The sequence below is a fragment of the Crotalus tigris genome, unplaced genomic scaffold, assembly GCF_016545835.1.
Source record: "Crotalus tigris isolate CLP2741 ecotype Arizona unplaced genomic scaffold, ASM1654583v1 scf7180000019016.1132606, whole genome shotgun sequence".
Classification (NCBI taxonomy): domain Eukaryota; kingdom Metazoa; phylum Chordata; class Lepidosauria; order Squamata; family Viperidae; genus Crotalus; species Crotalus tigris.
Window position 1 is genome coordinate 588879 of NW_024097330.1, and position 241285 is coordinate 830163.

General features: G+C 39.6%; 2 protein-coding genes across 8 annotated transcripts; one reads left to right on the forward strand and one right to left on the reverse strand.

Moving 5' to 3' along the window:
* Positions 1–81438: 81438 nt before the first annotated feature.
* On the forward strand, positions 81439–96891 carry RS1 (retinoschisin 1). The gene is made up of 5 exons (XM_039358416.1): positions 81439–81764; positions 90361–90466; positions 91856–91997; positions 93721–93916; positions 96531–96891. The coding sequence occupies exons 1-5, from the start codon at positions 81711–81713 to the stop codon at positions 96681–96683; spliced, it is 651 nt and encodes a 216-aa protein (XP_039214350.1). The 5' UTR covers positions 81439–81710; the 3' UTR covers positions 96684–96891.
* Positions 96892–111539: 14648 nt separating this feature from the next.
* Positions 111540–206868, reverse strand: CDKL5 (cyclin dependent kinase like 5). Of its 7 annotated transcripts, none has more exons than XR_005558548.1 (19): positions 206632–206868; positions 170829–171016; positions 167993–168027; positions 152602–152647; positions 149509–149645; positions 148586–148706; positions 146160–146219; positions 143828–143918; positions 141723–141912; positions 139954–140034; positions 139222–139373; positions 137668–138688; positions 134416–134521; positions 128080–128200; positions 125947–126043; positions 122901–123023; positions 121624–121743; positions 114271–118052; positions 111540–111920 (listed from the first exon to the last, which is right to left on the reverse strand). XR_005558548.1 is itself a non-coding variant. In XM_039358390.1 (19 exons), exons 3-19 carry the CDS (start codon positions 170914–170916, stop codon positions 117657–117659), a joined length of 2985 nt encoding a protein of 994 aa, XP_039214324.1. In that variant the 5' UTR covers positions 170917–171016; positions 192703–192773; positions 206632–206868; the 3' UTR covers positions 113398–117656. The 7 variants fall into 7 exon arrangements, 6 of the variants coding, with proteins under 6 accessions (XP_039214324.1, XP_039214322.1, XP_039214321.1 ...); XM_039358390.1 differs by lacking the exon at positions 111540–111920 and adding an exon at positions 192703–192773 and having other exon boundaries at positions 113398–118052; XM_039358388.1 differs by lacking the exons at positions 111540–111920; positions 206632–206868 and adding exons at positions 192703–192773; positions 206052–206243 and having other exon boundaries at positions 113398–118052.
* Positions 206869–241285: the final 34417 nt, after the last annotated feature.

Here is a 241285-nt window from a genome sequence, read left to right on the forward strand (position 1 = left end):
TGTGATATCCACATTTTGGAGCTGGTCGGAGACGGACTGCTCTAGCGGAAGCCTTAACCCCGCAGCAGGTGGTGTGCTGGCAGCAGTGGGTGCTGCAGATGAACCTGGCAAGGCAAAGTTCTCCCCAAACACGGGTGGGCCTACCTGACCAAGAGTCCGAGTTGGGACCTGTTGATACCCCGTCTCCGGCGACCATACTCTGGATGTGGATGGTTGAGGCTCTCCCCTGTCCGGTGGTATGGAGGTTGGCAATGTGAGACCTCCTTCAGCAGACGAGCGTTGGGCCTGGGAGAATTGCTTCTCCAGAGCTCTGTGGGTGCGTTCAGCCAGTTTGTCGCTCACCGTGCCAGCTTTCCTGCCGTGCTTAGACTTGGATCTCGCCTTACCTGATGGAGGCTTGGGTGTCGGCTCAGTTGAGGTGGGAATGACGTCCATGTCCAAGGAACGTGGCTCAGAAGGGTCTGCCATTTCCATCGAAATCAACCCAAGGTTCCCTTTGGCCTGATTCGTTCTGCAAGGGACATCAGAGGCCCCCGCGGGGGACTGACCTACGTGGATTGGGTGGAGAAGAATCACACGTGTCCCACAGTAGTGGCGATGGTCAGGATGCTGGAACAGCCACCAGATGCAGAAGGGCAGACAGGCAATATGGCGACCAGGCTGAAGAACCAGAGGTGCTGTTGGTACCACACTCTTGCTCACAGGTGCATGGATCAGGAGATGGCTGAAACTGAGACTCAGATGAAGGAGCCAGCAATTTTGTTAATCAATCTAGTTTAATACAATTAACATTTGTAGTTCACCCCCGTTATTGCATTCAATTTAGTTTTATTTATTTATTATTTTATTTATTTATTTATTTATTTATTTATTTTATTATTATTATTTTTAATTCAAAATGGCGACTGCCAGGGGGAATGAGCCTCCAAATGGCAGGCTCTGTGAATGTTCCCTTGGAGGGAATACCAGGAGGGAGGGGGGTAAAGAAGGGGTGTGTGTGAGGGATTAATGCTGCACTGCAAGGGGCCAGTGACTGCCACAAACGAGGCTAATTGGAATCTGCTTTGGCCCGAGAAACAGGGGTTTGTGCCTAACAGCCGTTAGGTGCAAAAAGCTTTACTGCTGCCCCACGAGGCTCCTAATGCTCCCACAGTGCCTTTAGATGATTGTAAGGCCACTGTTGGGCTTTCCTTTGTTGCAGCAGTAAAAAAGGTGTTTAGAAGTGAGATTAGGCCTTTTGAAATTCAAATGGTTGCTGCTAAGAGTCCCTAGCCGAGCCCGGCTAGGGAGAAGCCACGAGGCTGCAAAACTGAAAGCAGCAAGGAAAGGAACCAAGCACGTGAAACTGAGATCTTTTTTTTTTTTAACAACCCTTTGAAATACGTATAAATTAAACCTCCTCCCCCCACTGTGTAGGGTGAGGTTTGTTTGCTGATTCAGCAGGATACTGAATCTGGGGAAGTGAAAAACCCACCCCCCCTTTCCTTAGAAAGTTTTAACCTAACCCTGAGGAGGGGAATGCAGCAAATCCTTACAGAGGGGGAAATAAACTCTCAACTAAGCTGCTAAACTCTTTTAAAGAATCCACCAATGAGTAAATTTTCTATCAGATCTGCTCCAACGTAGAGAGAGTCAAGAAATCACGTCTGTAATGGGCGAAGACCAAGAAGAAAACTGGGAGGTCCCCAGATAATGAGGAGGCGTGACAACTTGACAACTTGGTCTGATTGGGCAGTAGGACTAAGATAACCCATTGGTGGATTCTTCTTAATCATGCTGGAGAATGACAGATTCAGTTCAGATGGAAGATACCTGTTGGAATAGTGGTGAATTATGTTGGAACACGTTATAGACTTAACACAATTTTAAAAGTGAGAGATTTTTATACTTCTGTCCTGAAGGCAGGCTCACCTCCATTTCCACAACTTAAAAGAAATGAAGAAAAGCGGGGAGAGCAGTTGGCTGAAGGTGCAATGGTATTAGTTGAAAGAGATTTACAGGTTGATCTTACGCAGCAGTGTTTGGAGATAACAGATGTTCCAAAGGAACAAAGAATGACTCGTGCAGCTCAGAGACATAAAGAAAAGGAACAGCAAAAAGTGGATGCTGGATCTACAACACAAGATTTGATTACTTCAGAGCCCGTGGGAGGAACAAGACTGAAGAGATCGTCGACAGCCGACTTTCAGGTTGTGTTCCGGAGGCTTCAGGCCGTCAAAGATGGCAAAGTTTCTGACATGGAACGTTAATGGTTTGAATTCGTCACAGAAAAGAAAGTATTTCACTATTTGAAACAACATAAGAATGATGTTGTATGTTTGCAAGAGACTCACATTACTTCAAAGGATCAAAAGTATTTGATTAACTCAGATCCTCAAGGAAGATATGTGATTATTGACTTAGTATTATATGGTAAAAGATCTCTTATCATTGGACTATACGCCCCCAATCAACAACAAAAACAGTTTTATAAGTTGCTATATCAGAAATTAATTCAATTGGATTATAAATCTGTTATTATCATGGGTGACTGGAATGGAATTATAGATGCATGCAAAGACAAGAAAGGATTTTCTAAATCTTCTAATCATGCTAAATTACCTAAAGTTTTTTTTTTATTTGAAGGAAGACTTGGAACTCAGAGATATTTGGAGAGAACGGAATATGGAAGACAGGGACTACACTTTTTTCTCGGACAGGCATCAATCGTTTTTTAGAATTGATTTTTTTTAATTACCACTGATCTTTTTTCTAGGGTTAAGAATGCTAAGATTTTTCCTAGGACATTGTTGGATCACAGTCCTGTATGGTTGGATTTATGTGCTGAAGAGGGGAATAGAAGACCTTGGAGGTTGAATGAGAACTTATTTAGATATGAGGGGATTTCGCAGAAATGTAGAGAATATTTGAAGGAATTTTTTGTTTTGAATATGTATAAGGGTACTTCAATGGCTATGGTCTGGGATGCTAGTAAAGCGTACATGAGAAGGGTCTTGATCCATTTGAATAATGCATATAGGCGCAAGCAGGTGAAAAAATGTGAAGAGTTGGAAGAAGAGATTAAAGAGAAAGAGAAGGCTTTTATTTTGAATCCATTGGATAATAGTTTAAAGGTTTCTATAACTATGCTTAAGGAGCAATTTAATATGTTAATGGCAGATCAGACTGCACTTAATTTAAGTTATATGAAACATAATACATTTTGCAATGCAAATAGGCCTGGTAGGTGGCTGGCTTACCAATTACGGAAGAAACAGAAGTCAAGGGTTATACAGAAAATAGATTATAAAGGTAAAGAAGTTTATCAACAAAATTTGATTAAAAGGAGTTTTTTAGATTTTTATACAAAGTTATATGCTAGTGAAAATATACAAGTTTTAGACATAGATAAATACAAACAGCAAACTTTCCTATACTTTCAAATGACCAACGAGCTGAGATGAATGGCTTAATTACTTCTGAGGAAATTATTTTAGCAATCAAACAATTGAAGGTTGGTAAAGCTCTTGGTACAGATGGACTAACAGCAATTTATTATAAAATGTTAACTGAAGAAATGATAGAACCATTAAAGGAACTTTTTAATAGTATTTTGTCGGGAGCAGAAGTACCTCCATCTTGGAGAAGGGCTTTTTTATTGTTGATTCCAAAGGAGGATCAAGATCTTACCCAGCCCAAGAATTATAGACCTACACCTCTTTTGAATACAGATTATAAGATTTTTTCGAAGATATTGGCAAATAGATTAATGCTTGTTTTGAAACAAGTGATTCTTAGTGATCAATCTGGATTTATAACTGGAAGATATATGAAATATAATGTAAGACAAATTGTTAATTTAATTGAGTATTTGGATAAGAATAATCAAATCCCTGCAGCTTTGATATTCTTAGATACTGAAAAAGCCTTCGATCAGTTAAATTGGCAATTTTTATTGAGAGTTGTAAAGAAAATGAACTTTGGGGATAAATTTTTATATGCTCTTAAGGCTATATATCAACAGCAATTGGCTCAAGTTATAGTTAATGGGGGATTAACAGAGGTATTTAAAATTGAAAAGAGTACAAGACAGGGGTGTTCATTATCTCCATTGTTATTTGTTTTAACAATGGAAATTTTATTAATTAAAATTCGTGAATCAACTATAATAAAGGGAATAAAAATAAATAAAAATGATTATAGATTGAGAGCTTTTGCTGATGATCTGGTTGTGACCTTATCTCAACCGACTCACTCGGTTATGGATTTAGTAGAAATTATAACTCAATATGGGAAAGTTTCTGGTTTTAAGGTAAATAATAATAAGACTAAAATAATAACGAAAAATATGACTATGAAGGAAAAGGAAATGCTAACTAAGTTAACAGGTTTTGAAATAGTCAAAAAAGTTAAATATTTGGGAGTATATATTACAGCTTCTAAGGTAAAATTGTATAAGAATAATTATGAGACATTATGGGCAAAAGTGCAAAAGGACTTAAATGACTGGAAAAAGTTACAATTATCTTTGTGGGGGAGAATTTCAGTGATTAAAATGAATGTTCTACCAAAATTTCTTTTTTGTTTCAAATGATACCTATTTTTAAAAAAGATGCTAATTTAGATGAATGGCAGAAGGGTATTAACAAATTTATTTGGGCAGGGAAAAAACCACGAGTTAAGTTTAAGATTATACAAAATGCACGGGAAAGAGGAGGACTTAAGGCGCCTAATCTAAAATTGTATTATGATGCAGTGACCTTAACATTGGTTAGTGATTGACTTAATTTAACAAATAAGAATATTCTTTTTCTTGAGGGATGGGATTTATTATATGGATGGCATGCATATTTAATTTATAATAAAAAAGTAGATCAGGTTTTTAAATCTCGTATTTTGAGAAATGCTTTATTACGTGTCTGGAAGAAGTATTATTATAGGTTAAATTATAAAATTCCAATTTGGGGGATTCCTGGACATGTGATAGAAGGGGTATCTAGGGGTGTGAATCTAGATTGGATTCCTTATAAGGAATTACTCAATCTGGTAGGGAAGGATTGGCAATTAAAATCCTTAGCTGAGTTGAAGCAAGAAAATATTGTTTACTCTTGGTTTCAGTATAATCAATTGCTAGTTTGGTGGAGTCTAGATCAAAAGGCTGGTATTACTTTAGATGACGTGAATTTGGTAAAACAGATTAAAGATCAATCTCAAGCCCATATAAATAGAATTTATAATGTTTTAATAGAATTGGATTCTGAAACGGAGTTAATTAAAGATTGTATGGTAAAATGGGCACAAAATATTCAAGAGCCGATTCTATTGGACACATGGGAGACAATTTGGGTTAGAAATGCAAAATTTACTCAAGCTCAAAATTTGAGAGAAAATTTTTATAAAATATTTTATAGGTGGCATTTGGACCACCAAAAGTTGTCCTGTATGTATCCTAATTTGCAGACCAAATGCTGGAGATGTGGTAGTTTGGACGCAACTTACTTTCATATTTGGTGGACTTGTAGAAATATAAAAGCTTTTTGGATTAAAATTTGGTGGAACATTCAAAATACTTTAAAAAGAAAGATAAAGTTTACTCCTCAATTATTTTTGTTGGGTATTATTGTAGATTTTGATGTTAAAGAAATTAATTTCATGTTGAATTTAATAACAGCAGCAAGGTTGTTGGTAGGGCAATATTGGAAGAAAGATTCCTTGCCGACTATAGAAGAATGGACCCTTAAGGTCTCGAATTTAGCAGAAATGTCAAAAATTTCGGCTTATTTGAAGGATCATTCACAAGAGAGATATATTTCGGTTTGGAGAAGATGGATAGATTATATTCAGAATAAATATGGGACTAAAAAGTTCCATTTACTTTATGAATAAATTTTAGAATATTATTATTGTTATTATTATTAATAATAGTTTATTATAGTGAAATTTTTATTATATTGTATTGTTTATGAACTAGGATTTTAATTTGTTTATATGATCAAGTTTATTTGCAAATTGTTTATTCTGTGTTAAAGGGGAGTTAAAGCACATTATATTTGTTTATCTATATAGTTGGTTAATGTTAGTTAGATTATGATTATTATATTTGTTACCCTGTATTCAGCTCTGGGAAGTGGGGGAGGGGAGGAGGGGGAGGGTGGGTGGGTTTTGGGGTATATTTTGTAATTTTTTGTAGAACTTTTTAATAAAAAAAAAAAAGAATGCCAGCAAGGACTGTGATGTGGAGGCTATTGTACATCTTGGCACTAACGATCTGTCCCAAAAAGATGTACTCTCTGTGCAGAACGATTTCCAGAGCTTGGGGCAGGAACTTAGCAGAAAAGGCTGTACGCTTACTTTTTCAGAAGTTTTACCAGTATATAAGGAGCAAAATGGAAAAGGCCAGCGTATAGCACAATTCAGTATGTGGCTAAAGGAGTGGTGTAAAGGGGAAGGGTTTGGATATATTAGTCACAATGTCTGTAGCTGGTCCAATGAAAAAATGTACAAAAGAGATGTTTTGCATCCATCAAAGAAAGGGACTGAGTTACTCGACTATAAATTTGCAGATATTCTGGAGGAATATTTAAGCTAAACAGCGGGGACAGTGAGTTAATTGATACAGAATATTCCTGTCCCCGGCAATCTAAAAATTATAGGGCTATCAGTGCATGTAACATAGATGTGTGTGTGGACAAGAATATCAACCTTGCTGTCAAGCAAAATCAAGCTTCTAATAGTGAGTGTCACACAAAATGCACTAACCAAATAGGTAGTAAGACAATAGGGGAACTCAGGCACCACACAGGTTACGTAGAAAGTAAAAACAGGATCAGTCATAAAGGACTCAAATGTCTATACACCAATGCACAGAGTATGAGCAGCAAACAGGGTGCACAACAATGATGAAAACTGTCTTGAATGCATTTGGGTCAATATAAAAGGGGGGGCAAATGACATTGCCATAGGTGTATACTACAGACCACCCAACTGAACAGAGGAAATAGATGAACTTTTTGCTAGTCAGCTAACTAAGGTATGTAGGAAGCACATCACAATAGTAATGGGGGACTTTAACTACCCTGACATCAACTGGGAGACAAACTCTCCACCAAGTAGAAGGTCAAACAGATTCCTTGCAAACCTAGCAGACAATTTTGTCTCCCAAAAAGTAGAGAAGGAAACTATGGGATTAGCCATTTTGGATCTAATTCTGCCTAACAGAGATGAAATGATAGAAGGTGTTGAAGCCACAGGAACCTTGAGAGGAAGTGATCATGCAATATTGGAATTCAACATTATGGAAGCACAAGCAATAGAACACAGTCAAACTAGAGTCTTGGACTTAAAGAGAGCTAATTTCAATAAACTTAGAGAGGGCTTAGGAAGGATTCCATGGATGAGAATCCTCCAGGGGAAAACAACTCAAGAAGCTTGGGAAATTTTGAAAAGTGAGATAATAAAAGCCCAGTCCAGCACAATACCAACAAAGAGGAAAAATAACAGCTCTCAAAAAAAACCAGCATGGCTGCATAAAGAACTCTCTGATAAATTGAAAGATAAAAAGGACAAGTATAGAAAGTGGAAAGAGGGGCACATAACTAAGTCAGAATATCAGCAAATAGCCCGAGCCTGCAAATATGAAGTGAGGAAAGCTAAGGCTCAAAATATACTAAGGCTTGCGACCAAAGTAAAAAATAACAAAAAAAGCTTCTTTCAACATGTAAAAAAACAAGAAAAAAGTGAAGGAAATGATTGGTCCATTAGTGGGGGAAAGTGGCAAGAAGGTGACAAGCAACAGGGAGAAAGCAGAACTATTTAACTGCTTTCTTTACACAAAGGGAAAAAACAGACCAACCTACCAAAAATAATGCCATAAAAAACAGTATAGAAATGCAAGTTAAGATAGGCAAGAAAATGGTAAGTGAGCACCTGTCCAGTCTAGACGAGTTCAAATCACCAGGACCAGATGGATTACACCCCAGGGTTCTCAAGGAACTGACCGATGTGATCTCAGAAACATTGAACTATATTTTTCAAAGATCCTGGAACACTGGGGAACTACCAGAGGACTGGAAAAGAGCTGATGTAGTTCCCATCTTCAAAAAAGGAAAAAAAATGGACCCAGAAAATTACACACCTATCAGCCTGACCTCAATACCTGGGAAAATTTTGGAAAAGATAATCAATCAATTAATCAGTGAACACCTAGAGCAAACAAAGTCATTACTAAAAGCCAACATGGGTTTGTCAAAAACAGATCATGCCAGACAAATCTTATCACATTCTTTGACCAAGTGACAAAATCAGTGGATCAGAGGAATGCTGTGGATATAATTTACTTGGACTTCAGTAAGGCATTTGATAAAGTAGATCACAACCTACTACTTGATAAGATAGAAAAATGTGGGTAAGACAGCATCACCACCAGATGGATCTGTAGCTGGCTGACTGGCCGTACTCAGCGTGTGGTCCTCAATGGAGCCAGATCTACATGGAGCGAAGTGTGTAGTGGGGTGCCCCAGGGCTCTGTTTTGGGCCCAGTGCTCTTCAACATCTTCATCAACGATTTGGACGAGGCGATAGATGGGGAAATCATCAAATTTGCAGATGATACCAAGCTGGCAGGAATAGCCAATACTCCAGAAGACAGGCTTAGGATACAGGAGGATCTGGACAGACTTGAACACTGGGCGCTATCTAACAAAATGCAATTCAATGGTGAAAAAAGTAAGGTTCTACATTTAGGTAAGAAAAACCAAATGTACAGGTATAGTATAGGGGGTACCTTGCTCAATAATAGTAACTGTGAGAGGGACCTCGGAGTCCTAGTGGACAATCACTTAAATATGAGCCAGCAGTGTGCTGCACCTGGCAAAAAGGCCAACAGTGCTGGGCTGCATTAACAGAAGGATAAAATCAAGATCACGTGAAGTATTAATACCACTTTATAATGCCTTGGTAAGGCCACACTTGGAATACTGCATCCAGTTTTGGTCATGTAAAAAGATGTTGAGACTCTAGAAAGAGTACAGAGAAGAGCAACAAATATGATTAGGGGACTGGAGGCTAAAGCATATAAGGAAAGGCTGCTGGAATTGGGTATGTCTAGTTTAATGAAGGGAAAGACGAGGGGGGACATGATAGCAGTGTTCCAATATCTCAGGGGCTGCCACAAAGAAGAGGGAGTCAAGCTATTTTCCAAGGCACCTGAAGGCAGGACAAGAAGCAATGGATGGAAACTAATCAAGGAGAGAAGCAACCTAGAACTAAGGAGAAACTTCCTGACAGTTAGAACAATTAACCAGTAGAACAACCAGAGCAGTGAATGCTCCAACACTGGAAGTTTTTAAGAAGAGACTGGACAGCCATTTGTCTGAAATGGTATAGGGTTTCCTGCCTGAGCAGGGAGTTGGACTAAAAGGCCCCCCAGGTCCCTTCCAACTTTATTATTATAGTACTTTCTGGGCAGTTTACAACATCAGCATATTGTCCCCAACAATCTGGGTCTTCATTTCACTGATCTCAGGAGGGTGGAAGGCTGAATCAACCTTGAGCCCCATCAGGAATGAACTCCAGGCTGTGGGCAGAGTTTGCCTGCAATACTGTTCTACTCTAACCACTGTACCATCAGGCTCCTGCCAGTACATCTACATTTAGATTTCAATAGTATCAAAACAAGTTATGTAACATCCAATGATGTAATCTAAATAATTTTCAAACTAAAAGTTGAAACACACATCCTGATTAGACAGATTGATAAATTTTTGAAATGCATTATGTCAATCAATATTTTTTGCTTTCACATATGAATTTCTATTGAAGAAACAAATGCATACATACTGATACTAGCATTGCATAATAGTTGTGACATTTATTGGAAATGACAATTCCCATGAATGATAATTAAAAATGTTTAATTCAAACTATATTTTTAATAATCTTTCTTTTCACACACACAAACAGACACAAAGAGGGAAAACATGCCTTTTTTCTCCTTCAGAGCACTGTTTCAACAACAGCATTTTCTTCAGAGACGATAGACTGTCAGGTTCATATTAGACTTCAGTGCATTAGTTAATGGGCCAGTTAAAAATTAAAGCATTGTGTCTGCTTGCAAACAAATTCTAAACAGCTGTACCTAAAACATAAAGCTTATGTTGAATAGGATGAAAGTTCTTATTATCTTTTCACGCAACGTGGAGTGCTGCAGCAAGACTCCGGCTAGGAAACCGGATCGCCCCTCTGGGGGGAAGTCAAACAAATCTACCCAACACTCGAAATTGACCAAGGTTGTGGAGCTCCACTGAGCCCCAAAAGCAGAGGATAAAGTTCTGACCCCAACGGACAATGAGTCAGGGACGTCGGAGACCAATTATGATGATGACTCATTGGTAAGTGGGCCGATCGACCCCATTAACTATGCCCATAGAACTGTTGATCTCAGACATGGGCAGGATAATAAACCTAACTGCATTTTTGGACTCAGGTGTACCCAGTGCTTAATCATCCCCAGCCTAGTTGGGAAAATGGAGGTTCCCCTAAGGAAACTCAAAAACCCCATTGCCTTTTGTCAGCTCAATGGGTCTATGGAAGGGAATATCCTGGCAAGCTTTGTCACCAAACCCCATGGGATGCCATTCAGAGACTTTGGCCTTCATTGTGGCTCCTGGCATAGAATGGCCTTGTCCTTGGGCTATCCTGGTTAAAGAAATGGAACCCCTAATCGACTGGAGAGAGGGGCGACTAAAGTTCCCAAAGAAGAAAGCTCCTCCTCAGGGGTTGCTTGATAATAGAATGGAGGGTCCAAAGCAAGAATCAGCATCTGCACTGAGTGACCAAGGGCTTCAGAGTATTCCAAGAAAGTACCACGATTTAGCTGAGATTTTCAGCGAAAAGAGGTCGGATGAGCTTTCTTCTCACCAACCAATGGACTGTGCCATTGAGATAATCCCGGGGGCTAAGTAACCTAAACTGAAACTCTATTCGATGACCCCTAGAGAATTAGATGAGCTACGCAAGTTCATTGGCAAGAATTTAGCCCAGGGGTTCATCCAAGCGGTCAGACCTCAGGTGACAGCTCCTGTTCTATTCAGAGAGAAGAAGGATAAATCTCTTCATCTCTGTGTGGATTATAGGTGCTTAAACGCAGTATCCGTGGAAAATGTTTAGCCCCTGCCCCTCATGAGGGACATGCTAGCTAACCTAGCAAAAGGAAAAATATGCTCAAAGTTAGACTTGCGAGAAGCATATTATCGCATCAGGATTAAGGAGGGGGATGAATGGAAAACTGCTTTTAATTGCCCCCTAAGTTGCTTCCAATTCAGGGTACTCCCTTTTGGGCTACAGGGAGCCACAGCAGTGTTCATGCAACTAATCAATGAGGTCCTCCATGAGCACCTGTATAAGTGAGTTTTGGTGTATCTTGATTTACACTGAAACCAAAGCTGAACATGTAAAACTAGTTAGGGTGGTCCTAAAGAAGCTCCACACTGCCAAACTGTATGCCAAACTCTCAAAGTGTGAATTCCATAAAAAGAGAGTTGATTACCTAGGCTACCACATCTCCCATGAGGGGGTGGAGATGGACCCACAGAAAGTGCGGGCTGTCATGGAATGGATCTCTCCCCACACCAGGAAGCAGCTACAGAGCTTTCTGGGGTTTGCTAACTTTTACTGGCAATTTATCCCCTCGTTTGCTCAAATTGCACTCCCTATCACAAATTTACTGAAGACTAAAGGAGGAGGTAAACCGAAGCCTAGCCAGCCACTAAAATGGATGGCGGAATGTCATGCTGCATTTGAGAAAGTAAAAAGACATTTTTCCATGGAACTGGTGCTGAAACACCCGGTCCTGGAACAGTCATTTGTGATTGGCAGACTTTAGCGATGTGGCAGTGTTACTGCAGAAAAACCAGCAGGGTCAGTTACAATCCTGTGCCTACACATTCAAGAAACTGTCGGGGGTTGAACAACAGTGGGAGACTTGGGAGAAGGAAGCATATGAAGTGAAATGGGCCCTCTTAACCTGGAGACATTTCTTAGAGAGGAGTAAAATCCCTTTCCAGGTCTGGACTTCCGGTTTGGTCGCTGACAGAACAAATGGAAGAAGCCGGCGCACCGGCTTCCCAGTCCGGTTTCGCTTCGCCCATTGACCCTTAAAGGGTCAGAAAGTTGCCCTGGAGGGGCAACAAAGAAAGAGGGACACTCCATGAGCTCAGATTAGGTGGCAGCAGATCTGAGCGGACTGAAGAACCCATCTGAAGGGGCAGAAGAAAGGCTGGCGGGTGAGCCGAGCCAACCCAAGTCGTCCCCAGCCAGAAGGGAAGTTCCGCAAAACAGCTGACTCTCAACAGCGTACTGAGGCTAGGTGAGCTAGAATTCTTTTTTCCTTCTCCTTGTGGATTATAAAACGTGGAGCCCAATGGGAAAAAGCTGAAAAAGTAAAGACCCCCACAAGGATTAATTTAAAGGCAGTGATCAATTGTAATAAGGGGAAAGCGTTTTAAGGAATATCGGACATTGACAAATAAACCGAGGAGGACATCTAGTGGTGAAAGAAGAAATGACAGTACCATCAAAAGAAGAAAGAAAAAAGTGTTCTTAAAAGTGACCTTGAAAAGATACCTGCAAATAACAAAAGTGCCTTGGTGTGAGATTACAAAGAAAAAGACCTCTCATAGCCACATTTGTTGACTTTGCTAAAACTAAACAGACACTATCTGAAGAAAGAGAACGTTTTAAATCGAAGGCTTGACTGGAGGAGGTGGATTTGACCTAAAACAGCTGGTTCCCTTTTATACTTTGGATTTTGGTCTAAGACTGTTGAGCTGTAAAATGAGTACATCAAACATTACCAGCCTTATGAAGAAAACCTCTTCTGCACCCTCTGTGGGACAATCCCACCCTCTGTGGGACAACAACCCAGGGATCTATTGAAACAACGTTACAACATGAGAAAGAAAATACTGCCCAAAATGAAATGCAGGCCTCATTAAAACTGATTCAAGAGATGATGCAAAAAAATCATGAAGAGACACAAAGAAAACTTGAGAAAGTAAGCCAAGAAATCCTGGATATAAAGGCACAATTTGAAGCTCAAAACCAAATGATAATTAAAAATGAAAAAAGAATTTAGAACATGGAAAATAAATCAGAGGATATTGGTAAAAAGATGGAAAGGTTATTACAAGAAAATGAAAAATTAGAACGAGCAAATCAAGATCTAGAGGGGACAGTCAAGATCTTGGAGATGTAGAAAGCGGAACACTATTTGAGATTCCAAAATATCCCTGAGGACAGAGAAGAAAACATAGCAGTTGTGATTATTCTTTTTTTTATTTTATTTTTTTTTATATTTTTTCTCATATTTTCACTTTTTTTTTTATTTATTTTTTTTCAAAAATTTTACAAATAAACATCCACCCCCCCCTCCCAAACTACCCCACCCTCCCCCCCTGACTTCCCAGAACTGAATATAGGATTATTAAACAAATTTTTAAAAAATAACGTATACAATTTATAAGATAATTAATAATAATAATAAAAATCATAATAATAATATATATAATAATAATATACATAACATAAACTTTAAAGTAAATAATATATATAAAAAAAAGGAAGAAGAAAAAAGGGAAAGAGAAAAGAGAGAGAGAAAGAAAAAAGAAAGAGATAGGCGAAAAATAAAACATATATAGAAAAGTATATAAATAATAATACAGAAGAAGAAAGAAAGAAGAAAAAAAAAACAATCATTACAAATTATAAAAAGGCTAAATAATATTTTTCCATATCCAAATTATGTTGCATAAAATTTATCCATTTTTCCCATACCGCAAAAAATTTCTCTTGAGATTGCTCCTTTAAAAAAGCCGAAATCTTTGCCATTTCTGCCAAATACGAAACTTTATAAAACCACTCTTGTAAATTAGGCAAGGATTCCTTCTTCCAATATTGTCCTATTAACAGCCTAGCGGCTGTAATCAAATTTAGCATCAATATAACCTCCCTAGCATCACAATCAGTAGCAATACCTAATAAAAATAATTGCGGAGTAAATTTTACCCTCCTTCTAAAAATTCTCTGAATATTCCACCATATCTTAATCCAAAAAGCTTTTATATGCTTACACGTCCACCAGATATGATAATAAGTAGCATCCAAGTGTCCACATCTCCAGCATTTCGGCTGTAAATTAGAGTACATAATGGACATTTTCTTTGGATCAAGGTGCCATCTATAAAACATCTTATAAAAATTCTCTCTTAAATTTTGCGCTTGTGTGAATTTAACATTTCTTATCCAAATAAGTTCCCAAGTATCCATTGAAATCGATTCACCAATATTCTGTGCCCATTTAATCATACAATCTTTAACTAATTCAGATTCTGAATCCAATTCCACTAAAACCCCATAAACTCTCTTAATATGGGTTGGCCTTTGATCTCTTACTTGTTTTAGAAGAATTTCATCTTCTCTAAGCCAACCCATTTTACAATCCATCTTCCATCTGTCCACTATTTGTCTATATTGGAACCATGAATAAGTTAGATTTTCATGTATTAGTTCTTCCAAAGATTTTAACTGCCAGTCTTGGCCATCCCATCTAAGTAACTGTGCATAAGAAACCATATCCATATTAACCCCTTTCCTTATACCTTCTATGGCATGCCGAGGTATAGCCCATAATGGTATTTTAAAATCAAATTTATAATACTTCCTCCACACTCTAAGCAAAGAGATTCTTATAATATGAGACTTAAAAACCCAATCCACTTTTTTATTAAATATTAAATAGGCATGCCATCCAAAAAGTAAATCCCAACCTTCCAAATGAAGTATTTCTATATTTGTTAAATTCACCCAATCGCTAATCAATGTTAGTACTACAGCATCATAATACAATTTCATATTTGGTACCTTGAGTCCACCTCTCTCACGAAAATCTTGCATTATTTTAAGTTTCACCCTTGGTTTTTTCCCTGCCCAAACAAATTTATTAATACCTTTTTGCCATTCATCTAAATTACAATCACTCTTTAAAATAGGTAACATTTGAAACAGAAAAATAAACTTTGGCAGGACATTCATTTTAATAACTGCAATTCTACCCATAAGGGATAACTGTAAATTGTTCCAATTTTTTAAATCCTTCTGTATCTCCGTCCACAACTTTTCATAATTATTTTTATACAGTTTTGCGTTGGAAGCAGATAATGTAACCCCCAAATATTTTACCTTATCAACAATTTCAAAGTCTGTTAACTTAACTAGAACCTGTTTATCACCATTAGTCATATTTTTAGCTAATATTTTGGTCTTATTATTATTAATTTTAAAACCAGAAACACGTCCATATTGTTGGATCAATTGTAATAATTTTACCACCGAACAAATAGGTTGAGACAAAGTAACAACCAAGTCATCTGCAAAGGCTCTTAATTTATATTCTTTTTTATTAATTTCTATTCCTTTTATTTCTTGAGACTCCCGAATTTTAATCAACAATATTTCCAATGTTAAAACAAACAATAACGGGGATAACGGGCATCCCTGTCTTGTACCTTTTTCTATTACAAAAGCCTCTGACAAACCCCCATTTACAATAAGTTGAGCAGTCTGTTTTTGATATATATTAGATAGTACTTGTAATATATTTTGTCCAAAATTCATCTCCTTAATTAAACATAACATAAACTGCCAGTTCACTTGGTCAAAGGCTTTTTCAGCATCCAAAAATATCAAGCCTGCAGAGACTTGGTTATTCTTTTCTAAATACTCTAATAAATTAATAATTTGTCTAACATTATTTTTCATATACCTTCCAGTTATAAAACCCGATTGATCCTTATGTATAATCTGCTGCAAAATCCCCATAAACCTATTAGCTAAAATTTTTGCAAAAATTTTATAATCCACATTTAAAAGAGATATAGGCCTATAATTTTTAGGCAATGTAAGATCTTGATTGTCTTTTGGAATCAGTGATATAAATGCATTACGCCAAGATGGAGGGATCTCTAACCCCTGTAATAAGTTATTAAACAATTCACACAACGGTTGAGTCATCTCTTCTACTAGAGTTTTATAATAAATAGATGTCAACCCATCCGTACCCGGCGCTTTGCCCAATTTCAATTGTTTAATAGCTGTAACAATTTCTTCCTTAGTAATTAAACCATTAATCTCTTTTTCCTGATCTTCTGTTAATTTAGGAAAATTAACTTTACCTAAATAATTGTTTATATCTGTAGTTTGAATATTAGTACTCTTGTATAATTTTTGGTAGTATTCTAAAAAAGATTTCTTAATCAATTCTTTCTGATAAACCAATTTACCATTATAATTTATTTTATCTATATTCCTCTGTTTCTGTTTCTTTCTTAACTGATAAGCCAACCATCTCCCTGGTTTATTAGCATTACAAAATGTATTTTGTTTCATAAATAGTAAATTGGTTGCAACTTGGTCAGCCATCAACATGTTAAATTGTGTTTTTAACAGTTTTATAGCTCCTTTCACCTTTTCATCTAAAGGATTTAAAATTAGAAGTTTCTCTTTTAATTTAATCTCCTCTTCTAAATCTTTACGTTTCTGAATCTGTTTCTGTCTATGCAAGTTATTCATTTTTATCAAAATACCACGCATAAAAGCTTTACTTGCATCCCACACCATTGACATTGATGTTCCCTTATTCATATTTAAAGCAAAATATTCCTTTAAACATTCCTTTAGTTTATGGACATTTTTTTCTTGTTTAAATAAATTCTCATTCACCCTCCAGGATCTCCTGTCTTCTTTCTCAGCAAACAGTTCCATCCAAACTGGACTATGATCAGACAATGTCCTAGGAAAAATTTTTACATTCTTCACCCTGTTGTATAAATCTGTTGTAATAAAAAAAAAATCAATTCTTGAGAAAGATTGGTGTCTATCTGAGAAGAAAGTAAAGTCCCTTTCTTCCTGGTTACGTTCACGCCAATAGTCTCTCAATTCCCAATCTTCTTTCATGTCAAAGAAGGCTTTAGGTAGCTTAGCCTGTTTAAAAAAAGTAGAAAAGCCTTTTTTATCCTTTTGTATATCTAAGACGCCATTCCAGTCTCCCATTAAAATCACAGATCTATAGTCCAACAAGGTTATTTTCTGATGTAGCAACCTGTAGAATTGCTCCTGTTGCTGGTTTGGTGCATACAGCCCCACAATAAGAATTTTCTTACCATATAAACCAAGTTCAAGCATAACATATCTTCCATGAGGATCTGATTCTAACAGGATAGCAGATAAATTCTTCTTAACATAGATTACCACACCCCCTTTTTTCCCAGGGGCGGGAGATACAAAATGAGATCCCAAACGAGGATTGTTTAAGTATTTTTGGTCTTTAAATGTAATATGAGTTTCTTGCAAACAGATATCATTGTTGTGTTGCTTTAAATAATGGTAGATTTTTTTTCTCTTTTGAGGAATATTTAATCCATTAACATTCCAGGTCAGGAGCTTTGCCATCTCCCTTGGCCTTGAGCCTGGAGAAGATCCCCTCAAATTCTGCTACTGAAGAGTATGTTACAGAGCTTTTGGGTCTTGCTCCTCCCACCGGCATTGAGACAATTTGCTGAGTAGATTTTTTAATTTCTTTTTCTTTTTTCTGTTGTTCTTTTTCTTTGCGTTTATGTGCTGCACGGGTCATTCTCTGTTCTTTAACCTCTGCTTGAGACATCCATACCACCTGTCCAGCAGTCATCACACCTGTACCTTCAGGTTTCTGTTCCATCTCTTTATCACTCAAGACTTTATGCATCATGGGCAGAGGTGAGCCTGCACCCAGGACCGTTTTGTAAAAATCCTTAGCTTTAGCAACTGTATTAAGTCTGTAACGTGTCCCCGCATGGCTCAGAACAATACCCATCGGAATCTCCCATCTAAATGGCATCAGTCTTGCTTTAAGTTCATTTGCTAAAAAAGCAAAATCTTTTCTGCTTCTTAAAATTTTAGGTGGAATTTCCTTTAATATAATAATATCTTGGGCAGCAATCTGGAATCTTTTGTTGTAGAAAATTTGCAAAATCTGGTTTCGCAAAGACTTCTTAGCAAAATATATCACCACATCTCTAGGCAGATTCTTCTGTTTTGCAATCCAAGAATTAACTCTATAAATTCTTTCCACTTCCCCACGTAACTCATCTTTATCTATGTTCAAAATAACAGCCAAGTCATTAATCACCATTTCCATCAAGTCTTGGGTTTTATCTTCTTTCAGGCCTCTTATTCTCAAAGCATATTCCATCTGTCTATACTGGAACATAAGAATATCATCTTGTGAAGCTTCCACTTTTTTCTCCATATCTTGGAATTTATAATCCAAAAGTTCTACTGTTTCTTCAATTTCCTCCACTCTAGAGTCCAGCTTCACAACCACTGAGGCCACTCCAGATAAAGCTAAAAGTATATCATCCCTCAAAATAGTATTATTCTGTTCTAAAAGTTCCTTCATCTCTTGCTTCATTTCTTCCTTACTTTCAGATTTATTCTGTTCCAACAATTGCTTCATTTCCTCCCTAAACTGTGACACAGCATTTACCATTATTTCTTTAATGTCTTGTGCTGATGTACCAGATGGGGGAGGTGAAGGTGGAGTAGTTTTAGGTTGCTGCACTGAGGGTATTATTTTAAGTTGTTGTTGCCCAGTAGAAGTAACAGGAGAAGAGATTACCTTAGGAGCTGTAGTAGCTGGTTGTCGTTTTGAAGCCATTTTAATTTATCTTCCTTTCTTCATAAAAATACCAGTAAAAAATAAAAAATCCAAAAGATTAAAAATAAAATAAAATAGAATAAAATAGAATCAATTTAGAAAACTCCCAGAAGATAAAATAAACTTAAAAAAGAAAACAGTATTAAGCAATAATTCAGCCAGTCCGTCTTTCAAAAGAAAAACTTTCAAAACGCCATTTTACTTTCACTCTCACTTTTCCGCCCGCAAGAAAAAAAAGAAAGCTCAAAAAATAAAGAAAAATCAGCACATACTAAATAAACTAAATAAACTAAAAAAAATAAAATAAAGCTAAACTATAAATAAATTCCTTTAAACAGTTCTGTCCGGTTTAAAATTACTCACGGTTACTTTAAATACGGAGATGGTAGCGGCGTTTCACTTTGTTTCCAAAGAAACAAAGACAGCTGAGAGGCGGAGAAGGCAATGAACTCCGAGGGAGCACTCTTTCTACCCCCCTAAAATAAAAATCCAGGGAAGGTTAAGAGGTTCTACCTCTATTCATGCGATCTCTACCCCTTCCCTTCGCCCGGGAAGAGGATTGCGAGCCGCGGGCCAGCTGATGAACGCTGTGCTCCGCGGATCTAACACCATCTCAGGAGGACGGCTACAAAGTAGCCGCCATCTCCACCGCCTTAACCACCGGAAGTCAATCAGCAGTTGTGATTATTGAGCTTCTGGCAGAGGCTTTAAAGGCGGATAGAGGAGAAATTCAAATGGAGGTCGATGAAATATTCCGCATGAACTCAAGCTATGTAAGGAAAAATAGACTAACAAGAGAAGTACATGTAAGGTTTATAAAGAAAACAACAAGGGATGAAGTACTGAGAAAAGTGAGAGACGAGCCATTACAATATAAAAATAAAGAAATTGTGGTTTTAAAGCAGATACTCAAAAGAGTAAGAGATACTCGAAGACATTACCATTTTTTAACTACAAAGCTGATTGCCAAAGGCATAAACTTCAGATGGCTAATGCCGGAAGGCATTTTAATAAACTGGAACAACACAAGATATCGACTAGATTCAATCTGGAAAGCAGAGGACTTCGAAGTAAGGAATAGAGCAATTTTGGATGAAGGGGAGGGTGAGGAATGGAAGCAAATGGAAGAGATGACCTAAGGAGCAACTGTATAAACAGGAGAACAGAAAGAGAAAGATGAACAAGAGGGCAAAGGTGAAGGAACTGCCAAAGAACAGAGGACTACGAGATCGACTAGACCTAAATATAAATAATGGAAATGGAGAAAGAAAATGGAATCTTTTCAGTAAATGTAAATGAACTAAATTCCCCATCAAAAAGAAACAAAATTTTCAGGAAATTACAGAAATTGAATATAGACATAATTTGTTTGCAAGAGACACACATAAAAGAACAGCATCATAAATTATTGGAATATTCAAAAATTGGCAAGCTTTATTATGCATCAATACACCAGAAAAAAGAGGGGTTGCTGTATATATTAAAGAGACAATAGATTCTATTGTCTAAGAGAATCTACACAAGAATTTGTTTCTGAGCCTGTGGGAGGAGCAAGACCTAAGAGATCTTCAACGATTAGATCTTCGATGGCAGATCTTCAAGTAGTCTTCTCCAGGCTTACAGCCGGAAGAGATGGCAAAGCTCCTGACCTGGAATGTTAACAGCCTTAATTCTCCTCAGAAAAGAAAGAAAATATTTCATTATTTGAAGCAATATAATAATGATATTGTTTGTGTGCAGGAAACTCATATTATTTTAAAGGATCAAAAATATTTGATTAATGCTCGATTGGGTTCACATTTTGTATCTTCTGCTCATGGGAAAAAAGGGGGTGTTGTTATTTATGTTAAGAAAAATTTGTTAGCTAAATTAATAGACTCTGATTCTCAAGGAAGATATGTTATGATTGAAGTGGGGTTATATGGTAAGAAACTGCTTATAGTGGGTTTGTATGCTCCTAATCAACAACAAAAACAGTTTTATAAGTTTTTACATCAAAAATTGATTTTATTGGATTATAAATCTGTTATTTTGATGGGAGATTGGAATGGAGTTTTGGATACATATAAAGACAAGAGAGGATCTTCTACTTTCTTCAAGCAAACTAAACTACCTAAGGCCTTTTTGATTTGAAAGATGACTTGGAATTGAGAGATATTTGGTGGGAACATAATACGGAAGAGAGAGATTTTACATTCTTTTCTGATAGGCACCAATCGTTCTCAAGAATTGATTTTTTTTTTACTACTACGGATTTATATTCTAGCGTTAAAAATTTTCCAAGGACATTGACTGATCATAGTCTGGTATGGTTGGAATTAATTGCTGAGAAGGAGGAGAGAAGATCTTGGAGGTTGAATGAAAATTTATTTAGATATGAGGTGAATCTACAGAAACTTAGAGAATATTTAAAGGATTTTTTTATTTTAAATATGTCTAAGGGAATTTCAATGGCAATGGTGTAGGATGCCAGTAAGGCTTATATGCGTGGGGTTTTGATTCAAATGAATAATGTTTATAGGCGAAAACAAATGCAAAAATGTAAAGAATTGGAGGATGAGATTAAAATAAAAGAAAAAGCATTAATTATGAATCCTTTGGATAAGAATGTAAAGGTTTCCATAAATTTGCTTAAAACACAATTTAATATGTTAATGGCTGATCAGATTGCAACTAATTTACGTTATCATGAAACATAATACATTTTGTAATGCAAATAAACCGGGCAGGTGGTTGGCTTATCAATTAAGGAAGAAACAGAGGTTGAGAATTATAGATAAAATAAACTATACTGGTAAAGTGGTTTTCCAGAAAGAACTGATTAGAAAATCTTTTTTAGATTTTTATACAAAATTATATATGGGTCAGAAGGTACAGATTTTGGATATAGATAAATATTTACAAGATGCTCATTTTCCTAAATTAACAAATGATCAAAGAGATGAGATTAATGGATTGATTACCTCACAGGAAATTATTATGGCAATTAAACAATTAAAAGTTGGTAAAGCACCTGGTACTGATGGATTGACATCAATTTATTATAAAACTTTAAGTGAGGAGATGATAGAGCCTTTAAAGGAACTTTTTAATAGTATATTATTGGGTTTAGAGATACCTCCATCTTGGAGAAGTGCTTTTATATCCTTGATTCCAAAAGAAGATCAAGATCTTACTCTACCTAAAAATTATAGACCTATATCTCTTTTGAATATAGATTATAAAATTTTTTCAAAAATTTTAGCGAACAGACTTATGATTGTATTGAATCAAGTGATACATACTGATCGAACAGGTTTTATAACCAGGAGATATATGAAGAATAATGTTAGACAAATCATTAATTTAATAGAATACTTGGATAAAAATAATCAGATCTCTGCAGGTTTGGTTTTTTTAGATGCTGAGAAAGCTTTTGATCAGTTAAATTGGCAATTTATGTTAAGGTTGGTTGAAGAGATGAATTTTGGGGATAAAATTTTGCAAGCTCTTAGAGGTATTTATCAAAAACAATCGGTGCAACTTATAATTAATGGAGGTTTATCTGAGGTTTTTCAAATTGGAAAGGGTACAAGACAGGGATATCCATTGTCCCCTTTGTTGTTTGTTTTAACTTTAGAAATTTTGCTGATTAAAATTTGTGAATCAACTAAATAAAGGGAATAATGATTAATAAGAAAGATTATAAATTAAGAGCTTTTGCTGATGATTTGGTTGTTACCTTGTCTCAACCAACCTATTCGGTATTGGAGTTGTTATAGATTATAAATCAGTATGGGCAAGTTTCTGGTTTTAAAGTCAATAATAATAAGACTAAAATATTATCCAAAAATATGTCTAATTTGGATAAGGAGATTTTAGTTAATTTGACAGGTTTTGAAATAGTAAAAAAGATAAAATATTTGGGGGTTTATATAACTGCTTCTAATGTAAAACTGTATAAAAACAATTATGAAAAGTTATGGCTTAAAATGCAGAAGGATTTGAATGATTGGAAAAAAATGCAATTATCTTTGTTAGGGAGAATTGCTGCAGTTAAAATGAATGTTCTGCCAAAATTCCTTTTTTTGTTTCAAATGATACCTATCTTAAAGAAAGAGGTAAATTTAGAAGAATGGCAGAAGGGTATTAATAGATTCATTTGGGCTGGGAAAAAACCAAGAGTTAGGCTTAAAATTATACAAGATATTCGAGAGAGAGGAGGACTCAAGGTGCCGAATTTGAAATTGTATTATGATGCAGTGGTTTTAACGTTGATTAGTGATTGGGTTAACTTAACAAATTCAGATATACTTTTTTTGGAGGGATGGGATTTATTATTTGGATGGCATGCGTATTTAATTTATAATAAAAAGGTGGATAGGGTTTTTAAGTCCCATGTTTTAAGAATTGCTTTATTGCGTGTCTGGAAGAAATATTATAGATTAAATTTTAGAATACCGTTGTGAGGAATTCCTGGGCATGCAATAGAGGGGATAAGGAAAGGAGTGAAAATGGATAGGATTTCTTATAAACAATTGCTTAACTGGGAAGGGAATAATTGGCAATTAAAATCTATGGAGGAATTAACACAAGAAAACATTATTTATTCTTGGTTCCAGTATAGGCAATTATTAGAAAGATGGAGTATAGATCAAAAAGTGGGTTTTATTACGGAAGATGTGAATTTGATAAAACAAATTAAAGATCAAAGTTGAACTCATATAAAAAGAGTTTATAATGTTTTAGTGGAATTGGACTCAGAAACAGAATTAGTTAAAGATTGTATGGTTAACTGGGCTCAAAACTTTGAAGAGTCGATATTATTAGATACATGGGAGATAATTTGGGTGAGGAATGTTAAGTTTACCCAAGCTCAAAATTTACGAGAAAATTTTTATAAAATGTTTTATAGGTGGCACCTTGATCCACAAAAGATGTCTCGTATGTATTCGAATGTACAGCCCAAATGTTGGAGATGTGGTTGTTTGGATGCAACGTATTATCATATCTGGTGGTCATGTAGAAATATAAAGGCTTTCTGGATTAAGATTTGGTGGAACATTCAGAAGATTTTTAATAGAAGGATAAAATTTACACCACAATTATTTTTGTAGGTATTATTGAAGATTGTGATGGCAAAGAGATTATTTTAATGTTGAATTTTATCACAGTGGCAAGGTTATTGATTGGGCAATATTGGAAGAAAGATTCCTTGCCTACTCTAGAGGAATGGTTTCTTAAAGTTTCTTATTTATCAGAAATGGCAAAAATTTCGGCTTATCTGAAAGACCATTCACAAGAGAAATATAATTCTGTGTGGAAAAGATGGGTAAATTTCGTACAGAATAAATATGGGATTAGAAAGTATTATTTAGCTTTTGAATAATTTATAGCTTAATGTGGTTATGGTTGGATTTGTTGTTTCTATGTATTGGAGTTAAAGTACTTTTAATCTTTTTGGATGTATGTATAGTTGATTGATGTTCATTTAATTTGTATGGGTTTTTTTGTTTTTTTTTTAACCCTGTATTCAGCTCTGGGAAGGAGGGGGGAGGGTTATGGGGGTGGGAGGGGGGGAGGTATTTTATTGTAAAAACTTTATAAAATTTTCAATAAAAAAAATAAAAAAAAATAATACACCAGAAAAAAGAGGGGTTGCTGTATATATTAAAGAGACAATAGATTCTAAATTAGTGTATTCAGATGAAGAAGGAAGAATTGTAATGGTAGAAATATATCTACATCAAAAACAAACATTGTTAGTGGCAATTTACTCACCAAATAACAATGAAGAATTTTATCAAAGCCTACATAGAAAAATAATAGAAATGGACTATCAAAATATTTGCTTAGTAGGAGATTTCAATGAGATAGCAGATGGAACAATTGATTATAAAAGCAACAAAACAGGGAAAACCGGAAGAAGAAGACTACCTAGGACATACTTTGCTATGACAGAGGAAATTGGAATACAAGACATCTGGAGGGAAATTACAATATACCTTTTACTCAAACAGCCAACAATTAAATTGACATGATTTGGATGACATCTGAACTGAGGAAGGATATACAGGAAACTGAGATAGAAATAGGCACCTGGGCAGACCATAACCCTCTAAAAGTTACATGGAGAGGAATGCAAAAAAACCCAAGATGGACATTAAATCAATTTATACTAAAAGAAAAAGAATTTATTTTGTTGTTGTTTAAGTTGTGTCCGACCCATCGCGACCCCATGGACAATGTTCCTCCAGGTCTTCCTGTCCTCTACCATTTTCTGGAGTCCATTTAAGTTCACACCTACTGCTTCAATGACTCCATCCAGCCATCTCATTCTCTGTCGTCCCCTTCTTCTATTGCCCTCAATCTTTCCCAGCATTAGGCACTTCTCCAGTGAGTCCTTCCTTCTCATTAGGTGGCCAAAGTATTTGAGTTTCAACTTCAGGATCTGGCCTTCTAAAGAGCAGTCGGGTTGATCTCTTCTAGGACTGACCGGTTTGAACGCCTTGCAGTCCAAGGGACTCGCAGGAGTCTTCTCCAGCACCATAGTTCAAAGGCCTCAATTCTTTGGCGCTCAGCCTTTCTTATGGTCCAACTTTCACAGCCATACATTGCAACTGGGAAAACCATGGCCTGGACTATACGCACTTTTGTTGGCAGGGTGATGTCTCTGCTTTTTAGTATGCTGTCTAGATTTGCCATAGCTTTCCTCCCCAGGAGCAAGCGTCTTTTAATTTCTTGGCTGCAGTCCCCATCTGAGGTGATCTTGGAGCCCAGAAAAATAAAATCTGTCACTACTCCATTTCTTCCCCATCTATTTGCCAGGAATTGAGAGGGCCGGATGCCATGATTTTGGTTTTCTTAATGTTGAGTTTCAAGCCAACTTTTGCACTCTCCTTCTTCACCCGCATCAAGAGGCTCTTTAGTTCCTCTTCACTTTCTGCCATTAGAGTGGTATCATCTGCATATCTTAGGTTGTTGATATTTCTCCCGGCAATCTTAATTCCAACTTTTGATTCATCTAGCCCTGCCTTTCTCATGATGTGCTCTGCATATAAGTTAAATAGGCAGGGCGACAGTATACAGCCTTGCCGGACTCCTTTTCCAATTTTGAACCAATCAGTGGTTCCGTGTCCAGTTCTCACTGTTGCTTCTTGACCCGCATATAGGTTTCTCAAGAGAGAAATAAGATGGTCTGTTATTCCCATCTCTTTAAGAACTTGCCACAATTTGTTGTGATCCACACAATCAAAGACTTTAGCATAGTCAATGAAGCAGAAGTAGATGTTTTTCTGGAACTCCCTAGCTTTCTCCATGGTCCAGTGTATGTTGGCAATTTGATCTCTAGTTCCTCTGCCTCTTTGAAATTCTGCCTATTCTTCTGGTAGTTCTCGATCCACATACTGCTGGAGTCTAGCTTGTAGGATTTTAAGCATAACTTTACTTGCATGTGAAATGAGTGCAATGGTGCGATAGTTTGAACATTCTTTGGCATTGCCTTTCTTTGGAATTGGAATGTAAACTGACCTTTTCCAATCCTGTGGCCACTGTTGAGTTTTCCAAATTTGCTGGCAAATTGAGTGTAGCACTTTTACTGCATCATCTTTTAAGATTTTGAATAGCTCAGCTGGAATACTGTCACCTCCACTAGCTTTGTTGTTGCTCAGATTTTCTAAGGCCCATTTCACTTCACATTCTAGGATGTCTGGTTCGAAGTCAGTGACCATCTCATTGTGGTTATCTGGGACGTTAAGGGCATTCTTGTATAGTTCTTCTGTGTAGTTTTGCCATCTCTTCTTAATCTCTTCTGCCTCTGTTAGGTCCCTGCCATTTTGGTCCTTTATCATGCCCATCTTTGCATGAAACGTTCCCTTCATATCTCCAATTTTCTTGAAGAGATCTCTGGTCCTCCCTATTCTGTTGTTTTCTTCTATTTCTTTGCACTGTTCATTTAAGAAGGCATTCTTATCTCTTCTAGCTACTCTCTGGAATTCTGCATTCAATTGGGTGTATCTTTCTCTTTCTCCTTTGCCTTTCGCTTCCCTTCTTTCCTCAGCTATTTGCAAAGCTTCCTCAGACAGCCATTTTGCTTTCTTGCATTTCTTTTTCTTTGGGATGGTTTTAGTTGCTACCTCTTGTACAATGTTGCGAACTTCCATCCATAGTTCTTCAGGCACTCTGTCTATCAGATCTAATTCCTTAAATCTATTTGTCACCTCTACTGTATATTCATCAGGAATATAATTTAGTTCATACCTGAGTGGCCTAGTGCTTTTCCCTACTTTTTTCAATTTAAGCCTAAATTTTGCAACAAGAAGCTCATGATCTGAGCCACAGTCAGCTCCTGGTCTTGTTTTTACTGACTGTATAGAGATTCTCCATCTTTGGCTGCAGAGCACATAGTCAATCTGATTTCTGTGTTGACTGTCTGGTGATGTCCATGTGTAGAACCATCTCTTGGGTTGTTGGAAAAGAGTGTTTGTTATGACCATCGTATTCTCTTGACAAAATTCTATTAGCCTATGCCCTGCTTCATTTTGTACTCCAAGGCCAAACTTGCCTGTTATTCCGCTTATCTTTTGGCTTCCTACCTTAGCATTCCAATCCCCCATGATGATAAGGACATCATTTTTTGGTGTTAATTCTATAAGGTGCTGTAGGGCTTCATAGAACTGGTCAATTTCATCCTCTTCAGCACCAGTGGTTGGGGCATAGATTTGGATTATTGTGATATTGAATGGTTTGCCTTGGATTTGAAGAATTTATACAGTTAGTGAAAAAAACAATAGAATTTTTCTTTAAGGAAAACAAAGAAGATACAACACTACAAAACTTATGGGATACAGCCAAAGCATACTTTAGAGGTATAGCTATAACGTACACGGCAAAGAAAAATAAACAGAGAAGACAGCAATACGTATCACTAAAAGAAAAATTTGGAAAGTTAGAAACAGAATTACAAAAAAAAAAAAAAATCCACAGAAGAAGACTTTGAAAAGAGAAATGGAAATAATAAAATATAAATTAAATTTGTTGGATTCAGAAAAAGTGGCAGAACAGATGAAGAGAGCAAAACAGAATTTCTTTGAAAATGCCAATAAACCAGGAAGATGGTTAGCTTATAAACTTAAAAAACAGAAAGAGAAAAAAATGATACACAATTTAGTAGATGGGAAAGGCTATCTAAAATTCAAAAATGAAGAAATAAAAAAGATAATTAAGGAATACTCCAAGGAATTGTATGATAAAGAAGAAACTTCAAGAGAGAGAGAACTGTTCAATATCTAGAAGAAAGTAAGCTTCTAAAAATTCCAGAGACATTTAAAACTATGTTAGAAGAAAATATTACAATGATGGAAATAGCAGAGACCATAAAAAGACAAAAAAATGGGAAAATACCGGGCCCGGAGCTATATAAAAATCTACAAAACATAATAAGTGAACTGCTGAAAGATGTTTGTAATGGACTTTTGTTAGAGGCTAAGTTTCCAGCTACATGGGTGGAAACAAATATTACTCTAATCCCAAAAGAAGATTCAGATTTTTTTAAACAAAATTTTATTAAGTTTATATAGATGAGGAAAAATAGGAACAATACAGGAATGGTAAAGGGAGGGGGTGGGAGGAAAGGGGAAGGGAATAAAGAGTTTAGGGTGAAATAAGGATAGATACAATCATGTATTTCAACAAACAAGCTACTGTCCAGATCATAATAATGAGTAAATATCATATTCAACCATTTTTACGAAACTTAGACTATAACATATTAAGAACAATTAGTAAACAAATACGTTAATCTATTAAGTAAACACTACTAGTAAAATCTCAAAAAATCCTAGCAATCAAAAGTAATAAATGAAAATCAGTAAGTCAGGAAAAATAATCATATCATCAAAATGTTAGTTAGAACTCGGTAAAAAATCAGTCATCTATTCTAAAATATTGAATCCTTCAAGTTCTAACGTGTCTCTAACCATTGATAAAATTTTTCCCAAGTTCTAAAATAAATTGAATCATCTTTTTCCTTCATTTCTAATGTTAGTCTATCCATTTCTGCACACTCTGAAATTTTAGTAATTATAATCTGGTCAGATGATTAAGTTCTCATTTTTCCAAAATTGAGCAAATACTATCCTTGCAGTTGTTAAAACATGCAATATCAAATAGTCATTCTCTTTACCATAATTAGGTCTTAATATTCCTAACAAAAACAATTCCGGTTTAAATTCTATCTGTAGTTTCATCATCTTTTCCAACCATCTATGGATCTTAGACCAATATTTCTTAGCAATAGGGCATACAGTATCCACCAGGCATGGTAGTAAGTGCCTGGCTGTTGTTTACATTTCCAGCAAATATCTGAAACATTTTAAAACATTTTCGCTAAGCGAACTGGTGTCATATGCCATTTATAAAACATCTTATATAAGTTTTCTTTATATGCTACCACTTTTCTAAGCTTAATATTTTTATCCCAAAGTTTTTGCCAGTCTTCCAAATCTATAAAATGTCCGAAGTTCTTTGCCCATACTATCATTGTTTCTTTCACTTGTTCTTCTTCCATCTTCCAGTTTAAAAGAAATTTATAGAGTTTTCTAATCAAATTCTCATCTGTTTTTAACAAAATTTTATCTAATGGGATCTGTTCTTTGTAAAAACCTGTCGATTTTATATCTTTTTCGTATCTTGTTTGAATTTGCAAATAGGACCACCATGTCAAGTCAATACCTAGTAGTTGTAAAGTTTGCCTGTCCTTAAGTTTTCCCTCTTTGTCCAAAATGTCTTTATAACTAACCAGTTTGTCATAGTTGATCAGATTTGCATAAGCAAATGCTTCCATTGTTGAAAGCCACTCAGGTATTTTCAGATTTGATGCACATTAAGAATTATAGACCGACCTCTGGTTACGCAGTTGCTCAGAAAGACTTGTCTCTTCGCTGGCTGTTTTCCCTCTGCCGGTAGACCCTTCATTGGGTCGAAAAGTCGCCCTGGAGGGGTGACCACCGTCGAGGAGGCCCTCGTCGACTGCAGAGGGCGGCAGCTCCTTCCGCGATCTGAGCCAGCTCCTTAGGGCTGACAGAGAAAAGATCAGCCAGTAAAATGGCCGATCACCCAGCTGCACCAGCCAAAAGTCAGAAGAACAGCTAAGCATAAAGAACAACCGTGGAGAATCCGGGTGAGACCTTTCCTTCCCTCTCTTTGCTGTAACTACTCTCCTGTAAAAAGCTTTTGAACTTCTTCCCTGCTTTAAGAGAGCAATGTTTGTGTACTTGGGAAAAAGAGCTCTGGAAATTAATAATCAATTTTTTATTTACTATTTAATTTAATTTTTTGGATACTTAGGGATCCTGATTTTTTTTACCATTGAACATTATTATTATTCTACTTATTATGTTGGAGATATCTGTGTTTTTTTTCTATTTTTCTAATGAGATAAACTTTTATTAACCTGGAAAAAAGATTTTATAGTCTACTGAGGACATCTTGTGGCGAAAAGTCTTATTGCAACTGCATTTTCTTTTGCTGTTTGAAGATGGATTTGACCTTCAAATGATAATAAAAGTGAAAAGATAAAGGATTTGAAACAGCTGGGTGGTGAACTTGCCTATTAGAAATTGGAGGTGGATATTTGTTGATTCTTATTAAATAAAGCCTCCACTAAAAGATTAAAAGATTTTTTCACCACTGAAATGGAGGAATCTTACCCACAGCTTGATTATGAACTTATATTGGAAAAAATCTTGGAAGCTACAGAGTATATGAAATCTTGGAGAAAAATTAAAAATGACATTTCAGAATCACAAATTGATTCTCAAATTTTAATGGATCAAGCTATAGGCCAAGGAACAATAGAGGAGGAACAGAGTAACCCCAAAGAGGCCTCTACCCAACAACATATACAATGTAAAGAGATGGAGGATCCATATCTACAACTCAACTATGAACTTATACCAGGAGAAATTGTGGAAACTACTGAGCAACTTTACACAACCCCATATACAATTTATGGAGGATTTTGATGATCAAAGAATAACTTTAATTGAGATACCTGAAATGTCAAAAATTACAGAGATTGACATCCAGACACAAGTTACTGAAAACTGTGATAACATGGACAATTAACTAATAATTACAACATCGAATAAAACTGATTACACCATTCAGACGACACTGGAAGAAAGGGAAGAGAACTTTGACCAGTCTGAAGTGTCAAGAAATAACTCTATTCAAATATTGAGGTTTGATGACGCAGTAGCTTTACTATGGAAACCGGTTTGGCACAGAAAGAAAGCTAGAGTTAAATTTAAAAATGTGATTTAAAACTTCATTTAATGGGTTAAAAAGGCTTTAGAGATCTTGACTGATTTAATAACTAACGGAGTATGTGAATTCTGTAAGAGGATATCCTTTGTAATAATATTTTGTTTTAGATATAATAATTATTTGGAGGGGTAAACTTTACCTAATGGGTTAAAAAGACTTTTTATAGATATAGATTGATTGATAGAATATATATTTAATAGATAGAAATATATCTTTTGGATTGATATTTTTATTTTAAGTAAGACAATTATTTTGTAATAGAAGGAGAATAAGAGGGATTTGTGATAAAAGAAGAAATGGTATCAATAAATGATTTATTAGATTAAGAAATAGATTATATATGGAAAATATAAGAATGTTATTGTTGGAATAATATATTCATTTTAGATATAATTATTATGTTAGGGAAAAGAGAAATGAGGGATAGCCAAAGTATTAATATGTTTATTCAAGGCTAATTAAAATATGGTAATTGTAAATTAGTAAAGCTTAAAAACAGGATTTGGATCTTTATAACTTAAATGTGATTGATGACTGATTTGATTGATTGAACTCTATTTAGAAATGTATCAGTTTGAATATGTAATATTATACGAGGGAAATAGAGAGGGAACTTTTAATGAATCAACCTAAGTTATATATGTATGATTATGATTTTGGATGATTGATGTCCCCATCACCACGTTGTTTCCTAAGTATCTTGATGTAAAAATTTAACAAACCAATAAAATTTGTTTAAAGAAAAGAATTATAGATCAATTTCACTGCTTAATGTGAATTATAAACTTTTTACTTCAATAATGGCAGAGAGACTGAAAAAAATACTTAATTGAATTTATACATCCAGATCAAAACGGCTTCTTACCAAAGTGACAAATTAAAAATAACTTAAGAGTGATAATGGATGTATTAGAATATTATGAACTACGTTCAGGGAAACAATTAGCACTAATATTTTTAGATGCCCAGAAGGCATTTGACAATGTTTCCTGGCAATTTATGACTCAGCAACTACAAATAATGGACTTTGGACAGAACTTTATAAATATGAGAAAAACAATATACAACAAACAAACAGCAAAAGTGATCATGAATGGACATTATACTGAGAACTTTGAGATAAGAAAAGGTACAAGGCAAGGATGTCCACTATCTCCATTGTTATTAATTTTCACTCTGGAAGTCTTAAATAGAAATATCAGACAAGCTACAGAAATTAAAGGACTGGAAATAAAAAGGCGAAACATATAAACTACAAGCATTTGCTGATGATTTGATATTTATCTTAGAAGAATCTTTGGAGATGATTCCTAAACTATGGGGAAAGATAGAACAGAATGGAGAGATGGCGGGATTAAAAATAAACAGAGAAAAAACAAGGTAATAGTTAAAACCCCTTTATGGATTACTGCCTTGTCGTGGCGAAGGTGCTTGCGTAACTCAATGAAGCTATGAGCTATGCCATGCAGGGCCACCCAAGAGGGATAGGTCATAGCAGAGAGTTTTGACAAAATGTGATCCACTGGAGAAGGAAATGACAAACCATTCCAGTATCTTTACCATGAAAATCCCATGGACAGTACTAAAAGGCAAAAAGATATGACACTGGAAGATGAGTCCCTCAGGTTGGAAGGTGTCCAATATACTACTGGGGAAGAGCAGAGGGCTAGAACTAGTAGCGCCAGAAAGAATGAAGCGACTGGGCCAAAGCTGAAAGGATGCTCAGTTGTGGATATATCTGGAGATGAAAGGAAAGTCCGATGCTGTAAAGATCTTTTCTCCATAGGAACCTGGAATGTAAGATCCATGAATCAAGGCAAGCTAGACATAGTCAAACAAGAGATGACAACACTGAACGTTGACATCTTAGGAATCAGCGAATTAAAATGGACAGGAATGGGTGAATTTAACTCAGATGACCATCAGGTATACTACTGCGGGCAAGAATCCCTCAGAAGAAATGGAGTAGCCTTCATAGTCAATAAAAGAATAGGAAAAGCAATATTGGGATACAATCCCCAAAATGACAGAATGTTCTCAGTTCGAATCCAAGGCAAACCATTCAATATCACAATAATCCAAATCTATGCCCCAACCACTGGTGCTGAAGAGGATGAAATTGACCAGTTCTATGAAGCCCTACAGCACCTTATAGAAATAACACCAAAAAATGATGTCCTTATCATCATGGGGGATTGGAATGCTAAAGTAGGAAGCCAAAAGATAAGCGGAATAACAGGCAAGTTTGGCCTTGGAGTACAAAATGAAGCAGGGCACAGGCTGATAGAATTTTGTCAAGAGAATACGATGGTCATAACAAACACTCTTTTCCAACAATCCAAGAGATGGCTCTACACATGGACATCACCAGACAGTCAACACAGAAATCAGATTGAATATGTGCTCTGCAGCCAAAGATGGAGAATCTCTATACAGTCAGTAAAAACAAGACCAGGAGCTGACTGTGGCTCAGATCATGAGCTTCTCGTTGCAAAATTTAGGCTTAAATTGAAGAAAGTAGGGAAAAGCACTAGGCCACTCAGGTATGAACTAAATCATATTCCTGATGAATATACAGTAGAGGTGACAAATAGATTTAAGGAATCAGATCTGATAGACAGAGTGCCTGAAGAACTATGGAAGGAGGTTCACAACATTGTACAAGAGGTAGCAACTAAAACCATCCCAAAGAAAAAGAAATGCAAGAAAGCAAAATGGCTGTCTGAGGAAGCTTTGCAAATAGCTGAGGAAAGAAGGGAAGCGAAAGGCAAAGGAGAAAGAGAAAGATACACTCAATTGAATGCAGAATTCCAGAGAACAGCTAGAAGAGATAAGAATGCCTTCTTAAATGAACAGTGCAAAGAAATAGAAGAACAACAGAATAGGGAGGACCAGAGATCTCTTCAAGAAAATTGGAGATATGAAGGGAACGTTTCATGCAAAGATGGGCATGATAAAGGACCATAATGGCAGGGACCTAACAGAAGCAGAAGAGATTAAGAAGAGGTGGCAAAACTACACAGAAGAACTATAAAAGAATGAGCTTAATGTCCCAGATAACCATGATGGGGTGGTCACTGACCTCGAGTCAGACATCCTAGAATGTGAAGTGAAATGGGCCTTAGGAAATCTGACCAACAACAAAGCTAGTGGAGATGACAGTATTCCAGATGAGCTATTCAAAATCTTAAAAGACGATGCAGTAAAAGTGCTACACTCAATTTGCCAGCAAATTTGGAAAACTCAACAGTGGCCACAGGATTGGAAAAGGTCAGTTTACATTCCAATTCCAAAGAAAGGCAATGCCAAAGAATGTTCAAACTATCGCACCATTGCACTCATTTCACATGCTAGTAAAGTTATGCTTAAAATCCTACAAGCTAGACTCCAGCAGTATGTGGATCGAGAACTACCAGAAGTACAGGGAGGATTTTGAAGAGGCAGAGGAACTAGAGATCAAATTGCCAACATACACTGGATCATGGAGAAAGCTAGGGAGTTCCAGAAAAACTTCTACTTCTGCTTCATTGATTATGCTAAAGCCTTTGATTGTGTGGATCACAACGAATTGTGGCAAGTTCTTAAAGAGATGGGATTACCAGACCATCTTATTTCTCTCTTGAGAAACCTATATGTGGGTCAAGAAGCATCAGTGAGAACTAGACATGGAACCACTGATTGGTTCAAAATTGGGAAAGGTGTCCGGCAAGGCTGTATTCTGTCACCCTGCCTATTTAACTTATATGCAGAGCACATCATGAGAAAGGCAGGGCTAGATGAATCAAAAGTTGGAATTAAGATTGCCTGGAGAAATATCAACAACCTAAGATATGCAGATGATACCACTCTAATGGCAGAAAGTGAAGAGGAACTAAAGAGTCTCTTGATGCGGGTGAAGAAGGAGAGTGCAAAATTTGGCTTGAAACTCAACATTACGAAAACCAAGATCATGGCATCTGGTCCTCTCAATTCCTGGCAAATAGATGTGGAAGAAATGGAGGTAGTGACAGATTTTATTTTTCTGGGCTCCAAGATCACCTCAGATGGGGACTGCAGCCAAGAAATTAAAAGACATTTGCTCCTGGGGAGCAAAGCTATGGCAAATCTAGATAGCATACTAAAAAGCAGAGACAACAAAAGTGCGTATAGTCAAGGCCATGGTTTTTCCAGTTGCAATGTATGGATGTAAAAGTTGGACCATAAGAAAGGCTGAGCGACAAAGAATTGAGGCCTCTGAACTATGGTGCTGGAGAAGACTCCTGCAATTCCCTGGGACTGCAAGGCATTCAAACCGGTCAGTCCTAAAAGAGATCAACCCCGACTGCTCTTTAGGCCAGATCCTAAAGTTGAAACTCAAATACTTTGGCCACCTAATGAGAAGGAAGGACTCACTGGAGAAGGGCCTAATGCTGGGAAAGGGGCGTTGTCTTACCTGAACGCCTTTTCTCAGCAGGATGGTGTAGAATCCACTAATGGGTAATTTCAGCCTTCCTGCTCAGTGAGACTAAAACAAAGGTTTAGCCACGCTTCCCTCTGGGTGTGACTTCCCAGTTTTTGTCGAGGTGAAGTATCCTTGATGCAAGGCTCCAAATAAAAGTTAATACACATGCCTAGCCTACTTCAACGGGTGTTTGTGTGTGTGTGTGGATTCTACACCATCCTGCTGAGAAAAGTCATTCAGGTAAGAGAACACCCCTTCTCCAGCAGAATGAATGTAGAATCCACTGATGGGACATACGAAAGCCGCTCATGTCCCTATAGGGAGGGGAAGTCTAGGCCTGTGTCTCTTGAGAAGTAACTACTTGCTGTAGGACTCGCCTACCAAAAGCAGCCTCCGCCACTGCAAACTGATCCTATAATGTTTCATGAAGGAAGAGGGAGAGGACCACGTCGCTGCCCTATAAATCTCAATTGAAGCCTGGGTAGACCAGGTTGCTGAAGTCGCTGCACTGCGTGTTGAGTGAGCCATGATGTGTGTAGGGACTGGAAGAGATTGAGAGAGGTAAGCCCTAGAAATGCAAGCCCTAATCCATCTGCCAATGGTGGAAGAAGAAACTTTCCAACCCATTTCAGAGGGTTGAAAGGACACGAATAAAGCCTCCGACTTTCTAAAAGCTGAGGTTCTCTTAATGTAATGGCGCAGGGCCCTGCGCAAGTCCAACGTATGCCACCGTCTTTCCAGACGATGTGAGGGATTAGGACAGAAGTTAGGAAGGACCAAGTCCTAGGATCGATGGAACCCTGTATTAACCTTCGGAATAAATGAGGGATCCAACCTGAGGACCACCCTGTTCTCATGGAAGGTACACAGGTCATCTCTGACCAACAATGTGGCCAATTCTGAAATCCTCCTGGCCGACGTAATGGCTATTAGAAAGGCTACCTTCAAAGTGAGAACGTGAAGGGAGCAAGTGCTCAGAAGTTCAAATGGAGGAGAAGGTAGAGCCTGAAACACTTTGGACAAATCCCAGGATGGATAATGATGAACTGTAGGTGGTCCAGTGTTAACTGCGCCCTTGAGAAAGGCACTAACCGCTGGGTGATAAGACAAGGAAACTTGGTTGTCACAGGTGAGAACTGTCGATAACGCCGCTACCTGCCTGCATATGGTACTAGGTGACAACCCCCTATTCAGCCCTTCAAGTAAATACTCCAATATATCCGGAATAGTGACAGAGAGCGGTGAGAGCCACTGCCTGTCGCACCAGGAGCAGAAGTTTCTCTATGTGGCATCGAGGGACGCCTTGAGGCTTGGATCATCGAGATCACCCCGGAGGAATAGGATTGCCTAGTCAGACTTTCCCGCTCAAGTGCCAGGCGGCTAATTGAAGCCACTGTGGATCCGGATGTTGCAGGTTCCCCTGGCTGAGAGCTACTTGGTCCGGGGGATCCTCCATGGTGGCAAGAACAGGTCCACCAGGTCGGCAAACCACGGATGCCTTGGCCGGTGTGGAGCAATTAAGATTAGCTCCACCTGCTCTTGGAGAAGCTTGCATATGGTCACTTGCAGCAACGGAAGAGGAGGGAAGGCATAAAGTATGCCCTCCGTTCCCTCCGCCCCCCTTGCCGGGAACCTGGTGAAGAATCTGGGGAGCTGTGCATTCCCCAGGGAGGCAAAGAGATCTAGACATGGATGGCTGAACCTGCACGATATCTCCCAGAACAGGTTCGAATCCAGTTTCCATTCCGAGAGGTCCACTGTGGCCCTGCTCAGGGAGTCTGCCTGCTGATTTGCCTCCCCCGAGATGTGATCCGCTGTGATGGAGCTCAGAGTGGACTCTGCCCAAAGTCCGATGGACAGGGCTTCCTGCATGAGTGACCAGGAGTGGGTCCCTCCCTGCTTGTTGACGTGAGCCTTGGCTGCAATGTTGTCTGTCAGGATCAACATGTTTCCCTGACACAAGGGAGGAGAACTGTTGGAGAGCCAGGTGGATGGCCCTGAGCTCGAGCCAATTTATGTTGTGAGCCAGGTCTGACCTGGACCACTGACCCTGGGCTAGGTGGTTCTGAAGATGTGCCCCCCAACTGAGCAGACTGGTGTCTGTGGTCAAGTGATCCTGGGAGGCTCCTTGAAAAGGGTGCCCTTGTTCAATGCGGACGAGGTCCACCATAGGAGTGATGACAGAGTGTGATTGGGAACCCTGACTTTCTCGGTGGAAGCACTGATGTTGCGTCTCTGAAAAGGAAGGAGGAACCATTGGAGGTTCCTGGAGTGAAGCCTGGCCCATGGAACGATGCCCATGCAAGAGACCATTTTACCCAAGAGTTGGGATAGTTGTACCAGGGGTACCATCTTCTCTCTCCGGACCTGTTGGACCAGTTTTCGGATGCTGATCCGACGCTCCTGAGAGAGATAGACCTTGCATAGGCTCGAATCTATCAATGCTCCAAGATGGAGCAGGCGTCTTGTAGGTGTCGTGTGGCTCTTTTTGAAGTTCACGGAGAACCCGTGATCCTGAAGTGTTTGAATCATGACTGCTAGGTCTGACTGGAAGGATCTGGACTGTACTAGTATGTCGTCCAGATAGCACTGTACGCGCACAGGCATCATCCTTAGATGAGTCACCAGTACGGCCAAAATTTTTGTGAAGACCCTCGGCCAAAGGGGAGGGCCCGGTACTGGTAATGCCGGTGCGCGTAACAGAACTGCAGGAACCTGCGGTGCTCTGGAAGGATCGGGCTGTGGAGGTAAGCCTCTGTCAGGTCAATGGAGGAAAGGAAGTCCCCTTTCCTGATGCTGGCCAAGATGGACTTTAGGGTCTGCATCTTGAACCTCCTGTAAGTTAGGAAGTAATTTAGACCCTTTAAGCCTAGTATCATCCTCCATCCTCCTGAGGCTTTGGGAACTACGAACAGAATGGAGTAGAACCCCTCTCCTATCTAATCCTGAGGCACCGGTTCTATGGCTCTGATGTCCAGTAAGTGGGCGATGGCTGTGGTGACTAGTTGCACTTTTGTCGTATTTCTTGAAACTGGGCACTGTATGAAATGATCTGGGGGAGAAGATTGAAACTCTAGGGAAAGACCCTGTCTTATGATCTCTCTGACCCAAGCATCGGTAGTTGTGCTCTCCCAGATGTCGTAAAACACTGCCAGTTGACCCCCTATGGGGTAGTCCTCCTTGGCGTCACTTGGACCACCTGTATGGATGACTGCCTGAACCCCTGAAGGGGCATCTGGTCTGGGACTGACCCCTGGCTCCACTATTCTGGTGGTCCTGTTGCCGATCTTGCCTGGGAGGATAGGATCGTGAGCCTCTGGGCCAATCCCAGGACTGCCCAACCCGAAAGGGTTGCCTCCACTCCCATGTTCCACTGGGACGGAATGGCGGCCTACGGTATTCCTCTTGAGGCCTCCTGTCTGATTTTTTGGAGGGATGGGCCATTATCCTTGCTTTCAATGACATGTGGTTCTAGGACTACATCGAATAAGTGGGTTCCACTATACTTGGAAGTTGACAAGCGCTACTTTGACTTTAAGTCAGTTTGCCACTGTTTCAACCAAAGCATCCTACGAGATGCCACTGTGGCAGCAATAGATCTGGCCGAACACCTGGCTGAATGAAGGGATGCGTCAGCAATGTACTCAGATGCTGCCACTATTTTGCCCAGTGTCTGGTGCACCCTGACCTGATCTGGCGGAATGAGTGCCTGAAGATCCAGAAGCCACATTATGGATGATCGAGCAAAGAAGGAGGATGAGGTAGCCGCCCTTATGGCCCAAGCCGAAGACTGGTGAGCTCTGCGAAGGGAGAACTTGAACTTTTTGTCCTCTGCTTTCAGGAACTCAGCCATGTCCCCTGGGATGGTGGTAGTGGAGAACAGAGATGTTAGAGGAGCGTCCACAGCCAGAACTTCTAAGAGAGAAGCAAAGGAAGAAGAGACATTGTAAAGTTTCTTTTCCATACTACTTGGGGAAGGAGTGGTGGCTAAGGATGACCACTGCTTTTCCACCGTAGTCCGAAAAACTAACGGACAGGGTATTTGTGTCTCCTCTTTGACCTTTTCCGCAAACAGGGGGTTGGCCTCCTGGCTGGTGGAGGTAGATGGCTTCTCCTCCTGGACCGAGGTAAGTTTGGCCATGGCGATGGCCTTTAGGAGAAGAGACCTAAATATGGAAGGGTCGAAGAGACCCGAAGTATTCACCTGCTCAGGTGTTGGTTCCTCATCCTCAGACAAATGAGTATCTGCTGTTTCCAATTCTATTGATCCCTCCTCACCTAATTGGGAGGTCTCTGAGACACCAGAACCGGGCCTCGTGTCATGTTCCACCTGGGAAGGAGGAATAGATGGTGGAGGAGGAGGATAAGACTGCCCTCGGGTACTCCCAGTGGAGGACATAAATTGCTTGAAAGTGTGATGCATGAATGCCTGGAATTGGCTCTGGGACCACATCTCTCCTTGTTCCCTAGAGCTGACCCCAACCTCCATTGAAGCACACCTGCTCTCGGATGCCTGGTGTGAAGAGGAAGAAGAGGAGCGAGGACAACCAACCTGTTCAGTTTCCCCCTGAGGAGACCAAGTCCGTGGGGCATCCAGCGAAGAGTCAAATTGAGGCTCAGACGAGGGAATGTCCAATGGGACGGGGGAAACCTCTTCAGTCCCACTGGACCTGAGCCTTTGTGCCTTGGAGAATTCTTTCTCCAGCGCTAAATGTCTCCTTGAGGCCTCTCGCTCGGGCTGCTTTAGAAGTCTCTTTGACTGACAAATGTTTGGTTTTTGCTTTTTTCTTCCCCCCCCCCCACTTCCAATTTGTCTGATCTGCGCTTTGTTTGCATGGGGGGGGGACACTGGTTTGAGTTGCCTGGGGTAAGGAACTGTCTGCCATTGCAGTCTAGATAATCCTGGTCAGGGATACCTAGAAGTGGGGGGAACCCAAGCACGCAGATCAATTAATCAGAGATGGAAAATCGATCCTCGCTCTGAACAATGGCAATGGCAAGAACAGCCAGACAGTTTTCTAATACTGTCTGCTCAGGCCCTGTGGCTAAAGCAGGTGGTCACAAAAGATTACCTCTTCACTCCACTTACTTAAGTCCTAAAGACTTGATTTTAACACAATAACACACTTGAAGAAAGGCAAAGCCCCAATAATTTGGAATAGTACCCACGAGTTCACCAAACTTGCTGTGGATATAAGAGAATTGCTTTACCCCCCGGTACGGACCTGACTTGCAGACCAAGGCACTCAGGCAATCTTAGATGTTACAAAGAATCGGAGCAGGCCTCCACAAAATGGCGGCCGCCTTGTGGGCCTCTCAAAATGGCGGCCGCACTATGATCATGCGGTCAAAATGGCGGCGGCGGTTCCTGAACCTCCCAAGGAAGTAAAACCCTTAGCAATAGAAGGTAGGGAAGGCAAAGCAGCAACCACAATTAAAGAAATGAACAGATAAGCAGGCAAAACCCTGTTCCCCCCGTTTGCTAGTGACTTGCGATTCGTTGCGTAGCCTCTGCTGCGATCCGGTTGTGGCTGCTGAAGAAGCCTTGTGGCTTCGCTGTTCTTAAAGTAAAATGCCGGCGGCCTTCCTAATGAATTGTTGTTCTGGTCGGCACGGAGAGCTGGTCGGTGTGGAGAGCTTTGATCCGTTGGAATGGGAGCCCCCACCCGATCGAAGCCTGCAGCCTCCACTTACGAGCCCTGAAGGGCTTCCAAGGTGTAAAGGACAGAGTCCTTGTTCACAAAGCTTTCAGATCCAGCTGGTTGGCACGGAGAGCTTCGATTCATCGGGATGGGAGCCCCCACCCGATCGAGGCCTGCAGCCTCCACTTACAAGCCCTGAAGGGTTTCCAAGGTGTAAAGGACAGATTTGAAACAAATAAAGCTGGACTTGGAAAGATGGAAGAATTTGCAATTGTCAATATTACGAAGAATTGCTACAGTGAAAATATTTTTTCTCCATTTCCACTTCCATTATTTATATTTCGGTCTAGTTGATATTGTAATCCTTTGTTCTCTTGCAATTCCTTCCCCTTCAACCTCTTGCTCATCTTTCTCCTTATGTTGTTCTGCTTGTGCAGTCGCTCCTTGGGCCGTCGCTCCCATTTGCTTGTCCCCTTGTTGTTGGTGCAGTCCTTCATCCAAGGTTGCTCTGTTTCTTACTTTGAAGTCCTCTGCTTTCCAAATTGAATCCAGTCGATATTTTGTGTTGTTCCAGTTTATTAGAATGCCTTCCGGCATTAGTCATCTGAAATTTATGCCTTTGGCAATCAGCTTTGTAGTTAAAAAATGGTAGTGTCTCCGAGTATCCCTTACTCTCTTGGGTATCTGCTTTAAAACCACAATTTCTTTATTTTTGTATTGTAATGGTTGCTCTCTCATTTTTCTCAGTACTTCATCTCTTGTTGTTTTCTTTATGAATCTCACATGTACTTCTCTTAGTAGTCTATTTTTTCTTGCATAGCTCAAATTCATTTTAATGAGGCCTGCATTTCATCTTGAGCAGTGCTTGCTTTCTCACATTGCAACATTGTCCCAACAGATCCCTGAGTTGTTGGACTAGTTTGTCCTACAGAGGGCACAGAATATTTGATGTACTCATTTTGTGGCTCACAGCCTTAAACCAATATCCGAAGTATAAACAGGAGCCAGCTGTTGTAAGGAAGTCTACCTCCTCCAGTCATGTCTTGAATTTAAAACGTTCTGTTTCTCCAGATAGTGTCTGTTTAGTTTTAGCCAGCATCAACAAGTATAACTGTAAAGAGTCTTTTCATTTGTAATCTCAAACCAAGGTGATGAGAGTTGGACACCCTCTCCCCACCCCAACGAAGGAATAATCTGGGAAAACCCCAAGACAAACTAATCTGGGTCAACAGCAGCCTGAGGCTAAATGGCAAACACTTGACACACACAATGAGGAACCAGCTAGCAACAATCAGAATTAACAAACACACAACAATAAAAGTAATTAACATCTTTTAGGCAGGATTAGAAAATAAATTTAACCAACAATAGTCACTGACCAGAAAATCAGGAAAAGCAGATTCAAACTCACCAATCAGAAATAACAAATTTGGAAACCACAAAAAGGTATAAAAAACCCTGTTTAAAGATCATTCTGTCGATCTTCCGGTGGCTGCGTTGGTATTGATGGCAGCTGTTTTACAGCTGCCTCTCCCGGGAGATCGTAAAAGCCGGTTAAACAGCGACGATCAGCTGTTTTATGGCTTGAAACCTTCTTCCCGGGTGAAGGGAAGAAGATGAGCTCTCTCCTATTCCTGGATAGGAGTTGAGCCTCACCAATCTCCCAGGGATCTTTTCTCGGGAGGTGAAGTGTGAGAGCTCCTCTGAAGTCCGGGTGTTGCTCTGTTTCCTGGGATGTCTTAGTTCTCCGAAGAGAATGAAGCCAGACGCTGCCTCCACTGCTGCTTTTCTAATGAAAACTGTAAGTTACTTTTAAAGCAGACAGAGCTGTCAGGAGGACAATGATTGGATTTTACTTCTAACTTAACTCAGGGAGAACTAACATCTTCTCCTGTTACTATTTTAACAAATTGCTGGAGTCAAGAAATATGGTGGAGGAATATTGTTTCTTTGTTACTCTCCTTGTTTGAACACTTTCACTTTCTACTTTTTATTGATGGATTTCCTGGTAATAGCTTTAACAACGTAATGGACTTGATTTGTTTAAGAGAATTCCTTTTTTTAAAGAGTAAACTTCTTTTTTTGCTGTTCTTGTTCTTTTTATTTTTACTAGTTTTTAATTCTTTTTTAAATTTTTTGTTTTGTTTTGTTTTGTTAAAATGGCTTCAAAACGTCCTGGACCTGCTTCTCTTCCTAAAGTTGCAACTCTTTCTTCAGCAACTCAGACTGTACAACAACAACCCAGACCTAAACTTTCTCCACCCTCACCACCACCTCAGTCAATAACACTTAAAGATTTGCAAGATGCTTTGGAGAACATTTATGAGAAAACTATACAAAAGACAGCAGAACTTATTGAGAAAAAAAATGACCAGATGAGGGTAGATATTATTTCTGCACTTGAGGGGCTTGCTGGACTTGTAGAAAAAATTGATGGCAGGGTGGATGATGTGGTGTGGAAAGTTGAAATACTACAAGATAGAGTTGATAAGATAGAAGATAATGCAGACAATGTACAGAATGAGATTTTAATGTCACAATATAGAGAAATGGAGTTTGCTTTGAGAATAAGAGGTTTGAAGGAGAATGTTCAGGAGAATTTGAAAGCAGAAATTGCAATAGAATTGGCTTCTATTTTGGAATGCGACCCTGAAGCAATGTTGAGAGATATAGAAAAGATTTTTAGAGTTAATTCATGGGTCGCAAGACAGAGGAAGCTACCAAGAGATGTGGTGGTTTATTTTTCTAGAAGATCATTGCGGAATGAAATTATTCAGGCTTTTTATAAGCACAGATTTCAGATTGCAACTCAAGATGTGATAATCTTAAAAGAAATACCTTCAAAAATCCTTAGGAGAAGGAGAGATTTTGCTTTTTTGGCTGATGAACTTAAGAAACAACAAATTCAATTCAGATGGGAGATACCTGTGGGGATAGTGGTGACTTATCTTGGCTTACGTTATCGTCTTAATACAATTTCTAAAGCAAAAGATTTTTATATGACTGTGTTAAAAGCAGAGGCACCACCATCTCCAAGATCAAAAAAAGATGAGAGCAAGGCAGAAACACAATCTAATGTAGGCTTAAAGCCACTCCCAGGAGAAGAGTTATTGTTTGAATCTATTCAATTAATTGATGACCCAAAACAACAGAGAATTGCACGTGCTGCCTATAAACGTAGAGAAAGAGAACAACAACAGCAACAGCAACAGCAACAAAAGGTTGATGATGGATCACACTTTACTTTGGAGCCAGTGGGAGGAGCAAGGCCAAAGAAATCATCGACTGCAAGTCTAGAGGTTTTGTTCTAAAGGCTTCAACCTGCCAAGAATGGCAAAGCTTCTAACCTGGAATGTTAACGGGCTTAACACTCCACAGAAAAGAAAGAAAGTTTTTTACTATTTGAAACAACATAAAAATGATATTATTTGTTTGCAAGAGACTCATATTATCTCCAAAGATCAAAAATACTTGTTCAACCCTCGGCTGGGGGTACATTTTATAGCTCCTGCATTGCAGAAAAAAGGAGGTGTAGTTATATATGTAAGAAAAGAGCTTTCACCAAAATTAATTGACTCGGACTTACAAGGCAGATACGTTATTATTGATTTTTTAATAAATGATAATAGAACTCTTCTTGTTGGATTATATGCTCCCAATCAACAACAAAAACATTTTTACAAGATGATTCATCAGAAACTAATTTCTTTGGATTATAAATCAGTTATTATGATGGGAGATTGGAATGGTGTTTTGGATCCAAGCAAAGATAAGAAGGGTTCTTTTAAAGTGTGTAACCAGGCAAGACTTCCTAAAGCTTTTTTTGATTTAAAGGATGATTTGGAACTCAGAGATATTTGGAGAGAATGTAATCCTCAGGAAAAATATTTTACCTTTTTTTCAGACAGGCATCAATCTTATTCTAGAATTGATTTTTTTCTAGTTACTAATGACTTTTCTTTCAGAGTGAAGAATACTAAGATATTTCCTAGAATTTTTTCAGATCATAGTCCTGTATGGTTGGAAATTTCTTTGGATAAAGGGTCTAGAAGGTCTTGGAGGTTAAATGAGAATTTATTTAGATATGAAGAGAATATACAGAAATGTAGAGGTTATTTAAAAGAGTTTTTCTCTTGGAATATGAATAAGGGCACCTCGATGCCAATGGTTTGGGATTCCAGTAAAGTATACATGCGAGGGATTTTGATCTCTATGAATAATGCTCATAGACGTAAACAAACCGAGAAGCGTAAAGAGTTGGAAGATGAGATTAAATGTAAGGAAAAGATTTTATTATCAAATACAATGGATAATAACTTGAAAGCTTCTATAACTCTGCTTAAGGAACAATTTAATATGTTAATAGCGGATCAGATGGCAATTAATTTGAGGTATATGTAGTATAATACATTTTGTAATGCAAATAAACTTGGTAGATGGTTGGCTTATCAATTACGTAAGAAGCAGAAATCAAGGATTATAAACAAAATATGTTATAAAGGCAAAGAAGTGTATCAACAAAATTTGATTAAAAAGGCTTTGTTTAGATTTTTATTCTAAGTTATATACTAGTGAAGTTATACAAATTTCAGAAATAGAAAACTATTTACAACAAGCCAATTTTCCCAGACTTACGACTGATCAGCGTGATGGGATTAATGCTTCAATTACTGCTGAAGAGATTACCTCTGCAATTAAACAATTAAAGGTTGGTAAGATGTCAGGTACTGATGGATTAACTGCAATTTATTACAAGATGCTATCGGAAGAAATGATAGAACCATTGAAGGAACTTTTTAATGACATTTTGCTGGGAGCAGAGTTACCTCCACCTTGGAAAAGGGCCTTCATATCATTGATTCCAAAGGACGACCAGGACTTGTCCCAACCTAGAAATTATAGGCCTATATCTTTGTTAAATACGGACTATAAGATTTTTGCAAAGATATTGGCAAATAGATTAATGCAGGTTTTGAAACAACTGATTCATACTGATCAATCGGGATTTATAACGGGAAGATATATGAAAAATAATGTAAGACAATTGGTTAATATAATAGAATATTTGGATAAGAATAATCAAATTCCTGCTGCTTTAATATTTATAGATGCGGAGAAAGCGTTCGATCAATTAGATTGGAAATTTTTATTGAAAGTGGTAGAGGAAATGAATTTTGGAGATAAATTTTTGTGTGCTCTTAAAGCTGTGTATCAGCAACAATCAGCACAAATTATAATTAATGGGGGATTAACAGAGCAATTTAAAATAGAAAAAGGTACTAGACAGGGTTGTCCTCTATCCCCTTTGTTATTTGCATTAACTATGGAAATCTTACTTATTAAAATTCAAGAATCCCCTAGATTAAAAGGAATAAAAATAAACAAGATTGATTATAGGTTGAAAGCTTTTGCTGATGATTTGGTGGTGACATTATCTTATCCAATAGATTCGGTTAATGAATTGGTTGAAATTTTAGCGCAGTATGGACAGGTCTCTGGTTTTAAGGTGAATAAGAATAAAACTAAAATTTTATTGAAAAATGTGTCTATGAAGGGAAAAGATACTATAGCTGAAGTAACAGATTATGAAGTAGTTAATAAGGTTAAGTATTTAGGAGTATATATTACAACATCTAATGGGAAATTATATAAGAATAATTATGAACAATTGTGGATAAAGGTACAAAAAGACTTAAATGACTGGCAAAAACTACAATTATCATTGTTGGGGAGAATTTCAGTAGTAAATGTTGTATGTATGTTCTACCAAAGTTTCTTTTTTTATTTCAGATGTTACCCATTTTGAAAAAGGATGCAAATTTGGAAGAGTGGCAGAAGGGTATCAATAAATTTATATGGGGTGGCAAGAAATCAAGGGTTAAGTTTAAGATTTTACAAGATGCTAGAGAAAGGGGTGGACTTAAAGCACCTAATCTGAAATTATATTATGATGTGGCCACCTTAACTTTAGTAAGTGATTGGCTCAATTTAACAAATAAAAATATTTTGGTTCTTGAAGGCTGGGATTTATTTTTGGTTGGCACGCATATTTAGTTTTTGATAAGAAAGTAGATTGGGTGTTTAAGTCACATATTTTAAAAAATGCCATACTTCGAGTCTGGAAGAAGTATTATTATAAATTAAACTATAAAATACCCATTTGGGGGATTCCTGGACAGGCAATTCAAGGGGTTTCTAAGGAGGTGAATTTTAATAATATTTCGTATAAAGAGTTGCTCATTTGGTCAGGTACAGATTGGCAATTAAAGTCTTTTGATTTGTCAAGGCAAGAAAATATTTTACAATCATGGTTTCAATATTTACAAATAATGGAGAGATGGAGGGTAGATAAGAAGGTGGGAATTACTTTAACAGATGAAAACTTGGTAATTCAGATTAAAGATCAGAAATTTGCTTATATCAAAAGAATTTATAATGAGTTAATAAAATTGGATTCAGAAAGAGTTAGTAAAAGATTGTATGGTCAAATGGGCTCAGAATTTACAGGAACCGATCTTAATGGATTCCTGGGAGATAATTTGGGTTAGAAATGCTAAATTTACTCAAGCACAAAATTTGAGGGAAAATTTTTATAAAATGTTTTATAGATGGCATTTGGATCCTAAAAAGTTATCTTGTATGTATCCGAATTTGCAACCCAAATGTTGGAGATGTGGTTCCTTGGATGCAACTTATTTTCATGTTTGGTGGACTTGCAAAAATATTAAAACTTTTTGGATTATGATTTGGTGGAACATTCAAAAGGTTTTTAAAAGGAAAATTAAATTTACTCCCCAATTATTTCTTTTGGGTATTTTTATGGATTTTGATGTTAAAGAAACCATTTTAATGCTGAATTTAATAACAGCAGCAAGACTATTGGTGGGTCAGTATTGGAAAAAAGATTCTCTGCCTTCTTTAGAAGAATGGATATTCAAGGTTTCTAATTTAGCAGAAATGGCTAAAATTTCTGCTTACTTAAAGGACCATTCACAAAAGAGATATGTTTCTGTATGGAGAAGATGGATAGAATATATTCAGAAGAAGTATGGAACAACAAAGTTTCATTTATTTTATGAATAATGGATTTTTATTAAATTATGAATTGAAGTTTGCAGAGAGTTAAGGGTTATTATGATTTTGGTTATTGTATAAGTAGTAAATTTAAGTTGATTATGTTTAGGGGTTTTTTTTTTTTGTCTAACCCTGTACTGAGCTCTGGGAAGCCGGGGAGAGAAGGGGGTGGGGGGAGGGGGGAGGGGAGAGTATGGGTAGTATGTTCAATAGTTCAGATAAGTAGGAAAAGTTTTATATTTTTAAGATTTTTTTTTTCTGTTTTTTGGTGATAGAGGATTGCTCGGGCATTTTCCCCTAGACCACATCCGATTGAGAAGAAGAGGAGAGGGATAAGCAAGTAGAAAGATGGAGGAGAGAGGAGGAGAGTGAGGAAGTAGAAGGAAGGGGGAAGTGAAGATGAGAGGGGGATGCGGTTTGGGGGGAAATGAGTGAGCAATGCCAGAATTTGTGTGTTGTATTTTAGCTTGTTATGTATCTGATTTTTTTTTCTTATGATTGTAATGAAAATAAAATAATAATAATAATAAAAAAAAGATCATTCTGTCTAGCTAGCCGGGGACTCGAGCTGAATTGTCACTCAACTTTGATCCTTGTGATTAAACCTCTTTCGGGTAGCTGGCTTCACAATCTATTTCTTCCACACTGCGCCGTCAAGGAGAATCCTGGCTGGAAGAACCGAACGGGGGGAGTTCCTCCCATCAATTTGGTGACCACGAAGGGACTTCCAGCTCACCGAGCCACCGGACCAGGCCCAGAAAAGTCATCACCCAGCCGGCAGCGGACGCTTTGATCCACAGGGATCAAAGTGCCAAATCCGGCTACTATAATTACCGAAGTACCGGCGTCAGACACCCATTTCACAGTAATTGATCTCTGTGCAGCTTTTTTCAGCATCCCTGTGGACCCTGCCTCACAATACCTCTTTGCTTTCACATGGGATAAGCAACAATACGCCTGGACTCGATTGCCGCAGGGCTATATGGAGTCCCCCACTTTGTTCTTGCAAATTTTAAAGAAGGATCTAGCTTCCATCTTCCTACCATACAAATCCACCCTTATCTAGTATGTCGATGACCTACTGTTAGCCTCCGAAAGTGAGGAAAGCTGTAGGACAGATACCTACCACCTACTAAAGTGTTTAGGGGAAAGAGGGCACAAAGCGCCCCCTTTTAAGTTATAGTACTTGAGGAGGGAGGTGTCCCACTTAGGGTATATTATTTCCCCTGGAGTCAGAAAATTAGCACCCGAGAGAGTCAAGACCATCCTAAGAATGTAGCACCCACAGACAAAATGTCAGGTCCGCGCCCTAATAGGGGTCTTGGGATTTTGCCAACCATGAATACCAGCCTTTGGGGAATTGGCAAAGCCTTTGATCCAACTAACAAAAAAGGATCAACCTGATCCTATTGAATGGACAAAGGAACTGGCCATTACCCTAGAGAAAATAAAACAAACCCTAACCTCAGCCCCAGTTCTGGGTCTCCCTAATTATACAAAACCTTTTTTTCCTTTTCATCCACGAATTCAAAGGTGTAGGTTCAGGGGTGCTGGCGCAGAGATTCGGTCCAAACCTTAGACCAGTAGCCTATTATTCAGTCCAACTAGACCCTGTAGCCAGAGGAACCGTTCCATGCCTGAAAGCCGTGGCTGCTACGGTAGAGCTAGTTAAGCGATCAAAGGACCTGGTTTTAGGGTACCCCCTCACTCTGAGGGTCCCCCATGATGTGTTTGCAATACTCTTAAAGTCGCAAACTCAGGCATTTATCCAACAACGCCTGGCCCAATACGAAGCAGAACTATTCACTTCGAAAAATATTTCCTCTGAACGCTGCAACATGCTTAATCCGGCTACACTGTTGCCAATTAACCTGATAGACAAAGCATTACATGACTGCTTGGACCTAGTTCAGGACGCCGAGCTGCCACGTCCTGACTTAACAGATGATCCCATCCCAAACCCAGACCTAGAATTATTTACTGACGGCTCTTCCTACCTTCTGGATGGGACCCGCATAATGGGAGCAGTGGTTGTCTCCCTGCATGAGTCAGTCTGGGCTTTCCCCTTGCCTTCCCACTACAGCGCTCAAGCAGCCGAGTTCATCGCATTGAAAAAGGCATGCGAAATAGCTGAGAACCGGTCTGCCAATATATATACAGACTCCAGGTAAGCTTTTTGGGTCTGCCATGCGACCAGTGCCCTTTGGAAACAGAGAGGGTTTTTCACGTCCAGCGGCCAGCCAATGGCTCACGCAGACCTCATATCTGATCTGTTAAAAGCTATCCGCCTGCCCTCATCCCTAGCAGTCATCCATTGCAAAGCACACCAAAGGGATGATTCAAGGGTTACAAAAGGGAACCACTTTGCCAACGCCATGGCTAAGTGGGCGGCCACTCAACCCCTGAAAGCATCTACCACGCTCCCCACGTTACAATTAAGACCAACTGTACAATACCAAGATTTGCTGGAGCCTGGGGAGGGAAAAGCATGGGAAGAAAAATGCAAGGCAATATATACAGAAGGATGTTGATGGGTCCCGGACGGGAGACCCATAGCCCCTAGACGTCTGCTACGGCTGATCTGTCAACTGATACACTCTAAGGGGCACTGTGGGACACAGGCAATGGTAGATGCCATAAGGAGAGTATGGTACGCCCCGGGGGTCTATAGTGAGGCCACCCGTATAGCTAAAACCTGTCAGACATGCCAAGCAAACAATGCATCCTCAAGGAAGGCTATACACACCCAGGGGGAAGACCATGGGCCCAAAGCCCCTTTGAAAAACTCCAGCTGGATTACATTCAGCTCCCTAAGAGCAACGGTTACCAATATGTGCTAGTCTGCAGGGACCAGCTGACCCATTGGGTGGAGGCTTATCCGTGCCGCCATGCCACAGCTCTGGAAACTGCCAGACACCTGCTAAAAGAACTTGTGCCCAGGTTTGGAGTCCCAAGTGTTGTAGACATGGATAGGGGCACACACTTTGTATCACAGGTAATCATGCATGTTCTCCAAGCATTGAGTATCAGGCAGGACCTGCATGCACCAGGACACCCCAGTTCCTCAGGGGGGGTGGAAAGGCAAAACAGAGAATTAAAGACTCTCCTAGGCAAACTCTGTCAGGAGACCCACCTGCCCTAGCCCCAAGCATTACCCATAGCATTGTTCTATCTGAGAACCCGACCAAGGCGAGACATAGGCATCTCCCCCTTCGAACTGCTGTTTGGTCGACCACCTGACACACTCAAAGGCCCTGGATCCACAGTCCCTCTGCTTGGAGAAAGGGGAGGTAGTCTTATCATCCTATCTTACAGCTCTGCACCAGAGACTCAGAGAACTGTGGAAGCAAAGTGCCTTGACTCAGACTTTACCGTTAGAAGAAAACCTACACCGTTTTGAACCAGGGGACTGGATTTGGATAAAATCATACAGCCGCAAGTCACCACTGCAACCAAAGTGGAGTGGACCCTTTCAAGTTCTACTAACTACCCAGACAGCAATCAAGGTAGCTGAAAGGAAAGCTTGGATCCACTGGACACACGTTAAATCGGCAGTTGTAGACCACAGCGTTATACCTGAGACAACACCCAAGGTTCCACCTCTGAAGCTCAAGAAAAACCCAGAAACTGAAGCGTGGACACTAAAAACATTTTTTGAAATTGAAACAAATGGGGGAGGGGATTAAGTTTACCTTTGTTAGAATCTTATATGTTATTTGTATTATGTCTTTATATTTGAAATGTATCTGTGGGTTCATAGAACCAAAACTATTTCCGGAAAAGGGAAATGTGTGGGAGTATTTAGTGAAGGAAGTACTGAACACTACAGACTTTTGCCTTGCTGGAGGTAGGTCAGTGAAAGACATTCTAACCACATGCTTGATGGGGGTAGCAATAGCATTAAAAGCTATCACCAATGACACTAAATTAAGGGAACACTCATTGATAGCCTCATACTACAACATTTTTGACTGGGGAACCAGTACAAACATAAAAGACAACAGCATGTACACATTACAAGTAGCAGCAGTAACCCAAGCAGCTACTTGTTTCACACTGACTGGATGCCACCAGCCTAAAGTTTCCAGCTGCTACAACCTCACTAACACTGAACTGGCCTGCAACAACACCAAGGCCATCACCTTCTCATACGGCTATGTGAAACTTCCTATGGGATGGTTTCTATTATGTGACCTGAGAGCTTATTCCTACCTGTCTGCAAACTCCACTGGGGGCCCTTGCACGTTAGGACAACTATCCATGCTAATGCCCTCCCTACAAAGGTGGCAAAGAAGGAGCTTCCACACATTATCTCTTGACTGCGATTCCAAAGCCTCCCTTCTCACAAAAACTGAATATATTGCATTGGCTGTCTCTCTAGTGGGAGTGCCAGGGCTCGCAGCATGAAACTCAAGGAATATAAACAGCCTGGCATGTATCCTAGCTAAAAGTTTAAACACCACTTCCCACGCCCTAGATACCTTAAACAGAGAATTAAGGCAAGTCAGAGAAACAACTCTCGAGAATAGAGCAGCTATTGACTACCTATTATTAAGGCATAATCATGGCTGTGAAGAATTCCGGGGGCTCTGCTGTTTCAACCTATCCGATCAATCTGGGTTAATTGAACAAGATATCAAACATTTAAAGGAACTAGCACAAAACATTGGACACAACCAGTCATCCTGGGACCTTTCCTGGCTCTTTTCATGGTTACCAGACTTCCATTGGTTAAAAATTCTCATCGTTAGTATAATCACAGTCATAATAGGTGGAGCCCTCCTTTGTTGCCTATGCCAATTAATTCCTTTAGGGTTAAAATGCCTAAAGGTCTGTACAACTTCATTAAGGGCAAAGAACAGGACAAAAAGACATCTCTCATGATGTGACAAATTGATCATCACTACCGAATATATGACCAGTTGAGCTAACCACTGATACCGTATATGCCGGCGTATAAGGCGACTTCCGCAAGCGCTAAAATCGGCGCCAAAGATGGGGGTCGTCTTATACGCCGAGTCGTCTTATATGCTGGAAATACTGGTAGTTTCTGGAGTATAAGACGACGTTCTAGGAATGCGGCTCGGCGACAAAGACGGGGGTCGTCTTATATGCCGGGTCGCCTTGTACACCAGCATATACGGTACATCAGTAATAGCCCAAAATGGGGGAATTGATGAGAGCTGGACACTCCCTCCCCACCCCAACGAAGGAATAATCTGGGAAAACCCCAAGACTAACTAATCTGGGTCAACAGCAGCCTGAGGCTAAATGGCAAACACCTGACACCCACAATGAGGAACCAGATAGCAACAATCAGAATTAACAAATACACAACAATAAAAGTAATTAACACCTTTTAGGCAGGATTAGCAAAGAAATTTAACCAACAATAGTCACTGACCAGCAAATCAGGAAAAGCAGATTTAAACTCACCAATCAGAAATGACAAATTTGGAAACCACAAAAAGGTATAAAAAAACCCTGTTTAAAGATCATTCTGTCTAGCTAGCCGGGGACTCGAGCTGAATTGTCACTCAACTTTGATCCTCTTGATTAAACCTCTCTTTCCGGTAGCTGGCTTCACGATCTATTTCTTCCACACTGCGCCGTCAAGGAGAATCCTGGCTGGAAGAACCGAACAGGGGGAGTGCCTCCCATCAAAGGCACTATATTGTTCACAAGTATCTGTCAAGGTCATTTGTAATAAAAACACTTTTTTTCTTTTCTTGGTACTGTCGTTCCTTTTTTTGCCACTAAATGTCCTCCTCGGCTTATTTATCAGTCTCCAATACTCTTAAATCACTTTCCCCCTTGTTATCATTAACTTGCGGCTTTTGAGTTAGTCTTTCTGGGGTCTTTACTCTTTCAGCTTCTCCCCATTAGGGTCTGAACATTTTCAATCCACAAGGAGAAGGAAAAGATTCAAGCTTTACCCTCCCCCCCAGGAGAATGGCAGAACCCAAAAAGAATAAGAAATCCCATGCACACAAAACATAGGGTTCTGACATGCTGCCCCTCTTTAAAAAAATGAGAGATCCACCTAGAGAGAAAATAATAATGAGAGAGAATTACAAATAGGTTAGTCGGGTTTATCAGGGTATTGGGAGTGGAACTTTTTTAACAACCTAGGGGCTCTAACATGTCATTTATGAACCACTCATTTTGAGAAGAGGGAAGATTCTTCCGAGCAATTAGGTATTGGGTTGACCCATGGTGTTTCCTGTAATCCAGGATTTCTCTGTTATCAAAATGCTGTTCTTCCTCTAGATGGGGGAGGGGGGGACTGCAGCTGGCCTTAGAGATGAGTTTAGTTCACATTTTAGCAAGCTACAATAAAATACCAGGTGAACTTCTCTTAACGTTTTTGGGAATTCTAATTCTATGGTTACTGGATTGATGATACTTTTTATGGGAAATGATCCTACATATTTTAGTCCTAATTTCTTTGATGGCTGCAAAGAATTTAAGTAGTTTGTGGATAAGTATACTTTCTTTCCCACTTTAAATGGTGTTTGTTCAACCCACTTCTTATCTGCCTGCACTTTATATGCTTCCCTAGCCTCGTCTAATGCTTTTCTCACTATAGGCCATGTATTTTGAAGTTGTGTGATCACTCCTTTAGGGAGGGGATGGTGGGTTTGTTGACTGGCAATTCAGGCATTGGTTTGAAGCTTTGTCCAGTTGCAACCTGGAATGGGCTGTAGCCTGTGCTGGAGTGAACAGCATTGTTGTAAGACACTTCTGCAAAAGGAAGCAGATCGATCCAAATGTCTTGTTGATAATTAATAAAGCATCTCAAATATTTTTCCAATACTGAGTTCGAACGTTCTGTCCCACCATTCATTTGCAGATGATGACTAGATGACAGGCCCTGGGCAGTCCCCAGGAGGTCCAAAAACGTTCTCCAGAACTCTGAAGTGAATTGCATCCCTGTCTGACATTATGTATTGCGGGGCCCCATGTACTTGGTAAATATGTTGTAGAAGCATCTTCGCTAGAATCTTGGCTGTGGGAATCTTGGTGCATGGGTTGAAATGCACCTGTTTGGAGAACAGGTCAGTCACCACCCAAATGACCATGTTCTCTGCGCTCTCTGGTAACTCCATGATAAAATCCATGGAAATCTCCCACCAAGGTGCTGATTGGCTGGCGCGTGCAACAGTCCTAGTGTTCTGCCCTGTCTTCTTTTGGCTGCTGCACAAGTGGGACAACTAGCCACATCTGGCTTTATGGATGGCCACCAAAACTGCCTCTTTACTAGATGCAGCATTTTGATGAATCCAAAGTGCCCAGCTATCTTTGAATCATGGCATAATTGCATGAATTTTAGTCTCTGGACTTTTGGCACATATAACTTTCCCCCCACCCATGGTAGTTCATCATGCATCGTGCAGAGATTTTTATAACTCAAGAACCACTTGGCCGCCTCTAGCGCCTGCCTGAATTCTGCTCCCGCTTCACTGTCAAGGGCTTATAGTTTTTTAGCTTGCATTTGTGTGGTTACTGGGGCCTCTAATTGGTTGGATGGCATTAAGGGGTCCACCACTTCTATTTTGTTACTGTTATATTGTGGCAGACACGATAATGGATCTGCTAAGAAGTCTTTTTCCTCCAGGTAAATATTTGATGGTAAAGTTAAATCAGTGGAAATGCTGGGACCACGTTGCCTGTTTAGGTGACAGTTTCCTGGGGTTTTTAAAGCTTCAAGATTTTTGTGATCAGTCCATGCCTGAAAGGGGATTTTGTTCCCTTCCAGGAAATGCCTCCATGCAAGGAGGGCCCAGCATAATGCATAGGCTTCCTTCTCCCAGACTGCCTACCTCTGTTCCATCTCCAAAAGCTTCCTGGACGTGTAAGCACAGGGATGCAGTTGGTCCTCTTGGTTTTCTTGGAGCAGTAATGCACTTACTGCTACATCAATCGCATCTACTTGTATGACAAATGGCTTTTCTGTGTCTGGGTGTTTTAGGACCGGTTCAGTTGCAAAAAGCCTTTTTAATTTCTTGAATGCAACTTGGCATTCTATGATCAATTTTAATGGTTGGCTAGACTTTGATTTGCCCTCCCCTTGCGTTTTTAGTAAGTTCGTAATGGGGAGCACGATCTGGGCAAATGAAGGGATGAATTGGCGGTAGAAATTAAGAATCCCAGGAAACTTTGCAGTTGTTTCCTCATACGGGGCAGTGCCTACTCCATCACTGCCCTGACTTTTTCTGGGTCCATTTCTATCCCGTTATGGGATATGCGATATCCTAAATAATCAATTCTTTCCTTATGGAATTCACACTTTTGATAGCTTGGCGTAGAGTCGGGCGGCCCACAGTTTATTTAGAACCGCCCTAACCAATTTTATGTGCTCCTCCTTTGTTTCAATGAAAATTAAGATGTCATCCAGGTACACAAGAATCCCCTTGTAGAGGGGAGGATTTTATTAATCAGTTGCATGAAAACTGCTGGTGCTCCCTGTAGCCCAAACGGAAATACTCTAAATTGGAAACAATCCAAGGGGCAGTTAAACGCCATCTTCAATTCGTCTCCTTCTTTAATCCTCACTCGGTAATATGTTTCCCTCAGGTCTAATTTTGAGAATATTTTTTCCTTTCTTTAGGTGGGCCAGCATATCCTTCATCAGTGGTAGGGGGTAGATATTGGTTTCGCTCACTGCTTTTAAGGACCTGTAAACTATGCAGAGGTGAAGAGACCCATCTTTCTTTTCTCGGAACAGGACCAGGGTCGCCATTTTTGATTTTGCTGTCTGTATAAAACCTCATGCTAAATTTTTCTCTACAAACTTCTGCAATTCTTCCAATTCTTTAGGGATCATTGAGTACATTTTGGATTGGGTAGTTTGGCCCCCGGTAGAATTTCAATGGCACAATCTATGGGCCGGTGGGGGGGGTAGCTCTTTGCACTGCTCCTCACTGAATACTTCTGCAAGATCTTGTTATTCCTTGGGCACAGCTTCCAATCCCCGATCCTTTGCTGTCACCACTACCTCTGGAGTCTTTTTCTCCCTTGTCTTTTGGCCTCCACTCTGGCCAGTGTGTTTTCGTTTTGGGAACTTCAACTCTCCAGACCTCCAATATACCCTTGGGTTCCACTTCCTCAACCACGACATTCCCAAAATTAAGGGCCATTCCATGCCTGTGATTGCTATAAAAGTCAAAGTCTTGGTGTGATTCCCCATTGTAACTTGGATTGCCTGGGTGGCCAGAGTGGCTGGGATCCCCCTGCGATGGACCCATCTAACTGGCCAAATGAAATTGGCTTTTTCAGCCTCCTCCCCGGGATTCCTAGATTCCCCACCAGGGTTGGGCTTATCAAGCATTGAGTGCATCCCAAGTCCACTAGGACTTTCAAGGTCACCTTCTCCGGCATCCCTGGATTCAACAGTTCTATGGTTCTGGTGAGGGGCACGATGGGTCCACTTACCAGGGGTTTGTCTTTCGAGTCATTGTCGGAGGATTCAGGTGGTTTCCCAGCGGGGATTGGAGTTCCTTCCCCTAGGATTATGGGGGTTTGGACCTCGACAACCTCAGCGCTCTTCATGGCAGTCTCTTTGGGTTGTGATGGAGTCTTCCCAGGTTTCCGTCCGCTGGTTTGTTAGGTTTTGGTACAGGAGTCTTCAAACGGCATTCTGCAGCTCAGTGCCCTTCTCACCCGCACTTGAAGCAAGCTGTTGAGCGCGGTGTTGTGGAGGAGTGCTTTGCCATCTCTCATTCCCCACCCCCCCAAGATTCGCCCCAGGTGTTCGGGCTTGGTCGATCTTGGCTTTTTCTGCTAGGATACACCAGTCATGGAATCAATCTGGGTCTCCCCTAGGGATGCAAGCATGGTACAAGTCATCATTCATCCCATCTTTGAAGTGGCCTATTAGGACATCTTCCGACCAGTTGAGTTGGCTTGCCAGGTCTTTAAATTCCTCGGTGTATTCAGCTACTGGATGATGACTTTGCCTCACTGTTTTGATGCATTCTCTAGTCTTCCAGTCGGCTAGAGGGTCCTCAAATCTCCTCTTCAGGGCAGCCATGAAGTGGTTGATGTTTCGCAGCTCAGGAGTGTGAGTATTATGTAGGGTCACCATCCACCAGGCTGCTGCTCCCCCTAGGGCCATGTTTTAGAATTCTCACCCATCCATTTCGTTGGGGATGTCTCGACCGTATTCCTCCATGTAGCTTAGGACATGGGCCAGGAAAAACCCCAGCTGCTGAGGGGACCCATCATACTTCAGTCCCAGGGGTGGGAATTTCCAGCCGGCATGTTGGGTTTTCCTCCGTCTGGCCCTTTGCCCAACTCCCCTAGCTGGAATGGCTCATGCTGGGGTGGCCACCTCGGCCATGGCTCCTGCAGTCTCTGATGTGCTGGTAGAGGGGCCTGGGTTTGCCAATTCGCTCTCCTGGCATTCCTCCTCTGCCATCCCTGCAGCTATCGAGCCCTGGCATGGGTCTTCCTCTTCCTCTTTTAGGGACTTGAATGTTTCCACCATCAGGTTAATTGCTTGCTTGAGGAAGCGGTCGGACTGGGCTGGCCTCTCGTCGTCCTCCTTGCTGAGGCTGAGTGATCTTTCCATCTCACGCTTCCAGCCTGGCTGGTGGCTGCCATGCTTAAGGGTCACCTTCCTGGCTTTTGCCTCCCAGTCTTCTTTCTTTCCGACGCCCAGTAACCATCTCAGTTTCTCCGACTCTCTATGGCCATGGCTTCATTGGAGAGTCTGAGCTGCTCTTACTCAGGATTGCCTTGGGGGGAGTTTCCCCACCAAGATTACTTTCTCCTCTATCACCGCTGTGGTTTGACATTGTTTGCATAATTCCCATGGTAGGGCTTTTCCCTCCGGGCTGACCACTTTGCAGATCCTGCCTAATGTGAGGACCTGCCTCAATTTGTGCTCCCAAGAAAGCAGAACTCTTGAAACAACATCATTTCAAAAGGGACTTTTATTGGGAGATGTTGACAGCAGGAATTGAAGGCAGAATCTGAGAGTTTCCCGTGCAAAAACAAGTAATCAAAAGTGATCGTAGTAATCCCACCCCAACTGTCCATCCAGACGGTTCAAACAGGCCAATCAACAGGTGTGAAATTGCTGTGGGAACAGAATAATAAGGTGCCGCTTCTGAGGCTGCTAGGTATCTGCGCTGGTTCTTTTGCATCTGGAGATAAGGCAGATGACTGGAGATACATTCCACTCTCACGCCGTTAGAGAAACATCAAAGGGGATAGAAAAAGAAGCAAAGCAAAGAAAATACACATCAGCACTCCAAGCTTCCCCTTCCCCCCAGGAGAATGGCAGAACCCAGAAAGAATAAGAAAAGAGTAAGAGCCTCCCCCCCGGATCCCCTAGAAAAGGGGTGTCAAACTCAATTTCATTGAGGGCTGCATCAGCACTGTGGTTGCCATCAAAGGGCCGGGTGGGCATGGCTGGCATAGGGGTGGCCTACTGGATGGGGCATGGCTGGTATGGGCATGACCCACTGGGTGTGCATGGCCAGCTCAACATCATTCATCTCAGGGGCACCTGTGCAGGCCTGGGTAGGACGGGGGTGGATCCGAAGGTCTCCAGCAGAAGGGGTGGTGGGACCATCAAATATTGGAACACTGATATCATGTCACCACCCTTAGTCCTTTTCACTAAGCTAGACATACCCAATTCCCACAAACATTTGTCATATGTTTTAGCCTCCACCTCCCTAATCATCTTTGTTTACCATCCATTTAGACCAGATTGTCCCCCTGGTTTGGTTTATAGAACAGTGGCCACAAGCAGAGCCTTTTCAGAGACAGCACCCCAATTATGGAACTTTCTCCCAAGGAAAATATGAAGAGTGCATCCCTCACCCATTTAGAGGCAACTCCAAACACACTGTTCAGCCAGGCATATATAGAACAACAACACATTTTATGGTCAAACAGCACTAAGTAAATTACTATTAATATTTTTCTTTCTTCAAATACACACTTTTAATATTGTTTTAAGCAGTTCTAGTGATGCTTTACAATAGCTGTCTTTGAGACGTTCTTGTAAACCACCCTGGATTTCTCATAAACTTTTAATTTCAAATTAGATGTTGATTTAATAAATTAGGCAGAAAAAACAAATGTTTAAATACATCTAAATCCCACAGACCTACTGCTTCCTAGGCGCATATTGCAGAGAAAATAAGGCATTGCATTTCTAGCCACCATAGCCACAGGATGATGGGAAGTATGGTCCATTACACCCAAAAGATATTAGTTTGGGTAAGGCTGGATTAAATTATAAAAGAGCAGATGAGGGGAAGTAGGAGCAAGAAACACTTTCCACGTCTCTGACAAAATAATTGGGGGTGGGGGGAATTGACTCGGCCTTTTAATTTCAATTCATACCAATTCCTCTTAACTTCCCATTCAATCCAAAGAGTTCTTTTATTGCCTGGATTTTAGGGAGGGGAAGAGGCAAGAATAGACCACAAAGTCAATCTGCGAGTTTGCTCTCTCACCTGCCTGCACACCACCTTCCCAACGCAGCATGTGTGTATGTGTGTGAGAGACAGAGAGAGATCCCCTTTTTGTAAGTTTGCTTACTCTGCAATTCTCCCTGTTCTCCACACTTTCGCTTCCCTGCTGGCTCCATCTCTCTCTCTCTCTCTCTCTCTCTCTCACACACACACACACACACACACACACACACACACACACACAGAGAGAGAGAGAGAGAGAGAGAGAGAGAGAGAGAAACCTTTCCTGCTTTCTCCCCCTTCTCGTCCTTTTCCTCCAGCTGCACCTGAACAGAGCAGGAGGAGGTTTAAAAAAAGAGAATGGGGGGGGGGAGAAGGGTGGAAGCTCCCCTTTTTTGTAACACCTCGGCTTCCTCCTCCTCCTCTTCCACTCCTGGCTCTCTTTCTCTCTGTCTCTGTCTCTCTCTCACACACAGAGAAACCCTTCCTGCTTTCTCCTCCTTCTCACCCTTTCTCTCCAGCCACCACAGAGTTCCACATTGCTGGCTGCCGGCAGTTCCAGGCTGCAGCCCTGCATGACTGCTGCATTCCCTTCTCTGGCCCTATCACATGGTGGAGCCGGCGACTGGGAGCTGGCCAATGCTCGCTTGTGCTACCCCATGCTCACATCTCCTTGCCTTTCATCCCACAAGCTGGGTGTGCTAAGATTACAGAACGCCATGGCCCAGGTGAGGAAAGGTGCGGCGCGGTGTGGCAAAGCAGAGCCGAATGAGGAAAAGCCCTGCAAAGTGGGGCGTGGCCAGGCGTGATGGGGTTAGGCTAGGAGGGGCGGGGCAGGCTGAGGCAAATGAGCTGCAGCTGCTGCTGCACACCACCAGCCCGAGTGCTCGCCATTTCCTGTGTGTGCACCAGGGTGCCCAGCTGGGTTGGGGTGGGCTAGGGCTGGGGTAGAGGGGGCCGGTCCCTTGCCATTTCTGAGACAGTCCCAGTGGGCCAAATCTGGGCCCTCCCGGGCCAGATCCGGCCCGCGGGCCTTGTGTTTGACATGTCTGCCCTAGAAGGACAGGGTTCTGACACTGACTCTATGTAACAAGGAAAATAGGTGATGTGGAATGTTGCAAGTACATCAGATGTTTGAAAGAACAAGGGCATTGGAAGAGTATCTTAAGGACAGTGAAAAAGATATACTGAAGCTAGTATACCAGGAAGGTCTGCTGAGTACTAGAGAAACCAAACTGGCTTATAAGAAAGACAAAATCAAGAACAGAAAAGAGACATGGGAGACAAAGCATTACAGGCCCAGTACCTAAAAAAAATAGCAGGGAAACACAGATAATAACAAGACCTGGCAATAGCTAAGAGCAGGAAAGTTGAAAATTCTGGCTATGCAAGATCTAGCTTTAAGAAATGTATACAAAGCCAGAATTGAGAACAATTCTGCAACAATAGTAAGTGCTCTCTCTGCAAAGAAGCTGAAGAAACAGTGGATCACCTGGTTAATTGCTGCAAGAAGATCGTACAGACTGACTACAAACTACAGCAAAGTAGCAACAATAGTGGACTGGAAGATCTGCAAGAAACACCATTTAAATGCAAGCAAGAATTGCATTTAAGAGACCATAAACTAGAGAAAGTCATTGAAAATGAAGAAGCTAAAGAGCTCTGGGACTTTAGAATTCAAACTGATAGACACGTGTCACATAACACCCATACTTAACATTTGTCAGTAAGAAAGACAAAGTCTGGACGGTGGATGTGGTAGTACCGGAGACAGAATAGAAGAGAAAGAACTGGCGAAGATAACAAAATACAAAGACCTGCATATAGAAATAGAACAACTGTGGCAAAAGAAAGGTAGTAATATATCAACATTGGGAAGATCTAGATAGGTGGACAAAAATGCCAAATCCAGTCTGAACCTCTGGTCGACTGTACAAAGAACCATAATAATAAAAACACCATTGGCATGGAACAAATCACCACCAGTCAATTGCAAAAGATGTTTTTACCCAGAATAGCTTACATACTATGATGATACCTTTAAAGTCATCAAACAACAACATCTACTATCTCCAATCCTTGGGAAAAATTTGATAGGTGGATAAAAATGCCAAATCCAGTCCAAACATCTGGCTGAGTGTGCAACCAACCATAATAAGAATAAATGTCTGATCATTCAAAGTGAAAGGAAAATTCAGAACTTTTGAAACACATTATGGATATTGGAAAAGTTGGAAAAGCTGAAAAGGGCTAGAATTCTCAAAAGTTTTATCAAACTCCATTAATCACAGAACCATAAACATGAATAACAAAATGTTCCATAGAACCTATTTATATTTTTTCTTGCAAAATTTAATTTTTAAAATAAAAAAGAGAAAGTAATAATCTGTATAAATAATTGTTCATAAATATTTCCCTTTAAAACGTGGGATACAAGCCCTATCACTTTCCACAATGGCAAAGTTTCAGCAACTTCTTTGTTGTAAAGGAATCAATGGAATTTCAAATGGAAATAATCTCTGGGCTGAATAGAATGTTAAAATAAAGGGATTCAATCACAGGTGTCCACATTTGCTTATTTGTAAAAATAATAAAGGCAGGATACAAATAAATAAAAACATTTGCTCTTATCTTTCTTTTATAAATGTAATTTTTCTGCTTGCTATCATGGATTATGCAACATTTCAGCCAAACTTCACCAAACTTGGTGTCAGAATCCAATTATATTTCATCTTTAATTATCAAACATAGAAGCTCCCAATTCTGCCTTCTCTGGATTCTGCCATAAGAGGGAGAAAAGGGGGAGAGCAAAGGGGCTTTATGGCCCTCACTTCCTTCAGCACACTTCAAAGGACTGAATGTGTGTTTATTGTGGCCTCTAAGCTTTAACATATCAAAGAAGAGTAATTGCCTTTCATGTAGTTATCTGAAGTCTCCATCCAGACGGAAGAAGAAAGGGGATGGAATTGTGATACTTGAAACTATCACTGGAAGGGGGGTTGATTGGGTGGGACTACTGGGGAACCCCTTAAAACCTTGAATGGGAGAGCTTGAACCCCAAGTCCTGTCTAGCATGCCTGCAACCATTTTCTCTTAATAAAGGATTCCTGTTGGAAGAGCTATTCCAAGAGTTCTGTCTTCTTAAGATGCAAAGTGGGGTGGGTCCTTACATTAGACAGGACTTGCAAAATTAATCCACCTGGAAGGTAGACCCTTGCCGGGGGATTTTGCAAAAATTTACCATGTCAGACAACGAGCAAGAGAGGGAGAAAACTCCCTGGAAAGAGAGCCGCTGACCCAGTTGGAACCTTGCCAGATGTTGGGATCCGAGAGGCCAGATTTCTCAGAAGAAGAAGTGGTGGAGACACAGGACCACAAGCCTCGCTGGTCGATGGGCGTTGGAAAGAAAAGCGAGTGGGGAAAGGAATCAAGAAAAGTGACCCTGAGACGGGGGACCAAGCAACCAGAATGGAAGCAGGAGATGTAGAAATCCCTGCACGCAAGTGAAGAGGGAGGAAGCTGTATGCCGTACTCAGACTGGATCCTAGAGAGAGCTATTGACCTGATGAAGAGAACTCTCAGCTCCCTAGGAGAGGAGATTCCTGAGCCCTACGCCCGCCCCAGTTCCTGGAGCCACAAAGGGAGAGACACCGAGGGGGACGTGGAACCTGCAACCCCAGGGACATTTACTGATCCAGGAGCTCCCACCCCCTACCGGACCACAGATGGAAATCTGGACGGAAGACACTACCACCCACAATGGAGGCACCGATCCATTCCAAGACGTCCACCGTTGGAGGTGAAATTCAAAGGGGAGCCAACACGCTTGGGGTTTTTCCTAACCCAAGTCCTCAGCTACATGGAGGAATATGGGCAGGACATCCCCAGCGACAAAGCCCGCATCCGGATCGTGCAATCTGCCCTGGATGGACCAGCTGCAGATTGGGTGGTGAACCTGCATGACTCCAATGCCCCAGAACTCAGTAACTTCAACCGTTTCATGTCCTCGTTGAGAAGACGGTTTGAAGACCCCCTGGCTGATCGCAAAGCCCGTGAAAGAATAACAACGATGAGGCAGGGCAAACGCCCAGTGGCTGAGTATACACAAGAATTCCGAGCCATTGCCAGCAAACTGAATTGGCCAGAAGACATCCTCCTTGGCCGTTTCAAAGACGGACTAAACTATGATCTATATGATGCTTGCCTGCCCCGAGGAGACCCACATCGACTTGAGGAATGGTACGTCTTGGCAGAGGAAGCAGAGATCGACATATTGAAGAGGCATCGCCGAGGAAAACAATGGAGCCGCCCCCCGCCTGAGCTGACACACCAACCGGTGAAATCATCGGATACAGCCAAGAAGCAGATGGGGTGTTTCAAGTGCGGAAGAGAAGGGCATCGAGCTGTAGAATGCCGCTCAAAGGCCCCCCAGCACAACCCAGACAGATCCCCAATCAACAAACCCAGAGGGTATTCAGCTAAGCCAAAAGAAACAGCCATGAAAATGATGGAAATTGCAGAAAACCCCACCTCTGCTCACCAAGGGGAAAGAACTCCAGCCTACACCACAGGGACGGTGGATGCCTCAGATGACAGCTCGGAAGGCGAACCCCTGGTAAGTGGACGCATCACACCCATCTTCAAAACAGTGACTATATTAATCCCCCCCATGCCCGAAGCTGTGAAGGTGAAAGCCTTAATAGACTCTGGCTGCACCCGCTGCCTCATTAGCCCAACACTAGGGGGGAATCTGGGCATCCCATCCAGGAGACTGGAACAACCAATCTCATTTGGCCAGCTAGATGGAAGCATCAATAGCAGGGGGGGGGTGCCAGCTACCCTAGCCAGCTTACCAATACACCTCTCCCTGGGCAAACATGAGGAGGACATAACGTTTGTGGTGACCCCAGGCATGGAATGCCCAATGATCCTAGGGATGGAATGGTTAAAAAAAATGGAACCCCTGGTAAATTGGAGGACGACAGAAATCAAATTCCTGAAGGGGGACCCTATGGACTTAAAACCCCAAGGGAGGCTACCAGAATCAAGAATAGAAAAAGCATCCATAGGAGAGGAAAAAAGATTAACAGAACTACCAGAGGAATATAGGGACCTTGCTGAAGTCTTCAGTGAGGAGAGGGCGAATGAGCTTCCCCCCCACCGACCCACAGACTGTACCATTGAATTCAAGCCTGGGGCAAAACTCCCGAAGCCCAGATTATACTCCATGAGCCCAAAGGAGAAGGAGGAAATGGAAAGATTATATAAAAAAAAACCTGGAGAGAGGTTCATTGACCGGCTAAGCCTAAAAGTGGGCTGCCCCGGTCCCTTTTCATGTACAGAGAGAATGGATGGCTCTTTACGTTTATGCGTGGATCTATTACTAGGTCCCTGAACACAATCAGGAGGCATGGCTGAGCAACCTATACCCCTGCCCCTCATGAAGACATGCTGTCACAACCTATCGAAGGGAAAATTTTTTTCTAACTACTAGACTTAAGAGGCATCTTACATGTGTACGAGGTACAGCGTTAGACAATCAGAGGGGACGAATGGAAGAACTGCAGTTCTAACTGCCCCATGGGTTGCTATCAATTCAAAGTCTTGCCATTTGGATTACAAGGGGGCCCTGCAGTCTTTATGCAATTAATCAATGACGTTCTAAGGGAGCACCTGTTTAAGGGGGTCCTTGTTTACTTGGACGACATTCTTATCTTTACCGAACAAAAAGAAGAAACGTCAAACTTGTCAAGCGGTTTTAAGGAAGCTGGCGGAGCCGCTCACGCGATATGCCAAACTCAATTCCATCAACTGCGAATTTCCACCAGTTACACGGTTATAGACTAATACCTAGGCTACGCATATCCCAACAAGGGCATTGAAATTGACCCAGAGAATGTCAGAGCAGTTTAGAATGGTCACCACCCCGCACAAGAAAGCAACTACAAAGTTTCTTCCTGGCTTTTGCAAATTTTTACGCCAATTTCATTCACACTCATTCACAGATAGCCATTGCCCCCTTCACCAACTACTAAAACGAGGGAACATCCTCAGTAAAACCTAGCCAGCACTAACATGGACAATGGGTGCCAAGCAGCGTTTGAGAGACTAAAGAGACTTTTTTCTGCCGAACCAGTACTAAGGCACCCAGATATGGACAAGCCCTTCATAATACAGGCAGATTCAAGTGATGTGGCAGTGGGGGCTGTGCTATTACAAGAAAATGATGATGCAGTATTGCAACCCTGTGCATATACATCTAAGAAACTCACGGAAACAGAACAGCGCTGGCCCGTATGGGAGAAGGAGGCTTATGGGATACGTTGGGCATTACTCACGTGGCGACAGTTCCTGGAATGCAACAAAATCCCCTTCCAGGTATGGACTGATCACAAAAATTTAGAAGCCCTGAAAACTTCCATGAAACTCAATCCCAAACAAGCCCGCTGGTCCCAGCATTTTCACCAATTCCAATTTAAGCTCAAACATTTACCAGGAAGAAAGAACTTCCTGGCAGATGCACTATCTCGCATTCCCCAATATAACAGCGCACGAACCACAGACTCTAGACCAATAATGGCAGAGTCACAACTGGCAGCGCCAGTAACCACAAGAACCCAAGCCAAAATAAAACCACAACTGGCCAGCCAAACTGGGATTGAATTCAGAAAAAGTTTGGAAACAGATGATTGGGTTGTTTCATTTATTTTTATTGATTTTACGTCTTAATATTATTTTGTTATTTGTCCAGAAACAAACAACATGTGTGACAATGAGAGACGATTTTGCCTTGGTAAGGGAAAGTTATATATACCACAACTCAAAGACTAACTTTCAGCAACTTTGCATGACACAAATCAGCAGGTCATTTTGGATTTGTAAAAACTTTAACACTTAATTAAACGCAATTTTTGGTGGCCATCAATAAAAAATGACATGAAAGTTTATGTTGCCAGCTGCCCAACCTGTGCATCAGCAAAGAGGTTCAAGGAATCGCCAGGGCTTGTTCCAACCTGGCAAGTCCTCAGCCCCCTGGAGGGAAATAGCCATGGATTTTATAGTGGAATTGCCTGAAAGCAATGGGAATACTGTTATCTGGACAGTCACGGACCTATTTTCCAAACATGTGCACTTTATCCCTTGCCAAAAAATTCCCACTGCAAAGGCCTTAGCAAAACTTTTTATCCAGCACATTTACAGATTGCACGGGGCACCCCAACGCATCATCTCTGATAGGGGAGTGCAATTTACGTCGACATTTTGGAAGGAATTTTTATCCCTCTTAGGGACCACTCAGGGACTGACATCTAGCCATCACCCTCAGACAGATGGACAAGCGGAACGCTGCCAGTCGGTACTTGAGCAATATTTGAGATTTTTTTTAAATTTCCAACAGAGTGATTGGACGGACTTACTTCCTTTTGCAGAAGTTGCCTACAATAATGCAGTCATCAACTCATTTACTGGACTTTGGTGAACAACACATCTTTCACCCAGTCTTAAAACAAAATTATCCTGTGTTCTGATTTATAATTTTGATTCAGTTTAATTCAGCCTTACAGCAGCATATCTAAAAAAAGTTTATTTTCCTTGCAATAAAACTGGAAAGGCTATATTTACAAAAGTGATTTGCAGGAGGCTTCCCCCCCCCCCCCGAAAAAAAACAGCAAGCAAGCTGCCACTTATTCACATTCCCTTCCATTCCTGCCACAATTTAGGAAATGGTTCTTTGCTACACAGATGACTCGTGTGACTTTCTGCCTTTTCCTACTGTTTTTTGTTCCAATGCCATCAGGGTGCAGGCACTAACTCCACAAGGCTAATTTTTATATAATTGCACGCTTGGCTTTCATGTTTTATGTTTTTCCTTGGCTTTAGAATCTGCTCACCTGCTTGCACTAACTGCTGTGTATTCTGCTGCTTTTCCAGTGGTTTTCTACTTAACAAGCAGAAAGGAGAGGCTTTGAGGGAACTTTGCCACTTCATATCCAGCACAACTAATAAAAAATGTTAAACAACAATCATAAATCCATTTGAATAGCATATCCAAGAATGTTTCAGAAAGATAATTACAAAAAGATGTACAGGTCAATCCAGGTTAAGAAACTGAAGTAAGGAGTTACCCTGAGTCATGAAATTAGCTCCACGATTTTGTCAGTATTTTCTTTTCATTATTGCTCTGTCTGGACAAATAACATAATCTTAATTTTCTAATGTATATTTTTCCAGGAAGCAGTGATTTCGTTGGCCCTTCGCTGGAGGAAAACTTTATATCTAAATCAGTGCTTTTTAAACTTCGCAGTTTAAAGATGGGTGAACTTCAACTCCCAAAATTCTCCAGCCAATATGCTGGGAGTTGAAATCCACCCATCTTAAAGTTGCCAAGTTTGAAAAACATTGATCTAAACATTCTGAACAAAATGGTGAACTCGGGTTCCAGAATAGTTGTTATTTGGCTGTGTGATTCTGGGGTCCTTTCTTAGGTTTCCATTTCTTTTGCCTGATAGTCTGTATTCTTTCTATCTTAACTGAGTTGTTGGCAATATTAAGCTGAATTGAAATAGGAAAACATTCAATACATTTTGATTCCTTTTTACTTTGGATTTTGTAGAAAAGGCATCTTAGTTTGGTGTCCAAAATTAAATAGGTGTAAGGACCCACCCCACTTTGCATCTTAAGAAGACAGAACTCTTGGAATAATTCTTCCAACAGGAATCCTTTATTAAGAGAAAATGGTTGCAGGCATGCTAGACAGGACTTGGGGTTCAAGCTCTTCCATTCAAGGTTTTAAGGGGTTTCCCAGTAGTCCCATCCAATCAACCCCCCTTCCAGTGATAGTTTCAAGTATCACAATTCCACCCCCTTTCTTCTTTCTTCCGTCTGAATGGAGACTTCAGGTAACTACATGAAAGGCAAGTACCCTGCTTTGTTATGATAAGGTTCTCGAGTGCTAACGCTTTGATGTTACAATAAACACACATTCAGCATTCAGCTCTTTGAAGTGTACTGAAGGAAGTGAGGGCCATAAAGCCCCTTTGTTCTCCCCCTTCTCTCCCTCTTATGGCAGAATCCAAAGAAGGCAGAATTGGGAGTTTCTATATTTGATAATTAAAGATGAAATATGATTGGATTCTGACATCCGGCCCCTCTTAAAAATAAGAGAGATCCACCTGAAAGAAAACACAAGTATAAAATTTAGTTAGGCGTGTTAGGATACTCTGTGTGAAACTTCTTCAATAGCTTCGGGGCTCTGACATGACGTTTATGGACCCACTCATTTTCTGAGGGAGGGAGGTGTTTCCAGGCAACTAGGTACTGAGTTGCTCCATGATATCTCCTAGAGTCAAGGACTTCCTTTATTTCGAAGTGTTGTTCACCCTCCACCATGATTGGAGGTGGGGGGGGGGATTTTTGGCCATAGAGGTGACTGATGCTCTCTTTTCAGCAAGCTGCAATGAAAAATTGGGTGTATTTGCCTGAGGTTTTTGGGTAATTCTAATTCTACTGTTACTGGATTTATGATCCTTTTAATTGGAAAAGGTCATATATATTTTGGTCCAAGTTTTTTACAGGGCTGTAGGGACTTTAGGTATTTTGTAGATAAGTACACCATTTCTCCTATAATGAATGGTGTAGGCTCACCCCTTTTTTTATCGGCTTGTGTTTTGTAAGCCTGCCTAGCTTCATCTAGTGCTTTTCTGACTATTGGCCAGGTGTTTTGTAATTTTTCCATCAATTCTTTCAGCGAGGGGATCGTTGGTTCGTTTGGGGTTAATTCTGGCATGGGGTTGAAACTTTGACCGGTGGCTATTTGAAAAGGAGTGTAACCTGTGCTGGAGAGGACTGCATTATTGTAGGCAACTTCTGCAAAAGGGAGTAAGTCCGCCCACTCGGTCTGCTGGAAACTAAGAAAACATCTTAAATATTGCTTAAGTACGGAGTTCATTTTTTCAGCCCCCCCATTTCCTTGAGTGTGGTGGCTAGATGTCAGTCCCTGAGTGGTTCCTAAGAGGGATAAAAATTCCTTCCAAAATGCAGACGTAAATTGCACCCCCCTGTCAGAGATGATGCGTTGGTGTGCCCCATGCAATCTGTAAATGTGTTGGATGAAAAGTTTTGCTAAGGCTTTTGCAGTGGGAATCTTTTGGCAAGGGATAAAGTGCACCTGTTTGGAAAACAAGTCCGTGACCGTACAGACCACAGTATTCCCATTGCTTTCTGGCAATTCCACTATAAAATCCATGGCTATTTCTCTCCAGGGGGCTGAGGGACTTGCCACTGTTTGCAATAGTCCTGGCACTTTCCCTTGCAACCTCTTTGCCGTGGCACCTGTTGGACAACTGGCTATAACTTTCAAGGTCCTTTTTCATGGATGGCCACCAAAATTGCCGTTTAATTAAATGTAAAGTTTTTACAAATCCAAAATGCCCTGCTGATTTTGTGTCATGGCAAAGGTGCATGAAAGTTACTCTTTGAGTTGTTGGTATATATAACTTTTCCCCTACCCAAGGCAACCCGTCTCTCATTGTGCACACATTTTTGTTTTTCTGGAAACATTCATCTGTTTCCAAACTTTTTCTGAATTCAATTCCAGTTTGGCTGTCCAGTTGTGGTTTTATTTTGGGTCTTGGGTCTTGTGGTACTGTGCGCCAGTTGTGACTCTGCCTTATTGGTCTAGAGTCTGTGGTTGTGCGCTGTCTATATTGGCGGCCCATCGCGAGATAGTGCATCTGCCAGGAAGTTCTTTCTTCCTGGTAAATGTTTGAGCTTAAATTGGAATTGGTGAAAATGAAAATGCTGGGACCAGCGGGCTTGTTTGGGATTGAGTTTCCTGGAAGTTTTCAGGGCTTCTAAATTTTTGTGATCAGTCCACACCTGGAAGGGGATTTTGTTGCCTTCCAGGAACTGTCGCCACGTGAGTAATGCCCAACGTATCCCATAAGCCTCCTTCTCCCATACGGGCCAGCGCTGTTCTTTTTCCGTGAGTTTCTTAGATGTATATGCACAGGGTTGCAATACTGCATCATCATTTTCTTGTAATAGCACAGCCCCCACTGCCACATCACTTGCATCTGCCTGTATTATGAAGGGCTTGTCCATATCTGGGTGCCTTAGTACTGGTTCGGCAGAAAAAAGTCTCTTTAGTCTCTCAAACGCTGCTTGGCACTCCATTGTCCATGTTAGTGGCTGGCTCGGTTTTACTGAGGATGCTCCCTCGTTTTTTAGTAATTTAGTGAGTGGCAAGGCTATCTGGGCAAATGAGGGGATGAATTGGCGGTAAAAGTTTGCAAAGCCCAGGAAACTTTGTAGTTGCTTTCTTTGTGCGGTGGTGCCCAATTTAGTACTGCTTTGACCTTCTCTGGGTCCATTTCAATGCCCTGTGGGGATATGCGATAGCCTAGGTAGTCTATCCTTTCCTGGTGGAATTCGCATTTTGAGAGTTTGGCATATAGGTGAGCGGCTCGCAGCTTCTTTAAAACCGCTCTGACAAGTTTGACGTGTTCTTCTTTTGTTTCAGTAAAGATAAGAATGTCGTCCAAGTAAACAAGGACCCCCTTTAAATAGGTGCTCCCTTAGAACGTCATTGATTAATTGCATAAAGACTGCAGGGCCCCCTTGTAATCCAAATGGCAAGACTTTGAATTGATAGCACCCCATGGGGCAGTTAAATGCAGTCTTCCATTCGTCCCCTTCCTTGATTCTCACGCGATAGTAAGCTTCCCTTAGGTCTAGTTTAGAAAAAAATTTCCCTTTCGATAGGTGTGACAGCATGTCTTTCATGAGGGGCAGCGGGTATAGGTTGCTTTCACTGATTGTATTCAAGGCCCTATAATCCACGCATAAACGTAAAGAGCCATCCTTCTTCTCTCTAAAAAGGACCGGGGCAGCCACTTTAGGCTTGGCTGGCTCAATGAAACCTCTCTCCAGGTTTTTTTTTATAAATCTTTCCATTTCCTCCTTCTCCTTTGGGCTCATGGAGTATAATCTGGGCTTCGGGAGTTTTGCCCCAGGCTTGAATTCAATGGTACAGTCTGTGGGTCGGTGGGGGGGAAGCTCATTCGCCCTCTCCTCACTGAAGACTTCAGCAAGGTCCCTATATTCCTCTGGTATTTCTGTTAATCTTTTTTCCTCTCCTATGGATGCTTTTTCTATTCTTGATTCTGGTAGCCTCCCTTGGGGTTTTAAGTCCATAGGGTCCCCCTTCGGGAATTTGATTTCTGTCGTCCTCCAATTTACCCAGGGGTTCCATTTTTTCAACCATTCCATCCCTAGAATCTTGGGCATTCCATACCTGGGGTCACACAAACGTTAAGTCCTCTTCATGGTTGCCCAGGGAGAGTATTGGCAAAGTGGCTAGGGTAGCTGGCACCCCCCCTGCTATGGATCCATCTAGCTGGCCAATGAGATTGGTTGTTCCAGTCTCCTGGATGGGATGCCCAGATTCCCCACTAGTGTTGGGCTAATGAGGCAGCGGGTGCAGCCAGAGTCTATTAAGGCTTTCACCTTCACAGCTTCGGGCATGGGGGGATTAATATAGTCACTGTTTTGAAGATGGGTGTGATGCGTCCACTTACCAGGGGTTCGCCCTCCCGAGCTGTCATCTGAGGCATCCACCGGCCCTGTGGTGTAGGCTGGAGTCCTTTCCCCTTGGTGAGCAGAGGTGGGGGTTTCTGCAATTTCCATCATTCTCATGGCTGTTTCTTTTGGCTTAGCTGAATACTTTCCGGGTTTGTTGATTGGGGATCTGTCTGGGTTGTGCTGGGGGGCCTTTGAGCGGCATTCTACAGCTCGATGCCCTTCTCTTCCGCACTTGAAACATCCCATTTGCTTCTTGGCTGTATCCGATGATTTCACCGGTTGGTGTGTCAGCTCAGGCGGGGGGCGGCTCCATTGTTTTCCTCGGCGGTGCCTCTTCAATATGTCGATCTCTGCTTCCTCTGCCAAGACGTACCATTCCTCAAGTCGATGTGGGTCCCCTCGGGGCAGGCAAGCATCATATAGATCATAGTTTAGTCCGTCTTTGAAATGGCCAAGGAGGATGTCTTCTGGCCAATTCAGTTTGCTGGCAATGGCCCGGAATTCTTGTGTATACTCAGCCACTGGGCGTTTGCCCTGCCTCATCGTTGTTATTCTTTCACGGGCTTTGCGATCAGCCAGGGGGTCTTCAAATCGTCTTCTCAAAGAGGACATGAAACGGTTGAAGTTACTGAGTTCTGGGGCATTGGAGTCATGCAAGTTCACTACCCAATCCGCAGCTGGTCCATCCAGGGCAGATTGCACGATCCGGATGCGGGCTTTGTCGCTGGGAATATCCTGCCCATATTCCTCCATGTAGCTGAGGACTTGGGTTAGGAAAAACCCCAAGCGTGTTGGCTCCCCTTTGAATTTCACTTCCAACGGTGGACGTCTTGGAATGGATCGGTGCCTCTGTTGTGGGTGGTAGTGCCTTCCGTCCAGATTGCCATCTGTGGTCCGGTAGGGGGTGGGGCTCCTGGATCAGTAGATGTCCCTGGGGTTGCAGGTTCCATGTCCCCCTCGGTGTCTCTCCCTTTGCGGCTCCAGGAACTGGGGCGGCCGTAGGGCTCAGTATTCTCCTCTCCTAGGGAGCTGAGAGTTCTCTTCATCAGGTCAATAGCTTTCTCTAGGATCCAGTCTGAGTACGGTGCCCAGCTTCCTCCCTCTTCACTTGCGTGCAGGGATTTCTCCATCTCCTGCTTCCATTCTGGTTGCTTGGTCCCCCGTCTCAGGGTCACCTTTCTTGATTCCTTTCCCCACTCACTTTTCTTTCCAACGCCCATCGACCAGCGAGGCTTGTGGTCCTGTGTCTCCACCACTTCTTCTCCTGAGGAATCTGGCCTCTCGGATCCCAACATCTGGCAAGGTTCCAACTGGGTCAGCGGCTCTCTTTCCAGGGAGTTTTCCCCCTCTCTTGCTCCATTGTCTGACATGGTAAATTTTTGCAAAATCCCCCGGCAAGGGTCTCCCTTCCAGGTGGATTAATTTTGCAAGTCCTGTCTAATGTAAGGACCCACCCCACTTTGCATCTTAAGAAGACAGAACTCTTGGAATAATTCTTCCAACAGGAATCCTTTATTAAGAGAAAATGGTTGCAGGCATGCTAGACAGGACTTGGGGTTCAAGCTCTCCCATTCAAGGTTTTAAGGGGTTCCCCAGTAGTCCCACCCAATCAACCCCCCTTCCAGTGATAGTTTCAAGTATCACAATTCCACCCCCTTTCTTCTTTCTTCCGTCTGAATGGAGACTTCAGGTAACTACATGAAAGGCAAGTACCCTGCTTTGTTATGATAAGGTTCTCTAGTGCTAACGCTTTGATGTTACAATAAACACACATTCAGCATTCAGCTCTTTGAAGTGTACTGAAGGAAGTGAGGGCCATAAAGCCCCTTTGTTCTCCCCCTTCTCTCCCTCTTATGGCAGAATCCAAAGAAGGCAGCATTGGGAGTTTCTATATTTGATAATTAAAGATGAAATATGATTGGATTCTGACAATAGGCAAGAAAGACTGCTCTAGGAACATCAAGAGTTCTAAGGGAAAAGTGGAGATCTCTAAAATTAAATAGGCAACCTCTGACTGCTTTACTAATGTTAAGCAGGCAGGTTGTCATGGCTAACTCGCTACACAGTCCTGCTTGCAACCAGACAATTGTAACGGGAGGGGAAAGGAAAGCATTGGAATGTAAAGAAGATTTGGGAGAGAAATTTGGAATGCAAGTATGCAGATTGGAAGCCTGAGACAGAACCAACACCTCAAGATCATCAGCTGGGGAAATCCAAGGCAGACAAATCATTCCCAAAACAAAGAGAGTGCAAATGATTGGTGGACAATGGACAATGGGAGGTCCAAGTGGAAAAGGGAAAAATTTTCTATGTTGTTTTTGTGTGATTGTTAGAACTGGCTTTTCTACTTCTGTAACCACATGGAAAGTTATACTCTTGGTAAAAAAAAATGTCCCAGGAGTTCCTTTTGGCTGTCTAACCTAGCGGAATGGTTGACATTAAGCCAGTTCTCATTGAAATAGCCTACCTGGATCCCACCAGGAGGTCAACCCTGAGATGTCATCTATGAGCAAAGAAGAGAAGAGGAAGTCTGGAGAGACCCAGCTCAGGAAGAGCCAGCACCACCCCAGGCTGGAGCAGGAGCACAGCCAGTTGGCACGTGTCTGAAACCAAAGACTGAGAAATCTGAGCAACTGGCCTCAGCCACAAAGGAGCAAGCCCTGGACAAACTCGTGTAAGGCAACAAGTTGTAGAGGTCTCCCCTCCATCCAGTGAGGGAGAGAGAACCCGAAACCCTGCTGAGATGGGGCCAGTCTTCTACGAGAGTGACAGCAAAGGAGAAGATTACCCAATAATAAGTGGCCCTATCACCCTTATGACCACTAAGGTAGAGATCTCGGTATCCTCCTTGGATGTAAAGGGGGTTCCTATGGCCCTACTGGACTTGGAATGCACCAGATGTCTGATCAGCCCCCAAGTGGTAGAGAAGCTAGGGTTGAGGTTAAGGAAGCTAAAGAAGCCTAGAGCATTTTCCCAGCTAGATGGTTCAATAACAGGCAGGGTGCCTGTGACCTGCCTAACCATGCCTGTGAAGCTGAAAGCTGGGATCCACATGGAGATTATTTGATTATTTGATTTATTGTGGTCCCTGGGATGACAGAGGCCATGGTCCTAGGCCTGACATGGTGGAAAAAATAGAGCCATCTGTTGACTGGGATAGAGACAAGTGGTAGATGCATTGGAAAGTATCAAACCGGCAAGAGTTAGTGAAAGTGCTAAGAAGCTGCCATGTGCCTGCGGTTAAGAAAGCAAAAACGGAAACCACCAATAAAAACCCCAGTGCTTTTTAAAGAGAAGAAAGATGGGTCCCTTAGGGTATGCATCAACTGAAAATGCATGTATATGCATGGAAAATATGAACCCCCTCCCATTGATGAAGGACATGTTGGGGCATCTTGCAAAGGGGAAGATCTTCACTAAGGTGGACTTAAGGGAGGCGTACTATTGAGTGACAATTAAAGAAGGGGATAAGTGGAAAACAGCATTTAACAGCTTCCTGGTCTGCTACCAATTCTGATGCCATTTGGACTACAGTGTTCATGCAGCTGATAAATGACATACTGTATGAACACCTGTATGTCCTAGCATATCTGGATGATATATTAATCTATACCAAAACCAAGGAGGATCATGTGAAATTGATTAGAGCAGTGCTTGAGAAGCTGCGGAAGATGCAACTTTTTACAAAGTTGTCTAAGTGTGATTTTCATAAAACCAGCCTAGGCTACCTAGGATACCGGATTTCAAAAGATGGTGTAGAGATGGATCCTGGGAAGGTTCAGGCAATGTTAGAGAGGGAGCTCCTATAAATGAGAAGACAATTACAAAGTTTTCTAGGCTTTGCTTAATTCTATCACCAATTCATCCCCATGTTCACTCAGCCTTGCCTATCACAAATTTATTGAAGTTGAAAGGGAAGCCAAGCCCAGCCAAGCCCTGGTCACTTAAGTGCCAAGCTGCATTCAAGAACTTAAAGTGTCTTTTCTCCACTGAACTACTCCTAAAGCACCCTGATCCAGATGAGTCTTTTGTGATACAAGCAGATACCAGTAATGTAGCCACAAGGGTGGGGCTGCTCTGGAAGAACAGAAAAGGGGAGTTGCAGCCATGCGCCTACACGTCCTGCAAGCTTTTGGAAACTAAGAGACGATAAACTATCTGGGAAAAGGAAACCTATGTGGTCTGCTGGGCTCTCCTAACCTGGAGGAAATTCTTGGAAGGTAGTAAGATTCCTTTTATATATATATATATATATATAAAAAGTTTTATTGTTTTTTTCCATTTTTTCCAGCTTAGGACACAACGTGGTAGTCAGGGTGTCAAGTCATTCAAAGACAAAATCATATAAGTATAGCTCAAATTAATGATCAAAAATTTCCTCTCTGTTTCCTAAATATAATATTGCTTATTAAAATTAATACAGTTTTAGGCAAAGTTCAATCAAACAGAAATCATCAATCACATGTGATTGTAATAATCTATATCCTGTTTTTAAGCTTTACTAATTACAGTTGTCATACTCCAATTACATTTTAGTAATCATATAGTTGGGATTTCAGATATCCTTAATAATAGGTCATTGATTGAGATTAATTTTTTTCCCTATCACAAATAACTCTTCCTCTCTCTCTATTACAACATCATATTTAAAATAATAATATGTCCAACAAATATAGTTCTATTTTTAAAAATATATTCTATCATTTCATCAATCTACATCTATAAAAATTCTTTTTAAGCCCTTGATAAAGTTTACATCTTCAAATACTTATCAACTATAATATCAGGAAATTCCCATCCTTCATTCATAATTAAATCAAACAAACTCTATCTATTACAACATAATTATCATATTTATAATAATGTAAGTCCAAAAAATACATTTCTATTTTTGAAAATATATTCTATCATTTCCTCAATTTACATCTATGAAGTCTTTTTACCCCCTGAAAAGGTTTACTCTCTCAAATACTTATCAACTATAATAACAGTAAATCCACATCCTTCATTCGTTATTAAATCAGAGAAAATCTCTAAAGCCTTTTTAACCCATCAAGTAACATTTTATGGCACATTCAAACCTGATTCTAGCTTTCTTTCTATGCCAAATTGGTTCCCATATTAAAGCTTTTCAGTTATCAAACCTCAAGATTTGATTACAAAAATTTCTTTTTTTTAACACATTTTATTGGGTTTTTTTGAAATCTTAAGAAAAAGTACTCAGGATCCACCGTGGTTGTTGGGAGGTCCAACATTCAAAAGTAAAAACATATATAAACAACTCAACTCAATACATTTCACTACCCCCTCTCTATTTCCCTCAATTAACATGATACATTTAAATATTCCATTTCTATTTTAAATTTCTATTATTACTAAACCTGTGTTATAACTTTATCAGTTTACAATTACCATAGTTTAAGTTTAAAACAACAAATTATCAATTCTAATTCTTAATCTCTCACATTCCTCATTTTATCACCAATCTCATTTATTTCTTCTTCCACTACACAATAGATATCCTAATAACAATAAAATATTAATCAGCCCTATACATATGTAATCCCAGAATCAATCCATCTCTTTAAAATAACGAGATAATATTAAACCTTAATTCATTCAGATTCATCAAACAAAATTCAAATTTTCTCCAATTACTTATCATGCCTTATCACATCTTTGTTGTCATACAGAAAAGTCATCCTAGTAATTTAAAACACTCCATTAATTATTGGCAGCATCCAATCTAAACAGTCATCATTTTTTCAATTCCAATACATAATGATTTTCATTTTATTCCCAAACGCTACATAAATATGCAAATCCAGTACATTCTTAATCTGTTTAAAATATCTATTCTAATAATCACGCTTATATGCTTCTAACTCTAAATCTTAATCCTTAAAACTGTCCATAAATCCAGCCTTTTAATCCATTACACAATTTTAAATTTCTCTTTTCAGTCTAATTCTGGGTTTTTTCCTGTGCCAAGCAGGTTTCCATAAACATGCTTCACTTTCAGTCAGTAAGTCTATTTTTATTGCTTGGAATGGCCTTTGAAGAAGTAGGAGTCCCATCCTCTGCATCAAACATCTGTTTCTCTCCTCCCTAAACTATCGTTGCTTTGTAGTTTCAAATCTCAATCTTTGCTTCTTCTGTTCCTCAAAGTTACAAATGAAAGATTTGTAAGGTAGGATAAGTTCCTCTTTTATCTCTGTTAATTCCTCTTTTAGTATATCTTGGTTTGTAAAATAATCAGGTGTAGTCTGAGCATCCGTTTGAATATTTGAAGTGAAATTTCTGGATCTTAGTTCTGTAATAGGTTCTTTCAATATGGCACAAATTTCTGCAGTGGCTTCATGTATCTTTTCCAATATAAGATTATAGTTTAATTGTGAATGTGGTTTCTCCATTTTAATAGTAGTTAGAAAAAATTTCTTTTTTGTGGAGACTGTATTTGATGAAAATTGGTCTATATCCACCCCCACAATTCCCACAGCTCAGCTTATCTTTTTTCAAAAATAATTTGAAGGTCAAATCTGGTCTAATTTCAAAAAGTAACCAGAAAATGCAATATTAAATTTTTGCCACTAGATGTCCTCAGTAAGTTAAGAAAGAATCTTTTCCAGGCACCATTTCCTTATTTCTATCTTTAAAAGTATAGTGTGAAAGAAGAAATACCAGGCAATAATACAGTTCTTAGAGGAAAAAAAGAGAGAGAGTTTTCTGTATCCCAAAAAATATGAAAGTAAAATTTAATCTTGTAAAATGCCTTCCTTCCCAAAAACCTAAAAGCTGCTTTCTTTAGTCAGGGAAATAATTCCAACAAGGCTCTTACAGGTAAAAAACAAAGTCAAATAGAGAGAGTAGCAAAGAAAAGTCTCACCCGGATTCACCATGGGGGTTCTTACAGCTTAGATGTTCTTGACTTGCGGTTTGAAGCAGCAGGGTGATCGGCCATTTTACTGGCTGATCTTCTTCTTCGTCGGCCCTCAGAGATCGCCCAGACAGCTGGAGGAGCCGCCGCTCCTGTGCAGCCGAGCTGAAGCCTCCTCAATAGAAGTCGCACCCTCCAGGGTGACTTTTAAGGGTCGACTGGCGGAGGGAAAGCTAGCCGACGAGGAGACAAATCTCCCCATGTGACTAGGAACTCTGCAAACTGGAACCGGAAGTCTGATTACAAAAATTTCTAATCAATTCAAACTGAACAAAATTTCCTTCCCTTTCTGCCAATATCATCTGAGTATTATATTGACTTTTACTCGATGTTATGGTTATAAGTAAATTATCTGCTTTATTGTATTTTCCAGAGGATTGTGTCTGAATATCAATCTTTGTTATTTTTAGTAATTGAACTAAAAATAGTTCAATTACAGTTACTTCTTGGTCATCAAAATTATCCATCAGTTGTAGGTAACGTTGTGTAGAATTAGTTGGCTCAGTGGTTTCCACATTTTCTCCCAGTATAGATTCACAATTGGATTGTAAGCATAGTGTCTCTGTCTCTTTGAATTGTATGTCTTGATGTGTAAAGGCCTGTTCAGGATTACTCAGTTCATTTTCTATTATTCCTTGGTCCATAACTTGATTCATTATTGGAGAGTCGATGTAAAATTCCAAGGTAGCCTCTTTAAGTTTTCTCCAAGGTTTCCAATAGGTTTTGAAGTCTTCTGTAAGTTCTAATATTTTTTCCAGTATTAAATCATAGTCAAGATGTGGATAACTTTTATCCATTTTGGTTGTAGACTAGCCTATTCCTTTATTAGAGTCTGTATTTGAAAAAGATCCACAAATGTCCACCTCCAAAGGTCTAATAGCCAGCTTCACCACAGCTGTCAAGTTATCTTTTTTCTTTTATTATCATATGAAAATCCAATCCCTCTTCAAATAATAGGGAGAAGTACAGTTACAATTTCGCTTTTCACCACCAGATGTTCTCAGTGGACTATAAAGTCTTTTTTTCCAAATTAATAAAGTTAAAGAAAAGAAAAAAAGTTTTCTCTCTCTCTTTTTAAAAAATTTAACAAGAGAGGTATCTCCAGCACTATCAAATTGAAAAAAACAAAGTAATAATGTCCCCTTCTTCTTCTTTTTTCCCTAAAATCCCCCCCCCAAAAGTCCAATAGTAGAAAAAACAACCATAACAAAATTTATTAATCTTTTTTTTTTTTAGCTCTCTTTCCCGTATAGGCAGCCGTCGCTTTCTTAGAAAAGGGAAATAGTCAGGAACTCTTTACAGGAAAAGTCAGAATAGTGAGAGAAGGAAAGGTCTCACCTGGATTCACCATAATGGTTCTTCATGCTTAGTTGTTCTTTTGACTTGCGGTTGGTGCAGCTGGGTGATCGGCTGATCTTCTTTTCCATTGGCCCTCAGAATTAGCTCGGACAGCTGAAGGAGCTACCACTCCTCCACAGCCAAACACAGCCTCCTCGACAGTAGTCGCACTCTCCAGGGCAACTTTCGACCCGCATAAGGGTCTACCGGTGGAGGGAAGCTAGCCGACGAGGAGATGAGTCTCTTCGTGCAGCTAGAGGCGCCGCGATCCGGAACCGGAAGTCTAAAGGTAGTAAGATTCCTTTTGAAGTGTGGATGGACCATAAGAACTTAGAAGCACTGAGTGCTCCCCAAAAGCTGTCCCACAAACAAGTCCAATGGCCCAATACTTTAATCGCTTCAACTTCACTCTCTGCTATCTACTGGGAGGGTGAAATTTTGGGGCAGACACTCTCTCACAAATGCCACAATACAATAGTGCTTGAGAGGAGGTTGTCGATTCCATCATTCCCTCCAAACAAGTAGCAGCACCAGCTCTAACAAGACAGTAGGAAGCATCATCATCACAGTTGACCGACAACCTAACATGATCCCTAAAAGAAGCCTTGGCCAGAGATGAGTGATTCCAAAAACAAAAAGATAAATTGTCCTTAAGGGCTGAACTGGCATGGATTGGGAACAAACTATATCTCCCATCGAGCCAGAGGACTTTAATATTGCAGCAGAGCCATGATGTGAAGGTGACGGGGCATTCTGGATTCGTGAAAACCCTTCTCCTTGTAAAGAGGCAATTTTGGTGGTTGCAGATGAAGAAAGACAAAGGAGCCTATGTAGCCAGTTGCCCTGTGTGTGCTTCAGAGAAGAGTCTGCCTGGCAAGCCTCCAGGACTGTTGCAGACTGTGGCCAGTGCCACAGCTCCCTGGAGGGAAATATCTATGGACTTATTGTAGAGCTGCCAGAAAGTGCTGGGCATACTGTGATCTGGGTCATTATGGACTTATCCTCTAAGCATGCCTACTTTGTAGTGTGCCCTAGGACCCCTTCTGCTTGGTCCCTGGCTAAATCTTTCATGTTGTATGAAACATTTAGCCAGGGACCAAGCAGAATGGATCCTAGGGCATACCACAAAGTAAGCTTCCTTAGAGAATAAGTCCGTAATGGTCCAGATCACAGTATTGGCAAAATATATACTTTCATATGAGGGAGTGTAATTCACATCAAAGTTTTGGCATGAGTTCCTGAGCTTGTTAGGTTCCTCCCAGGGTCTTAGCTTCAGCCATATCCTCAAACGAATGGGGCTTATGAAGGTGTGAATGCAGTCCTGGAGCAGTCCCTTCGATGCTATGTGAATTACCAACAAGACAATTAAGCTTAACTTCTACTATTCGCTTAGGTGGCGTACAATAACTCTGTACACAGCAGCATGGGGTTTACCCCCTTTTGAGTGGTCACTGGCATGGAATTTGTGCCTATGCTAGAGCTCCCTCAAGGGATACCTTCGTTGACTTTGTTGGCTGAATGGATAAGTATTTGGAAAGCCATCTGGACCATAGTGTGCAAAGCATTAGAAGCAACAAGGGAGGTGCAGAAAAGACAGATTGACAAGAAGAAAGCCCCTCAGAAAAAGTTTAGAATAGGGGATGAGGTGTACCTGTCCATGAAGTTCCTGCAGTTGGGGCAGCCCTACCAAAAGCTGGGACCTAAGTACATAGGTTTTTCCCCGATCGTCTGGATTGTGAATTGGTGACAGTGGAATGGAAATTGCCAAAAGTCCTCTGGCACATTCACCAGTGTTTCACTGTAGTTTGTTAAAGCCCTTTTGTAGTTCACCACTGAGACTGGCCATTAAGCCGCCTCCCCCCCCACCTGGGTAGATGGAGAAAAAGATTTCAAGGTCAAAGAGATCCTTGACTCTTGGTGTTACAAGGGGAAGTTGTAGTACCTAATCTTATAGAAGGGGTTTCCCTTGGCAGAGTCAGAATGGATGAAGGCAACGAATGTCCATGTCCCTAAAGTCATTCAGAGGTTTCACACTAGGTACCCAGACCAATCCCAGTAGGTAAACCTGTGCAGAGGGATCATGGTGTAATAATCTGTGTGTGTTTCCGTGTAGAATTAATCTTTCTGGAGGGGTGGCATGTCATGGTTGACTTGCTATGCAACCCTGCTTGCAACCAGAACACTGTAAGAGGAGGGGGGACGGAAGGCCTTGGAATGTAAAGGAGGTTTGGGAGGGAAATTTGGAATGCAAGTGTGCTGACTGGAAGCCTGAGACAGACCCAACACCTCAAGGTTGCCAGCTGGGGAAGTCTGAGGTCAACAGAATTGTTCCCAAAACAAAGAGAGTGCAAATGATTGGTTGACAATGGACAATGGGAGGTCATGGAGTTTGACCCTTCATCCAGATGGGGGGGATTCTGATCCCACTGGAGGGAAGACCAAGGGTTCTCTGACATTGACTATGAGGATGACCCCTTGGTAAGTGGACTGATCACACCAAGGCTGGGAAGGGTGCTTTCCTAAAAGCACTGCTAGACTCGGGATGTACTGGATGCCTAGTTAGCCCAGCTTTATGGAGAAGTTGGGGATCTGCATATACTTCCTTCCCCTTCATGAAGGACATGTTAGCCCAAGTGGGAAAAAAATCAAAGCTAGATTTGCGGGAAGCTTATTAACAATCAGAATCAGGGAAGGAGATGAACGGAAAGCCACTTTCAATTGTCCACTAGGCTGTTTCCAGTTCAAAGTGGAACTGGCGAGAGCAGCTCCTGACCCACAACTTCCAAGACAGATTGATTCATGATCTGTACCACACCTGCCTGGCCAGAGGGATCTCAAACCAGCTCAATGATTGGTATCAACTGGTGACCACTGTGGAGATAGACCTGTCGGAGTACAAAGCCTGTGGGAGATTTGAGCCACACTCAAAGAGAACCCATGGAAATGAACTGGTGGCATCTCCTGCCCCTGTTGAAGCCTTGAGTCGTACACTCACCCTGTGCTTCTGCTATGGCCAGGAGGGCCACTGAGCAGCAATGTGCCCAGCACTAACACCCAAAGCCTAAGAAGCTGCTGAAAAGGGGGAAGGAAAAGTCCCAAGCGGCAGCATAGGTCATTGAGGTCTCTCCCCTGAAAGTGAAGGGAAGGGAACTCCGACTGAAGAGGAGCCATAATAGCGACAGCAAGGGAGGAGATGACGCAATGGGGAGTGGACCGGTCAATCCCCTCGCAGCCAAGATGGACAGGGGTGAGAGGGGTGGTAAAAGCACTCATAAACTCAGGTTGTACCTACCAAGGTAGCGTTGGAGAAGGGGGAGGAGCAGCAGCTTGTCCCCAGAGAGTACAGAAACCTCATGGAAGCGTTCAGTGAGGAGTATAACAATCTGTCACATCACCACCCAACAGACTGCGCTATCGAGATCCTGTCCAGAGAGAAGCTCCCCAAGCCAAAGATGTATTCCATGACTCCAAAGGAGTTGAAGGAACTGAGGGACTACATTTATAAAAATTTGTCTAGGGGATTTATTCAAGTGGTGAAATCTTGAGTGGCAGCACCAGTGTTGTTCAAAGAAAAGAAAGATGGGTCAATGAGATTGTCCATTGATTTCTGTGGGATTAATGGATTATGCATAGAAAGTATGTACCCTCTCCCCCTCATGAAATATATGTTGCGGCATTTAGCTGAGGGAAAAATATTCACAAAGTGAGATCTGAGGGAGGCATACTATCAAGTGAGGATCAAGGAAGGCGATGAATGGAAAACTGCTTTCAACTGCACCCTAGGAAACTATCAATTTAAAGTAATGCCTTTTGGACTGCAGGGGGGCCCTGCTGTATTTATGCAGCTCATAAACAAAGTGCTACATGAGCATTTATACAAGGGGTTTTGGTGTACTTGGTGACATCCCTATTTACACTGAGACTATGGACGAACATGTAAAACTCATGCAACAGGTGCTGAAAAAACTGTTGAAAGCTAAGCTATATGCCATACTGTCAAAATGCGAGTTTCACAAGATAGCCTGGATTACTTGGGCTACCAAGTGTTGTGCAAGGGGGTGGAGATGGACTGGGGAAAAGTAAAGTCTATCTTGGAGTGGCAAGCCCCTCGCACCCACAAGTGGCTACAAACTTTCTTGGGATTTGTGAACTTTTACAGGCAGTTCATCCCCTCTTTCATAAAGATCACCTTGCCAATCACTGAGCTATTGACAATGGGGAAAAGGGGAGAGAAGCCCCAGCCAAGTCAGCCCTTGGATAAGTGTCAAGCAGTATTCGAAAAACTGAAGGGGCTGTTTGTGGCTGAGCTACTTCCTAAAACACCCAGACCCAGAGGAACCATTTGTGATCCAGGCAGAAGCCAGTGACCATGGGAGCAGTCCTCCTCCAGTGAAATGAGGAGAACCTGCAGCCATGTAAGTACACATCCTGCAAACTAAATGAAATAAAGTGACAGTGGGCTGTGTGGGAAAAAAGCTTGCTCAGTGCAATGGGCATTATTGACATGGAGGCCATTCCTAGAGGGAAGTAAAGCCCCATTTGAGGTGTGGACTGACCATAAAAATTTGGAAACCCTGAACACCCCCTGCAAGTTTTCCCTGAAACAAGTCTGATGGACGCAATACTTCAACTGATTTGACTTTGAACTAAAATACATCCGGGGCGGGGGGAGGAAGAACTTCCTGGCAGATTCTCTGTCCTGCATACCCCAGTATAAGAGCAATCAGGAGGAGGTGGTGAGCTACAGCATTTCTACAAAGCAACAAGCAGTGCAAGCCACCAGCAGGTGGCAGAAGAAAAGGAGCTCACCCTCCAACAATGCATTTGTTCAACAACTGAAGCAAGAGCTGCAAACCGATGCATGATTTGTGGCCAATCAAAGAGAACTAATCATGAGGGGAGGGCTGGCACGGAAGGGAGATAAAATATATGTTCCCAGACAGTCTGTGACTGCAAATCCTGCAGCACAGCCAGGATGTTAAGCAAACTGGCCATTTTGGGTTCTTAAAAACTTTGTATCTTGCTAATCGCCAGTTCTGGTGGCCAAAGATGAAAAAGGACGTTGAGGGCTATGTGAAACACTGTGCAGTTTGCGCAGCCAACAAAGAGACTGCCAGGGAAGAGCCCAGGGCTATTGCAGCAAGTTGCTGACCTGGCCAGACCCTGGGAATAGATAGCTATGGACTTTATCATGGAACTACCTGAGAATGGGGGGAACACCATGATTTGGACTATTGTAGATTTGTTCTCCAAGCAAGCCCATTTCATCACATGTTCTGGGCTCCCCTCAGCCCAAAAGCTAGCAAAACTATTCCTACAGCATATCTATTGATTGCACGGAGTGCCTCAGCATATCATATCAGATCGAGGGGTCCAGTTTATTGCTAGGTTCTGGAGGGAGTTTGTGAGAATGATTGGGTCCTTCCAGGGGCTTAGTTCAGCTTTTCATCCAAGTATGAACAGGGCCGCAGAATGAGTCAATGCAATGGCAGAACAGTACCTGCATTTCTATGTCAACTACCAGCAAACTAACTGGGCAGGGCTCCTGCCATCTGTGGAGGTGTCATATAACAACACAGTACACAGCAGCACTGGTTTCACCCCCTTTAAATTAGCCATGGGGTGGAGTTCATGCCTATGCCAGAATCCCCTCAGGAGTCTCCATCCTTGGGCACCTTAACTGAATGGGTAGATTTGTTCCAATGGGTTTGGAATGATGTGAGGAAAGCTTTAGCCAAAGCAGCAGAGAGTCAAAAGAAACAGGCAGATAAAAGGCGAGCTCCCCAAGGAACATTCCATGTAGGGGATAAAATGTATCTATCCACTAAATACATCAAGTTGAAACAAACTTGCAAAAAACTATGTCTGAATTACATAGGCCCCTTTCCTATTGTGAAAGTGATAAACCTGGTGATAGTAGAACTCAAACTGCCTAGAATGCTGGGGAAAGTACATTGGGTATTCCACTGCAGTCTACTGAAACCATTTCAAGGCTCTACAATGAGACAAGTGGAGAAGGCAGCTCCCAATCCAATAATAGTGGGGGGGGACACACTATTAAGTCAGGTGAATTTTGGATTCCAGGATCCATAAAGGGAAGTTACAGTACCTAATCCAATGGAAAGGTTATCCAATGTCAGAGGTTAGATGGGTAAAGGCTTACAATGTGAAAGCAGATTGCTTAGTAGAGCAATTCCATAATAAGCACCCCTGGAAGCCGGGGCCATCGCAAGAGAAAGTTAACAAGAAATTATTTGTATTCATTGTTTTCCAGGTTCTCCCAACTCTGTAAGGGGGGCACCCTTTCAAGCTATGAAGATTGCTTGCCATGCTGCTTCTAGCTTGCCTACAGTTTTGAGGGAGGAGGGGAAGGTTTGGAATGCACAGGTGGATTCTATCCAGATGGGAGCCAAGGTCACCAAAGAGATGTTGTGGGTGGCCAGAGACGTTCTTCTCATAAAAACTATATGAGGATTAATTGGACAATGTGACCTGAACTGTCAGAGAAGGGATGGAAAGTTTTATTCTTTTAATTATCCTTTTCCCACCATATTGTCAGAGCTGGTTTTCAACTCTTTAGTGCTGGTATGCTGTACCCAATAAAGTTTTGTATTAGAGATCTAAATTACTCTGGTGTATTTACTTAGTTGGGATCTTTAGTGGAAACTTGACAGCCGTTTTATTAATTATCAGCAAGATGACTGAACAGACCTCTTGCCATTTGCTGAAGTACCATATAACAATGCTGTGCATACCAGCACAGGTTTCATGCCATTTCGAATGGCAACTGGGCAAGTCTTCAACCCAATGCCTGAGCTACCGGTCCAGGAGCCAATGATCCCCTCTTTAAAAGAGTGGATCAATCAATTGAAAAATATGTGATCTGTGGTGCACAAAACCCTGGCAGATGCCCGGGGACTTATAAAGCCCAAGCTGACAAAAAGAGAGTGGAACCTAAACCATTCACATTGGGGACCATATATATTTGTCCACCTGGTTCCTACAATCCTTACAACCCTCAAAGAAGTTAGGACCAAAATATATAGGGTCTTTCCCTGTAAAATGAATCATTAACCCAGTCAAAGTAGAATTAGATTTACCAAAGTCATTAAGAAAAGTCCACCCGGTGTTCAATTACAGCCTCCTCAAACCAGAACTGATTTTGCCCTTAAGGCCGGCACCCCCTCCAGTCCCTGAACCTATTATGGTGGAGGGAGAACAGCCTTTTGAGATTAAGGAAATCTTAGACTCACACACACACTGGCGAATCACCTAATACCTAGTAACATGGAAAGTTCTCCCTGGGGCTCAGCCTGAGTGGATGCAAAAGAACTATGTGAAAGCCCCTATACTAATAAAACGCTTTCATGACCACTACCCCAATAAACCTAAATAAACAATCACTATTTCTTTCCCCCTTTTTGTTATTTTTTCTCTTTTCCAGGTGGATCTTCTCTTCTTTTGGGGGAGGGGAGTATGTCAGGTTCCTTAGGAATGCTGCCATAAGAAAGAGAAGTGGAGCATGCATCGGTATGGATTGAGGATGTTTCTGTATTACTAGCATTTGTTTCTACTTTCACTTTGATGTCTCTGCATGGGAATCAGGGAGGGAGGAATACTCTCGGGGCCATCTGTTTCTACTCCTGCTGACTGGAAAGGATGAGGACCTTGGGAAATGGCCGGTTATCATCTTTTTGGCTTGAAGTTCTCATAACACTTTCATGCCAGTGGATTGACTCCAGATGGACTGGGCATTGGGGTGGGGCTGAAGAAACGGGAGTTTTAGCTTAATGCTTTTATACGGGAACTTCAGATTCAGATTTTATTCTGCAATCATTTTCTCTCAATAAAACATCTTCTTTGAAACAATGCCTGTCTCTTGAGTTGTTTTTTTCTGAGAGGACAGTTGAAGCAGGTCCTTACAGTACATCTCTTACCCAGTCTCCTTTACAGCCTAAGAAACTATATGTGTATGTGTCTTCTGAGCCTCTTGGCCCATCTACATTCCAGCTCCGGGCTTGTTGCCTTTTATCTTATCATTTTTTGGCAAGTCTATGACAACTCGCCATGGCCAACTTGCTGTGGGACAAGAGATACACTAATATCAAAAAAATAATGGAATAGAACCATTAAAGAAAGGATGCCAAAGGAGGGACAAAATGAAATGTGATTGACAAAAATTAAAATAATGTTTTAATTATTTTAAATAATTAAATTGAATTTTTGAATTGTCTCACAGCAAGTTGTCCTGTGGCGAGTTGGCCATAGTAAGTTGTCCCACAGAAAGTTGGCTGTGGTGAGTTGGCCATGGCCAATTAACTGTGGCGAGTTGGCTTTGCTGAGTTGGCTATAGCAAGTTGTCCTGTTCCATTTCTTGGCTGCGTCTCTTCATCCTATCTCTCAAGATCATGTCCACATACCATTGTTTGTCTGTTTAGCTGTCTCTCTGTCTCTCAGGTGTATATGTTTGTGATCTCAGCCATTCTTACAACCATTCTTTTTTTTTAATATACTAAGATATAGTATTCTGTACTTGCTCAACTAAAGCAGTTTCATGAATTCTTGACTCAAATGAGCTGTGAAACAAGATAAAATATACTTTAAGTTGAATTGACTATCCTTTTGGTTTGACCAGGATTTAGAATGCCTCATAGTCTCTCTGTTGTACTCTCTATGTATGCATATAATGATAAATGGCATTGATCAATATGAAGAGTACAATGCTACCCTAGGCAAACTTGTACTCCCCAAATGTTTTTGATTATACATCTGAAAGGTGCCATTTGAGCAGAGTTGATATAATCCAGTGGGAATTTAGGAAGTAAGAAAGAATCTGCTCATTCTCTATATATGCAAAGTTGATACATTATTTTACACTATTTTAGGATGATAATCTAGAGCACTGGCATAGCAAAGCCTGCAAATGTGATTGTCAAAAAAATCCAGACTCAGTGTGGTCCATCGAAACAGACAGTCTAGATTGCATGCCGGGTAAGTACCACCTTTTTATTATTACAACTCAAGCCAGCCTATTCAGTTTAATATTGTTCATATTGAGATTCGATACCCATAATTATCAATCAGGATCTTCTTGAAAATTATATGTGACTTGTATTATTGGTCAGATTGGGTCAAGTAAATGAAAGTATATCCTTAAACTAATTATAGTTCTTTAAGGTCATTATTTGCAAAGTATTTCCTCCATTAAATGCAGTAGGGATTCTTAAAGTGTCAAGTATATAAGAATATCTCAGAACAAAGAGAAGCTGTAATACAGAAAAAAAAGGTTAATAAAAGGAGAAAATCCTTCTCATGCTGAATGGACTTTTAAAATAAATAATAGTACCATTAAATAATTAATGTACTTGGTTTGACAGTCCCCAGACCTCTGTTTGGTAATTCTTTTAGTCTACTGCAATTTTCTATAACAGAAGGCTACCTCTTAAGTATATTACAGCTGAGTTATCTAAAGATTAGAGTTACTAAAATTAAACTTGATATGCTTGCAAACACTGTAGCCTGCCACACTGGACGTATTTTAACTCATTTTAGTCTTTGTTGTTTTAATACTTCTATACATGTGATAGTTGCAAATTCTGTGCAACTTCTATTATCCAGATGCCTTCACTACAGAAACCATCACAATTGTTGGTACAATATTCAAGCAGGCTGCATTTCCCACTACTGCAAATCCTATTGGAGTCCATGTGAGTCCCAACTGATCACAGAGACCTCTCAGCTTGTGGAGGCCATATGGTATCCTTCTTATTGGGTTTTTAAAGACATAATTTAAATTTTTAAAAAAAGACAAAACAGAAAAACAGAATGTTACATCCAATACAGATGCTCTGGTGAAATGAGAGGGAATAGTCATTTAAATTCTATTGATATTAATTCTGTGAATTAAACAAGAAGAGTATATTGATGGTGGTTCATTTGCAAAGACTTTGGATTTAGAATGTACAATTCCAGGGTGTTCTTCCGAATTGTCAAATGATTGAACTAAAATACTTCCTTATATAAAGTTCTAGACTTTATAGACTTGTTTTTCTATTTCCTTTCAAGACACAATAGCAAATTGTATTCATGTGTGGCTGCAAGTGTCCTACTTTAAAATACTGGTTTACAATACTGTGGGCCTTGGTGATTTTCTAATGATACAACTCCTACTTCCCTGCTTGAAAGTGTGCAAAATTAAACCCCAAAACTTCCCCAAATCCAAGAGAAAATAAGAAATAAAACTTCAATCATTGTTCAATGTCTCATCCTGTTAATAAAATTAAGTATAGCACTTTCTGGAGATAGATGCAGCAGAAATTAAACTTTTTAACTCCAGTGTGCACTGATTCCTCTCCATGTCTTGTTTGTCTTCTTTTACAGAGTGTCCCTATCATAAGCCTCTTGGTTTTGAATCAGCAGCTGTCACTCCAGATCAAATAAGCTGTTCCAATCCAGAGCAGTATACTGGGTGGTATGCTTCATGGACTGCAAACAAGGCCCGGCTTAACGGACAAGGATTTGGGTAAACTGCATTTGCAAGACATGTTTTCTACCAACAAGCTATACAAAAGGTTTTTTAACCTCTAAACCAGACATGTCAAACACAAGGCCCAGGGGCTGGATGCGACCCATGAAGTGGTTTCATGTGGCCCACGAAGCCATCCTGGAAACAGTGAGGGAATGGCCCCTGCTGCCTTGGCTCTGGCCCAGGCCGGCTGGGAGCCAATGTACAATTTTGTGGTGGCCATCTTGGCACTTGCCCCGGTGGACCATGCCTTGGCACTTGCCCCGGTCCCACCCCCTTCTGCCAGAGACTCTCATATCTGTCCCAGGCCCCCACAGGCACCCTTAACATGAATTATGTAGAACTGGCCATGCCCACCCAGTAGGCCACACCCATTCCATCCACACCTACCCAGTAGGCTGCACCCACTCTGGCCATACCCACCTGCCCCCCCCCCCAGGGCAACCGCAATGCTGATGCGGCCTTCAGTGAAATTGAGTTTGACACCCCTGCTCTAAACCTTTGTTACATAATATATGGAGGCTAATAATGACTTTTAAAATATATATTTATGATCCCAGAACAATAAATATTTACTTCCATTAACAGTTGCTGGGACAAATGTGTGGATGTTACTGTTTCTGTCATCATGAGCTTCTGAGAGTTATCTAGATAGCTACTGTCAGAACCAAATGTTGCATTAAATAAGGTTTTCTATTGTGCTGAGTCATGTTGTGATGGCTGTTTTTCAAGCTCTTTCTTTATCCCTGAGAGAGTCCTCATTTTCCTGACATTTTTCTTTATTCCATTACATGAATAATGAAAAAAAAATAACAGCAGCTTTGCTGCTTGTGAAGCAGAAAGAGGGGGAACCAAAATCAAAATCTATATTGAAACAATAACTTTGTTAGGTCAGATGAAGGTTTATGAAGCAGTGTGCAAGAGTTCTAAGAACTCTTCATAAGAGATTAACAGAGTCAGTGACATTTGCACCTGATAAATACTCTTAAATTGAGACTATTTCATAAAATATGATAAAGCTTAATGTAATTTTCTTATATGGTATTTCATTTGAATCTAGTCACTGAGATTTGTAAGTCATAAGCTTGGCTTTGCTGATTTGTGAACCTACCAAATAAGTTTATTTTAAAAATCATGACCGAGTTAGTTAGTTAGTTTACAGAACAGGAAGCTGACATAGAGGACAAGGATATTTCCAAAGTTTGTTAGAAAGAAATCCATCTCTCAAATAACCATGTAACATAGAGATAGGGAGCAAAATCTATCATATAGCCCTCTCAAAATTGCCCTCAAGGGATATATATTCCAGAAGTAGCTCAATTTTCATAGGATCATGTGATGAATTGTCTCATTTACTATTAAATATGTCCTATTCACAAGGAAATAATTGTTTACATGAAGTAATTGTTTCCAGGAATCAGGAGAATTAGCACTGAGGCTTCCAAACATCCAAGGATCAAAACAAAATGCAGCAGCTGACTCCAAGATCTCCACCCTACAGTGAGTGGTTTGGAGGTGTTTTATTAGGATCATTGTCAGGATCATTGGACCTGAATTTTTTTTCTGCTTATTTTGATCCAGGTTCTGGCCATTCACTGGCTTCAGATTCATCTCTCAATTCATCCTCTAAATATGAGTTCTTTATGGAGGTTGAGTCAAAATGTATGCTTTATAAATATATTTATTGACTATCAGTGCCTTCCTTCCATAACTCTTCTAGATGTGCCTGGCTCTCCAAATACCAAGATACAAACCAGTGGCTACAGATTGACTTGAAAGAAATTAAAGTTATTTCAGGCATAATTACACAGGGAAGATGTGATACAGATGAATGGATGACAAAATATAGTGTGCAATACAGGACTGATGAGAATCTGAACTGGGTTTATTACAAGGACCAAACAGGAAACAATCGGGTCAGTATAAGATCCCTTCCCCTTTTCTGAAGAAGTCCCAGTATTTGCATCTATTCCGATAGAATATATTTCAGCTTCAAGGTGAATAGAGAATGCCATTAAATCCATTCCATTCACTTAAATTTTATCATATCATTTTGGACAATTGACCAAATCAGGGATATACATGTATAAAAGCAGACCTCTTCTGAACACCTTAGATTATCAGCTGAATATATTATGCCTATATTCCATCTTTTCTATCTCTTAATTTTATCAATGCTATCTCATGCATTTCCATTAACTCAAATCACTTAGGGCCTTTCTCGGTGTATACTTAACTATGGTAAGAACATAGCTTTGCAGTCTCTTTTTTTCTGCTGTGTCTTTATGTTACAATGTTTCCCCAAAAGTAAGACCTACCCTGAAAGTAAGCCCTAGCTTGATTTTTTGAAGGTGGGCCTAATATAAGCCCTACCCCCAAAATAAACCCTAGTTTTGGGGCAAGGTACATGCCTAAAATCAAGCTAGGGTGGGGGTGGGAGGTGGAGCTGCCCCACTCACCTCACACCTGTTACCTTATTGGTAGGACCGCCACAGCCACCGGCCCAAAGCACCATACAGCCTCCTGCCACAAGTGACATCAATGGCCTGAAGTGCCATGCACCATCCTGCTGTGATCAGTGGAAATGGCCTGAAGCACCGTGAAGCTTCCTGCTGCAAGTGGCAGCAACAGCGTGAAGCATTATGCAGCCTCCTGCTATGAGCAGCAGAAATGGCCAAAGCGCTGTGTGGTTTCTTGCTGTGAGAAGTGGCAATGCACTATATGGCGTCGGGCTGCAAGTGGTGGCAAGCGGCCACTGAAGAAGTCAAGCAACAGGTGTCGGGGCATGGGAGGCCTGGCTGCGGCGGTCCTAATGTAAGACATCCCCCGAAAATAAGACCTAGTGCTTCTTTTGGAGGGAAAAAATATAAGACTGGGTCTTATTTTCAGGGAAACACAGTATTGTCTTCATCTCACACCCAATCCATACTTGAATCAGCCTTAAGTCATCTTTAAAATAGTTAAGTTTTTAAAGATTGCCATTTAAATCGGGAAGAAACTATGGAAGTTTTGTTATGGGTACAATCTGGCATACTTCATCAACCATTCAGTCAATATTCAACCAACAAATGTTGGCCACCATAGGTTGATACAGATAAGCATTTTCCTCTCCAGTCTCTGGTCATTGTCCTTCCAGGCCATTCAAATTTGATTTCCTCCTACCCCACACTTGCCAGGCCTCCAAGAAAATGCCCATCTTGGAGAACTGATTTGGAAAGAGGGACCAGCCTGACTAAAAGGTGATAGGTGCATAAAGATGGGTGGGTGGGCAGTTGCTGCATATTGGAGAATGAGGAAATTCCCAGCATACTATGTAACATGGATTCCTTTTGAACACAAGTTTAATACTCTTTCAGAAGATTACTAAAATTGTGTTTAAAATAATTTAACCACAGCTGGCAGGTATTCAAAAGGAGCCTGAAGACAGGTTTAGTGCACTTCTAAAAGAGCACTCAACCTGTATTTGAAAGGAGCTCAAAAAAGGTTAACAGGTGCTAGGAGTGAGGCCATGTAACAATATAAAATCAAGTGAAATATTTTAGGATCCAATCTGGGTCTGTCACCCTGGACCGGAGGTTTTGTCTTTTTAGCTTTTGGGTTCATGCTGGAGTCCATCTTCAGGGAACTTCTCTCTAGCAGAGTATGTGCTTTGGGCTCTTCCGTGTATAGTATTTATATGGTTTATAAGGACAGAAGGGAAAGAAGATAAACATCAGATTGCAAGAACACAAGTGAGTGGTCAGACAAGGAGTCCTGAACTCATTGGTGGCCTCACACTGCAATGAACAAGGACATTCAATTTTGTAGCTACTAAGATTGTTGGATGAGGAGATACAAAAACAGCTAGGGAAGTGATTTAAGCCTGGGAAACAGGCCCCTCATCAGTCAACAGGAATGCTGATTTACCACCAGCTTATCAAGTACTTAGGAGGTGAGGGCTTGGCAGCACAAGCAAATAACAGTCAGACTTAATAGTCAGCCATCAGCACCCCAATCAACATCTAAAAAGCCACATACAACAGGCACCATATAAATACCACACACAGAATAGCCCAAAGAACACACTCTGCTAGAGAGAAGTTCCTTGAAGATGAGCTCCAGTACAAATCTGAACTCTCAGAAGACAAAATCTCTGATCCCGGTGACTGACCCAGATTGGATTCTGCAACATTATCCTGGGACACATATATTCACTTTCATTCATGAAATATTTTAAGCCAAGCACAATGTCAGACTTTTGATCTTTATATTAAGATTTTTTTAATCTTTAACAAGCCATATATGAGATGAGGAAGATGCTGAGTATAGTACTAATACAGTATAAACATATTTTAGCCATGAGCAGAATTTAGCAATTGGTTCTGTTAGTTGCTTCTAGGCACAAAAACTATCAGCAACCTTACTGGGCAAGTCAACTATACAATCATTTAAGGCAGTAAAATTGTTTCCAAATTATTGGGTGCAAAATTAGATGAATGTTAAATCTTAAGCTCTCTTTTTTCCCTTGCTCTCCTATTTCATTTTCTCTAGATTTTCTATGGAAATTCAGACAGATCATCATCTGTGCAAAACCTCTTGCGCCCACCCATTGTTTCTCGTTACATAAGGTTGATACCTCTTGGCTGGCACGTGCGCATTGCTATCAGGATGGAGCTGCTGGAGTGCGTGAATAAATGTATTTAAACTTTGGTGTCATCTGGGAAGAGATAGGTGTTTTATTTAGAAAGATATAACAGTATAATTAATATGAGAAATAAATTCACTGACTATGAGTTCAGTGTCTGTTAAAATTATACATCTTATCCAGTACCTCCTGTGACTTATATTCTCTGCAGCTTCAAGAAGTTAATAGAATTCTGTATATTAATAAAATAAATCAAGATGGAATAAATTGGAACTTGTATTATATTTTTTGAATCCAGGGTCTTACACCTCAGTAAAAGGAAAGTCAAAACTTTCAGTGCACATAAAAATGGCCTCTACAAAAAGAAATATAGATTTCTTACAAGTTAACCAAAGATGGCAGCAATGCTTTTGTAAGTTCTGGTAGACATTATACAATATACTATATACATTATACATTATACAAATAACTACATCTCCACAGAAATAGAGCACAACAATGATAAAAACTGTCTTGAATGCATTTGGGTCAATATAAAAGGGGGGGGGAATGACATTGCCATAGGTGTATACTACAGACCACCCAACCAAACAGAGGAAATAGATGAACTTTTTGCTAGTCAGCTAACTAAGGTATGTAGGAAGCACATCACAATAGTAATGGGGGACTTTAACTACCCTGACATCAACTTGGAGACAAACTCCGCACCAAGTGGAAGATCAAACAGGTTCCTGGCAAACCTAGCAGACAACTTTGTCTCCCAAAAAGTAGAGAATGGAACTAGGGGATTAGCCATTTTGGATCTAATTCTCACTAACAGAGATGAAATGATAGACGGTGTTGAAGCCATAGGAACCCTGGGAGGAAGTGATCATGCAATATTAGAATTCAACATTATAGAAGCACAAGCAATAGAACACAGTCAAACTAGAGTCTTGAACTTCAAGAGAGCTAATTTCAATAAACTTAGAGAGGGCTTGGGAAGGATTCCATGGATGAGAATCCTCAAGGGGAAAACAACTCAAGAAGCTTGGGAAATTTTGAAAAATGAGATAATAAAAGCACAGTCTAGCACAATACCAACAAAGAGGAAAAACAACAGCTCTCAAAAGAAACCAGCAGGGCTGCATAAAGAACTCTCTGACAAATTGAAAGATAAAAAGGACAAGTATAGAAAGTGGAAAGAGGGGAACATAACTAAGTCAGAATATCAGCAAATAGCCCGAGCCTGCAAAGATGAAGTGAAGAAAGCCAAGGCTCAAAATGAACTGAGGCTTGCGACCAAAGTCAAAAATAACAAAAAAAGCTTCTTTCAACATGTAAAAAACAAGAAAAACGTGAAGGAAATGATTGGTCCATTAGTGGGTGGAAGTGGCAAGAAGGTGACAAGCAACAGGGAGAAAGCAGAACTATTTAACTCATTTTTTTGCATCTGTCTTTACACAAAGGGAAAAAACAGACCAACCTATCAAAAATAGTGCCATAAAAAAAAAAAACAGAAACACAAATTAAGATAGGCAAGAAAATGGTTAGTGAGCACCTGTCCAGCCTAGATGAGTTCAAATCGCCAGGACCAGATGGATTACATCCCAGAGTTCTCAAGGAACTGGCAGATGTGATATCGGAGCCCCTGAACTATATTTTTCAAAGATCCTGGAACACAGGGGAACTACCAGAGGACTGGAAAAGAGCTGATGTAGTTCCCATCCTCAAAAAAGGAAAAAAAATGGATCCAGGAAATTACAGATCTATCAGCCTGACCTCAATACCTGGGAAGATCCTGGAAAAGATAATCAAACAACAAATCAATGAACACCTAGAGGCAAACAAAGTCATTACTAAAAGCCAACATGGGTTTGTCAAAAATAGATCATGCCAGACAAATCTTATTGCATTCTTTGACCAAGTGACAAAATTAGTGGATCAGAGGATGCTGTGGACATAATTTACTTGGACTTCAGTAAGGCATTTGATAAAGTAGATCACAACCTACTACTTGATAAGATAGAAAAATGTGGGGTAGACAGAATCACCACCAGATGGATCCGTAGCTGGCTGACTGGCCGTACTCAGCGAGTGGTCCTCAATGGAACTGCATCTATATGGAAGGAAGTGTGTAGTGGGGTGCCCCAGGGCTCTGTTCTGGGCCCAGTACTCTTCAACATCTTCATCAACAATTTGGATGAAGGGATAGATGGGGAACTCATCAAATTTGCAGACGACACCAAGCTGGCAGGAATAGCCAACACTCCAGAAAACAGGCTTAAGATACAGAAGGATCTGGACAGACTTGAACACTGGGCACTAACTAACAAAATGAAATTCAATGGTAAAAAAAGCAAGGTTCTACATTTAGGCAAGAAAAACCAAATGCACAAGTACAGCATAGGTGGCACCATGCTCAATAGTAGTAACTGTGAGAGGGACCTCGGAGTCCTAGTAGACAATCACCTAAATATGAGCCAGCATTGTGCTGCAGCTGCCAAAAAGGCCAACACAGTGCTAGGCTGCATTAACAGAGGGATAGAATCAAGATCACGTGAAGTATTAATATCACTCTTCAATGCCTTGGTAAGGCCACACTTGGAATACTGCATCCAGTTTTGGTCACCACGATGTAAAAAAAGATGTTGAGACTCTAGAAAGAGCATAGAGAAGAGCAACAAAGATGATTAGGGGACTGGAGGCTAAAACATATAAGGAACGGTTGCTAGAATTGGGTATGTCTAGTTTAACGAAGAGAAGGACAAGGGGGGGACACGATAGCAGTATTCCAATATCTCAGGGGCTGCCATAAAGAAGAGGGAATTAAGCTATTTTCCAAAGCACCTGAAGGCAGGACAAGAAGCAACGGGTGGAAACTAATCAAGGAGAGACGCAACCTAGAACTAAGGAGAAACTTCCTGACAGTGAGAACAATTAATCAGTGGAACAGCTTGCCTCCAGAAGCAGTAAATGCTCCAACACTGGAAGTTTTTAAGAAGAGACTGGACAGCCACTTGTCCAAAATGGTGTAGGGTTTCCTGCCCGAGCAGGGGGTTGGACTAGATGACCTCCAAGGTCCCTTCCAACTTTACTACTACTATTATTATTATATACATTCTTCAGAATTTTAGTGTGCATTCTCTGAAGATATTTCCCATTATAATAGAGAAACAAAAATTAAGACTGACCAATGTAGATCATCATTTCACTCTTATGTGAGGAACTGTGTCACCAGTTTATTGCCATACTATACTGCCAGTATTCTTTATTTAGTGATCACAACTGGGACTGGCAACTCAGTCATTATTCAAAACAGTAATTAAGTGAAACCAAGACTGCTGTTATGAGTTTGCTTCAGTTTTTCTTTGCTTTACAGACCTGCAAAGGTTGTAAATATGAGGTTTGGTCATAAAGTTACTTTTTTATCATCTTTCAAACTGTGAATGGCTGGTAAATGAGGTACTCACTATATGAGGACTAGCTGTGTAGCTTTCCATAACCTGGGAATATTTAAATATGTGCATTTTACAAATTCCAGTATTTTCATCTTATATGGCCACTTGTTGTCCAAGGAGGAATGCTTCCCAGAAATTCTTACAGCAAAGAAATATACTGTTTGGAGAGTCTTATTTATATGATTGGATAAATCAACCAAGTGAAGACCTTCACTTGTGTTAACCTTTCCTTAAAGGTTGCATTTTCCTTCTCTGAACATTTTTCTTACCAAAATAATCTGTTGAAACCAATTCTCAGTTTAAGAGAAACGCCTATAAATACACATATATGCATGCACACACATGCACATGCAATGCACACACATGCACATGCAATGCACACACATGCACATGCAATGCACACACATGCACAGAAACACACACATATACACATATACACACACACAAATGGGAAATCCCTTTTGTATCTTTTCCAATAATGAAAGGAATGCTAGAGATTATGAACTTAGGCATCCTTCAATTCTATATTGTATATTCATTTAAGTTCAATCAGATTATAGAAAAACATTACTTATAATTTATTATTGGTATTTTAATCTTTATACTCTGTCGTACTTCCTTTCAGATTTCTGTTAATTTAAATATGACTAGAATGTCCTAGATTTCATAAAATATTGGTAGAAGTATGGTATTCTTCTAGTAGGAAATGAATATTCTGGCTGCTAATAATGAGTTAGATATGTCAGTATCATACGAATCACCATGTCATGTAGCTAATATCAATAATACTAGAATTTTCTTTTAATTTTCTTCAGTTTTTTAGTCATTCCAATTTATAAGTCTAAAATTATACATCTAGATTTGTGTTTATGTAGCAAATTCAGTAAGTGACATTGTAAGCATATAGAATGATTATCCTGCAGGAGTTTGATGAAATAAATGTTATATAGATGTACAGAGATATTTAGTGATTATTAATAATTATTAGTCATAATTACTGAATTTTTAAATGTAAGATCATTCAATTTAAAATTACTGGTTAATAAAGACAAAGTTAAATTTACTGAACTGATGTTTTTTTATGTTGGATTATCCATGAATTTACAGTGAATTTACTTTTTTTTATAATTCACTATGGAAGCAATCTAGATTTTAAAAAAGTAATTCTAATATTCTAATTCTTCTCACTACAGTTTTTATTAAATACCTTTTCAAATAGGTATTTTATTTATTTATTTATTTATTTATGAGACTTATATACCGCTTTAAGTGCAAGCACTCTCTAAGCGGTATACACCAGTAAGCAATGTATATATATATTTACATTGCCCCCAACAATCTGGGTCCTCATTTTACCTACCTCGGAAGGATGGAAGGCTGAGTCAACCTTGAGCGGGTGAGATTTGAACTGCTGACCTGCTGAACCCAGTCAGCTAAAGTGGCCTGCAATACTACACTCTAACTGCTGCGCCACCTCGGCTCTTATATATACTTTATATATACTTTAAATAAACAATCATGTCTCCATTTTTAACACCATAATTATCAGCTAGGATTTTATTTATAGACCAGATCACTGAATTTATCCTCATTTTGAACCTACAGGTGTATAAGCCTTTGTTGTTCAGCTGAGTTCCATGTCTATATTGATCATATAGGATACAATGAGGATCGTCCTGACCATTCATTGTGACTCAATACAAATCTTATCAGCCTTCCTTAATTATGTTAACTGAACACAAATGATTTCTTGCAGCAGATGTTTATGGTTCAGTAGGGTTTCACCAAACCAATTTTCTAGAATATAGGTAATCCTCAATTTACAATAGCAATAGCACTTAGACTTATGTATAGCTTCATAGTGCTTTACAGCCCACTCTAAGCGGTTTGCAGAGTCAGCATATTGCCCCCAACAAACTGAGTCCTCATTTTACCGACCATGGAAGGATGGAAGGCTGAGTCAACTCAACTAAATGGCAACTCAAATCAATGGCAACTGAGACCAGAATTTCTGTTGCTCAGTGATACAGTTATAAGGCAAGAGTGTGCAAGAAGTGCCAGTCAGGAAGGGAATTCCAAAGACTGATAGTAAACACCATTCGGTGCATTACAGCTTCAAACATTGCTAAACAAATTGTTGTAAGCCGAGGACTACCTATGCATTTTTAATGAAGCGTAATTATTTTTTTCCCCACTTCTCCTCTTCTCCTCCAACCTTCCTACTTCCTTCTCCCCTCCGTTACTCTTTTCTCTCTTCTCTCCTTTCTTTCCTCTCATCCCTCTTCAGATACAATTCAGGGGTAATGTCCGAGCAACTCCTCTCTCCAAATTTCCCTATCTGTATTATATACAATAAGATTAATTTTCTCTTACATTAATACTTCTATTTATCTAGCCTTCTCGGTATATACTTCTATAAATATTTATTCAACCTCCAGTTATTCAATACTGTGTCGCCTGGGTCTCCCTCCTTATCTGCTCCTTCTTCTTCCATCTAAATTGATGTTAACTATCTTTTAACCGTATTCTCTTTTCAGCCAATCATAAAAGGTTCCCCAGATTTCATAGCAGTCTGACTCTGTCTTATGTTTAATTGTCATTGTTAGTCTATTCATTTCTGCACATTCCAGTATTTTCCCAATCACCTCTCCCTCTGGGGGGGCTTTCAGTGCTTTCCAATTTTGTGCAAACACAATCCTGGCTGCTGTAATTATATGAATAATTAAATATGTTTTTTCTTTATTGTATTTCCCTGGTAGAATACCCAACAGGAATATTTCTGGTCTTAGTTCTATATGTTGTTGTATCATCTTTTTTATCCATGTTCTAATTATATTCCAATAGGTTTTAGCTTCTACACATGTCCACCACATATGGTAGAAGGAACCTGGTATCTGATGACATTTCCAACATTTCATAGACCTGTCCTTAAACATTTTAACTAATCTTTCTGGAGACCTGTGCCATCTGTAAAACTTTTTGTACATATTTTCTTTATATGCAGTTGCCATTGTCAATTTATAGTTTCTTTCCCATAGTTGCTGCCATCTATCTAATTCAATTGTGTATCCAAAATTCCTTGTCCATTTTATCATTGTCTCTTTCACTTGTTCCTCCTCTAACTCCATATGTAGTAGATAACTGTACATTTTTAATCCATTTTTCTTCCGTTCCTGTGAGTATTTCATCTAACTCTGTTGTCCCCAAATTAGCACTATCTGTTTTAACATCTTTTTCATATCTAGATTGTATTTGTGTTCTCATGTACCAATCCATCTTTATTCCTTGTTCCTCTAATTGTTGTTTGGTTTTCAACTCCCCCATATCTGTTAGTAAGTCTTTATATCTTATAATGTTTCCCATGTTAAACATATTGGGGTGTATTAGCACCTCCATAGTTGAGAGCCAATTTGGAATCTTCAAATAATGCTTTCTCTTTACTTTCTCCCAGACCACAAATAAAGAATTCTTTATATGGTGTCTCTGGAAATAGCTATGTATTCTGTTTTTTCCATACCATATGAAAGTATGCCATCCCAACTGTAAATCATGTCCCTCTAATGTCAATAATCTTGTATTCCTCAGTAAGATCCATTCTCTCATTCATGATAATGCTGCAGCCTGATAGTACAATTCCGAATTAGGTAGACCAAACCCACCTCTCAATCTTGTATCTTGTAACATTTTTAGATTAATCCTTGTCTGTTTTCCTTGCCAAATATATTTCAAGATTATTTTATTAAGCCCGTCAAAATATTTCTTATCTAATCTTATTGGTATTGTTGAAAACAAAAACAATTGTGGTAATATATTCATTTTGATTATCGCAATCCTTCCCATTAATGATAGTTGTACATTTTTCCATTTATCCAAATCTACTTCAATTTGTCTTTTCAATTTATGATAATTATCCTCTTTAATTGTTGTGCATCTTGCTGTCAGGTGGATCCCTAACTATTTTACCTTCTTTACAATCTGTATATCTAATTTTTCTACCAGTTCTTTTTTTGTTTTTCAGTAATATTTTTCATTAACATTTTGGTTTTATCTTTATTAATTTTCAACCCAGCTACCTCACCATATTTTTCTATTTGTTCTATTAATACAGGTCCTGTCTCTAATGGTTTCTCCAAAATAAATACTAAATCGTCTGCAAATGCTTGTAGCTTATATTCTTCCCTCTTAATTTTCATCCCTTTTATGTCATTATTCTGTCTTATACGTCTATTTAATACTTCTAATGTCAGAACAAACAACAGTGGAGATAGGGGACAGCCCTGTCTTGTTCCCTTCATAATGTTGATCTTCTCAGTCATATCTCCATTTATCATTACTTTGGCTGATTGCTTATTATAAATTGTTCTGATTACATTTATAAATTTCTCCCCACAATCCATAGTCTGTAATTGGTTTATCATGAATTGCCAGTTCACATTGTCAAATGCCTTCTGTGCATCCAGGAACACCAATGCCATCTGTTTCTCGGGGTGTGTTTCATAATATTCTAGTGTGTTCAATATAATTCGCATATTGTCTCTAATCTGTCTTTTGGGTAAGAAGCCATTTTGATCCGATTGTATAAATTCATTTAAAAACTTTTTAAGTCTTTCTGCCATTATTGATGCAAATATTTTGTAGTCCACATTCAATAGGGAAATCGGCCTGTAGTTCTTTATTTTCTGTGTTTCCGTTTCTTCCTTTGATATGAGAGTAATAAGAGCTTCGGACCACGAATCTGGTATCTTAGCTTCAGAAAGAAGTTCATTATAAAGTTCCAACATTACATTACCTAGTACTTGCTGCAATGTCTTATATAGCTCTGCTGGTAGTCCATCCGGTCCTGATGTTTTACCATTTTTTTGTCTGTTGATTGCTTCTATTAATTCCATCACTGTTATTTCCCAATGAAGGGTAATTATTATGTAGTTCCTTGTGTGACAGTAATGTCAGAGTTGCAAATCATAGCAGCAGCAGAGCAGAGGAAGCATTTCCCTTATAACCACAGGAAAAAATCCCACTGAAATGACTTGAATTATTTTTTTAAATAAAAGTGTTAAGCTTGTCATTAGGGAGCTGACATGGTTGATTTTGGGCAAGGGGCCGAGGACAGAGATTGAGATCACAGCTGTCTCATCCTTTCCATATTTATCTGGTTTTCCTATTAATTTTTGCTCATCTGCCTCAATGGTACTTTTCTTGCCCTCTCTTTCCAACCAAAATATCTTGCTCAGATTGAGATTTGTAGATTAAAAAAAAAATGAAGGGTGGGAATTTAGTTAGAGCAATTAGCCAGTGGATAAGAACACAAGGGATAGGATTTGGAGCGCCATCCATGCCAATATTTATTGGATCCCATAGTCACTGTGGTAACCGTTTTTAAAAAATAATTCAGAACCATAGTTTTGTATAGTAAAGATTTTATTGGTTTTTTTTTCATCATGTTAATTTTTCCAATCAACAAGTTGTCTGGCGTTTGCTATGCTAATACATGTTCAATTTCTAATCCTTCATTCTTTCCTCTAGGCAAGAATAAAATAGGTTCCAAATTTGATAGTAGTCTGTATCTTCTTTATCTTTCAACCTCATAGTTAATCTGTCCATCTCTGCACATTCCAATATTTTCCTGATTATTTCTTCCTCTGATGGCAGTCCTTCATTCTTCCAGTATTGTGCAAAAATTATTCTTGCTGCTGTAGTAATGTGGAAGATTAAATATAATTTCTGCTTATTAGTCTTTTCAGGCATAATACCTAATAAAAAAAGGTCAGGTTTAAAATCCACTTGTTCACCCAATATTTTTTCTAACCACATATGTATCTTTCTCCAATAGGCCTTTGCCTTACCACATGTCCACCAAGTGTGATAATACGTGCCTATGTTATGTTTACATTTCCAACATCTATCTGACATATTTTTAAACATTTTTGCTAATCTTGCTGGCGGCAGGTGCCATCTATAAAACATTTTATACAGATTTTCTTTGTATGAGGTTGACATTGTTAATTTGTAGTTTCTCTCCCATAACATTTGCCATTTTTCTAATTCTATATTATAGCCAATTTTTTTTGCCCATCTTGTCATTGTAGAACCATAGTTTTAAGGTGGAAGATAGATTATATTATTGCTATTTTTATTGTACAGTTTATTATAGTTTTGGAAATTTATGCTGATGTTCTGCAAATCATCCAAAGGTCTATCAGGAAATGCAAATTTGACTTTTTGTCTATTCTTGCAATGCTTGATACTTAAGTGTTACATCTTTTGCTGTACCCAAAGATGACAACATTCAGCACTGACATCCTTCACAGGTTCAGCAAGACTGCATTTCCAACACTGCCTTCAGCCTGGATATCTTGGGTTGCATAGTGAAAACCTGAAATTCAATATGTTTTTTGAAATTAGTGGACCTCTCATTAATTTTGTTTGAAATGCAGTGTTTTCTGTGGTATTCCCCTCCAATCCCAGCAACTGAAATTCCGTGGAACTATGTGTCAGCTTGGTATGTTAGAACAAGAATTCTGTATTACAAATGAATGGTTTGTGTTATAAGATATCAAATCAAGATGAATTGTTCCATAGCCTCACATAAAAAAACCTTACCTACCATTTGTGTGATCTTGCCATATCGTAAGATAACCTCATCAAAAGGACCAAGTTTAAATGAAATAATCACATTATCAACACAAGATAATTTCATCATATTCAAATTCAAGTTTTATGACACTTCACAGCTATTTAAATAAGCTGCAATATCCAGCCAAGGAGATTTTGGCCAGCTGAAGAAATGCTTTTTGAAAATTCTATTTATAGCTATAAATGTAATCGTGTAATGTAAGTAAGAGAGATTATTCCTGTACAGTTGTAACAAAAACTTTCCATTCTTAAATACACATATTCAAAGCCTGCATGCTTTTAGTCTTACATACTTAAAATCAGAGGTCTTAATTATGCTATGTAGGTAAGAAGTTGTTATAGTAGTAATAGTAATAGTAGTAAAGTTGGAAGGGACCTTGGAGGTCATCTAGTCCAACCCCCTGCTCAGGGAGGAAACCCTACACCATTTCGGACAAATGGCTGTCCAGTCTCTTCTTAAAAACTTCCAGTGTTGGAGCATTTACTGCTTCTGGAGGCAGGCTGTTCCACTGATTAATTGTTCTCACTGTCAGGAAGTTTCTCCTTAGTTCTAGGTTGCTTCTCTCCTTGATTAGTTTCCACCCGTTGCTTCTTGAAAGATACGATTTTATTTCAGATGAACACATGAATATTCCAGAAAAAAACAACACTGCAAAAGAAGAGGGATTTTCATAATATGTTGTCTGCCAAATTTTCACTAGTATTAACCAAAAATGGTGTTTTCTGGCACAAACAGTGTTGATTTCTTGTTAAGAATCCCTTTTCATTTCTCTTCCATTAAATATTGCCTTTTTTCCCTTCCATATAGAGGTAAAATGCAATCCTATGTGTACATTAGTGAGGAATCCAATCCAGAAGTTTTGCTCTTTGGATGTAGGCCATCACTTAGAAATGTATATCCTAACAAAGTGTGTGTGTGTCTATACACAGACACATACACAAAGACACAATGAGTTGCAGCGATACATAAAAAACAAATACATTTGTATTAATTGTGCTTCACTCTGAAGTTAAGGTTTGTGTTACACATTGGCATTTTTCAGCTTAGCTTCTACTGTAAACCTGTGTGAAACAATAGATTGTAGGTATACAACAATATCTGAGTTCAGTTTTGTATGCTTCGCAAGTTATTTTATTGGATAATTGGAGATACCGCCTTTCTTGATTGTGAATTAATTTTGCCTTGTTGAACATATGGAGTCCATATACATTTTGTCTAGTATGGTTTACTTTGAGGGCTGGATTCAGACATCTGTAAATGCCTGTAATGTGGACAGTCATGCTTATCTGATAGCTTGAATATTGAAGCTCAATAGATGTAAACCAGTGAGGATTTTGAAGAAATATAAATGTGTAATCAGCAAATATTTTAATGTTTCTGGTGGTTATTGATTAAATTTACAGATACTTAATTTGGCTGCCAAGAACCACCTTGCCCCCCAAGTTTTGTGACCGGAACAATGTAATCTTAACTACCAATTCAAAAATTTCCCATTATTTACTTTCTTAAACTTAGTATTTTATACAAAACATATTTTTTGCAGCTGTACTGCTCCAAGGCAAGAAACTATTAAAAAAAACTGAATAGTTTTATTCCGATGGTTATTGAACAAATTTACAGATACAGGTAATCCTCAACTTACAACCATTTGTTTAATGACTGTTTGAAGTTACAATGGCACTGAAAAAAGTGACCAATTACTGTTTTTCACACTAATGACTGTTGCAGCATCCCCATAGTCAGCTGTCATGTATTTATGATGGTTGCATCATGTGATCACCTTTTGCAACCTTCTGACAAGATAAGTGAACAGAGAAACCAGATTCACTTAATAATCTTGTTACTAACTTAACAACTGCAGAGATTCACTTAACAACTGTTAGCAAGAAAAGTTGTAAAGTTGTAAAACTGTAAAAATCTTGGGCTCAATTACGGTTATAAGTCAAGGATATTTGTATTTAATTTGACTGCCAAGCCCCCCACCCCATATTTTGTGATTGGAATAATGTATCCTTAATCACTGTTTCAAAAATTTCCCATTATTTACTTTCCTAATATAGTATTTTATACAAAACAGTGATTTTTTGCAGCTGTTATGTTATCATTTGTAGTGCTTCAAAGCAAGAAACCATTAAAAAACTGAACAGAATAAATGAACCCAATTGATTATGTTATAGAAACATACTGCTTCCTAGTGCTTTACAGCATCTCTAAGCAGTTTGCAGAGTCAGTCTATTGCCCCCAACAATCTGGCCTTGGAAGGATGGAGGGCTAGTCAACCTTGAGCCAGTCGAACTGCTGGGCAGTAGGCAGAATTAGCCTGCAACACTGCATTCTAACCACTGCATCACCATGGCTCCTTAATCCTTTGCAAATAATTGTTACAAGTTGTAAATCGCTTGAGATCCAGGCTGCACTTATGTTTGAAGCAAGATGACCATTCCTAAATGGATACACAGTGCAAGACATGAGAGAAGTATTCCTGGTTGTTTCTTCAAGATGCAAAGGTTGCTTTGCCAATATCAAACAACAGATTCCCATTGTCTGAGCATAGCCAGAAAATGTTTCCTTCCTAGATTCAAGAGTATAGGATGCTTTATTGAGAAAAGACTAAAATAGCTGTAGGCTATAAAGTGCAGACCAGCATACGTGAGAGGAAATCTAGGAACAGAATACTGTGAAGAAAATGTCAAGAAGTGCTGCTAAAAATTACTGCGAATTATATATTTTATCTACTGCCAAAATATTAATTTTCTAGAAAATATATTTATCCTGTTTTACTAAGCCTGATTCAGAAGCATAAATGGAGACATTGTAAGGAGAAGTTTGAAATACAATGTGTAGAAATTTAACAAAAAAACCTGCAGCTGTAATAATTCTGAAGACTTCTAGCAAGTTGGTTTTGTTCTCATTTCTGACAAACAATTCGCCATAATGTGTTTTTCATCGGTAAGGCAAAAATAATTGAAATATATATATATATATATAATATCAATAAATAACAATAAATTATGTTATTGAAGGTTGCAAAACGAAACAACTAGCAATGGGGTTTTTTTTTCCACCAAATGGGAATAACTGAGGAATGAGAGTATGATCTTGAGTCTATGCAAGTGCATTGTGGTAAAACCATTTCCAAATAAAATAAGTAAGAAAGAGTAGCTATGATGAAAGAAATGAAACATTGGATGTAATTACAACTAGATTAATGGGAATTCATAGGCACTAGGGATTGAGGTCACTCTAATCAGACTTCTTCCCCTCACTTCACCTTCAAAGAAGAACTTAGAATACATGTGAAGCATTAGATTATGCCAGATGCATTTTGCAATTCCCTGATCTGGAAAGCTTAGAACGATTCTGTTAAATTCAGTAAAGAATTTCACAAAATGGCAAGACCTAAGTCATATGAATTAGTTTAAGCCAGACAAATTGGGAAGCAATATTCATATCAAATGGGGAACTAAATGGGGGAATTTCACACTGGAGGTGGCTACTGGATTGATGGAAAACTCCACCCCCCTGGCTCTCTGCTCTCCATCCATCCATTGGTTATCATATTGATGTATTTGTTATTTATTTATGTATTTATTTATTTTCATTCCTTTGTCATTATTTTATTGTTCTATTATTTTAATTCTGTTCTGTTTACATGCCTTTCATTATTCTTCCCTTTTCTTATTTAAGCCACCTAAAGTAGGGGTCCCCAACCCCCGATCCATGGACTAGCACCGGGCTGTGGCATGCCAGAAACAGGGCCGCGCTAACAAGCAAAGCCCCATCCACGGGATGCAGGCAGTACATGAAACCACATCCCCTTTGGTCCGCAGAAAAACCTCTCTCCAAGGAACCAGTCCCTGGTGCTCAAAAGGTTGGGGATCTCCGGCCTAGAGTAGCCTTATGTTGAGATAGGCTGCAAATAAATTTAACAAACAAACAAACAAATATTGTCAAGTATCTTGAATTGATGGCATTAAATGCAGGTGTTTACACTGTGAACTAACATCACTTAGTTCTCTGGGACAAATGTAGCCTCAATCTCCATTTCTATGTAAAGAATAGAATATTGCTCCTGCTGATGTCTTCTCCAACACTGGGAGTGAAATGTATGGAAAAAATGCTTTCACTAAGAACAACTTTTCAAACATCCCACTCAGTATATGGAGGTTGTGACATAAAGAAGGAACAGAAGGAATCAATCCCATGTTCTCTGTGCATTGTCAGTCATGCATGAATAAAATTATTTTTACTTTTCAACTGAAATTCATAATCAGGTCTAGACTTGCCATAAGCAAGATGAAGCCAAAGTAATCAAGCAAAAAGTAAACAATTTTCCACATGTCACAATCCGTCTGTGCATTTTGTGTTCTTGGCTGTAAGACTTTGATAAATTAATAAATATTCCATTATAAAGATGATGTGAGAAAGATGAAATACAGTAAAAAAGATCAAGAATTTTTCTAGTGATCTTTGCTCACCAGTTCAGCTGATAGAGGATAAATGGTCCAAAATCACTCAATGGGCTTCCATGACTGAAAATAGATTTCAATCTTATGTCTTCAGTCTTTGGCTCCATAATACTGGCTCTCAAATTTAACACATATGAGGATGTAAAAACGACAAGAGCATGCTGCTTACACTCCCCAAGAATGTCTTATTACAGTGGGCAAAAATAACTCCTATTATCTGAACTCAAGTCATTTCAGGGTATTTTTAGGAGGTTCATCTATACAATGTAATTACTTATATTAAAATGCCTAAAATCAAAAAAGACGGGATCTAATGATCAAAGAAAATGGATGCATGGAATGCAATAAGGACAAAATGGATGACAACCTCACTTTTCTAATGCAAACCTGCATTTTTATTAAAGACATATTTTGGCAGGCCCATTCAAAAATACATTGTGCTCAGTAAAAATAAAAAAATCCCCATGCTGATATGTAAAAGTTAAACACAGAATAATTTACCTCCCTTTTATTACATAAATAATAAAAATTATACAGGAATTAAAAATGGAATGCATGCCTGAAAACAATCCATTATGATACAACTACAATATGATATACTGTGTTCCATAAAGATTTGCAGATGGCTTATTAACATGGTATGAACTTTTTTCCAAATATCCGACATATCTGCAGTTAGTTTTAATGCAATGATTTACATAGTATTTCTATTAAAAGAAAGGACAGATTTTCGGTTTGTGCATCTGAGATTCTCTAAAAAAAGAAATAATGAATACGTAATTTTAACCACATAAAACTGAAAAGCTACTTTCATAATTGGATGCTATCATAAAGCTATAAGGGTGTTCAAAAATAATTAACTCCCAATTTTATTCAATACATGTTATCAACATGAAGATCTAAGCAGTCCTATATTTCCATATACATTAATAGTGAGCCAAAGCTATTTTTTCTTGCAGATACTTTTTGGCATTTTTGTATTTCCAAAATAATTTTAAACTGAGTCATCCAACTATATTTAAGTGAATTATTTGCAACTATCACCATAATTTGTCTAAAACAACAGAGGTAACAAAAGTGAGAGACTTCCAATCACTTGAGAACCAGTATCTAATGGTATTAAATATTAGAAAGCCTTCTCTGCTAAAACACATTAATATAATGCACTCTTTTTCAATCTGGTGTTCTATATTTATAATGGAATGCTTTCCCACTATTTCCAGTCAGAATGAGTACGTTAGTTGGCAATTCTATCAACTGTAGTCTAACACATTTAGAAAATGCCTAATTGTAGAAATCTGAAACAATCCTTTCTCTGCTTTTAGAATTAGTGTTGATTTACCAAGGCATTGTATTTTCATAAATAGTTGTTTCCTGCATTTTCAGAAAAAGATGGTGAACCTTGCTCATCTGTGCATTACATTTTGCAAATAATTTTTATATAAACCAATTTATTAGATTTATTTTTTAAGAAAAGCTGGAGACTTAAAACAAGAAATTCTGCTCAGATCTAGTAATGATTGATTCAAAATGGAACACTAGATACCTATTTATCTTCAAAGGAGAAAAAACAAGTAACATAACAACTGAAATAAATGTAAAATGAAGGAATATATAAGTGATGTGAAAATATGCTGAGCTGGTTTAAAAGCACTGTTCAATATCTGTAGCAAGCACTGTTCAATATCTGTAGCAAGCACCTAGTTTTACTGGATCCTTAGTTTATGAAAAGAATGAAGCAAGTCTCAAAATGCTGATGATCAAAATGCTGATCAAAAAAGGAAGTTGATTCTCTAACAGCATTCTAGCAAAAGCAGGTTTTTAAAAACCATTGTTATACATTTGACAACAATCATATAACAAAAATGTCTGGCTCTATAAACTTGATTTACGTTTATCAGAAATAGTAATAAAATGGTAATTTCATGGGTATCATATGAGAGTTTTTATCACTCATAAGACTATTTTGAAGTGAATAGTTTCAACATTTTTCTATTGATTTAAAAAGAAACAAAATAGTACTGCTTATGTTAACTACTTTGAACAAGCATCAGACTTCCTATCCCCAGCCTTTAATTCTCCAATATAAATTACATCATGAAATTTTAGAAACTCTGCAATACAATATTTTAAAAAAATTATATAAATGTCAGGATAAGCTCTTTTATGAGGGTCATAACAATGGAATTAAGAAAATACACTAGGAAATAAAGAGTCATTATCAAGTTCATTTGTCTTGGAGACTATTATTTTTTATTAAAAATTATTGAGTATCAGTTATCAGAGGATAAAATAATGGCTTTTGTTACAATCTGCTACAAATTCTCATGTACAAGCCAGCTTTATGACAAGTAAATGAGGAAGATGTTTTTTTAAATAGAGACACTTCTAGAATAGAAAATAATATCACAGTTTAATTTATCTTTTAAAGACTGCAAATAAGGGAAATAAAATCTTTTGAAAATTACTACATTCCATTTTCCTAAGCCTTCCTCAATGAAGGCTTCCACAATGAAATATAATATATAAATTTGGCACAAAGAAATTCAGTATACTCTTGAGGAAATTCACTGCATGAAAACAGTTTCTTAATACCAAACATAATCAACATTATATACAGCAAACACCAAACAAACAAATAAAAATAAAAAAACCCTCAGTCACATTCTTAATCAAGAATGTTTAGACAGAAGTCAGTATCATTTTTTTCCTCACAGAACAACTTATATCATATATGCTAAATGACTTCCAAATAAACACTTTTTCTCATATAATCCTTTTGCAAATTTAAATTGTTTTATAAATAAGGGAACTTTTTTAAACATTTATTCTTCTTAGCTTGATTTTAAGATATTTTTGAAACAAAATTCCATTCAAGTTTCAATTGTAATTGAAATATGCAACATAAAAATAAAAACTGAATGTATTTAAGGCAATGGGGAAACAGTTACCAATGTGGATTATGAAATACTATTTCTTTGGGTGATATTTTAGAGAAATATGGGAAATAGAAAATAGAATGTTTGCAAAATAAAAAGGAGATTTATTTTAAAAAATCATATGAAATATTGAATAATTTTTTCTCTTTAACAATGCAACTTACCTTAGTTTTCCAAATTTCTATGGAAATAAAGGGAAAGCTGAGCTCAGTATATCTGAGAATTTAGAAACAGAGAAATGGGAACCCTTGTGATATATAAAATTAAATATACAATATGTTAAACATGTGAAACCATCAACCCTTCCAGAGATTAAAACTACTAAATGTTTTTCAGAGAATGGCAAAAGTACCCATACCACAGTAATTCTTTTACTAACTTATTAATTACTCAAAATGTAATGAAAATGAGATTAAGGGATGGAAAATATCTTTTGAAAAATATTATTTATACTAGAAAATATATGAAATATTATGCAACACTTCTCAATAGTGTGCACAAGATTCAGAAAGCAGAATTCCACTTTCAAAAATCTGTTCAACCATGCTTCCATACATTTCATTGGCAAAAGGGGACTCTTCAAAATTATTAAGTAAAGCTTTTTGACATTTTTAAAATCTGCTCTCAATAAATTACGTGCAAACATTTTTGTTTTCTTTTTCTAGGAAAAAGAAAATATGCAACAAACCTTCCTGGGAAGAATGTGCAGTTATTGATATACACAACTATAATAGATTCTTTTGCTCCTATCAGAACACAATCACCTAAACTAGCTGCACTATCCTTATAAAAGTACAGAGAACAGCAATATATTTACATAATCTCAGTGAAGGAAAAAAAGCTAACATTTAATCATAGCTGAATGCATAATAGGCTTTGCTCTTCTTATAATGTTAAGAAATCTCCATTAGTCAATAATTTTTTTGGGGGGGGCATCTTTGCATATTTACAAGTTTACATATATTACAAAACTTGGACACATAAACTAAGTATAGTGCAAAACCTTTGAAATGTTCTCTCTATTAACAGATCTGAATGTATACATTTTTTCATTTTTTAAAAGAAATAATTTTCTTTATGGAACACCCAAAAAATAAAATTCACACATTTCCAAATTTAAGCTTAAAAAGAGTACCCTTATCTGAAACATCTAGTAGTACAAATAGCAATTCTCTATATATCTAATTTACTACTAAATGTTTTCTGTTAGACATCTATGAATCAAAAGAGCTGTAAGCAGCCTTATAAATTGTGCAAATTACTAGCAAAGTAAGAAGTATTACTCTGTAAATTACATATAAGCCAAATAAAAATTATTTGCCACATTCAAACAGCACTATTTGAGTCTGGATATCTTTTTCTGGAAAATACAGCTAGGCAGCCAGAAATATTGGGAACATACACAGGAGGTGACTGTGTATTAAATTACAAAAACATCCTATGAATTAAACAAACATAATTGACTGCCTGAATCACCCTGTCATAGTCTCCACTGTGTTTTCCACAGTTATTAGGCATGAATTTTATATATTACTATAATGCCTATTTTCTATACAGCAAACTAGACATCAACAATCACCACTGAAAATTTTGGATTATCTAATGGGGTAAATACTGTGTTCAAAACTTTGAAATATAACATTTAAAAAAAATACATACATTTACCAGATTACATCTTTCCATTCATCTGTGTTATCTATTATTAATAAGCATCACCATCTATATAATGTCCAGGTCAATTTTTATGGAGTTTATTCAATAATATATTGTATACATTTGAGAGTTAAAATGTATTGTTCTGACACTATTGTCTTCATTCTTTTTTCACTGACCAACTCCATACTGAATGAAAAATAAGTTTGAAATAATTTCCTGAGTATTTCTTATAAGCAAATAACTATTAGCTAGATTTAGAAGTCCATTTTAAAAATTCCTAAGATTTGATAAGAAATTAGAAAATATCATACACACTGGATGAGTGAAACATGTTCACAGAACTATTCTCATAAGTGATATGGGGGGGATTAAATTTCATTAGAAATGATTTTTCCCTTAAATATCAATATTATCTTTTTATAAAATCTTAGAAGCAAAATGGAAGTGCGACAGTCCTCCTTACACTTCTATATTGTATTTTACTTTCTGTATAGTACTATTCCAAACAAAGTGCAGAGAACATATTAAGTTAAAACCTTATACCATGATTTACAGTGCTGTGTCATGCCAACTTTGGTTTGCCACTGGCATCTCTTGCTGTGGCTCTTTGGTCTTCACCCCATGTATTCAATGGAAGAGCATCTACTTTACTTTCTTGCTATGGGTCGGTTTTCCTGGGTAGAAGATTGCAAGCACACCAGATGTCTACCCCCATAATGCAAATGCTTATTTCACATTGATATGAACAGGAAAGCTAAATATACATTGAGGGGAAGCAACACTGCTGTTCATATGATTTTATGTTTTTTTATGGTTTGAAGCTTTTAATCTATTACCCCAATCAAAATGTCTACAGCAAATCTTAGAAACTGTTTTACTTGTGGCATTATAATGGGATATATTCAGTGTTGTTGTTCAACTGACAAAAGGTTCTTTGAGTTCTTAAAAGCTTTTATCAGAAGAAAAGGGAGAAAAGGTGGGGATGAGAGCCACAAGGAGAAGCAACATAGCACATTTCATTTCTTTTATTGGATCATGAACCTCTCATCAGCAGAAGATCAGTAGATATAGCCCATATTACTGCATCTAGGATGGGAATAAAAATCATATTGTTACAGTCACACTATTTAGTTCCTATTTATTATTAAGTATAATACTGCACTTAATATCACAAATGTATAAAAATATGGCAGATAGTGTCATAACAATACTTTAAGTGAATATCTTTTAAAAAAGACATTTATTATATAAATATAGAGAGAGTCACACACACATAGCGCGCACACACACATATATTTATAATAAAATATTCTTGATGTAATATATGTTAATTTTTGTAGAAATTACTGTAGCTGTTTTTACTTCAGAACAATGTTCCAAACAGCTCCAAATAATGTTATAACATAAAATGTGATATAACAATTAGACAATAAATAATATTACAAATCTTATCAAATATGGAAGTTTTAAAAACAAATAAACTAAAACTTTAAACCATACTAAGGATACAAATATATCACATAAACCCTATTTAGTTTTTTTTAAATTTAGGCAGCAATATTTTTTAAAAGGGCATACATCTAAATATTTTTTAAATTCCCCAATGTGTCAATATAGCTTTCAGACAAATACGCATACTAAGCTGGAATGTAAGCTGAGAAAAAAGGGCATATAGTTCATTCTCCCTGAATTGCACATTCTTTTGCTATTATATTGTGTGAATGGCAATTTATAAAGTTCATTTCACTATACTATCCCTATTGATGTGGTAGTAGTAGCTACACATACTCTATTGCACACTCTTTTGTAAAGCTGCAAACACAATCATTACTCCAATCACCACCATCACCATATCCCTCGGTCAATCCCTGCAATATCACTTTCTTGGATACAATTACAAAGCCGTCTCCTTTAAATCATTCAGATTTGGCATTCGAGATCGGTTTGTTCGGTTATATGTATGCCCGTTTTGCCCACTTTTCGAAGCCATCTGATCCGAGTATGATGATGTCTCACTGGCACTTCTGTTCCCTGGGGAAACGTGCCAGCTTGGTTCCATCTGGCTTGGGAGCTGAAGAGCAGCTCTGCCTTTTGATTGGGATTCTTGACGTAGGTTGCTGCTGCTGGTAGTGGAAGCTTGAGTCATAGGATAAATTCGAACTTCAGAAAAAGAAGTTTTAGCTGGCTGATTTGGTAAAGGCTGGAATCTGGGTTCAGAAGGAATCGAATGGTTTGAGGAGGAGGAGGAAGAAAGATGCAACAGCTTGCGTAAGGATTTTAGAGGCTGACTCTGAAAGACAGAAAGTAGAAAACGAGTGTCTCTTGTTATTTATTTCCACCTGTTCTTCCTCCTGCCCTTTTTATTTTCTTTACTTTTGTTAAGCGCTAAAGTATTTTGCATATTGTCATTACACACTAAACTGTCAATTATTCAATAATTTGGGTTGTAATCTTTAAGTGGTCACGGACAATTGGAGTTCTTGGAATTCACTGCAAGCTAGGGGAAGTAGAGAAACTACAAAGTAATGGATGGGATTGATTTCTAGAAATATAAGCAAAATTGTAAAAAAGAAAAAAAAAAGGGTAGCCTCTGGGTGATATGACTCCCACACTGCTTTGTATAATAAACACAGCCCCAAATTTGGGCAGGGAGGGGATATGCATTTGCTTTCTGATTTAGAAAATTGTTAAAAGGAATAGACATGGAGTGGTGGTCTTGTCTCCAGATACAAGCAAGATACATGAAGGATAAGCAAGAATGGGGTATTAACAGACAAGATACAGGGTTAGATAAAATACTGCTAGGCCCGGAGAAAAAACAAATAAAGAATATTTATAAACACCTGTTGGAACATAAGCTATATGAGGAGCAGGTTAAAGAAACAATGGTGACATGGGCAATAGATCTAGGATATAATATAAATATGGATCAATGGCAGCAAGTATGGGAGCGAAATAACAAAATCACATTGGCGACATCATATAAAGCAGTGTTTCTCAACCTTGACAATTTTAAGGCATGTGGACTTCAACTCCCAGAATTCCACAGCTGTGGAATTCTGGGAGTTGAAGTCCACATGCCTTAAAATTGTCAAGGTTGAGAAACACTGATATAAAGAAAACCTGTATAAGATGGTTTACAGATGGCATCTCCCTCCGGCCAGATTAGCCAAAATGTATAACGGATATTCATCTATGTGTTGGAAATGTAAAAAAGAAAAGGGCACCTTTTTTCATGTATGGTGGACATGTAGAGAAGCACAGGTGTATTGGCGTGTGGTCTGGGAATGGGCAATAGAAATGACTAGGCAAAACATTCTATACAAACCTGAGGCATTACTATTAGGAATAATAGAGAAAAATGTAAATAAAGAGGACACATATTTAATTATTCACGTGGTTACGGCGGCAGGGATACTATTTGCTCAAAAGTGGAAAGCAATGGAAGTACCTAGAGAGGAAATACTAATAAAGAAAATTATGTATTGCGCAGAACTAGATAGGATAGCTAAAAGATTTTATCGAATATGGAATAAATTTTATAGATGGAGGGAAAAAAATGGAGGTCACAAATAAAGAGATAAGATAGAGACTAGAAATGTATAGTTTGTATATAGATATATTATATGTAATTAATGTACAATATGGACTGAGATGTCAGTCAAAGACGATTTACCATGTTCAATGTTTTAATCCTTTTTTTTCTTTGTACTCAATAAAAACTTAAAAAAAAAGAAAAAAAGAAAATTGTTAAGAGACAAAAAGAGACTCAATTCTCCCAGTTATCATTTATAACTTCTAAACTTCTAAATTGTAACATCACAATTTCTGTGTTCTCCCTATTTTGAGAGGGAATCTCTTGCCTGTCATGTAAAGCCTGGTAGGCCCCTTAAACTAATGAAAGGTGCACATACTAGCATTGGCTGACATACTAAATGCCTATTAAAAAGATACTAAATAATGTTAAAGTTGAATTGGTTTGGAAATTTAAGATGGTTTGTATAGCTGTTTGTTCAGATCAGTGGTTATTGAACTGTTTCACCTAATTAGTTCTTTTCCTGGTCTCAAATAATGTCATTTCCCCACAAAGCAACCAGACTCTGTTGTTTAACAGTGTCTTGGAAGCTGCAACATCAAACCTTTGACTCACAAACAAGCAATTACAAATTATTTCATTACTTCCAGAAAATGACCAAATTATCCTTTGGAGGCAATTATTCTCAGTTAAAAAACTATAGGTAGTCCTTGACTTGCTGACCATAACTGAGCCCGGAAGTATGGTCATAAAACATTGTGTTTGTAAGCCGAGGCACTTACATCACCTGAAGTAATTTTCTAGCCCTTTTCACAATAGTCATTAAGTGAATGTGGCAGTTGTTAAGAAAAACCATTTATTTGAAGGGACGTGTTTTGCCAGAAACTGGCAAAAAACATTGCAAATCCCAGTTCTTGACTGCGTACTAACCATAATGACATGTGGTCCTATGATTGTGCGTGACCATTTATGATGGCTGGGGGTGCTTTACGACTGTAAAGCATCCAGTCTGTGGCAATTACAAATTTGAACAGTCATAAAAGGATTGATTGTTAAATAAGGATTATTTGTATTGGTTTATATAGCACAGGATCCAATCTGGGTCAGCCACCGGGACTAGAGATTTAGTCTTCCAAGCTTTTGGACTCATGCTGGAGCCAATCCTCAAAGAACTTCTCTTTAGCAAAGTATGTGCTTTGAGCTATTCCTCTGTGTGGTATTTATATGGAACCTGGTTGTGTGTGGCTTGGAGTGTTGAGGGTGGCTATTAAATTGTTGGCTGTTGTTTCCTTGTGCCGTCAAGCTCTCGCCTCCTAGGTACTTGATAAGCTAGTGGTAAATCAGCACTCCTGTTGACTGATGAGGAGTCCGTTTCCCAGGCTTCAATCACTTTCCTGGCTACTTTTGTCTCTACTCGTCCAACAATCTTAGTAGCTGCAAAACTGAATGTATGTCCTTGTTCGTTGCAATGTTGTTTATGTAGTAGTTGTATTATACTTGATATACTAACTGTAATTATATTTTGCTGAAAGTTAAAAAGTTAATTTTAATCTTTCAGCTTTAAATAGATTAACATTAAATAACCTGAAGGCTTACCTTCAGCCACACAAATTTGTTTGAAAGTTAATATCTCCAACCTACTCATTTGTTCACTACTGTGAACAGTCAGATTACTGCATATCACTAACAATACATCTTTTCAACTTGTTCAGTATTTTTAGAATGAATTACCCAGAGATGTGCATCCAAGTCATAGCACAAGGACTTCAAAATATCCTGCAGCAGAATGCCCATCTTCACTGATTTTTATTAATACTCTTTATTGCTACATTTGTTTTGTCTTGCGAGCCACCTTGACTGAAATATTTTAAGTAAATAAATAATATGAGCACATGGTTGGAACAATGTTTTGTTGCTGCTCAAGGAAAAGTGTGGGATAATTCTTATTTATCAACTTTATACTGAACTTAAGGCAGGTGATAATTCTATCTGCTCCATAGATGTATGTTAATGGGTAGATGGCTACATTACCGTGTAAAATATACCTCACAGTACTGTTAAAGATGCAACACTGAAATTACTTCTTTTGCCAATCTGATCAAAGCACCAAGACTCTGTGGACATTGCTGGTAAAAACTTTTAAATCAATGTATAAAAAATTTCCAATGTAGTTCTGGGTTAATGACTTAATAGTTAAGTAGCACTTGTGATGATTTCAATTTGAGATCCCAAGAATAAAAGTTCAAAGTTATTCTGTATTATAACTTAGAACAACTATTCACCTGCCAAATGACTTAAAATGAAATGAAGCAATAGTTAAACTTACATGCCCTTGAATTTCTGTCATCTTTTCAGAATGCCAATCCTTCTGCCTGCTGGCTGGATGATTAGACGAGTGAATAGCTTTTTGTATTGCCAAAAGGTCCTGATTGTCGCTTCCAGGCATCTGTAACATGGAACAATATCAATTCATTAATTCTTGGAAACAAATATCCTAAATTAAACCTTATCTCCCACTTCTCCCTGCTTCTCAGATCAAAGCAATGCAAGTGAACCCATTATTGCTATGCCCTTTTAAGATCTCTATATTGATAATTATATTTGTAGATGCCATGCATATTTTTATAACCTCCACCCTTAAGGCATTCACATGCTGTTAGTCAAATACTGCAAAAGAGAAGAAGAGCAGTTAAGCGCAGTGCTCTGTTTCATCTCATTTTCAGAGTATTCCATATTGCTTTTAAGTTCATGAGCCATTTCCACAAAAACTATGTTTTTTGCTAAGGAGAAAGATAACCAGTCATCAATTACTTTTGCAGTACCTTTATAAGGAAGAGTATTTCCCTTATCAAAGAAATAAGATTTAGCTTAATGTTTGTTTATTAATTAGAGAAACTGCTAAATAATGCAACATGCCAGCTTCAGAGAAAATCTTTGGCTGAATATATCTTCTGAACAGTTTAGTCGTCCAACAGGGAGGTAGGCGATTGCTGGCTAAGACTCCTTTCTTAGCAAATAAAATTTAGGATTAAAAATTGTTAATCCATTAAATGTAGGGGGATTAGCTTTTATTTTACCAACAACATGCAGCTGGATAATTGATTATAGAGAAAATAAAGGCTTTCAAAAGTGTTCTATATCCAATGAAATTCAACTATGACTAATACATCGTGTCTTCCTTTTATTTAGATAAAGGAAAGCAGTAAGGTTTATAAATAAAAATATTTGAATATAATTGAAATATAATATAAATATTATATTGAATATAAAAATAAAAATATAATTGAAAATATTCCAATTGAAAAAAATAATTTCACACTATGGCTAATTACAAAAGAAGTTGTCTTTTATGTTTTATTAGATGTTTATTTATAATCCTGATGATAATATTGTTCATAATATTATATTTTCTTGCAATTTGGAGGAAAAAATCCCAGGTTCCCTGAGTTTGTGGAATTGGCTCAAAATACTTAATTTGCGTGGAGAGTTTGATCCCCTGAGAAAAAAAATTGTACCCCCACACACGCACACACTATAGTGGTAAGTAAAATAGATGCACTGTAGCATTTTTTTTCAGTGCTATCATTTTTTAAAAGTTAATACCATAGGTAGAGTGACTACAGGATTCTTTTTCAAAGAAGAGCTATGCTTTAAATGATTCTTTGAAATAAAAAGAGGAAAGAGAGATTTCTTGATGCTTGGATTCTCCATCTTGGTAGATTCTGTCTGCAATATAAGATACAAAAACAAATTGCACAAATAATTCTAATTCAGGAGAGCTACCCATGTCTCTTATTTGTTGAATTATATATGAAAGCTTCAATGATCACAGATGTTTAATCTAACTTTTTATAATTATGTCAAGATAAGACTAATTGCTCTGCTGAATAAGAAAAAGCCTTTGGAAGAAATAATTAAAGCTTAACTGCCCTTGCAATATGCTTTAAGAATGTGCCTATCAAATATATATATTTATTAAGTTTAGAATAAATACATTACTTTGTGTGGTTTAAGTTTGGCGTATGAACTATGACAGGGCTTTTCAACCTTTTCACCCATTGTACCACTTTTAGGATATGGCAACATCCGAGTACCACCAGTCGCTTAGCAAGATGTCAAAAACTTGATGACCCCCCCCCAAAAAGGAAAAAAAGTGATAAAGTACAGGTAGTCCTCAACTTACAATAGTTCGCTTAGTGACTGTTCGAAGTTACAATGGCACTGAAAAAAGTGCCCCACAAGCCACAGCCGAGCAAGACACCTGCCTGCCCCCCCAGTGGCGCTCTTCCTCCTGTCCGAGGTTTTCCTTGTTGTGAGCATTTTTGTTGAGGACTGGCAGCAGGGGTAGGGTGGGGGGTGTTTGGTTTTTATTCCCCCTGTCTGCTGGGTGATTGCAGCAGGTTTTGGTCACTTCACATGACCCTGGGACACTGTGACCGTCATAAATATGAATCAGTTGCCAAGCATCTGAATGTAAATCACAAGACCCTGGAGATGCTGCAACATTCCAGTTGATCGGTGCTTCCTTTAGGCTCAGCAGAAGCACCAGGATCAGTGTTGTTTTCCAGCTGATTGGTGCTTCTTCTGGGCTCAGCAGAAGCGCCAGGATCAGTGCTGTTTTCCAGCTGACTGGTGCTTCTTCAGGGCTCAGCAGAAGCACCAGAATCAGCGCAGAGCTCCAGCTGGAGCTTGGCACTGATCCTGGTGCTTCCACTGAGCCCTGACAGCCCTGCAGCTCCAGCCATCTCTCGCTCAGGCTTGTGAGTGCTACCACTGGTTCAGCTCATTTCCCTCCCCCACTACCACTTTTCTAGTATGGTTGCGTACCACCTGCCAGGTGCCAATGTACCACAGGTGGTACCCGTACCACTGGTTGAAAAGCCCTGAACTATGACTATAGCTATTATAAAAATATCCCAAATTTTCAATAGCAATTAAGTCCATATGTATCAATTTACTTCGACAACATGGGTTTTGTATAATTTTTGTTAAAGTTTGAAATGTAGCAAATCTGGAGAGAAACTCAGAAAATAACATATAAATGCATTTTTAAAAAAAATTATCTGGGTTCGTGAAAACTATTATCCCTCAATGGAAATGCAAACTTAAAACTAAGGAAGAAAACTAAGAAATTCTTAAAAGATTTATCTGCTGACAATAAAAAAATCTGATGCCCTTCATCTCTTACTTCCAAATCTTCATTGTAAATCAATACATTTAAAAATAATAGATAAAATGGTTTTTCTACTTAGTATAGTACTTGTTTACTATTTACTTATTATTTACCTATATCAATTTATACAGACACCCGTCTCACAATCACAATTATTTCCTATATCCTACATGAGTGGAGAAAAGAGGAAGGGATATTAACATGAAGTAAACTGGTGAAAAGATCTTAGAAATGTTTTCATTCTTAAATAATAGTTGCTCTTTTTTTAACCATTATTTAAATAGTTTATATGCTTCTTTGAAAGCACTGTTATCCTAAAAGGATAGATACAAATAATTGCAGCAAACCAACTTTCAAGGAGAAAGGCTCCATAGTACTTATTATTAAATTCATTAAAAACCCAAAATGTTTCAGAATTTTATTCATGGCTATAGCATGGGATTTTTGTTTCTTAAATTCTTTATGACAATAAACATGGCTTCTTCTCCCTTTATTTCCCCATCATATACCAATATATATGAACCCTACATCAGTTAACCCAATCCATGTTACTGATGAAGTGAACTGTAGCTCACGAAAGCTAACATCTTGTAATAACATTTCTTAGTCTTAAATAGTGCTACCAGACTCTTGGGATATTGAGCTCTATAAGTAACTAAAGTTGAACTTTATTTTAAATGAACAATCAAACATTTCACTGGCTACCTTAAGTTCTTTATATCAGGAATCTCAAACGGTGAGAAATAAATTTGGGGAAACACTACAAGATGAGGGCATTAGCTTGGCCTTCCCTGCCTCATCATGGAGAAAATCTGTTTGTCATCATTAGGAGTAAAAAATTACTCAGTATTACATAATCAATCAATCAATCAAACAAACAATCCCTGTCCTACGTCTCAGTAATCAGCTTCTCTTTTAAATACAACTTTTTCCAGATAGAGCTGAGAACCAACAGGCCTACAGAGATAACTATTATGTAAGAACCTTCTCTAACTTAAAAAGCAGTAGAATCCTTCTCTGGACTGTAGTAAATGGTAAAATTATTACTAACAAATAACAGCAGTCGGTAGGCTGTATAGAGAGGTGAAATGGGGGAAAAGTGGCAAATTCCTCTCGACCACAAAGGGTTTGACACAGCGATCAGTCCCATTCTCTCCCCCAAAAAACATTTGGCACTACAGATTTGGCAGAACCTACTTCCTATTTGCTTGGCTTCTAGCTATCTATCAAGAAAATCAGCTGACACCAATTGCTTCCTTATTTATTTAATATTTAATTTTATTCATAGGCGGTCATAGAAATGTATTCCTCATATTAGGGGCTAAGCAAGTAGGATTGTCCAGAAATTTCACAATAATCTTCAAATCCTTTATATTTGCCAAATCTGGTAGCTGATACCTCAATAACCAAGTTGTTTTTCTCTGTGGAAGACTAAAGTAGTTAAGCAAAATGTTATAGAAAACATAAGCTACTTACTGACTGAGATTTCTTCTTTTTCTTTTTTATTGCCCTGAAAAAACTTTGTTTTTCTTTATCCTTTAGCTGTTCAGAATGAGTATCTTCAGCACTTTTCCTTAATGTGGAGAGAAAAAAACCCTTATATGTAGATATAATAAACTTTAGTATAATGAATTACATAGTGCACAATCTTATAGAAAGCTAATACATATGCATGAAAAATCTCCTCACCATCAGCAGTGGGCTTGCTATTTTGAGGCTTCTCACAGTTATAGGTATGGTTTGATGAATCATACATTTTGATATGTGCTCTGATTCATAGCCATTAGAAGTCAAAGGAATTGTTAAATTTCCCAAATGCCAAGCTAATTGGTTAACATCCCAGAATTACAAAATCTCCTTCAAGAAAAGAACATATTCTTGTGTCAAGCCCCATGTAGCTGGCAAACTAAGAAAGAAAGAACTGCCCAGATTTTAGGAAAGTATCTTTAATGCTGTTTCAGAAAAAATAAAGCAGAATCTTGAAAACCCTAACTCTTGTGTGCTTAGGATGTAAGAAATATGACATTACTGTAAAATGAAAGAAAAATTGTGCCTAGCTGATTTTATTTTGGGTAAGCTTATAAGAGGTCCGAGGATATCCCAGATTCTGAAAATCTAATGCTGTAGTAGCGAACATATGGCACACGTGCCACAGGTGGCACACAGAGCCCTCTCTGTGGGCACACGTACCGTCGCCCCAGTCCTGGGCCTTCAGCTCAGTTTTATAAAACCTTTTCGCTTTAGACCTCCGCCGCCGTATGCACACAAAAAAAGGTTTAATCAATCAATCAATTTCAACTTCTTGCGGGAAAAAAAAGATCTCGCAAAGTTGGAATTGTTGATTGAACTTTTTAGTCCCACCCAGTCTGCTGTTTCGCCCACAGCCACACCCACCCGGCACCCAACCATACATAAGTGGTTTTGGGTTGCAGTTTGGGCACTCGGTCTCTAAAAGGTTCGCCATCACTGATCTAGTGTATAACCTCCAGAAGATAATGCTAGGCTAGAAAGCATCCTTAATAATAAAAAGGTCTGTTAAAAATGTCATAATTCCATTTGATGAGCAAAGCTTGTAAAAATAGAATGCCTAGGGCAGGAGGCTGCCTGGAAATTGCAGAAGATATTACAATAGCATGGCTCTTGAGACAATGTTGAAGCATTAACCTTGTGAAGACACAAATGGGATCAGGACAATGAATACTTTTGGATATAAAATAACTCCATTTTCAGTCAACTTGTTCAGACTTGACTTGAAAAGGGATGTTCTTAGCAAGCTGAATCAGCTGGGTATATTGTGCTCACAAATTTGGGAATCTAACAGCAATAATAAAAAGACAAAATAAAAAACATTCAACAAGAAACAAGAAAAAAATGATTTCAATCTAAAAACAACACCCATACAGCTACACAACTCCCTGGGCTCTAACCTTATAAGTGAGGTAAAAAGTAATCTCTTAATAGTTTTCTGGAAAGTTAAGAAAGTGAGGCCCTGCTGGATATCAAGGTAGTCTACTGGACAGGACTGCTATGGAAAAGATATGCTTGCTAAGTCCCACTAGATCACATCATTTGAGGGAAGGGACCTGGAGTGTGCCCACTCTAGACGAGGTCCGAGTCTCCCTTCTCAAGCATATGTGTGCATCAAAAGCTGGCCTGTGAAGTAACAATAACGAGTCTTTGCAGGCTACGAGTCTTGTGCCATAGAAAAAGAGAATAAATGTTGATCTCATCATGGTCCCAATGAATATGTAGATTAAAAATCTCAAGTCAATCCACCACTGGAATAATTAGTAACTGCAAGGTGGAGGGCTGATACATAATATAAATTGGCCATCAATTATATTTCAATTAAGTTTGGAAGATTGACAGATTTAAAGATACAACTGATCTTCATGAAATAAGAAACTCAATAAAATTCCCAGAATCTATTAAACCCTGTTGGTAATTTCTGATTCCAATCCAAATTTTCAGTGTGACTACTGGATGAATTAATCATCTTAAATGAATTAATCAATAAGAAATTAGGAAATGTTACTTTGTTTCTATATTAACTTTTCTATTTCTATATAAATTAACTGTGCTTTACCTTTTATAAAGAAATTTACTTACCAGGAATCAAAAGCAGTTTGTCTCTTTGAATGGCTTGTTAAACTGCTTTCTGCAGGCAGTGCAGGTATTCTGTTTGAGGCACTATTGTCTAGAAATGTTCCTTCTGGGCGTGGTGATGGGACTACAAGAAGAAATATAAGGTTACACTGTATACATCCTCAATTATCTCTTTTTAAAAACCCAATAAGATGGTACATATTCATGCTTGGCAGAAGATTATATAGTTTACTCAACCTGTGACATTAAAATTTGTTTCTGTTTATTTCAATGTTGGGTTATGAATCATAATATTCTATCAGTATTGAAAAAAGAACAAAGGTCTAAAAGAAATTTGATTTCTGTAGTGTAATAGAGGAGTCTTAGTACATTAAGTTACCTTAGTGACTTAAGGCTTAAGTTGGAGGAAAATTATAGCAATTCATGTTCTGATAACTTTTTGTTTCAATCCATGTATAATGTATAATGTATTGTATGCAGGGCTTTTTTTCTCATAGAATGCCCAGAACGGAGTTCCGGTACCTTTTTTGGATGGAACCTTGTAGGGTAGGCAAGGTGGGTTGTATGACACGTGTGAGTTCCGGCACTTTTTTTTTTTTTTTTTAGAAAAAAAGCACTGATTGTATGCATAGATATCAATGAAGATGATCTGGTTGTTGAATATGCTCTAACTAGAATGGAGAAATATTTATTTTAATCTTATTCATCTCAGATTTGAACTCTTGCTATTAAACTTTACATCCCTTTAAAGCTCAAGGATGTTTTCTAGAAAATTAATCATCATTGCTTTGCACTGTGAAACTATTTCCAGAGAAAGGAAATGACTGCAACCATCCCCTACTGTTATTTTTTAAAATGCCTATAAAACCTTAATTTCTCCAACTACAAAAGAATCACAATGAGAAGGCAAGAAGGTCAGTGCAAATGTATCAGAGTTTTCTGCTGAATAAATAAAATAAAATAAAATAAAATCAGATGCTGATTTATAGCTATAGTGTCAACGTTGCTAAAATTGGATGTTCTTGCTTTGACAAAATATGCAGATCCAGCCAAAGTGAGAATTATAATTGAGTGGCAGCCCCCAAAGACTCATAAAAAGCTTCAGAGCATTTTAGGTTTTGCCAACTTTTATCGTCAATTCATCCCCTCCTTTGCCGAGATTGCCCTGCCCTTTACAGAACTACTCAAAACAGGCAAAGGAGGAGGAAAACCACGACTGGACCAGCCACTTACATGAATTATGAGTTGCCAAACAGCTTTTGAGAATTTAAAAAGACTATTTGCTGCTGAACCGGTCCTAAAGCACCCCTGCCCAGGGGAACCCTTTGTAATCCAAGCTGATGCCAGCGACGTGGCAGTCGGAGCTGTATTACTGCAAAAGAACAAAAGTGGAGTTCTACAATCCTGTGCCTACACCTCTAAAAAATTTACTGAAAGCGAGAGAAGATGGGCAATCTGGGAGAAGGAGGCCTTCGCAATTAGGTGGGGGCTGTTAAACTGGTGACACTATCTAGAAGGGAGCAAGATGCCATTTGAAGTATGGACACATCACAAAAATCTAGAAGCACTGAAAACTCCCCGCAAATTGTCCCCAAAGCAAGTGCGGTGGGCACAGTACTTTAACTGCTTCAACTTCACTGTAAACTACATACCGGGAGGAAAAAACTTCCTAGCTGATGCGCTATCCCGATTACCCCAGTACAAAAGCGAACGCGAGGAGATTAACGAGGCAATTATCTCTAACCCACAAACTGCCGCTCAACTCACACCTCACAGATTCCCTAATCCTGATGACCCTGGGTAAAGAAAATAAAACAGGAGCTCCTCACCAACCAATGGTTCAAAGATAATCAAATCTCCCTAACACGCAGGGATGGTTTGGCTTACAAAGGGAGGGGGACTGTATCTGCCTGAAGCTCTCCGTCTTAATGCTCTCAAACACAGCCATGATGTAAAACAGGCTGGGCACTTTGGATATTTAAAAATTCTACACCTCATCCGCTGGCAATTCTGGTGTAAAACGAGATGTGGAAAACTATGTCAGGAGTTGTACTGTATGTGACACAATGAAAAGAATTCCAGGGAAACCCCCTGGGCTACTGCAACCAGTGGCAGACCCCTCTCAACCATGGGAAGAAATAGCTATGGACGTTATAGTAGACCTACCTGAAAGTAGGGGAAATACTGTCATCTGGACTGTGATAGACTTGTTCTCGAAGCAGGCTCATTTCATCGCCTGCAAAGGACTCCCATCTGCCCAATGACTGACCAAATTGTTCCTGAAACGTATCTACCGACTGCATGGTGCCCCTAAGTGAATAATTTCAGACAGAGGGGTGCAGTTCACAGCAAAATTTTGGAAGCGTTTTCTTAAATTAATTGGATCATCTCAAGGCTTATCATCTGCTTTTCATCCAGCTACCAATGGGGCTGCAGAATCCACCAACAAAATGGTGGACCAATATCTCAGATGCTACGTTTCCTACCAACAGACAAATTGGACTGACCTCCTCCCTTTCGCCGAGGTGGCTTACAATAATTCTGTTCACAGCAGCACCAGCTACATGCCTTTCAGAGTAGCCACAGGAAAAGACTTCAGCCCAATCCCTGAATACCCTCAGGTGCCTTCCGCCTCCCAGACACTTGATCAGTGGGTGAGAGGGTGGGAAGAAGTTTGGAGAAACACAAAAAGTGTGTTAAAAAAGAGAGACCTATAAAAAGCAGGATGATAAAAAGAGGGCTCCCCAAAGAACATTCCAAGTTGGGGAAAAGTTTATCTATCAACTAAATATTTACACCTCAAATTGCCCAGCAAGAAATTAGGACCAAAATTCTTGGGGCCTTTCCCCATCATAAGGATCATTAACCCCGTCACAATAGAATTAAAACTCCCTAGGCTTATAGGGAGGATTCACCCTGTCTTCCATTGCAGCTTGTTGAAACCTTGTCGGGGCTCCACTTTAAGACCTCCCCCTAAGAAGGCACCCAGGCCCCTCGTAGTAGCAGGTCAGACTCACTATGAAGTGAAACGTATTCTTGACTCTAGAATTTTTAAAGGGAAATTGCAGTACCTAGTACAATGGAAGGGGAACTCGCTGTCTGAAGCTACTTGGGTGAAATCTAGCAATGTGAAGGCTGACCAACTCATCAAAAAGTTTCATGAGAAAAACCCCAACAAACCAAGAGATAATCCCTGACAAATGCTTTCGTTTACATACAGGATCTATCCTTTTTGTAAGGGGGGGGGGCGGATGTCAACACTACTAACATTGGATGTTCTTGGTTTGACAAAATATGCAGAGGTAGTCACTGTATAAACTGTGTGGTATTTTTAGAGTTAAATTAGATGATGCTGGGAGGGGAGGAGAAAGAATGTGTGTGGGGATTAACTATGATAAAAAAACCGCAGGCTACAGAACAGAAGGGAGCCTTTGCCCTTCAAACTGATTGGAGAACATGATTTATGACAGCAAATCAGGGGAGGGAAGTATGCTGGCATAATATGTGCTCAGGGGAGGGGAATTCAGATCTTGGCATCCTCCATGCTGTGCCGACACTCTGTTACACGATTAAAGACTTTTTAGGATAAACAATGCCTGGAAGTTCTTTGAAGTGTTTGATTAGTCGGAACCATGACATCTAGCACTTAGACTTATATACCAGTTCATAGTACTTTTAGCGCTTCATAGTGTTTTACAGCATTCTCTAAGTGATTTACAGAGCCAGCATATTGCCCCCAACAATCTGGGTCTTCATTTTACCAACCTCGGAATGATGGAAGGCTGAGTCAACCTTGAGCTCGTCAGGATCGAACTGCTGGTTGTGGGCAGTATGCCTGAAATACTGTATTCTAACCACTGTGCCATTTATATTTATACTTACTTTCTAGTGACCACAGCTTTTAGCCCAAGATCAATAAGGCCCAATCATTATATATATTAGGGATTTGAAATATCATATCAACAGGAAATTCTCAGATGGTATCAAAATTAGATTAAACATTTGTCAATATGCAAAACTAGAAAACAAATCATTTTAATAGTTCAGTCCTTCTACAATATCTTTCCATAAAAGTAATATAAATTTCTAAACTGAATTCAATAATAGATGCATATGTGGCTGAAGTGAAGATTTAGCAAAAAAAATAATATACCAGTATCCTGCAGTCTTTGTATTGTACATTATATCATTTCCCTCTTTATTCACTGAATCTCTAGTTTTATATTCAGAATTTCATACCCCTAAGGTTAAGAATTAAAGTTATGTTTAAAATCCTACAAGCTAGTCTCCAGAAGTATGTGGATTGAGAACTTCCAGAAGTACAGGGAGGATTTCGAAGAGGCAGAAGAACTAGAGATCAAATTGCCAACATACACTGGATCATGGAGAAAGCTAGGGAGTTCCAGAAAAACATCTGATTCATTGACTATGCTAAAGCCTTTGATTGTGTGAATCACAACAAATTGTGGCAAGTTCTTAAAGAGATGGGAGTACCAGACCAGACCATCTTATTTGTCTCTTGAGAAACCTATATGCGGGTCAAGAAGCAACAGTGAGAACTGGACACGGAACCACTGATTGGTTCAAAATTGGGAAAGGAGTCTGGCAAGGCTGTATTTTGTTGCCCTGCCTATTTAACTTATATGCAGAGCACATCATGAGAAAGGCAGGGCTAGATGAATCAAAAGTTGGAATTAAGATTGCCAGGAGAAATATCAACAATCTAAGATATGCAGATGATACCACTCTAATGGCAGAAAGTGAAGAGGAACTAAAGAGCCTCTTGATGCGGGTGAAGAAGGAGAGTGCAAAAGTTGGCTTGAAACTTAACATTAAGAAAACCAAGATCATGGCATCCGGCCCTCTCAATTCCTGGCAAATAGATGGGGAAGAAATGGAGGTAGTGACAGATTTTATCTTCCTGGGCTCCAAGATCACCACAGATGGGGACTGCAGCCAAGAAATTAAAAGACGCTTGCTCCTGGGGAGGAAAGCTATGGCAAATCTAGACAGCATACTAAAAAGCAGAGACATCATCCTGCCATGAAAAGTACATATAGTCAAGGCCATAGTTTTCCCAGTTGCAATGTATGGCTGTGAAAGTTGGACCATAAGAAAGGCTGAGCGCAAAAAAATTGAGACCTTTAAACTATGGTGATGGAGAAGACTCCTGAGAGTCCCCTGGACTGCAAGGTGATCAAACCGGTCAGTCCTAGAGGAGATCAACCCTAACTGCTCTTTAGAAGGCCAGATCCTGAAATTGAAACTCAAGTACTTTGGCCACCTAATTAGAAGGAAGGACTCGCTGGAGAAGAGCCTAATGCTGGGAAAGATTGAGGGCAATTGAAGGGGACGACAGAGAATGAGGTGGCTGGATGGAGTCACTGAAGCAGTAGCTTCCATTTAAGCTCAAGGCGTGAGCTTAAATGGACTCCAAAAGATGGTAGAAGACAGGAAGGCCTGGAGGAACGTTGTCCATGGGGTCGTGATGGGTCATACAGGACTTCGCAACTAACAACAACAACAAAGAATATAGTCATTGGAATTAAGAAATTTTAGATAGTGACCTAAATCACATAGTTAAATTGAACCTTAACTATTCTAAGCCTCAGTCATAGGCTAGCCAGTCCATCTAATACAGTAGACTTTTTAATGTATATAAAATTCATGCAATCCTTCAAGCCATTATGATTGAGACATGATTAGCCTAACGATCTTGCCCTTCCGCATGTTAACAAAGCCAAAATTTCTACTAATTTGCTGAAAAAGACTGCTCTTTTGCTTGAATATTGCTGGACCCCAGTCCTTTAGTATACAGTTAAATTTATCAATTGCTGTGGGCCTGCATATTGAGAATTGTTTTTGGTGAAAACTAGATTAACTAGGAAGTTTGAGCCAACATTTTGCTGTGACTTGTTCTTTAAAGTCTGTTTAATTTATTAAGTGGTACATTCTGCTATTATTATACTTTTTCTAAATTTCCCCAAAAGATAAATGAAATAAACAAAACAAAATCTGTAGTCAAAAGCACACTTATGCATAAGCCATACTAAACGTAATTTTACACACATTTGAATAATATATTTAAAATCTACTTATGTCTAAATTTAATTCTCCTTCATACCAATCTAGCTGGAAAAATAAGTTTTGATAAAGGAAAATGAACCTTTAAAAGGAGCCAATCATTTTTATCTTACTTAGTGTTCTAGGGATAGGAGATTCTTCCAACTTGTTAGTAATATGACTGTCTGAAGACATATCCATTGGCTACCTAAACTGTTCTTGCCTTTTATTAGAATTCTGTTTTAAAGTAGAATTAAATTGTATAAGTTAAAATACCTCTGTAAAAGCTACCAACTCTTCTAGGTACAGAATCATTATACAGAAGTCTATTTTCTTTTGTGGATGCTCCATCATCTGGGTGTTGATCACGATATGTTCCACCCTTAATAAAAGAATTGATAAATTTATTAGACCAAAGAAACTTGATTGAATCTGATCATAGCTTGTTAAAATAAAAAATCAATTCCACATTAAAATGAAAGCTGCATGTTATAATCATAGTTTCAGAGCAATCTAGTCCTTACTTGAAAGGAAATGTGGCTAACAGTTTTACATGATGAAAAAAGGAAATATTTATATAAAATTTTAAATTTGGCCTTTCTTGGAAGCTTAGTAAGAAATTAATATACATACAAAATATCCCAAAGTTGGCATCAAAACCTAGCTTAGACAAGTCTTACAGTACCTATATTTTATTTCATTTGGCTGGTTATTCTTTAAGCCCAACTCACCTGCCCAAGGTTGATGTTGGGGGAAGAAATTGGATACCACCTTGGGCTCCAAGAGGAATATGGGATATAAATCTAACATGAAAATGAAAATCACCAAAATCACTCAGTAAGTGTCAATTGGTAAGGAGAGGCTTGAATCTGGATCACTCCAGTTCTGGTGCAAAACTGCTACTGTAATAGTATACTGCAGAGTTTTGTAATGCAGACAAGAAGAGAGTCCTAACATAATGAGGCAATATTAAGATTTCCCTCTGTATTTGCCTTTTTAAAAGTTCATATAGAACAGTGGTTCTCAACCTGTGGGTCGGGACCCCATTTGGGGTCGAACAACCATTTCACGGGGGTCGCCAAACAAGGCTGTCCGCCATTTTTCCCCCCTTTTCTTTGGCCACGCCCTTGGCACCCGGTGATATATAAGTGGTTGGGGGTCACCACAACATGGGGAACTGTATTATGGGGTCGCGGCATTAGAAAGGTTGAGAACCACTGATATAGAAGTAGCTCGTCTGATATATTCAAATGAATGACTAATTCTCACTGATCCCTCTAATAAATGGTTTTTGAGTGAGGAAGCAATGTAAAACTTTTACAAAATGACGAAGGTATGTAAAAATGATGAAGGTATGTAATCTATCTCAGTGAATGTTAAATATACTAAATCCACTAGATTGCCAATGGAGAATCTTATTATGACCGTTCATGGTTTTAAATTTTGTTGACAAAAATATACAATCCCAAACATTATACATAATTCAAGAGGTCATGGACACCTCAACACCTCATTCATTTTAATAACTATTTATTTGTTAGTTTATTTATTTGATTTATATAAGCTCCACATCTCACAAAAGTGATTCTCGGTAGCTTCCAATAAAATTGTTGCAAATTAACTAGTAATTTGTATTTTAAAAATTGAAATCTAATTAGGAAAATAAGTTATGTTAGAATAAATGCACCTGATTGGAACTAATAATATTTTTCTATAAAAATGTATTTTGACACATAAAATATAAACGATTTTAGCAAATCTTACCTAAATTATTTCAAGTGATAGTTGTTCAAACATCATCTTGTATTTAAAGTATATTTTATGTGGAAACATTTTTATAATATATCAAATATCCCCAGGCTTTATATTGTGCAAGAGTTTGTTCTGATCAGTACAAATTTTTAGATCTATTATTCTACACTTCTAAGACCAGCAGTATTTATATTACTTTCCCATTTTTTATACTTCCTGTCTCCAACTAACCGCATTATAATTGTATTAACAATATTCCATTCCCAATGTATTACAGATGTTAATGTATGTATTAATACCATTCATTTATAGTAATAGTCTCTTTTGGAAAAGAGAACCATGTTATTGAAGTATTACAATATTCAACTTCAGTGGTAGAGAACCATAAAATAAATGGTTTCCAACATATAGATAAAGGCAACTCAGGAATTCCTAGTAAAGCATTCAATTCCCAGTAAAAGAAACATATATTTCTACAATATATTTCTGCTCTATTATAGTTATTCTAATTTAAAACACAAAGATCCAGAAATATACTATGATGAAAAAATGGTAACATGCATGGTGACATTATAATGGAAGCCCTGCTTTGTATTTGTGACCACATAGCAGGGTTTGTGTTGTGATATCATAGCAAATGTTTCATCATGTGATCCCCTTTCCTCTTCCCCTGCATACACTGTAACTGACACACCCCTTTGCTAAGTGTTTAGCCAATTCATCTTCAGACAAGAGAAAAAGAAGTCAAATGGCAGACAACACACATCAAGTAGTTATATTTTCTGGCCAGAAATTGTCTAAAATGTAAGAATAAATATTCTATTAAGCATGCAAGAGAGCAAGTGCCTCCTTAATTTTAATTAATAAAATTTGAAGGGTACTTATAAAAAAAACCCGGAAAATACCCTTAAGGGTAACTACTGTTTCCCCGAAAATAAGATCTGGTCTTATATATGTTTTGCTTCCAAAAGAGGCACTAGGTCTTATTTTCGGGGCATGTCTTACCTGCTTACCTCAGGACCGCCCAGCCAGGCCTCCCATACTCCAATACCTTCACACCACTGCCCGACTTCTGCAGCCATTCACTGCAGGAGGCCATGTGGTGCGTTGCGCCAGTGCTGCCACTCGCAGGACACAAGCAGCTGCACCAGTGCGATGTGCCATGTGGCCTCCTGCCGGGAGCAGTGGCACTGGCGCAATGCACCACATGGCCTGCCACAAGCAGCCGCAGAACTGGGGCAGCAGCACGACAGGTGTTGGGGTGTGGAGGCCTGGCTGTGGCAGTCCTGAGGTAAGTGGGAGCAGGGTGCATGGGCAAGCTCCACACATCCTGCCCTAGCCTGATTTTTTACATATGCGCCTCGCCTCACCTCATGCAATGAGAGGGTGGGGTCTTAATTAGGGCTCATTTTGGGGGGTAGGGCTTATATTAGGCATACATGTAAAACCAAGCTAAGGCTTATTTTCAAGATAGGGCTTATTTTCGGAAACACGGTATTCAGTTTCTGGGTAGTCTTTGTGACTTAATATTCAGCATTACAAATCCTAATTTCAACAGTAAATATATCAATAGGCATAATTTATTTTATATAATAAGGTAGAGGTTAATAGTATATACAATGAACTCTGGGGATGTGGTAATTGATGAGAAAAAAAATCAGCTGAAAAAGATACGGACTCCTTAGGCAAAAGTAAAAGTGACTTTTAACAACTGACAAACATACAGTACAAAACCATGAATTGTTCAGATCCCTAACAATCAAAAATTCAACTAACCCTATTGGAATCTTCTGTACAATCTTCACGTGAAGAGCCAACAGATCTTGTAAGAGATTTATGCTGCACCTGTGGAGATAACAGTTGCAGGCTGTTTGCTCTGGCTGCCATCCCTTGCCCTACGCTTAAGCCACCCTCTGAGCCCTTTGTCCTCACTCTGTCCCGGCTCACATACATAGAATGTCTATGAGGGCGCTGCTGTGAAGAAAAAGGACTCGTGTAGCCTAAACCATAAGAAAAAGATTCATGAGGAGCAGACGCAGAATGTAACTGGCTTCCATCCATGTGATCTGGCAATTTTAACTCCTCCATGGTTTTGGAATGTCTTGTAGATGGCCTTCGTGATTCCAATGTACCATCACTTCTGTTATTTCTCCTGGAAGGACTGAGCAAAGTTCTACTATCAGCATGACGAGGAGGTGTTGGTGTAGTAGGAGAGTTTAAATCCAAACAGCTGGAAGGAAAATACCTGTTGCTGTTCGATTCTGAAACTTGAATTCTGGCTTCAGACAAATTACCCACAGATTTGGAATCAGTCAGAGCTCCATGATTTTTTGATTTGGTGCAATATGAGGGGCTCTTTGAAGATTGTGGAATAGTATCAATATAACTATGACGGCTATGCCTTTCACCCAATTGTAGTGTGCCAGTTTTGTTCTGCGAACCTTCCATAAATGAATGACGATTATGCTGTGATCTGGAATTGGACTTCAAGTATTTAGTACCAGGACCATCTGAAGCCTTGGCTTCTGTATTAAAATCAAATTCAGCTTTTGTCTTTGCTTCTTTTGGACTGAGAAGATGTGGTATGTTATTATTAGCTAGATCCTTACTTCCAGATGAAGGAGGATTGTTTGTCTTTTTTGACAGCATTGGACTGTGAGAGGTTACAGGGAGATTTCCATTTAAAAAGCTTTCATTTGTTGAAAGGGTATCTTCTCTTTGCAGACCCACATTCTGTAATTCTTTGCTGTTTGATCTGTGATGAGACTGCATAGCGGTACCTTTGCCAGATTGATTTCTATATTATGAGACAAGAAAAGCAATTTTTTAATGTTTAAAATACCAAATTAGTTGAAAATACCTTTATAGTCTTGATATAGAAAATAAAGATCACATGATCATATTTCTTCACAGTACTATTCAATGGGCCAGATGACTATACTATGGCAATTGTTCTAAATTGGCTATATTTTGGATCTCTCAAAATTCAAGGATTTGACATATCACACTACTACTAAGGCCAAATTCTTTAACTAAGTCATTGTATCAATGAGCAACAGATTTCACCAAGTATTTGGTCCAGAAAATATATGAACTTCAGGGCCATTTCTGTTCAGTGTAGAAGTGAATCTGATACTCTGAAGTATCAAGAGAGAATCTTATCATCCAGAAAGCAAACCAAATCCAGGTTGTTCTACTTTTTTATTAGACGTCATATGGAAGACACCAAAAAAGTGCTACGTTTGATAGTGGCCTAATTGTATTACTTAATTTTAGCAAATTATATCTGAAATAATTAGAATGCTGACATTATTATTTCCAGTCATTTACCTGCTGGATAAAGTGTTGCTATCTCCATGGTAAGGCTTTCTTTTAGTTGACCGTGAAGGTGAACGATCTAACATCCTCTGAGTTTGAAATGATGGGTGGTTCAGACACTGCTCTGTTAAGTATCGGTCAGCTGGATCCAGTTTCAACAAGTTCTTTAGGTCAAATATTAAGATTTAAGAAACATAACATAGTAACAGATGTGGTTGCTGCTAGTTACTACATAATATTACAAATATATGCAACTGAAAATTATTTATCACTCCCACTCTTACATAAAAATGTTGACTCTAAAATCTGTTCTTAAAAAAAAACACCCCACAGCAATCTTCTATAGTATAAGATATACATTTATATGCAGATTTACATAATTCATAAAAATTACATAGCAAGTTTCTATTCCTATATGGTTGTAAGAAAATCTCATAATACCCTGCTTTATCTGATTTTGCAGATTTATTACATCATTAACAATATATTAAAATTATTTAATGGGTGCCATTAAGAAAACAAAATTCCATACAAAATCTGAAAATAGTTCTATCTTGTTAAAAACATGCAGTGTTGATTTCAGGGAAAATGGGGAGAATGAAAAAAAATCCTATCTCTGTCTTCATCATACCATCTCAAGTGTTTGAAGTAATTATATTATCTATCTATCTATCTATCTATCTATCTATCTATCTATCTATCTATCTATCTATCTATCTATCTTTAAACAATCAACATTCCTACCTTCATAAGGTCAAGCAAAACACTACTTAAAATTCCCAAGTATCTCCTTTCCAAAGATTGTGGATGGTTGACTGCAGGAAACTGTAATACAAGTTACATATAATTCACATACAGAACTGGCATTTACCAATCATTAAAATTTTGTTTGCATTATATCCTAACAAAACAAGAAAAACATACAAAAATGTTAAAGGTAAATTAAATAATAGCTCAAAGATAAATTCCTTTTCAGGCCAATCCCAAACTGTGCTATTGATGTTGCAGGATAGGGGTGTCAAATTGCTGGCCTGAGGTGAAGCCATGCCCACCCTATTGCCGCCAATGGAAAAAAAGTTTCGATACGTCGTGACACATCATGTGACATTGCGAGTTTGACACCCCTATTGTAGGATAAGACTCCCTATGTTTCTTAAAAAGCTAACATCAGCTTTATTGGGAAGGAGATAAAAGTAGTCCTCAATTTTCAACCTCAGCTGGAACTTGAATTTCTGACACTAAGTGATGTGGTTGTAAAGTGTGACATCACATTATTGCATTATTCATTTAGTGACTGCACTTTCAGGATTTCCCCTTGCCACTGATAAGCAAATTTGACCAAGCTTAGATCCTCCCAGCCCTGAGCTTCAATAAGGTAAGGAACTGCTTCCAACTCCCCGACCTGCCTATCTCTCTTCATCTCTGTTCATTTGCAGCCCCAGAACTGCAGCACACCAAGAAATTCGAGTCGCAGTGTGGGAAGTAGCCCTAGAGCTGCGGAGCCCAGTAGTGTGCTGGAAAGTCATCATGCCCAGAAAGTTCCAGCAGCTCAGCGCAAAGACAAAATGTCCCAGAAAGCACCACAGCCTATTCCCAGATGCACTTGCCATTCTGTACTCCAAGGCCCAGCTGATCTTTGCCACATTGATCTCCCTGGCCATCACAAGGCACCAGCTGGCCCTGTGAGGCCATCTTTCCCAGTCTCACAACAACAAACATGCTATTTGGAGGACATGGAGTGCAATTTGGAGAATGGAGTGAACAGCTTTAGGGTAGGGCCAGATTGGGCATGCCTTATCACCAGTGGCAGGAAGATGGCGAAGATCAGCTGGGCACGGCAGGACTGTGGAATGCAGGCAGGGCTTGGGGCTTTGTGTTGTAGTGGCTGATCATGGTTTGAGGCTTGGGGCAACATTCCTCAGTGGCAGTTGTGGCACTGGGGCTGAATTAGTAACCTTGAAAGGTTGCTGAGTGAATGGTTGTAAGTCGAGGACTGCTGTATTGAATACAAGCAATATTTATCCATTTATTCTAATGAATGTTCAATCTATTAATTAATCAATTAGTATATTGTAATGTGCAAATTTCTCTAAACATGAATTATGAAACGCTACAATCTGAATTTTTCAAAAATCATGTATAAATGGAGACAGGACAAAAAGCATTTCCAATCATCACAACACTATTAATGTGTGTCATAAATATATCCTTTGCCATACCTGTATAAACAAAAGTACACATTAATTGTGTAAAAGCACTCCCTCTACCTTTTATCCTTGCTTTTGTGTATCTGTTTGTCATTCAGTTCTAATTCTATTTTAACTGTATTTTTATATGATTTTATGATTTTTTTATTTGTAAACCACCCAGTCACTTAGATAGTGAGGTGGGCAGTGTATAAATTTGATAAATAAATAAAAAAATAAAGTACATATTGGGAGAATTTTGGTAGAAAGACTTCATGCAAATTCACTACTAGAAAACATGCATGGTACATTTAAGCTAAACATTACCCGTAGGCCATGAAAACGGGGATTGCTGTAGAAAAGCTTCATTTGTTCTGCAGGAAGTGGTCCTAATACCTTCTGAATTGTAAAAAGTTGATCAATTTCACTTTCACCAGGGAACAGTGGCTGTCCATCACTAAGTTCCCCCAGAATACAGCCCACTGACCACATATCTACAGACTTGCCATAAGGGGCCCTGGAAAAAAAAGCATATCGTGCTATTGCTGCTTGATCTCATATTCCTATAACATATTTAAGAATTTTACACTGCATTGATTTTTAAAAAATAGAATCAGTATCAAAGATCTTCAGACAGAAAACACATACTTCCTTTTTATAGTTCATTCTTTATTATAACTGCAGTAGCCACAAGCTCACATTTAACATATGAGAAAAAATATAGAAACTCTCTATATTTTTAATTTTATTTTACTGATTGGACCAAATGCCCTTGATTTTTTATAGTATTTACACCAAGAAATAATGGCTCTGAAGGAAAAAAATAATATTCTTATTGATTTTTCTTTCCAAGGAATTTAGAGTTGAACTGAACAAATAAAAATTAACATGTAGATTAAAATATATTCTTTAAATCAATTTGCTTTCTAGTGACTTCATGGACATATCTGTATAATTTTTTGTGAATGCATTAAAAGATTTGCCTTGTGTTTTTCCATTATTTTTATTCTCTCAATCCATCCTCTGTATCCTGATATACTAATGTAGCAGAATGAAATTATTCAGTAATTATTCCTGATTAGCTTTAGTTTATTGTTCGGGTCATAAACGTCCCTAGTTACTGTGAAGACAACATTTTAGATCATTATACACAACTTGGAATTTAAAGTAAGGTTTTAAATCAGGGGTGTCAAACTCAATTTCATTGAGGGCCGCATCAGCATTGCGGTTGCCCTTGGGGGGCTAGATGGGTGTGGCCAGGGTGGGTGTGGCCTACTGGGTGGGTGTGACCAGCTCTACATCGTTCGCGTCAAGGGTGCCTGTGGGGGCCTTGGCAGGAGTGGGACAGATCTGAGGGTCTCTGGCAGGAGGGGGTGGGATCAGGGCAAGTGCTGAGGCATGGTCCACTGGAGGAGCCTCACTGTTCTTCTCAGGCCATGCGGGGGGGGGGGTATGGAGCTAAGACTGAATGTGTTTCAGCATAGATGGCCAACACAAAATTGTACATTGGTTCCCGGCTGGCCTGGGCCAGGGCCAAGGCAGAGGGGGCCGTTCCTTCACTGTTTCCAGGATGGCTTCGCGGGCCACATGAAACCACTTCGCGGGCTGCATCCTGCCCCTGGGCCTTGTGTTTGACATGTCTGTTTTAAATAATATCTGTCCTATTCAATCATGGAATACATAAATGAATCATTGTTACTAACAGATATTGAATCACACTTACAATTTCCACATGCCATCTTTGCTCTATTTGAAAATATACATAGCAATATGATCTTTAAATATCATAAATTATACTTCAAAAGAAAACAAATCCTCAATTCAACTCTCACTATCAAAAGTAGCCAATTGACAAGAACCGCTTAAGTCAGTGATGGCGAACCTTTTAGAGACCGAGTGCCCAAAACCTGCATCCTGCCTGTTCCATCCCTGCCCATCCCTTGCCCCGCCCACCTGGAGGGCCACGTACCGCCTCCACGGCTTGCCACAGATCGCCCAGATAGCCCTGCAGCACCATGGCAGCCATGCCCTCCGCCCACACCCTGCAGCATCATCTGCATGCTATGGAGCGCGAGGATGGAGTCTTGCCCCTGCTGCCCGGCTATGTCCTTGGCTGCACTGCTCTGTGTGTGCCACGCCTGGGGGTGACTCTCCGCTAGGGGGGCTGCTGGTGAGGATGGGGCTACGGGGCGAGGCGGGGCTGGGGCCATGGCATGCATGCATGCCCACAGAAAGGGCTCCGAGTGCCACATCTGGCACGCGTACCATAGGTTCACCACCACTGGCTTAAGTAATAATGAATTGGGCTTATTAAATAGACCAATACTGAGGAGAGTAAATGTGTATTATATATGTGTGTGTGTATATGTATGTATGTATTATATGGATAGTGTCACTTTATTTATAAATTTATAAATTCTAAGTTTACTTACCCTAGCAAGAGTTCAGGAGAACGATACCATCTGGTGGCAACATATTCTGTATAGTTTGCATTGCTACCTTCTGACAAATTCCGTGCAAAACCTTCATTAAAATAATATTAAAGTGACCTTAACAAGTTAGGTAATTCACTAATTAATTATCTTTTTAATCCTGAAATTCCATGTATAGATAAGGTTGTTTCAAAGAGTAGAAAGAATAAAACACTATAACATATTTATTAACCAGAAACAAAATCTTGACAATTTGAAATTAAATATTAAAAGGAAATGCAAAATTTATTTGTACTTGAAGGTTACTTTATATATCACTATTTAATGTACATTAATGAAATGAAAGCCACTGGCCCCACCAGCCAAGCCTCTCATCCACACTGCAGTCATGTAGGATTGTGTAGAAGAGGTGCTGGGCAGGGGGCTGGAGGGGAGATGGCCAGCCTGGGGGGGATCAGACCCGCCACTGTCTCCCTTCCGCAGTGCATCCCCATTGGCGCGGGCAGAGATGGCCCCGGGATGACCGAAAGGGGGTCTTCACCCAGCCGCCTCCGCTCAGCAGCTCCTACGGGGGCAGCTGCTCCTGCTGCTCCGAGCCTTTCCACGGGCTGGCCACACAGGGAAGCAGGAGGCGGCGGCTATCCTGCAATTGCAAGGTTGGAGCAGGCAGCAACTCCGGAAGCGAAGCTGTGTCGCCCATCTTCACGCTGGTAGGGGTGGCATCGGGAGGGTGTGGCCAGCTGGTTGAGAGGCTCGGAGCAGCAGCAACTGCTGCCCCTCTCAGAGCCGCTGAGCAGACAGGGCCGGGCTGGGCGTGGGCCCCCTTCTGGCCGTCCCAGGGCCGTCTCTGCCCACATCGATTGGGGCCCCGTGGCCAGTTTGCCATGATGCAGGACAGTGCCTTTTATGTTTTTGATTACAAGTGGTACTTTCCTTGACCACATGGTCTCCCTGAAAGTTATCAGTTCTAACATCGGACACAGGCGATTGGAGAAAAAATAATAAGTCACCATTTGATACCTGCCTTCTTCCTATGGAACCAAAGTTAGCAGGTGGGTGGCTGAAGAGAGGGGTGGTCGGGGTTCTGCCTGCTTTATTACGGGGCAGGTTATTAATAGGCAGCCCACTCCATTTCATTAAAAAAAGTATTTTTAAATTTTTTAATAAAATCGAGCAGGCTGCCTTTTAATACACTGCTGCATAATAAAGCAGGCAGAACTGCAACCATCCTTCTCTTCAACCAGCTGCCTGCTAACTTGCCAAGGTCCTATGTGGCTGGATGCATCCTGGCACGGCTGGTTTCCCTCCCTACCGTCCCAGCCCTTCCAGCCTTGCATGCTCTCCTTTTCCCTAGCACTATTCACTCAGCTATCGGCCAACTGTTCAGCTCAGAGGCTGTTTCTCTGAACTGCTGGCAGCAGGCAAGGCAGAGGCTGCTTTTCGTCTTCTGCTCTGGACGGCTTTGGCAGATCCCCCCTCACCTGCCCACCCACCCTCTTCCCTTTCACTCCCCTTCTGAGCCTTCTTCGCAGTTCTGCCCACACAGACTGCTTTCCAGTTCCATCACATTTCTCTGCCGCCGCGGAGCCCCCCCACCCAGATGCCCTCGCTTTCCAAACCATTTCTTTTCTAACCTTTTTTCCAGCTCCTCTGTCACTTCCTCTGCTGCCATGTGCAGTCCCACAAACAAAATAAGTTTGTGGGGCAAAAAACCCCCTTCAATTCCAACCTCTTGTGAAAAAAAAAAGATCTCACGAAGTTGGAATTGATTGACCTTTTTTTTAGTCCTACAAATTTCTTTTGTTTGTGGGACTACACACGACAGTAGAGGAGTAACGGAAGACCGCGCTGGAGCTAGAAAGGTGTTGCATGGGTCCGATTGGGGGCGGGGGGCATTTCTGCCATGCATCAACCGGTTCGCCAAACTCAAAAGAAATTAGCTACCAGTTCTACCGAACCGGTGTGAACCAGCTGAATCCCACCACTGTATTTCCCCCAACCTTTTCCCCTATTTCATAAACAGCTGTTTGTTAGTCATTGCACATCTGGTATTTCCTATTTTTTAAAAAAAGTTTTTAGTTACTGCATAACTAAGCATTTCAGAAAAGCTTCAATTATAGCATATTGATACAATATAATTGGTATGTGTCCCAACTTTTGAGGTATTTGCGTCTATTTAAAGTTAGAACAAATTTTAAAAAATATTTAAATCTATACCATAGTACTGTATTAACCCATAATTAAAAAGATTGTTTACTGTCATGAAATAATTCAAATTATAAAGAATTGTAATAAAGATATCCCTTTAATATTTTTTAAAAAAAAGCCTTACCAAAGTCACACAATTTCAAAATATCATTGTGGCTTATTAGGAGATTTTCTGGCTTAATATCTGAAATATTCAAACGCATAGCAAAAAGTTAATGAATTACAACATATACACTGTTCTGCATTAACATGCAACTGAAATAGTACAGCATGTTATTTATTTACTGCATTTATACTCACCATTTTTCCAAACACTCAAAATGGCATATTTTGGAAGAGAGGGTTTGCCTAATTTTAATTCCACAACAATAGCCTTATGAGGTAATTGGGCTGAGAGAGAGTGACTGGCCCAAAGTCACCCAGCTGATTTTTATGCCTAAGGGACACCTAGAACTCATAGTCTCTTGTTTCTAGGCCAGCACCTTAATCACTACAGCAAACTGGTTCTCTTTTAAATTCAGGAAATTTTTTGTAAGGAACCTTCAGCAAGAGACATAATGGCCAAACTTCAAATTGAAGTTGTGAGTGCTCCAAAGTTTTTAAGAAGAGATTGGACAACTATTTGTCTGAAATAGTATAGGGCAGAGGTAGGCAACCCAAAACACTCAAAGAGCCACTTGGACCCATTTCCCACCGAAAACAAAACACTGGGAGCCGCAAAACCCTTTTGATATCTAAAATGAAGATAACACTGCATATATCCTTTTTTACTATATATATATATATATATATATATATATATATACATATATATACACATACATACATACATACACACACACACACACACACATACACATACACACACACATACATACACATATACATATACATACATACATACATATATACACATATATATATATGTAGGTCTTTGGTTGTTCGGGTTTTCTCCCGCGTAAAATTGGAAGTGTCTTGGCTACGTACATACAAACACCCGCGAAAACCTCAGAAAACAAATATATATATATATATCATAAAGGTAAAAAAGGGTATATGCAGTGTTATCTTCATTTTAGATGTCAAAAGGGTCTCCCTCTCTGTCTCTCTCCCCCCTCTCTCCCTCTCTCTCTTTCTTTCTCCTTTTTTCTCTTTCCTCTCCCTCTCTCTTTCTCTATCTCTTTTTCCTCTCTCTCTCTCTCTCTTTCTGCCCTTGGTCTACCAGTCCTCTTCCCCCACTCTTTCTTTCTCTCTCTCTTTCCTCTCTCTCTCTTTCTCTCTCTCTCTCCCTTCCTCTCTCTCTCTCTCCCCCTCCCTCCGATCTTCTGCTCACCTGGCAAGCTGGCTTCAAGCTGCTCTCCAACAAGCTCAGGGGTAGGCAACCTCGGCTCTTTTATGACTCATGGACTTCAACTCCCAGAATTCCTGAGCCAGCATAGCTGGGCTAGCTAGCTCTCTCCTGCCCTTCCTGCTTCCTGCAGAGACGCAGCAAAGGGAGGAGCTCCACCCAGGAGAGAGAGAGAGAGAGAAAGAGAGAGAGAGAGAGAAGGGAAGCGCAGTGCCTCTCTCTGTCTCTGTCTCTGCAAATGGCAGAGGAGGCTGGGAGCCGCAGGGGAAGGCTCAAAGAGCCACATGCGGCTCCGGAACCGCAGGTTGCCGACCTGTTGTATAGGGTTTCAAAATGTTATTCTGATGAATTTTAGTAGATAATGACTTCTCAGTTTCCAGAGGTCACTGAACCATGAACATAGAACAACCAGTACAATGTATATTGGAATAATACCTACCAAGTTTAACTAAATGTCTATACCAGAGGTCCCCAACCTATGGGCTGCAGCCCACTATTGGGCCGTGGCCTCTTGACCACCTGGCCGCGTGAGTGGCTGGCCAGTGTATGCATACATGTTTGTGAGCTTACCCCTTCCATTGTGCCAGCGCTAGCTGAGCCTCAAATCTCATGCCAGCGGTAGTAGCCATTTGTGAAGCATGCATGCTCACAGTCCCATTCATATGCATGCAGCCATATTTGTGTTTGTGCACATGCGCACATAAAGGTGCCTGTCCCTCCCTCTCCCACCGGGCTGCCAACCCAGAAAGGTTGGCGACCTTTGGTCTATACTAAAAGAAAGCTTAATACTAGTCTAAGGAAAATATTTAGTTTTTAAACCTGAAGTTCAGTAACCAATTACATTAAATTATGAATACATTTTAGTGAAGATACAATTAAAAATGTATAAAGAATCATCAGAATAAAGAAATGTATTAATGTATTAATAAAGAGACATGAGCAAAATAAAAATTACAAATTATTCACAAAGAGTAAGTTACTTAGACTCATTAAAATAAGTGGAATTTCTTAGCTAACTCCAAATCTTACATTAGAAGTATGGGTGTGTGTTTTTTACTTATTGTAAAGAAAATTTTGCCTCATGTATTATTTTAAATTAACAAATAGATAATAAATGTGCAATAATTGGTGAATAATTCCTTGCTAAAAACTTATTTATACTTTCAGAAAAAGATATATTCTAAAGTTTAATGTATGCTTACCTCTATGAACAATATCATTTTTATGACACCAATGAATTGCTTTAATCAGCTGGTAGATATAACTTTTTACTTTTTCAGGAGGTACTCCATTTGGCATTTCTTCTAGCAACTCAAGCATATTCTACGTTCAACATAATTTAAGATAGAAAGAACTAAATTATAAATTCTGCAATTTATTCACTACCTAGAAATGTGTTAAACAACCATTGATGGCTATGTAATATGGTACTCTTATACAAGAGGAACCAAAAGAAGCATTCAACGTGATTATGTAATTTATACAATATAAGAGGCAAATAAAAATATTTTCTAAAAGCAGCAAAGCGCTACCAATGCATAAAACAAAATCTACCAATGCATAAAATAAAATCTAAAGCAGTAAATTATATTCTCTATTAAAATAACAATCAGCAATGGTATTATGTTATAAATCTGTACATCAACTATAGAGCAAGTCAATTGGTTTTAAGAAAATGCATATTCACTGGTTTCCTCCTAAGAATGTGTTTGTTTGAATTTGGTTGTGACAACTTAACCACTGTAGTTTATAAACTGTAGCTTATACATTAGCTTATTGCATAAATCTAGGACTATTGCTTCATCAATTAACTATATTTAAACATACTATGCCTTATTTAATATATAAAACAAATTATATTTACTTTCCAGTAAAAAAGGTAAAATATAGTTGAAGGCTGTTTTCAGGCATAAAGAAATAAAACAGGATAAACTTTATTCCCCCAATATCAAATTTTAAGTTGATCATAAAATTTTTTTTGCAAAGACTTAGTATTTCTTAATATTACTAAGACTGCTATAGAATACTAATGACAGTGTATAACATTTTTATACATAAAACATATTTGAAGTTTAGCAAGCATTAAGGAACATATTAGCATCTTTTGTCTAAACAAATAACTTACTTTCTCTACATATTCAAACACCAAATACAGTTTTCCTCTTCTTCTAAAAGCTTCTTTTAGTTCTACAATATTTTCCTGCTTCAAAGTGCGAAGCATTTTAAGTTCTCGTAGAGTTGTCTCTTTGACTTCTTCATTTTCTATAAGTTAAATAGTAAAAGTTTATAAAATATATGCATCTCTTTTCCCAAAACCTATAGAAAATCTTTATGAACAGTGTGGTTCAAAATTTCACAAAAAGCAAGTTTCATATTAAGCTATAAAAGTTTCTTTTATTTTGGATTAGCGTAATGGAAGCTATTTGGCTAAATCATTTTAACTCAGCCACTATGGATTATTCAAACAAATCACTTTGCTTTACATAAGAATCTTGCAATAAATATTTATAATTCAAGCTATCCATCAAAATTATGAAAAACATAAATTTAATTTGAATTTCTTTTCCCCTTAATAAAAATGCAAAAACATTGTGCACTATTTGTTAATACATTTCATTAGTGAGATATGATTATTACATTGGTAAAAAACAATAATATTATGTTATCGTTATTAGTATATTACAACCTTTTATCTATAGTGAAATAGTATTTCAAGAATATTACATTTTACCTATTAACAAATACTATTAATAGTAAAAGTTATACGTGGCCACTACATAACAATTTAGTATACTATTGTAAGATTAGCTATAACAAAAATGTTTACAGCAGATTGACAGTAAATAATAAATCCCACAATTTATCTTTCTCTTCCAAACTATTCTTCTTCAGCTACTCTTATTTTTCAATGTTTTTATTTATTTATATTTATTTTTCATAATTTTTAACTACCCCTCTCCCTCAAAGAAGGACTCTGTTGTTGAGCCATGTTAGATAAGTGTTACTCTAAAATTCTGCCTGAGATAAAAGCACCTAAAAATAATTTTTGGCACTTTTTTAAGGATAATACATTATCCAGAAAAAATGGTAAGTGTCTGTGTATTTATAGTCCCAGGTCAATAGAGAAATGCTTGTTTGTTGTGCAAAATATGATCCCAAATGAGGTACTGCACTGAATACAGACTTTTTGCTTAAAGTTTTAATATTGCTAAGCATAAATATTAAAACAATGGCTGGTACAGCTCTATTTAATGAGAATTAATCCTGAGTAAATATACTAAAAGAATATTCTTACACTGAAGATAAACTCCTTTTACAAGCATTAATATACTAAGGTTTCCAAAACCAAGCCAAAGTAAAGTCAAGAGAATAAAGGCCAAATAGAAAGATAGGGAAATAATTTGTATAAACATTAATCTCATGCTTTTATATGAAAATAGCAATCCAAAAGAGGGGCACCAACAGCCCTGGAATTAGGCCATTGGTGTCAGTACGTAGGCTTCTTATAAAACAGAGGAAAAAGTATTCTTGCTGGCTTTGCACCTAAGGTGGAATTAGAACTCAGGCTCCCTGTTTCTAGGTTGATGCCTTAACCAGTACAAATAGTCCTTACTTATCAACCACAATTGGGACTGGAATCTCAGTGGTTGAGTGAAGTTATATCATTATATCAGTAATAATCATTGTGAGATGTTACATGAATGCCCATATAACTGCTGCACTCAAAGATTATAATCCTGATTGTGGTTAAATGATCACACAGGTCCTAGATCAGGAGCATGGGGTGCCTCTGGGGAGTGATTGGAGACTCGACACAGGAACTGAAAATGCTCCTACCAAAATCCAAGCAAGATGTTCAGCCCGAGTGAAGAAACATATGGTCTGCGCCAAGACTCCTGGGCGTAACCCACCCATTATCATGATGCTTCTCTGCTAAGAGGCTGAAAATCCTGCTTGGATTTTAATTCCTTCTTGTCTAGGATCTGTCTGAAAGAGTTGCCTGCTGAAGAATAGTACTTTCCCTCCATCTGCATAGCGGAACTCCTTTTGCAAGGTGCAGAAACAGAATTTCTGCACATATACACCAAGAGGGTGTCAGCTCTCCTCTGTGAGTGGAAGGGAATGACGATGCAGGGGTGCAGAAATGAACTTGGATCTTTAGAATATGAGTTCCATTTCTCCACCCTGCCGAAGAAGTTCACTCAGCCCCCTGTAACCAGAGGAAGCCCTCTTGGCAGGCAACAGAAGCTTGCCAAGTCTCTGCTGGCTTTCCCATTGACTTTCAGTCATTTGCAGAGAAGATTGCAAATGGCAATCACAAGATAATGGGGCATTTGGCCACTGGCCCTAAGCGTGAACAGGCTGTCAAGCAACCAGATCATAGTCACATGACTCGGGGGGGCACATTTTATGATGGCCAGAACTGCTTTCCAGCCTGTAAAACACCCTTTCCAAGGCTGTCAGAACTTTCAATGGTCATTAAATGACCAGTCGTAAGTCGAGGACTACTTGTACACCAAATTGGCTCTCAATTCATTTCAGGTTCAATGCAAAATGAAAGAATATTTGTTATTAGTGCCAAGAGATCCTGTTCCAGAACCCTTAAATGTGAAGCCAGAACCAGGAGATATTATTTGCTAGTTATTATTTCTTCAAGGATCTAGAATCATCCACAGTTCAACTACATGTTAAGTCCTGTTGGTTTTTCAGAATTAAATTTCTGCTCATATGTACGTATAATACAAAGTAGACAGACTATGATTCAGCTATCTAGATAAGTAATAAATTGCTTATCAGGAAACATTTCAGATTATTCAGATTTATTCTAAATATACAGTAGTCAAATCATAGTGAAATCTGTCTGAAACAGGCCAATACCATAGTAAGAACAATTTTTAAAATGCTGGTTGTATTTTCTAATGAAATAGAAGCTTATTAACAAATTCAGAGTTTATTACTGCAGTCTCACATATCTGGAGGTGCCAAGTTGAGAAAGGCAGGTCTGAACAAATACAGAAATGTAGAAAGCTTGTATATTAAGGACTATCTCTAGCATCTATATAACATGTTTTGAAATAAAACTCTAATCTCTTCAAAGTTGATATGTTAACACAGGACAATAAATTCTTAAACTCCTTCTCCTGCATTATCCTAAATCTTGGATAAGAATCCATTAAATAAAAAAGTAAATGTACTATGTGCCAACAGAAAAAAGTACCTTCGCTATCTTTGAATTTTTTAATGGCCACAATTTCATGTGTCTCCTAGAAAAGAAAGAAAAAAAGATAGGATAGTCATACTATTAGTAAATACCTGACACCATTTTGTGCTACAGATTTTAGTCACGCATAGAGTTGCAAGTTGAAGTAGAACTTTTATAGCAATTTTTAAAGCTGGAGAATGGCTTTCTACCAAATTATTTTAAAATTGATGAGATAGGATTTTGTTCTTGCTGGTAGTTTTCAGAGCAACTGAATAAAATTATTCCTGCTATTGATTTGTATACTTGCAAGGAAGAGAACTGTATAAAAGTATTTATTAATCATTTTAAATTTTATTTTTATTGTCACAAATCTTCTCAGTACATATTATTATAAATTTTAAAAATTTAATAATCCCCAAAATACCTAAACCAGATTTTAAAAATATATTAGGCTTTTAATAAAGAGATCAATTTTGAACACTATTCTTAAAGTATTTTAAGAATAGTGTTCAAATTGGAACTCATTTTTAAAAGCCTAATTTTAAAGCAGGCTGGCTACAAGAATATCATAATATAAGTCTGAGATTTTCCTTTCTGAAATGGGAAAGGAGGCAAAATGTGAACAAAATTATAACCATACAAATTTTAAAAAGCAGTGCTGGGAGAAAAAAATATCTTGACTCACCTACCTATATTTTGTCTATCAGCTTTACCTTACTGACATATAGTTTTCTCTTAACTTGTGAGGATAGAACCAAATTTAGTTAGGAAATCTGCTCTTATGTTCTACAGGGATGCAGAAGCTTGGCATGAAATTTTCTATAAGAGCCTAGTCCCCATCCCCACCCGCCTTTGTAACTGAATTATATAAATTATTTTAATACTGGTTCTTATAACAGAATGCCCAATTAAGGTGATAATTGATCCTCCAGAAATAATAATAATAATAATAATAATAATAATAATAATAATAATAATAATAATAATGTGAACCATCAGCACCAGCCAATTTGAATGTTCAGTTGACTAACGTTCATGTTTAATGAATAAAAGTATGAATAATAATAATAATATTAATAATAATAATAATAATGGTAATAATAATAATAATAATGTTGGAAGGGACCTTGGAGGTCATCTAGTCCAACCGCCCAGGCTCAGGAGGAAACCCTATACCATTTCAAACAAATGGCTATCTAGACTCTTCTTAAAAACTTCCAGTGTTGGAGCATTCACAGCTTCTGGAAGCAGGTTGTTCCACTGATTAATTGTTCTGTCAGAAAATTTCTCCTTAGTTCTAGGTTGCTTCTCTCTTTGGTTAGTTTCCATCCGCTCCTTCTTGTCCTGCCTTCAAGTGCTTTGGAGAATAGCTTGACTCCCTCTTCTTTGTGGCAGCCCCTGAGATATTGAAACACTGCTGTCATGTCACCCCTCTTCTCTTCTTCTCTTCGTTAGGCTAGACCACAGGTCGGCAACCTGCGGCTCCGGAGCCACATGTGGCTTTTTGAGCCTTCCCCTATGGCAGCCTCCTCTGCCATTTGCAGAGACAGACAGAGACAGAGAGAGGCACTTGTACTTTCCTGCTTCTCTGTCTCTCTCTCTGTGTTTGTTTGTGTGTGTGTGTTTGTGTTTGTGTGTGTGTGTGTGTGTATGTGTAAAAGAGAGTAGACTCATGGTGTTCTCCGGCAAGCTGAAAAGCTTTTTGGGTGGGGCTTCTCCCTTTGCTGCGTCTCTGCAGGAAGCAGGAAGGGCAGGAGAGAGCTAGCTAGCCAGCTATGCTGACTCAGGAATTCTGGGAGTTGAAGTCCATGAGTCATAAAAGAGCCAAGGTTGCCTACCCCTGAGCTTGCTGGAGAACAGCTTGAAGCCAGCTTGCCAGGTGAGCAGAAGATTGGAGAGAGGGAGAGAGGGGAGAGAGAGGGGGAGAGAGAGAGAGAGAGAGGGAGAGGAAAGAGGGAGAGAAAGAAAGAGAGTGGGGAAAGAGGACTGGCAGACCAAGGGCAGAAAGAGGGAGAGGGAGAGAGAGGGAGGAAGGAGAGACCCTTTTGACATCTAAAATGAATATGTATTTATGTATGTATGTATGTATGTATGTATGTATGTATGTATGTATGTATGGCAGAAAGTGAAGAGGCACTAAAGAGCCTCTTGATGTGGGAGAAGAAGGAGAGTGCAAAAGTTGGCTTGAAACTCAACATTAAGAAAACCAAAATCATGGCATCCGGCCCTCTCAATTCCTGGCAAATAGATGGGGAAGAAATGGAGGTAGTGACAGATTTTATTTTTCTGGGCTCCAAGATCACCTCAGATGGGGACTGCAGCCAAGAAATTAAAAGACGCTTGCTCCTGGGGAGGAAAGCTATGGCAAATCTAGACAGCATACTAAAAAGCAGAGACATCACCCTGCCAACAAAAGTGCGTATAGTCCAGGCCATGGTTTTCCCAGTTGCAATGTATGGCTGTGAATGTTGGACCATAAGAAAGGCTGAGCGCCAAAGAATTGAGGCCTTTGAACTATAGTGCTGGAGAAGACTCCTGCGAGTCCCTTGGACTACAAGGCATTCAAACCGGTCAGTCCTAGAAGAGATCAACCCCGACTGCTCTTTAGCAGGCCAAATCCTGAAGTTGAAACTCAAATACTTTGGCCACCTAATGAGAAGGAAGGACTCACTGGAGAAGGGCCTAATGCTGGGAAAGATGGAGGGCAATAGAAGAAGGGGACGACAGAGAATGAGATGGCTGGATGGAGTCACTGAAGTAGTAGGTGTGAACTTAAATGGACTCCAGAAAATGGTAGAGGACAGGAAGACCTGGAGGAACGTTGTCCATGGGGTCGCGATGGGTCGGACACGACTTCGCAATTAACAACAACAACAACATATATATATATATTGTTATATATATATTAAAGGTAAAAAAGGATATATGCTGTGTTACCTTCATTTTAGATATCAAAAGGGTTTTGCGTCTCCCAGTGTTTTGTTTTCGGTGGGAAACGGGTCCAAGTGGCTCTTTGAGTGTTTTGGACTAGACATACTCAATGCCAGCAACCGTTCCTTATGTTTTAGCCTCCAGTCCCCTGATCATCTTTGTTGCTCTTCTCTGTACTCTTTCTAGAGTCTCAACATCTTTTTTTACATTGTGGTGACCAAAACTTACCAAGGCATTGTAAAGTGGTATTACATATCACGTGATCTTGATTCAATCCCTCTGTTAATGCAGCCTAGCACTGTGTTGGCTTTTTTGGCAGCTGCAGCACACTGCTGGCTCATATTTAAGTGATTATCCACTAGGACTCCAAGATCTCTCTCACAGTTACTACTATTGAGCAAGGTACCACCTATACTAGTGCATTTGGTTTTTCTTGCCTAAATATAGAACCTTACTTTTTTCACCATTGAATTTCATTTTGTTAGATAGCGTCCAATGTTCAACTCTGTCAAGATCCTCCTGTATCTTAAGCCTATCTTCTGGAGTGTTGGCTATTCCTGTCAGCTTAGTGCCATCTGCAAATTTGATGAGTTCCCCATCTATCCCTTCATCCAAATCATTGATGAAGATGTTGAAGAGCACTGAGTCCAGAACAGGGCCCTGGGGAACCTCACTACACACTTCTCTCCATGTAGGTGCAGTTCCATTGAGGACCACACACTTAGTACAGCTGGTCAGCCAGCTACGAATCCACATTTTTCTATCTTATCAAGTAGTAGGTTGTGGTCTACTTTATCAAATGCTTTACTGAAGTCCAAGTAAATTATATCCACAGCATTCCTCTGGTCACTAATTTTGTCACCTGGTCAAAGAATGCAATAAGATTTGTCTGGCATGATCTGTTTTTGATAAACCCATGTTGGCTTTTGATAATGACTTTGTTTGCTTCTAGATTGACCTTCAGTAGTTTAGCTCAGACCAGTAAAATTAATACTTGGCTGGGAGATCAACATTGTGAATAGCCAAACTTGATTTAGAATGGATTTTATTTGTATTTCTAATAGGAAACTTCATTTTTTCCATGTAATGACATACATTTGGAAAAATCACTATACAAAAAGTTTAAATCCACAATATCATGTAAAACCTTGATGCCCACAAATACTTATAAAGTTTTCTCTTTTGTTTTCATTTACCTATTGTTCAAAGCAAATATTGCTTTCTTGGGCCTGAAACCAGAATTACATTTATGAATGTTTTGTAAAATAGATACAGTAATACAATACTATTTATCCCCTCAAGATGGCATGCTGAATGGCAGGGCGATCTCTTTCTCCTGTGATGATCAGCTGATTCTTCTGCCGAAGCTTGCTCTTAAGTGTCGTTGCTCCCCATATTTGAATGGGGGCACCTAGGAATGATCCAAGATGACTTTTGGATGACTGTGGACCCACCTGAGAAGATGGATCTTGAAGACTGCAGTTTCCAGTAGGAGAGGCCGGAAAGTCAGGTATTCATCTTTTCCTATCAGCTGACCACCTTTGTTTTAATTGCACTTTTTGAAGTTTCTTTTGTACTTTCTTTTTTATTCTTAAAGTTAATGGACTGGTTGAATGCTAATTTATTTTAACCCCTTGCCAGATTTTAATATGAATTTTTCTCTATTCTTTCTTTGTTTCACTTTGCTGGTCTGTATGGAAATCATGGCAATTTTCTAGATAGTGAAAGTGACTGGATTTACATTTATACTGGGTTTTCCCTACAGAGACTCTGTATTTTATCACTCTCAAAAAGCTTTGGTCTTATTTTTAGATCAAATTTTCCCCCTTTTTTCTTTACCTATTTTTACTGTGATAAATATCATTTTAATGTTCTCTGCAATTATCCTATTAATTACATTTAATTTCCCTGTCCTTGAAGAACTGTTTATTTTTGTTTGCTAATCTACAGGAGGGTAAACAATGTACCAATTTAAAGGTAAAGCTTTTGGGGAAAACTTGGTGGGGGGGGAAATGTTTTTTAATCTACAAGTTCAAATTGAAGACTTTGGTAAGTTTGATAATATAACAATGAGTTTAAATAAACCTAAAGAAGATATCCAGATATAAGCAACTGCAGCCAAACTAGACTTATATCAGGAGCTTGCTTTGAAAATGATGAATGTATTTGAGAAGGCTAAAAGGGATATATGCTTTACAGAATCGGAGTTGACAGAATTGATGAGTGATAAATCGGATTTTCCTAAGAAAACTGATGGAAATTGGGGAATGGACATATTATATCCAATTGGAAAACAACTTCAACTAAATTTGTGCGGAGAATGGATCCAATTTGGAGAATGGATTTTTATATTTAACCAGACAACAATTGACAAGAGATGTTATATTTTTGTTTACAGAGAAATGTTTTGAACAACAGAAGCTGTGGAGATACTCACAGCAGAGTTTTATGACTTTAGGGAATAAGATGCAATTGTTGGGAAACTCCCTAATCAAAAGTTTAAGGAAAAGCTTTATTATTAAGAAGCAAACGAAGATATTTGATCCTGGATGGATCAGAGATAACAGCTGTGGTAGTTTGTGATAGTTACAAAGCTGTAGTAGACTTTCTACAAGTTTATTGTAGAAACAATAAACAAGTTTATTGTTTTTTTTAACAATATTTTATTAATTTTTTATAATCACAAATCCTTAATATTTTATCAGCAACATGTTGTCTGGGTTCCAATATTTAGCTTACTAATACATGTTAAACCCCTTTCTCTCTACCTCATTTTTCTAGCGGCTAGCCCAGGGGTAGGCAACCCAAAACACTCAAAGAGCCACTTGGACCCGTTTCCCACCAAAAACAAAACACTGGGAGCCGCAAAACCCTTTTGATATCTAAAATGAAGATAACACTGCATATATCCTTTTTTACCTTTATTATAGGTGTGTGTATGTGTGTGTGTGTATGTGTATGTGTATATGTGTGTGTGTGTGTATATACACACACACACACACACACACACACACACACATACACACATTAAAAATAAAAGTAAAAATATGACTCTTGGGAATATCCATACTATTAAAACAATGATCACCAAGAGAATGCTTTAAGAGAATAAAATTACATACACACACAGGTAAAAAAAGGATATATGCAGTGTTATCTTCATTTTAGATGTCAAAAGGGTCTCTCTCTCCCTCCCTCTCTATCTGCCCTTGGTCTGCCACTCCTCTTCCCCCACTCTCTCTCTCCCTCTCTCTCTCTCCCTCTCTCTCTCTTTCTCCCCCCCCCCTTCCTATCTGCTGCTCACCTGGCAAGCTTCAAGCTGTTGTCCAATAACCTCCGGGGTAAGCAACCTCGTCTCTTTTATGACTCATGGACTTCAACTCCCAGAATTCCTGAGTCAGCCTAGCTGGGCTAGCTAGTTTTCTCCTGCCCTTCCTGCTTCCTGCTTCCTTCAGAGACGCAGCAAAGGGAGGAGCTCCGCCCAGAAAGCTTTTCAGCTCCTCGGAGAACACTGTGAGTGCACTCTCTTTTACACACACACACACACACACACACACACAACACACACAGAGAGAGAGAGAGAGAGAGAGAGAGAGAGAGAGAGAGAGAAGCAGAGAAATGCAATTGCCTCTCTCTGTCTCTGTCTCTCTCTGCAAAGGCAGAGGAGGCTGGGAGCCACAGGGGAAGGCTCAAAGAGCCGCATGCGGCTCCGGAGCCGCAAGTTGCCGACCTGTGGGCTAGCCATTGATAAAATGTATCCCACATTCTAAAGTATTCTGAATCTTCTTTCTCTTTCATTTTCAGTGTAAGTCTGTACATTTCTGCACATCCAAATTTTTCTTAATTATTTCTTCCCCCATTGGTAATTCTTCATCTTTCCAATGTTGAGCAAATACAATTCTTGCTGCAGTTAGTACATGTAACATTAAATATACACATTCTTTCTCATAATTTCCTACAATTATGCCTAACAAAAATAATTCTGTCTTAAAATCTACACTTTTTTATCATTTTCTTTAACCATATATGTATTCTTGACCAAAATCTTTTGGCTTTAGGGCATGTCCACCAAAGATGATAGTATGTGCCTGATTTTTGTCTACATTTCCAACAATCGCTAGACATATTTTTGAATATTTTTGCTAACCTCATAGGTGTTAAGTGCCATCTGTAAAACATTTTATATAGGTTTTCTTTGTAAGCCACCGCCTTTGTTATTTTAGAGTTTCTTTCCCAAAGACCTTGCCAGTTTTCTAACGCTATGTTGTGCCCAAAGTTTTTTGCCCATATTATCATTGTTTCAACTTGTTCTTCTTCCATCTTTAAACCTAACATATATTTATACAGTTTCTTATTAAATTTTTCATCTGATGTCAATAGTATCTGGTCAAATTCTGTTTGTTGTTTATAAAATCCAGATGTTTTAGCATCTTTTTCATATCTTGTTTGAATTAGCAGGTGTGGCCACCATGATAAATCAATGCCCTGTTCTTCCAATTCTTGTCTAGATTTTAGTTTCTCTTCAATATTCATAATGTCTTTATAAGTCACAATTTTCTCATAGCTAATTAACTTTGGGTGGACAAACGCTTCCATTTTTGAAAGCCTTCCAGGTATTTTCAAGTAAATTTTCGCTTTTATCTTTTGCCATTGTAGAAGAAGTGAGTTTCTTATATAGTGGTTTTGAAAGTATTTATGTATTTTATTCTTCCCATACCATAGGAAGGCATGCCATCCGAGTTGTAGGTCATGCCCCTCTAGGTATAGTAATCTTTTATGTCTAAGAGTTATCCGTTCTTTTAACTATGTTAGTACAGATCAGTGGTTCTCAACCTTTTTAATGCCGCGACCCCCCAACTGGTCGTAAGTTGAGGACTACTCAACCGGTCGTAAGTCGAGGACTACTCAACTGGTGCAGCACCGTTTGCAGAATGGGACTTTTGGCGGGTTCAGCAGGGCAGAGACAGCCTGGACAATTCCTATTGGCTTTTGAAAGCCAATAGAATTAGACTCTATTCAAGAGAGTCTATTCTATTGGCTTTCAAAAGCCAATAGAATAAAAGGGAGTAGCACAACTAAGGAAAAGGGGGAAAAATGGCGGACTGCGTTGTTTGGCGACCTCCGTGAAATGGTCGTTCAACCCCAAATGGGGTCCCAACCCACAGGTTGAGAACCACTGGGTACAGATGCTTGATAATATAAAGCCTAATCTGGCAGCCCAAATCCTCCATTTTCTTTCACTTCTTGTAACATTTTCAATCTAATTCTGTCTTTTTTACCTTGCCAAATAAATTTCAAGATCTATGTATTAAATTCATCAAAGAATTTTTCCCCCAGTTTTATAGGTATTGTTTGAAATAAAAAGAGTAATTTCGGTAAAATATTCATCTTCACTATTGCTATTCTCCCTAGCATTGAAAGTTGTAGATTTTTCCATTTTTCCAAGTCTAGTTTTATTTGTTTTAATAATTTTATGTAATTGTCTTCTTTTATTGTTGCACATTTTGCTGTTAAGTATATCCCCAAGTATTTAACTTTCTTAATTATTTGAAGATCTGTTTTTTCTGACAACTGATTTTTTTGTTTACCTATAAGGTTTTTAGTTATCACTTTGGTCTTTTCTCTATTTATTTTCAGTCCTGCCAAATTCCCCAAATTCTTCTATCTTTTTCAAAAGTTTGAGGCTTGTCTCAAGCGGCTCTTCTAATAAAAAACCAAGTCATCTGCAAATGCTTGTAGTTTATATTTTTCAACTTTTATCTCCATTCCTTTAATTTCTGAGTTTTGCCTAGTATTTCTATTCAATACTTCCAGTGTTAATATGAATAATAATGGAGATAATGGGACATCTTTGTCTTGTGCCTTTTTAATATTAAAATTTTCTGTAAAATCTCCATTTACGATTACTTTAGCTATTTGTCTGTGATAAATTGTTTTAATTATATTTATAAGTTTTCTCCAAAGTCCATTTCGTTTAGTTGTTGAATCATAAATTGCCAATTTACATTATCAAAAGCCTTCTGTGCATCTAGAAATATTAGCGCCATCTGCTTCCCTGGGTGGATTTCATAGTATTCCAAAGTATTTAAAATCATTCTTAAATTATTTTTTATTTGTCTCTTACGTAAAAATCCATTTTGGTCTATATGTATAAATTCAATCAAAAATCTCTTTAATCTTTCTGCTATTATTGAAGCAAAAATTTTATAGTCCACATTTAATAGAGATATTGGTATATAATTCTTTATCTATGTCAAGTGTGAATCTTCTTTGGGTATTAAAGTAATGTTGGCTTCTATCCAAGTATTTGGTATTTTAGCTTCTAAAAGTACACAGTTCTTTCATTAGTGGGCTTAATATATTTTGTAGGCATTTATAAAATTCTGCAGGTAGCCCATCTGGACCCGGGGTCTTATCATTTTTTTGCCTTTTTATAGCCTCTATTCCCTCCATCACTGATATTTTTCCATTTAGCATGTTTTGGATGTTCTCTGAAATTTTTGGTAAATCAGCTTTTTTATGTATTGCTTTATTTTTTCTTGAGAAGTTTCTTCTGTGTCATAAAGTGTCTCATAAAATTCTTTGATTATTTTTTTAATTATGTCGTTTTGAAATTGTAAATCACCTTTTGAATCTTGCAATTTATTTATCAATTTTTTCTCTGTTTTTTTAATTAGTATGCTAACCACCTACCCGGTTTACTAGCATTTTCAACAAAGTTTTGTTTTGCCCTTTTAATTTGTTGGACCATTTTTTCAGCCTCTGCTAAGTTTAGTTTATGTTTTATTATTTCCATTTGCTTTTTAAGAGTTTTCTTTTGTGGATCTCTTTGTAGTTCTGATTCCAACTTTATAAATTCCTCCTTTAACTTCGTTTGTTGTTGCTTTTTTTTCCTTTATTCTTTTTCACCATATAAGTTATAGCCAAACCTCTAAAGTATGCTTTAGCTGTATCCCTCACATTTTGAAGCGATGTCTCTTCTTTTTTGTTTATTTTAAAGAAAAATTCCATTTCCTTTGTTGCTATTTGTACAAATTCTTTCTCTTTCAGTAAAGATTGATTCAGACCATCTTAGTTTTTTCTTAGTTCCTCTCCAAGTCATCTTTATCAGATTATGGTCTGCCCATATATTTGTTTCTATCTCGATCTCTTGTATAATCATGCTTAATTCAGGGGATATCCATATCATATCAATTCTGGACCATGATTTGTGCCCATTTGAGTAAAATGTATATTGTAATTTTAGGGGGTTCTTTTCTCTCCATATATCCTGTATACAAATTTCTTCTGCCATTTTAAAGAAAGTCTTAGGTAGTATATTCCTTCCTTTTTTCCCTATTTTACTACTTCTATAATCCAGCTTCCCGTCTACAATTGCATTAAAGTTTCCCATTAAACAAATATTTTGATATTCTAATTCCACTATTTTTAATGTAATTTTTGATAGAATTCTTCTTATTTGTTATTAGGTGCATATATTGCTACCATCAGTTTTTGATTTATCATTATTTCCACTATTAATATTCTTCCCTCTTCATCTGCATAGATTTGTCTGGAGTTCATTGTCTCTTTAATATATAAAGCTATTCATTTTCTCTTTTGTTGTGCTAGTGTGGAGTTTCTGATTTTTGGTTGTTCCAACAGTTTATAGTGTTTTCTCTTAATATGTGTTTCTTGGAGACAATTATATCCATTTTTAATTTTTGCAGGTGTGTAATTTTTATTTATTTATTTATTTGCAGGGGAGTTCAATCTATTTATATTCATTGAGAGAATTCCATTTTCCTTCTCCATCTCTTTCAGTTACCGTATATGCTGGCATACTAGGCGACCCGGCGTATAAGATGACCCCCGTCTTTATCGCCGAGTCGCCTTCTAGAACGTCGTCTTATACTCCGGAAACTACCAGTATTTCCGGCGTATAAGACAACTCGGCGTATAAGACAACCCCCGTCTTTGGCGCCGAGTTTAGCGCTTCCGGAAGTCATCTTATACGCCGGCATATACGGTATATTTAGGTTTTATTCTCCTAGTTGTTCTTATTTGTCTCTGTTCTCTTGCTTTTGCCCCCTTTTCTATGTTTGTATTTTCTGTTTCTTCTTCTTCCCTTGGTTTGGCTGCTCCTTCTGTTGCTATCTCTTCCTGTTTTTTTGCTTCTCTCTCTGTACGAAATTCCAGGCTGTCCCCTTCCAAAAAAGCTCTGTAACTCTCATAGAACTCCATTGCCTTGAGTACAGAGTCCAGTCTGTATCTTTTCATGTTCCAATTCATTAAAATCTCTTCCGGAATCAGCCATCTAAAATTCACTCATTTTTCAATTAATTTTCTGGTCAGGAATAATAGATTGTTAACAGAGGATTTTGAAGTTTAATTCTGCTATTGCTTTACTGTAAACTACTTTGCTTTTATAAATACTATATAAATGATAGAACAAATAAGTTGCAAATAGATATAGAAGTTTATAAACTTCAGGTCTGTTTCACAAGGAAGGAAACTAACATTGTTGTAATATATTTATCAGTGTTCAACTGGAGGGATAATACATGTATATGTGGGTGAAGGTTCGTTCTCCGAGTTTGAGGTTGGTTTCCGAACGTTTCATTACCAGGCTAGGTAACATCTTCAGCAGTGTTTAATGGATGTCTGTGTCAGTGTTCTACTTATATATGGGGGGGGGGAGTGATCATACTATATTGGAATTCAACATTATGCAAGCATAAGCAATAGAACATAGTCAAACTGAGTCTTGGACTTTATGAGAGGTAATTTCAATAAACTTAGAGAGAGCTTGGGAAGGATTCCAAGGATTAGAATCCTCAAGGGGAAAACAACTCAAGAAGCTTGGGAAATTTTGAAAAGTGAGATTACAAAAGCCCAGTCTAACACAATACCAATGAAGAAAAAAAATAACAGCTCTCCAAAGAAACCAGCATGGCTGCATAAAGAACTCTCTGATAAATGGAAAGACAAAAATGACAAATATAAAAAGTGGAAAGAGGGGCACATAACTAAGGCAGAATATCCCGAGCCTGCAAAGATGAAGTGAAGAAGGCTAAGGCTCAAAATGAATTAAGGCTTGCACACAAAAGTAAAAAATAACAAAAAAAGCTTCTTTCAACATGTAAAAAACAAGAAAAAAGTTAAGGAAATGATTGTTCCATTAGTGTGGGGAAGTGGCAAGAAGGTGACAAACAGGGAGAAAGCAGAACTACTGAACTCGTTTTTTGCATCCGTCTTTACACAAAGGGAAAAAACAGTCCAATCTATCAAAAATAGTATCATAAAAATAGATTAGAAACACAAGTTAAGAAAATGGTAAGTGAGCACTTGTCCACCCTAGATGAGTTCAAATCACCAGGACTAGATGGACTATAGCCCAAGGTTCTTAAGGAACTGGCAGATGTGATCTCAGAACCACTGAACTATATCTTTCAAAGATCTGGAGCACTGGGGAACTACCAGAGGTCTGGAAAGAATTGATGTAGTTCCCATCTTCAAAAAAGGAAAAAAAAAATGGACCCAGGAAACTACAGACCTATCAGCCTGAATACTTGGGAAGATTCTGGAAAAGATAATCAAGCAACGAATCAGCGAACATCTAGAGGTAAACAAACAAAAACCAACATGGGTTGGTCAAAAATATATCATGCCAGACAAATCTTATTCCATTCTTTGACCAAGTGACAAAATTAGTGGACCAGAGGAATGCTGTGGATATAATTTACTTGGACTTCAGTAAGGCATTTGATAAAGTAGACCACAACCTATTACTTGATATGATAGAAAAACGTGGGTTAGACAGCATCACCACCAGATGGATTTGTAGCTGGCTGACTGGCCGTACTCAGTGTGTGGTCCTCAATAGAACTGCACCTACATCAGCGGTTCTCAACCTATGGGTCGCGACCCCATTTGGGGTCGATCGCCCATTTTTCGGGGGTCGCCAAAGGCGGCGATCCGCCATTTTTTGTGGTGCTGTGCACGCGCGCCGCGCATGGGGCGGCACCGCGCTTGCATGCCATGCATGGGGCAGCCCCGCGCATGCGCGCTGCGCATGGGGGCACCGCCGCACATGCATGTCGCGCATGGGGGCAGCGCACATGCGCGCTGCGCGTGGGGCCCCCGCCCCCATGCGCGCAGCCCGGCGCATGCGCAGAACGTTTGTGTGACGGGGGTCGCCGTCACACAAACGTTGAGAAGCACTGATCTACATGGAGGGAAGTGTGTAATGAAGTGCCCCAGGGCTCTGTTCTGGGCCCAGTGCTCTTCAACATCTTCATCAATGATTTGGATGAATGGATAGATGGGGAACTCATCAGATTTGCAGACAATACCAAGCTGGCAGGAATAGCCAACACTCCAGAAGATAGGCTTAAGATAGAGAAGGATCTTGACAGAGTTGAACATTTGGCGCTATCTAACAAAATGAAATTCAATGGTGAAAAATGTAAGGTTTTACATTTAGGCAAGAAAAACCAAATGCGCAAGTATAGTATAGGTGGTACCTTGCTTAATAGTAGTAACTGTGAGAGGGATCTCAGAGTCCTAGTGGACAATCACTTAAATATGAGCCAGCAGTGTTCTGCAGCTACCCAAAAAGCCAACACAGTGCTAGGCTGAATTAACAGAGGGATAGAATCAAGATCACGTGAAGTGTTAATACCACTTTACAATGCCTTGGTAAGGCCACACTTGGAATACTGCATCCAGTTTTGGTCACCATGATGTAAAAAAGATGTCGAGACTCTAGAAAGAGTACAGAGAAGAGCAATAACGCTGATTAGGGGACTGGAGGCTAAAACATATAAGGAACAGGTGCTGGCATTAGGTATATCTGGTTTAATGAAGAGAAGGACGAGGAGTGACATGACAACAGTGTTCCAATATCTTAGGGGTTGCCACAAGGAAGAGGGATTCAAGCTATTCTCCAAAGCACCTGAAGGCAAGACAAGAAGCAAGGGATGAAAACTAACCAAAGAGAGAAGCAACCTAGAACTAAGGAGAAATTTCCTGACAGTTAGAACAATTAATCAGTGGGACAACCTGCCTCCAGAAGTTGTGAATGTTCCAGAACTGGAAGTTTTTAAGAAGAGACTGGACAGTCATTTGTCTGAAATGGTATAGGGTTTCCTGCCTGAGCAGCGGGTTGGGCTAGATGACCTCCAAGGTCTCTTCCATCATCATCATCATTCCTGATTACTGTATCCATATGTATTTTTTGATATATGCCTGTCAGAAGCAACACCTCAAGGAAAAGAGAAGAAATGAGAAGAAGAAAAAAGAAATACTGAAGAGGGCTAGGATAAAAAAATACATTAACCCAATTAATAATTGCTAACTAAAATTAAGTTCTTTGACCTAGGATCCACTTATTTACTTGCTTCATCCTGACCCAGGTCTTTGGTGAGGGAGACTGAGTCCCTTCAGTTTTTTGTGCTTGTTGTCTTTTATTTTTATTTTTTATCTTTTGTTGTTGTTTTATTGTAATTTTTTAGATTGTTGTGAGCTGCTCAGAGTCACTGAAATTGACTGGCATACAACTTTAATAAATACTATTATCTGCATGTATCAGCTGATCTTTCTTTTACACATAAATCACTCTTGCACCACAAATATAAGTATACACATACACATGCAGAAACTCCATTCAGCAGATACAAAAAAATATGGAAAGTAACAGGATGAGATAAGTTAAGAGTGGGAGATAACTGTATTGTGTACATAAAAAAATGGGTAATAAGATGAAGTGATGGGAAGAATAACATGATAGGGAAAGACAGGCATTACAGAAAGAGTAAATTGCCAGGCAAACAGCCTCCTCCCTCTCAAGCAGCAGCTAATCTTCAGTTTGATCTTTGAGCAACTAACTATAATTTTAATACATTCTGTGTAATTCAGACAATATATTTCATCTAAACAATAAAACCTGTTATACTTTCCTATAGTTTGATTAATATCTTTATATTTAAAAAAAAAAAGAACACTGCACATTATTCACAAAGCCTAGAATCTAGAATACTAATTTAGCCATAGTTTTAAAGTAGAAATCGAGGTTTTTGAATCAAAACTCTCAAAAGCATCTTGGGTTTAAAAATAATTAGTTTAACAGAAAAAAGCATCATTTAAATATAACACTTTTGCTGTAATTCTCTATAGCAGAATTGATTCACTGAGATTAAGGCAAAATGATAGTTTCCGCAATGAAAATTAGCTTCTCTTTTCTTTACAATTGAGCAAATTTCTCTTTTTCTGCAGCAAACAATAATTTGCCAATCTGAATTAAACTGTAATCCATTACAACAAGAAACTATGTAAAAACCATGGATAAGCATTTTAAATGAAGGACCAAACTATAGGTAAGGAAAGGGAAGAAACAGATTCTCATTACAAGCCAGGGCAGGCATATGGAACCAAACCACGGTCTGAGAAAACCAAAACACAGATAATAAAGCACAACATAGATTGTTTTACTTACCTTGTGTCTACACTTAAGCACAACACCATAGGCTCCTAAAGCCCCCCCCAAAAGAAAATCAAATTTCAACATTCATATATGCATTGTAGAAAGTATTATTTATATATTTAAAAATGCAAGATCAAATAATAATGATAATTTCAACAACCACCACCACCACAACAACAGATAGATAACCTTTATTATCATTTTTTCCTGTGGGCACAATGGCACACATTAAAAATGAAATTTAGTTGCTTGCTTTCAAAGTGTACACATATATAACACATTTAAAACATACTATATGCAACATATGTATAGACCTACACTCTTACATATAAGTAACATATAAATATTATTCACTGTCCATCTTGAATACATAATGAAAGGAGGAAGCTTTAAGAATAATAATAGCAGCAAAAATTATTGGAAACATCAAATTGACAAAGTTCTTGCAAATGAACAGGTCAAGATCCTTTGGGACTTTTGAATCCAAATAGACAGACACATGGCCAACAACACGCCTGAAATCACTATTATAGAAAAGAAAAAAATCTGGTTCATTGATATTGCAATACCAGATGATGCACAAATTGAATAGAAACAACTAGAAAAAATAATGAAATACCAAGATCTGCAAATTGAGTGATTGTGGAGGAAGAAATCAATGTTTGTACCAATAGTAATAAGAGCCCTTGGAGCAGGAGCAAGGGCACTTTCTTGGAGCAAGAAAGTGAAAGGTTTGATTTTGGCTGTTCAAGAGCAAACTATTCAAATTAATGCAATCAAAGCCAGAACTAAACAATCATCAAATGATTCAAATAAGTTCTCAAAAGGATTCACTGAAACACCTATAAAAATACCATATGCCATTGATGAAAAGTTGGTGCGAACATATAGTTGAAAAAGTAGTAAAAAATGAGCAAATTGAAATATTGTGGGATTTCTGAATAAAAACTGATAAAAGTCGTAGCTCAGATTTAACTTGGATGAAAAGACTGTGTAGATAATCGATGTGATTAATATCAGGGGATAATAGAGTAGAAGACAAAGCATTGGAGAAGATCACTATATCAAGATCTGAAAATTGAAGTTAAAAGATTATGGCATAAATTGATCCCAGTGTTTATTGGCACAGTTGGTGAAAATCTTGGATGACAATTAGAAAATCTGTGCATTAATAAAATTTCCATCTGCCAATTACAAAAGGCCACAGTGTTTGGATCCCCAAATATACTATAGTGATATATTATTACATCCTACGCTCTTGGGAAGAATGTAATGATAGAAAGGCCACACCATCTAAAGAACTGGCATTTATGATTTCATGTTGCTATGTGTATAACAATAATACTAATTGCAGAGGTTATTATTTGGGCTAAGTATTGCAATATTTTATTCTTAGGCTCAAGTGAAAATTGGCTAATAGGTTTTAAGAAGGTTGGCATTCTTCCCTCATTATATTTGATTAAACGTAAGTTAACTGAATGTGTATGTGTTTGTATATTTTAGTATAAAATAAATGTTATTAAAACGGCATATATATTGGGTATATAGTGCATTCAGAAAGTATCCAGACCCCCTTCACTTTTGTCAATTTTATTATTATTATACTGAGTCTACAGTTAGTAATGATAATAGAATAGAGCCCCCCGCTTAAGCAGGAGAACTTATACCATCTCAGAAAGTGACTGTCTAGCCCAGGGGTGTCAAACTGCCAGTCCATGGGCCGGATGCATCATAGCAAAACTGCACCCACCCCATTGCCAGCAATGTCAAAAAAGTCACGATATGTTGCGATACGTCACGTGACGTTGCGAGTTTGACACCCCTGCTCTTGCCTCTTCTTAAAAATTTCCAAGATTTCTGGAGGCAAGCTGTTCCACTGGTTAATTGTCCTCACTGTCAGGAAGTTTCTCCTTAATTTACACAGTGTTTCTCAACCTTTACAATTTTAAGGCATGTGGACTTCAACTCCCAGAATTCCATAGCCAAATTGTCAAGGTTGAGAAACACTGATTTACAACACCAATTCTGAATGATTGTAGCATAAAGCAGCTGATACTGAATTCCAGAAGTTCCATTTTAAGGAGTATTAGTGAGCAAGAATCCTTTAATCATTAGAAAACTAAACAGCCCAATGGTAATTTTTACACTAAAACATTTCTAAATATACTCAGGGATAAATAGCAAGATATCCTAAGTGGTAAGATAAATGTAATAGAATTAAAAAATTTCAACAGTATATCTACCACTTAGTGATCCACACATATATAGTCATGACTCATCAAAAACAGTATTTGTATTAAGAACCAACATTACTTTTTAAAAAATGTGTATTTGCAGAGGCATGGAGACCACAAAATCTTCTGTGAGAGTTTTGAAACTCAGCGTTATAATACAGCTCCAAGCTCAGTTGGACAAGCAATCAAGATCTCTTTTTGATTTTGAATATCTCACATATAAAAGGGTGTGCCCCTTCTTTCCCAGGCTTCAAAGGAAGAATAAAGCTCTCATAAGATTAGAAAACTGTAACATAAAGAATTAAAGCCTTTATGATAGAAAAATTGCTATTCTATTCATTTTATTTTCTCCTACTATAATATCAGTCATTTAGATTTTCCATTTTGGTTATATATCAAGAATGAATTTGGTCAAACAGCAGAAAAATTGAGTGTACACTTCATGCATCAATAATTCTATCATGCCATGATCAGTGATTAGAAAAATGGTATGTTTCTAGCCACTGGCAAAACAAAAACTGCATTCTGTAATCAATGTCTCACCTCCTTCTTTCTAGTTATGCTCATATCTCTTCTCAAACCCCAATTAAATTTATTCATGAATATATACTTACCTTCACCTACAACCCCAAGGATCTCAAATTTATTCATCACATTACCAATATTAGGAATCTTCATGAAGACAAATTCCTCATGGAACATGAATTGTACAACATGGCCAGAGAAGACCAAAATATTTGCAGAAGTCAAATCTGTAATGGTTGGTAGGCTTTAGCACATATATGTTCTAAGTTTGTATTTCCTGCAAAGAAAATAAACATATAATTGGCATGAGCTAAAGTAATTTCACAAGATTTGTTCCGAATGTACAACAGTACCTACATTCAATACGTTTGATTAATAGTTATACCATAAGGAACAAGCCATCAAAGACTATAATAACCATCAAGGCCTGATACAGTTTACACCAGGGTTTTAAACATATAATGCATAAACCAGAAAGACAACATTCTTTCATGTATTCTATCTTCAAAAAAAAGGAAAAAAAATAGACTGAGGAAACAGACCAATCAGCCCAACATCAATACCTGTAGCCAAAAAAGCTAATACAGAGGCATAGAATCAAAATCATGTGAAGTATTAGTACTGCTTTATAAATCCTTAGTAAGACCATACCTGAATACTGCATTCAGTTTTGGTCACCACATTACAAAAAAGATGTTAAAACTTTGGAAAAAGTGCAAAGAAGAGCAACTAGGATGATTTAGGTCCTGGATACAAAAACATATGAAGAATGGTTGCAAGAATCGGGTATGGCCAGTCTAGAGAAAAGAAAGACTAGGGATGACATGACAGCAGTATTCCAGTATTAGAGGGGCTGCTATAAAGAAGGGGTCAACTTATTTTCCAAAGCACCAGAAGGTAAGACAAGAAACAATGGATGGAAACTAATCAAGGAGAAAAGCAACTTCAAATTAAGAAGAAACTTACTAACAGTGAGGACAATTAACCTATGGAACAGCTTGCCTTCGGAAGTTGTAGGTGCTTCATCACTGGAGATTTTTAAGAAAAGACTGGACAGCCATCTGTCTGAAATGATATAGGGTCTCCTGCTTGAGCAGGGAATTGGACTAGAAGACCTCCAAAGTCCCTTCCAGCTCTATATTGATTGAAAGCTGAAAACAACTCCTTTAAGAATTATCATACAGAATATATTTTTTCTGGTTTAATGCTACCTTGTATTTAATAGCAGCTTGCTTATTAGAACAGGGAGATGAAATCCAAACTGGGGTACAATTTTTTTTCTTGTATTAACTCATTGCTCTTTAAAAATATTATCAGAACACATTTTACTGCATTTCTTCCTAAATTATAGAGATAGTTTCTAGGTTGCATTTATAGGTAATAGTTGAATATCTGTATTACCGATAAGTTGTTTATGATACACAAATTTATTTAACAACTATGATTCAATGCATATAAATAAACTGTAACAAATGAAGCCCCCTGCCCCATTATTTCTAGGCAAGAAAATCACATTCAAGAAAACAATTACCATAAATTTAGTGTTTAAATCAAGAGGTCTTCAAATCACAATTCAGCATTTTTGAAATGACAAGTAAGATCTTTAATGTCTATGTCCTTAGATAATATACTGTATACATGCACCAATGTAATGTTTGCTACATAAGGCAGTAGCATATACATATATATAAACAATAAACTAGACCCAAAGTGTTATGCTTGTCTTTCAATCCATAAATACTGTAATGTTTTAAACTGTTATCCATCTTGTAGGGTAGATCCTACAGTATAATAGGTAATTACTTTTTTCATTATTAGTTAGCCTCCTTTATTCATTACCTTGGAATAATTATTCCATAACAAATATTTAGTGCATTATCTGAGTGAGAAATAATATGAGAAGAATGGGCCAACGTTTTATACATGCTGCTAAATGCAAATTCAGCAGATGAAAATTCTATTAATGGTTTCACCCAAAAGGAAAATATTCCAGAAATCAAAGACTGAATTAATATTGGAATCTTAGTAGATAAAAATGTCGATGAAATGGCTAGTTATATGTTAATAATCAAATGTGAACAATTTGAAGGGGAGTATCAGCAGTGGAAGAGACTAGGAGACTTGATACATTACTGGAAGAGTAGACAGAAAATAAAGAGAAATCTTAGGAAATAAAAAGTTTAAATCACTGGTGACATTAGGAAGTCATTATAAAAGTGAATAATTTAAAAAAAGATGAAGCTACTTCAGAGATCTGAAAAAACATAATAGATGAATTTTTACTAAGATAGTTGTTAGTAAGGTTGTACTTGCATTAAAATTATTCAAAATTGTGTTTTACAGCACGGGGTCCCCAACCTATGGGCCACAGTCCACTATCGGGCCATAGCCTACTGGCCACTAGGCCGCAAGACAGGCTGCCCAGTGCACGTACATGTGTGTGCACACTCAGCTCCACTTGTGCTAGCATCTGTGGACTTGTTTGCGCATGCGTTCTGGGCTAGCAGCGGCGGCTTGTGCCTGCGCAAACAGGGCTGCTAGTGTACACACGAGTTTCACGGGCTGTTTGCGGCTGCGTGAGGTGCTAGCAGTGGTGGCTAGCGCCTGTGCACAAGCGTGAACGGGGCCACTATCACTGTGCAGGTTGTGTGGCCCATTTGTGCATGCATGTGGGGCTAGCAGCAGCAGCTAACTCCTGCACGCCTACACAAACAGGGCCGCTAGCGCTGTGGGGGTGCATGCGGCCCTGTTGGAACATGCGCATGCATGCACAAATTTCCCAGGTGCTCCCTTTCCCTCCAGATCACCAGTATGAAAAGGTTGGTGACCTCTGTTTTAGAGTACTCGCAAGAACATCATCTCTTTCAAACAGCTATTTTCTTTTTAGGCTTCCATGAATATCTGAAAATTTCAGCAAGAGCAAATCCTGGCCTGTGCTTCCAATTCATCTTTCTCTCTGAAGAACATGACTATTGTTTTTGGCATTAAATAAGCAAGAAGCAAAACTATTATTTCATGTTATTTTTCCCTGTGATTTATTTTGTTCCAAGTAAACATGTAAAGATAGTTTTACTAACTCTTTTGAGTTCTGTATCTATTATTATGCCTACATATTATCTATTAGTTTAATTACAGAGTTAGAATGGCTAAATATGAATAACTTTTGTAAAGACAAAAGTGCATTTTCAATTGGAAAACATCATGCATGACCATGAAATGGCAACAAAGAATTAAGCAGATCATTCTACTGCCATCTAACAATCATCCAGATTTCTGAAGTTCAGAAATGGTCATCATTATTATTTTTCTAGCGTTATTCCCACAGGTGCAGATGTCAATGCTGCAAATATTGTATATTCTTGCTTTGACAAAATATGCAGTCTGGTATTTTTAGAGTTAATTCAGATGACAGAGGAAAGGGGGGGGGAAACAACAAAACCCAGAGAAAAGGAACGGAAGTGAATCTCTGCTCTCTGGGCTAATTGGAAGATGTGACTTGTGATTGCAAGATAAGGGAGGGGTTTAGCAAGAAAAGTTAGATGCCAGCAAGATGAATTCAGATTCTGGCATAAACCTCCATGATGTGCCGTCAATTTGCAACACTGGTAATAAAGTCTTTAGGATAAACATGCCTGAAAGTTCTTTGAAGTGTTTCATTAGTCGGAACCATGACAGCATGCCAGAATCTACAAATTTTTCAAACCAATTAAGGGGTCCCGAACTCCAATCATTATTCCTAAACTAAAGGGTAGACTGATAAAGATTCGGGGAAGATCTCATTATAAAAGGGGAGAGATGGCTTGAGGCCAGCCCCTCAGCGGCAGTAGCTTCCCCAGGGACTGGAGCGGCAGCCAGCCAACCGGGGGAGAAAGAACTATGGCAGATCTCCCAGCTGGGAGTGAAGACTTCAAAAGCAGAATCGAAAGATAACAAAGCTTTGGGTGAGTCACTGGAAAGATTTCAAACCCCAGATGTGAAAAGCAGAAATCGATTCCTGCAGAGAGAAGCCTACAACCCCTCCTTCGTAGATCAGATCCTGGTTCCCCCAGCCAGGAACTGCAGTCCTGAAGACAGAGGGAGTCCCAGACTGAGGCCACCACAGCAATGGGCAGATTGGCACCCCCCACAGGTAGATGATTAGCAGCAGCTGAGCATACCATAGCTAATAGAGGCCTTGCAGTGGCTTGGGGTGATACAGAAGCCAGGAGATCAGCATCTGGTGAGAGAACAGCCACAGCAAGGAGATTGGCCACAGCCCCCAAAAGTGCAACCCCTGGGCATAAATCTGCAGCCAGGATGGGGCCAACAGCAACTAGGGGCACTACATCAACTGCAGAGAGCCCAGCAGCCGTTGGATCAGCAGGCAGGATGGGGCCAACAGCAACTGAGGGCACTACGTCAACAGCAGAGAGCCCAGCAGCCATTGGATCAGCCGTCAGGATGGGGCCAACAGCAACTGAGGGCACCACAAGTGCGGAGACTAGACCAGCAATGAGAAAGAAAACTGCTCAGCGGCTAACGAGGGAAAAATCCAACCGGCTCATGCAGGAACCTATTGCCCAGATTATACCCCCCATGCAGGAGAACACCGATGCTCTGGGTGGACCCGCCCCTGCTCTACCCTCCTTTGACAGCGACGATGAAGGAGAGAACGACCCGATGGTGAGTCGACAAATCCCGCCTTTTTCACTGGCCGCCAAACTTATAATCCCTAAGTCTGGGGCACAAATAGACTTGAACATACTAATTGATTCGGGATGCATCCGCTGCATTATTAGTCTGCCGTTTGCCATGAAAATGGGCATACGGGCAAAACAGCTTTCCAAAACGGTGAGGTTTGAGCAAGCCGATGGCTCCCTGATGGGGGGGACTCTTGTCACACAATCAATCGAACTTTTACGCCTAGAAATAGGTGCACACTGGGAGTTTATTCGCTTCCTGGTGGCTCCAAAAATGACTGAGGCAGTGATCCTAGGACTAGCCTGGTTAGAAAAATGGAAGCCGTTTATCTGGTGGGAGAAAAGAATGAGAACTATGAGACTACCTATAGGGCCTGATCCCCCCATTGATTCAACAGATGCTGCTGGGCATCTTAGGCCACCCAATGAGCGAGCGCACATGCCTCCAGGCGAACCAGTTGTCCCCAAGGAATACTGGGACCTGACAGAGGCATTCAGTGAAAAACAACGTGATGCCCTACCCTCTCACAGACCCAATGACTGCTCCATCGAACTGATGCCCGGAGCCAAACTCCCATGACCAAGGATGCATGCTATGTCCCCCCTCGAAATGGAGGAGATGCAGTGATACGTGAACAAAAACCTAGCAAGGGGGTTTATCGAACGGGCCAGATCTACCATGGGAGCCCCTGTGTTGTTCAAAGAGAAAAAAGACGGGTCTCTTTGTCTCTGCATAGACTATAAAGGTCTCAATGCTGTGAGTATGGAAAATAAATACCCCCTCCCCCTCCTAAAGGATTTATTAACCGATCTGGCTAAGGGGAGTGTCTTCACTAAGTTAGACCTGAGAGAGGCATACTACCGGGTGGGAATAAAAGAGGGAGACGAGAGGAAAACTGCCTTCAACTGTCCTGTGGGTAGCTATCAGTTCAAAGTCATGCCATTTGGACTATAGGGGACCCCAGCTGTATTTATGCAGTCGATTAATGAGGTCCAACATGATCACTTGTACAAAGGGGTTTTGGTGTATCTTGATGATATCCTGATATACAGCATGAATATGACTAATCACATAAAGCTGGTGAGAGAAGTGTTAAAGAAACTATTGAATGCCAAGCTTTATGCCAAATTGTCGAAATGTGAATTTCACCAAACCCGATTAGACTATCTTGGCTACAGAATTTCCAACGAGGGTATTGAAATGGATCCAGCCAAGATGAAAGCTATAATCGAATGACAGCCCCCAAAGACTCGCAAACAACTCCAGAGCTTTCTGGGTTTTGCCAACTTTTATCGTCAATTCATCCCCTTTTTTTGCTGAGATTGCCCTACCCCTTACAGAACTACTCAAAACAGACAAAGGAGGAGGGAAGCCACGGCCGGGCCAACCACTAGTATGGACAATGGGCTGTCAAACAGCTTTTGAGGATTTAAAAAGACTATTTGCTGCTGAACTGGTCCTAAAGAACCCCTGCCCAGGGGAACCCTTTGTAATTCAAGCCGACACCAGCGATGTGGCAGTTGGAGCTGTGTTACTGCAAAAGAACAAAAGTGGGGTCCTGCAACCCTGCGCCTACACCTCTGAGAAATTTACTGAGAGCGAGCAGAGATGGGCAATCTGGGAGAAAGAGGCCTTCGCGATTAGATGGACGCTATTAAACTGGCGACACTATCTAGAAGGGAGCAAGGTGCCATTTGAGGTATGGACAGATCACAAAAACCTAGAAGCACTGAAAACTCCTCACAAATTGTCCCCAAAGCAAGTACGGTGGGGACAGTACTTTAACCGCTTCAACTTCACTCTAAAGTACATACCAGGAGGAAAGAACTTCCTAGCTGATGTGCTAGCCTGGTTACCCCAGTACAAAAGTAAACGAGAGGAGGTTAATGAGGCAATTATTCCCAATCCACAAACTGCCACTCAACTTACATCTCGCAGGGCCCCCAATCCTGATGACCCTGGAGCGAAGAAAATAAAACGAGTGCTCCTCACTGACCAATGGTTCAAAGATAATCAAGCCTCCCTAACATGCAGGGATGGCTTGGCTTAGAAAGGGAGGAAGCTATATTTGCCAGAAGCACTCCGTCTTAATGGTCTCAAACACAGCCATGATGTAAAACAGGATGGACACTTTGGATATTTGAAAACCCTACACCTCACCCGCCGGCAATTTTGGTGGCCGGGGCTAAAAAAGGATGTGGAAAACTATGTAAAAAGTTGTACTGTACGTGCCACAATGAAAAGAATCCTAGGGAAAACCCCTGGGTTACTGCAACCAGTGGCAGAGCCTTCTCAACCATGGGAAGAAATAGCTATGGACTTTATAGTAGACTTACCTGAAAGTAGTGGAAATACTGTCATCTGGACTGTAATAGACCTGTTCTCAAAGCAGGCTCATTTCATTACCTGCAAAGGACTCCCATCTGTCCAACAACTGACCAAATTGTTCCTGAAACATATCTACCGGCTGCATGGCACCCCTAAGCGAATAATTTCAGACAGGGGAATACAGTTCACAGTGAAATTTTGGAGAAGTTTCCTTACATTAATTGGATCATCTCAAGGTTTATCATCTGCTTTTCATTTGGCCACCAATGGGGCTGCAGAAGCTGCTAACAAAATGGTGGAGCAATATCTTAGATGCTACGTTTCTTACCAACAGATGAACTAGACTGATCTCCTCCCTTTTGCCAAGATGGCGTACAATAATTCTGTGCACAGCAGCACTGGCTACACGCCTTTCAGAGTGGCCACAGGAAAAGAGTTCAGCCCAATACCTGAATATCCTCAGTTGCCCTCCACTTCCCAGACACTCGATCAGTGGGTGAGGGGGTGGGAAGAAGTTTGAGAAACACAAAAACTGCTTTAAAAAAGACTTTTGAAACCTATAAAAAGCAGGCTGATAAAAAGAGGCTCCCCAAAGAACATTCCAAGTTGGGGGAAAGGTCTATCTGTCAACTAAATATCTACGCCTCAAATTGCCCAGCAAGAAATTGGGACCCAAATTCTTGGGGCCTTTCCCCATAGTAAGGATCATCAACCCAGTCACAGTAAAACTAAAACTCCCTAGACTTTTAGGGAAAATTCACCCAGATTTCCATTGTAGTTTGTTGAAGCCTTATTGGTGCTCCACTTTAAGACCTCCTCCGAAGAAGGCGCCTGGGCCCTCGTAGTCACAGGAAGAAACATACATCCAATAGTAACAACAAAAAGAAAAAGAAAAAAATTGTGTACAAAAAAAGGAAAAAAAGAAAATAAATGACCCAAATGTCCAGCACAAAAAACATGCTGATTTTTTTTAAAAAAACTGATAAATTCTCCTTCTCTTACATAATGGGTCTATTAATAGTTATAAACTTTCTCATCCTTATTTAACAACAAAAATATATTATATAAACACATATTTCACATGAGGTCTCTATTTAATAATCGAATCAACCCAGGACGTCTGGTTCTGCGTTGCAGCAAGATGGGATGCAGGAAGGCAGAGCTCTGCCTTTCACGCCCAATTTCACTTTGCTGGGGGCCCTTAAAAGGGCCTAAAGTTGCCCTGAAGAGGCGAGGAAGGAGAAGGGATGGCTTGTCGATCATCGAGAGATGGTGGTCTCGCTGTTCAATCCAAGGAAAGCCCTCTAAATCGGCAGGAGAAAGACTGGCCACAACTTTATGGCCGGCCATTAGCTGCTGACAACCGAAGAACAAAAGCCTTAATTAGTATGCCGTAAACAGCATGTTTGGACTGGGTGAGAATATAGATCATTTGTTTACTATTTTACAACTGAATCTCCTGGGAAAGGCTCCCAAGAAGCTTAAAACCTCCAGATGTGAATACAAAAACCAGAAGGACAACATTATTTCATGTATTCCATCTACAAAAAAGAGGGAAAAAAACAGACCAAGGAAACAGACCAATCATCCTAACATCAATACCTGGGAAGCTCTTGGAAAAGGTAATCAAACAACGGATCTGCGAACAACTAGAAGCAAAGTTATAACCAATAGCCAGCATGGGTTTGTCAAAAAGAGACCATGCCAAACCAATCTTATTTCATTCTTTGATAAAGTGACCAAATTAGTAGACCAGCAAAACACTGTGGACATAGTATGCTTAGACTTCAGTAAGGCATTTGACAAAGTAGACCACAACCTGCTAAGTAAGCTAGAAAAAAGTAGGATAGACAACAACACCATCAAATGGATCTGTAGTTGGCTGACTACTCAGTGAGTAGTCCTCTAGGTACTATATCTACATGGAGAGAAGTAAGCAGTGGGGTACCACAAGGCTCTGTTTTAGGCCCAGTACTCTTCAATATCTTCATTAATGACTTAGATGAGGGAATAGAAGGGGAACTCATCAAATTTACAGATGTCACCAAACTAGCACGAATAGCCAACTCCCCAGAAGACAAGCTCAGGATCCAAAAAGTTCTTGACAAACTTGAGCAATGGGCCCTATCCAACAAAATGAGTTTTAACATGGAGAAAAGCAAAGTTTTACATTTAGGCAGGAAAAATCAAAGGTTTAAGTACAGATTAGGCGAGGCCTGGCTCAAAAACAGCAACTGTGAGAGAGACCTTGGAGTCCTACTGGACGATCACTTGACTATGAGTCAGCACTGTGCAGCAGCAGCCAAAAAAGCTAATACAATCCTGGGTTGTATAAACAGAGGCATAGAATCAAGATCACGCAAATTATTAGTACCGCTTTATAAAACCTAGTAAGACCACACCTGGAATACTGCAACCAATTTTGGTCACTATACTATAAAAAAGATGTTAAGACCTTGGAAAAAGTTCAGAGAAGAGCAGTATTTGAGGGGCTGCCACAAAGAAGAGGGTGTCAAACTATTCTCCAAAGCACCAGAGCGCAAGACAAGAAACAATGGTTGGAAACTGGCCAAAGAGGGAAGCAACCTGGAATTAAGGAGAAACTTCCCAACCGAGAGGACAATTAACCATGGAACAGCTTGCTTTCAGAAATTGTGGGTGCTCCATCACTGGAGATTTTAAAGAAGAGACTAGACAGTCACTTGTCTGAAATGGTATAGGTTCTCCTGCTCAAGCAGGGGGCTGGACTAGAAGACCTCCAAGGTCCCTTCCAGCTCTATTCTATTCTATTCTATTCTATTCTATTCTATTCCACCATTGTTGCTAATCTGTCATGCCGTTGTTTATAGTTGTTGGAATACATGTTACAATGTATTTTGTATTGCAACAAGTTCATAATTATTCAGCCAATAGATAGCAATGTTTAGTTTGCATCTATGGTTATAATCTATGGTTCATTTTGTTCTGTGACAGTTGAGAAACCATTAAGCAGTAAGACCCATGGTAACTGTACACTTCAGTTGATCTATATGGCTATGTGACCATCCTCTGCTACCAATCTGCATGGCTATCTAATAATCCTCTGCTACCATTTCTATAGAATGAAACAGAATTTCTAACAGGTAATAGGCTCAACTTCAGCCCAGATAAACCAGGTAAACTTTTAACCCAATATTAACTCAGAGATTAAACCAGTATAAACCCAGTATAAGTTCAGATTAAAGGAGAAATACAAAGTTCAGCACAGAATGGAGCAAACCACTCACAGCTAGCTACAATAAATAAGTGAAAGATATAGCAACAGAAAAAGAACACTGTAACAGAATAAAAGAAAATGGCCAGAAACAAAGCTGAAACAAAGATTTCATTTGCAAATCTGACAAATCAGAACTAACAGTCTTGCAAATTCAAAATAAAAATGCCGCTAATAAGGGAAGTTACGTGGAAATGTATAAATGAAGCTAGGCCAAAATACCCTTCAGATGAGTGGATAGAGAAAGCTCAGAGCACAATCTCTCTTAGAGTAGAAAATGATAAAACCATACATATATGTAAGTGTGAAACTGCTAAAAGAAGTGTGGGGAAAATTACAAAAAGTACATGAAAGAGCTAATCTCAGTAATGAACTGTATTTGATTAGAACGCTATACCAAACCAAGCTGATGAAAGGCAGGATATGCAGAATTACATAAGGCACACCTTGGAAATGGTTGAACGCCTGAGAGGTTTAGCAGGAGAAATAAACAATTTTCATGTCACAGCACTATTAGTGGTTTACCAGAAAGTTATGAAACACTTTAACGAAGAGAAGGACAAGGGGGGACATGATAGCCGTGTTCCAATATCTCAGGGGCTGCCACCAAGAAGAGGGAATCAAGCTATCCTCCAAAGCGCCTGAAGGCAGGACAAGAAGCAACAGATGGAAACTAATCAAGGAGAGAAGCAACCTAGAACTAAGGAGAAACTTCCTGACAGTTAGAACAATTAACCAGTGGAACAACCTGCCTCCAGAAGCGATGAATGCTCCAACAGTGGAAGTTTTTAAGAAGAGACTGGACAGCCATTTGTCTGAAATAGTATAGAGTTTCCTGCCTGAGCAGGGGGTTGGACTAGATGACCTCCAAGGTCCCTTCCAACTTATTACTACTACTACTACTACTACTACTACTACTACTACTACTACTTGTCACAGCACTTGATGCACGTGCAGTTGATGAGCTAACATTGGAATATGTTAAGGGAAAGCTTATAGACAGAAAGCATTAATAGCGACTGTGCTTCTGTCGCAGAGTGTTTTAAACCAGAGTTCCCCAACCTTAAGGACACAAGAGGCTGGTTCCGTGAAGAGAGGTTTTTCTGCAGAACAGAGGGGGCATGGTTTTGTGTGCTTCCTACATCCTGCAGATGGAGCTTTCCTTGTTTGTGCAGATCAGTTGCTGACATGCCGTGGCCCGGTACTGGTCCATAGACCAGGGGTTGGGGACCTTTGTTTTAAACACAAAAAATAGAAATAAAAACAGTTACATGAAGCAAGAAGCACATGAATACTTTGTATGCAAGAAAAAGGGTGATTTAAAAGCAGATTTGCAGAATCTGGAAAGCTAACATACATAAAGTACAAAAAGCCAAAAGTGAGAAGGAAGAAACTGATTTTGCATCAGATAATGAACATGTTTTTCAACCCAAAATTGCACCTCATTTTTGAAAGCATAGTATGTTGATTCAGGAACGAGTCACATGACAAATGACAGAAATTTCTTTACTCACCTTGACCAGAGTAAAACAGGGGGGAAAGAATCACCTAGTGGGCAAATAATAGAACCAGAAGGAATAGGAGATAGTTTTCCTTACTGCCCTATTTCTCAGAGTGTCACCAGAAAGATACTTGTGAAAAATGTACTGTATGTCCCTGCTCTTGAAACTAATCTTTTGTTAGTGAAGAAGCTTATAAAAGGAGATATCTTACTTGCTAAAGCTACAACTGAACTGCAACAGCTGAACTGCAATCAGGTGGTTAATACTGCCAGGAGGAGAAACACTCAAACTGCAGTCATATATGCACAGACGACTTAGGCACAGAAGTACTGACATAATTAACTGAGAAAGACTATCCAAGTGAAATAAAAGAAGAAACCAGGCTACAAGAGGTTTCAAAATCTACCAGAAGCAATAAAGGCATCCTAGCCAAACATCTGGCTTATGTTGTTCGAGTAGCATTAAAACCCAGAGGCGGTAAGAAGAATCCAAAAGAGACTGCGGTCACCGCCCTGGTCCCCCAGTTCAGCCGGAGCCAAAGCCAGTGCCAGCTCTTCGAAGAGTCAAGGCCGAAGCCACAGAAGCAGTACCAGCTCTGTGGATAGCCAGGACAGCAAGAAGACGATGAAAAAACAGGAAACAGAACTAAGATCTGAAATGGGACTATTTATAAGGAGTAATTGTTGAGTGAGGGTGTTGGAATACATGTTAGAATGTATTTTGTATTGCAACAACTACAGAATTATTCAGCCAAAAGATGGCAGTGTTTAGTTTGCATCTATGGTTATACTCTATGGTTCCTTTTTTTTCTGAGGAGAGTTTCCTATGACAGTTGAGAAATTGTTAAGCAGCAAGGCCCATGGTGACTATACAATGTACATTTCATTTGATCTGTATAGCTATGTAACTATCCTCTGCTACCAATCTGTATGGCTATATAATAATCCTCTGCTACCATTTCTATAGAATAAAACAGAATTTCTAACAATAGTCAATTGTTAGAATCTTCTGTGCAATCTTCCTGAAGCAGCTAACTAAGTAGTCCACTGTTTCTTCAACTTCTTTGCAGAGTTGACATTTGCTGTCTGTTGCATCTTCTCAATTCTAGTTTTGTATGCATTTGTTCTTAAAGCTTGGTCTTACGCAGCCATAATTAGCCCCTTTGTTTCTTTCTTTAATTTTACTGCTCTTAGCCATTGCCGGGTCTTGTTATCTGCTTTGTCTATTTTTTTTTAATGTCCTGGCCATATTATATTTTGCCTGTCCATGCCTTTTCTCTATTTTTCATTTGATCTTTCTTGTAGGCTTGTTTGGTTTCTCCAGTATTCATTAAGCCTTCATGATATACTAGCATCAGTGCATTTTTTTCATTTCCTTTCAGATATTCTTCCTTTAATGCCCTTTTATCTTCTTCAACTATCTGGTGTACTTGCAACATTTCATGCCCACCTATTTTGTGTGATAAGTAGAATCTGTCAACATTGCTACAGGTAGGCCATGATTCATTGTACTTATTTTTCTGTCTTTCTTATCCAGGGCTTTTAGTTCTGCTTGAGTGAAGTCCACTATGCCAGCTGTGTAACTAATGACTGGAATTGCCCCACTGTTCATTCCCTTGATGATATTTTTTCCACTGAGTTTGGACTTTAAGGTCTTCTTTACTTTCATGATGTAATTATTTCTAACCTTCTTCTTGACTTCAGGATGTTTGAGGTTGTCAGCTTGAAGGATGCCCAGGTATTTGTAATGATCTTCATCCAGACTCTTCATGTTATTTCCATAGGGCATTTTGATTCCTTCAGTTTTCACTATTTTCCCTCTTTTGATGGCTAAGGATGGCACATTTGCCCAATTCAAATTCCACTGTAATATCTTGGCTGTATACATTGAGCAGCAATTCTATTTCAGATTATCTTTTCCCATATAGTTTTGATCATCCATGTAAAGAAGATAGGATAGATGGTACAAGTTTTGATATTTGATAGCTATGGTCTGACTTATTCAGCATTGTTGATAGAATTAGTGGAATATCAAACCATGGTGACAGTGAATCAGACAAATCAGACAAAATAGCCACCATGTTATTGCACAAAGTGGTATGAAGATTGTTCTAATGTAAAACACTTCTCTTGATCCTTTCAAGAATAAATAATTAATTTAGGGATGCTATTGCATGAGTAACCGTGGCAGGGAGATCTTTGCACAGATCCATCTTCTGCACTAATTGTGCCTTACAGGAAGCCTTCGTTCCTACCTTGGTCACTTCCCATTTGAATTACTGCAATGTATTCTACATAAGGCTACCCTTGAAGACCATCCGGAAGTTACAACTGTAGCTGTCAAGTTAGCAAGGTAATCCAGACAAGTAGCACACTGTGGCTCTAACATTATGGTTACATTAACAGAATCATGCAAGTCTTTCACACACATCCTCACATTTTAAGTACAAGAAACTAGGGAGGGTCCTTCCTAAGATGTTTGCCATGCCCCGTCCCAAAGTCCTTCTGTGGATTCAGCTGCCTCTTATCTAATCATTTCCAATCTTCAAGTTGATTTGAAGGTCCTGAAAAATAGGATATCTTTTCCATTTCCATTGTTGTGGCAAAACCTTGCAAGTTTTCTTTTGTTTGTATTAATTTGTAGTTCTCTTCCTCTACAGCTTGCCTCTTTGGGCCACTGTCCTTTGATTTGTATTCTATTACCTGGTTTGTTTGTTCATTTTTATCATCATTTTATGAGAATTTTTTTTATTAAAAGTTTTATAAAGTTATTGCAATATAACCCCCCCCCACCCCATCCCCCATCCCCCACTTCCCAGAACTGATTACAGGGTAAAACAAACTAATAAACAAATGTAATCCAACTAACATAAACCAACTATACTATCAATCAAAACCATAAGACACTTTAACTCCTTCTCAATACAAATATTAACAAATTAAGTCAAAAATAATAATATAATTAAAACTATTAATAATTATCTAAAATCTATTCAAAAGCAAGATAAAACTTTTCAACTTCATATTTCTTCTGAATATAATCAATCCATCTTCTCCAAACCATAATATATCTTTCTTGTGAATGGTCCTTCAAGTAGGCGGAGATCTTCGCCATATCTGCTAAATTAGACACTTTTAAGTATCCATTCTTCCAAAGTAGGCAACATATGAGAATTTTTTTTACTTGTAAATTTAAGTTGGAAATGTGCTCATTTATGCCATCAAAGTTGTTTTTAATCTCATCATGATTTGAAATTATTGTCATTTGAATATGTTGCAGAATTGCATACATTTCCTCCTGGAAAGTATTTGCCTTGTCTTGAAATATTGCTCCTACAGATCTCTGATGTTGCAAGCTGGGACCTTCAGAAGGGGATATTAGATGTAGTTTCCTGCCACTTTTAGATAGGTATGCAACATCCATTTTATCTCCTCTTTCCAGATGTTCTTTCACAGGTACCATAGTCTCTGTGTTTAGCCTTTTAACCCAGCCAGTCTTAAAGTCCAAACAACAAAATCTTATACAGCTCTTATCTTTATATATAGTTTTTTTAATAATCCAATGTGTTTCCAATTATCAAAGCACCACTGAAGGCAGTATTTTATAACAGTTCTTCTGTTCAGGGGTCTTACAATTTATCTACCAGCCAAAGTTGCAGTCAAGAATGTTTGACTATCCAGTAAAGTTTCCCCCGAGAAGATTAGCCAACAGTCAAAATTTTTCTTTTTCTGCAGACAATTCTTGAGCTTAAAAATCACAGCTCACTGAATATTTATAATCCCAGAAGGTCAGCAGTTTTTAAAAGAAATATAGTTCTCAGTCTGTTGTAGGTGGTGCAGTATGTTTTCTTTCTTTATTCCCAACTGTTTTCTATTTGGTTGAAGATCACCAAGGTTCAAGGAAACAGATTATTCTTTGTTTCTGGGCATCTTGCCAATTTCTGAGTCAGTGTTGTTGTTGTTTTATACTCTAATCTCCCACTAGATGTCAGTAGTTATTCATTTTCCAATTTTTCAAACAAAGAATTATTTTTTTATAATTTCATCAAACTCTTTCAGATGTAAAATCTTAATGATTTTCTTAATTTTCTAATTTATCCAGACTGTAATATTGTTAGTTTCATTTCAGTATATTTCTTTCTCCCGTAAAAATTAAATTGCTGCTTCCGTCTATGGAAGGGTGGAGGTATAGTCCCCTCCCTTCTCACTTTCAGAGGATTTCTTGCTTTGGGGATCCTTTCCAGGGAATCAATTGCAAAATAGAAGAGAGAAGATCAATATTCTCACCCAGTTCCAAGCTTGCTGTTCGCCATTGTTTTGGTTCGTGCTTTTGAACTTCGGCTGCTGGTAGCTTGGGCTAGACCCTGATGTGCAGCTAGCTTTTCTCCTGTTGGGTTGGAGGGCTTCCCCTGGATCAAATGGATCAACTGCAATTGTTCCACAATCATTGGGATGTCCCTCCTGTGTCGCCTCTCCAGGGCGACTTTTGACCCATTTAGGGTCCCCCTGGCAGAGCGAAACCAGCTGTAGGGTGCAGAGTTCCACAATCCTTCAGCCGCGTCGCTACAAGGCAGAACTGGAAGTCATATTTTTCAGTTTTATTATTGCTGATTTTATGATTGCATATATCATTTTATTGGCTATAAACCTTCCAGAGTTTGTTTTAAGATGGCTACATAATATTTTAAATAAATTAATTTGAACAAGCCAGATGCACTTCTTTAGGTGAAAGGAAATAATATGAACACATTTTTATTGAGTTTAACAATTATTCTATAATAGGTGTAAAAAGAAATGACTAGATTAGGAGATCTCAAGGAAAAGTGCATTAATTATTATTTGGTGTGGCATATGTAATTACCTCACAAAAATACTTAAAACTAAAGGAAAAACTGTTTTAATTCCCATTAATTAAAATAAAAATGCCAGCACTATATTTTTCAGACAGATTATAAGAAGACACACTTTTAATTATCTAAGTACCTGAATATGTTACCTGAATTTCAGGAATGGTTGGCAGTTTAAAAATGACTAAATCTCAAAGCCTCCATCTGTCTGCTATGCTAAATAGTCAACTTTTGGTGCAGCCTATCAAGAAAGGCGTGGCTGCTTCCTCACGAGTAATAGGTCTGACCTTCACTATTCCTGCCTTTTCTCTTTCCAAACTGTTCTCAGATCAGATTCAGAAGGCACTTCCTCTTCCTCATTGCTGACTGGCTGCAACTATGTGCTTTCCCCACTTGAAGCCTCAGGTTTGTCTTGCTGCAGCTGTACTTTAGCCAAATCCCATTCAGATGGCTGCTTGGAGCCACTAACCAACTCCACTCCAGATGTGCCCGGAACTGGTTCATCCTCCTCCAAGCTGACATTTGGAGAGATATCTTGGGAAAGCATCTGGGGAGGAGTCACATGAAACCACTTCGTGGGCCGCATCCGGCCCCCGGGCCTTGTGTTTGACATGTCTGGTATAGGTAATACCTTGCTCAATAGTAGCAACTGTGAGAGGGATCTTGAGACTCCTAGTGGACAAATATTTAAATATGAGCCAGAAGTGTGCTACAGCTGCCAAAAAAGCCAACACAATGCTAGGCTGCATTAACAGAGGGATAGAATTAAGATCACGTGAAGTGTTAATACCACTTTACAATGCCTTGGTATATATAGATATACAGGACTTTTTTTCTCATAGAACGCCCAGAACAGAGTTCCAGCACCTTTTTTGGATGGAACCTTGTAGGGTAGGCAAGATGGGTTGTATGACATCTGTGAATTCCGGTACCTTTTTTTTTTTTTTTAGAAAAAAAGTACTGTATATATATATTTGGGGACTAAAAGTGTTTTTAAGACATTTTTTTTTTTAAAGAAAGACTTGAAAAGTTTACAATATAAGTTTTTGGATTTAAAAACTGAAAAACGGTGTTGATGACATCTAGTGGCGAATTACAGCACTACAACTTATTTATGCCTAAAATAAACCTGGCTTGAAGCCCAGAGTTAGATAAGAGTTTGGCTGTCCTTGGAAGCTTTTACTTTTGAGAATTGCAGCTGAGAAAAAGGAACAGGGGCTGCTTATCTGTGTGGCAGAGACGATAATATTACTCTAAAATTGGCCTGTGGAACTATTTTCCTGTAGAAGAAACATACACTATTGCCTAATATGATGGAAGACTTTGGATTATAAATCTTGATTGTTAAACAACCTTACTGGTTCTCTTTTCTCCCTGGACAGAAAAGATATATTTCTCATTGGACAGAAAAAAATTGAATTTTACTTATATCTGCTTAGGGGAGGTTTAAGAATGACTAGTTGGCTGCATAAATTTATAAAGGCTACTTACAAAAAATAAAATGGATGTTCCATACTTAGCTCTAAATAGTAAAAAAAAAAACATCTTTAACATCTGTCTCCAGAAGCCTCCGTTTGCCACATCACCAGAAAATACCTATGAACCACAGAAAGAAATTCTCTCCATGTTGAAATTAATACAAGAAACAATTGCTTTAGCTCGTTATGAGATTAAAAATAGCACAAAGGACATAAAAGAACAATTTTCTAATTCAAATCTATAAGCTCAGAAAATAACTACAGAGAAGGAACCAGCAACCCAGAAAATAGAAGGAAAATTAGAGAATGATGACACAAACATTGGGAATCTAAAGGAAGAAACTAACGACCAAACTCAGATAAATGAAGACTTAGAAAGCACAATGATAATATTGGAAATGGAAAAGATATTTTACAAACCAAGGTTTCAGAACATACTGGAGGATAAGGAAGGAGAACTGATGGAATGGAAGATAAAGCCGTTAACAGAACTGTGGGGAACTAGAGAAGGAGGGAGGCTGTTTAATGAATATCAATAGGCTAGTTCTTCCAAAAATACTTTAACTAAATTGTTTCTCCTATTTCAAATAATATACATAAAAATAGAGGAAGAATTATTTGATGATCCAAATGCCCCTCCGATCCTGGGGAGACGGTGGTCGATCCGGACGTCTGGGGAAAGCTTTCCAAAAACCGACAGAAGAAAGGCTGGCACCATTCATGACTCTAGCCCAAGCTACCTTTAGCCAAAGCCAAAAAGCACTAAATTAAGCATGATTCTAAACAGGGTGAGTGAACTGGGTAAGAATATTGATTTTCTCTCTTCTACCTGACCGATTTCCTGAGAAAAAAAGAAAAAACCCCAGAAGTAAAAATCCTCCAAAAGTGAGGGGGGGTGTCTTTGTTCCACCCTTCTGTAAATGGAAGCGGTGAATTAAGTTTACAGGAGGAAAAATACAGAAAATTGAAAGATGGACTGGTGCTGACATCTAGTGGTGGATGAAAATACTGAGCTAGGTATTCACCCCAGAAAGAGAAGCCTGTTGGCATGACCTTCATGGCAGCAGGAAGAGGGAGTATTTCTTTTTCTCTTACTTTATCAGGAACTCCTCTTATTTCAGAACAAAGCCTCTTAATTTTGGGCTGCATATTTCAGCCCAGGACATTTTATCAACCATGAAGTATTCAAAGTAAATATAAAGGTTTTCCAATAGCTTTTACAGTCCCATACACCAATGATAAGCATAGAGAAGTATATTTTAGTCACATAGTACAAGTTAACATCAGTATGTATCCATTTAATATTGTAAAATTACCATAATCCATAGGGAGATATTGATTAGATCAACTGGTGGCTTACAAAATAGTGTATATGTTTTTGAGCTTTTTTAGAATATTTCATCAGGAAAATATTTAGAATGGGGGGGGGCAAAAAACAGAAACAAATACAGAAATAGGGTTATCTAGGTCCAGGAAATTTTCAATTCACCTTATTTTTGACACAGAAAATCATACCAAGGTGTTCCAGCGAGTGGTACAATCAGATTCAGACACTTTTGGAGGATATGGAATTTTTTAAGATTCATTTCAGGTGAGATTTGAGGCTGCTTTTAATACTGATATTACTTTGATCATCCTGTTGTTTTCCTTACTCTGCTAGAAGATAGCTAATAAAATGCAAACTGATTATTATCCTTATTTGATTTGATACTATTAATCATGTTATATATTTCTGGAGAAATTGTTTGGCTTAGACTCATATAAAAATCCTTTGCGATGGTTTTATTCAGTCTGAAGTCTTTCTCCAAAAGGTGCTATTGAAGAAGTACTACTCAACCTCATTGTGTTCTATTTTTCTCTCTGTTTTCCCTCTATTTAACTCTGCAGGTTAAATAGTACATCCCCTAAACAATCACATTCATGACTTGAGATGCTTCTAAATCAATCCTTGCCATTATAGGCACAAATGTCTACTGCAGAAAAAAAAAAACTCTTTTACCTCTGAAAGTTGATGGGTTAACTACACCCCTATCAGAATAAGCAGCCTTGCCACTGTACTGTAATTCTTGATTATTTTTTTCTTAATTAGTGAAATAATTGATCAGTGATAGTATAATAAAGAAACTGTATATACTACAATAATTAAAACGATCTAACCATGAAGAAAGGAAAGGCTAAGGAAAAAACTATGGAAAAATATTATTTCTTACAGTTACTGTAGTAGTAATGGATATATCATACATAGTGCTATCCTTGAAGGTAGTCCAGAAATTTTAGTTTAGTAGCCCAAAATAGTGACTAAAACTGGGCACTACAAATATATAATAACAAATTTATATAATCTGACTTCACTTCAAATTCCAATTCAACCTGTTGGCCTTAATCTAAAAATCCCTTCAGGGCTTGAGATCATAGAATCAGAAGGAACATTTCACCCCATATGTCAGTGGTGGCGAACCTATGGCACGGGTGCCAGAGGCGGCACTCGGAGCCCTCTCTGTGGGCACATTTGCTTTTGCCCCAGCCTTGCCTCCCCCCATGACCCCCTCCTCTCCAGCAGCCCCCCTGAAGGAGAGTCGCCCCCAAGCATGGCCCACACGGAGCAGCACAGCCAGGCAGTGTAGACAAGACTCTGCCCTCACACCCCATCATGCAGTTGATGCTGCAGGGTGCAGGCAGAGGGGGTAGCTGCCATAGTGCTGCTGGGCTGCCTGGGCGATCTGTAGTGGGCCCTGGAGGTGGGGAGTGGTCCTGTGGGCAGGCAGGGCAGGGGATGGGGGGGCAGAGCAGGGGCATGGAGCAGGGGCGGGGCCAGTTTTTGGGCACTCAGTCTCTAAAAGGTTCGCCATCACTGCCATATGTTTTAATCACAAGCAACAAGGAAGCCCTGATTGTGGACAGCTTCTTTTGTTGCAAGAATTCAGGAATATGCCTTTTCTTTGATAATTTTCTATCTACAGAATTCTCTCCAGACATAAATATTGCCAACTTGTTTTAGAATGTGATTATTTTATTGCATATTTTAATTATTCAAACATTTTATCATGTGATTATGTAGTATTCTGAGTTGTTCAAGAAAAAAATACTTTTGAAGGATGGAATACAAATTCTAAAATTATACATACATAATCTTAGGCAAATGCACAAGAAGGGATTTGGAATTTAAATTGGCCTAATTAAATATTGCCTCAATATTTCTTTTTCTTATAAATATTACTACTTTTTAATAGATCAACAAAGATTTGCAGTAAAGGTTAATACATTTTTACATTGTGTGTTTAAGTACAAAGTAAGTACAAAAATCTAGCATAAGTATAGTATAAGAACTACAAAGTAGGCAAGGATTATAAAAGTATAAACTCATGAGGAAAACCATGCTGTAACAACATTAAATGTCATAAAAATAAATATCAAAGAGCCCAATTTCAAAAGAGAATTGAAAAAGAAAGACTGAGAATTTATATTTAATCCTGTGATAATAGCCATATTATTTTTTTGTAAAAAAAAAAAAAAAGGTGCCGGAACTCACACGTGTCATACAACACCACCTTGCCTACCCTACAAGGTTCCATCCATCCAAAAAAGGTGCCAGAACTCTGTTCTGGGCGTTCTATGACAAAAAAAGCCCTGTATATATAAGTACAGAAGCATGAGACAACATATATTCAATTATGAGAAATTTTGAAACTTTTATATCAGTGTATAGTCTTAACAGGAACTTTATTAAATCTCATTTCCATTTCCCACAGACTTTATTAATGCTTTTTAAAGGTACAAGGTCATATTTTTACAATCTCAAAAGCAATTACAGGTAGAACATAACTTAATACATAAACATGCATTCATTTCAATCCCTAATAATTCAAGTAAACTGACCTGCAGTCTTTTGGTAGAAATCCCCCAAAGTCATAACTGAATCATAATACAAAATGTTGGATCAGATGAATCTGATAAAGCAATGATTTTTAAAAAAAATCAAAAAAGTCAGATTTTTTTATTTAAATCAGATTTTTTTTATTTTTAACAATGTATTTTAATAAAATGCTTTTGTAGTAAAAATATATCTAAATATAGTTTTGTATTTAAGGTACATTAATACTTTAGTTTATTCAGCATGAAATGGAGCTTAGTTATATAGCATGAGGCTGTATATTCTACAATATTTACATTTTTCATAAACTCATTCAATGAATCCAAGCTCTACAAGCTGATATAACATACACTGCATTGATGCATTCACACAATTTCATGGTAACCATAAGATAAATCATAAAACAAAGTTCAGGAATACTCCTTTATCCCATTGTTTTGCAAATCTATGTACACTACAAACTGTATAATTTTTTGAAGAGAAATGCATTTATACCAGGCTCTAAGTGTTTTAATTAAATAAAAGAATTTGAGCAGTTCTCCAACTGTGTGATTAACCTATTAATGTAAAATCGGTTCTGATATTGCTGTTTTACTAACCTGACAGCTTATTATTCTAAATAGGAAGACTTCATTTTGTTTGCAAATAATAATATTAAAGATTCTAACTATCAGCAAAAATGAGTCCTTATATTTAAAGAGCACCTGTCATTTCAGATCCATCATGGCAACGCCTATTAGCGGGTATCCACTCATCTGCTGGCCCCCATGTCCCTCACCTTGTGTCACTGCCACATCAACAGCTGTTCCATTAAAGTGAGTGGGACTGTCAGAGAGTCAACAGCGGGTCAGAGGAGAGGACAATGCGGGACAGAGATGACAGTTGCTCTTTAAAAATTGTGATTTAAATCGAGTTGATTTAAATCAAGCCTTTCTACTAGTGATTTAAATCATGATTTAAATCGTGATTTAAATCAAATCCACCATGTGATAAAGCCACTTTGTGATAAATATTCTTAGGAGCTGGTACTATATGTACACTGAAGAATAACAAATAGAAGTCAGAATTTGTAACAAAAGTTCTTTGTACTAACATCTCTGATTATAATGCAAAAAAGAACAGAAAAGAAAGAACAAAACACCATTCTTTAAGTGCATGTCTCCACACAGCAAAAAATTTATAGAGATAACATCACAAAATAAATGGGATTGAAGTAGTATGGCAAGCTTCTTTTCATATTAACTTATGTGAAGTGATTTTAATAAATTGTTCAGATAGATTAAAATTAAAGGCCATTTTACATGTCACAGGACTTCATGAGTTTCTAAGAATGTGTGAAGGCTGAATGTGTAGAATGATGGGGTCATATACACTGGGTTTCATGTACACAACTTCACATTTTTCCTAGCCTACACTGAAGAATTCTTGCCCAGTCCTACAATACCAAAGTTATGGCATCTTCATGTTTCATCTTATCTTTTAATGTTTTTTCCCTTTTGCAAAAACTGATAGTCTGAATTCTGATTTGGATATACAGTAGCACGCTTCGCCACACCCCTCAAAAAAGTACCTCTCACGCTTACTCTTTAATTTTAACATTGTTCAGATCAAGAAATAAAGAGATGTTGATTTGTTACTGACTAAAATATTCTGTCAGGTAACAACTAATTCACTAACGGTCTATATGGCCTCATACTGTCAAGTGTCCAGCCAGTCCTTTCATGTAAAATACAATTTAGTTCAGACTACATGTATCTACCTTTCAAGCCTAATAATGATCATGACCTTAATGATGGGAGGAAAGTCATGCATAACAGTTTGTACAAAGCTCTTACTCTGGTTATTTTCACCAAAATGAAGCAATTAATACAGCAATTGTTTTAACAAATACTGTATAGGAATATGTGGATGTTATACAATCAGACCACATTCATATATTAAAAATATGTCTGTAATTAGAGATATTTCTTTCATGCTTCTTTAATTCCAGGCTATCAAACAGGCTTACAGGGCTTCGCAGGGCAGACCCACTTTTTGCCCGGACAGAGAAATGATGGAGACTAGAAGCTTCGTCTGCTTGCATAAGTGTTTGGGTACCTATGGGTTGCACTCCATTCCCAAGAATCCATAGATGCCCAAACACTTTTTGCCTGGACGGAGAAATGACAGAGACTGGAAGCTTCATCTACTTGCAAATGGCGCGCTTTGAAATGGAACAATTAACTCTGTTTCAAAGTGCCCCATTTGCAAGCAGACAAAGCTTCCAGTCTCCCTCTGGGCTAAAAGTGCACAGCAGAGCCAGGTGGGGGGTGATCAGGACATGCTGTGCATCCGCCTGACTCGTGGAAGGCTTGCAAGGCAGCAAATGGAGGCAGAGGGATGGGTGATCCTGACACACCGTCCACTCCGTCCTATCATCTCTTGGCTTGCCTGCAGCTGTGCCTGGGCGGGCAATTATGCAGTGCATCAGAATTGCCTGCCTCCCCCGTGCTCCACCTGCTGCTGGTGCTGCCACGCAAGCATCCTGCGAGCCTCCCACGAGCCAGACAACCGGACAGCACATCCGGATCGCCTGCCTCCCCCCCCCCCAGTTTCTGCCTCCACAGTCAGACTTACCTGTGTTGTGCCCAGGGGCCGGCGGGCTGCGGCTGCTGCCAGACACCATTGGCCCCTACACACTCGATGCCTCTTGTGCTGGCCATGCCCATCCCCACAGGCTTATTTTTGGGGTAGGGCTTATATTAGGCCCACCCCAAAAAAATCAGGCTAGGATTTATTTTCGGGGTAGGTCTTATTTTCAGGGAAATGTGGTATCCCTGTACTGATGCAGCCTAGGACTGCATTGGGGGTTTTTTGGCAGCTGCAGCACACTGCTGGCTCATACGTAAGTGATTATTCACTAGGACACCTAGATCCCTGTCAAAGTTACTACTGTTGAGTCAGGTCCCACCTATTCTATAGTTGCACATTTGGTTTTTCCTGCCAAAGTGTAGGTCTTTTCATTTCTCACCACTGAACTGCATCTTATTAAATGAATATAATCTCAACTTCTCTCCAATACTTCTCCCCAGATTCTGAAACTAGTATTTTTTGCTCCTCTCTTAACTCCTGCTTTGGGATAATGATTGTCCTATTCCTAGGAGAGATCGGGAAAGAATCCTGGGCGTGTATGTCAAGAATATATAATATCATTAGAGTCACCAACAGTGTGAACATCATCACAGTTGCCCAGCTAAAAGCAAACAGACACCTATATTAGTCAATAGCAATAGAGGAACATGCTGAAAATGGAATATCACTTTTACTAACAATGTAAAGGCATAATTTCATATTGTATGGGAGAGAGCAATGGTAAATGGCAATTGTATTTTAACAGAAAACTTACATAGTCAAAAAATATAAAATGATGATATTATATTTTGGAAATCGTATTAAGTGAAACTCAATGTGCTACTGAGGAAGAACTCAGGATCTTTGGGAATATTAATGATAGTATGATGTGACTAGATGTCTTTGAAATGTCCAGTTGCTAAGTTATCTAGACTACATAAAGGTATGTTGGAAATGTAAATGTAAAGAAGGGACTTTTTATCATTTATGGTTGACATGTGATAAAGCAAAGAAATATTGGAGTAGGGTTCATATATAAATGCAGAAAATTCTTAAAGTGAACATAAAGATTAAATCAGAAACTTTCCTTCTGGGTCTAATGGAAAGAGAACTGGAAAAAATGGAACTCTGATTTTATATATGGTGACAGCAGCAAGATTGCTCTATGTACAAAACTGGAAGGATGCCTCAATTCCTACCATGGATGAATGGTTACAAAAGCTGATGGAATTAGCAGAGATAGCCAAATTGATAAAAGAAAAGACCATAAGAGTTTTGTTTCTACTTGGAAACTGCTTCCAGACTTTGTACTTAAGGTGGAAAAAATGATATAATGATTTTGGGTTTTAATGATTAGACTGATTTGCCAATACAGAAATGGCTAGTGCATGCTACTATAGAAATGTAAAAAGTTGAGATTTGACTTTAATGTTTGATTTTACTGCAACAGAGAGAGTCGGAAGTCAATGCCTTTTATTTCTTCCCCTCCCCTTCTTTACACCTTTTTCTACTGTTGTCCCCTACTATTTGCTTTTGTATTTGCATGTTTTATGTTATAAACGAATAAAACTAATAAAAAAGACATGTTCAGTTGCTGATGCTATCAACCAGGGAAAGAAATTCTGAAATCATAATAGCAGAACTATAGTGGAAATGAAAAATAAGAAAGATGAATATGTGAAAGCTCAACATTTAAATCAACTACACATTGCATTGTAGCATCACCTAATTGAAGTGGATTGGTAATGGACACTTTCAAGGATAAGCAAGGATAGTTCTTGGGTACAAATTAATAATAGAACTTAGACTTTATGACAACCCTTAAATATGATGGTTATCCAAGTTTATTTAAGAACGCTAATGCAGAAGAAGAGAAAATTGATAGGTTTTAGGATCAGGGTCAATCTGAAACTGACAAACATCCAAAAAAGATGTGCTTTTGGAGACTGGGATACCAAAGTTGGAAATATTAAGGAAAACATAGCTTGACTTTGTGACCTTGGAAATCAGAATGGAAAATAACTGATCAATTTCTGCCAAGTCAATGATTTCTTCATTGCTAATGCAGCCATTCAACAATCAAAATGCCTTCATATGCAGCCATTACTAGATGATATACACAGACATTAAACTGACTATTATTGGTTCAAGAAGATAGCTCAGTTATAACTGCAAAGACATGACCAAGGATTGACTATGGAACAGATCATGAACTGCTCTTTGAGTCAAACTACAGTGGAAGAAGAAATATCACCATAACACATGAACCTAAACATGTATCTGTCATTTTCAAAAAGAACATCAAGAATCATTTTATAGTTCTTAAACTGATTGATAGGGAACCAGAGAGATTGTGAAATGAAACCAAAGTAGCTGTTAAAGATGAATATGAAAAGAAATTTCCAGAGACCAAAAACATAAGAAAGCAAACTGAAAAGTTTGCCAGAAAAACAGTAAGAATTGGTAAAAAGCCAAGAAAGACAAAACTCTCAGGAAGGAACTTGCAAAACATTTCAGATGATTGTGAGAAGGGATAAAAAACAATATTATAATGACATCTGTAAATACTGTAGACTGAAGATGGAAGCAATAAAGAATATATAAATGATAGAAGCAGACACAAACACAAAATAGAAAAGCCTTCAAAAAATCTCTGAATTTAGAATAAGATTCCAATCTCAAATTATAATAAAAGACATAACAGAGCAGATAATAACTAATTCAAAGAATTTTAAACAATACCAAACAAATAGTATGGTGAAATTCTGTATAATAGAAATGTCAACATCTAAAATGACTTAGAAGATTTTCCTTAGTTATAAAAACCTCTGTTACCAAAAGATGAACTCTGGTCATTTCAAAGTCAAAAAGCTACAGAAATTGATAGAATATAGAAATATGGCAACAAAAAACATAAGAATCTGTAAAAGTCCTAATCAATGCCCGCCAATCTGAAGAATGATATAGTGGCTAATGGATTGGAACAGGTTGGTCTACATATCAATACCAAAAACAAGGAGACTTAACAGTGTGAAAACAATTGCACAATATTCTCATATGCTAGCAAATTATGCTTGTTATTCAACATACTCTGTACCTGGAAATGAAATGCCAGATGTTCAAATTGGTTTTAGGAAAGGCCAAGGAATCATAAACATTACTGCTGATGCATGCTGGATAATGAGAAAGTCAAACAATGCACACACAAACCCAAAAAAGTCCGTCTATACTTCATTTGTTGGACTTGGGTTGTTTTGTGCATGAAAAGATATGAAATGTGCTTAGAAAAATGGGACTCTCAGAGTATCTCACTGACTTCATGCAAAGCCATAATCTGGATAGAATATGGTGAAACAAACCAATTCCAGGCCAGCAAAAAAAGAGTAAGAAGACGCCATAAACTCTCCTGGCAATTATTCTATATAATGAATATATATTGAGAACGTTGAATTGAAATATCAGTGTGGTTTTAAAATGGAAAGAAGAAACATCAGTAACCTGCGCTACACTGATGACACCAGTGATAATTGAAAATGCCAAAGATTTGAAAGTTTGAATAATGAAAGTCAAGGACTACAGTGAAAAATAGTACTAAAATTAAATCTAAAAAACTAAGTAATTTGGAGGAAATATTACAGAAGTGATTTTAAAATTCCACTATGGGCCATACCATCGCATGCGATAGAAGGGATAAGGAGAGGAGTTAAGATGGACAGTGTTTCTTACGTACAATTACTTAGATGGGATGGTAAAAATTGGCAGTTAAAATCTTTGGAAGATTTAGCACAAGAAAATATTATATACTCATGGTTTCAGTATAGACAAATAGTGGATAGGTGGAAGATAGATCGTAATGTGGGTTTGCTTAGAGAAGATGAGAATTTGTTAAAACAAATAAAAGATCAAAGACGAACTCACATTAAGAAAATTTATGGGGTGTTAGTAGAATTGGATTCAGAAGCAGAATTAGTCAAAGAATGTATGATTAAATGGGCACAAAATTTTGGTGAACCAGTTCTACTAGATACCTGGGAAACTATTTGGGTGAGGAATGTCAAATTCACACAAGCCCAAAACTTAAGGGAGAATTTTTACAAAATGTTTTATAGATGGCACCTTGATCCACAAAAAATGTCTCGTATGTATTCTGACTTACAGCCTAAATGTTGGAAATGTGGATGTTTGGACGCTACTTACTATCATATCTGGTGGTTGTGTAAAAATATAAAAGCTTTTTGGATTAAGATATGGTGGAATATTCAAAGAATTTTTAGAAGGAGGGTAAAATTTACCCCACAATTGTTCTTGTTAGGTATTGTTACTGATTGTGATACCAAAGAGACTACATTGATGTTAAATTTAATTACAGCCGCAAGGTTGTTAGTAGGGCAATGTTGGAAGAAGGAATCTTTGCCTACTTTGCAAGAGTGGTTTTTTAAAGTTTCTTATTTGGCGGAAATGGCAAAGATTTCGGCTTTCTTGAAGGACCAATCGCAAGAGAAGTATTTTGCGGTATGGAAAAAATGGATAGATTTTATACAATATAAGTTGGATATAAAAAAATATTATTTAGTTTTTCAATAACTTATATTTAAAATTTAATATTTTATAGACTTTATTTATTTATTTTTATTTTTTTTCTTATATCTTTTTTCTTTTTTCCTTTTCTTTATTCTTTTTCTTTTTAAGCATTTTTTCTAATATTTATGTTTTTTATACATACATTATTGTTAATTATCTTATAATTTGTTTAAGTAATGTATTTAGATTTATTTATGGTTTATATCTTTTTTAAGATTTTTTGAAGAAATTTCAATTAAGCCTATATTCAGCTCTGGGAAGGTCGGGGGAGGGAATGGGAGGGTCGGGGAGGTTTGGGCAAGGGTTGTTTTGTTTTTGTAAAATTTTAAAAAATTTTCAATAAAAAAAAACCTAAGTAATGACAAGTACAGCAACTAACCATCGAACTGACAGTAAATATATTGAGGTAGACATTGTAAATCTGGGAAATTCTGCTGCCAATTCAACAATAGCACAATGTTTTTTTTAATATTCTGCCTTTCAATAAAGTAAGCTTATTGGGATACTGAAAATTAAGATCAATTATCATTTACTGAATTACATTAAATGTTTTAAAACAAAAACAAACTGCTTTTTTCTTTAGATTCCTAGTGTTTTTACATTATGTAAAATTGTAATTTTACATGATGACACCTTGCAAATCCCCCTAAAAATATACTACTGGAAAAGATACATTTTTGCTTTCCTAGAACTCAGTTTAAGCATGAATTGTTTAAGGTTAAGCATGAATTGTTTAATTGTTTTTAAAACACATCTTAGGCATTTAAGTATAAAATTGTTCAACTCCTCCAGTTATACAGGCTCCTTCTTAGCTGACTGAGGTATAGTCTGGCTTGATTATTTGGGAGAAGTTTCAGCCTGTAAGTTTTGTAGTGCAGCCACATGTATATTGGATCCACATTTCTCTTAGTTCAGACAGCCAGATCCGGCCTGCAAAAGGGTTTCATGTGGTCCACGGAGCCATCCTGGAAACAGTGAGGGAATGGCCCCTGCTGCTTTGGCTCTGGCCAGCCAGAAGCCAATGTACAATTTCGTGGTGGCCATCCATGCTGGAAAGCATTCAGTCTTAGCTCCACAAGGCCGTCCTGGAGACAGCGAAGAAATGGCCTGGAGGTGGCCAGAAAATGGCTCTCGCCTACTTCACATATCCAGCTTGGTGGGCTCAGATGGAGGGGACGCTGCCAGCAGCATGAGAATTGACGTTACCTGTGCAACAACACCCAGCCCCCAGCCTGCCTGGTTTCAGCAGGCAGGGGGGTGCTCTCCTCATAGCGCCAAGAGGCTGGGCCAAGCAGTGTGAAGCTGGCGCGAAGCACAATGCCGCCCAGCCCCCAGCTTGCCCGGTTTCAGCAGGCAGCAAGGTGCTCTCCTCACAGCGCCACCCAGCCCAGTCTCTTGGCACTGTGAGGAGCGCACCCCGCTGCCTGCTGAAACCGGGAAAGCTGGGGGATGGGCAGTGTTGAACAGGTAACGTTGACTCTCATGCCACTCGCAGCGTCCCCTCCCCTTGAGCCCATCAAACCCATTTGCTGGCCATTTCCAGGTGATGGTGTATTTCTTCATTCCTCACAAAGGATGACACCTCCCCAGATGCGGTTCTTGCTTATTTTTCTCCCTCCCTCATCTCAAATATTTTCCCGCCACTCTGTTCTGAAGGAAGGAAGGAAGGAAGGAAGGAAGGAAGGAAGGAAGGAAGGAAGGAAGGAAGGAAGGAAGGAAGGAAGATGGGAATGAGAAAGAGGGAGGGAAGAAGGAAAGGAGGAAGGAAGGAAGGAGATTGGAATGAGAGGGAGGGAGGGTCTGCCTTAGTCCTGCCCTGCTGTCCTTTCGCTGCCCTCCTGGTCTATCTTAAGGTTCTCCCATCCTATCACTAAGGATCCTTTGGTTACAAAGCTGGGTCTCCTTGCATGGAGAGGGAGTGACCTCTCTGACCTATGCACTTTGCCCTCCTGCACCCACGAGCAACCTGGCCAAGGAGAGCAAGCACAACAGCAGCAGCCTTGATGAGGAGGTAAGCGCAGCTGGGCACCCCTTTGGGAAAGTGGGGTTGGCCTAGGTGCCACGGGAGCTCGAGGGCCGGGCTGGGCATTTGACCTCTGCTGCCCAGGACTCTGGACAGCCTGTGCCAGCGTCCAGCTCCCCCTGCACAGCCTGAGAGGGACAACGAGGATCATCCAGTGGATCATGCCCTGGCGCTCACATTGGTCCCACCCCCCTCTGCCAGAGACCCTTGGATCTGCCCCAGTCCTGCCCAGGCCCCCGACACGATGTCGAGCTGGCCACACCACCCCAGCCATGCCTACCCAGTAGGCCATGCCCACCCTGGCCGCATACCCCCACCCCCTCAAGGGCAACCACAATGCTGATGCAGCTCTCAATGAAATTGAGTTTGACACCCCTGTCTTAGTTTAACAAGATCTCCAGGGATATGACAATGATTGACCCAGGCAGTGATGAATTGATTAATACAGCCCCTCTTCAGGAAATCTTCACTAGAACCAACAGTACTAAATAATTTTTGAGCACCCTCCAAGAGGTTATGGAAAAGTTGGTTAAAGTGCAGCTTCAAAGACCCTGGAGGAAGTGAATTATCTAGCTTTCCATTTAGGCTTCAGGGCTGGTTAGAATAGCGAGAAAGCACTGATCTCACCTCGGAAGTATCTCTGACAAAACCGGGATGAGAGAATTACATCCATTCTCACCATCCTTGATTTATCAGCAGTTTTCAATACCACCAATCATGGTATACCTCTCTCTGGACCAATCTCAAGAGATAGAGTGGGAGGTAACTGTTTTGCAGTAATTGTCCTCTTTTCTCTGGTGTGATTCCAGTCAGTTTGGTTGTGGGAGATCTAGCCCAAGATCCCTGTTCTGTGGAATGCCTCAGATGTTTTTCCTTCTGGATCTATTATTTATACTCTGTAAATCTATACAAACTATCCAAAGATGCTTGGCAAATGGGTGACCTTAAAAATCAAATTACAATGGAACATTAAATAAATAAAATTGATTTCAAACATCATAAAATGCCCCATATATTAGTTAAGTCAAGCGTTTTTAAGTAAAAAATGATTACTAGATTTTTCATGGTCAATTGATATATTAAAAATAATCTTATTTCCACATTGTTTTGTGTTATTAAAACCTTAAGGTTTTCTGCCTTCTCATCCTGTCTATTTTTCCAATTGTCTAGTCTTTTCCAATGCATTGACAGAGAGAATTACTGTAATGGTCACACAAAGTTTCTGCTTTCAACACCATCAACTGAGAAGTCTTAACGTATCTCAGTGCCATAACTTTTCCCATAATGCCAATTCATAAAAGTTAAATTATTTTCCTTGGATGACCTATATTTTCAGTCAACATTTCTAACTGTTGATTGTCATTACAGACATGCTTTCTTAGAATTTATTCCATCAGATTAGAATAATGGATAAATACACTAAAATTTCATAGGATCAGATTGCACATAAAAACTTAAGTGTGATGTAACAAAGATATTTTATTTGATAAGCAATAAAAACTAAGGGCAGAACTAGCACTGATTTTAATATCTGTATATAAGAAACACAACATAATGTTAATGGTTTAAGAGTTTTTAATGTGAGCAAGAATTCTGCTAAATTTGTTTCTTAAATCTAATAATTCTTAATGTTAATTCAAAGACATAATTATTAAGAAATCTTGTGCATTTTAAGTGCATAAATCTGTATATAATCTCATTAAGGAGAATTCATTAAAGAGAATAAAAATGCCCAGATGAACCTTTATTTTTATAAATACTAATTTAAAAATAAAATCTTAATTATGAAATTAATAGAAAAGTTATCCCAGATAAATCAAATATCTCTATTAAGTGTAAATAAAATGCTTTAACATAGATATCCATCATAAGAAAACTTCAAAACTTCTATTAGAAGTTTGGCATATGGAAGAAGATACGATTTATGTAGAGGGTTATTACTCATTATAAATATAATTCAATACATCTTCCTTTTTTAAAGCAAGCAATGCAAATATATTTTGAAACATAGAAATAATCAGTAATTAAATTACATGAATAACTAAAGAAAAAATTCACTTTTATTCGTCTATCTAAATAAAATTTATGTTTACAGATTTTAAGAATAATAAATTATGATATCAGAAAAATTAACATCCTCAAAAATGAATGAGTAATAATATGAATATGAAATTCAGTGCAGTCCACCCAAAAATTCCACACAACTGTTTCACTGATTTCAAAGAACTCTTATTTGTAATGTTAGAGAGATTGATCACACTAAATTATGTTAAGCACAAAATTAAATTTCTGAAGATAGCATTCAGACCCGCTACTTTTATCTTACTCATCAAATAGCTAATTAAAGTTGCAGGTTAAGTACCTGAGGTGGGAGTTCTTTTTTCAAACTTGAATACAAAACTGGAATAAATTAGTATCTCAACTATATCATGAAGATGGAAGCCATGACCTTCAATTTGTTCAGAGATAAAACTGGTGTATATGATAAACTTTACACTATATTAGAGTATGTAATCCATAAGCATAAATATAAATATTAATTACAGAATAGCTCTTTGTAAAATTAGTACTGAGCACTATAATTTATATCTCAAATAACAGGAAATTTAATTATACAATTTATCTGGGCAATTCTATACATGTTTAAATCCCATTAAGTTCAAATAGGATTGTGCTACCTCCTTAATACATGTAGAAGTTATGATAGTTTGGCATATACTTAGTGCTGTGATTCCAAATCAAACTCCTGCCAAGAACTGTTTTACATTCAAAACCATGGGGAAAAGTTTAAATCACCTTTTCTTTCTTATAATAATAAAACCATTTTAGGAAAAACTATATTTAAAAATTAGTCCCATTTTCTAAGGAAAGAAAGCAGGAGATAGAAAGTAGGGAAAAAATAAGTAAATTGCATTAACTATTTTTTCTTCTTCCCCAGGGACTTTATATAACCCATCACTGATTTTATTTCAACTGCCTCATTTGGTGGCAAACTTGGACATTAGCCAATAGCTACCACACGTATGTGTGTGAGTGCTGTACTCAAATATATTGTATGCAGATTAAAAAAAAAGATGACATGATATGAGAGGCCAAGGAAGAAATTTTGAAAATTAATATTCAATTAGGACATTTTTTCTGCTTCATTACCTTCAGATTTAATTTGCACTGCTTGTCAAGTAATTAAACACTTGCTTTAAAATACTTTTTTTTAAATTAAACAATTGATTGTAATATTAGATGTGATTGCATAGGTTGAGAATGCTTACATGACAGAAGGGATTCTTTTAACTAAGTCACTATAGAAAATTAGTAATTTATAGCCCAAGACTAGGAATGTACATATACTGCACTGTAAAATTCAGCTGCTTTCAAAAGAAAGAGCAATATCGGTGTATAGGTGATGGAAAATTTAATTATAAGAGCAAAACTAATAAGCATATATTTTATTTTAAAGGTATTAATGGACTAAATGAGATGGTCATGAAAGTTGCACTTCAGAGCAAAATCAAGTGACAGCCCCATGAGGGAAATCCCTGAATGTATGTTTCTAAAGAAAATCCAAACTTCACCCCAGGGTGTTTCCAGGATTTTGCCCTCACATTAGCTGTCAGTGATCTAAAGCTGTCTATATCATTTCTTTCACTGAGGAAGAGGAAGCTAGTGAATGAACATTTTCTCTCATGCATGAATATTCCCAGAGATTTTTTAGTCTTATCTTTCAAGAATCTAGAGCAAGTAAAGAAAACAGAACAGAAAATAAATTTGATGCACATCTTGCAGCCCAGATTACAACTTTAATGAATACTGTAGGCAAGGAAACACACAAAAAAAATATTTTACATCTGCAGGATCTCTAAATCCATAACATTAATCATTCCTAACTCATGGTGGGAGGCAGGGTTTCAAACACAGCATCTCAGATAGAAGACACATATGACATACCATAAGAATACAAATAAGCGACCAGCAGCTGAGAAGGAAGAAAAGCTGTTTGAGTTAGATTCTTGTTAAAACCAGGACAAGGTCAAGCACGCTGGCAGTCAGAAGAGATTCATTGCAACTGGAACCCGGTCACTTCCTAAAATTCTCAGGACCATTTATTCAGGGATGCAAGATCTGGTCAGCTCTGGCACTCACCTATGCTGCGGGCTCTTGCTGGGAGGGGGCGGGAAGATGGGCTGTGATAACCGCGGGGAGAAGCGCCCCCGAAACAAAGACCTGAGGAAAATCCTTGTGGAAAAAGAAGGCGAACCTGAGGGGTCGCCAAGCAGGTTCGAGGTACCAAGGAGAGGCGGCAAGGCGAGGGGGGAGGTGGGGAGCAACAGCCACGACTGGCAGATGGGAGCATGCGTGTGCGAGGCGGGGGGAGACGCATCGAAGAAGTAGGCGGCGTCTTCAAGAACCACAGCCTTGATACGAGGGTGGTGGGCGTGGGTGTGATTTAAAAGGGGGGCGGTTACGGGAAGTGGGAGGAGGAAGGGGAAAGGATGACAGCAAAGAGGCGAGGGCTGGAAGGAGAGTGCAATGACAGGAGCGTGGCGACAGACGGGAATAAGTCAACGCCCCCATACCCAGATTCCAGCGACTCACTGATCCGCGATGCGCTTCAGCCACGTCCGCCTCCACTGATCCTCCTGCCGCTGCTGCTGATTTCGTTATGTCCGCCCGCGACAATCCCCCCAGCGCCTCCCTCCCGCTCTCGCCTTGTCCGACTTACCGCTCCCGCGTCCAGCCCTGGCTCAGACCGCTGCCGCTTGCAACGCTTTGAGGGAAGTGTTGCTGAGTTGGGTGACTTGTTTGGTTGTTGTTTTTTTGGTCACTGACACGAGCTGTCGCCAATTGGAAACAAGCGCAGGGTAGAAGAGGCCACGCCTTTGTCGAAAGAGCCAATAGGAATATACATTCCCCCTGCAGCATGGTGGGCCGAAGATGGGCGGGCATTAGCAGCGCCCCCGTGTCTCCATCCCGTTCTTGTACGTGAATTTAGACCCGCCCAACGCACTGCATGCGCGGGCTTGGTTGGCTCTGCACCTCGCAAACACCGAAAGGAGCCGTCGGGGAGAGGCGGGGTTTGGCGGCTGCGGCTGCAAGTGGACGGGTTTGGAAAGGATAGGAGCAGAAAGTCATCACTGGGAAGTTGTAGCTGCCGTTGACGGCAAAGTGTTAGTGAATTCTCAGGCGTAAGGGACTTGCACTATTATCGATGGCTGCTTTCGTGACGAAGCAGCAACTGTAATACGGGCAGAGACGAGGGATGTAGACTAATAAGATTTTAGAGCCGCCTAGCCATTTATATGAAAAATAGGCGTATATCTGATCAGAGATACGGATATAATAATTTCAGTACGACTTGCAAAACACGGTATATTTTTTCCTTTATGTGTGTTCATGCTCTGAAGGATTAGAGCCAAAATGAGAAAGACTTATGTCTCTGCTTTGACTAAATGTGGCACAGACATAATCTGCAAACATTTATGCATCATCATGAGGTGTAATTTATCTCATCCCCAGGCCATGAATGAGACAGATTTAAACTAGCTACACTCAAAGCTGCATTTGGTGTTTTTTGAATGGGGTGTTCAAAGACCTCCAAAAATTGTAATGTTGAGGGAGAAGTTTATTAAATATATCAACGCTGTAGACTGGAATTTGAAATATATTGAATTTTAGTTTAAGGTAAATGAAATGAAATTTAGATTTTGATCAAGCTCGGCATATCCCTGGTATGTCAGCTAAAGGCGAAGTGTGGACTTCCAACCAGAAAAAAAAAGTCACCTTTGTTGTATATGCCTGGGTTTGTCCTTGATAATTCTTTTCATATGTTTATTTAACTGGCCTATAGTAATGTTGCTGTTCCCAGGCTCCTTCTGTTTGGCCATTTTTCAATAATGAGGCAGTTTTAGGAACAAATTACATAGTTTTTCTAAATAACTTAGCAGTTTCACATTTCCTTATATTAGGAGAACAGTATGTCCCTCAAAGAATGTGTCTTTTCTAAGAAAGGGGTTATACCAGAGGTCCCCAACCTTTTGGGCACCAGGGACCAGTTCCGTGGAGAGAGGTTTTTTCTGCGGACTGGAGGGTGCATGATTTTTGTGTGATGCCTGCATCCCGCAGATGGGGCTTTGCTTATGCGGACCGGTTGCTGGCATGCCATGGCCCAGTACTGGTCCACGGACCGAGGGTTGGGGACCCCTGCATTATACATAATAATATACCAAAAGAGCTTGTCAGATCCTTGGCCTCTATATTGCTTAGGATGCTTTCACATCTGCCATTCTGTCAGGAGGAGGGAGGATGTTGTTTATTTTTCAGGGATGCTATTCTGTTGGGAAGAGGAAGGTTCTGTGTTTTCTGTGTTTACTCTGTTTTGTTCTTTACCCTGTTGATGCATCAGGTGTGAACGGAGGAAGGAATGGGCCATGGGCCATCTGTCTTATCTCCACTCTGCTCTGATGGGAAGAGGATGTCAAGAAATGAAACCTAGAGGACTGCGCCTGGGAACTCCACTTATCACCTTGGTTCCCATAACAACTTCGCACCTGGGGAATTGGATGAATTAAACTAGACATTTGGCCATTGGGGTGGGGTTTGAATGAGATACTTTAATGTAACATTTCACACAGGAAACGTAAGCATGCTTTACTTGCTTTACTTTCTTGCCTGCTTGTGCATCTGGCCCTTATTGCAATAGGTTGTTGAAATGTAAGTACTGAATTTGTATGTTAAATTTAAATAAACCTCTGGATCCTAAAGTGAAAATTTTTTTGTGCGTTATCTCATGTTTCATTAAACAAGTTTTTCCCCTGACAGCCCCCAAACCCCCCAAAGAGAGAGTCTTGCCAGAGGAACCAAAGCTGGTTCCCCGTGGCATGAAATTTGATGGGGACCCCCAATAACTGGGCTTTCTGGCTCAGGTCTTCACCTACATGCAGGTTTATGGGAGAACCCTCCCCAGTAAGGAAGCCAGGATCTGGGTTGTCACCCTAGCCTTAAAAGGGCCCCCAGCTTGGTGGATGATTACTCTACACAACTACAACGCACTGAAGCTCTGAAACTTCAACCACTTCATGACAGCCTTGAGATGGAGATTTGAAGACCACCTGGCCAATTGGAAGGCACAAGACTGCATAAAGACTGTGAGGCAGGGACGTCCAGTAGCCGAGTACACAGAAGAACTCTCAGACCTGGCATGCCTCAACTTTCCCAAAGACATCTTAAATTAGCTGTTTCCAAGACGGGCTGAATGGCGGCCTGCATAATGCATGCATGGCCAGAGGCACCCCAGTACAGTTACACGACTGGTGCCTCCTGGCTGAAGAGATGGAGATCAACCAGAATCGCAATGGTATGGCATGGCATGGAAAAAAGGACACTGCTAAAGCATCAGCTGCGCTGCCACGCTCAATGGCCTGCTTTAAATGCGGCAAGGAGGTCACTGCATAGTAGAGTGCCACAGTAAGACCCCCAGCTAAGAAAGGCAAAAAGCAGTCTGGAGGGAAGTCAATCAAACCCAATCAACATCAGAAAGACACCGCCCTGAGAAGCGTTGAGGTTGTGAAGTTCTATCCAACACCACAGCGGAGGGATAGAACTCCGACCCCACTGGGAGATAAATCAGAGATGCCAGAAAGCAATTCTGATCATGACCCATTGATAAGTGGGCCGATCGCGCCAATGACAATACCCATAGAACTGTTAATCCCAGGCAGAGAAAGAAAAGTAACCCTGACCGTTCTTTTAGACTCGGGATGCACTAGATCAGGGCCTTTCAACCTTTCCCCCAATTGTACCACTTTTAGGATATGGCAATATTTAAGTACCACTTAGCAAGGTGTCAAAAACTTGACCAAAAAAAGGAAAAAAGTTCACTTAGTGACTGTTCAAAGTTACAATGGCACTGAAGTGACTTATGACCATTTTTCACACTTATGACCATTGCAGCATCCCCAGGGTCATGTGATTTATATTTGGATGTTTGGCAACTGATTCATATTTATGATGGTCAGTGTCCTAGGGTCATGTGATCCCCTTTTGCAACCTTTTGACAAGCAAAGTCAATGGCAGGGCTGCTGGTGGCCAAGTGCTAAGGCGGGACTTCCTTCAGACCCTTCCTTTCATTTCAATCTGCCTCCCTCCTCTCTTCCTGTTTCCCTCCCTCCTTCCCTGCCTCCCTCTTTCTCATTCCCATCTTCCTTCTGAAGGAAGAATTTGAAACCCCTCCCGTATTTTCCCTATTCCATATATTTATCAAACAAGGAAAAGCCTCCAGAGACAGAAAAGACAAGCCACTGAGAGAACTAGCTTTAAAAAGTGCATTCCCCTTTAAGAATTAGCTACTGGCTAGAAAGGAAAGTTAAGGAGTTGACAGCCACCACTTAAGAAAACAAAAACAAACGTAGCAAGTACAGCCTCCCAAATGCTCCATTCATAAGTAAACAAATGCTACAGGCAAAATCCATTCAGGACTTCAAAATCTCTTGCAGCAAAATTTACAGCTAACAACAGCAGAGCAATAGAATTAGAACCAGTAACCCCTCACCCGAAAATCCAACATGAGCCATCAGCCACAATAGAAATTGCCAAACACTCCTTAAGAACACAAAACCCACATTGCACAAATCCCAGAACTTCAAAGTCACAAAATCATATAAGAATCCTTCCACTCTTCCGGTTTTGTTGTTCAGCTGATCCAGAACCAAACTGCTGAAACAGCACTTCACTTCTGCCAATAAACATCTCTTGAGCAGCCAGAGCAGCTGACTTCCTCTCATCTATTTCAAACGGCAGCACTTCATTTTTTTTTCTTTTCTCTTAAAGGTATAGCCTCCAGGCTGGAAAGAAGCCCCCGGCTTTTTCTTCCAACATTTACTTACTTTCCGTTTCCCTCCCTCCCTCCTGCTTTCTACCTCCCTCTTTCTCATTGCCATCTTCTTCCTCCCTCCCTCCATGCCTCATCTTCAGCCAATGGTGCCTTTCTTCATTCCTCGCGGAGGGCAACCCCTCCCCAGCTAAGTTTCTTGCCTGTTTGTCTCTGTCACCTATGTGCACACCTGGCATAGATGGCTGCCACCGAAGTTGTAGATTGGCTCCCGGCTGGCCTGTTTGATCCCCTCTCCTCTGTCCCCCCTCCTCCTCCTTTTCCCTTTGGTGCAGCTCCAGCTGACTCTTCCCAAGGCTGCATCTTTTTTTTCTCCCTCTCCTGCCCAAACTGTCTCCTTTTATAGCCTCTCCTGTCTCTGCCCCTCCTCCTCCATTCTACTCTGGGTGAGCTGGAAGTGCCAATCCTGGGGCCTTTGCCTCGCCCCAAGCATCCCTGCAACTCCTGAGGACTCTCTCATGGCAAGTCCTGTGCTGCACCACTTTGGCTCGTTCCCTTGCCCACCACACTTAGCTGGGCTGGTCAAGGTCACGTACCACCTGCCAGGTGCCAATGTACCACCAGTTGAAAAGCCCTGCACTAGATGCCTGGTCAACCAAGCCCTGGTTGGGAAACTAGGGATCCGGCTAAGGAAGCTAAACCCCACCCCCATCTCATTCTGTCAATTTAATGGATCCTTTGCAGAGGGTGTCCCGGCCACATTAGCTACTGAAGCCCTGGGGATAACCATAAAGGACCACTCAGAGACTCTACCTTTCATTCTGGTTCCTGGAATGGAATGGCCCCTTGTTCTGGGGTTAGTGTGGCTGAAAAAAATGGAACGCACTAGTAAACTGGAGAATGGGATGTTTGAAATTTCCTAAAAGAAAGAACCCCCTGCTGAATGAACGATGCCAATCAGGAAGAGAGAGGCTCTGTGAAACAGAAGCCACTTTAAGCAATGAAACTAGGCAGGCTATACCCAGAGGGTACTGGGATCTAGCTGAGGTTTTCAGCAAAAGGAGCTCAGATGAACTGCCTCCACACAGGCCCATAGACTGTGCCATTAAGATCATTCCTGGGGCAAAACTACCAAAGCCAAAATTATACTCGATGACCCCCAAGGAATTAAGTGAATTACATCAGTTCATCAATTAAAAGTTTGGTCCAAGGATTTGTACAACTGGCCAGACCCTGGGTAGCCACACCCATGCTATTCAGAGAGAAGAAGGATGAATAATTCATCTCTGCATGGATTATAGGGGTTTGAATGCCATGTGCTATGGAAAATGTGTACCCCCCTGCCCCTCATGAAGGACATGCTGGCCCACCTATAGAAAGGGAAAGTTTTTTCCAAACTAGATTTGTGAGAAGTATATTATAGAGTAAGGATTAAGGAAGGAATGAGTGGAAGACTGCTTTTAACTGCCCCCCTTGGTTGTTTCCAATTTAAAGTGCTCCCTTTTGGCTTGCAGTGTTCACGCAGTTGATCAATGAGGTGCTCCACGAGCATCTGTATAAAGGGGTTTTGGTGTACCTGGGTGATATCTTAATCTACACCAAAATGAAAGTGGAGCATATGAAACTAGTTAGAGCAGTCCTAAATAAACTCCTGTACACCAAACTGTTGAAATGTGAATTCCACAGAGACAAAATTGACTATCTGGGCTACCGGATCTCACATGACGGCATGGAAATGGACCTGGAGAAAATGTGTGCCATCCTAGAATGGGTGACCCCCCCGCACCAGAAAGCAACTACAAAGCTTTTTGGGTTTCATGAATTTCTACCAACAATTCATTCCCTCTTTTGCCCAGATTGCCTTACCTATCACCAACTGTTAAAAACCAAAGGGGATAATAAGTCAAAACCCAGCCAACCCTTGAAAGAGACTTTTCTCAGCAGAGCCAATTCTGAAACACCCCAACCCAAAGGGGTCATTTGTAATCCAAACTGACATGAGCAATGTGGCTGTGGGAGCAATTTTACTCCAAAAGAATAAGCAGAGGCACCTGCAACCCTGTGCCTACACCTCTAAAAAATTGTCAGAGACCAAACAGCATTGGGCAGTCTGGGAGAAGGAAGCTTATGCAGTACGCTGGGCCTTCCTCACCTGGAGACATTTCCTGGAAGGGAGCAAAATCCCTTTCCAAGTATGGATTAATCACAAGAACTTTGAGGCCCTTAAGGTACCTGGGAAATTGTCTCCCAAACAAGTACGATGGGCTCAGCACTTCCACCACTTCAATTTTATTCTCCATTATTTGCTGGGGGGGGGGAAGAACTTCCTAGCTGATGGTCTGTCCAGATTGCCACAATATAACACCACCAAAGCAGATGTGGTCAAACCGCTATTGCCAACCCTGCAATTACTAGCCCCAGTGGTCATGAGATCACAGGTAAGAACCCCACACCACTGGATAATGCTGCCTCACTAATATTCAAATAAGCCCTAGAGAAGGATGAGTGGTTTTTATAGAACAAAAACCTCTGCTTCATGCAACATGGACTAGCATGGGGGGGACTGTATGTTTCCTCCATGGAGAGACTGAGAACTATGCAAGTCTCCCATGACTCAAAGCTAGCAGGACATTTTGGGTTTGTAAAAAAACTCTACACCTGGTGAAAAGACAATTTTGATGGCCATCATTGAAAAAGGACATTGAAAGTTATGTGGCCAGTTGCCCTACCTGTGCGCTGCAGCAAAATACAAGGAAAAACGCCTGGCCTTTTGCAGCCAGTAATTAGCCCTTCAGCACCCTGGAGAGAGATCTCTATGGACTTCATTGTGGAGCTGCCGGACAGCGCAGGAAATACAATTATTTGGGTTGTGACTGACTTGTTCTCAAAATAGGTCCACTTCATCCCATGCCAGAAGATCCCAACAGCCAAAACCCTAGCAAAAATGTTCCTCCAATATATCTATCTTCTGCCCTTCTTCCATTGTATTATTTTCTCTCTCCTGCAGGTGGATCACTCCTTTTTCTAGCAGGTCACCATGTCAGACCCTCAACCTCTATATTGCTTAGGTGCTTTTGGGTCTGCCATTCTGTCGGGAGGATGGAGAATGTTGTTTATTTTTCGAGGATGCTATTCTGTTGGGAGGGGGAGGATCTGCTCATCTGATGGGAGGGGGAAGATTCTGTGTTTTCTTCACTTTGTTCTTTACCCCTTTGATGCATCGGGGTGTGAACAGAGGAAGGAATGTGCCATGAGTCATCTGTCTTATCTCCACTTTGCTCAGTTGAAGAAGGATGTCAAGAAACAAAATCCAGAGGATTGCGCCTGGGAACTCCACTTATCACCTTGGTTCCCATAACAACTTCTCACCTGGGAAATTGGATGAATTAAACCAGACATTTGGCCATTGGGGTGGGGTTTGAATGGGATGCTTTAATGTAACGTTTCACATGGGAAAACGTCAGATCTTGCTTTATTTTCTTGCTATCACTGCTTCTCAATAAAAGTTCCTTTTGAAACAATGCCTATTTCAAGAGTTCTGCTTTCTTGGGAGGACTAGTTGAGGGAGGACCTTACAGAACTACTACATTGGGAGGGTGATGCTTTATCATATCCTAGAAGGGCTTGAGGGAACTGAAGATGTTAATAATAATAATAATAATAATAATAATAATGATAAAGTTGGAAGGGACCTTGGAGGTCATCAGCTACTTCAGCTTAAAACAAACAAATAAACATGCAAACAAATAAATATTACCTTATTCTCTGAGACCCACAAAATGATTATACATATTCATTGATTTAGCAGGAAAACAGCTGCCCAAGTGTCCCAAATGCCTATTTACTAAGTTATATTTGTTTGTTACAACTGTATATATTTGGAAAATAGAGTTATGGAAATTTCAGCAGGAGTCTTATTTCCCTGAGATCTTTGTATAATTCACGTGCAGGTTTACTTTACTTCTCTGCTTAAATGTTTGCATGCCACAAAGGTCAAGGCAATCGGGTTATGTTGATACTTGTAGCATTTAAAAAAGTATACAGATATTGAAACAAATTAAGCACAAATGCTTTCTTAAATTATGTAACTTAAATCATACAGTTCATTAAAAAGAATCAAGTCAGTACATATTGTTAAAACTGATAAATGGCTAATAATTAGAACTCTGCAACAGAAGAGTAAGATTTATTGAAGATGGAAATCAGTGCTAGATCTGTGTATTATTGTTCATCATTAGAGGATTACATAATTTAATTTATAAAGTTTCCCACTGGACACATTTGTTTGAATAATGATGAAGATGGGAAAATGTTTGGATGCAAGCAGAAATGTTTTTAACTCAGTTTTATATGATCTAGCTGGTTTTCAAATATTTAATGGGAAAATGTTTTAGATCCAGAGATGTGGATTTGATGTTTCAGCCCCCAGATTCTTTATATAACATTGATTAATATAATAGGACTTATATTCTAATAAGTGAGTTTAAAACTACATTTCAAAAATTCTTAGCACAATTTACTTTGGGTATATAATTGGTGATAGACAGACAGACAGACAGATAGATGATAGATAGATAGATAGATAGATAGATAGATAGATAGATAGATAGATAGATAACTATTATTATACTTTTATATCTATCTATAAAATTGGATGCAGTGAATATACTTAACACTCCTACCTCCTATTTTTCCCTCAGTAACAACTGTGTGGCCCCATATAGGCTGAGAGAATGAGTGGCCCAGAGTCACTTAGCCAGTCAAATATCTGGGCAGCTTAGAAAAATAATATATTTTTCATACATTAACATCTTTTGTCTTAAAAGAAAAACACAATAACAAAGCTTTCAATGATACAAACAATTTTTTATTGAAAGGTAAAAGTTTGCATTTGGCATGCTTTTGAACAATTAATGTGATTTTTGCTGTTGTATGCATGCTCATAATTTGTCTGACTTTGGCTCATCCTTTGTAAGTTTGAGAGCAACACATGCAGGTCACCTGTTAGTCTGTTTCTGGTGTCAGATTTGATATAATTCAAAGCTGAAAACAGCTGCTCACAAGTATAAGATGATCCAAACAAAGTCAAGATCTCCACCAGATCTGGCAGAGACTGCAAGCTCCATATGCCTGGAATGGGGCAGATCTCTGTTGGGATAAAAAAATGTTTCGGCACCTATGGAATGCTTCAAAATGCAGGGACTGGCTGCATTTGGAAGCGCTCTATAGGAGCTAAAAGACTTTATCCCAACAGATATCTGGCAGAGACTGCAAGTTCTTTGGCTAAGTTTTCACATGAAAAAACCATTTCTCAAGCCCCTTCCTAGCCAAAACAAACCTCCAGAGTGAGCACGCTTTGCTCTTCTTAAGAGCAATCCTGCAAAAACAAGCTTCTGGAGCAAGCACGCTCTCTCCAGAGGCTTGTTTTGGCTAGGTAGGGGCTTGAGAAATGGCTTTTTCCTGTGAAAACCTAGCCAAAGAGCGAGGCGCGCTTGCCCACAGAGAGGGCTCTGAATGCTCCCTCTGGCATGCGTGCCATATGTTTGTCACCACTGACCTATACCATTTCAGACAAGTGACTGTCTAGCCTCTTCTTAAAAATCTCCAGTGATGGAATACCCACAATTTCTGGAGGTATTTTGGTGAATAACACGACCCTCTTCTTTGTGGCAGCCCCTCAAATACTGGAATACTGCAATCATGTCTTCCTTATTTCTTCTTTTCTTTAGACTAGCCAAACCCAAGTCCTGCTGCTGTTCTTTGTATGTTTTAGTCTCCAGACCTTTGATCATCTTAGCTGCTCTTTTCTGAATTTTTTTCCAGACTCCCAACATCTTTTTTGTGATATGGTGACCAAAATTGGCTGCAGTGTTCCAGGTGTAGTCTTACTAGGGTTTTATAAAGCGGTACTAATACTTTGTGTGATCTTGATTCTATGCCTCTGTTTATACAACCCAGGATTGTATTAGCTTTTTTGGCTGCTGCTGCACACTACTGGCTCATAGCAAGTGATTATCCACTAGGACTCCAAGGTCCCTCTCACAGTTACTGTTTTTAAGCCAGGTCTCGCCTAATCTGTACTTTTGATTTTTCCTGCTTAAATGTAAGACTTTGTTTTTCTCCATATTAAAACTCATTTTGATGGATAGGGCCCATTGTTCAAGTTTCTCAAGATCTTTTGGGATCCTGAGTTTGTCTTCTTGGGTGTTGGCTACTACTGACAGTTTTTGCTGACGCTGAAGGCTTTTTCCTTAATCACAGATGGAGATAATGATCATTGTACTTCAATTTCATTTAGAAATGGTGAGCCATTTTTAAAATGTTCTTAATTATTGACAAAAGTATGAATATATGCAGTCATTTCACAATCTAACTGGAAATATACTGAACAATTCTATATTATATAGACCATATTCTATAGCAAGGGTCTTCAAACCTGGCCGTTTTATGACTTGTAGACTTCAACTCCCAGAATTTCTCAGCCAGCATGCCTGGCTGAGGAATTCTGGGAGTTAAAGTCCACAAGTCATAAAAGGGCCACGTTTGAAGACCTGTGTTCTATAGTGTCTAGTGTAAATTGCAAATTTTAATAAAAATTATGTGTGTGTTTGTGAATCTGTATCTAATCCAATAAAATCAATAAAATCAGTATATTTCCAGTTAGATTGGCACTTTGTGATAAATGAGTGGGTTTTGGGTTGCACTTTGGGCACTCAGTCTCTAAAAGGTTCGCCATCACTGGATCAGAAGACCTCCAAGATCCCTTCCAGATTCTATTCTATTCTATTCTATTCTATTCTATTCTATTCTATTCTATTCTATTCTATTCTATTCTAATATAAAGATAAGGCATGCACACTTTTGATATTCTGTTTGAAATCAGTAATGGGCTAACATCCATAGCTCAGTTGTTATCAGCTCAATAATTATAAAGTGGTTTTAGCTTTCAAGGAAAAAGATTCCCAGCATTATCATGCATCAAACAATTTTATTCTGTTTATTTTATTTAATTTATCGCTGATGACTAAACAAGCATTGAAATACTAGAAAATACTTGTAGCTCGAGGTTTAGATTTTGGCAGTGGTTTGCCATTTAGTTCCTGAATATTTTGTTAACAGCTAGGTAACATCATCAGCAGGATTTTAGGTAGAAGTGTCTTGTCCTCAATTGTAGAAGTAGAACTCCCCCTGATGATGTTACCTAGTCAAGTAACAAAGCATTTGGAAACTAAATGGTGAGCTCAGAGAGCAAACCACTGCCAAAAACTAAACAAGCATTTTAGGGAATAAAAGTGACTATAGATATCAATACATATATACAACTGTGTATGCACTCAAATGTGTTATGTATGACTGCTGTTCTGGATTGTATAGCTCTATGTAACCCTAACTAGAGAGCATGTATCTGTATGTTAGAATATCTGGCATTTATTGAGTTAAGTGCTGTTTCTTAAGAGACGGATTATGGGAATGCAGTTTAGCTAGTCAGTCATCTCATGTTAACCGGTCAGTAGGAGGAGGAGCCCCTGAGTTCTTCTCAGAACATACTGGCTACATGCCCAGTTTGGAATGCCTTTGTTCATGCAGCCTCATGTCTCCTAGCCACACGGCTTGGAGGTCCTATGCCAACATGTGATGCTTACGCAGAAGAGGAGGGGAAAATTCATTATCAATTTACCTATGGAAATGAACAGATGAGTAATATACAGAAGAAACAACCAACACAATCGCAAGTATTTCCTCTGAATAAACATACTTATCTCTTTTGCAATCATTTCTATTGAGTTATCTGTCTGTCCTGGATTGGACTGAAAGCAGTTTGTTCTGTCTGGGTCAGAACAGTAAATTGATAAGATTAATTCTCCTCTGATCTCCTGCAACAGTTTGAAGGCAGAAAAGTAAATTTATTAGCCTTTCTCTACATCAGCCCTTAAGGAAGTAAAGTAAAGATTCTCTTGCAAGTGAAAGAATGCTCAGAGTTCATATCGGCTTTATAAAGGCAAAAGTAATTGATGTGGCTAATTTTCTTTAAATGCCAGCAAAATAAATTCAAAGTATCTTCGCATTTGACTCTGAAGTAAAGAAAAGTAAAAGTTATAAAGTGCTTTGTGTCTTGTTTGGATGCTTCTGCTAAAATTACCTTTGGATCTGTTTACAAGCCAACGTTTAAAGCAAAGAGATATTGTGATGTCTATCTCACTAAGTAGAAGAGAGAAATCTGCATTCTTATTGTAAGATTTTCTTGCTTGTAAAGTTGTATTTCTAACACCAAAAGGAGCTTTGGGCTTTTACCCCCCTTTTTCTTCCTTTGTCTATGATTTAAGCAACCTAAGACAAAGAACTGTTTAAAGACTGCCTCTAAAGTTTAGATAAAGGCTTGGTAAGGGTGATACCCCTCCCCTTGTTATATTCTATGTTTGGAATGCAGCCAAAGGCAGACAATTAACTCTTCACTGCCTTCAAAGGGGAAGTGTCTCTTTCTCAGCCTGCCTAATGCAAATCAAGAATTTGAAATCTAAGTATTTAGAAATATGTTGAGTTTTTATGCTTGAAGAGTAACAAAGCAACAACATATCTGTTTCTTCTTCATGAGTCTGCTAGCCAAGAAAGAAAGCAGAGAGAGGCTCCTCCGAGGGCAATAAAAAAGCAATTAACCTCTTCACCCAGCCACAGCACTGGTGAAAGAAACTAAACTCCCCCCTCCCTTTGGACTTTCATCCATGCCAATGGGAAGACGGTGTTCGGAGATCCCAATAGCAATGCAGTAGCATCCCCTGGTGGCTAATTTGTTTTTTTCCTTCAGCAATCTTCTTGCAATTCATATGTGGGATCGCAACAACTTGATAATTAATTCAACACATAGCAGGCTCATACCAAGCCAAGCTAAGAGCACACATAGAGAGAAAGAAGGTACTTCAGTGCACGCATCATTAACTACGCAGAGTGGATCTGTAGTTAAAGAGCAAGTTATCTAAATTTATCTCAAGCTACCTACACCCCCTAGAGGGCACAGAGTGAACTTCACCAAAAGTAATCACTCACTCAAGCTGATGACCAAGTAGTTCCAGTTTGAGGGAAATTAAGGAGAAGGACAGGCAGCAATTGTCCTTGCCTATTATCACAGAGCTGATGACTAAGTGGTTCCAGCCTGCAATGTGACAACCACGTGGGAGTTTGTAGGACCGAGTGTTGTTCTGCATTCTCTCAGTGGCCAATAGCAGTAATGTGGTAATAGGAAGAATTTTGGCTGGACTTTCTTCAGACGCCTCCTAGTGGTGACGCCCCCTAGTGGTTAAAGGAGGAACTACACACAAGCCTTTAATCACGCCCAGAGAAAGCCCTCTAGTGAACAAAGGGTGAACCTCGAAGGAAGAGCACCTGATAGCTGACCCGCAGGAAGGGACCCCTAGTGGTGAAAGGATGAACTGCATTGAAGTACCCACAAACACAGGAAAACGCACCTAGTGGCACCTCCATCCACAGACAGCACCCCCTCAGCTGATCTGCAAGCAGCGACCCCTAGTGGTCAAAGAGAGAAGTTCATCTAATTTGCTTCAAATAGCTAGGAAGTGTACTGAACCTGTCCTAGCCATGGCAGAGTGTCCCACTTATTTAGATGAAGGGGTTCAACCAACCAGCCTAGATAAGACACCCCAACCAGCCAGTCAAGGAGAAATGCTGCAAACAGCCAACCTTGACCTGTACACAGAGGCTGTAGCTCAAGCCTCAGTGAAGCCAAAGATGTCTCAGGGTCACTATGATCTGAGACAACAAAGAAAGCCTATTGAAGTCATGAGGTCAAACCTGTTGGAGAAATGGGACATCACCCACAAGCGCCATGAAAGATGCTGGGAGAGATTACACAAGAGAAAAAGGAGGAACTCTCCCTCGAACGTGTGCACGGAGTGGAAGGAGATAAGGAAGATGCCTTTGCGCAATGGATGGACTCCGAATGGCAACTCAAGGACATTTAGGAGCAATTAAGAGACTCAAGAGTCGATAGCAAGATACAAAGCCTCAAGCTACTAAACGAGGAATGTAAGAAGCTTCTAGAGAACCCACAACGCTTCCCAGAGCCCGAACCTCACCCGAGAGACAGACCCGTCGACAGGGCTGAGTCCAAAGTTTCCTGCCATTCACATGCACCATCCCAACAGTCGCATGCAGCTCCATCTCGTGTGTCTGAAAAGGCCTCATCCTTTCGCCATGTATCCAAGGTGCATTCCAGCGTGTCACAACAATCTCACGTCACAGGCACCTCCCGCCATTCAAAAGCATCTTCTCGTCATAGCCGAACGTCCCGAATTTAACAAGCAGAGCAAGCAATCATTGATGCTGAAGCTGCCGAAGCAGTCTTTCAAGTGGCACAAGCAGTGAAAAGAGAAGGAATTGGCAGATACGGAAATCGAAGAAGCTCAAATAGCAGCCAAAAGAAAGGCTGAAGCAGCTAAATGAAGGGCGGAAGCAGATCAAAGAAAGGCTGAAGAAGCTGAAGCAGAAGCTCAAGCAGAAGCCAAAGCAGCTATAAGGAAAACCAAAATGAAGCCCGCTCAAGTTGAGCTTGAGCTCGTGAGAAGCCAACAAGAGGTGGCAGAAAAAAGGGCAAGAGGAAATGGCCTTCAGAGAACATTCCAGCACACCACCTTTTCGTCCAATCGGGAACAACTGGAGAACGAAGAACGGCGTAGCCGTGTGCAGGCCTACATGGACAACCAAAGCGCGTTTCAGCGTGAGCAGGTGAGAGCGCCACAGCCAGCCACAAGCCTCCCAAGACTGAGTAGACAAACAGAAGAATCTCAACAACCAGATGTGCTGGTCAGCCACAGAGTTGACATCGTGACACCTAGGTCATGAGATCTTCCCACTGTCGCTGCCCCATTGAATCCACTGAACCACACCCTTGATGGCAACAGGATGGGTCCACCAGCAGTGACAACAGCTACACAGCGGGCAGTGCTACAAGATCTTCCCACTGTTGCAGCCCCACAGAACCCATCGAACCATACCACTGATGGCAACCAGATGGGCCCACCTGCAGCGGCAATAGTTACACAGCAGGAAGTGCAACGGCTCCGGGATGAGCTCACCAGAAAAGAGTCAATATTGAGACAACAGGAAGCAGTCTACTGGGGAACAGCCCCCAGATCCGACCACAGAGGAGAACCTCAACCATCAGCTGTGCCTGCCTACCAAGGAGTCAACTATGCTCTACCAGAAAGATGAGACACCCTCCAACAAGCATGCAGGACCTTGGGTCCCCTTAGCTCAACGCCAGAGCAGAGGAGTTCAGACCAAGCCAACAAGGTCCCTCGCACATGGCATGACAAAACACCCTCAGTGGACAATATGTCAACGGAAGTTACCAGCCAGACATAGCACACGCCCCCGCTCCCGGAAGTGATGTACCATCCCCACCCAACTACGCTCCTTCAAGACTTTACAGAGGTAAACTAGATCTGGCATCCAGTTCCAGATCAACGTGCCAACCTTCAACCTCAGGCACCCAGTAAACGTCAGCCAATCTGCTTCAAACCCCTGACTAAGTGGAAGCACCTGAGATTAGGCATAGTTTTGATTGTCTTGATCACTTGTCTTAGCATACCAAGAATTAGCCTTGTAGGAGCCTGCAAGGACTTACTGACTATTGAAGATATTTGTCACGATCCAGCGATTGACAAATGTCTGAAGGCCAAAAATTGCCTTCCCCATGCATCTCACATGGGCAAATCATGCATAGGTGAAGCGTGGGAGCGCATGTTTGGTGCACCCCACAAAATCATGGACTCTATGTCATTAAAGATACCCACAACCACACATGAAGTCCTCACTACACCAATGACAACAGTAGCAGCCATCAATACTCCATCAGTGGTTCCAGACACTTCAGTTCTTGAGTATTATGAGTCTTCTGCGGCTGCTGTTGTTCCTGATTCTTCAGTTCCAGTTGTCATTCCTGATTCTTCAGTTGTTCCTGATCCGATTCTTCAGCTTCAGCGGTTCCTGAGTTTCCAGCTCCAACTGTTCCTGAGTTTCCAGATGTTCCTGATCCTGATCCTTCAGCTCCAGCTGTTCCTGAGTTTCCAGCTTCAGCTGTTCCTGTTTTTCCAGGTTCTTCGGTTCCTGAGTATCTGTGAATCCAGTTCCCTCTGTTCCTGAGAAATTTTGGGTTTCAGTTTTTCTGTTCTAGATTTGGTTCCAGTTTCTTTTATAGGAAGAAGACCTTGTCTCACTGAGAGACAAGAATGCATACCAGAACTATTGGCCCATGGGACTTGTGCACTGGGCCCACCTAGTTGATGAACTAGTTTGCCAAGCTGAGGTCCAGATCGTGAAGCCACGTGAGTCAGTCATGACTCAAAGACTCTTGTACCAGGCTGATCACCAATTTGCTCCCATTGCTGACGAAGACTGAACCAGAAGATCAAACCTCAACCTATGTATTGTGTTTATGCATTGTTTGATGTAACACTTGCTTAATTTTCTGTAATTGTGCATGTTTCATATTTACTTTACAGTTATGCATGTTTGATACCATGTTTTTAACCTATTTACTCACAAGTTAGTTAACAATGAGTATTGCATGCCTTAATGCTACTTTTTTTTTTTTTTTTGCTATTTCAGTTAGTTAGTAGTGGAAATTCAATTTCCAAGTGGGGAGTGTTCTGAATCATATAGCTCTATGTCAGGGCTTTTCAATCTTTTCACCGAATGTACCACTTTTAGAATATGGCAACATTCGAGTACCACCAGTCACCCAGCAAGGTGTCAAAAGCTTGATGACAAAAAAAAGGAAAAAAGTGATAAAGTACAGGTAGTCCTCAACTTACAACAGTTTGCTTAGTGGCTGTTCAAAGTTACAATGGCACTGGAAAAAGTGACTTATGACCATTTTTCACACTTATGACCATTGCAGCATCCCCAGGGTCATATGATTTACATTCGGATGCTTGGCAACCGATTCTTATTTATGATGGTCACATTGTTCCAGGGTCATGTGATCACCTTTTGCAACCTTGTGATAAGCAAAGTTAGTGGGGAAACCAGATTCACTGAACAACCATGTTACTAATTTAATCTCTCTCCTTCTTTCTTTCTCTCTCTCTCCCTCTCTTTCTTTCTCTCTCCCTTTCCCTTTCCCTCTCTTCCTTTCTTTCTCCCTCCCTTTCTTTTTCTCTCTCCCTATCTCCCTTTCTCTCTTCCTCTTTCTCTCTCCCTCCTTCTTTCTTTCTCTCTCTCCCTTTCTCCCTCTCCTCTTTCTCTCTCTCCCTCTCCCTTTCTCTCTCTCCCTCTCTTTTTCTCTCTCCCTCTCTCTATTTCTCTTTCCCTCTTTCTCTCCCTCTATTTCTCTCTCCCTCTCAAAGATCCTTAAAATTCTTAAAAGTTATGCTTGGGCGGAAGACATTTTCTTTTACAGATGGGGCGGGTCGGCCCAACATTCGTGGGCAGGCAGGACCCTGCCTGCTGAGCTGCCACCTCCCCATCGCCCTCCACGCCAGCCGGCTCCATCGCCAGACCTCCCAGCTCACGGGCGCAGGTCCGGGGGTCGCCAGCTGATAGGCGCAGGAGTTTTGCACTGAGGCGGCCTCCCCTTTGTCCTCCGCACCGGCCAAAGCATTGCCTGACGTTCCAGTTCACGGGTGCAGGTCCGGGGGTCGCCAGCTGATGGGCGCAGGAGTTTGACGCTGCGGCGGCTTCCCAGCAGCCTGCTTCTTTGGCTGGAGCAGTTGCCAGAGCTTGCATGGCCCCCAAGGGCCACTGACGTGCGCCCGTCAGCTGGAACGTCAGGCAATGCTTTGGTCGGTGTGGAGGGCGAAAAGGAGGCCGCCACAGTGCAGAACTCCTGCACCCATCAGCTGGGAGGTCTGGTGACGGAGCCGGCTGGCGTGGAGGGCGATGGGGAAGCGGCAGCTTGGCGGACGGGGTCTTGCCTGCCCGCGAATGTTGGGCCCACTTGCCCCATCTGTAAAAGAAAAAGTCTTCTGCCCAAGCATAACGCCAGCAGTTCTGTGCCACAGAGGTTTGAGATACGGAGGTGTAGTACGCGGAGCAGTGCGGTGCCATGGGAGGCGGCAGGACAGGGGGGAGGGGTTACCTGCATCCTGCCAGCCGAATTCTGGAAGCTTGCCTGAATGAAGAATTTTAGGGGGTGTTGAAAGCGAGACAGACTGAGGGCTGTATTAAGACCATAGAGATGGCTGCATAAGGAGAGTGGAAGGGAGGCGAATTCAGGGTGGAGCAGAAACATGGGGGGGAGGCATTAGGAAATAAGCACCAAGGTGCATGGTGCCTTGCAAGGGATTCCCGAGTGTTCCACAATTGTTTTTCCTCTTTCCTCTGCGCGAGAAAAAATTTGCGGCATAAATCTGAAACCAGGTGTTCCTGTGAGGTGTCGCAGGAGGTTCTTGGGAGAGGCGAGGACAAGCTTGGTGTTTCCTCTCTTCCAGTCCTCTTCCTCTTCTTCACCCCCTTCCCTGGCCTGCCTGTGATCTGAACTCGTGGCTCTGTGGCTTTTCTTTGCCTAGCCTAACCAAGCTTTCTTCCACCCGCCCCATTCCTGGGAGCGCCGAGGAGGTTGGGCAGAAACACATGAATTGGGATTGTGGCACCCTTGGGAAGCTGATCATGCTTTGAACCTTAGGAGAGGAGGAGGAGTCCCTTCCTCCTTCCCTCCCTCTCTCCCTGTCAAGCCCCGGCAGGCTCGACATGAATGGGCTGGGGGAAGGGTTGAGGACGACGTGCGGGGTAGCAAAGGAGACTGGTGCCCAGTGCCGGGGCCAGACCTCCCAGCTGACAAGCACAAGTTTGGGGGGGTCACCAGCTGACAGGTGCAGGAGTTTGGCGCTGAAGCTGCCTCCCCTTCACTGATCTGAGTGCACGAGAAGTCAAACCAGTTGCTGCACAATGAATCCCTGGGGAGGGTGGGGCCTTGCTCTGCGTCTGCTCTCTTCACGAGCCTCCTGCAGGGCACATTCGGTAAAGTTCGTGCAGGCTGCCGCCAAGCAGCGTATTTTCCACAAACAAGTGGAAACAGGGGGGAGGAAGGCGACGCGGCGTACCACCAGCCAGGTGGTACGCATACCACCAGTTGAAAAGCCCTGCTCTATGTAACCCTAACTAGAGAGCATGTATCTGTATGTTAGAATATCTGGCACTTATTGAGTTAAGTGCTGTTTCCTTAAGAGATGGATTATGACTAACAGTTTAGCTAGTCAGTCATCTCATGTTAACCGGTCAGTAGGAGGAGGAGCCCCTGAGTTATTCTCAGGACATACTGGCTACATGCCCAGTTTGGAATGCCTTTGTTCATGCAGCCTCATGTCTCCTAGCCACACGGCTTGGAGGTCCTATGCCAACATGTGATGCTTACGCAGAAGAGGAGGGGAAAATTCATTATCAATTTACCTATGGAAATGAACAGATGAGTGATATACAGAAGAAACAACCAACACAATCGCAAGTATTTCCTCTGAATAAACATATTTATCTGTTTTGCAATCATTTCTATTGAGTTATCTGTCTGTCCTGGATTGGACTGAAAGCAGTTTGTTCTGTCTGGGTCAGAACAACTGCAAAATATAGATTTGCATCCAATTACAAACTTTTCATCAAGGAGGCAAACTCCTCCCCCCCCAAAAAAAATTAGGAACAATTATCCTGATCAGGCCTTCAATCTCTACTATACTTTAGTCTTTCTTAATCCAAGCATGTTGCCTGTTACCAAAACATCAGGAGGAAACAGACTTCTAATAAATGCATTGTAGTAAATGTTTCTAGGTTTCTTCAGAGTCCCTATTGTAGTTTCTTATATGAAAGAGAAAGAAGGGGAGTGTGTGTGTCTATCAGAGATGTAAGACACTAAAGGCAGTCATTATTTGTAGCATACAGTTGTGGAACCATAAAGAACAAGACACTGAGCCTATGTAGGCTTTGGATCCCTGAAAGATAATCCCTCCAAATCACAAAAAAGTACATTGAAAAAGCAGAAATAAGGATATTTTATAAAGAACACAATAAAGAAGCAATGGAAGCCCAATCCTCACTGCCTTCTCAAACATGTAAAAAGTCAGTGTTGCTGTGATGGGTGTAGCTATATTTGCAAAGTAGCTGATGATGGTGCTTTGCCTGGTTTTGCTTTGCAAAGCCTAGTATGTGTTCTTACAGGATTGCAAGGCAATCCTTTTGAACTTGATGCTATGTTCCAACAGGGACAAGTTCAAACTCTGTCGACCTCTCTGTGCAGGCTGACAGAGAGCTCTTCTTGCTCAAGGCCACTACTGAGGAAACCACTGCACACTTGGCCACTATGCAGAGAAAATTACATGCAGAAAAAAGATGCTTATATAAGGTCAGTTTTGTTTGTTTTAGAATCAGAGACATCGAAGCAAGGCAGGAGTAACAAAACATAACTTCTTTATTGAGATCACAAACAGAACAGCAAACAAAATGATGCTGGCCCTTTTATACTCCCTTTGCAGGGACAGCATCAGCCTATCAATGCAAGGTTAGTCTCCCACCTTGCACATGCTCACAAGGCTGGAGACAGCCTGTCTGGTCCCAGGCAACCACATGGTCTGCCTGGGCCTTCTGCAGCTTCCTGAGCCTGCTGAGTCATTCAGCAGGCCCAGGGCATAATAAGTTTAGTGGGACATTGCAGGGGTGTAGGCTGGATGTGTAATTCTACACATGTACAAAATGACAGATGAATCAGAATGATGCACTAAAAGTGGCTGTGGTGCAAAAAATCTTTATCAATTGCAGATTTTTCAAACTGCAGACAGTCTTGTATACTAGAGAAAGCAACAAATTCTATGTTCTGTTTAACTTATCTGTTTTCTTTAGCCAAACACACCAGGCCACAGCACAGCAACAAGAATGTGTTATTGGCAGTATTCTTCTACCCCTAGTGAAAAACGGTATTTTACAGCATAGTGCTTGTAGCTGCTTTAAATACTGAGAGACATCATTGTTTCAAATGGCTTCTTTTTGCATGGTACCTTATCAAGCTATACATGAGGATTTGGCAGAGATTTTATTACAGTTGCAGTTTTAGTTTGAATTCTGTTTTAATCTAATCTATGGCATTATGGTTACATTAGTTATCTAATATAACTAATCAATCTCAAATAGTATCTTGGATTTTAATTTGACAGTTGTGCATACTAAGAACAGCACACAGATAAATTCAAGTTGAGACCAGAATAATATTATGAAATCATTTTAATCAAATAACTCCATTTAGGTATCCTGTTTTGCATGGGTGTGAAAGATACAGTGTTTTAAGAAACACAGCTATTGCGTCTTTAAAGTTATTCTTAAATGCATGAAATCTGTGGAAGCATTTGGATTAATACTGCATCCAGTTTTGGTCACCATGATGTAAAAAATATGTTGAGACACTAGAAAGAGTACAGAGAAGAACAACAAAGATGATTAGGGGACTGGAAGCTAAAGCATATAAGGAACAGCTGCTGGAATTGGTATGTTTAGTTTAATGAAGAGAAGGACGAGGGGGGACATGATAGCAGTGTTCCAATATCTCAGGGGCTGCCACAAAGAAGAGGGAGTCAAGCTATTCTCCAAGGCGCCTGAAGGCAAGACAAGAAGCAACGGATGAAAACTAATCAAGAAGAGAAACAACCTAGAACTAAGGAGAAACTTCCTGACAGTTAGAACAATTAACCAGTGGAACAACCTGCCTCCAGAAGCGGTGAATGCTCCAACACTGGAAGTCTTTAAGAAGAGACTGGACAGCCATTTGTCTGAAATGGTATAGGGTTTCCTGCCTGAGCAGGAAAATAGATGACCTCCAAGGTCCCTTCCAACTTTATTATTATTATTACTGTTGTTGTTGTTATTGTTGTTGTTGTTCCCTGAGCCTGCAAAAGCAGGCTCGGGACATTGCTATGGTCCCGGGGTTGCTGCAAGCTGCCTGGGACCAGACTGAGTGGCGCCAGCCTTGCGTGCATGCGCGAGGCACGAAAGCGCGCCTTTATCTGTAACCATTTTGCCTGGGGATCTGGACACAAAAGCAGAGACCTGCAAGTCTCATGGTTGTTGTTGGAGTGAGCAGAAAGAGAAATAAAGAGTTGCTGATTCAACCATGTGTGATCTTCATTCACCATTAAACGAAGGACTTAACACTGGTAACAAGGGTGGGATTGCTTGCAAGCTTAAAGAAAAAAAACTGTAAGACTTACCCAACGAGTCCTTGAAGAAGGGAAGAGAGCGTTAAACTCAGTGGTCTGGCCTGCAAGTATAGCGTCGCTGGAGATAAGCTTAGCTGATAGACTCCTTCCCAAGCAAGAAGCAAGGATGGCAAAGATAGGTCGATTATCTGAGTTTGATGTTTCACACCCAGAGAGATCGGAGTCTTATGTTGCAAGAGTAGAAAACTACTTCAGAGTAAACCAGGTCAGAGAAGACGGATTGAAGGCTGCAACTCTGTTGTGTGTCTGTGGTCAGGGCGTGTTTGAAATCGCGGAAAATCTGGCAGCCCCTGCTCCTCTAGAGTCTGTAACATACACAGACTTAAAGAAGCTATTGAAAGAACATTTCCAGCCCAAGATGACTGTTATTGTGTGGAGACACACGTTTGAGCAGAGGGACCAGAGGGCAGGTGAATCAGCCAAGGAGTTTATTGCGGCCTTGAGGAGAGCAGCCAAACCATGTGAGTTCAAGGATCTGGAGGAAAGGCTGAGAGACCATTTTGTATGTGGTCTAAGGAACAGGGACAAACAACAGAGGGTCTTTGCAAAGGAAGGTATCTCATTCCAAGATGTTCTAAGAGAGGTGACGGCTGAGGAAGCAGCAGGTGGGGCAGTGAAGAACATGCGGCCCATCAGAAGCAATCCGGAGGCGGTCTCTGTGCACCAGGACGGCATCCAAGAAGGATTGGAGGAAGATCCTGAAGAAGAGGTGGATCGGCTTTACCAATCAGCAGAAAGAAGGCAGAAGAAAGGCAAAGAAAAAGCCATAGCAGCGCTCAAATGCTTCGGGTGTGGAGATCACCATAAGAGAGCCGACTGCAAGTTCTGTTCCGCCATCTGCAGAGCGTGTGGCAGGCAAGGCCACATAGCATCCATCTGTTTGGGTCACCAGAAGGTACAACCTCGAGAAGAATTGCGTCTGAAAGATACCAGGGTCTCCAGCCAAAATAGGGTGGGTTTCTGTGCGTTGTGCAGGAGTATTTGCAGAACAGGCACACACAAACCCCTTAAAAAAAAGCTGTCAGTTAAGGTTAGGTTGCAAGGGGTTCCTTTAACCATGGAGCTGGACACTGGGTCTGCTCTTTCAATTATTTCTATTCATACATTTAGAAAGATTTGCAACAGCAGTGACTTTCAGGCCAAACTTAGGCCTTCCAACATAATACTAATCGATTTTCAAAATTCCAAGGTGTGTGTAGAGGGGAGGCCACCCTTACAGTGCAACACAAGGATTTTGAGGGTCCATTAGATGTGTTGGTTGTTGGGGGTGAACGAACGAGTCTTATGGGACTCGATTGGTTTGAGGCCTTGGGAATCCAGGTTACTGGACCGCAAAATTTGCAAACATTGGGCCTAGCAGAAGTCTGCAAGGAGTTTGCAGATGTATTTAGTCCACAGCTTGGGTCCTACAAGGGGCCTCCAGTTTCATTGAGATTAGACCCAACAATCACACCCATTAGTGTTAAGGCTAGGAGAGTACCCTTTGCCCTCAAAGGCAAGATTGATGCTGAGCTGGATAAATTGATTCAGCAAGGCATTTTAGAGCCTGTAGATTCAAGTCCATGGGAAACCCCTATGGTAACACCTCTCAAGGCTAATGGGGACATAAGCATATGTGCAGACTACAAATGCACACTTAACAAGGCGCTGCAACAACACGCGTATCCAGTACCAGTAGTCAGCCATATTTTGGCCTCCCTCAAAGGGGGGCAAGTTTTTGCAAAGCTAGATCTGGAAAGGCATATCAACAATTACCTGTTGATGAAGCAGCTGCTGAGGCACAGACCATTGTAACGCATAGGGGTGCATTCAAGGTCAAGAGACTGCAATTTGGGGTAAATATAGCCCCTGGCATATTCCAAGGTATCATGGAGAGTACACTTAGGGGTATCCCTGGAGTCTGCCCCTATTTTGATGATGTCCTTATTGCTGGAGAATCTTCTCAAAACTTAGCAGAGAGGTTAAGGGCTGTCTTGCTCCATTTTCAAAGAGAAGGCCTTAAGTTGAAGAAAGATAAGTGTAAGATTGGAGTCACGTCTACTGATTTCTTAGGATTCAGAATAGATGCCCAAGGTATTCACCCTGCTGAATCTAAATTGAAGGCTATGCAGCAGGCTCCTAGTCCCAAATCTAAAAGTGAGCTGCAGGCTTTTCTGGGCCTCTTGAATTTTTACAATGCTTTTCTTCCTCACAAAGCTGCTGTAGCAGAACCACTACATAGGCTTTTAGACAAGCAGGCATCTTGGCAGTGGACAAAAGTCCACGAAAAGAGCTTCAATGAGGTCAAGGCCTTGCTAACGTCCAATGATGTGCTTGCACATTTCATTGAACAATTACCTGTCTGCATTGCCTGCGATGCATCTCCTTATGGGGTGGGAGCTGTACTTAGTCACTTGAGGGCTGATGGAACTCAGGTTCCTGTGGCATATTACTCTAGGACTCTGTCTTCTGCTGAGCGTAATTACACTCAAATAGACAGGGAAGCACTGGCCATTGTGGCTGACATTAAGAAATTTCATGATTTCTTATATGGCTGCCATTTCACGGTCTACACAAACCATAAGCCTCTGCAGGGGTTGTTTACAACTAACAAACAAACTCCTCACATTATTTCCCCTACAATGCTGAGATGGTCCATTTTCCTGTCAGCATATGATTATACTTTAGTTCACAAACCAGGTAAGGAGATGGGCCACGCTGATGGCCTAAGCAGACTACCTCTGAAGCTGGTAGAAGCAGACCCTGCTCCTGCCACCAATATTCTCTCCATTCAGGAGTTGCCAGAATCTCCCCTCAATACCAGGGATGTGGCTGCAGAAACTGCCACAGATCACATTCTTATACGTGTGCTATCATGGGTATTGTGAGGGTGGCCTGACAGGAGTCCAGGTACGGAGTTTCAAAGCTTCTGGCTAAAGAAGCATGAGTTGTCCACTTTTACGGATTGCCTGTTGTGGGGTAGCAGGGTAGTTATCCCAGCCTCATTGAGGCCTAGAATCTTGGTCTCTCTGCATGAGGAACATCCTGGCATTGTCAGAATGAAAGCGCTTGCACAGGTGCACAGGTGTCAGTTGTGCCAGCAGTAATGGCCAGAAATGCCTTAGGCCCCAGTTCATAGGTGGGAGAAAACTCAATCACCATGGTCCAGAGTGCATATAGATTACGCTGGGCCCTTTCAGGGGCAATTCTTCTTGGTTGTTGTTGATAGCCATTCAAAGTGGCTAGAGGTTGTTCCTGTTTCCTCCACTACTACTGCCAGGACAATCCAGGTGTTAAGAGGCATTTTTGCTGAACACGGCCTCCCAGATGTTCTAATTTCAGATAACGGTCCTCAATTCACTTCTTCTGAGTTCCAGGGTTTTCTTCAGGCCAACATGATCCGTCATGCGACTTCGGCTCCTTTCCACCCCTCCACCAACAGTATGGCTGAGCATATGGTGCGCATCACCAAGGATGCCCTCAAGAAACTGACTTATGGTGACTGGCATCACAGGTTAGCAGACTTTCTTCTTGCACACCACACCTTGTACATCCACTGGAAAGAGCCCAGCTGAACTCCGCTGGGGTCGCAAACTAATAACTAAGCTTGACAGATTGTACCCTGATCGGGTAGTGTCTCAGGTCTCACTGCCACAGGCACCATGGTGTTTGCAAGTGGGTGCTCCGGTCTGGACCTGGAACTACAGGTCCGGTCATCTTTGGATTCCAGCTGTGGTCTGCAAGGTCACTGGACCTTTGTCCTATGAGGTGTCTGTGGATGACGGCCGTGTTCTCCGGCGGCACATAGACCGGCTGCGTACGAGACTGGACTCTTCCTCTTCTGCTCCTGGGACTTCTCTGGGGGGGGAGGATTATAGTGTACATGCTGGGGAGCACTAACAGCAGTCACTGGCCGCTGAGGAGGCTGGGGAACGCCCATCTCAAGTTTCCACAAGTGTTCCCAGCAGGATTTCATTGGGACAGGGCACATTCCCCACACCGTCAGTTACTCCAGCCAGGGAGTCACACAGGGGGTACCCACACTACTCACACACACCATACAGCACTCCAGACAGGGAGACTACCCGGGGGTACCCCAACAAATCAAAGAATACAAGAGAACTGGCAGCAACCCAAGGGAACAGGCCCATTTCCGCAACTGCTCCCAGAAGGAAGTCAATGGGAAAAGGAGTAGTCAGAGAGGTGAATCCTGACTCTGGCACCTCTGGCACTGAATGGGGGGCCACAAGGCTTCGGGGCACTGTAACTACCCAAGGCAGCAACCCAAGGGAACAGGCCCATTTCTGCAACTGTTCCCAGAAGAAAGTCAATGGGAAAAGGAGTAGTCAGAGAGGCAAATCCTGACTCTGGACCTCTGGCATTGAATGGGGGGGGCACAAGGCTTCGGGGCACTGTAACTACCCCGGACAATCCATCTGCTGGGCTGGAAATGAGGGGCTGTGTTTCCAAGGAAGGTCCATTGTGGACCTGGAGAATACCACAAGTCCAAGAAATACTGGGTGGGACTCAGAGCATCCAGCCAGCCTACAACTTGACAGGTCAACTGGGTATAGAGAGGAGCAAGGTCCTGGTCTGCCGAGTCCGGTGGGCGAGCAAGCAGGCCAGGCAACAGAACCAAGTTTATCTGGGCAATGGGGGCAGCCAAGAGTGGGCAACCCAAACCCAGTAATGGAGCAGGGAAGCCAAGGGTGTTCCCTGGGTCCGAGGAGGTCGCAACGGGTTAAGTACCCACCCAAACACCTTGGGGATTTTGTAAGGTGGCTGTCAAGTCACAGGAAAACAAGGTAGTCATGCCATAAATGAATGGTGGAGCTATTGGGTTGTTTTGGAGTGTCAGGTGCAATTATTCCCAAAACGATAGTAGGGTACCACACAAGGTGCGTGCCATGAGCAACATTAAAATCCACAGTCCATGCCTTTGAGTAATGGAACCTTATACCACATCCCTTCAGAGAGGTCGTACATGTGTGTGGATAAGGGTGTTGCTATGGTCCCAGGGTTGCTGCAAGCTGCCCGGGACCAGACTGAGCGGTGCCAGCCTTGCGCGCATGCACGAGGCGCGAAAGCACTCCATTATCTGTAACCATTTTGCCCGGGGATCCGGACACAAAAGCAGAGACCTGCGAGTCTCATGGTTGTTGTTGGAGTGAGCAGAAGGAGAAATAAAGAGTTGCTGATTCAACCATGTGTGATCTTCATTCGCCATTAAATGAAGGACTTAACAATTATTATTATGAATCATCGCACAGTCAGCCAGATGTTCAGACTGGATTTGGCATTTTGTCTACCTATCGAGTCCTTACCCAGGACCTGGGATAGGCAAATATGGATGTTTGATGGTATTACAGGTATCATTGCAGGATGGAAGCAGTTCCTAGTAAGGCCGCCTTTTGCAATTGACTAATAGCAAATTTGTCAATGCCAATTGTGTTCAAGTGGTGCTCCAGTTGTTTTGGGATTGCACCCAAGGAGCCTATTACTATTGGTACTACCCTTGCTTGCTTTTGACACAGTCTTTCTATTTCTATTTGTAGGTCTTTGTATTTTGTTATCTTCTCCAGTTCTTTCTCTTCTATTCTGCTATCTCCAGGCACTGCCACGTCCACTATCCAGACTTTTTTGTCTTTCTTATCGACAATTGTTAAGTCTGGGGTGTTATGTTGCAGGTGCTTGTCTGTTTGAATTCTGAAGTCCCAGAGCAGTTTAATTTATCATTTTCTATGACTTTCTCTATTTTATGATCCCACCAGTTTTTGCTTACAGGCAAATGATATTTTTTGCAGATCTTCCAATGCACCATTGTTGCTACTTTGTCATGCCGCTGCTTGTAATCAGTCTGTGCGATCTTCTTGCAACAGCTTAACAAGTGGTCCACTGTTTCTTCAGCTTCTTTGCATAGGCGGCACTTACTGTCTGTTGCTGTCTTCTCAATTTTGACTTTGTATGCATTTGTCCTTAAGGCTTGGTCTTGTGCAGCCAGAATTAGTCCCTCGGTCTCTTTCTTCAATTTTCCTGCTCTTAGCCATTGCCAGGTTTTATTATTATCTGCTTTCCCAGCTATTTTTTTCATGTATTGGCCATGTAGTGCTTTGTCTTCCCATGCCTCTATTCTGTTCTTCATTTGGTCTTTCTTGTAGGCCAGTTTGGTCTCTCCAGTAGTTAGTAAGCCTTCCTGATATACTAATTTCAGTGCATCTTCATCATTGTTCTTCAGATATTCTTCCAAAGCCATTTTTTCTTCTTCAACCATCTGATGTACTTGTAGCATTCCACGCCCACCTATTTGCCTTGGTAGATAAAGTCTATCAATGTCACTGCGTGGATGAAGGGCATGATTCATTGTCATTATTTTTCTGGTCTGCCTATCCATTGCTTTTAGTTCTGCTTGAGTCCAGTCCACTATTCCAGCTGTGTACCTAATGACTGGGATTGCCCAGGTGTTGATTGCCTTTATGGTATTTCCTCCATTGAGTTTGGACTTTAAGATCTTCTTCACTCTCTTGATGTATTCACCTCTAATCTTTTTCTTGACTTCAGTGTGCTTGATGTTGTCAGCTTGAAGGATACCCAAGTATTTGTAGTACTCTTCCTCATCCAGACTCTTAATGTTATTTTCGTGGGGCATCTTGATTCCTTCAGTTTTCACTATTTTTCCTTGTTTGATAGTAAGTGTGGCACATTTGTCCAAGCCAAACTCCATTACAATATCTTGGCTATATATACGGACAGTGTTGAGCAGCGATTCTATTTCAGATGATGTTTTTCCATACAGCTTCAGATCATCCATGTAAAGGAGGTGGGATAGTCTGGCAGATGTTTTTGATGTTTGATAGCCATGTCCTGAGTTATTCAGTATTGTTGACAGAGGAAACAGTGCAATAACAAATAGTAATGGTGATAATGAATCTTCTTGAAATATTCCTCTCTTGATATTAACCTCTCCCAGCTTCTCACCATTGATCTGCAACTGTGTCTTCCATTGTGCCATCGATCTTTGCACAAATTTTCTGATGTTTCTACTGACTCCTGTTATTTCTAGGCACTTGATTATCCAATCATGTGGCAGAGAGTCAAATGCCTTTTTGTAGTCAATCCATGCCACATTCAGGTTGGTCTTCCTTCTCTTGCAGTTTTCCAAGATCATTTTGTCTATTAGGAGTTGATCTTTTGTTCCTCTGCTATTGGGGCGGTTTCCTTTCTGCTCAGGTGGAAAGAGATTGTTTTCAACTAGATGCTGTTGTACTGCATCAGCTACCACACCAGTTAGTAATTTGAAAGTTGTTGGTAAGCAGGTAATTGGCCTGTAGTTACCTGGTGTTGCCCCTTTTGCTGGATTTTTCATTATTAGGTAGGTTTTCCCAGTTGTTAGCCACTTTTCAATTTCTCCTCCTTGTAGTATATTGTTGAACTGCTTGGCAATGAGTGGGTGTATAACAGTTAGATGTTTCAACCAAAACCCATGCAGTTCATCTTCACCTGGTGCTGACCAATTTTTGATTTTCTTTGCTCTTTTTTCTACCATTTTTGTTGTTATTACTAGTTCTTTCATTTCAACTTCTGTTTTATTTGCATCCACCTCTTTTAACCAAGCCGCATCCTTGTTGTATTTCTTTGGGTTATCCCATATCTGCTTCCAGAACTGCACTGTTTCTTCCTTGTCAGGTACTGACTGATTCCTTGCAGTTTCTCCATTGATGGATTGGTAGAAACGTTTCTGATTGGATTGAAATTGGAGGTTCTGCCTATAGTTTGCAATTCGAGCTTCATATCTACTGATTTTCCTGGCTATAGCTGTTATTTGTTGCTTTATTATTTCCAGTGCTTCCTTGATCTTCCTTGTTTCTAAGTGGTATTTCTTGATTAGGTATTCTTTGGTCTTCTTGTTCTTCAGCTTCTTTTCTTTCATCTGTTCTAGCTTGCTTGCATGTGATCTTAACTTGCTGATCTTATTTTCTAGTCTAACCTTCCATTTTTGTGGTGCACTGTTTGTTTGTTTTTCTTTTTTGTTGATTTTACATCCCAGGTATTCTGTTATAACTGCAGCTGTGCTGTACATTAGTTGGTTTGTTTCTTGCAGTGAATTGGTGCTTATACTTGATATTGCATATCATATGCTTGTGCTAGCTGTTTCTTTGGAACAAGCTTCAATGCAGGTAGCCTTATTCTGTTGTTTTTGTGCTGTTCTAGATGCTCAGTTATTCTTTGTTTCAATTCTTTTATTTCTTTAGTTAGAGGGTTTTGTTCTTCCTGAGGAAGAGGTGCCTGGTTTCCAAATGAGAACAGTTGTATATCTCTACTGGATTCTTTCACTGCCAACTCCCCCTGGTTTGCCTCTACATTCTGAATTACTTCTTGTAAGGCTTTGATTTCTTTGCCCTGGGTAAACCTTTGCAGTTCGTCCAATTCTGTTTCTGTAAATACTTTATTTCGTGTTATAAATCGGCGTTGATCTGCTAGTCTCTGTTCTGTTATTTCTGATTCTGGATGTTGTTCTTTCCAGAATTGGTGCATTCGTTTTAGATATCCTCGTCTTGTTGGACTTGATCTGTAGTAACAGATCATTATTTCTTTGTTTTCCATCACTGTGTATCTGCGACGGGTAAACACCTTTTCTTCCAGTAGTTCTGCAGCTGCTGGCCCTGGTTGCTCAGCCAACAGTCCTGAGTCCTGTAACCCATTTTTCACCAGATATCCAGGAACTCCAATATCTAGTGCGGACCTTGTTAACCCGGGCGACGTCCGAGCCGGTATGGCATTCTGAAATTTACGTCTCACCATATTTTTTATGGGAGAGACACTCTTTGTCTGACTCCTCTGATGAGACCTGTCCAGTATGGTTGAACCTCTGGCATAGCTCTCATCTTCCTCAGAGTACACAAGCCCCACAACCACGTCAAGGTAGTGCCTCACTGGGGGATTATTATTATTATTATTATTATTATTATTATTATTATTATTACTTTGCATAGAACAGTTTTAAACTATTCATTATTCATTCCTGCTGTGAGTGGAAAATATGCATTTTTCATATGGATATTATAAGGATTATAAGGATTTCTGTTCCTTAACATAAAAGAAAAGAAAAGGTGTTGCTTTTATATTCTGTGATCTAGAGTACTTAAATTACCAGAATATAGCAGGATTCATTGTTAAATATTGTTGGGTTACTTTCCATTTTTTTCAGGGCCTTCAACCAAAAGAATGGACAGGTAATCCATTCTTCGGGCAATGAAAGATAATTCTATCTTGCTCTTTATAATACCAAACTTTTGTAATGTAGTAATTGAAGATTTACCTTCATACTGAAAATTGATAGTTTTACTTTGTTGCTAAACAACCATTTTTGATTACATTGGCTAAAAAGATCAATCAAAATTTCAAACTGTAGTTAAATATAAATGAAAATGTTTGATTATAGATCTAGGAAATCCAGGCATTTTCCAACTGTGAGGCTCCTAATCAAAGTTAAAAATTATGACATAGTGAAACAAAATAAGATACCAAGAAAGGAGTGAAATCGAATTACAATTTTTTAAATTTAAATTTAAAAAACGAAGTGCCTAAGTTGAAAACGCTGTTTGAGGTAAAGTCTCATGCAAAGTGGATGTCTTATTCTACCCCATTCCACCCTACGCTCTACTTGGGGGAAATTTGATGTCAGTATTTGCTAATTTCCCCAAATTTACAAAACATACAATTTTCATGAATGTTGGAATTCTTAAGCTTAACATTTTTCTTAAAAAATTAAAATTATGCATCATTTTAAAATCATGATTTAGATTATATTAACCTTTATTTGTTCTACATAAGTCTTATTTATAAAATGTACCAGCTTAACTACAATCAGGTTCCATTAAAATAGGCAAACCTATTTTATATAGCAAGAAACATTTGATTATAGAAACAGACCTTTAGCTTGACAAAATTCAGAACTTATGTGTACAGTATTTTTCTTTAACTTGACCACAGTATTACAACCTAGCTTGTGTTGTACTGACATCTGCTGAATGAAAAGAGACGATGTAATTCTAATGACAATTTAAGTGCTACTTATCTTTTCATTAAAATAATACTATGTATGCACTTTTGTGACTTAAGAATTACTTTTGCATCTTTATACAAGGAAAATATTACATAATAAAGCTATAATAAATGTTTGATAGCATTGTTTTAACCTATATTTTGGCTTCTGCATGTCCTTCTGATTTCCTTAAAGAGTTTTTAGCCACATTGGTATTATTCACACTAGTTATTAATAATTTTCTAAAAATATGATTAGTGTATTTTTAAAAATTTAGATTATAGTGTGATATATATTTTTTCAAGGTAACTATCATTGATCTTAATTCGATTGCTGGCTTGAGCTGTTAGCCCAGAAACACACATTTATAGCAACTCCACTCAGTTTTATTATTTTATTACATAATTAGCTTTTTAGCACTTTTACTGGACTCATTTTTATTTAATTAATTTTGTTTGGATGAGATGATAGTGAAGTCAAATACACAGATAATGGACTTTGCCTGGAACTGATAGTTATGGGGAAAAGAAAGAAACCCGGGACATCTCCCTCCTTTGAATCTGCAAAACAGCAAAAATTGAGGAGCACTTAGCATGAAAGAGAACTGTAAGTAAAACAAATCCCCCCTCCCCAACCAATTTGAAGCACTAGAATGGAACCTTCAAACAGAGCTAGCAAACCAGCAACCATTAGATTTTTCTTGGGGAAGAGCAAAATGGTAGCCAGTCACCCCTACAAGTTAGCCAACACAGGTACTGGTTCCACGGGAGTCTAAATGAAGCCCAAATCTAATAAGAAAGATCAGAACATACAGAGGCTACCATGGGAAAATTCAACTAAATTTATGGGAAAACTGTTATGTATTAAGCAATTCAAAGGGTCTGTTATAAAGAAAAGGTTAACTGGTTGCTTTATTTGAATGATAGACTGTCTGTCTGTATAACTTTAAGCCTGTTGTTTTAGGTGGAATGAGTACTAAACTGATTGGCCGCCACCTAGTGGCAGTCCGTATAAATATAAGTCAGACAGCTGCTAGAGCTTGCTTCTGTGAGAACCTAATGAAGAGCTGTTAATTCTACTCCATGTCTTCAATGCTTCGCTGTTCCCACTACACAACAGTGGCAACGAAGGTGGGATTATGCTGCTAGGAAGAAGAGAGCTAAGTCACTAAGGCAGTGGTTCTCAACCTGTGCATCGCGACCCCTTTGGGGGTCGAACAACCCTTTCACAGGGGTCACCTACGATCATCGGAAAACACATATTTCCGATGGTCTTAGGAACCAAGACACCGCTCCTCTATCCGTCTCCGCACAGTTTCAAGCTGGGGGCCGTTGCAGTGCTGGATTCGTTTCTGTTGAGCATCTCCTAAGGGAGGCTGTGCTGCTTTGTGGCCCTTTCCGCGGAGGAGGCTGAACTAAGCTCTGCCGGTGCTGTCGCCCTCTTGGCTCTCTCTCTGTCTCACTCTTTCTCTCTCTCCCTCTCCCCGCCTGGGCGCTTCGCCAACCAAGCTGTGTGGAGCAGCCTTCCTGCCCCCCCCCCGCCCGGCCAGCTGGAGCCGGGCAGGTCGGCGACCTTCGGAAGTGAGGCGAGGACAGGTGAGGCGTGCTGAGCTCTGGGCGCAGCAGGTGAGAGGGCAGCGTCAGTGTGCGCTTGGAGAGCCCTTAGGGTTGGGGGTCACCACAACATGAGGAACTGTATTAAAGGGTCGCGCCATTAGGAAGGTTGAGAACCACTGCACTAAGGAGTAAGACCAGGCATCAGCGTCCTGATTGGAACTGCATTCCCCCCTTTGGTCTGCCAGTACGCAAACCCTGGAGTAGCACTTTCCTAACAGACCTGTCCCTAGGAAACTCATAGAAGCCCTAGCAGCATAAGGCATTGGAGTCACAGCAACAGCCAACCATGGTCAAAGTAGGCAAACTTTCAAAGTTCGACGTGATGCACCCCGAATGATGGAGTCCGTATGTCTCAAGAGTTGAAAACTACTTCAGAGCAAACCAGGTCAGAGAAGATAAATTAAAAGCTGCAAATTTGTTATGTGTTTGTGGCCAAGCCACCTTCAATATAGCTGAGAACCTTGTCGCTCCTGCTCCATTGGAGTCAGTCACCTTCGCTGACTTGAAAGAAAGACTCAAGGAGCACTTTGAACCTAGACTGTCAATTATATCTTACAGACACACGTTTGAACAGAGAGAACAGCAGCCAGGTGAAACTGTTGCTGAATTCATGGCCACCTTATGCCAAGCGTCCCAGCTCTGCAAATTTCCCAACCTAGAAGATAGGCACCGGGACCGACTAGTCTGTGGCTTGCGAAGCAGAGACT

Coding starts and splice junctions, on each gene's coding strand:
- RS1 (XM_039358416.1), top strand. CDS start 81,711: ATGAGTCTCTTCGTGCAGCTAGAGGCGCCGCGATCCGGAACCGGAAGT. Junction 81,765..90,360: donor CCGGAACCGGAAGTCTAAAG/GTAGTAAGATTC, acceptor ACACTATTTTAG/GATGATAATCTAGAGCACTG. Junction 91,998..93,720: donor CTTAACGGACAAGGATTTGG/GTAAACTGCATT, acceptor TAACTCTTCTAG/ATGTGCCTGGCTCTCCAAAT.
- CDKL5 (XM_039358387.1), bottom strand. CDS start 170,916: ATGTTCCATGAGGAATTTGTCTTCATGAAGATTCCTAATATTGGTAAT. Junction 140,035..141,722: donor CCCGTTTTCATGGCCTACGG/GTAATGTTTAGC, acceptor CTTGTATTACAG/TTTCCTGCAGTCAACCATCC. Junction 138,689..139,221: donor AGCAACACTTTATCCAGCAG/GTAAATGACTGG, acceptor CTCATAATATAG/AAATCAATCTGGCAAAGGTA.